The sequence below is a fragment of the Schistocerca piceifrons genome, chromosome 6 (assembly GCF_021461385.2).
Source record: "Schistocerca piceifrons isolate TAMUIC-IGC-003096 chromosome 6, iqSchPice1.1, whole genome shotgun sequence".
NCBI classification, from domain to species: Eukaryota; Metazoa; Arthropoda; class Insecta; order Orthoptera; family Acrididae; genus Schistocerca; species Schistocerca piceifrons.
The window spans coordinates 239,011,286-239,299,643 of NC_060143.1; the positions used below are offsets into that span (position 1 = coordinate 239,011,286).

General features: G+C 42.8%; 1 protein-coding gene and 1 non-coding gene across 2 annotated transcripts; one reads left to right on the forward strand and one right to left on the reverse strand.

Moving 5' to 3' along the window:
• The first annotated feature begins 77,522 nt into the window (after positions 1-77,522).
• Positions 77,523-201,029, forward strand: LOC124802615 (endoglucanase A-like). Its single transcript, XM_047263501.1, has 9 exons — positions 77,523-77,670; positions 96,576-96,743; positions 99,273-99,551; positions 109,376-109,562; positions 123,159-123,266; positions 128,379-128,433; positions 151,478-151,642; positions 155,565-155,704; positions 200,636-201,029. Exons 1-9 carry the CDS (start codon positions 77,613-77,615, stop codon positions 200,847-200,849), a joined length of 1,374 nt encoding a protein of 457 aa, XP_047119457.1. The 5' UTR covers positions 77,523-77,612; the 3' UTR covers positions 200,850-201,029.
• Positions 201,030-286,546: 85,517 nt separating this feature from the next.
• On the reverse strand, positions 286,547-286,621 carry Trnas-cga. Its single transcript has one exon. It is a non-coding gene; the product is annotated as a tRNA-Ser (tRNA).
• Positions 286,622-288,358: the final 1,737 nt, after the last annotated feature.

A 288,358-nucleotide genomic window follows, 5' to 3' on the forward strand; every position in this document is an offset into this window, starting at 1 on the left:
CTTAGGATTGACAATCCGTCACGCTGACCACTCAGCTACCGGGGCCGGACAAAACTTACAATATTTTCCATGTATTCGAAAAATATAATTTGTTGTAGAGTGGTACAGTTTTTAGAAAACTAGATAGCCAGACATGTTTGTACTGTTCAGGCTGAGGCACTCGAATTCGTTCTGCATCTACATCTACATGGTTACTCCGCAAATTATAGTTAAGTCCCTGGCAGTGGGTTCATCGAATCATTTTCATACTACTTCTCTACCATTCCACTCTCGAATGGCGCGTGGGAAAAAGGAACATCTAAATCTTTCCTTAGAGCTCTGGTTTCTCTTATTTTATTATGATGATCATTTCTCCCTACGTATGTGGGTGTCAACAAAATATTTACGCATTCGGAAAAGAAATTTGGTGATTGAAATCTCGTAAATAGATCTCGCCGCAAAGAAAACCGCCTTTGTTTCAGTGACTACCACCCCAATACGTGTATCATATCAGTGACACTCTCACCCCTGTTGCGCGATAACACGAAAGGAACTGCCCTTCTTTGCACGTTTTCGATGTCCTCCGTCAATCCTGTCTGGTAGGATCCCATACCGCGCAGCAATATTCCAGCAGAGGACGGACAACTGTAATGTAGGCTGTCTCTTTAAAGGGTTTGTCGCATCTTCTAAGTGTTCGCCTATAAAGCGGAGTCTTTGTTTCGCCTTCCGCACAATAATATCTATGTGGTCTTTCCAATTCAAGTTGCATGTAATTGTAATTCCTAGGTATTTAGTCGAATTGACAGCCCTTAGATTTGTGCGATTTATCGTATCCTCAAAATTTATCGGATTTCTTTTAGTGCCCATGTGGATGACCTCGCACTTTTCTTTGTTTAGTGCTAATTGTCACTTTTCGCACCATAAAGAAATTCTCTCTAGATCATTTTGTAATTGGAATTGATCGTCTGATGATTTTACTAGATTACAATCTAAGGGGGCTGCTCAGATTATCACCTAGATCATTTATATAAATCAGGTACAGCAGAGAGCCTATGACAATACCTTGCGGAACGCCAGATATCACTTCTGTTCTACTCGATGATTTACCGTCTATCACTACGAACTGTGACCCCTCTGAGAGGATAATTGTGGGTATAATTGTAAGAGCGTGCGTCAGCGACCTGTAACACTGAATAGTCACACTTAGATGGAGCATCATTACTTGTCTTACACTACCAGACATTTAAACAGGCATTGGTGTAGCCATAGGTAGCTCATCGATTTGCAACATTAAATCTTAATTTTCTTTCCTTTCTGGGCTAAAGTGCTTTGATGGCCATTAAATTTGCAACACCAGTAAATGTATCATTTTATTGCCTATACAGTACAGAAGAAAGAATACATTATTGTACTTGTAGGATATTTGAAGATATACAGGATGCAAAACTGAGCACATATCGTTGCCACTTCCTGCAACAGCAGTTACTTTAATTTGGTTGAACACTGAGTCCAACTGAGATTGGATAAGAGGCCAGGGTTCGTCATTCCATGCTGTTTCAGTTCGCTGATGGAGTTTAGCCGTAGTGGCTGGAAACTAATGGCATGCCAATCTCTCACATTTCCAGATGTTATCATTGGCTAATAGATCTGTAAGACGAGGACATTAGCCAAAAACCTTTTGCGTCCACTTAGGTCAAGACAGCAGGGGCAGTATCGGGTTATCTTTTACCTTGCTGGAAGATAATATCATGGAAATCTAGAAGATGGGACACAGTCGTCAGTGTTCCCCGTAACAAATGTAGTGCTTAATGTCGAAAGTACCAGTTACGCTAACCAGAGGTCATCGTATCGTGTATCCAGTGGTAGCCTGTACCACCACTATGGGTGCTGAGTGCTGACCAGGGCAGCATCCGAACACCCTCTATGTATTGGTAAGTGAAGATAACAAAGAAAACGTGCTGCCTTGCGTTATCTTGTCGAAAGATAATGTCACAGATAAAAGGAAGGTAAGGCACAGCCAGTAATCTGAACGCCTGAGAAATGTGATGACAGTTGTCCAAATGGCTGCTGGGCACATATGAAGATGACGAATGCTGTCTGGCAACGTTCATTTTCTTCTGAGGCAACATCCACGCAAACATCAGTCGTGATGCCGTACGCACAGCAAGGATCTGTGTACTGGCAGCGCACCACTATCGACACTCTCTCTCTGCTGCCGCATCTAGGGCGCCCCAACAATGATTACCGTGCCATCATTCACTGGAGTTCGAGACCGGGCCGCATTGTGCCGGTGGATATTTATAGCTCTCCAAACAAGATGGTTTCCTGACTCAACTCACCTGACGTGGCTGTGGTACCGGGTTTGTTCACCCGTTAATTTTTCGACATGCACGTTTGCATGGGGTGTACTATCTTCTGTATGCGCGCTCTAACGTGCTGCCTCCCGAGCGGGAAGGAGTGCCGGTCCCCGGCACGAATCCGCCCGGCGGATTAGTGTCGAGACCCGGTGTGAAGGCCAGACTGTGGATGGTTTTTAAGGCTGTTTTTCATCTGCCTCGGCGAATGCGTGCTGCTTCTCCTTATTCCACCTCAGTTACACTATGTCGGCGATTGCTGCTCAAACACTGTCTCCACGTACGTGTACGCTATAATTACTCTACCACACAAACATTTGGGGTTACACTCGTCTTGTATGAGACGTTCCCAGAGGGTCCCTGGGGACCGAACCGCACCATAACCCTCGGTTCGGTGTGGGGCGGCCGTGGGGTGGGTGGATTGCTGTGGCCTGTTGTGGGGTTGTGAACCACTGAGGGCTACGGCAGGGACGAAGCCTCTCCGTCGTTTCTAGGTCCCCGGTTCCATACACAATACACAATATGAAACCTACTGAATACCTGCATCATAGAACTCACCCGCTGCGCCACGAAGGTAGCTTAAAAACTCTTCTTTCAGCTCCTTTCGGGTTCAGTTCAGGGAAGAGGAGGAAGTCACTTGGTACTATGCCAGAGATCAACCCGCAAAGCTCCCGAACCATCACCCTTCGATCTTTCGGCAATTGCTTCTTCAACTTTCGCAAACGTTTGGCTGCTGTTCGTCATGTTCGTCTGCACGTCACCTTGAATTTTCTGCACCATTTGCGCACATGTTGTACTCTCATACACTATTCTCGGTAGACTACACACAGACTGGAATGAATGTCCACTGGCGCAGTCTTTTTTGCGCAGAAAGAAACGAATCACATAGTGTAATTCGCACCTGGCTTGAGACGCATGTAGGAGCTCCATCTCTAAAGACTGCCAAGCCAAGACTGAGCGTTGCAGACAGTTCGCCGTGGCGGGAAATGGGAGAGGTATAACCAGGCTACACGCTATTGTGGTGGAACCAGCGTAACAACGTTCTTCTTGACTGCAAGTCCTTGAGAAACTCTGTCGTCTCAGGTGCTACTAGCTTGGGGCCGCTGAGATCCTGCGTGACATTGACGACAATACGATTTTGTCACTGGCAACCAAAGCTTTAATGTGATTCCTACATGTGAAACTAGAATACAGAATTAAGATGCCATAGCTGCTGCCTGTATTGTGCCTTTGCAGTTACATGGTAATGATTTGCGTATCTAACAATGTCGTAAACTCCACGCTAATTAGACATTTGTTGTATGAAGTCTTTATGGCATAGCAGTTTTAATGACCAGCAGTGTAGTTACCGTATCTTGACGACCTCTTGGTACCATGTCAAGATACGGGTCAAAACCTGTTATGTTCCGTTTTGATTCAGGTATTATATTAAACGTAGTCGAATAAGTTTAAATGTTAATAACCAGAGATCCTGTAAAAATCTTTTGTTATACTGCGTATAATATTACAGTATGCTGACAACTATTATTTTGAGACCGTCCAATCACATTGCACTAAAACACAATTGTTTGTACCGTATATTTTTCTTCTTTATTGTTTGCAAGGCTTCTTCAATGGCCTGGAGTATTTACATATTTTTGTTTATACTACTCACTTTCATTTAGTTCGTTGCATATACATAGGTTCTAAACAGTTTTGACTCTTCTTGCTTTTCTATGATGCAGCAATAATTTAAAGTTCCACTTACAGACATCATAGGTGTTGGTCTCTATGTTTTCTTGCTCTTTTGTTACAGCTGTTCTTCGTCTGCTTACTGCTATTTGAAATTTCGTTTTCATAGTTCACAGCACTAGGAGATGAACACTTGTTTTGATGTTACGTTTTGGATAGTGTTGTCAACTGCCGATTGTTATTGCGAACCATCGAATATCGAATGCGTTTCTGCATTGTGATACATGTGATCTGTGTGTGTGTGTGTGTGTGTTTTGTTTCATGTACAAATGGATTTTAAAATTTTTTGTACCTTATCACTTCTTTCATTAAGTTTACTGGAGAGTCTTTATTGATGTGTGGCTGGTTGTTTATCGCATGTTTGTTCTCAACAATGGCTTTCTGGATATGGTAATTTTCTTGCATTCTTATAAGCCATGTCTTGTGGATGTTTATTATGATTATTGTCGTTCCTTGTTCCATGTTTGTATCATAATGGTTGTGGTGTTTTAAAATCACCACCGTATTGAAACGAATCTCTCTCTCTCTCTCTCTCTCTCTCTCTCTCTCTCTCTCTCCACACACACACACACACACACACACACACACAGAGAGAGAGAGAGAGAGAGAGAGAGAGAGAGAGAGAGAGAGAGAGAGAGAGGGAGAGAGAGAGAGAGAGAGAGAGAGACAGAGAGACAGAGAGAGATAGAGATAGAGAGAAGGGAGACAGAGATTACTGATATCACAAAACACTTTTAATTGTTGGCAATAACATTCTACAGTTGACAACACTATCCAAAAAGTAACATCAGGACTAAAATTCAATTCCTGGTGCTATGAAAAGTGAAAACGAAATTACAAATGGCAGTAAGCAAACGAAGAACATCTGTAACGATGTATCAAGTACACATGTAGAACAGCATCCACGAAATCTCTAAGTAGAACTGTAAATTATTACTCCATCATAGAAAAGCAAAAAGGGTCAGACGTATTTACAACCTATATATACAACGTCCTAAATGTAAACTAAATAGTATAGACAATAATATGTACGTACTGCAGGCCACTGAAGACCCTTGCTAACAATAAAGACGAAATAATGTTGATGGTGTTAGGACAGCAACCAGCCAAAAATTTACTTTCAGATCCTTTATTCAAAGGGCACCGTTACCGGTTTCGAATCGTTGTGATTCATCTTCAGGCGGTTTACTAGCTTTTTTATGACATGTTGCGTTTTTTTACAGATAAATTGTCGTAAAATTTAAGTAATACACAATTATAAACACGCCACACACAGATGGTTGCGTTACAGATCTTCGTTGCATGTGACTTACGTGAAACGTCTGTTTGGAGTGTTTGTCTCCATAAAATGCGTCCAACAGATGTAAATGCATTCCCACTGCATTCTTATTGTTGCACACGTAAATTGTTCTCACTAAACACTTTAGATTTGTCACTGAGAAGGCTTCTACCACGCACCACATGATTTGATATATACAAAGAGCTTACAAACATATGATTGTCACAGATGCTATGATATACCGTAATATTTGACGATGATGCCCTATGTTTGGAAAGGATCATGTATTCACTTACGCAACTGTAATGCCTTTTACACTAGTACAGAGACATTCCATTTTTGAGTTGATAGTTTTAAATTAATTATAAAGTTGTGTTTTTAAATAGGACTGTATAGGTAAAATAGTATATTATTTAATTACATCTAGCATCATGAGAATTATGGTAACATATGAATTTTCTACTTGATCTGCAGATTGCTGTACTAATATTATTTGCTTTTGAGGCTGGAAAGTAATTTTTTGAAATTTTTCAGGAAAGGGGTGTTAGCTAATTCTGTTTCTTCGTTAAGGATACAGTCTTGGGTGCTGTTTGTGCGTGTGTGTATTTCTAATTCTTCTAATATATTCATAGTGGCTCCTTTTTCTGCTAGATGTAAAATTTTTAAGTTGTCCTCAGTGTTTCCCACTGAATGGTTTTCTTCAGCAATATGGGCTGAAAATGTTGATTTGTTCAAGTTACCAAGTCTTAAAGCATCAATATGTTCTTTGTATCTAAGTTCAAAACTTCTGCCTGTCAGTCCAATGTAGAATTTTGGGCATGTATCACATCTGAGTTTGTATATTCCTGATTTACAGTAGGGACTCTTGGAGGTATTTATATCATGGATTACTTTTTGTTGTAATTTATTGTTTGTGGAAAAGCTGATTGTGATATTTTTCTTCTTTTTAAATAAGTTTGCTATTTGGTAGGAAAGTGGGCCTATGTATGGGAGAGTAGCATATTTAGGTTTGGCTTCAGTGGCACACTGATTTGGAATCTGTGGTTTTTGTCTGTATTTTGTTGTGGAGTTTTTCTATTATTGTGGGTTTATATCCATTATTATGAGCAACTGTTTTAATTATATTGATTTCATTTTGTTGGACTGTGTCACTCATTGGTACTTTTTTAATTCAGTGTAGCATTGTTCTGAAATATGCCATTTTTTGTTGGCGGGGATGGCAAGATGAGTTGCCAATGCTGACATCTGTGGTGGTAGGTTTCCTGTAAATACTAAACTGATGTTTATTATTACTATTGCAAATTTTCAGGTCAACAAAGTTAATGCTTTTATTAGTTTCATGTTCAACTGTGAATTTAATATTTTTGTGCATTTTGCTTAGATCTGCTGCTAATGTATCTATTTAATTGCTTGTACCATCAAAAAGCAAGATTGTATTGTCAACACATCTTCTGTAGTGCATTATTTTGTTTGAGGTGTGCTGGTTGGTTGAGAAGAATTTTTGTTCTATATGGTCAGCCAGTATCCCAGCTAAGCTACTTCCCATCGCCAAACCATCATGTTGTTGGTACAGTTTGTTGTTGAAGCTAAAGTAATTATGCTCTAGAGTAAGTGAAAGTATTTCTATGAGATCACAGATTTCTGAAACACAAATTTTCTTATATTTAAGCAGATTGTTTCTTATAATGTTAATAGTCTCTTTGACAGGGATGTTCGTGTACAGGTTGACTATGTCTAGTGATGCTAATTTAGGTGTTGGTGGGATGTGGATGTCTTTAATTAAGCTTATGAGTTCATTTGGGTTATGTATGGTGTAGTTATTTTCAAATGTACAGTATTTGGTAATGAGGTCTTTTAATTTGCGGCTTATGAAGTATGCAGGGCTGTTTCTTGAGTTAATAATCGGGCGAATGGGACAATTTCCTTTATGAACTTTGGCTGTGCACGCAGTTTTGGTGCTGAGGGATTCATTGCTATGCAGTTACGTATTTCATATTTGTTCAGTAAAAATTTACTTTCGTCGTAGCTTTCGGAGTTTATTTTGGAATTTTACTGTAGGATCTGTCTTTATTTCAGTAATACTGTTGCTATGGAAAAATTGCAAGGTTTTCTCTACATATTCTCTTTCATGCATTACGATTAAAGAATTTCCTTTGTCAGCTTTTACTATCAGTGCTTTACTTTAGGACAATTTGCTGTTAATATTTTTCAAATCTTTAAGTTCAGTGTTTTTGCGGGTATTATTTGTTTGAAGTTGTTTCATTATCAGTTTATTTGTCTTGTATGCAACTGCATTTTTCTCACATATGTCTAGTTTTGCTGTGTCACAAGTAAGTTTTGTGCAGGCTATGAGATTTTTAACACTGTGATTATTGAGATTTGTTCTAATATTATGTTTCAGACCTTTATTTAATAAAGTGAGTTCACTGTTGCTAAATTGGATGTCAGTTGTATTAATAAATCTATCAAAAAATTTGTGTTGGCTTAGCTGTTTGCTTTTATCAAACTCTGAACTGTTCATAGAAGGCTTCAGTTTTCTTTTTGTGTTTGGATAAGTTAATATTTTGTTCTTTATCTACTTTATCGTCTTTGTGCTGTAGGACGTGTGAGAATTGTAAAGGTGAGAGGCTGTGTGCTAGCTGCAGATGCAAGTTGTTCATGACATTGTTTAAGCTTTCTTTTTTCTTGTATTGTATTTTAATCTCTGTTTTTAGCCATATATTTTCACATTTTTGCTTAGCAAATCTGGCAGCTTTAATTTTGCAGTTAATTTTGACTTTGACATATTTCGGAACTATTTTAAGTGACATACACTCTCTGTTGAATTTAATGTTAAGAGACGTTTTCATTAGGTTAATTTTATGTTTCTTTAAAGCATGTATATCTGTCATTCCTTGCTTCATTCAGTTGTGTTTTGACGGCCCCAAAGTAATAATTATCGACACACCGTAATAAAAAACTGTTTTGTTTTTGTGTACCTGGATGCAATGTTTCCAGTAGCTGGAGACATAAGATGGACGTCATGGTACGTAGCTTTGTGGAAGCAACCATTCAGGCATTCTGAGGCGGTTTAACACATCGAGAGGAAACGTAAATGAAGACATTATGATACGAACCGCACAAGTTACTCACTCTTAACGGATATACACATGCTAAAATGTACACTTTCACGGCAGGAAATATCATGTCCATTATAATTATCCGGGCTGTTATGCCGTGGTCGGTTGATGAATTCGGTGTCGATTCCCAACGTTTCGTCTCCGACTATCAGTAGCGAGCCAGTGGGTGTGTTGGACCTTCCATCGACCTACGGACCCCCTTGAAGATGTCTCCCGCAGTCGGAGACGAAACGTTGGGAATCGACACAAAATTCATCAACCGACCACGGCATAACAGCCCGGATAATTATAATGGACAGGATATACACATGTTTGACAAGTGCCTATATATAATCTTGTAGATAATTGTCACGTATAAATATATCAATAGGGAGGTTTCATCAGAGATTTTTCTCCTGTTAAGAACCGTTTCTGGCTGTTTTCTTCAGTTCTCTGAAATCTTTCCCTGTGAGTATTTTATTCCACATCCACTACTTTTACCATGTATTTTTCCTTCACTAATAATTTTTTTTAACCTCCATCGAATCCTTAGAGCGTATCTGACCCAGTTCGCTTTCCTCCTTCTAATGTATTTCGGAAGGATTCCTGTTTACACTTCATACACTTCTCCATTCCTTATTCTCTCGGCCTATATACTGTTGATCACCATTACGAATTTCAAAACTTTTTTTTTTTTTGAGTCATCAGTTTTCTGACTGGTTTGATGCGGCCCGCCACGAATTCCTCTCCTATGCCCACCTCTTCATCTCAGAGTGGCACTTGCAATCTGTCCTCAATTATTTGCTGGATGCATTCCAATCTCTCTCTTCCTGTACAGTTTTTGCCCTCTACAGCTCCCTCTGGTACCTTGGAACTCATTCCCCCATATCTTAACAGATGTCCTATCATCCCGACCCTTCTAATTATCAGTGTTTTCCACATATTCCTTTCCCCTCCGATTCCGCTCAGAACGTCCTCATTCCTTACCTTATCAGCCAACCTAATTTTCAACATTCGTCTGTAGCACCACATCTCAAATGCTTCAGTTCTCTTCTGATCCTGTCTTCCACTGTCCATGTATCACTAACATACAATGCTGTGCTCCAAACGTACAGTCTCAGAAATTTCTTTACAGGCTAAGGCCTATGTTTGATAGTAGTAGACCTCTCTTGGTTAGGAATGCCCTTTTCGCCATTGCTAGTCTACTTTTGATGTCCTCCTTGCTCTGTCCGTCACTGGTTGTTGTATTACCGAAGCAGTGGAATTCCTTAACTTCATCTACTACGTGATCACCAATCCTCATGTTAAGTTTCTCGCTGTGGTCATTGCTGCCACTTGTCATTACTTTCGTCTCTCTTCGATTTATTATCAATCTATGTTCCGCACTCATTAGATTGTTGACTCCATTCAGCAGATCCTTCAGTTCTTTTCACTTTCACTCAGGATAGCAATGTCATCAGCGAATTGTATCATTCATTTCCTTTCACGTTGAATTTTAATTCCACTCCTGAATCTTTCTTTTATTTCCATCACTGCTTCTTCGATGTACAGATTGGACTGTAGGGGCGAAAGACTACATCTCTGTCTTACACCTTTTTTAACCGAAGCACGTCTTTCTCGGTCGTCCACTCATATTATTGCCTCTTGGATCTTGTGCATATTTTATACTACGCGTCTCTCTCTACAGCTTACCCCTATTTTTCTCAGAATTTCGAACATCTTGCACCATTTTACATTGTTGGGCGCTTATTCCAGATCGACATATCCTACGAACGTGTCCAGATTTTTCTTTACTCTTGCTTATATTATCAACTTCTAAGTCAGAACTGCGTTCCTGGTGCCTTTACCTTCCCTAAAGCCAAGCTGATCGTCATCTAACACATCCTCAATTTTCTTTTCCATTCTTCTGTATATTATTATTACTCTTGTATATTATTATTTCTGCTCTTCCAAATTAATTCCAACGTTCCTGAGCCACATGTAACTACTCTGTACAAAATTATTTTAGATCGGTTGATATTGCTTTTGTTGTCCATAATCTTTGTATTCTTTTAAATGGATCCATTCCATCCACTCCGGCACAGCTTGCTCCTGTTTAAGGATGCTTGACAAAGCATACTGAGGTTGTGACAGAGAAATAAGAGGAATGATAGCGTATGCGGATACATATAGAAAAATTCGAGGCTAACAGATAATGAGAACAACTAGAGGCTTGTGGGCACATAGCTGCATTATTATAATAATGTATTGTGAATTGTACAAAGGAACGAATATTTGTCTGTAGCCTATTGGTGAGTGAAAAAGCTTCATTTCAGAATCAGATCAGGCCATACAGGTAAGTTTTATCCCATGCGTGACGCAAATGAAGAGAAATTTGGTGTCTGCTGGGGTATTGTGTAATATAATTCCGTTTTTGCCTTCTATTTATTTACTTTTTTCCTAATAACAGAAATTATATTAAAAGGCAACTGTGCTTTCAAATCATTTCATCATTTCTGAATAGCTTATCCATAAAGTGCTTGGATACGAATCAGCTACCACTCTCTAGTGTACATATTTAATTACATACTAATAAATTAACATATAATTTGTGTAGCCTATATTTACGCTGCGAACCACGAACTGTCCACTTCACAATCGGCTCCCAAATGTGACGGCCGCGTTGTGTAAAATCGAACACTACAGTGCTGAAACGAGAACAGCGCACAGCATCATCTTTGTAGCCTCAAGGCCTAACTTTCTGGTACACTTTTAAAATGATCTTACCTGCTACCATACCACGGTACGGATTGTGTTGCATAACATCCAAAAACTGTGTTTTCTCTTGTAAGGTCTCTCTACACGTGTGGCAGCGTTTATAAATATAAGCATCGTAAGATTAACTGGTCAAGAAAGTGACAACCGTGAATCGTTTTGCGCAGCTGAGCATTCCTGTTTGAAGTGACATACACCTGACTTGGAAATTATAGACCTTGGGTTTCACTTGAAATGTTCTGTTACACTCTAAGACAAGAAAGACCTCAAATAAGTAGATGTGGAGTGCATGTATAGACAAACAAATCATTGTAATATCAGAAAGACTGGATGGTTGATTCAAGAGAAAGAGTTTCACAAAATGAACGAGCCAGTAATGTGTCGGTCAGCCTTTGGCGCTTATGCAAGCAGTTATCCCGCTTGCCATTGATCGACAGAGATGTAGGGTTCCCTCCTGAGGGATGTAGTGTCAAATACTGTCCAATTGGCGTGTTAGATTGAGAAATCCCGAGTTGGTTTCAAGGCCAAGCCGATTATGCTCCAAACTTTCTCAGTTCGGAAGAGATTCAGCGACCTCGCAGGGCAAGACAGGGTTTTGCCGGCACGAAGATAAGCGGACGAAACTCTTGCCGTGTGCGGGAGGGCATTACATTTTTGAAATTTAAGCTTGCGATGAAGGGCACCAAATGGGGTGCAGAATATCAGTGGCACTCTTACTGCTTTGAAAGTGAAGAAGCACAGACACGTCTTGGGCGTAGAACCTCACTGTAGCATTGTCTTCAGTGATGAGTCCCATTTTGAATCGAGCCCTGGTGACCAGGGCAGACGTGTATGGCAGACAGCGGTGGGACTGCGCCCATCAGACGACCGACAACCAAGGAACATGGTCTAGGGTGCCGTAGCGGCACACCTTCGGTTGTCGTCCTCGATTCCCTTAAAGCACAGCGCTGTGCTAACGATATTCTACGTCCCGTTACTTTGCCCTTCATGGCAAGCAAAGTGCCCTTCATTTCAGCAAGATGGGCGAGAGTTTCTACTGCTTGTCTTCGTCCTTGGCCTTCAAGGTCGCCGAATCTCTCCCCAATTGAGAACGTTTGGAGCATTACGGCAAGGGCTCTCCAACCAGCTTGGGATACTCCTCAGGAGGAGGACATCCAAAAACTGAGTTAATCAATGTCAAGCGCCGGCCGTTGTGGCTGAGCGGTTCTAAGAGCTTCAGTCCGAAACCGCGCTGCTACTACGGTCGCAGGTTCGAATCCTGCCTCGGTCATGGGTGTGTGTGATTTTCTGAGGTTAGTTAGGTTTAAGTCGTTCTAAGGCTAGGGGACTGATGAACTCAGATGTTGAGTTCCATAGTGCTCAGAGCCATTTGAATCACCAATGCCAAGCCCAGTAATTGCTTACACAATGGCCAGTGTAGCACCAACGCGTTTTGACTTGCTCAGTTGGTAGAACTCTTTCTCTTGCATAAATAATTCAGTGTTCTTGAATTTGTAATGAGTTGTCTGTCTGCATGTGTACATCGTATGTATGGATTTCCGTCCCATCCGGATACTTCCTTCGTGGTGTATCATTATCTTGACTCAAAGTGTACTAGAGATCTAAGTGTGGTTTTTAGTCCGGACTGAATGATACACATAACTCACATCGTTATCGTGATCAACACGAAAAGTATCAATGTATACCACGAAGTACGGTAATGGTGATAGTCCTTATATATATATATATATATATATATATATATATATATATATATATATATATATATATATATATATATATATCCTTCAATACAACAGATTTGTCGTAACGGCAGATAAATCTTGGTAACTGGCTGTATAAGTATTTATCGTGGCTGATCAGAAACCGTTTCACCAAGTAAATGACCTCATCCTCTTCTGTAATTAACCTGCGACGCAGTGGATTCTTCGTCTGAGGAAAGAGGATGAAATAAGTGATTGCCATGCCAGTTAAATGTGAGAAGAAAGACAAAATGTGATATCCCTAACAACACGTAGTTTTGTCCTACGTAACATAAAGTGGTGCTTTGCCTCGGAGAGAAACCGTTCCGTTTTATAGCTTCCTGCAACACTTTACTTGACAGTTTGTTTAGGAGGTGATTCTGGAAGACATAGACGAAAAAATGGATTTTTTACACGATTTGCATCCCTCAAGTATATGGATTATGACCGCAAAAGGATTTTTTCATTGTAAAATTATTTTGTAAGTTGCGGCGTGTTCCATGGAACAGCACCTACCGAAATATAGGCAGCTGTAGTCGTTCGATGAATAGGCTCAAGGTAAGATTCGACCAGTAAACGAATTTCCGTCCAATGAAGAATTACGTAAAAGATGCATTGATGATAATACGCAAAATGACAACGAAAGCTAGAGTGCGTGCATTTGGAAACTGGTATCGAAACATCTTCATCGTGGGACAAAAATCGCTGAAATAGCAACATATTTAGCTGGAGGTATATTCAACAAAGTTAATTCCCCTATTCTGAAGTGGATGAACGTATTAAGAATCGTTATAGTGACGAACAGCGCACACTTCGCGGCGTTAGTCGACGGGAAACGCGTATCCACCGACCCACTTTGTTAAAAGAGCCTGAGATGAAAAAGATCTAGAGTCAGCGCGAGTCTGTAGAAGAGGAAGAGGGTCTCTACGCTCCTCGAATCGCAGATTAATAGTATGTTTTAAAACAATGTTACTTTCTTTTATTCCGATCTTTAAACATGTTTTTCTCGAAACATTTTTCAATGCACAAAGCGCAATAGAATTTCGACAGATTAACCATTTCATTTGATTTTTTTATGAAACTTAATTAAATTTAGGTGATTTTAGCGAGAATATTTTTTCAATATTTGAAAAAAGAAAAGCATACCAAGAAATTGACATGTTTTTCAAATAGCCACTATTTTCATTTAGAGGTACTTTTCAGACTCTCATTTTGATACAACCAACCTCGCCCCCCGCCCCCCCCCCCCCACCTTATTCACTCTAATTTAAGAAACTTGTATTTTTATGGCTTCGAGAAACAGTTGCTGACGTGTGCAACGATTTGCACAAACAAGGACGCGCCACGAAACACATACTTCGAAAGAGCTGCAGGTGTCATTTTTAATTTGTTACTTAACCACGTAAAGAGCTTTTCGTAGTACGATCCTCTGTCGGTTTTTATTTCCGTCATTGCTTCTTCGACGTAGCGAGTGAACAATAGGCGCGAAAGACTACACCCTATCTTACACCTTTTATAATCCGAGCACTTTCACTCTTACTGTACCCTCGTGGCTCTTATCCAAAAATTTATACTACCCCTTTCCCCTACAGCTTATCCCACTTTTTCACAGAATTTTGAATATCTTGCACCATTTGACATTGTCGAATGCTTTTTTCAGGTCGACCAATAGTATGACAGTATGAACGAATCTTAATTGTCTGTAGTTTTGCTTCCATTGCCAACCACAATGTCAGCATTGCCTCTGTGGTGCCCTTACCTTTGCTAAAGCCAAACTGATCATCACGTAACACGTCCTCAATTTTCTTTTCCTTTCTTCTGTACACTATTCTTGTCATTAACTTGGATGCATAAGTTATTAAGCTGATTGTGAGATAATTTTCGCATTTGTCGGCTCTTTGAACCTTCGGGTTTGTGTGGGTGATGTTTTTCCGTAGGTCAGACGGTATAGCGCCACACTCATACATTCTACACACCAATGTGAATAATCGTGTTGCTGCCACTTCCTCCAATAATTTTGGAAATTCTTATGGAATGTTATCTATCCGTTCTGCTTTATTCGATCTTAAGTCTCCTATTTTAAATTCTAATTCTAATACTGCACCTCCTATGTCTTCTATATCGACTCCTGTTTCTTCTTCCACCAAGTGATCAGAAAAGTCCTCCACCTCATAGAAGGTTTCAGTGTACTCTTTCCACCTATCTGACCTCTCCTCTGCGTTTAACAGTGTTATTCCCGTTGCACTCTTAATGTTACCACCCTTGCTTGACGTTTCTATATGCTGAGTCAATCTTTCTAACTATTTTCTTTTTCGATTTTTTCACGTTTTCCATACAGCCATTTCACCATAGCTTCCCTGCACTTCCTACTTGTTTCATGACTTGTATTTCCGCATTCCTGAATTTCCCTGAACATTTTTGTGCTTCCTTCTTTCGTCGACCAGCTGAAGTATTTCTTCTGTTGCTACGGTTTTTTTTTGTACCGATGTCTTTCTTTCCACCTTTTGTGATTGCCCTATTAGAGATGTCCAGTCCTCTCTAAGTGAATTTTCTACTGACTATCCCTTATCGCAGTATCTATAGCCTCAGAGAACTTCAAGGGTCTCTGTTCACTGCTTAGTACTTCCGTATACCACTTCTTTGCTCTCTGATTCTTCCTAAATAGTCTCGTAACCTTCATTCTGTTTCATATCACTACTAAATTGAGACCTGAGTCTTTATCTGCTCCTGGTTATGCCTTACGATCCAGTATCTGATTTCGCAATCTCTGTCTGTTCATGATGTAGTCTGACGGAAATATTCCCTTATCTCCAAGCCTTTTCCAAGTATACATCCTCCTCTTGTGATTCCTGTACAGAGTATTCTCTATTATTGACTGAAATTTATTGCAGAACTCTGTTAGTCTTTCTCCTCTTTCATTCCTTCTACCAAGTACATATTCTCCCGTAACCTTTTCTTCTACTCGTTCCCTACAACCGCATTCCAATCCCCCATAACTATTACATTTTCGTCTCCCTTTGCGGACTGAAGGTCAAGTTCAATATAGACACGTATTTCCTCTATCTCTTCTTCCTCAGCGTGCGACGTCGGCACGTATACATGAACTGCGTTGTCGGTGTTGGTTCGCTGTAATTCTGATTAGAATAATCCTACACTGAATTGTTCACATTAACTCACTCTCTGCCCCTCCTTCCTGTTCATAAGGAATGCTACTCCCGTTATATCATTTTTTGCTGCTGTTGATATTATCCCGTATTTATCTGACCAGAAATCCTTGTCTACCTTCCACTTCACTGCAATGTATCTAGACTGAGTTAGTTTCCACTGTTTACTTTTCTCCTTTGTGTTGGAGTAATTTTGATGTACATAGACCTTGTCGGTGGTGGTTAGGTGACTAAAGAACTCCTCTGGACTTTTTTCAATAGATGGGAGCAGCTGCAGAACCTAGCGGACGTAGAAAATTGTCATTTCAAACTGTCGTGCAAGGTACTGAAAACTGATCCGTGATTTTCTGTCTTTCGATTAACGATTCGGTTATGATGCACTCATCTCGGAGCGCCAAGGTCTCAACTTCTTTTGTGATTTTAAGTTCTTGAAAAAGCCACGGTCTGCACTTCGTTCTTGTTTGACCACACTGAGAGCGTTTGCGCCACAAAAGCACTGTCACACGACGGTAAAAAATTGTCGTATACTTCCAGGATATCAGTAATGTATTGCTGTAGCGTTGCGCCCACGCAAGTGCAGAAAACAGATTATCGCAATACATACCACCTCATCAACGAGCCGCGGCTCTTCGTTTTCCCTTCTAGCGGCTTGCTACAGTTCTGTGGATTTCAGTGTGTACCAGAACTGCAGATATGTGCCTGCTAACAAAATCAAAACAACAGATTACTATCCCGACTCTATTATATCGAGATGATGGTTAAAAGTACCTCTCCTAAAGTTCAGTCTTTAAATAATTCTACCTTAATTGTAAAATTTGAGTAAAGATATTCAAACTACGCTGAACGACCCATTTACCGTTAGGACCACGTGGCTCGACGAAATCTCACATAATTCCAATAAATTTGTCTCTGTACTTAGCTCACAATGATTCTCCTACTACGCCTTAGAGCAAAAGTAGACCTCATCAAATGCAAACATCTCCATTAAACTCGGTACTCAGATTAATCAATTTTCTCGTACGGCGACCGTACACGGTGGAAATCGTTGATCGTATCTTACAGCCTGATAGTATGTTCCAGCCTGACTACGCAGTAAACTCCCGACTCCCTCCGCTGTCGTCCCGTTATACGACAACGTCCAGCACTCATTACCGTCGAGCGGCGGTCAAAAGAAGGATAATGGTGGAAAGACAGCAACACCACTCCACCTGAGCATGACTGTTCGCAGTAATGTTCCCCTGTTATAATGTTATACTCTCTACTACATACACAAATAAGGACGCAGCACGATAATGAGACGGAAATAGATAGATGTGATGTACATGTACAAGCAAGTGAATACAATTTCAGGAAATTTTGACGATTTTTTTTAAGAGAAAGAGCTTCACAAATCGAGCAAGCCAATAACGCGTTGGTGCACCACTTCCCCTAATGCGAGCAGTCATTCGGCTTGGCATTGATTGATAGAGTTCTTGAATGTGCTCCTGAGGGATATCGTGCCAAATTCTGTTCAAATGGCACTTTAGCTCGTCAAATTCGTTAGCTGATTGGAGGGCCCTGCTCATAATTCGCCAGACGTTCTCTGCTGGGGAAAGATCCAGTGAACTTTTTGGCCAAAGCAGGGCTGGTCATCGAAGCGTGACACATGGCTGAAGACAATTCTGCTTTAGTCGATGAGATTCCAGGTCGAAAACTTCTCGGGACATCCCAGTTAGCGGTGGGATACCATGGAGAGTGTCATCCACCATACGGCCAAACAACCAGTACAGATGGTATGGGGTGTCATTTATTTTCGTAGCAATAACTCTTTGGTTGTTATCCGCTGCACTGTTACAGCGCAGCTGTGCATCGAGGATAATCTGCGCATCGTGTGGTTGCTCTTCTTGCCAAGCTGTCCTGGGCTTGCATTTCAGCAAGATAGTGCCTACCTGCGCACGGCGATAGTTTGTACTGCTTGTCTTCGTACTTGCCAAAGCCAACCTTTGCAGACAAGTTCGCCGGATCTCTCCCTAATTGAGAAACTTTGGAGCATCATGGGCAGAGCCCTCCCACCAGCTTGTGATTCTGACGATCTGACACACCAATTGGACAAAATTTGATACGATATCCCTGAGGAGCACATTCAAGAACTTTGCCAATGCCAAGACGAATAACTGCTTGTGTAGGGGCCATAGATGGAGCAACGCATTACTGACCTGCTCAATTTGTGAAGCTCCTTCTCTTGAATAAATCGCTCATTTTTTTAAATTCGTAATCATTTGTTGGATGTGAGGTCTGCCAGTTATCCAAAACACCGTTTTCCTCAGTAACCAAATATGTTTCGGCACCACTGTGCCGTCATCAGTGGGTTATCGTTTTTATTTATTCTGCAATGTGAACATTTTTGTTAAATGATTATAAAAGTATGTGCATTTTCAGTTCAAACAACAGATTGTTTCTTTTTGTAAATACCTTTACATTTGGTGTGCATGAATTTCTTGGATCAGTTCTATGTTAATTACTACAAGTAGCTTGTCATCTGCAACCAAACGATGTTGGTGAGATTTTTTTTTTTTTTTCCTGGGAGTTAACCTATCTTCTAGGATGTAATTCAGTTTTTCGCGATGTTTTCGTGCCTATTTTCGTTTTTACTTACTTTTTCGTGTGGCAAGTACTTCCATTCTCCACATAATGCTGAGGTGTTGTGATGCACACGTAACTATAACAAGTATTTTTCACAAATAACGTAGTAAAACACTTTTCACTTCACCAGAACACAGTGTGATTGTGGTTTGTTATGTGCCCCAGCCCAGTCAGTGTTCATATCTTCACCAGAGATTTCGGCGCCAAAAATAGAATTTTTTTTGCATTTTATCTTTGTGTGTGTGTATGTGTGTGTGTGTGTGTGTGTGTGTGTGTGTGTGTGTGTGTGTGTGACTTTATCCGTTTGTGCTGTTTTTATTTTTAAAATTCCTTTCATGTGTTAAATAGTGTGCCCTTACAGAGTGTAGTGTATTCGTTTAAGACCTGTTTTCCTTCTGCTAGTGCCTTCTGTATATGGAAGTTTTGCTCAATGTTCAGTTTGCTGTATAGGCTGTGGCTCGGTTTTAGTATTCTTAGTTCTGTTTCTATTGTGGTTGGGTGATTGTTGGCTACAAGGTGGTCAGCAAATGTGCCATGGGAGCTGTTGCTTTATAAAGCTCTGAGATGTTCGGAATATCTTGCTTTGACATCTATTCTAGTCTGTCCTATGTACACTGACTGGCAAGTGTTGCATGTGAGTTCATAGATTCCTGATCTGTTAAATTTATCCATGGGTGTTTTTTGTGTTCTGATCTTTTTCGGTGTTGTTATTCTCCGTCCTGTACGCTATTTCGAGTCCCTGTTTCTTTCATATGTTGCCTATTCTGTGAACAATCTTGTTATTGTAGGTGAGTATGTGCCATTTCGTTTTGTGTGTGTGTGTTGTTGCTCTGTTGTGTCTTGTGTGTGGTCATTGTTTGTGTTTTGTGTTGTTCAGCACCGGCCGGTGTGGCCGTGCGGTTCTAGGCGTTTCAGTCTGGAACCGCAAGACCGCTACGGTAGCAGGTTCGAATCCTGCCTCGGGCATGGATGTGTGTGATGTTCTTAGGTTAGTTAGGTTTAAGTAGTTCTAAGTTCTAGGGGACTGATGACCACAGATGTTAAGTCCCATAGTGCTCAGAGCCATTTGAACCATTTTTTGTGTTGTTGTGTCATCCAGAAAATTCATGCACACCAAATGTAAAGGTATTTACGAAAAGTAACGATCTGTTGTTTGAACTAAAAATGCACATAGTTTTATAATCATTTAACAAAAATGTTCACATTGCAGAATAAATAACAACGAAAACCCACTGATGATGGCACAGTGGTGCCGAAGCATGTTTGGGTATGGAGAGAAACGGTGTTTTGCGTAACTGGCGGACGTCACATCCAACAATTTTAACTACAAACACGGCCAATACAAGGAGCGCAGATCAAAATGATGCATATTTCATAATCATTGTTTGTCTGTACATGTACATCACATCTGCTGATTTCCGTCCCATTCGGATAATTCCTTCGTGGATCGTCTTTTCTTGTCTTAGAGCACTGGTGTCACGGGCCATATCCGGTTGCCATTCGAGAACACGGAATTAGCAGGGCGTGGTGGCGGCACCTCGAGACGCAGCCGTCGACCTCTGCCGCCCCTCAGGCTCCCACAATGGGAAGCCCGACACAGCCTGCAGTCTCCACGAAATCTGCAGACTCGACGCCAGACGAGCTGCGCGGCTGACTCGGCAGCAAACTTCCTCTTCCACTCTGTCTCTCTCTCTTCTTGTCTCTCTCTTTCTATCGCGCACCATGGAGCAGCTAGCACCTAACGCTGACGCGACTGCTCGTCTGCCGTTAATAACGTTAAGCATGTACCTGGTCACAAGAAGTAGATCAACAGTAGAAGGGGGCAATTTATTGCACTGCTGTGGATCGCGACACTTAATTTTTTATTGACATCAGTTACTTTCTACTTAAATCTATACTACTATATAAATACCAGTTATCGTTTAACGGTGTTATCAAAAACCTCGAAAGGTTCTTTACAAATTTATCTCTAAACTTTAGTATGATACTCAATAAACATTCGGTGGTCCATTGATTGTGACCGGGCCAAATATCTCACGAAATAAGCGTCAAACGAAAAAACTACAAAGAACGAAACATGTCTAGCTTGAAGGGGGAAACCAGACAGCGCTATGGTTAACCCGCTAGATGGCGCTGCCATAGGTCAAACGGATATCAGCTGCGTTTTTTAAAATAGGAACCCCGATTTTTTATTACATATTCGTACAGTACGTAAAGAAATATGAATGTTTCAGTTGGACCACTTTTTTCGCTTTGTGATAGATGGCGCTGTAATAGTCACAAACATATGCCTCACAATTTTAGACGAACAGTTGGTAACAGGTATGTTTTTTAAATTAAAATACAGAACGTAGGTACGTTTGAACATTTTATTTCTGTTGTTCCTATGTGATACATGTACCTTTGGATACTTATCACTTCTGAGAACGCATGCTGTTACAGTGTGATTACCTGTAAATACCACATTAATGCAATAAATGCTCAAAATGATGTCCGTCAACCTCAATGCATTTGGTAATACGCCTAACGACAATTCTCTCAACAGAGAGTAGTTCGCATTCCATAATGTTCGCAAATGCATTGACAATGCGCTGACGCATGTTGTCAGTCGTTGTCGGTGGATCACGATAGCAAACATCCTTCAACTTTCCCCACAGAAAGAAATCCGGGGACGTCAGATGTAGTGAAAGTGCGGGCCATGGTACGGTGCTTCGACGTCCAATCCACCTGTCATGAAATATGCTATTCAATACCGCTTCAACCGCACGCGAGCTATGTGCCGGACATCCATCATGTTGGAAGTACATCGCCATTCTGTCATGCAGTGAAACATCTTGTAGTAGCATCGGTAGAGCATTACATAGGAAATCAGCATACATTGCACCATTTAGATTGCTATCGATAAAATGATGTTAGAAAAACATGGAAAAGGTCTTGATTGATTTACTTCAAATATTTACATGATACTCTAATAAATATAAAATGTACACACACACATACACACACACACACACTTATGCACACGCACACATATACACACAGTTTAGGAATATATACAAGGGCTATTGGAAAAGTAAGGTCCGGTCAGTCTGTGTAAATCATTTTTTTTTAATTTGCAACAGTTAGCTATACCTTCCAGCTATTTCTCTACACTGTTGCCGCTCCGAGTGAGACTTTTTCGTAGCGTTGTACCAAGTTTCCAATACCCTCGTCATAGACGGCAGCCGCCTGTGCTCACTGCCAGTTCTCTGAGCTGGTCTGCAGCTCGTTGTCAGATCCAGAATGTTGTCTTCATAGTCAGCGGTTCATGTGAGCAATGACGAACGTCAGGGGGAACCACGTCCGAGCTGTATGGTGGGTGATCAGAGACTTCCCGCCGAAAACGCTGCTGTCGTATCTTCGTTGCCCCTGTTGCCCCTGCAGTACGCTGCCGAGAATTGTTATGAAGAAGGAAATGCGTGACAGTTACATTATGTGGGCTGCATGGAATCAGCTCCCTGCAATCACCCATAGTAGGCGGGAGACACTAATGTTGTAGGCATCTTCACGTGCTCGCTGCGCGCTCAGAACTGAAAAGAGTGACATGACGCGATCGACTGGCATACCAGAGACACTGGCCAACACATTAACATGAAATGAGACATTAAACATTAATAATAAAAATTTTACAAGTTTACAATTTTCTTATAGGTTTAATCTGTGACTAATGGAAATGAGGTATAGCTTGTATATATATGAAATATCTTGTGTACCACACTAGGACCCAAACTGGAGACCTTTACCTTTCACAGGTAAGTGCTCTACCACCTGAGCTATCCAAGCACTTTCTATCCTCACTGCCTTATTTCCCCAGTACCTCATTTCCTACCTTCCAACTACGACATCATATTCATGGAAGCATGAAATGATTCCACGATTACAACTTAAAAACGAGTCAAAAATTTAGTTACGTCTAGGAAACACCCCGCAAACAGGGTGAATCACGGTCTCTAACTTTGGTAATGGCTTCATATCGGCTGAGAAGGGAGTACGTTCACATGTACCACACATAGTTGAAACAGCCCATGTGAGTCCCACAAATTTTGTCTGGGAGGAATATCGTGTGATATAACTGGCCAGTACAAATTAGAATTGGTGCCTGATTGTTCCCCAAACCAGCAAAATGAAAATGGCTGTTGTCATTTGGAAGACATCATAAAGTGTAGAAGAACTCGTGCAGAGAATGAGTAGAAGTTTGACTCTCCTAGATAATCGTGTAAGCCTCTAGTACCGAAAATACCGGACATGCTAGGACGACACTTGCGGGGTGTAATTGTGCACAACGTTCTGCCTCACTGTAGATCCTGGATCTGCGCTCAACTGCACCAATTTTTCATATGTACATCCTAGTTCGTGTTGACGGTAACCTGTTCGAGTGGGTCCAAATCATGGTACGAAAAGCATCCTTGAAATATCACAGAACCTCCTGAATACGCTCTCAACACATTGCAGGGTAGACGCCTCTTCGGCCGGCGGTGCATTCGACGCCTTTGATCAATTGACTCTGTGCACCATCCTACATGCTTCTAGACAGGTACTGTTTGAATCATTGCAGTCTTGCAGCCTTTTGTGCGGCGGTGTTGTTGCGTTATCCATGCTACTCTATACTGTGCAAGCCCCTTCATCTCCAAAGAACGCCTGCAACTTACATCTTTCTGAATCTGCTTAATGTATTCATTTTTTGGTATCCGTTTACGATTTTTACACGCACGCTTCCTCCAGTACTAAGTTGGTGACCTTTTCTTGTCTCAGATTCTGTCATATCAACCGACCTCTTCTTCTAGTCGGGTTGTGCCAAAAATTTCTTTTCTCCCCAATTCTTTTCAGTAGCTCCTCATTAGTTACGTCATCTACCCATCTAATCTTCAGCATTCTTCTGTAGCACCACATCTCAGGAGCTAATGTTCTCTTATTGTCTAAACTGTTTGTCGTCCATGTTTCACTTCTCCAAATGCCTGCACTCCATACAACACTTTTTTCTAAGACTCCCTATTTTACTGTTTATTGCTTCCATATTTTTTAGGATCATGGCATTTTCCTGTATGCTGATTTTTGACACTCGCCAATAATGCGATAGGTAAAACATTCTGAAGAAGGACATTAACTCCCCGAAACTGGTCAAGAAATCATATTTTTTTATGCGGCTGGTTGCTTATTATTTCGTTATATACTTGCTAACACTTAGATCTATATTCGACGTTAACAAAAGTCTCTTCTTCAGAAATGCTTTTCTTTCCATTCCCAGTTGACATTTAAGATCACCTTTACTCTTGCCATCATCAGCTATGTTGGTGCCCGAATAACAAAATTCAGCTACTAATTTAAGTGTCTCGCTTTCCTAACATAATGCCACGAGCGTCATATGATTCAATAAGACTACATTCCATTATCCAAGTTTTGCTTTTGTTGATGTTTATCTTATATCCTTTCTTGATACCGTCCGTTCTGTTCAACTGCTCTTCGAAGTCCTTTGGTGTCTCTGACAGAATTATAATGCCATCGGCAAATCTCAAAGTTTTATTTCTTCTCCCTGAACTTTAATTCCTACTCCAGATTTTTCTTTTGTTCCCCTTACTTATTGATCAATGTACAAAATGAACAACGTCGGGGGCAGGCTACAACTCTGCCCCACTCTCTTCTCAACCATTGTTTCCCTTTGATGTCCGTCTTACAACTACCGTCTGGTTTCAGTGCAAGTTGCAAATAGCCTTCCACTCTCTGTATTTTACCCTGCTTCTATCAGTATTTCAAATAGTGTATTCTAGTCATCATTGTCAAAAGTTTTCTGTAAGACTACATGTGCCATAAACGTAAGTTTGCCTTACCTTAACCTATCTTGTAAGGTAAGTCATAGAGTCAGTATCGCCTCGTTGGTTCCTACATATCTTCAGAACCTCAATGATCTTCCCAGAGGTCGGCTTCTACCAGTTTTTCCATTTTTATGTAAAGTATTTTGCAACCATGATCCCCTAAACCGATAGGTCGTTAATATGCACATCTGTCATCACCTACTTTCTTTGGAATAGGGATTATTACAGTTACCTTGAAGTCTGCTCTCGGGGCTTTGTTTCGACTGAGGTCTTTCAGTGGTCTATCAAATTCTTCTCTCTGTATTGTATCTCCCGAGTCATCTTCATCTACGCCTTCTTCAAGTTCTATCACCTTACTTTCAAATTTATCTCCCTTGTATAGATCCTCTATACAACCTTTCACATTTCAGTTTTCCTTTCATTACTTAGGACTGGTTTTGTACGCGATTTCTTGATATTCGTACAGCTGCTTCTCATTTTCCTTTAGTCGGTTTCTATCTCTTCTCAAGTGATATATGCTTCTGAATATTTCATTTGTCTTCTAGTCATTCCTGCTTAGCCATTTTAAGCTTGCTATCAGTCCCATTTTGTAGCCGTTTGTTTTCCCTTTCGCTTGTTTCATTTGCTGCATTTTTATATTCCCCTTTTTCGTCAGTTAAATTCAATAATACGTATGTTATTCAAGGTCTCGTACTAGGCCTTGTTCTTTTACCTATTTTACCCTCTCTGTCTTCACTATTTCATCTCTCAAACTACCCATTCGTCATACACTGTATTCCTTTTCGTTGTTCTAGTCAGTCGTTGCCTAACGCTCCTTTTGAAACTCTCAACAACCTCTGGTTCTTTCTTCCTATACGAGTCTGATTTCCCTATGTTTTTACGATTTCTTTAGTTTTAACCTACAGTTTATAACCAATAAATTGTGGTCAGAGTGCTAATCTGCCCTGGAAGTGTCTTACAATTTAAAACTTGGTTCCGAAATCTCTGTCCTATTGTTATGTAATCAACTTGAAACATTCCTGGGTCTTCAGGTCTCTTCCATGAATGCAATCTTCTCTCATGATTCTTAAATCAAGTGCTATCGATGACTAAATTATGCTCTGTGCAGAATTCCCAGGCGGCTTCCTCTTTGATTCCTTTCCCCCAGTCCACATTCACCTACAATATTCCCTTCTCTTCCTTCACCTACTACTGATTTCCAGGCCCCCATCGCTATTACATTTTTGTCTCCATTAAGAGTCTGAATGATTTTTTAAAAGTCATTACACATCTCTTCAGTCACTCCATCATCTGCGGAATGAGGTGGCATATAAACTTGTACGGCCGTGGCGAGTGTTGGCTTTTTGTCTTTCTTACATACGATAATGCGCTCACTATGCTGGTTGTAGTAGCTTACCGAATCCCTGTTTTCCTATTTATTATTAAACCTACTCCTGCGTTACCACTACATGAATTTGTATTTCTAACCCAGTATTCACCTGAACGGAAATCCTGTTTGTGTTGCCATCTAACTTCAGTACTTCCTACTATATCTAGATTCAACCTATCCACTTCCCGTTTTAAATTTTCTAACCTACCTACACAACTAAGGGACCTAACATTCTATCCACCGATCCGTAATTTGCCAATTTTGTTTCTCCTGATGACAACAACCTGCCGCAGATCCGAATGGGTACCTCCGGTATATTTTACCGATGGGGATGCCATAGTAGAGCTACATGCCCCCGCGAAATTTACGGCTGTAGTGCTCCCTTGCTTTCAGCTGTTCGCAGTACCAGCACACCGAAGACAGTTTTGGTTGATTTTCCAAGGCCAGATCAGTTAATTATCCAGACTGCAGCTACTGAAAAGGCTGCTACCCCTCTTCAGAAACCATACGTTTTTATGGACACCCAGTAGGTACCTTTCAATTGTGGTTGCATCTGCGGTACGGATATCTGTTTCACTGAGGCACGCAAGCCACAAGGGCAAGGTCAGTGGTTCACGAGTGTGCACGGTACCTGATCCGAAATCAACTGCAAGCATTTCTCTCGGAAATGCGAGAGACGGACCAGCATTTTCTGATGGCAGCTATTCCTGTCGATTTTTAAACCTATTGACAATGAGATAGCGTGACACTCGTCTCCAGACTCTGTCGACTGTCATACTTTTACGTCAACTGCTCTTACACAGTGATTCCTTGTCAACAAGTTGGACAGCAGTTCCTGTTGATATATCAAAAAATGGACAATTTCATTCACAGTTTGATCAGAGGCATGCCCATTATGAAAGCTCATTTCTGCCATATTGTGACGTTTGTCCTATGCTGATCTCATACAATCGACTGATACGTACGCCCCACTGCACTTTCTTGACGCTTGTCGGCCTCAGTCAGATAAACCAGTGGCAGCTGCTCCAAACGATCTGCAGTGCTAGAAGACCATCAGTATGTTTTTTTACGAGTGAATAACATTTTGCCGGGTGAGTTTATAAAGACTCAGTTCGTCTCGAAGTGACGTATTATTAGCTACAGAATAACGAAGAAATATTTGGTTTATCTGACCATCTGGAACTTACCTTGAACAGCTTTAGCATTTATACAGGCCTATACTCCTAACATTAAAAGATAATTTCAATAAGGAACCGATATTTGAGCTTCTTGAAGCTAAGCATTAATTTCTTATCAGCTAAGACTTGAATCATCGCCGTAAGACGGTTAGTCACTCACTGACTGGAACAAAACTTATTATGCATGCGTTTAAAAGACAACTGTAATGAACAGAAAACATGTAGTTCAAGTAGAAACACTAAGATTTTACGGTATGATCTGTGATTAAAAATAAAGTCAGACCTACATGCCAAAAAAATATCAACCACTTTGTAGAAAAATACGCTAGCATAGAATCGTTGAAGATCACGACGGTCATGCTTTTGCAGTACTTCACTAGTCATTTCCCTTTTGGTGTTTCGGTGGTTGTTCAGCTTAACAGGAAGTCTTCGATCACAATGAATTCCGCCGTTGACGTCACGCGTGTTAGTGGAGTTTGAGGATGACGTTAACCACGGTTGTATAAATCGAAAGAGATTCCACGAAGTGTTGCAACCGGCAAGGACCACAGAGAACTCGGCTAGTGACTGCATACGGCTCTGGCCCTCTTGGGTTTCCGCAGCTGGGGATTCTCCCAGGGTCTGGCACTGTGAACTGTGGATATGCTGCAATAACCCCTGTGTGAAGCAATCTTGCAAAATTTTATGTACTATTTTGGATCTTGGGTCTTGATTTGACCACACCAATACGCGAAATGGGAAGCTAGTGGATGTAGACTTCTTAGCAAACATAAAGTAGTGGGAGATATCATCAGAAGCCAAGGTGGTGTATGGTGTACCGCAACGTAGTGTTATTGAACCGTTACTAGTTACGATATAAATAAATGAGCACGTAGATATTATAAAATAATTTTGAAGTGTCGACGGCGACCAGTTTAGGATGAGACAACAAACAAGGGTGAGTCAAATGAAAACTTTAAATATTTTTAAAATATTATTTATTGTCCAGAATTGGTAGAAAGCTGTGTCACTTTTCAACATAATCTCCCCCACGCTCAATGAAAGCACTCCAGCGTTTACAAGTGCATAAATTCCTTTAGAAAATAATTATTTTGGTAGTCCGCACAACCAATCATGCACCACGTGGCGTACCTTTTCATCAGAACGGAACTTCTTTCCTCCCATTGCATCATTCAGTATCAATCGGTGGTTTTCCTTCACTATTGCTTCAACTGCTGCAATGTTCTGTGGAGTCACAACTCGTTGTGCCTGACCTGGACGAGAAGCATCGTCCACTGAAGTCGCACCATTTGCGAAGTTCCTACTCCATTCGTAGACTTGTTGCTGTGACAAACATGCATCAGCGTATTGAACCTTCATTCGTCCATGAATTTCAATAGGTTTCACGCCTTCACTTCACAAAAACCGAATAACGGAACGCTGTTCGTCCGTGGTGCAAGTCGCAAGTGGGGCGGCCATCTTTACACTGGTACTTCGACGGTATGTGTGCATCTGCACTATGCTGCCACCTATAGGCCATTCTGCACGCTGTTTGTAGCACGCTTGCTAACTTACAGGATAACTGCGCGAAATTTGGATTTCTTATTACAAATTTAAGGTTTTCATTTGACTCGCCCTCGTAAAATGGTCGTTTGATCTGCTCTGGAGTAATCAATGGTTTGAGACGATTTCCATGTTGTATTACCGAGAGATGTACAAAAACGTAGAAACAGAGCTGCGCAATTCGGGCACCTGATAATAGACCGAAGTGTCCTAAATGCAGAAAGGGTTTGGCTGCGAATCGCAGGATGTCTCTCACACTGGTCACAGCGTCCAAGGTGTGATTTGTGGTTGTACCTAGTAGGGCCCCACACAATAAGGCCTTGAGCTGGCGCTGTATGTCCTGTGCGAATGCTGTCACTGTGATGCCGCTCCCTATGTCTGCGGGGAACCAAAATGCGGCCATTATTTTCAAACAGACCTGGATTCGTCTGAAAACACTATCTGATGGCATTCCTGTACCCAGTGACGTCGTTCCATACACCATTGCCGCCTAGCTCGTTTCTGCACATTCTTCAAAGGTAGGCGGAGAGGTGGACGATGTGCACGTAACCCGTGCCGTAATAAACAGCGACGGACTGTCACTTCTGACGGTAGACAATGTGTTACACTGTTCCACTGTTGCGCCAGAGACAAGGAGGACTCAGATCTGTCCTGCAATTCCATTCGTATTTCGGGCTTTCAAATAAAATTTTGTTATGGGTGGTGGCCCTCAACTACGTTCCCTCAGACTCAGAGTTGAAATATTAAAAGTTTTGACTGGTTTCGTTGTCTACGGGCTGGGATACGTAGTTGCCGCATTACAAGCCAAATACTGCTGAGTCTACAGTATACAATATTAATATACACATGAATTGAATGAAAAAAATTTGTATGAAATCTTATGGGACTTAACTGCTAAGGTCATCAGTCAACTGCTAAGGTCATCAGCTTACACATTACTTAACCTAAATTATCCTAAGGACAAACACACACGCCCACGCCCGAGGGAGGACTCGAACCTCCGCCGGGACCAGCCGCACAGTCCATGACTGCAGCGCCTCGGACCGCTCGGCTAATCCCGCGCGGCCATGAATCGAATGGTCGAAAGTTCCTATCATTCACAAATTGCGAATTTTGAATGTGACGTAGAAATTCATAAATGAAAGATTGCAATTAAAAAAATCTGCATGTACTATTTTAACTACTTTAAATAATGAGTATGACAGCAGAAGTACGTTTAAGAATGCCATTTGTTACAGTAAAACACTTATTGATGTCGATGGTCCAGCAATTAAATAAAATATAACTTGAAATAAAATGTAAGTTGAATAAAAAGGAAACAATAGATTCCTACTTCACGTAATTAGTTATGAACAACAACATAGCTCGCGAGATATTCAGTTCTAAACGCACCCTACGTCTGCACTGCAGAAGCCACGGAAATCTCACAGGTGCAAAAGTGGGCACTACGAAATATTTCTAACACCCGCGACCACGCGTATAATGCTCCACTCTCCCGTCTCGCCTTTTCGTCCAGCACTCCTCTCTCTCTGCCACTCGATGCTCCTCCCCCACTTCCATACAGTCTCACCATTAACGAGCGCTGTGATTGGCTAGAGCGTTCCCGCCATTTCTCCAAGCCAACGCACAAACATATTGAAAAACATAGAAAATACTGGATTTACATTTAAAAAACTTGAAATTAAATAAATATTCCTACGGCTAGACCATAAACACGCTCTAACATACATTATTAAATAACTAAACAAGTCAAATAAAAATATATCAAAAGAACAGAAACAAAAGGTGACCCAGTAGCCTAATGTCTCTGTGCTTTCTAAAAGACAGTAAATAGTTAACCAATTTATTCATGAATAGTGTATATCGAATATATACAAAGACATAGACGAATAAATATATTTATAAGGATGCCACTACCGTTTTTTCCCGAGCGAGGTGGCGCAGTGGTTAGCACACTGGACTCGCAATCGGGAGGACGACGGTTCAATCCCGTCTCCGGCCATCCTGATTTAGGTTTTCCGTGATTTCCCTAAATCGTTTCAGGCAAATGCCGGGATGGTTCCTTTGAAAGGGCACGGCCGATTTCCTTCCCCATCCTTCCCTCACCGAGCTTGTGCTCCGTCTCTAATGACCTCGTTGTCGATGGGACGTTGAACACTAATCTACTACTACTACTACTACTACAGTTTTTTCTTGTAACTGTGGAGTACTTATGGCCTGACGCGATTAATAGTAATCGGACACTTTGACCTCCAATAACTCATGTACTATTCACGTTACATGCCTGTAATTCATACCAATTTAGGTTTACACTAATAGCTTTCTAAAGACACGTCGATCGACAATATCGGATGAACCGTTTAGATTTTGGAAATTCATTCCTAGGTGTTACTTGTATAATTTATAGTCAGATACTAAACTTTAAACTAATAACGATATTGAAAATCTGATTACACCATCAGAATCTTGCAAATAATGATAATGTACATGTTTCTTTTTGAGGTATCGTGATTCCTCTGGCTATTAATAATTTCTACATGAACTGTGAAACTTCTGCCATTACATTTTCACGAAGTCTGCCACCTTTGGCAGTCCAGGCATACAAATCTCCTTCATCGACACAAAGCACCTTCTGCGACACAGCGTCAACATGGAATCCCCAGCCACGCGGTCGGCCTGGCCCACACGCTGGGGCTACCCCTCTTGCTCCAGGTCCTGTTCGGCACCACGTGGTCGCTGACGATCCCCGGCTTGCCGAGCGGCCCGTGCGGCCTCGCCAACTCCCAACTTGGACTATTTTCAGGGCGCCACAACTCGCCCGTTACCTCACAGTATGAAGTGTCGATATTCTCGGGTGGTAGTCTCTCGGTCGTGCGACCTGACCCATTTTGTCGTGTTCTGCCGCCATCCGAGAACCATTCTGAAAACACCCGTTGCACTGCCGAAACACTTCGTCCCACACGAACAGCAATTTCCCGGATGGATGCATCACAATCTCTCATGCCAATAATGCGCCCTCTTTCAGACCCACTGATTTGACGGTATGGCTTGCGCATACGTCTCCGAGGCATCCTAGACGTCTGCTTAGGTCACACTAACCCATTACCTGCCGTTTATAGCGACAACGAGAACCGCAGGCATATTTCACCAGTACCTGGTGTTGCACCGCGATGTCGAAGTTGACGTAGAACTCGGGGACAGCATGGTTCAAATGCTAACTATTTCTTCAGAACATACTAACGTACATGCACCCGAATCAGCAGAATTAGTGGCAGAACAACTGAGAGAAAATCTGGAATACATTTCACACAAATTTTCTTAACGTGTTATAGTCTTAGGTGGAGATTTCAATTTACCAGATATACGCTACTGGCCACTAAAATTGCTACATCAAGAAGAAATGCAGATGATAAACGAGTATTCATTGGACAAATATATTGTACTAGAACTGACATGTGATTACATTTTCACGCAATTTAGGTGCATAGATCCTGAGAAATCAGTACCCAGAACAACCACCTATGGACGTAATAACGGCCTTGATACGCCTGGGCATTGGGTCAAACAGAGCTTGGATGGCGCGTACAGGTACAGCTGCCCATGCAGCTTCAACACGATACCACAGCTCATCAAGAGTAGAGACGGGTGTATTGTGACGAGTCAGTTGCACGGCCACCATTGACCAGACGTTTTCAATTGGTGAGAGATCTGGAGAATGTGCTGGGTAGGGCAGCAGTCGAACATTTCTGTATCCAGAAAGGCCGTACAGGGCCTGCAACATGCGGTCGTGCGTTATCCTGCTGAAATGTAGTGTTTCGCAGGGATCGAATGAAGGGTAGAGCCACGGGTCGTAATACATCTGAAATATAACGTCCGCTGTTCAAAGTTTCTTCAATGCGAACAAGAGGTGACCGAGACGTGTAACCAATGGTACCTCATACCATCACACCATGTGATACGCCAGTATGGCGATGACGAATACACGCTTAAAATGTGCGTTCACCGCGATGTCGCCAAACACGAATGCGACCATCATGATGCTGTAAACAGAAGCTGGATTCATCCGAAAAAATGATGTTTTGCCATTCGTGCACTCAGGTTCGTCGTTGAGTACACAATCACAGGCGCTCCTGTCTGTGATGCAGCGTCAAGGTTAACCACGGCCATGGTCTCAGAGTTGATAGTCCATGCTGCTCCAAACGTCGTCGAACTACTCGTGCAGATGGTTGTTCTCTTGCAACGTCCCCATCTGTTGACTCAGGGATCGAGACGTGGTTGCACGATCCGTTACAGCCATGGGGATCAGATGCCTGTCATCTAGGCTGCTATTGATACGAGGCTGTTGGGAGCCAGCACGGCGCTCCGTATTACCCTCCTGAACCCACCGAGTCCATATTATGCTAACAGTCATTGGATCTTCACCCACGCGAGTAGCGATACGATACGATAAACCGCGATCGCGATTGGCTACAATCCGACCTCTATCATAGTCGGAAACGTGAGGTACGCATTTATCCTCCTTACACGGGGCATCACAACAACGTTTCACCAGGCAACGCCGGTCAACTGCTGTTTGTGTATGAGAAATCGGTTGGAAACTTTCCTCATGTCAGCACGTTGTAGGTGTCGCCACCGGCGCCAACCATGTGTGAATGCTCTGAAAAGCAAATCATTTGCATATCACAGCATTCTCTTACTGTCGGTTAAATTTCGCGTCTGTAGCACGTCATCTTCGTGGTGTAGCAATTTTGATGGCCAGTAGTGTAGACTGGGACACTCGGATGTTTAGGACAGGTGGTAGGGACAGAGTATCGAATGACATTATACTGAGTGCACTCTCCGAAAATTACCTGGAGCAATTAAACAGAGCCGGCCGCTGTGGCCGTGCGGTTCTAGGCTCTTGTCTGGAACCGCGTGACCGCTACGGTCCCAGGTTCGAATCCTGCCTCGAGCATGGATGTGTGTGATGTCCTTAGGTTAATTAGGTTTAAGTAGTTCTAAGTTCTAGGGGAGTGATGACCACAGATGTTAAGTCCCATAGTGCTCAGAGCCACTTGAACCATTTGAAACAATTAAACGGAGAACCGACTCGTGGAGATAACATCTGGGACCTACGGATAACAAACAGACCCGAACTTTTCGACTTCGTAAGCGCAAAACAGGGAATCAGTGATCGTAAGGCCGTTGCAGCGTTGGTGAATATGGAAGTAAATAGGAATATGAAAAAAGGGAGGAAGTTTTATCTGTTTAGCAAGAGTAATAGAAAGCAGATTTCAGACTACCTTACAGATCAAAACGAAAATTGCTCCCTCCGACACCGACAATGTTGAGTGTTTATGGTAAAAGGTCAAGGCAATCGTAAAATGCGTTTCGGACAGGTACGTGCCGAGTAAAACTGTGAGGGACGAGAAAAACCCACCGTGCTTCGACAACATAGTTAGGAAACTACTGCTAATGCAAAGAGAGCTTCACTGCAAGTTTAAACGCAGCTGAAACCTCTCAGACAAACAGAAGCTAAACGATGTCAAAGTTAGCGGAAGGACGGCTATGCGTGAAGCGCTCAGTGAATTCGAAAGTAAAATTCTATCTACCGACCTGACAGAAAATCCTAGGATGTTCTGGTCTTAGGTTAAATTAGTAAGTGGCTCGAAACAGCATATCCAGACACCATGGGATGAAGATGGCAGTGAAACAGAGGATGACACGCGTAAAGCTGAAATCTTTTTCTCAAAGCTGTTTCACAGAGGAAGACCGCACTGCAGTTCCTTCTCTAAATCCTCCCACGAACGAAAAAATGGCTGACATCGAAATAAGTGTCCAAGGAATAGAAAAGCAACTGAAATCACTCAACAGTGGAAAGTCCACTGGACCTGACGGGATACCAGTTCGATTTCACACAGAGTACGCGAAAGAACTTGCCCCCTTCTAACAGCCGTGTACCGCAAGTCTCTAGAGGAACGGAAGGTTCCAAATGATTGGAATAGAACACAGGCAGTCCCAGTCTTCAAGAAGGGTCGTCGAGCAGATGCGCTAAACTACAGACCTATATCTCTGACATCGATCAGTTGTAGAATTTTAGAACATGATTTTTGCTCGCGTTTCATGTCATTTCTGGAAACCCAGAATCTACTCTGTCGGAATCAACATGGATTCCGGAAACAGCGATCGTGTGAGACCCAACTCGCTTTATTTGTTCATGAGACCCAGAAAATATTGGATACAGGCTCCCAGGTAGATGCCATTTTCCTTGACTTCCGGAAGGCGTTCGATACAGTTCCGCACTGTCACCTGATAAACTAAGTAAGAGCCTATGGAATATCAGACCAGCTGTGTGGCTGGATTGAAGAGTTTTTAGCAAACAGAACACAGCATGTTCTTCTCAATGGAGAGACGTCTACAGACGTTAAAGTAACCTCTGGCGTGCCACAGGGGAGTGTTATGGGCCATTGGTTTTCACAATATATATAAATGACCTAATAGATAGTGTCGGAAGTTCCACGCGGCTTTTCGCGGATGATGCTGTGGTACACAGAGAAGTTGCAGCATTAGAAAATTGCAGCGAAATGCAGGAAGATCTGCAACGGACAGGCACTTAGTGCAGGGAGTGGCAACTGACCCTAAACATAGACAAATGTAATGTATTGCGAATACATAGAAATAAGGATCCTTTATTGTATGATTATATGATAGCGGAACAAACAACGGTAGCAGTTACCTCTGTAAAATATCTGGGAGTATGCGTGCCGAACGATTTGAAGTGGAATGATCATATAAAATTAATTGTTGGTAAGGCGGGTGCCAGGTTGGTATTTGTTGGAAGAGTCCTTAGAAAATGTAGTCCATCAACAGAGGAGGTGACTTACAAAACACTCGTTCGGCCTATACTTGAGTATTGCTCATCAGTGTGGGATCCGTACCAGATCGGGTTGACAGAGGAGAAAGAGAAGATACAATGAAGAGCGGTTGTTTGGTAAGCGTGATAGCGTTACGGAGATGTTTAGCAAACTCAAGCGGCAGACTCTGCAAGAGAGGCGCTCTGCATCGCGGTGTAGCTTGCTGTCCAGGTTTCGAGAGGGTGCGTTTCTGGATGAGGTATCGAATATATTGCTTTCCCCTATTTATACCTCCTGAGGAGATCACGAATGTAAAATGAGAGAGATTCGAGCGCACACGGAGGCTTTCCGGCAGTCGTTCTTCCCGCGAACCATAAGCGACTGGAACAGGAAAGGGAGGTAATGACAGTGGCACCTAAAGTGTCCTCCGCCACACACCGTTGGGTGGCTTGCGGAGTATAAATGTAGATGTAGATGAATATCTACGTCCTATCTCTAGTTGTTCAACGGGTGACTACAAAGTATATTGCCGAAAGGAAACGTAATTCCTCATGATCTTTGAGCCCACGTAATTTCCAATCTCGTATTTGCAGTGCAGCTGTGACAGGTAGTAGGTAGGAAGCGCCCATCTCACTATCGCAAGTCATAGCGTTTGTACTAAGGGGCAGGCCGGCACGTCCAGTCGTCTTGAAAGCAGGAAAGGGAAGATCCCTTTGTGAATTGGCCACCAGGCTCTAACATCCAACGTAGCATTGGGACTGGCTGCATTGCGTCAAAGCTCGTTCGTCTTGTCAAGATATATCTTGCAGTTTTTGCTCAGTGATGCATCGCTCTAGAAGAGATTTAGGTGACTGCTGGTCTCTGAGGGTAACAACTGACATACCATGGCGAATGAATTCGCCGTACGGATAATGTTTGCGCCAAAGGTGTCGCCTTTCAGTATGAAGCTGGTCTATCAGGGCATATCAAGCGTATATGAAGAAACGTTTTGTGAATAGTCATGGGATAATTTGACTGGCGAGAGACTGTAACAGAAATCTTGCAATATCTTATGTGGCAGGCGCCCCGAGAAAGACGCGGTACATGTCTCGAGAACCTGCTTATAAAACTCCTACAGCAGCTCCTATACACATAGCACGGCTAGACTTTTGTAGATAAGTGACAGCTTCCACAGAGTTGATAAACAGTCTCCTCACTCTCCAGTCGGGAATGAAACGGAAGAAACAGTAACAAAAGTAAACCTCTGCTACGTACTTCCCAGTGATTCGCAGAGAACAGACACACTCGCAGATATAGATCCAAAGTATTGATTGAGGGCAGAGAAGTTAAAGACTCCAAATGCTGTGACAGACTGGTCGATATGCACATACAGATCGCATTGGGAATGTTTTAAGCAAGTATGGAGTGGAAACTTTTTTCAGACCTACCAGGAAAATAAAAGAATATTTAAGATCGTAGAAAGATGCACGACACACTTTGGCTACACCGGGGGTTTATAAAATTCCTTGTAGTCGTGGACAGATTAATATCGGTACCATAAAGCGAACTGTGAACAGCCGTCTCGTTGAACATAAGAGGAGTTGACGCCTGGGTCACAATGATAAATCGGCCGTAGCCAAACATTTTTATCAGGAAGGTGATCATGAAATAAAATTCAGCGAGACGAGCGTCGTGTCTAGAACCTCGCATTATTATGCACCCATGTATAGAGAGGCAATCGAGATTGATAAACACCGTAATAGTTTTAACAGTAAAGACGAAGGTGTTAAACTGGATAAAATTTGGATGTCAGCGTTGCACCGCAAGCGTGACCATCGACTACTTTCAATCGAGAATGTTGGCATTACCAGATACAGTCTCATAGCCGACGCCACGTGATGGACATTGGCGCCCTCTGCACTGCCTATACAGGGTGTTACAAAAAGGCACGGCCAAACTTTCAGGAAACATACACAAATAAAGAAGAGATGTTATGAGGACATGTGTCCGGAAACGCTTAATTTCCATGTTAGAGCTCATTTTAGTTTCGTCAGTATGTACTGTACTTCCTCTATTCACCGCCAGTTGGCTCGATTGCAGGAAGGTAATGTTGACTTCAGTGCTTGTGTTGACATGCGACTCATTGCTGCACAGTACTAGCATCAAGCACATCAGTACGTAGTATCAACAGGTTAGGGTTCATCACGAACGTGGTTTTGCAGTCAGTGCACTGTTTACAAATGCGGAGTTGACAGATGCCCATTTGATGTATGGATTAGCACGTGGCAATAGCCGTGGCGCGGTACGTTTGTATCGACACAGATTTCCAGAACGAAGGTGTCCCGACAGGAAGACGTTCGAAGCAATTGATCGGCGTCTTAGGGAGCACAAAACATTCCAGCCTATGAGTCGCGACTGGGGAAGACCTAGAACGACGAGGACACCTGCAATGGACGAGGCAATTCTTCGTGCAGTTGACGATAACCCTAATGTCAGCGTCAGAGAAGTTGCTACTGTACAAGGTTACGTTGACCACGTCACTGTATGGAGAGTGCTACGGGAGAACCAGTTGTTTCCATACCATGTACAGCGTGTGCAGGCACTATCTGCAGCTCATTGGCCTCCACGGGTACACTTCTGCGAATGGTTCATCCAACAATGTGTCAATCCTCATTTCAGTGCAAATGTTCTATTTACGGATGAGGCTTCATTCCAACGTGATCAAATTGTAAATTTTCACAATCAACATGAGTGGGCTGACGAGAACCCGCACACAATTGTGCAATCACGTCATCAACACAGATTTTCTGGGAACGTTTGGGCAGTCATTGTTGGTGATGTCTTGATTGGGCCCCATGTTCTTCCACCTACACTCAGTGCAGCACGTTATCATGATTTCATACGGGATACTCTACCTGTGCTGCTAGAACATGTGCCTTTACAAGTACGACACAATATGTGGTTCATGCACGATGGAGCTCCTGCACATTTCAGTCGAAGTGTTCGTACGCTTCTCAACAACAGATTCGGTGACCGATGGATTGGTAGAGGCGGACCAATTCTATGGCCTCCACGCTCTGCTGACCACAACCCTCTTGACTTTCATTTATGGGGGCATTTGAAAGCTCTTGTCTACGCAACCCCGGTACCAAATGTAGAGACTCTTCGTGCTCGTATTGTGGACGGCTATGATACAATACGCCATTCTCCAGAGCTGCATCAGCGCATCAGGGATTCCATGCGACGGAGGGTGGATGCATGTATCCTCGGTAACGGAGGACATTTTGAACATTTCCTGTAACAAAGTGTTTGAAGTCACGCTGGTACGTTCTGTTGCTGTGTGTTTCCATTCCATGATTAATGTGATTTGAAGAGAAGTAATAAAATGAGCTCTGACATGGAAAGTAAGCGTTTCCGGACACATGTCCACATGACATATTTTCTTTCTTTGTGTGTGAGGAATGTTTCCTGAAAGTTTGGCCGTACCTTTTTGTAATACCCTGTATAATCACAGTTTCCTCGAGTTCTCCTTGCAGTTCGCCGCTGTACCTCAGAGGATGTCTCCCGCAGTCGGAGACGAAATGTCTGGGGAGAGTTTTAATCATCGACCACGGCCTATCAGCCCGGAAGTGAAAGTCAAATCTGGTTATTGACAGGTGATACTTATAATATAAGTATATTATAATTTCTTTTGTTTTAAAGAATATAACTTTAGTGTTGCAGTTTGTGGCAATGTTATGGAGCATACGGATCTTTTTCTGTAGGTTAGATCTGTCCCCAGCATGTAAGTGACTGGCTGTGCATCTTGGATTAATTTCATCGCAGCACCTGTAGACCTCACTGCTGACATCGGTGCAGTTGCATTAGTGTAATGAGGTCTCCGCAGCAGACGTGGCTGTAAGCCCGCCGTGTACATTCCCATCCTCCCAGAGACCGCAATACTAATGAAACACTACGCTCCGAAATGACCACAACGGTGCAGACCCCGTCCTGGTGGAAACCCCGTACTCGAGTGGAACTCGCGAAATAGCTGCGCGGCGCCGCTATCCACGCACTAGGAAATGAACATTCCGGAGCAGCCGCTGTTCCACCATTATTGGTGTTGAAAGCTCTGCTACACTCCAATGAATAAATGAAGAGACGGAAGGGAGATGTTCAACTAAGGGTCGTTAGCTTACCGCTGTGCTAAATCCTGAAATGCTCATTTAGCAGCTGAACCATTTCCACTATTTCAATAAGAAAACACTAGAAAATAGTTGAAAAGATAATACTCATGTAGCGGTTGGGTTTTTGGATGGGAATGTCTTGTACTGATAATAATTAAGTGCCAAAGCAGAAAATGGAGAAATTGATTTAATTGAGAGCTGCAGCTTGTTTTCGTAGAGCTTTTATTTGGCTTTTAGGATACCACATACAATAATTAGTGAAAAAAATCTGAATTATTGACAACTGGTGTAGATAAGAAAACTGCCAATAATCACGATGATATAAAACAAAGGCAAAATCACTTGTAATAACATACTGCAATAACACCAAGTTACTAACTTTACGTCAGTTCATATCTGTCTTTTAGCTTCCATAAAGTAGAGTTCTTTATACACTGCAATGTCTGTGGTTGCCAATAATGTTGCACAATTGTTGGTAACTGATACTGTAACACTTCTGCTAATAAATGTAACCCGGTTTTCTCTTTTGATGCTAGTCATTTGTGAGGATGGGCATTACTGCAATGGGCATTTAATTCTAAAGCATTATGTCAGGATGAAAAACACTAAATAAATTACTTTTCCTCTCTTAACAACATGTGGGCAGGGTGGGTTCTTCCTTTGTTCGGGTATGAGGTAGAATGAAACAGCATTTTTGCATAAGATAACTTTTATTAAAAGTTTTGTACAACTGTTTCCTTACTGGATTTTCTGGCTCAGAGAGCGGCAGCTGTGTCGTTTGCGAAGCCTTCTGCTGCGGCAGCGGCGGCGTCTGATTACGCGTGGCGGTCTGTATCACGTGTCGCCGTTTCGCCCAGTTGACTGGAGACGCGCCTCGTGCGGTGGCCCGTTTAATTATTGACAGCAAAGTCGTGCATCCTTGGATGTGGCGTCCCAGTGTTTCTTTTCTCTAAGCGGCCGTGTGTGTTGTGCGTCGGCCAGCGGAGCGGCGTGGTGGGGGAAGGCCAGTGTCCCGGACTCGAACAACAGACTCCCGCTTGTCAGTCTTCGGCTGTCACATCTTCATCCCAGCTCACAGGTGACTGATGTTAGGCCGTCTCCTTCCCGTCCTCACGAGTCACCTGGGTACGTAAAAATCAGCCTTCAAATACCTTATAACTTCTGTCTTCTGGCGGCGAGGCTGCTGCTTACTATTCCATCACAGCGGCGGACTTGGTGCTTCTGTGTACGATGTAGTCTCTTCCTGCATGACGGCTTCAGTTCCGAAACTGAACTGAAAACTACTCTTCTTGTCGGGCCCACTGCGTTTGGCGTAATTTTTCACTTCAGTTCACTGGAAGTGAACGACTTCACGGTCATTGTCTCTTCTGTCACGTTGAAAAGCTTCTCAAAGAATCTTCTTAACGTCGGTCATTGGCTCTTGGAATGGAGGCGAGGGCCTTTGATCACATGTGACAATTGAGAAACACGTGAGCCTGTCGGGCGATGCCCTGACGGCTGAATCTACATCTCTTGGAATGTAAGCAAGGGCCTTTGATCACATGTGACAACTAAGAAACACGTGAGCCAGTCGGGCGATGCCCTGACGGCTGAGTCGACAGCTTCTGCTTATGTTGGCAGGGCGATGGCTTCTCCTGAACTTGCTGACTTCTTGGACATTGGCTCTTCTGTCACTGCTGATCTACCCGCTGTTTGCCAGTGTGTAATTCTTCTAAACTTAACTAAGTTTTTCATTTATTTTCTAATTTTTACTTCACTTCACATTGATTTGACTAATTTATTTACCTATCTTAAGTACCACTCAACAATACTTCTTACTCACAACATTCTCTAGCAAATTCGATGTGAGGATCAACCGACTACTACTGTGTCTACCACTTCGCTGCAGTCACAGGGTGGAAATGGTGCTATGCTTATGCTCTGAAGGTGTTTTGAAAAGTAGCTGTGGTTGAACATTAACCACTCTATGTTAGTTGCAAATTGTCATGTACACTTGATTCCATGGTACGAAAGTGTGGTTGGTAGTAATGCTGTTATCTGCGCATCGTATTTCCTTTAGCTGTCAGAGATACTTGCCATTCTTAATCTCACTCGCTTCGAATCCTCTTCCTGTAAAACGGGTAATATATCCTCCTTTGGAACATACCTACAGTCTTCTATACCTGATGTTCCTGTTTCCTTAGATGAGAGGTAGCGGTTTTCCAGTATGTTATGCGCTTTAATCCAGTACGTGGAGACATAGTGGCGATTCCTTTCTTTTTGATTTACGTATGGGTACTATCTCTTGCGTTATCGAGTGCCTTTTATGTCCTCGATTTAAATATGTTAGGAGAGTGAGCTGAGTCCGAGAAGATGTCAGTTTTTCCTCAGTACCGCACGACATTATTTAAGGTCTTCCAAGGTTGCCGTAAGCTCTGCCGCTATTGACGTAATTTCCTTTGGCAGCTTGTGCTGAAATTTTACTTGTTTTACTTGCACATGAGACTCCCAGAGGGTGCATCATATTCCCTGCTGGTTCTTTGAGGATCATTTTAGAGCATCCTTACCGGGCGTTCGATCCACAGTTCACCCAAGGCAAAGTCTGGAACAGTTAATGTAACTGGTTGAAAAAGTGTCACGTCAGATTCAGCGACAATACACAGGTAGCTTGGTTCACACAGGAGAGTTCGTCGTGTAGAGATTTCTAATCAAATGTCCGTGCTGCATCTACACTGTATATTCCCTTGCTAGTGGAAGTAGACCATCACACTATCAATAATTAAAAGTCTGATGTATTACAAGCGTTTCTAAATGCGTGATGACAAAGTTTCTCTTAAAATTGAGCCCTCTTCATTGAAAATTATGTGCTTAAGTATTTCCGCCGTACGTGTGTGGGTGGTTTGTTACTTTCCACAAGTAATGTCTTTGTTGATGTTGACTTCATGGCACCAAGACATACTACTAGCGCTTTGTACTCTACCTCATTAAGTTTCTGAAGCAAGGTATCCGTCGCCGATCCACATTATACACTTCCGTAGCCAAATGTGACTACACTCGGCCACGATATATGTTCATGCAGGTGTCGTAGTCTGCAACCCATATAATGTCTGCCACTTCACACATTAAGGTGTCTCTCCCATTTTACTACCAATTGATTCATATACTGTATCTCATACTTAACAATCGATGTGTAAGCCAATGTGGGTCACCACTGGTTTCGCCAGAAGAACACATGCTCTTAGCGTCAGAGATCGTATTTCTGGTATCCGATGTATGATGTAGTTGGTTACAACATACTTTTTCTGTGATATGATTAGGCAGTTTTCCGTTTTCCTCCAGGGAGTAGATGAGAGCTCTCATCGCTGATTCCATTTCTTATTGTATGTCTTACAGTCTGTCACTTGTTTTGTATATGTACAGATCATCATCGATTTGTAGTATATTAATTTTGCTGTCGAAAATGGAGTAGGGCGAACTGATCCTTACGGGACACCCTTACTCGTCCTCCTTTGTGGTACACTGTTATTAACAACTTTCATACAAGTTTTGTCCTTACGGAGAAAATTAGGTCGACAATAAAATTAAAAAGGGGTATTGTACTGCTCCAGCTACTTGGTTAGTAACTGGAGATTAACTGCATCGCAGCCAAAGGAATTCACAGTATCCGGAAAAACTGTTATTACGAAACTCTCGCTGCTGAGGCGAAGCTTGATATCTGTAGTAAGTTGAGCTAATGTATTACACAGTGGTAAGTTCGTGCCCCATTCTATCCAAGTTGTTGTTATTCTTTCTAAAATCTAAAGGAACATGACTGAAGTGCCGTTGGTCTATATGACAGTAAATCACCCAGGAGTTTTCCAGTTTTCAGTGAAACAGCTCACGTTATGTTCAGTTCAGAGGCGTCATTTCCTTTGGCCGAAGAACTGCTTGTAATATTGCACAGGTGAGTTTTTCCTTGCCATCTCTGATTACGCAACATGGATTGCAGTGCTTGCGCCAAATGACAGTGCTCATTTTAATTCACTTACATGGTGGGCTTGCCCAAGAAATACTCTAACCTTGTATCAGTTTTATTAACAGTGATGTCCATAATATCGGCAGAAGACATTGTAGGTCAGCTGCGTCACACTAATTGGAAAGTTTTGCAACTGGACGTCTAAACCTGAATGTCCGGGATTAACCATAAGCGCTGGAACGAAGATGAAGAACGCAAGAGAAGAGAAGGCGGTGAAACGACGTCGGCCAATGGTGTGCCGATTAGGACCGCACTTCGACAAAAGCGGCCTCTGAAAGAGAAGAATATAGCCGCCGCTCCTGCCGGCCTCGGCCGTTCAGTGTCGACTCAGTATTCGGACAGTATAGGACAGTATTAGCACAGTTGCAGGCCGGTACTCGCAGAACAGTTATTAGTGATCTATATCAATTGCTTGTATGGACATTGTCTACAGCGAAGAACATTAGTGTTTGCCTGTCGCCCATCTTTTGCGACACTTGAAGTAAAGATAAAGTTAAGTATAGCCAATCTGCTTTATTGAAATAAAACTATTAATGTAATTTGCTTGAATTCTTGTACAGAATTCCTAGAACGCAGCATTCTTTAGGCACCCTATACGAGACGAGAGGGCAGGGCCCCACACTGAACTCTTCCGATAAGTTTAATTTTTTCCCAAACAGACGAAATATATGTCCTTGCATCAAAATTCACGCAGAGATCCTTCCTGATGCCATATTTATTCACAACCGGGTAGAGACGAAGTTGTTCACTATAAAGAAAGTGACAGGACTTTAAAATGATGCTTAAGCTAGGGGTAAAGGTTGAATTATGCAAGAATCACAAGAGACATCACAATGAAGACTGAAACTGGAAACTACTCGAGAGACTAGTAGGTACCAAGGTTTATGAGAAATTAAACAAATATTGCAAGGTTTTCTAGGGAATTTCGTTTGTAACAAAATATCTTAATTCTGAAAAACAGAAACTATTATTCCATAAACGAAAGGAAACAAAATAAATAAACCATGTCCATGGATGTTGTTGGTACAGTTGGGCAGAGAAGTGCTTGTAGAAACTGCAAGTAAACATGTATTTTCGTAACATGGTAGAGAAAAACTGCAAACGGCTACATGTGACTCGTGTCAGATGGCCCAGGTATCTAAGAGAAACAGCAAAGGATACATGCAGAGTATCATGCCAGAAAAATCTTTGAGACTTGCTGCAATCAATCTATATAGACCTCTACCGAGGTCTAGTTGCGGTTCTCTCTATTTTAGTCACAGTCGACTAAATTCACTAAATTTACAAAAAGCTACCAGTAAAACCATAATTTCAAAATTAGAGAGACTGTTTTACCTACATAGGAAATATAGAAGCAGTGATGTCAGATAACGGATGCCAGTTTGTGTTCGAAACTTGGAAACTTTTCGCTGACAGAATTTTATCAGATACGTACTAATTCTGCAAGTAACCTTGCAGGGAGGTACATGAAAGAAAGTGGACACTTATGCTGAACATACTGTTCACAAAAAATGCCAGTTGGGTAGAATACACACCCTGTTTTGAGCAATTAATGAATAGTTTCCAGCTTATTTCCATGGGATTCTCTCCATTTAAGATAATGTTTAATGAGAAACCCAAGAATTTTATTTGATAAATAATTTTCACCATACTATCCTACACCAACTGAAGAAAGGAAATCAGTAGTGAGTGAGACTGTTATAAAGCAGGATAATATGTTGATAAGGAGGCATAACTAAAAAGAAGATGAGCTAATTATTTTAAAGTAGGGGATAAGGAATTAATAATATTTCAAGAAAAATCATGCTGTATGAGTGCCGATCTCAGAATTTTTTTTTTTTGTATTCTGTGGACCTTCTGTGGGCAAAATCCACACACACGTCCATACAGCCTTTTGCTTCCCAAATCAAAATAAAACTTGTTGTACTTTGAAACGTTACTGAATTAGAACTATTTAAGCAGGCTGGTATTTAAAATCCTGATTGCCTTGTTTAACCAAATATGTTTCTTTTTACCTTCTCATATTACATAACTGACTAGTTTATTGTGCGTAAAACAAGGATTCACTTGGTGCTAACAAAACCTGGCTGACCTGAGTTGTATGTGATTAAGAATAATATTTCATTCTGTAACTGTGTAACATTTGTAGCTGAAGTGAATATCAATTCCTTTCTATTCTTTATACATTAAACAAAATAATTTTACTGTATAGATTATCATATCTGTCTCAATAATTTAAGACAATTAGTATCACACAGTTAAAGAGCTGTGATAAGGTAAGGCAAAAAATGTATGGACAATATTGGTAAGTAATCGAACTTGATTACAATTTTTTCAGTACACCTCAAATGTGTGTGAGATTATATTTTTTAATTTATAGATTTGGGTTAATAACGTTGGTCATTTATGTACCTATAAGTGGTTGTCAGATATACACCCCAACACGGTCAATGACCCACGAACCTGCAGCTGTGAGACACTCAGATCGGCACCAATCGTTGTATGTTAATAGAGACTCAACCAAAACTTCGATTGAGTTCGCGCTATCTGCTGTCACCCCACAGAACAGGAGTAAACGTATGTTACAAGTTGCACTGAAACTATGTAGCACAGGAAAAGCGTAACTATGAGTAGCTCATATTCCAGTGAGGAAGTTGGTAGAATTTTAGGTCATCGTGCCGAGGGCGCTGGGTTCAAACGCCAAAGATGACAACTTTTTTTACTGTATTAGGCATGAAAGTGTTGTAGGGTACAACATGTTCATGAACTGCGAAAGGGGTGTTTGGAATTTACAGCAATGTTCTTTTCGCTGTCTGCTTTCGATTCGTTTCCTTGAAAGTAGTGAACCTATAGAGTACGTTTGTAGTTTCACAGAATGTACAATCAGAACAGAAAAATAATGAAACAATTGCATCACACATGCGAAATTAATAACAATAACAGTAATAGAAGCAGTAATACTTGTTTTGGCGGGGATGGCCAAGCAAACAAACTTGTTAATAACAGTAATAATAAACAAATTAATAAGCTCAATAATAAGTACATAACATTCAAATATCTATCCAAACGTGACCATAAACTTGATGAGTCTCGCGTTTGTGCATTCACCCTGTAGACTGCAAAGTGAAAGCTCATGTCTGAAACATAACATCGTCGGAGTTTCAAAGGGTCTCCGTCATCAACGAGTTTAGTCGTTATCGTCCTGGGACTGATGAGGATTATAGAAACGCGGAGAACACAACATACTATATGTGTGCGGTTGCAGCTTAAGAAGGTTATTCCACTGTTGCAGGCTAATCTCCTCCGAAGAACCCCGAGGAGCACCGGACATTTTACGAATCATATGCTTGTTCATTCTGCAGAAATGAAGATCAGTTCTGTCGATACAAGTGCACTAGCTGCGTCATCACAAGTGGTGTCTGTTCTGTCGCACATGTCCAACAGAACACAACGCCTATCTATACGAATGTACTCATAGGTTTGCTACTTTTATCTAACGAAGGAAAAGCAGACTGCCAGCTGAACATTGCTACAAACTTCGAAAAGTCCTTTTTCATGTCAGAAAAATGTTATTTAGTGTAACACTTTCACGCTTAAACAGTAAAAAAAATTTTCCCTGGGGTTTGAACGAGGCTCCTTTGGTACGATAATCTCACACGCCACCAACTTACCAGCACGAGATTTGCGAATCAGTTGCTCACAGCTTTCCATTTGCTCTGTAGTCTGATGTTACTTTTAATTATCGATTATGTGTGTTCTGCTGGACGACAGTACATAGCACGAACTAAATAAGTGTTTTGGTTGATCCTCTATCGACATACAACGTTTGGTACCGATCTGAGTGTCTGACAGCTTGAGTTTGAATGTGAATGCTGTTAAGATCTTAATTTGTCAGCATCATCTGAAAGTCAGTGTAAGTCTCAGTCATTCTATCAGGTTTTTAAACATCATTTACTTTATATTGATACCTATAAGACAAGATGGGACAGACAAAACGCAACACAAATGCCCGTTGAATCAGGACACAAGGTAAACATATTCTTGCGTCTTTGTGGTATCAATACTTAAATCTCTTGTTTGAAAATTATTTTATACTATAGTGTATTATAGTTATTTTGTTTATTGGTGTATCAATAATGTTTTTTGGTCATGTTACCCATTTGCAAAATGTCAACTCAATTTCTATTACGCAAAGACACAAGTGATACTTAAGCTTGACCATGTCATAATATTCCAAACAGCATAAAAGTTCTACACACACATAAACATTTTTCTTTTAGCTGTAAAGTGTTTTATGCTGTGGTTTAGAAGAACTATTAGATTGAAACACATATTAATCGTCTTTATGTCCACGTAGTTCAGGTAGAACAACTATTACTTCGTTTTTTGAGCCATGAAGTTATTGCGGAAATACTATTTGCATAAATAGATATGTAACTACTTAAAAGAAATAATATCTGCCTAGTAATAGAATTATACGTTTAATCACCTGTTCATGTAAAATGCTGGAGGGGGGCGCTGAGATATAATTTAGGTAATCGATTGTTAACTGCCTTGAAACTGATGTTTCATAAACTGTATTTAAAATATGTTGTGATGAACAGCGTGGTACTGCTGGTTGCTTGCTGATTCCATAGATACCGTATGATTTTTACAAAATCGTTTCTACACATCCCTGTGAGAAATACATATTTAGAAACGTGTAACTAGATAAATCCATTATCCCATATATTGCTACAATAAATTCAAGATTTATACGAACTGAAGGTCATGATAGGATGATAGGTTTCAGACAGGACCTACTCTTTTGACTAATTCCAAAACAGTACCACACACTGACAAAAGAATATGTTATAGGATATAAAAATTCATTTAACTACTGTTTTAAATAGTCGTGTTCAATCAACTGATGGTAGAGAACAAATAATGTTTTACACAAACAGCTGGAGCCGAAAGACGTAAGGCAAATTAACGACAGTAAAATTTTAATTGAAATATTCAATTCTCTGTAACTCTGGAATTATTACAGACTTGCTAACATGAAGACCAGTCTAGAAATCAACAACACAACTCATTTTCACCCATCAATTGACTCTCATTCTAAAGTTCATAAAAATGTTTAATTTATTTTGCTAGGATGACAGAATGAGTCATGGAAGCAATAACTGACTCCACTATTGTTGGTAACGAATTTATAAACAGGCTGGTCGACTTAATACACAAAGGACTGTTCCTTTCATATTAAAGTATTAGGAATTAAAATAGTGCTTGCCACTAGATGGCTTTATTATACTTCAGTTTTGTGACCTCACCTCCTTTAAACTGCTGGGCAGCGGCATTTCGATATGCACAGTATTTTTGTGAAAGTCTGCCAATATTAAGTTGGCAACCATGAGAAAACTTTTGCTATGTTTGTTGTTGTGAATAATCATGAACTCTGTGTATTGTGTTTATTAATAAATCACATACTTGGAATAAATATTTTGTGTTATTACCTGATCACAACATATTCAGCAAAAGGGAACTTTTGCACCAAACTCATGGAATAAACTGCAGCTCATATAGCTCATCATTATTATCGATGAAATCGATGATATGAATTTGTAGTATAATTTATGTGGGCTCAGAATTTGTTTTTCAACATCAAATGATGAGAAACATTACTGTATACATACATAATGAGGTGTCCAAGGAGCATGCATTCTTGGCGTGGCACAGAATTCTCACATGTTGTAGGGAGTACATGTTCACCCATTCCATCCCACTTGGGCCAAGGGAGAACTACGAGGCATCAAGAATCCAAATTAACTGCAATATTAATAAGCCACTCAGGCAAGCAATATGTTCATAAACTTGTGTATCAAAGGAATGAAATGAAATTAGTATAATACTCTGGCTAACACCACATGAGCAGAATATTTACATGTACTGAGCTAAAACAAAATTTTATAGACAGCTGCAGAGGGCCAAATATCGATCCATCTGCTATACTTTTAAATATTTTGATATGAAAGAAGGCAATGGTTTTGGATTTGTGTGTGTCCTCTGTCATGCAATCTTTCTCAATCGATTTGGAAGGAAACTGCTTCTTTCATATGTTACAGTCTCATATCATCATTTGATAATTTGGATCTCTCTTCGTTGTTACTCATAATTATGATAAAACTTTGAAATTTAAGTACCTCACCAAAGATTAATAAGTACATGAAATGTATTCGCATTTGTGAATATGAACAAGCTAATGGTTGCCCATTTTCACAATTGTGAATACGTTTGATGTATTTCATAACAGATGTAGTCACAGTGCCTGTTCCGTTGCACATGCTTGCATGTCCTAAGGATCTTTGTATTGTAATTAAGAATAATACAGGCACTGCTGTACCACATATTATTAAAAGTTTATACTGTGAAATATCGTCTTTGAGCAGTTTATGTCTGACGCGTTTCAAGCCATACATTGTTGTATATGAAATGTAGATAACAAGTCGAAAGGATACACTAAGTGTGTCAAAAGCCCATCTGAGAATTTATAGAAAACAGATGAAATTAAGAAAAGTAAATATGCTGGGAATGAAATCTAGAACTTTAAGCTTCAGATTGCTGGCATCTTGGATTATCAGTAGATGAAGAGAGGAGGGAAGTGACATCAAAGGGGAGAGGGAGGGAGGGGCTACCACCTTGAAGTTGCGCTTTACCTTGACACTTGCGCTTGTAATCTCCTTCATCGACTACTAATGGCGCCTAATGTCTTCCAAGAAATAAAGGTGAAGGTGGTGGGTTTGTGTTTGTCTTCCAGCTATATATCATGGCTTTGTATGACTTATGCAGCTAAATATGCCGCTTTTTACTTACAATTTAGGCTGCGAAGATAGTGGCATCATACGGTGAAGATACTGCATGTTTGTTCCAAGATGAGGCCGACCTTTCTGCACAAATACCTTCCGTACTTTAATTCTGACACGGGATAATCATCTTTTAACAGATAATAGCATGTTGTAGTCTATTGGAATCTCACAATATGTGAATACTGGCAGTAAATGAAGTGAAATTGATGCACCACTCACGAAAACGTTGGTACGGAGACCAATACTAGAACTTTCTCCCTTCTTTAACTGTATTTCATACCTGTCAGAGAGAGAATTCTAAGAAATACCAGTTGCTAACAGGAAAAAATTAATGAATTAACGAAATATGTAAGAATTTTACAGCTTATCTAGCTACTAGAAGTTTTAGCACGCAGCTCATTGCAAATCTTGTCCGAAATCATGTTACAACGCTGTGGCAGGAATCTGAGAAGTAAAGTTGAGGTTTTAATAACTAATGGCTGTTTCTGTGTTCGATTTTGTAATTCAGACTATTTCAATGATGTACTGTATGCATCCAAAAGCACTGATAGATATAGAAATAATTTTGGTATACTGGTGATACTTTACAGCAAAAGGATGAATAATTTGTACAAACCAATATGCATTTTTAAGTAGTTGTCCCTCTACCTATTGCAAAATAAAGTAATTCCCTGGCCATTAGACTAGCAAACCGAGCGATGACAGTTCACAAAGAAACAGTTGTGTGTATAAAGTTACTGCAATGCAGAGACTGTACACAACGGAAAGCAAATTAGTTTAATTGGGCTAAACGTTTCAGCTTAAGGAAGAAAACTCCTAAGCCTGATTAGAGAGAATAGGAAAAACGTGACAGATATCCTACAAAGCAAAAAGTGTTTTTAATGACCAATAATGTTTCGTCGCTGTATATAACACGGTATTTAAGCGGGAGTGTCCTCCAAAATAAATAAATAAAAACCATGATCACAAAGCCATGGATCTATCACCACGTCGCTTATTTGTGATCTTAAAAGAGAATAATACAGTGCATGAATAATATGCAATGTTTTTGGCGAGTAGATACAAATGGTAAACTCAAAAATATATACATAAATGATGTAGCATCCTTTTGACCTCATTACGATATCGAGAAATTCAAAATAGGAGTCTTGTAAAGAAATTAAATTTTCCCAATAATATTCTAAACATTTTCCAGGTAATGAGAAACTGAATAAGAAATTCGCTTTAATGGAATAAACTTGGCCCATCTTTTGCTCGGTGATGACAAGGAAGTATTTGCATCCAGTGAAGACAATGGACAACAACAGATGAAATAATTTAGGGGAGAGAATTTGTAAATAGGCTTCAAAATGAAACATAATTAGACTAAAATAAGAAATAACCAACAAAGATGAAGTTATGGAGGCAATTGATGAGGTTCTTGTATTCAGAATACATGATGAAATGACTGGATAAATAGGAAGATAGAAAACGAGGACCAAAACTGTCATAAATTCTTTGTGTTGAACCAAAGTAGGTTTTCTAAACAAAGTTTCTTACGCCTTTATAAACTGTATGTGGTACTATTTATTACTTACGCTCGTGACACTTGGACTTCAAACCTGAAAACCATTCAAAAACTGAGGGTTGTGTAAGTGTTGAGAATAACTAGGAGAAACAGGAAAATAAACAACTCTACCAGCCACACACAGGAGTTGAAGACAGAGTGATAATTAACTGGAGCTGGGCCTGAGTAGATGGCGGATGGTTGGTAGAGCGATCAATGATGTTCTATGCTAAATTCCAAGAGATATACAAAGACTGCAACAACGACCTAATAGATGGTAGGTGAAATCGGAAAACATTCGGCAGCTATATAGATGCGTAAAGCTGAGAATATATGCATGGGTAAGAGTAATGGAGGCCTTTATACAGTAGTGAGCGTCAAATAAGTGGTAAAGATAATGACGATGATGGGAAGAATTATGAAACCTTGCTGCTTAACCCTTCATCTCACCCAGATGACACAATAGATGATATCTTGTGTGCTCACTACCTGACTACTAACCTGACGAGGACAGTTACGTCAGTCTTAGAAATATTAAGCAACTCGGCTTATAATCCGAAACGATTTCGTCCATCAGACATTAAACGCAACACACCGAAATTGTAAGTGCTAGTTTGAGTAGTGACTACTACATGTTACTGACACGACCTTGCAATGATTAGCGCCAGGACACTGAGAAACATGAAGCCATTTAAGGAAATTACATAAAAAAACAACTGGATAGAAAATAAACTAATACAGCTGAGAATAGAAAAGACGACTTTACCTGACGGGATGCCCGTACGATTCTAGATAGGGTGTGCAAAAGAATTTGCTTTTCTTTTAGCAGCACTCTACTGTAGGTCGCTGGAGGAATGAAACGTTCGGAATCGTTGGAAGAAATGAGTAGTTTGATCGTATCTTCTAAACAGCTACAAATTAAACTCTGAAAGTCCAAGAGACTGTTCGAGGATGATGCTGTTGCGTTCAGAGAAGTCACAACGCCAGAAATTTGTAATGAGATGGTGGAGACCCTCAGTACATTGAAGCGTTGTGCAAGAATTGTCAGTTTATCCTTAACGTAAGCAAACGTAACGTTGTTGTTGTTTTGGTCTTCAGTCCTGAGACTGGTTTGATGCAGCTCTCCATGCTACTCTATCTTGTGCAAGCTTCTTCATCTTCCAGTATCTACTGCAACCTACATCCTTCTGAATCTGCTTAGTGTATTCATCTCTTGGTCTCCCTCTACGACTTTTACCCTCCACGCTCCCCTCCAATGCTAAATTTGTGATCCCTTGATGCCTCAAAACATGTCCTACCAACCGATCCCTTCTTCTAGTCAAACTGTGCCACAAACTTCTCTTCTCGCCAATCTCATTCAATACCTCCTCATTAGTTACGTGATCTATCCACCTTATCTTCAGCATTCTTCTGTAGCACCACATTTCGAAAGCTTCTATTCTCTTCTTGTCCAAACTAGTTATCGTCCATGTTTCACTTCCATACATGGCTACACTCCATACAAATACTTTCAGAAACGACTTCCTGACACTTAAATCTATACTCGATGTTAACAAATTTCTCTCCTTCAGAAACGCTTTCCTTGCCATTGCCAGTCTACATTTTATATCCTCTCTACTTCGACCATCATCAGTTATTTTACTCCCTGTATAGCAAAACTCCTTTACTACTTTAAGTGTCTCATTTCCTAATCTAATTCCTTCAGCATCACCCGATTTAATTTGACTACATTCCATTATCCTCGTTTTGGTTTTGTTGATGTTCATCTTATATCCTCCTTTCAAGACACTGTCCATTCCGTTCAACTGCTCTTCCAAGTCCTTTGCTGTCTTTGACAGAATAACAATGTCATCGGCGAACCTCAAAGTTTTTACTTCTTCTCCATGAATTTTAATACCTACTCCGAATTTTTCTTTTGTTTCCTTTACTGCTTGCTCAATATACAGATTGAATAACATCGGGGAGAGGGTACAACCCTGTCTCACTCCTTTCCCAACCACTGCTTCCCTTTCATCTCCCTCGACTCTTATAACTGCCATCTGATTTCTGTACAAATTGTAAATAGCCTTTCGCTCCCTGTATTTTATACCTGCCACCTTCAGAATTTGAAAGAGAGTATTCCAGTTAACATTGTCAAAAGCTTTCTCTAAGTCTACAAATGCTAGAAACGTACGTTTGCCTTTTCTTAATCTTTCTTCTAAGGTAAGTCGTAAGGTTAGTATTGCCTCACGTGTTCCAACATTTCTACGGAATCCAAACTGATCTTCCCCGAGGTCCGTTTCTACCAGTTTTTCCATTCGTCTGTAAAGAATTCGCGTTAGTATTTTGCAGCTGTGACTTAATAAACTGATAGTTCGATAATTTTCACATCTGTCAACACCTGCTTTCTTTGGGATTGGAATTATTATATTCTTCTTGAAGTCTGAGGGTATTTCGCCTGTCTCATACATCTTGCCCACCAGATGGTAGAGTTTTGTCATGACTGGCTCTCCCAAGGCCATCAGTAGTTCTAATGGAATGTTGTCTACTCCCGGGGCCTTGTTTCGACTCAGGCCTTTCAGTGCTCTGTCAAACTCTTTACGCAGTATCTTATCTCCCATTTCGTCTTCATCTACATCCTCTTCCATTTCCATAATATTGTCCTCAAGTACATCGCCCTTGTATAAGCCCTCTATATACTCCTTCCACCATTCTGCCTTCCCTTCTTTGCTTAGAACTGCGTTGCCATCTGAGCTCTTGATATTCATACAAGTGGTTCTCTTCTCTCCAAAGGTCTCTTTAATTTTCCTGTAAGCAGTATCTATCTTACCCCTAGTGAGACAAGCCTCTACATCCTTACATTTGTCCTATAGCCATCCCTGCTTACCCATTTTGCACTTCCTGTCGATCTCATTTTTGAGACGTTTGTATTCCTTTTTGCCTGCTTCATTTACTGCATTTTTATATTTTCTCCTTTCATCAATTAAATTCAATATTTCTTCTGTTACCCAAGGATTTCTATTAGCCCTCGCCTTTTTACCTACTTGATCGTCTGCTGCCTTCACTACTTCATCTCTCAGAGCTACCCATTCTTCTTCTGCTGTATTTCTTTCCCCCATTCCTGTCAATTGTTACCTTATGCTCTCCCTGAAACTCTCTACAACTTCTGGTTCTTTCAGTTTATCCAGGTCCCATCTCCTTAGATTCCCACCTTTTTGCAGTTTCTTCAGTTTCAATCTGCAGTTCATAACCAATAGATTGTGGTCAGAATCCACATCTGCCCCTGGAAATGTCTTACAATTTAAAACCTGGTTCCTAAATCTCTGTCTTACCATTATATAATCTATCTGATACCTACTAGTATCTCCAGGATTCTTCCAGGTATACAACCTTCTTTTATGATTCTTGAACCAAGTGTTAGCTATGATTAAGTTATGCTCTGTGCAAAATTCTACAAGGCGGCTTCCTCTTTCATTTCTTCCCCCCTTTCCTTATTCACCTACTATGTTTCCTTCTCTCCCTTTTCCTACTGACGAATTCCAGTCACCCATGACTATTAAATTTTCGTCTCCCTTCACTACCTGAATAATTTCTTTTATCTCGTCATACATTTCATCTATTTCTTCATCATCTGCAGAGCTAGTTGGCATATAAACTTGTACTACTGTAGTAGGCATGGGCTTTGTGTCTATCTTGGCCACAATAATGCGTTCACTATGCTGTTTGTAGTAGCTAACCCGCACTCCTATTTTTTTATTCATTATTAAAGCTACTCCTGCATTACCCCTATTTGATTTTGTATTTATAACCCTGTAATCACCTGACCAAAAGTCTTGTTCCTCCTGCCACCGAACTTCACTAATTCCTGCTATATCTAGCTTTAACCTATCCATTTCCCTTTTTAAATTTTCTAACCTACCTGCCCGATTAAGGGATGTGACATTCCACGCTCCGATCCGTAGAACGCCAGTTTTCTTTCTCCTCATAACGACGTCCTCTTGAGTAGTCCCCGCCCGGAGATCCGAATGGGGGACTATTTTACCTCCGGAATATTTTATCCAAGAGGACGCTATCATCATTTAATCATACAGTAAAGCTGCATGTCCTCGGGAAAAATTACGGCTGTGGTTTCCCCTTGCTTTCAGCCGTTCGCAGTACCAGCACAGCAAGGCCGTTTTGGTTAATGTTACAAGGCCAGATCAGTCAATCATCCAGACTGTTTCCCCTGCAACTACTGAAAAGGCTGCTGCCCCTCTTCAGGAACCACATGTTTGTCTGGCCTCTCAACAGATACCCCTACGTTGTGGTTGCACCTACGGTACGGCCATCTGTATCGCTGAGGCACGCAAGCCTCCCCACCAACGGCAAGGTCCATGGTTCATAGCTCATGAACAGGCGAATTATTACTGCATGATTTCACGATTGCCGAAGAATAGCTGCAAGCAGACACATCCATTAAATATCTTTCAGCAAGTGTACGGAGTGACTTAAAAAGGAACGACCACATAAAAATAACCGCAGGAAAGGCAGAAGCCTGTTTAAAATTCACTGGAAATCTCCTCAGGAATCGTAGTCCACATACAAAGGAGGTAGCTCACAGAAGTGTAGTTCAACCAATACTTGAATATTGCTCGTCATTGTTGGATCCATACCGAACAGGATTGAAAGCGAAAACAGAGAAGATCTAAAGAAGGCAAGCGAGTTTCATCACAGAGCAGACCAGTAAGCTCGGTCGCAGGCTCGAATCCTGCTTCGGGCATAGATGTGTGTGATGTCCTTAGGTTAGTTAGGTTTAAGTAGTTCTGAGTTATAGGGGACTGATGACCTCAGAAGTTAAGTCCCATAATGCTCAGAGCCATTTGATTTGTAGTAAGCTTGAAATTTTCACACAGGCGCTCACCATCTGAAATAGTAGATACAGACGCAATTCCGCAGTTTATTGTTAAAATTTCGGGAGTGTGCGTTCCTGGAAGAGTTGACCTATATGTTGTTTTCTCATATATGTAACTCGCAGAAATAACATGAGGATAAATTAGACAGCTTCGAGCTCACATGAAAGCTTAGCAACAATAATTCTTCCCGCTAACCAATCGTACCTGGACAGGAAAGAACGTTTCTGTTATGTTCCAACGTGCACCAATCGCGCTCCAACGCGTGAATGACAGAGAACTTCAAAAGTGAGAATAAAATTCAGGTTGAAAGAAAACCAATGATAAGATTTACTGATGGCGTTACTATTCACAGCGAAAGAGCAGAAGTATTACGGGACCTGAACTGAAACATGTAATTAGTACAGAATATGGATTGAGAATAAACAACAGAAAGACGACAATAATTAGCAGTAACAGAAATAAGATTAGCGATGTACTCGTCAAGATTAGTCACAACGCAACGACGTAGACGAAGAGGAGGAACTCTGCTATCTTGACACATGAAGCAAGGAGGACATAAAAAGCAAACTATTACGTGTAAAGAGGCCATTCCTGGCCAAAAAAATCTGTAACTATCAAACACAGCCCTCAATCACAGAAAGAGATTTCTGAGAATGTTCGTTGGGCGCACAGCATTGTATGGTAGTGAATAATGGTTTGTGGCGAAACGGGAAAAGAAGAGTGTCGAAGCGGTTGAGATGTGGTGCTATAAAAGTATGTTTCAAAATATTTGTTGGACTGTTAAAGTAAGAAATGAGTTGGTTCTCCGCAGAATCGATGAATATTGGTAAATTAAGACAACACTGACAAGAAATACGGATAGGATGGTGGGACAGGTGTCAAGACTTCAGGGGGTACTACAAGGTACTGTAGAGGAAGGGGGAGGCACAATTAAGGTACATCCAACAAATAATTGAGGAGATAAGACTGCAAGTGCTGCTCCGGAAAGAAGAGGGTGGTGCGAGAGAGGATTCGTGGCTGGCCGCAGGAAACTGGTACAAGACTATGACTTTACGACGGAACAGAAAAGCGCTCTATAATAGCGCGGGTAAATTGTAGCGCAATAAACTACAGACAAACAGGATCATAAGATTTGTCCTCCAACGTATATGTTTCTATGAGTATATCACACACGGTTTCCCAGCAGCTGGCTCGCCGCTGTATCAGGTTGGTATGAGTAGCATCATGTAGAAATATCGCCCACAAGGAAGGAAAACTCTAGGAGATTCGTTGCCATGGACGTCTTTCTATTGACTGTTACTGTACTGAAAAGGAGACTTTGACTGCATCCTTGGGGAACGCTCGTTCTCCAGGTCCAACCAGTCTAACAGGATTTAAAGAGGCTTTCATGTTCATTTCAGAACTCTCTCCAAATGGCTCAAATGTCTCAGAGTACTATGGGACTTAACATATGAGGTCATCAGTCCCCTAGAACTTAGAACTACTAAAACATAACTAACCTAAGGACACCATACACATCCATGCCCGAGGTAGGATTCGAACCTGCGACCTTAGCGGTCGCGCGGTTCCAGACTGAAGCGCCTAGAACCGTTCGGCCACACAGGCCGGCACTCTCTCCTAAAAACCCAATTTCTGATATCTATTACTACTGTGGAATTCGTGGAGCAGTTTGCGACGTCATGTATCCCTCTTCAGCTGTTAGGAGATTGTTGTCCTAATGAAAATGCATTTCTCTACAGTTGCTATGCATTTGAGCCCTCTCAGAGCATCATGCTGGCCCTAACTCCAGACAGACGCTCGTGACTCCTGCAGGTGACAGGCTCTGTTCTGCGATGGGTTGAAGTCATTGAAACCAATGCATCACTGGCTTGGTGGAATCACATACGTAATTTCATCCATTCACTGCTTGTTGCTATTATGACCATCAAACATAGCCTGTTGATATATAATATCTTGTTTACTCCTACTGAACATCCATTTAGGTGACTACCATTTGAGCACTTCGATTTTCTAGACATATGCACTTTGGGAAATGCTCATTCAAGTGCATATTGTTGGCAATTTTTCACTGAGTAGATTGTGTGGGAGCTGGAAGACACTTCTGGATGTGGAAAGTGAAAGACGAAAGCATAGCAGCTCTGAAATGTTTTCTGTGTCCTATCTTTAAACGACGTAGGTGCTCTGTGAAAAAAATTCTTGAGGGGTGTTTTATCGAGAGAAGCCTTAAGTTTCGTTTAAGCATGATATCTGGAACAATATAGCACGCATTAGGGCACTTACACAGTTGCACCAATTTATTGAAAATTATTTGGACAGTTCACCATGACTAAAAATAGACATAATGAAAGTATTCTGATCTCTCATGCAATTTCCATTTTCATCACCAGGTTGACCACAACCAGGCCAACCTGTAGCTAGATAGTGTAACAATTTGGGATCAACATTTCTCGATTTATGAACTCTTGCTGGATATTTCTCCTTTCATAGTAAATCTAATGCACTTTGCTTTATGACTGTCAGCTGTTGTTGCTTCGTAAGTGGTGTGTTATTCTCCTGCACAGCCTGTGATACAGGACCAGCAGTTGTTTACACATGAGTAAAGTATTACAATATGCTGTTGAAAACGTAGATATTCGTGTTTACTGATTGGAGCCGCCGTGGTGGCCGAGTAGTTCTAGGCGCTTCAGTCCGGAACCACGTGACTGCTACGGTCGCAGGTTCGAATCCTGGCTCGTGCATGGACGTGTGATGTCCTTAGGTTAGTTAGGTATAAGCAGTTCTAAGTTCTAGGGGGCTGATGACCTTAAATGTTAAGTCCCATATTGCTCAGAGCCATTTGAACCATTTTTACTGATTGGAACTCGAAATGCTGATGCGACCGGTGATTTTATATAGAGGTTAAGAAGGGACTTAATAAGGTGGCAATAAAGCATTATAAACGTTCTTTAGTTCAATTTCAGTTCTCTGCTTTACTATTTACCGCCCCTGAGTCTTTCTTAGTCATTCTTCAACTGATTTGTGACACTTTGAAGGCAAGTAGCAGCTGTAAACACGTGATCCCTGTAACATGAGGTGTCGTATCACCACCAAGTAATCTATCGTTTACAAACTAGCATAGCGTGTACATTTGTAGCACCCTCCACAGTTCATTGAGAGCATTTAGGACAGATGCCATTTTTCAACAAGACAATGCATGACCACACGTTAGTGCATGAATGGGTGCCTTCTTGGTGTCACAGTATGTTAGTCTTTTGCCCTGGCTGACTTGTCGCCTATCGAATGTGTGGTGAAACGACAATTGTTGCTGTGATCCAATGCCTATCACCACAGATGAACTTTTGAATCAGTTGATTGCTGCGTGGATGGATATACCACAGGATGCCATTTGCGCCTTATATGCGTCGATGCCATCAAGCGTGGAACAGGCTATCAGGGCTCATGGCGAACCCTGTGCCACCGCGGCAACTGGACATGTGCTGAACCGAGCTGGCTGAAATGCTTATCATTTCTTCAGAAGATACTTATGTAGATGTTATGTGAATATCAACGTCCTATCCCTAGTCGTTCAAGATGTTCTCTTTTTTTCTGCATGTGAGTATAAAATGGAATCATCCACCGTTTCAAGTGACTTTTCTCAAGGCTCTTCCACTCGTAATACAATACTTCAGAAACCAATAATAATACTTTGTAATTTTCTTGTGTCTGTCACATACGGTGAACACGTACAGCACATGGTCTGTTGAATATTACTTATCAAGTACGTTTCTTGTGTATGAGATTTGATCATTATATTGCATCTGATTACAGTTGGGATTTAACGAATTCATTATCCTCCTCCCCGCTATTTATTCTATGAATCTTTGCACATGATTCATACATCTACATGTGTTCACTCAAGAACATCATTCTGGAAACGTCTAATTCATTTTAATTGCATTTAAAGCTGTGTTAGACAAATCCGAACTAACCAATATTCACAATTACATGATTTAAGAATTTTCAGCTATGGTGGTAAGCCTACGTCGCTGCTGAACTTCGAGTCACATTCCGGCGGGTATAGGGGTATCGAGATAATTTCTGCAACCACCTGAACTCAGCGCTTTTACAGATTATTAGGTGATGTACGGCACAAATGACAAAAAAATTGTCCTGTACTAATTGTATCAATAAAATGCAGTTAGCTTACCTATGAAATTAGTAAATGTGTGAGATTTACAGTGAGGATTCAAATTTCAGGTTTGGCTTCATTAAGTCTGACTGGCACCTCCTTCCTTCTGCTCCACTCTGCGGCAGTCTTTGCCGCTTCTAAATTTTAGTCACCATAGTCAGATAGCGTTTACTTACTTGTGGTCATATTTATTATAAAGATGTGACAATTCAGGGTATAAACTAGAGCTGTAGTCTCGTATGAAGTCCAACGTTAAAGTTAAATAAAAGAGGGCAGGCTTTCAATATGGCTACCAAGCTATGATGTTAGTCCCATACACGTTAAAAGTATTCAGCTATATGTCATAATACAAACCAGCCAGGATAGCCGAGAGCGCTAACGCGCTGCTTCCTGGACTCGGGTAAGCGCGCCGCCCCCCGATCTAATCCGCCCGGCGAATTAACGACGATGGCCGGTGTGCCGGCCAGCCTGGATGTGGTTTTTAGGCGGTTTACCACATCCTCCTAGGTGAATACCGGGCTGATCCCCACGTCCTGCCTCAGTTACACGACTCGCAGACATTTGAAACACATTCACACTCTTTCACGATGTACATTAGACGCAGACAGCTGGGGTACACTACTTCCCTCCTGGGGGGTATGGGGTGGCGGCAGGAAGGGCATCCGGCCACCCCTTAAAATTAACCATGCCAATTCCGTACTTAGCCGTGACGACCATGCGCACAATCCGGGATAAAGGCAGTAGCAAAAGAAAGAAAGATAAGTACATGCCATGATGGTATTTTATACGCTATCTCTTTTGTAGACAAACTGCAGTTTCCCATGTAATTCCAATGCTTGCCTTATTCACAACTGGAATTACCATGTGGTCGTTCCACCACGTTATTGCCAAACTTTTGCAGGCTATGACTGAACACTCGTTATGACTCACTAATTGTGTAGTGAAAAGACACGAAGTCATTACGTTTGATGAAGCGCTTGGCTTTGGATTCCTCTCGATCAGGAGGTAGTTGTCAATCTTTGAACCAGGCTGATATTAAGGCGAGTGTATATTTTTGAAACTTTTACCGGATAGACTTCCGTCATAGAAAACAGCATTGTTTAAAAGCCTGAGGTATCACGTAATACAGTGTGCTAAGTCATTAATGTATAGCATACACTAGTATTGGCCCTATTACAGTCCTTTTCTGGACAATGGAGTGTCTGTAGATGCGTTTCCAACCAGTACAACATGCTGGATGACAAGAAATGTTCGACCTGGTTGCAAATCTGGTTGTATATGTCTCAGGAACCTATTTTCTGTAGAAAGAGCCGATCCGGTGCTGAATCAAAAGTGGCTCTGAGCGCTATAGGACTTAACATCTGAGGTCATCAGTCCCCTAGACTTAGAACTACTTAAACCTAACTAACCTAAGGACATCACACACATCCATGCCCGAAGCAGGATTCGAACCTGCAACCGTAGCGGTCGCGCGGTTTCAGACTGAAGCGCCGAGAACCGATCGGCCAATCCGGCAGGCGAATCAAAAGTTTTAGAAAGTCTGGATACATCGAATTAAACTGGTTTAATAAGCATTATATGTGTGAAAAGCGAGAGCTGAACCACATGAGTGCTGTTTTCGGAAACGATACTGATTTCCACGGGGAAGGGTGCTATTTTTGATCTCAGAATGTATTCTAGAATTCTGAAGCGGAAAGACATGAGTAATGTAGGTCGATGGATAACGCACCTGGATACCTGAGCGCCTATTTCCGCCTCTCACGTCGGACAAACAGGTTGTCCTTACTTCTTCCTGTACCGCAGCGGCGCGTGTGTCACACTTGTGTTTACTCAGTGTCGTGTGTGTATCGGCGGGCGCTGCATCGTTCTTGCCTAGCGGAATTTGTTGTTGGTTAGTTTTCTACCCGCGCCATGATTTCTGCCGATTCTGCCAAGAATATTCCTTGCCCGGTTGCCGTTCGTTTCAGTTTTCACAAGAGTGCGCATCATGTTCCACCATGCTCCTTAGAAATTGACAACTGGTTGGCTGGTACTATTCGCGTTACATGTAACAAGATAGATACTGCGTATTTTGATCCTGATTTGTATACAGTTATTATGAAGTTTCAAAAACTCTTACAAGTAGATCGGCATCGCTCTAGGTTTGGTTCCAAAGCGGTGATTACACATCGTGATGGTTCCATTAGTACCGTCCTTCTTGCAGCCGGCCGGTGTGACCGTGCAGTTCTAGGCGCTTCCGTCTGGAACCGGGTGACCGCTACGGTCACAGGTTGGAATCCTGCCTCGGGCGTGGATGTGTGTGATGTTCTTAGGATAGTTAGGTTTAAGTTGTTCTAAGTTGTAGGGGACTGATGACCACAGATGTTAAGTCCCACAGTGCTCAGAGCCATTTGAGTCCTTCTTGCAGATACGACGATCGAGTATAATCCAGTTAGAGTTTACGATCTTCCACCTGGACTACTCATTTCTTGAGGTGACGCCGCTTCCCTTTGGAGTGGTTTGTCATATCCGGCGGGAACGCCAGTCTGCACAGCATAGCTCGCAATGGTTCAAATGCCTTTGAGCACTGTGGGACTTAACATCTGAGGTCACCAGTCGCCTAGAACTTAGAACTACTTAAACCTAACTAACCTAAGGACACCACACACATTCATGCCCTAGGCAGAATTCGAACCCTTGGCTGCATCGGTCCCGCGGTTCCAGACTGAAGCGCCTAGAACCCCTCTGCCATCACGGCCGGCATAGCTCGCAATATTGCAGTGGTATCCGACCCGTAGAAATGTATGTTCATCGGAAGATTCCTTCACAGCTGAATGTTTGTGGTCTTCGCATTCATGCCGGCCGAAGTGGCCGTGCGGTTAAAGGCGCTGCAGTCTGGAACCGCAAGACCGCTACGGTCGCAGGTTCGAATCCTGCCTCGGGCATGGATGTTTGTGAAGTCCTTAGGTTAGTTAGGTTTAACTAGTTCTAAGTTCTAGGGGACTAATGACCTCTGCAGTTGAGTCCCATAGTGCTCAGAGGCATTTGAACCATCGCATTCATGTTGCGCATGCACTGTAAGAAGGAACCTGCTTCCTTAGTCATGAAAGTGGCCATCTCAGATCCATCTGTATGCGTCATGTTAAGGTTTCAAAGTCGTCCTATAAATATGGTTATCCGTTGATATCAGATGAAGTAGTGTCTCCGCAGTCTGCTGTCAGTACCTCTCCAGCTTTAGGGGGCGTCGGGGAGACATTGCAACCCACTCAGCGAGACTTTCCGCCGTTACCAGCACGTTCAGATGCGGCCCCTGAGCACCGGCGGACTCGGGATGATGAATACTTTGAAGTCACCCCTCCCCAACCTCGCCTCTTCGAGAAGGTGACGGTGGAGTGTGCTTCTTCCCGTGGTGATGCTTTGAATACTGACGTTAATTGCGGTTCTTGATTGCCCAGGAATGACTAACTGTTTCTGCTGAGGTTGAAATGAGTGTTGCATCTGCGTTCTCTCCTCCGACCGTAGAAACGTCGGTTCCGCTTAGTTCTGATGATTTCACAGAGACATCGTCTGCTGCTCTGCCTTTACAGTGTTCTGGTGCAATACCATCCCGTCGTCGTTCTGCTACGGTGGAACAACAGGTTACTACGGACTGTGCTTCCGTGGTGGTCAGATGATGCAGACGCTGCATTACCTGTCTCTTCTTTATCTGATGATGACGTTCGTCGCTCGCGGTTGTTTTTTCCACATTCCGTTGAAAGAAGTGCGGATAACTCCCCCACTCCTCCTCCACCCTCCCAACCCCACGCTGGATCTTGATGAGCCCCCTACCCATCCGCGTCAAGAAGTTACGCTGTCACGGAATGTTGTGAAACGTTTTCAAGCTGAGCGTGCAGCGTCGCATCGAACAAACACAGCATGCGATCTGTATCTTCGAGTGATGAGGATTCAAATCATGTACCTTCTTCTCTGTCGGTGTTGTGGAGAGCGCGACGTGATGTGTAAATTCCTTTCTAGTTCTCTTTTCATGCCTTACGTGTGTTAACGTATGCTGGCGTATCGTACTCTTTCTGGCTCCCATTACTGAATGTCGTGATCTCATCTCGATTGCTTCCATTGTCACATTTTATTGATTTTAAACATCGGTTTGACTGAGTTACTTACGGTTTTCTGTTGAGACTGTTCACAGCTGTTGGTTTTTATGATGCTGCAACATGGATGTTCACGTCTCTATTTACTGGTATTCAGGCGTCTTTTATGTGAATCGTTTGTCTTATTCCCCCCATATAAGTGTGTCGAGGTATCCTGCAAGTGAGTCCCCTATTTGTGTACTTGTTCATGCTATTTCTGGAACCTTTATTGCGGTCTGTAGCTGCTTGACTGGGTGACTGGTCGTTATTGGAAGAAATGTTTATTGTCAGCGCATATGACGGTGGCACCATGACACTTCTTAGTGCGTCATACCGGTGTTCAAGGACGTTTTGGATGCATTTTGTCTTCTTACGGCAGCACGTGTTAAGGATCGGGAATTTCGGTTACTCAGTTTCGGGCATTTGATGCGGTAGCCCACCATCGATTGAATGGTGTTATTATTGATTGTTGTGTGATGAAGATGGCTGCGTTAAACTGGAAGTCTGTGAATGAAAGGATTCAAGGGGTGCTGCTTGAATACGACCGTCGCATCCACTAGTTGCAGCATAAGGCCTTGGAAACTTATGTGTTGAGTGAAATCTATTTTGTTGCACATATTTTTCCCGTACCGCCGATGATGTTCCGAAAGTTACAACGATTATCTGGCGAGTTAATCTGGTGATGATGTTTGGTTTGTGGGGCGCTCAGCTGAGCGGTCATCAGCGCCCATACAAAGTCCCAAATTTTACACAGTTCAGTTTTTACACAGTTCAATAATTACACAGTTCGGTCTAGCCTCTGTTACGAATGATGATTATGATGATGAAATGATGAGAACAACACAAGCAACCAGTCCCTGGTAGAGAAAATACCCAACCCGGCCAGGAATCGAATCCAGGACCCCATCATCCACAGGCAGCAACGCTAGCCACTAGACCACGATCTGCGGACCAGTTAATCTGGTGAAACTCAGTTTTTCGGGTGCAATATGAGGTTAGGGAGAGATGTGGGTTGATGGGAGCTTTTGGCCTCTCTGATGTTCGGGTCGCTTTTTTTCTTAGACGCACTGTTTTAAGGTGTCTCCTCTTCTCCCACTCACTTGCAGCTAGCCTTTTTGTTTGTCTCCGACCTGCGAGCTTAAGCCCCCAAATAGATGCTGTTAGGATAAATAATAAATTGAGGCACATTCGGGAATTTTTTATTAATGTCAGCAATGTGGGGGTCGATATTCTTTCCTAGTCGCATCTCTCGGTAAAAATGGTGTTACGTTGTTGGAAGTTTCCAAATCGCGTTTCCTCTGTGGAGTTCCGTCACCAGAGACAGACTGTTTGGTACTCCCCGATGGAAGTGGCGTCCTCATGGTACAAAGTCTTTGTTAAGCTTGTTTCCACTGACGTTCGACCTTCTCGCATTGGCCTTAGTGAGACAGACCGATGCAGTCGTTGCCATCAAAGGGATACGTTGCATGAGCGGTTGGTACCCTGCAACCACAGACACTGGATCTGGCTTCGCCGACAATTGGCCTTCCTTACCAGAAAGACGGTGAGATTCTCCTGCGTCCCGATTCAACGTTCTTTCCCAGAACGAAGAACAACAGAATTATACGGCTTGCTCGGTATTATGTTCGTTACGTATTAGGTGATTGTGAGTGAGTATGACCCGGACTCTTCCGCCTTGTGCCAGTGTATGGCTATGGCCCACTGGACATGGTAAAACATGCCACACTAACGTGCGTTTTTTGCTTTAGTGTACTTTTCATTCGTTTTGAAATAGTTCTTCATGCTCCTGTTTGAAGGGAGACTAACACTGCTTCGTCAAACAAATAGTTGATTGTTATCGAATAGCCTAAGAAGTTGTTTTCTAGGATTCTTTGTTGTTATGTGGGCTGTGGGCGGAGAGGCAAACAAGGCTTGCGGCTTCTGCGAAGGCGGCTGACGTCAGGGTACTTATGAGAAGTGGGCATGGCCAACATCTGCGTGGGAGCCGCAGAACACAACAGCGGGGCACAAGCCAGACCCACGAGGGTCACCGACGGCCGCCTTGCTCGCCTGTGCCCTTTCGTAAGGGGTGCGGTGCGGCCTGGCGTACAGAGGAAGCCCACAGCTTCACTCTGACTCACCGTCTCCGTGCATGACCGCCGGTTTGCGGGAACTAACCAGAGGATACAGCTGTAATCGTTATATCGCTTGGTACTCTAGCAGTAGTACTGTATGCTACTGTAATAGCACGAGTAAAGTTAGTCGAAGTAGTTTGAAATAATGAAAACCAATGGTCTTCTTTGTCACAGTAGAGCAGCACCTGACTGAGAGTGGACAAAGGTGCCGAGGGCAACTGCGTATACAGGGTGGTCCATTGATAGTGACTGGGCCAAATATCTCACGAAATAAGCATCAAACGAGAAAATTAAAAAGAACGAAACTCGTCTAGCTTGGAGAGGGACACCAGATGGCGCTATGGTTGGCCCACTAAACGGCGCTGCCATACGTCAAACGGATACCAACTGCGTTTTTTTTTGTTTATATATATATATATATATATATATATATATATATAGCAGTCCCCATTTTCATTACGTATCCGTGTAGTACGTAAAGAAATATGAATGTTTTAGTTGGACCACTTTTTGGAGCTGTAATAGTCACAAACGTATAAGTACGTGGCATTACGTAACATTCTGCCAGTGCGGACGGTATTTGGTTCGTGATACAATACCCGTGTTAAAATGGACCGTTTACCAATTGCGGAAAAGGTCGATATCGTGTTGATGTATGGCTATTGTGATCAAAATGCCCAACGGTCGTGTGCTACGTATGCTGCTCGGTATCTTGGTCGACATCATCCAAGTGTCCGGACCGTTCGCCGGATAGTTACATTATTTAAGGAAACAGGAAGTGTTCAGCCACACGTGAAACGTCAACCACGATCTGCAACAAATGATGGTGCCCAAGTAGGTGTTTTAGCTGCTGTCGCGGCTAATCCGCACATCAGTAGCAGACAAACTGCGCGAGAATCCGCAATCTCAAAAACGTCGGTACTGAGAATACTACATCAACATGATTGCACCCGTACCATATTTGTATGCACCAGGAATTGCATGACGACGACTTTGAACGTCGCGTACAGTTCTGCCATTGTCCACAAGACAAATTACGGGACGATGACAGATTTTTTGCACGCGTTCTACTTAGTGACGAAGCGTCATTCACCAACAGCGGTAACGTAAACCGGCATAATATGCACTACTGGGCAACGGTAAATCCACGATGGCTGCGACAAGTGGAACATCAGCGACTTTGGCGGGTTAATGTATGGTGCTTCATTATGGGAGGAAGGATAATTGGCCCCCATTTTATCGATGGCAATCTAAATGGTGCAATGTATGCTGATTTCCTAAGTAATGTTCTACCTATGTTACTACAAGATGTTTCACTGCATGACAGAATGGCGATGTACTTCCAACATGATGGATGTCCGGCACATAGCTCGCGTGCGGTTGAAGCGGTATTGAATAGCATATTTCATGACAGGTGGATTGGTCGCCGAAGCACCATACTATGGCCCGCACGTTCACCGGATCTGACGTCACCGGTTTTCTTTCTGTGGGGAAAGTTGAAGGATATTTGCTATCTTGATCCACCGACAACGCCTGACAACATGCGTGAGCGCGTTGTCAATGCATGTGTGAACATTACGGAAGCCGAACTACTCGATGTTTAGAGGAATGTCGTTATACGCATTGCCAGATGCACTGAGATTGACGGACATCATTTTGAGCATTTATTGCATTAATGTGGTATTTAGAGACAATCCCGCTGTAACAGCATGCGTTCTCAGAAATGATAAGTTAACAAAGGTACATGTATCACATTGGAACAACCGAAATAAAATGTTCAAACGTACCTACGTTCTGTATTTTAATTTTAAAAAACCTACCTGTTTCACCAACTGTTCGTCTAAAATTGTAAGCCATATGTTTGTGACTATTACAGCGCCATCTATCACAAAGCTGAAAAAGTGGTCCACCTAAAACATTCATGTTTATTTACGTACTACACGAATATGTGGGGGTTCCTATTTTTAAAAAACGCAGTTGATATCGGTTTGACCTATGGCAGCGCCATCTAGCGGGCCAACGACAGTGCCATCTGGTTTTCCCCTTCATGCTAGACAAGTTTCGTTCCTTATAGTTTTTTGGATTGACGCTTACTTTGTGAGATATTTGGCCCGGTCACGATCAATGGACCACCATGTAGAGTTACGTCTATGTAACATCTAAATGTTAGGCCAATAGTCGAAGAAAGAGAGGTAAAGAAAAATATGATAGATAATGCAAACATAGTTCAGTATCCAAACTGAGCCCGGTGGCGATGTGTTTAGCACGCGGCTCTCGCATTTAGGAGGACAACGGTTCAAATTCGCGTCCGGCCATCCAGATTTTTTTCCGTGATTTCCATAAAGCGGTGCAGATAAATGCTGGGATGGTTCCTTTGAAAGGGCACTGCCAATTTTCTTCCCAATTCTTCGAACAATACGATCTGGTGCTCCGCCTCTGATGACGTCAATGTCGACGGAACTTAAACCCCAGTCTTCCTTTTTTTAGATCAGGATTCAAAATAGAAGAAAAAAGAAAAATAAATATCACCATGAAGTGTCAAATAAATGTAATGAAAGTGGACTGTTATAAATAAATAAGGAAATTAGAACCTAAACAACCAGAGGTCGCTGTTGAACATGTTGCATAAGATTTACTTGTGAAAACTGAAGCAAATGTATCTTGTACGAGATCAAAATCGAAAGTTCACGGACTGGCATTTAAAAATGATAGGGTAAAAAGCTTGGGTAAAAAAAATCCATCTACTCTTTGAACAACTTCCTCCTGCGAACACGCTATTTTTCTCCTGAGATTGCATTAAGCTTGGAGTAGCCGTAGGTAAGAAACTGGACTCGCTTGTGAGAGAAACTCGACTAAAATCCCCGTCTGGGCATCCGTATTTGAGCTTCCGTGGCTTCTGTAAAAGATCAGTGCGAATGCTGAATGTTTCCTTTGAGGGAGAGCAGGGTCGAATTTCTTCCCTGATATTTTCTGTTGCGACCTTATAGTCTATTTCTAGTGATCTCATCGCCGACGCAACGTTAAATCCTGATCTCCCTTCCTGCTCCCAGTCTATTGTGGGCTGTAGTTCGAATTCTGAATACATCTGCATGCAGCTGCCAAACTATGTTCTTTGCATTCAAAACAGATGCTGCCTACGAACTGCCTCCGATTTGGGGTACATGGAAGTTGGAGGGCTGCAAATCAGATGAACTGTGTGGTTAAGACACATCAGTCCTTAACTCGTAGCTTCGTGAGAAAACTGCAGTACTCCAGTGCCATACTATGTCACTCCCATGGCGGGTGGTCCTCCGACTTAGCCATCCAGTTGTAATGAGACCTGCAACTTCAAATGAAGCCATGAAATACGTCATTTCCACATATGCTCGTCATCCCCAGAGGTAGAAACAGCTACAAGTGAGGAAAGAAATCTTAATATCGATTGAGAATTAATGCCTAAACCTTTCATTTTGTAATTTTCATAATTTTTATTACTTTCATGTCACTATTAATCGCTTCTGGCCTTTCTTTTCTCTCGCTGAATGTGCCTTTATAGGCGTGATTTATCGGTCCTTGATTTTTCAGTACCACTTTATATGCTTCGTCAGCTGCCTATGACGCCCAAATGACAGATCGCTTGCGTTGCCTAACTTAAATCCTCTTTCCCTTAAGAAGCCCTGCAACAGGGTGTTTCTCAATGTTTCGACGATTTCAGATTTTAGCAACGCGCATTGACGACAAGATACAGGGGCAGTGGTGCCGTCTATTAGAAGTGTGGAGTGCCAAGTTTCATTCTCTGTCAAGGTCAGTAATCATATTGTACAGCTCAAAGATACGTCGTGCGTTTTGCTGTGGAATGCTAATTTCGTTACTGTGAATCTGTCTTACGTGAGCAACGTGAAATTTGTACGAATTTCAAGATTCAGCAGCATAATCCAGTTCCTCCTTGTGTGTGAGACACTTCTATGCAACGGCCAGCGCATCGAATCGGAAAACCAGCTCTCGGAAAACTGTCTGAACTCGCGAGAACATGGAACGCGTACGTAGCAGTTTACAGGCGAACCCTCATCGTTAGTTACGAAACGTGCCCAATGTTTGCAACAGTTAAAAGATCGAATTCACGATGAAATTTCCAGAATTCCACCAGCAACAACGAAAAATTGGTTCAAAAACATTGTGAAACGATTCGAGTATTGTGTAGCCACGAATGTTCGCCATTTGTCCGATGTAGTGTTTTGTAAGTAAATTTAAATAAACGCTGTACCTTGTGCAAAATGTTCAACTTTGTTTCACGGTTACTCTGTGTGTTATTCAAATTTGAAGTCGTCAAAACATTGTGAATCACCATGTAGTTACTTTTGTTGATTATTTGCTAAGCTTGGTTGGCATTTTATCTCTCCGCCATGAGACGACTCAGTGCTGTTAACGCACAGAACAAGGGTTAATGTGATACATTTATCAACATAACTTGCACATCTGACCAGTTGGACAAATTTTGTCCTTGCCCTCATAGTACAGATAGCATTTAGAGCCTTAAGATTCAGTTATCTATACTTCATTAATTCTCAAGAGGTAGTCACCGGGCTCCAGTTAATGAACAGAACAAGTTTCCTTCTCTATTTTATTTAGCTTAGTAACATTTCTTTTGTCATTTCCCACAGCCTTGATTTTTATGCGTATATTTCAGTGCTTGGTAGGAGATTCTCAAATGCCAGTTTAAAAGTTTCGTAACAGCGTAAGTTCCACTGTAGGATGATATATTCAAAATCTTGATAATTTTCGCTGCGTGCTTGACATTAATCATCTAGCAGTTAGGTTTGAAGGAATTCTTTGTTTCCAAATACTTCATGGTAACACAGTAGGGTCTCTGCAACGGATAACGAACATCTTTAATTTCTGGAAAAAAAGGACAGGTAGTAGACTTCTGCGCTATTTTGCAATATTTAAAATAATGGAATAGTTCCACCCATTGAGGTTTTGTTTGGTATCGCTGAGTCTTTGAATAAGTGGTCAAATTGTTCAAATGGCTCTAAGCACTATAGGACTTAACATCTGAGGTCATCAGTCCCCTAGACTTAGAACTACTTAAACCTTACTATTGTAAGGACATCACACACATCTATGCTCGAGACAAGATTCGAACTTGCGACAGTAGCAGCAGCACGATTCCGGACTGAAGTGCCTTGGACCACTCGGCCACAGCGGCCGGCGAATAGGTGTTACTGATCCTATACGATTAGAGGCATTCCCATTCCTACGATCGTTGCAGAGGCCTATTATAACACGGTTATGTACACGAAAACGTATTCCATATGTAATGTACGCTACTTATTATTTCCTGTACATCATCCTTGAAAATATTGCATAAGTAATTAGCAGTATGACCACTTCCACTTTAGTATTTACGTATTTGTTAACTGCCATCATAATATATTACTGCTAGAGGTAAACAGCATTTACAATATGTCGACGATATATATTCTGGCGTTGCTCAAAATATTTATCTTTTGTATTTTTCATCTCTTCGGACACTGTTGGTCGTTAAAATTGCAGAACAAGAATGGACAGCTAATAACGAAATTTTGCTTGTTATGCATATACAGTATAACAGGCCCACTAATAATGGAATTAACTGGTGATTTTGAATATATAGGATGTGAAATTTACTATACGATGCTGCCACCTCTGGTGGCAACATAGGCTTTAAAACCGGCTGGACATCGAGTCGAACTGAGCTTGGATGACATGTCATTAATTGCTGTTTCAGTGATATGTCAGTGTTCATCAATCTCTGTGTCAAGAGAGTGACGTCGTGTTATTCTCTCGGCAGCCCATGGTCAATAGTTTTCACTGACTGAGAGATCTGGAGAAAATGTTGGACAGGGCTATAGTCGAACTACTTTGTATCGAGGCAGGTCAGGACAACAAGGAAAACAAGCGGTCTTCCATTATATTTTTAAAAGATGACATCACAGACATCTAGACGATAAAGTACAGCCAGTGGCCTTAACGCGTCAGAAATACAGCGGCTGCAGTCCAATGGCACTCCTGCCAACATGCCATGCGCTGGAAAAATAGTCTGGTAACGTTCTGCTCGCAGACTCCAGTAATGGATATGTGCTTCTTAATGAAAACGTGAACTCGTCTCAAAATATGACGTGGTGCCACTCTTCTGACCTGTGTGGTCTTTCGGCGTACTCCTGTAGGAGCGTCTCTTTCTACTGCCTCGCCAAGGGCAGCCAAAATATTGGCCCCGTGCTAGCATTGTTCGTCCAATTTTTCGTGTGGACGCTGTAAATTAGCCAGTTTCCTGAATCAAGGTAGCTGACGTGGCTGAGTCAACAGTGTGTTCGTCCTCACGGACTGTTGGCATACTGAAAAGAAATATTTTCAGTTCTCGTCCTGTCGGACCTGTACTACCACGTAAGATTGTGCATGTATGACGACTGTAAACAGGTCAGAGGTAAACAGGTCAGAGGCAAACAGGCCCTATTTTGTGTCGAAGAGGCGTCGTCTCCGTAAGATAATTTTTATGCCGTTGGCAAAACCTGTATTTTTAAAAAGTCACTTTCATCTTACCATATGAAATTTCTCCTTTATTACCATTACTGACTTGTGTTGTGTCACCACACTGCTGTAAACCTTCACAAGGCAAAAATTGCGACTATCAGCATTGTTACGTATTTTAGCGTTATACATGCATTTGACCCATTCTTGCCTGGGTGTAATTTTATGCGTTTGACTTTATGTCAACCACGACTGAATTTTCTCTATGAAAAGAATCGATACTATATTCGCATTGCAGTCGTTGTTTCTAGCCAAAGACGGCAGTAATATTGCGGAATGGTAATGCGCAGCCTCAACAGGACACCATCTTGCAGCTGTCGAGTTCCTACACACTCTGATAATAGTTATCCTCATTACACGGGACGTACAGTCTGTTAACTAACAGCTTGGTCGGCATTACACACATATGGTAAAACATATTGGCTTTGTTTTTTCACAACTTTAACAAAGACAACCTTTTTCCTTCATGCAATGTCCATAGAGCATTCCATTTAAATTGAATTCTTGACTAAGATGCACAAGAAGTGACACGAGTGCAGCTTACGTGTGGCGATTATCGAAGATAGTTGATGCAGACTGCCATACTTTATTTCATCGACAAAAATGAAGACTCGATACTGCAGGACAGTGAGCCGTAACACCACAGAAGGCTTTGCAGCGAATGGAAAAAGGAGGAAAGTATGCAGGTACTGCATTGGCCGTTACAGTTTTCTGACTTTTATCCTATAAAAATGTACTGTTTTGCATTAAAAATAGTTACCAGGAAAAAAGATCTTCGCGTTGGAGCAGCTTTCAACGCTAATTCGACGCATTTGGATGTCTCTTTCACGTGAATATGCGGAAAACCTGGTTTCAAGCATACCTCGGCCATACCAAGCAATTATCGAAGCTGCAGGTGACTGGATGAATTATTAATTGTAACTGAATTCTTCTTTCGTTCATAGCGATGTATGTTTATGTGTTAGTTCCCTGTCAAATACATCTTTCTACTGATTAATCGACCACGAACTCACTCCACAGACTGTAACACGATCTTCTCACAAGCAATGAACATTAGAACTCGATTTCTGAACTGCGCACTCTTCGCTTATACACAAAATTTAGATGGTGACCCTTTGAGAACTTCGTGTGATTGCGTTGAAATATCAATAGTGACAATTTTACGATTTCGTATGCTACCTTCATCCACCTGCAATTTCTATTACCAGCCGTTTGCTATTAACCCCATCAATAACAATGGATCTTCCATCCATCTAGTACCAGGGGTATGGGGGTTCTTTATGTCCATCACAAAAATTAAAAAAAGGTCGTTGATTGTTGTTAACTCATATTAATTAATAACATACTTTTTCAAAAAATGGTTCAAATGGCCCTGAGAACTATGGGACTTAACTGCTGAGGTCATCAGTCTCCTAGAACTTAGAACTACTTAAACCTAACTAACCTGAGGACATCACACACATCCATGCCTATGGCAAGATTCGAACCTGCGACCGTAGCGGTCACGCGGCTCCAGACTGTAGCGCCTAGAACCGCTCGGCCACTCCTGCCGGCTACCCCATCCGGCCAACATACTTTTTAAATAGGTGTAGATGTACAGGCAGGGTACAGAGCCTGAAAATATCCATTTACACAGTCTTAGCAATAGCAGCAATAGCAAAGCATTTTTCGTAATTTCTACACGCTGGGGAGTAGTAGTTTATTACCATGGATATCGTTAATAGACGTAGACTTTTACTCGCAACATACTCTTTGAAGATATACAGATGTGTAAGAAGGTTTCTGAATCAGAAAATATGAATAGGCTATTGTGCAGTGGAAAGTGACATATAGCGCTAACACTAGAAGTTTTGGGTTAAGCTTCACTGAAAAGATTAAAACAGTTACGGAATCTGGTGTAAGAAATCATTAAAAAAAGTAAATACATTTTCAAAATTTTAAAATGCATAGTGCTTGACTAGATCAAAATATTTTGAAGAAGTGGTAATAAAGTACCCTCCCCTCCGCTCACACCGCTTGGTATTACGAGGGTAATACGTGTTAAGAATTTTCCTTTGTCATTGAACTGGGAAGTAATATTCGAACTGCTAAAGTGGCTGAGAATACAGCGTCATAGCAAGGAAAGCTTGAATCTCAATGGGGAGCGCTGTTTTGTCTCCGATGTATGTGAATTTACCACGAGGACAAGGAAAGACAATCCATATGAACTGCAGTATAAGCCTCTACTGGTTATGATTTAAATAACTGAGGGGATGCTTTTCTTTGTAGACTCTTTGAACCAGCAATCTTACCTCATCATATTATGTGGCTGATCGATCGCGCAGCTCCAGAGGTTCAATGCCGATGTGAAATATCGTTGGTTCCAACAAGATAGCACACAACCCCGTACGTCATTACTGACGTTTCTTTAGACAGACACTGAATCAAACGTTCCATACAAAGTACGTAGTGGTAATACTAGGATGCAATAAAAAATGGGATCAACGTGTAATTCCAGCGTTTGGGAAAATCTATTGAATTTGCATTCCTTATCAAATAGACATGATAGCAGACGCGGGAAATGCCCAAACACACGCTGATGTAATAACAGATCAATGAAGGACGTACCAGAGTGTAACAGACACTCTCGGGGAAGGTAATGGCATTCTGTGTCAGAAAAGTGACGTTGTTCCCGGAAGATTCTATTGGATAACTGTAGAGAATCGCTGTTAGAGGAAGATTCGGTGACGATTATGCTATTACTATCGTATGTATCATGTACATATCATGAGAATATGGTAAAAGAGTTTAAAGACATATATACAGATATTTTTGTCTCCCTCAGTACTCAAATGGGCGGGAAATTGCTAATATTGGTACGAGAAACCCACTGCCACGCACTATACTATGGGTTGCGGAATATTTAACTACGAAGATGTGGAATTTATAATGTATTATTGACTATATATTTACTGGTATTCTAGGTTTATACTTCAGAATGTTTTAATACCATGGAAAAATGCCTGTAAAGTGACCAACGATAATATTATGGCAGCTTCAGTAAATAACGGCTCTACAGCATTTTCACATAATATTTTCTTCTCGACGATTATCAAATACGGCTGAATACTGTTGAAGGCTACGAAGATGGACGCCTTCGACTCTTATGCGGAGGGCAAAGAGACAGACGATCGTGCATAATAAAGCCTGTCATTGTCAGTTTCCTTCTTTCCGCTGTTTTTTTTTTCCTTCTCTTATGCTGTGTATTCCAAATTTTTGTATTTGTTATTTGTTTCTTTACTTATTTTCAGATACAGCCTGCTGTTAAGTTCTTGTAGCAGATATACTTCAAGATCCGTATTGTAAGGTTATTGTCATGGATGCAGCATATGATGTGTAGATTTGTTCTTTCACCTATCGTATAAACAAGAATGATCTGTTCGTGAACTAGAAGTATCGGTAGTAGTTTTCAGACCTCATTATTGACAAAGCGTATAAAGTGGTAACTGTTGCTCAGTATGTGAAGGTCACCTTCTCTTTGGCTCGTTAGCTTCACCACACGGTCCATTGTCTCGGCCAGTATGCCGTGCGGGCTTTGATCAGGCACAGTCGGTCGCGTGACGCGCGCGACCGCCGCCATTGGTCTTGTTGTCGCGGCTCGAGCACAAAGGCGTGCGGCGCGGCCCGCCGCAGACGTCGGCTGTTATCGCAGGTGGCAGGGGCTGCGCGGCAGACCCGCGACACACGGCTACCTGCAGCTATAAATGGCGTGCTGGGCGCTGCAGAGTGCCGTGTGCATCCGTCATGGCGTCGCTGCGTTCGATCCTCCTGCTGCTGCTGAGCGCAGCCGTCACCTGTCTCGGTAAGTGGGGAAGGTACACAGTCAACTGTGAAGTGTGGTAAAAACACGAACCTCTGTAGACTCACCTTAAGGGGACCACACCGTGGTTCAGGTCGAAAAAAATCGATTTTCGGTTTTCATCATATTTCGATTAAGGTTTTATTTGAGTACTCTGAAAAAGATTTTGCTGAAACAATTTTTTTCGAGCATTTAAATAGCATTTTCCTACCACGTGTGTTTATGTGCCACGCCCACTTTTCTGTCACCCACTTTGCTGCATATATTTTTGATCTTGCAATGTAGGGGTACATTGCACGTTAGGGATTATTTTTTTTTACTCCTGAGTCTGTTGGCTATCCTTGGAATTTAATGGTCGGTATTATTTTGTTTCTGCTGTTTGTAAACAACACGCTTTCAAATACGCGGTTAGTTTTGTTCAAGTGTGACTGCGAGTAGTTGTTATACTTACGTTTATAGCGCTTGTTTACAAATGTACTCACCTCTTTCACAGCCATTTACAGAGAAGCTCCTGAAAGTTAAGGCTATATCTAACGTCCTCTACTGATGATAAGCCATGTCATGGATTGTGTAGATCAGGAGTAAAATTCGTGGTGCAAATACAATAGGGCTCAGACAACTGGAGAATCTTATTCTCACCAGCATTCTCTTCCTGCTCCTGTTATTACAGCAATTAAACCTATTTTCCGAGACCTGGCTCATCCTGACCTTCTAAGGAAATGTCTGCATGGGCAGACACAGCACCCAAATGAATGTTTCTACAGCATAATTTGGAACTGCCTTCCTAAAACTGTATTTGTAGGCATGCATACAATGAAACTAGGAGTTCATGATGCTGTTATTACATTCAGTTGTGGTAATATGGGAAAGTGTTGGGTACTTAAAATGCTGGGAATTAATCCTGGTAAAAATATGATCACTGAGCTGCAACTTTGCGATAAAATGAGGATATCCGATGCAAAAAGATCTGCAACTAATTTGGAAAAGAAAGCAAGACAAACATTCAGAAAGGTGAAAAAGAATCTGGAAGACCTGCTAGAGGCCAAATAATGGCCATCATCTGCAGCAGGACAGTTTTAGTTACCTGTAAGTAACAAATTTCAAAAGTTTCTTCGTTATAGTCAATTTCCCGCAAACTAAAATTTTCAGTATGTATGCCCCATTATATCAGAAACTATCATAGATAAATGAATGAAATTTTCAGAGATTCTGCATAACATAAAACGCCACCTCCGGTACCACATTCATTAATATTACTCCATTAGATAGTTCACAAAAAATATTTTCTACAGAAAAAATTTAATGTTCTTTGTTAATAAATTTGAAAAAGTATTTCTTGAAAACTATAAAATGGATGAAATAGAGTTTAGTACAGTTGACTCTATTAGCATCATGTAACATACAGTAAAAATATTAGAGTCCTGCATCAAATAGTTTTTACAGAAATGGGTCAAATACTTGCCTAAATTAACTTGGGGTAGATAGGCAGGGTGTGGTCCCGTTAAAATCTCTCTAAGTTACTACTCCAGCGATTAATCTTCAGAGAAGGTTCTTCGCTAACACATATTGAAGACGTTTCTAGACTTCCAGAAGCATGGAATCTCTGCTCTACATCTAAATCTGTACTCTGCAGAGGCTGAGGATGTTTCACCTTGTACCACTTACGCCATTTACGTGTGGATGGTGGAAAGGTGAAGTCCAGCTGCTAGACGGATCAATCGGCCCCGACCGACCGTCGTGTCATCATTTGATAACGGCGTCATTGGTATGGGCATGTGGTCACCACAACGCTCTCCCGGTCTTTGTCTTGTTTTTTGACTTTGGAGCCGCCACTAATCGGATGAGTAACTCGTTAGTTGGCCTCACGGGGTTGAGTGCACCCGCTATCAGCCATCCCAACAAGGACAAATTCCCCGGGATACCGAGAATTGAACCCGGATCCCCCACATGGCACTCACCTGTACTGCCCACTTTTTTCTTTTTTTCGAGAAAATCTCCGACCCAGCAAAAATAAAAAACATCTGCCTCAACCAAGGATCGAACCCTCGGCCTCCCGCATGCCAACCCAAAACACTGTCCACCGCCTTTTCTTTTTTCCCTCCGAAGCACTTACTTAAGGCAATGAATGAAAAATAAAACAAAAGAAGTCATTTCAACAAAAACAAAAGGGTTAAATCAGAAAAAAGTATATGAAGGAAAATTCCTTTAATTTTAAAGTGCGGAGTCCTTTCTTCTCCCGTCATTTCTACATCGTGTAGCATTTAAATCCAAACAAGAATGTCCACAAAGAAGAGGGGTGAGATTGCAATTCATCCGACTCCCTGTCGATGAAAAACAAGATACAGCATATTAGAAAAAAGCTCTCGTTAACGTGGCATCCTGAGCCACGTCCAATGGGCTGTGTCCATATATTGGGAAAAGGCCTCTGATCTGCGTCATATCCACTCCCCATCACGTACTAGACATAATGTCCAACAAGCCACATGATGGCGTTGTTCTTCGATCGGGGATAGATGGTTGAATTGGGACGCACGAGAATCTCCCCCCAAGATAGCCGCCTCCGACGTCCTGAGAAGGGAAGCCACTTGTTGGCGAAGCCATTTCCAATGACCATAACCGCAGAAGATCAACCGATGATATACTATATCAGTTTCATGGCAACGACTGCAGTGATTCGTTAGACAGAGGCCAATACGAAAAAGTCGCACGTTGGTAGGTACAATATCTTGAACAACTTGGTACCACAAGGACGCCACTTCCATCGGGAAAATCGGGAGGCTAACGTTAGACCAAACAATCATCCAATTCGTTTCTGGCAACAGGGCTGCCACAGAGGGAATGCAGTGAGGAATTGGCCAGCGGCATAACAGCATTTTTAGGGGGAGATTCGCTTGGGAATTCAAGAAAAAATTCCTAAACGTGCCTCAGTTTATAACTAATCCTACCAATATCTACTGGAGGTGTTAAACTCGCCTATCGGATACAGTCATGAATGCGAGCTGTAAGTGACTGGGGGGCACACGGACATGTTGAAACGGTGCGATGGATGAATAAGGCAGAAGCCTGAACTCGAATGTCAGGGAGGCCCAAATCTCCCAGCAGACGGAGGCACTCCATTACCTCGTAACGTACGCGAAATATGGAGTTGCGCCAGATAAACCTGCCAGTTAAACTTTGCAACTTGTGGTACATAATTGCGGGAAGTTGAAAGATTTGTGCAACAATATAAGCTTTACTTAACACATACGTTTCCATGGCCTGGACCTTACGAAGAAGTGAGAGAGAGCGACGCTCGTATTCAATGATTGCTCCCTGAATCTTATCCGTGACTGACTTCCACTTTATCGTAGCCATCTTTAGCGGATCACTGTCAACTATAACTCGTAACTATCGATAACGGGTGACCTTCAAAGCCCATGGAATTTCAACAGCGTCAAATCCTGCAGACTAAGCGACATTTCTGGTCATAACCCGCGCTCCCGTAAGACGACAAAAAGCCTCCAAAACTTCCGTCAGCATTGGTATATCATCAGGGGTACGGAGAATAACCATAAAGTCATTGAGCATATGCACGAATGGTAAACCTTTCTTCCAACAGCGACCAGCCACACAAACGAGCAGCTATAGGTCGCAATAAGGGTTCCGAAAAAAGCACGTAGAGTGGCATAGATAATGGACTCCCTTGAAGGATGCCCTGACACGCAGCGATGGGAGAAAGTAAGAGGGCCATTGACGTCAATTGACGCCCGAATACCAGTAATAAGAGAGCTAAACAACCGTCATGCAGCATCGTTGAAACCAACAGTCGAACTCATGGTAAAAATCAATGAAAAGCAAAGCGCTTGGCACGGGAATGGTGGAAGCAATCGAAATTAGATCATGACATCCAGCAACTGGAGTCAGGAGAGTACGACCCAGAAGACAACTTTGATTGTTCAAACGTTCAAATGTATGTGAAATCTTATGAGACTTAACTGCTAAGGTCATCGGTCCCTAAGCTTACACACTACTTAACCTAATTTATCCTAAGGACAAACACACACACCCATGTCCGAGGGAGGACTCGAACCTCCGCCGGGACCAGCCGCACAGTCCATGACTGCAGCGCCAACTTTGATAGCTCGCGATGATGATAGCCAACGACACCGATAATATGCTATTTACCGCTCGCGCCACTATTTTATAATCATAGCTGAAGAGGGTTATCGGGCAGACCTGATCCACATGCAAAAATCCTGGCATCTTGGGGATCAGGACAACTTTAGCAACCTTAAAGCTGGGTGGCATAAGGCCTCCGTGGAATACTTCATTCATCATAGAAGTTATCGTATCTCCTATCAAACTCGAATATAAAATTCTTTGGGAAGGCCATCGAAGGCAGGCGATTTGTGGGAGGGAATACGAGCCACAATATCAAGCACATCATCGTGATGGAATACAGAGAAAAACTCTTTCTGGAGAGATGGCCTAACAATACTATCAAGGAGGGAGGTAAAATCAACAGACAGTAGACCGTCTGGATCCACTTCAGTATGAAGTTCGGAAAATTACTGTTAAAATTCACGCATGATATCAGATTGGGAGGACCACTCACGTCCATCTACAGAACGAATGGTAGTGAGACACGTCCTTTGAGATCGTTTGTGAAGAGGAAGAAGATGACGGAGAGAAAATGGTTCCAATGGCTCTGAACACTATGGGACAACATCTGAAGTCATCAGTCGCCTAGAACTTAGAACTACTTAAACCTATCTAACCTAAGGACATCACATGCATCCATGCCCGAGGCAGGATTCGAACCTGCGACCGTAGCGGTCGCGCGGTTCCAGATTGAAGCGCCTAGAACCACTCGGCCACACCGGCCGGCCGATGTCGAAGAGAGTCCAAGACATCCTGCACGATTGAACGCGGCCGGGAACGCAAGCGGACACCATCCATTTGCCTACGTTTGAGTTGCAGAAGTTTTGCCTTTACACGGTGGACGTCTACGACTCTCAAGGGGGCATCACGAGCATTATCATAAAGATCGCGAAGGACAGCATAATAAAATTCCCTAGTTCGCCTTATTTCAGCCGCTTTTTCAGCGCTAAAATGCTTGAGTGTATTTCGAATCCGAGGTTTAGCAGAGGTAACCCACCATTCTAGAATTGAGGGATAACGCGCCTGGGACTGAATTGTCCGCCGCCATACGTCTGCGATGATGCCTTCCAGAGAGGGTTCCGTGAGATGTAGGGTGTTTAGCTTCCATAAGGGGCGCGAAAGATGGACCAACTGCGGGACGTGGTTAAGAGTAAAAAAAAAAAAAAATGTTTCAAATGGCTCTGAGCACTATGGGATTTAACATCTATGGTCATCAGTCCCCTAGAACCTAAAACTACTTAAACCTAACTAACCTAAGGACATCACACACATCCATGCCCGAGGCAGGATTCGAACCTGCGACCGTAGCAGTCGCGCGGCTCCAGACTGAGCGCCTAGAACCACTAGACCACCGCGGCCGGCGGTTAAAAGTCATTGAAAAAGCACAGTGATCAGTGAAAATGGCAGGAATTACATCAATCGGTAGAAGCTGATTACAGATGCGGCCAGATAAATAACAGCGGTCCAATCGGCTACTTTAGGCAGCTATAGAAAACGTAAACCGCACCAATGCAGGATATCTGCAAACCCAAGCATCTTGGAGATGCAAAGACGTCACAATATCAGTAAGTTCACGACAATATGTATAATTGTGGGTCTGATCTACAAGACGTAAGACTTAGTTAAAATCGCCCCCAACAAAACCTTGCGCGGGTTCCGTCGGAGTAAATAAACAACTTCTTCCTTATAAAACCACTCGCGGTCAGAGAACGACTGGATCCAGACGGAGAGTAAAGAAAAATTAAGGTGAGGTCATAAAAGCTACAGCCTATGCCGCGACCATCATCTAGCGTTTCGAAGTCCGTCAGCGGGAATCCATCTCGATAAAGCAAAGCCATACCGGTAGAATTTTCAGGCGCGACATTGAAAAACATAGAGTATCCAGGAAGACAAAACGCATCAAATAAAACCTCCTGTAAACACGCGATATCAGCTTGGGAATCGTAAATAAACTGGCGTAAAACAGCAAGCCGTAATTGTGTAAGTAGGCTGTTTATGTTTTCTTATTGGTAACGCCACGTAGCGCTCTGTATGAAAATCACTGGCTGTGCTGTGTGCAGTCTGTGGCTACTTTGCATTGTTGTCTGCCATTGTAGTGTTGGGCAGCTAGATGTGAACAGCGCGTAGCGTTGCGCAGTTGGAGGTGAGCCGCCAGCAGCGGTGGATGTGGGGAGAGAAATGGCTGAGTTTTGAAATTTGTAAGACTGGATGTCATGAACTGCTACATATATTATGACCTTTGAACACTATTAAGGTAAATACATTGTTTCTTCTCTATCAAAATCTTTTATTTGCTAACTATGCCTATCAGTAGTTAGTGCCTTCCGTAGTTTGAATCTTTTATTTAGCTGACAGTAGTGGCGCTCGCTGTATTGCAGCAGCCTGAGTAACGACGATTTTTGTGAGGTAAGTGATTTGTGAAAGGTATAGGTTAATGTTAGTCAAGGCCATTCTTTTGTAGGGATTTCTGAAAGATTGCGTTGCGCTAAAAAAATATTGTGTGTCAGTTTAAGCACAGTCATGTATAAATTTTTCAGAAGGGGACGTTTCAATTGGTAACAAATCCTATTAACATTGAGGGTTAGAAATGTATATGCCTGCATCCGTCAGCACTTGTAAGGTCAATGAAACAATACTAATGAAAATGCACTCATCACGCCCTTCTCTCCCCAACGTCCGGAGGCGGTGGAAAGAAGGTATAATTCTAATCCTCCCCGCCGCAAGCTGATGAATCCACGTATTTCTTTTTACGACGCGCTGCTGCACGTGCAGGTTGAAAACGCTGTTTCGCACCACTCCCTGAAAATACATGTAAAAGGGTTGGGGGCACGTCAAGCTCTTATTTGATAAAGGAGCCATCTTCACTGCACTCATCGAAAATCAGTTAGCACAACTCAGAACGACTTACAGCAACATCAGGTACAGAAGAGACAGGTAATGCAGTGCCGGTGTTGGATTGCATCACCTGGTCATCAGGATGAGAATCCTGTTATCCCACCGTCTCAGTGTGGAGGAGGGGTGGTATTTCATTGGAACACTGTAAGGAGTGGACAGCTGGCAACGTCTCTGCGATAACATCTGAACTCACGGGAAACGTCGCGTCTACAGGTGAAGTGGGGAACGCAGATGCAGCACAAATTTCAACATCAACAGAAGCAGCTACATCATCTCTGGTAAAACTGGAATCACAATTAACGTCAGAAGACAACTCATTGGCGCCAGAATGTGCATCCTCTGTTAACGCCGTATCAGAAGAACGAGACTGGAGAGGGGCGTTCTCGAAATCTGTACCGTCCTCAGTCCGCCAGCGTTTGACTTGTGCCGTCGTCTCGTCATGGACAGAAGCCGCACCGGAGCGCGCCGGTAACGGTGGAAATTTGCGAAGAGTAGGGGGTAATGTTGCCCCACCATCGCTCTAAGCTGGAGATTAACTCTCAGTAGACTGCGAAGACATTATGTCTTCCTATATTAAAGGAAGACTTTTTGATAAGACGGCGTCAGAACAGTAGTACGGCGCGGACAATCGGATCTGAGATGACCGATTTCGTTACAGAGAAAACAGATTCCTTCTTGCGCTGCATACGTAACATGGATCCGGTAACCACAAACAGTTACGTGGAAAGGAATATTCTTTTTAACGCACATGTCCACAGTGCGGATACCATTACAACACTGGAAGCGACGTTATGCTGACCATCGTTCTCATCGGATATGTCGTATTACTCCAAACGGAAGTAATGCTGTTTTAAGAAATGAATCGAGCACTTCCAGAGGAAGGTTATAAATTCTAACCGGAGTACACTCGAGTGCCGCATTTTCAAGAAGAAATTGACTAGCGGAACCATCTCGATCTGTAAACAACGCTTTGGAACCAACCCGAGAGAGAAGCCGTTCTACTTGAACAGGATCATAAAACTTTACAAAGAGCGCAGACAAATCAGAACCAAAGTAAGCAGTATCTAACTGATCAAGTGTATCACGAATAACATCAGCCAACCAATTGTGAATTTCTAAAGAGCCGGGCTGAACACGACGCGTACTCTTGTCAAAATTAAAACGAACAGTAGCTCGACGAGGAATAGGAGACTCGACAGACACCACGGCGCGGGCAGCAAACAGCGCCGTCTAGAGAAAAACGACAACAAACTCCGCTACGGAACTACGATGTGACTCCGGCCGATACACCAACAAGACTGAGTAGCTTCGACACAAGCGGCGCTGCGGCACGGGCGGAAGTTAACTACAACCTACTCGCTGGACACACAAGGCGACAATATCCCACTCAGCTACGGAGTGTATATCGAAGCTTGAAAAGATTAATGAGTTAAACGCTTCTTTTCGTGCAGTAGTTTATCTTGTCTTCGCGATCCGTATGGGAGCAATTATTACGGGTTGTAGTATAATCCTACATATCTCACTTAAAGCTGATTCTTGAAACTTTGTAAGTAGGTGTCAGGGAATATGTTGGGCCTGTCTTCGAGACTGTGCTAGTTTATGTTTTTAGGCACATCCATGAAGCTCTGCTGTTGGTCGAGCAAACACGTGACCAGAAGTTTTTTGTTCTCTGTAGGTCCATTATGACCAGCGGACATCGGCTGGTACGTACTTTCCAACTGAATAAACTTTACCAACAGCCGTACACTCTAAGATGTTTTATTTCATTTCGAACGCAGCCAGTTTCGGCAATTCATTTTGCCATCTTCAGGTCCCATACGCTTTTTTCCGAATCAACGAGCTTATCGTATAGCGCCATAAAACTGGATATCGTGAATCCCAATCGTTGTGCAGCTGACTCATACGAAAGCGTGACAGCAAGTTTACTGAGCTGAAAAAATATTTTTTGTTTCCCTTATATGAGGGCTTGCTGAACAGTAACGCGTCCGAATTTGTTATGTAAGATCTCTTAAAATTTTTTAAGTTAAACAAACCTTATTAACATTCTGCATCTTTATTCTTCACGTAGACATATTTTCAGTCCTTTGCTGCTACAGGTCTTAGAACTGTAGTGTGAACACGGTGATGTGTAATGTAACACTGTCGGTGTGTGAGAAACAGCGTGCTGTAATCGAGTTTCGAATTTGAAGCGTTCATCAACACGTGGAACAGCCTCTCCTTCAACATAACAATGCCAGAACACATACGAGCGCCGCGACACCTGAAACAATCCGACGTTTTGAATTCGGTGCCATCGATCATCCTCCATACAGACTTTGTGCGATAAGCTTTTCATTTGATTCTAAAACTTAAAGAACATCTTCGAGGACTTTGACGGTGATGAAGCTGTGCAGGCAGAGGTGAGGTTCTTGCTCCTTCAAAGAAGTCAGACATTTTACAAAGACGGCATCAATAAACTTTTCTCTTGTTGGGAGAAATTTATTCGTTACCATGGTGACTATGACGATAAATAAATATGTACAGATGGAGAATAAGGATGTAGAATGTTAATAACGTTTGTTTTATTCCAAAAGCTTCAAAAGTTTTCACATAAAAACTATCTGCCATTTTAGGAGACTAAGTACATTTTTCGTGAAACGTACAATTTCACATTCCTGAAGACTATCTCTGTAGCCGAAAGTTTTGCGTCGCTGCCTTCAGGTTTGATGGTGCTGGCTTCGATTCCAATATCGCTTCCGAATTTTCCTGAGGAAGGGAGATCTGGGACAGAGTCCGCTCGCCCTCGCGAGGCCAAATAAGGAGCTGCAGGAATAAAGAAATTAGGATTCAGCCACCGGCAGTAACGGCTGGAGAGATGTGCGACGTACAGGTCAAATGTCCCACAATCATAGACGGCTGCTCGTACTCTCTTGTAGGCAACAGTAGGTCAGTCGTAACAGTCCTGTTGCCTCATCCTTGAGCTGCGTTATTCATTTCTGATCATTTAAAGCAAGTTGCCAATCGTTCCACCATTTCGTTACAGACATCATTTTTCATCTCATTTACTGCAAATTTCAAGACCTTTCACGTAGCACTTTAAAACAGAATGTACATTTTATAATGTTTAACCTGTAATAACATTAACAGTTCCATATTACGATGAAATATTTCCTTTCAGCAAAAAAGTAATAATAATGTATGGAAAAGAAAATAAAGAAAACAAAATAGAAAGTGCAAATTAGTTGACACAAACTAAAGGTATTAAGTGAAATAGTTAGTAATTATGGAAAAGAGGAAGATAGATAATGATAACTACTCGTCACTATCAATGATTTGATGGGAACGTATCGGATTTACATCAAGACTTATCCTTTCGATTTGACATTACGAGTTTTGTACGTAATTTGACTGTATTTCCTAAATTAATTCTATTTATAAGTGTTTCTTAAGCAGCAATAGTCAGTACTGCTTACATACCAGTACGAAGTACAGTTTAAAGACGTTTATTATCGTAGTTATTGCTCTCAATACTCGATGGTGCTTTTTAGGAAGAGAGATCTCTAAATGGTGTTATGCATCTATGGCCAGTATTTTCTTTATTTGTAAGCTTTTATGTAGCTGTGTTTGTACGTATTTCTATCTCTAATATTATTCTATAAGTGGCAGTCAAATGAATACGAGACAGATGAAAAAAGTAATTAAATTGTTTGTTATTTCAAAAGTAATCGCCGTAGCCTTTAATAGCCTACATTTGTCTCACTATGATACAATAAGATCAATGTGTTCATGGAAAACTGTTTGCGGTTGCCTAAGGAACCATGATTATACCCACGACTGCATCTCTTCGTCCGAAGCAAATCAAAGGCGACGAATATCTTTTTTCAGAGATCAAAAAATACGGAAATCGCTTGCGTAAAGATCAGAACTGAGAGGAGAATATGTACGGGCTTCCCAGAAAAACATCTGTAACGTTCTCGAAACAGTCTTTGCAACATGTGAGTGGTCTTCCAGAGAGATAGCTCTAAAGAAGCCTGCTAACCGTAGGAGAACACACTTCTGCCTTCGCCGCACAGCTCTTATTGTCGTCAGGCGCAGTGTATGCACTCATGCGCTTGACGCAAAGCGTAAAGCGGATTCAAAGATCGCACTTTGGTATGTTCTCATGTGTGTTAGTGGAAATCTGTAATCAATGGTGTTTATTTTTGTTAGCTTTTGTAGCAGTTCTTCGGCCTTGTCTCTTCTGTACATGGATCTTGAAGGAGAGTAGTTATTTATAATTCCCAGGTATCTTGTCGTGTGTTCTCGGGCTATGTTTCTCTTTTCAATTTTCACCGATATGTTTCTGATCAGTTCTGCTTTGAGAAGATGGCAAAAGGGCTTTGCTTCGGATAATCGTTAGTTTACATTGAGTACTCCAGTACTTCATGTGTTTTATCATACCCCTGGCATTTTCCTGTTTCAGGGGTTTTTCTTCTTCTTGTTATCGCTCTCGCGACATCCTCTCGCTCAAGAGAACAAGTGACGGTTTCAGTTCTGTAGCCAGTTCTAGTTTTATTCTTATGTTGGCGTGCATTTGTTAATCTGTGTTTTGATATATATATATATATATATATATATATATATATATATATATATATATATATATATATATATATATATAATGAGGTTTCGCAGTAAGTATTCTGCTGGGCCTCTCCCCCTTGCTTGCTCGTACCATCATCTTGTCTCAGCGTTGACAAAACCAGTGGTGATTTGCTTTTTCCTTTCAAAAATTATAAGGTAATCCCCATACGTGCACTTTAAATGGTGTTTCTGCAAAGTGGTCCCAATGTTGTTTCTTTGTCTGAAACGTTTTGTGTCTGTTTTTCGATACTTTAGATGTTTGTAGTCCTTCTTGTCTTCCTCTGGCGTTGTTTTCTCATCGGCAGTATTCTCCAGGTTGCTTTGTTTGTTTTCATGTGGTCTCTTGTGACCATGGTTCTTTCAGTGCTCTTTTTGGTTTATTGTTTCTGTGTGTTATTGCTGTGCATGGATTTGATAACTTACGCTTCCTGTTACGTTTTGCAGATGATAATCTCACATGATATCACACAGTCTGTCCCAGTCTGCTCTATGGAGTGAGAGTCTGTCATTAGACACATCATCTGCTACATTACGGATCCGGATCTATATGTAACTGTATTAAGTTCAATTTATGTACAGCCTTCATGCACGGTCTAGTCTCCCATTTCTGCCACGGCTATTTTATTTACGATTCTGTTATACGAACCTTGCACCCAGCAGACTCCAGACGCCATATTTGTTTACAAATGTGACAGTATACATGTGATGTGTTACGAAAGGAACCTGTGACCACTGGAGGTACTCTATTTTACATATTTTATGTTTACCATTAGATATCAGTTTATTTTTTGTCAGAAGAAATCCAAAACCATGTTCAGAAATAGTGTCTTGTTTCTCCACTAGGCAGTGCCATAAGTTCCTCCAAAAATTCGTAACACAACACACACACAAATGCCATACTAACTAATGTAAATCCACACGATGATGGAGGTTTAAACGTTTGAAACGCGTCGTGGAAATAAATAAAACGGTGACTGGTAACAGTAAACTTGTTGTTTCATTTAATGTCAATAACAGTCACGTTAAAGGCTAATCTAAAATGTTCGCATTTAAAGTCACGTTGATGTCCTTCCACCAAATTCGCCTCAGCTGAACCCAATGGAGCACATGTGAGACGCCAGTTCGTTACCAACAAACCACCGGCCTTTACTGTACGGGAATTGCGTGACGTGTGTGAATACATTTAGTGTTTCTTATCGCCGAAAGGCACCAAGGATTATGAAATCCATGCTAAGCAGATCCGCTGATGTATTACATTAAAAACGCAGACCAGCAGTCTATTAAGCAGGTGGCACAATGTTTTGGTTCAGGCACCTCGCGAAATAATCGCGACGACTAAATCAAAGAAACTTGAGGTCGTACGCCGACTTATCGACGGTCTTGGCTCTCAAGTACCTTTCGTAACTGCTACAAAGAAAGGAGAATATGATAATTGCACCAGACATACCATCCTCCACACACCGTTAGCAGCAGATGTAGACAGGTTGACGAACGGTAAATGCAATCCATCTGCTCATTTATTGTTGTGTGACAATAATGAATATTCAAAGGGTAGCTCTTTACAGAACCGAATACATCAGTCCCCAGACCGACATTCTACAGTTGCCAGTTGCATGAAGGCTTTCCTTTACCTGAGGTGTGCACAGGTGATGGGATGGTTGTCCATTCGCTATATAGGGTCGGACATTGGTTGATAGCACCAAAGAACACATAAAATGTTACATAGTGCCCAAACTTCTAGGACAAATATGAAACAGGCGGTAGAAGATCCCAAAATGAGTATTCTGAGATAAAAAAACAATGGTCAGTTGCAATATTCCTGGATGACTTGAATAAGCAGGGTTTGTGAGCTATAGTTTATGAACCACTAACTTTTGATAATGAACTACCACCTGGTGCGACGACTCTGGTGACGGTATCTTGTAAGCAATACACAATGATTTGTGATGTGTCCACTTTGGTGTTTGTGACTGCTTGCAGCTCATGATTGATTGCTAAAGACGGAATATTGTAGGCACAGCTTAGATGACTCAGTTCTCAATACATTCATCCACCTCTGAGCATTGTACATGCTGTCAGTATCATCATAGGTTGAAAAAAACCGAAATGTACGTTAGTAAAGGCAGCAATAAAACCTAGATATTAAAAGAATTCTGCAAAAGATAAGACAAACTACAAATTTTCAAAGAACGACTCGATATGTAACATCCTATTTTGTGCAATAAATGCATTCTTGAATAATGAGAAAATCCTTTCTTTGTATGAAATTCTGTAATGTCTTTAATAAGATAGGTGTTCTTGTAAGTAGTGCATTGAAACGTCTAGTACCCAGGTTGTTGTTGTGGTCTTCAGTCCAGAGACTAGTTTGATGCAGCTCTCCATGCTACTCTATCCTCTGCAAGCTTATTCATCTCCCAATACCTACTGCAACCTACATAATCCTGAATCTGTTTAGTGTATTCATCTCTTGGCTCTCTCTACGATTTTTATCCTCTGTACTGCCCTCAAATACTAAATTGGTTGTCCCTTGATGCCTCAGAACATGTCCTACCAACCGATCCCTTCTTCTAGTCAAGTTGTACAACAAATTTCTCTTCTTCCCAGTTCTATTCAATACCTCCTCATTAGCTATATGATATACTCAACTAATCTTCACCATTCTCCTGTAGCACCACATTCCTAAAGTTCTATTCTCTTCTTGTCTAAACTATTTATCGTCTATGTATCACTTCCATAAGTGGCTACACTCCTTACAAATACTTTCAGAAACCACTTCCTGACACTTGAATCTATAATCGATGTTAACAAACTTCTCTACTGCAGAAACGCTTTCCTTGCCATTGCCAGTCTACAAAAAATGGTTGAAATGGCGCTGAGCACTATGGGACTTAACATCTGTGCTCATCAGTACCCTAGAAGTTAGAACAACTTAAACCTAACTAACCTAAGGACATCACACACATCCATGCCCGAGGCAGGATTCGAACCTGCGATCGTAGCCGTCACGCGGTTCCAGACTGAAGCGCCTACAACCGCACGGCCACTCCGGCCAGCGCCAGTCTACATTTTATGTCCTATCTACTTCGATCGTCATCAGTCATTTTGCTACCCAAATAGCAAAACTCATTTAGAAGTGCAAGTGTCTCATTTCCTAATCTAATTCCCTCAGCATCACCCGATTTAATTCGACTACATTCCATTATCCTCGTTTTACTTTTGTTGATGTTCCTCTTATATCCTCCTTTCAAGACACTGTCCATTCCGTTCAACTGCTCTTCCAGGTCCTTTGCTGTCTCTGACAGAGTTACAATGTCATCGTCGAACCTCAAAGTTATTATTTCTTCTTCATGGATTTTAATAACCACTCTGAATTTTTCTTTTGTTTTCTTTACTGCTTGCTCAATATACAGATTGAATAACATCTAGGATAGGCTACAACCCTGTCTCACTCCCTTCCCAACCACTGCTTCCCTTTCGTGCCCCTCGACTCTTATAACTACCATCTGGTTTTTGTACAAATTGTAAATAGCCTTTCGCTCCCTGTATTTTACCCCTACGACCTTCAGAATTTGAAATACAGTATTCCAATCAACATTGTCAAAAGCGTTCTCTAAGTCCACAAATGCTAAAACATATGTTTGACTTCCTTAACTATCTTCTAAGATAAGTTGCAGGGTCAGTATTGCCTCACATGTTCCTATATTTCTACAGAACCTAATCTGATCTTCCCCAAAGTCGGCTTCTAACAGTTCCTCCATTCGTCTGTAAAGAATTCGAGTTAGTATTTTGCAACCGTGACTTATTAAACTGATAGTTCTATTATTTTCACATCTTTCAACACCTGCTTTCTTTAGGATTGGAATTACTACATTCTTCTTGAAGTCTGAGGGCATTTCGCCTGCCTCATTCATCTTCCTCACCAGATGGTAGAGTTTTGTCAGGGCTGACTCTCCCAAGGCTATCAGTAGTAGCTACTAGGAGTGTTGTCTACTCCCAGGGCCTTGCTCTGTCAAACTCTTCACACAATATGATATCTCCTATTTCATCTTCATCTATATCCTCTTCCATTTCCATAATATTTTCCTAAAGTACATTGCCCTTGTATGGATCCTCTGTACACTCCTTCCACTTTTTGCTTTCCCTTCTGTGCTTAGAACTAGGTTTCCATCTGAGCTCTTGATATTCATACAAGTGGTTCTCGTTTCTCGAAATATCTCTTTAATTTTCCTGTAATCAATATGTATCTTAACCCTAGTGATATACGCCTCTACATCCTAAGATTTGTCCTCTAGCCATTCCTGCTTAGCCATTTTGTTCTTCCTGTTGATCTCATTTTTGAGACGTTTGTAATTATTTTTGCCTGCTTCATTTTCTGAATTTTTATATTTTCTCCTTTCATCAATGAAATTGAATATATCATCTGTTACCCAATTATTTCTGATAGCTATCGTATTTTTACCTACTTGATCTGCTGCCTTTACTATTTGATCTCTCAAAGCTACTCATGTATTTCTTTCCCCCAGTCTTGTCAATCGTTCCCTAATGCTCTCCCTGAAACTCTCTGCACCCTCTGGTTCTGTCAGTTTATCCAAGTCCCACCTCTGTAAATTCCCACCTTTTTGCAGTTTCTTCAGTTTTAATCTACAGTTCATAACCAATAGATTGTGGTCAGAGTCCACATCTGCCCCTGGAAATGTCTTACAATTTAAAACCTGGTTCCTAAATCTCTGACTTACCATTATACAATCTATTTGAAACTTTCCAATGTCTCCAGGCCTCTTCCATGTGTACAAGCTTTTTTCACGATTCTTGAACCAATTGTTAGCTATGATTAAGTTATGCTCTGTGCAAAATTCCACCAGGCGGCTTCCTCTCTCATTCGTTACCCCCATTCCATATTCACCTACTACGTTTGGTTCTCTTTCTTTTCCTACCATCGAATTCCAGTCACCCACGACTATTAAATTTTCATCTCCTATCACTGTCTGAATAATTTCTTTTATCTCATCGTACATTTCATCAATCTCTTCCTCATCTGCAGTGCTAGTTGGTATATAAACTTGTGATAGGTGTGGGCTTCATGTCTATCTGGGCTACAATAATGCGATAGCTATGCTGTTCGTAGTAGCTTATTCGCTTTCCTACTATTTATTCATTATTAAACCTACTCCTGCATTACCGTTATTTGATTTTGTACTTATAACCTTTACCCATGTAACCAGAAATCTTGATTCTCCTGCCACCAAACTTTATTAATTCTCACTATATCCAACTTTAACTTGTTCATTTCCTTTTTTAAATTTTCTAACGTACCTGCCCGATTAAGGGATCTGACGTTCCGATCCGTAGAACGCCAGTTTTCTTTCTCCTGCCAACGACTTTCTACAGAGCAGTCCCCTCCCGGAGATCCGAATGGGGGTCTATTTTACCTCCGGAATATTTTACCCAAGAGGACGACATCATCATTTAACCATACAGTAAAGTTTCATGCCGTTAGGAAAAATTACGGCTGTAGTTTCCCCTTGCTTTCAGCCGTTTGCAGTACCCGCCCAGCAAGGCCGTTTTGGTTAGTGTTACAAGGACGGATCAGTCAATCACCCAGACTGTTGCCCTGCAACTACTGTAAAGGCTGCTGCCCCTCTTCAGGAACTATATGTTTGTGTGGCCTCTCAACAGATGCCCCTCCGTTGTGGTTACACCTATGGTACGGCTATCTGTATCGCTGAGGCACGCAAGCCTCCCCACCTATGACAAGGTCCATGGTTCATGGGGGGGGGGGGGGAGGGAGGTATTATTTTGAGTATAGCTAAGTCCAGGAGGTAAATTTCGATGTGTGTTATCTTGATTAAGTGATCGGCGTAATTTGTGGTTTTGTGGTCTTATTTTGTATTCAGTAGGCAGCTGAGTATAAACAATTAGACTACAGTAATTCTTAGTTTCAGAAAAGTGACTTTTTAGGGCACATTTTGTTGTAAGATGTATTATGACTGCTGCAACACATATGACAGGTCTATTTTATTTCTCAAAACTTTCACCTTCCCCCAAGAGTTTCCACATAAGTATCCATTCCAATGTGAACATTAAATAACATAAAAGAAAATTTAAATAAGACCTAAGCAACATGGTATCTCTCAGACATACTTGGAGTTTTCTGAATAAATACATGGATTCTGATTATACAGTATAAAGAGTTCTGTGTTCAGTTATATTCCAGGTGTACAATAATCAATTTAAATAATATAATATTTGTGTCAATGTTACATAAGTTAAAAAGTCACTTACTGTTTCAACTTACTTTACAGCTAATTTATCATCTTCAAACCAAATTGTTGTTATTCTAAGTTTCGTTTACATAATTCTATCAGCTACTTTCCAGTCGAATTTCAAATTTTAATTATTGTGATGGACTCAGCACAATGAAATGATTTGCACAGCATTATGCAGTATAGTTACTTTACATGAATTGTACGTAAAAAGAGTGCAATAAAATAGGCATAAGAGATACAATTTGAAATTTACCTTCTGCCTTCATTAATGAGATATTATTCTGTTAGGGCTAAGTTCTAACTTTCTAATGTCAGGAAAACATAGATTACACTGGACTCGCATTTGGGGAGGACGATGGTTCAATACCGCGTCCGGCCATCCTCATTTAGGTTTTCCGTGATTTCCCTAAATCGCTCCAGGCAAATGCCAGGATGGTTCCTTCGAAAGGGCACGGCCGACTTCCTTCTCTGTCCTTCCCTAATACGATGAGACCGATGACCTCGCTGTTTGGTCTCTTCCCCCAAACAATCCAATCCAATCCAAAACACAGATTATAAATAAGAATTCATAACGGCAAAGACACAAATCCATTGAATGACAAACAAATTTTATTCAGAGTAACAGAGTGTTACTGAAACTTTATTTTCAAAAGATTTCACTGTTTATGATTTTGCCCTAAAGTCGTATTGAGAATCAGACAAGATACTATTTCACGTTTGAAGTACATGCAATATCCTATGCCATAGTTTAAATCCACTTCTTGCCACCTTCGTTATGTAAAAGGTGCAGGGGAAAATGATGTAATATTTTAGCAACTGAGAAACAACTCAAATTCCCTTGTGTTAGAATACAAATTGTTTTTAATATATTGTGTGTTACTTTCTGACATCAATTACATATGACATGAAAATTCTACTTTTGTAAATTAACTTAGAATCCGAATACAGCAGGGGCACTTTTCACTAGATATTGGTTTAATGGACATAAGTTATTTCTTCTTCCAGGTGGGACCTATGATTATGCGGAAGTAATTCAGAAGTCGTTACTGTTCTACCAGGCGGAGCGCACAGGCAAATTATCAGGAATGGATCCTTCTTTGTACTGGAGGAAGGACTCCTGCCTCGATGACAAAGGCCAGAATGGAGAGGATCTCACTGGTGGATACTTTGACGGTGAGTCACTTTTATTTGCGTGAATAATGGGCTAAATACATTCTTATTGTTTTAGTTAATGAGAAGGTCATAAAAATGAAAGAATTATTGACAAAAACTGCAGATGAAAACTAGAAGTAGAGCTCTTTTTTCCATTTGCAGAGAACGTTCTACCTGTTGATATATCAGAACACTCATCAAGGATCATATGAGAGTTTTCCACTGTTGGAATTCTTCTAATGTAATGCAGCTTTCCCACTATGTTTAAGTTAGGAATCCGAGGCTCAGGCTAGTGCACATTTTTTGATTAACTGATGCTAATGCTCTTCCTTGTCCGAGTAAGCGAATGGTGCAAATTAGAGTTTTATTCCATTATAAATCTCTCTCAACCAATAAGCTATTTATTCAAAGAAACAGATTAATTAATTAAAATAAAAGAATACCATCCTCTGTAAGGGTGTTAGTGTTGTTATGGCTATCAATTAAGATGATAACATGACACCATTAGGTTCTGATACTACAACAATCAGAAAATAAATCTGGAAAACCTCTGAAACTTTATTTTGGAAGTTCATTTGTCTGTTTGTGTCAAATAGATTATATTTGATGTATAGTTTCTAGATTATTTTTTAATTACCTAACCACCACAAGTATGAAAGTTTCATCTGATTTGATTCCAAACACAAATGAAAGACGACTTTGTTTATAGGTGTAGTTCAGCAGCTGTGATGCGTATTCCTTCCATCAAAATAAAAATCATTCGACAGCTCCACAAAAATTTTGTTAATTCACTATACCGGTTTCGACAGATTAATCTGTCATCTTCAGAAGTTTGATACAGGTATAAACCATGGGTAAGCCGAAGTTAGAGAAGGACTGGATCATGAAGTCGTCTTTTGTCACAGAGACAAAAACGATAATGTGAATTTCATAAAATTTATGTGCAGCTAAAGACTGATATTCGTTTTGGTGTGAAGAACAAATAGAACAGTGACACAATTTCCACCAAAGGACTTCTTCACTGACAGATTAGTCGTGGAGCTGAATAACGTTCTTCATTTACCAAGCTGTTGGCAGAAGCCCTCAGAGAATGACGATTTATCCATGTGGTCAGCAGAGCACTCTTTCTCCCACCTCACCACGATGCTCAGCATTTGTTCTTGCTGCAAGACTACTTGGGGATCACCGTGCATTTCCTATTGCGTTTTATGAGAATTGTTAGTTCGTGTAACAGCATGACCTTCATTGTAAAACTTTTCATGACCGTGTAGAAAATTATACCAAAGTTTTAGAGTAAGTAAATTAAGATTACTTCAATGAAATATAAAAAATAATACTTGAGCTTTGGAAGAGCTGTGAAAAAAATAAAATGTACCTCACCAAAAGGTGACAGTCACGTTGAAAGGTATGTGCTAAGGTTTGATCAGGGTAGAGCCAGAAAATAAAGTAGATAGTTGCCAACAGCAAGGTGAAGTTAGTATATTATCTTTGAGTAGGAGGATCTTTGATGGTTAAGAGAGCTGGGCACGGGCAGTAAAAACCGGTGAGTTGCAGCTAGGTGCCCCGAGGAAGCAGACGTGTGTGGACAGCTTTAGGGTATGAGTCGCTCTCGCTGCACAGTTACTCTAAGAAAACTTTAGCATATAAATGAGAGAAGATATATGATGATTTCAAAATGGTTTTTGTTAGATAATGTTCAGAATTATGGTTTGTATGTCCAAGGTTTGACACAGTAAGAGTTTTGTGAAACTTTTTGTAACAGTGATTCGTGCTACAAAAATGTTGGAAATGGTAGGTTTCGTGTATGACTTAAAATTTTAACAATATATATATTGAGATCAACATTGTGTTTAAATCTAACAGCCTGAATCATAATCCACTTCCTTTGCTTGTATTGAATATGAAAATGAGTAGGAAAGTAAAGTTACCCACCAATGAAAGAATGTAAAGAAAATGAGGCCCCTATGCAAATATACGTGCAGTTCATGGTTTGAAACAGATTTTGGTATAACTAATGTTATCAGAGCAAAGTTATTTCAAAAAACTAAATTTATGCCATCGCAGAACTGGCGTTATTCAGGTCAAGATATAATTTCATTAAGTAAACATCAGGGCCAAAAGTTAATTTTTCAGTACCATCTTAATGCCATTGCACAAATGGCATTATTCTCTTAAACTTGGTTGCTGCATTTCTGGCAAAATGGAGAAGCGCAAGAAACAAGTTCACAGACGCAGTCAGATGCAGGTTTTGTTGAATAATTAATTTGGAACAATCTTATCTTGATATTCTGACAAATAAAAAAGGATACAATTTTATCTAAGATACTTTCAACATTCTAAACTACTTACCAAATTTTGATGACTTCTACTTCATTACTATAAACTGTTAGATGAATACAATACCTCCGTTGATGTCGTCGCAGTCGGTGGTCAGTAACACAGCAGAAAGCGAGCTATTCGTCAGACTCAATTTAGCACCGTTTCAACTGTGCACTCGAACCACCACGGTTAAACCAAAGTGTGAAACCAGCTTCTTTTGGCGCTCCACAGCTGGCGACTACATGAAGTTCGGCTTCACACTGGCCTACACACTGACGCTGTTGTCGTGGGGCGCCATCAGCTACGAGCAGGGCTACTCCAGCGCCGGAGCTCTGGACGGCGTGCGCGACGCCATCAAGTGGGGCACCGACTACCTGCTGAAGGCCCACGTCTCCGCCAACGAGCTGTACGTGCAGGTCGGCAACACAACCGCCGACCACAACTACTGGGGGCGGCCCGAAGACATGACGCTCGAGAGGCCTGCCTACAAGGTCGACACGGAACACCCAGGTATGACTAGCAGCAAATGCAGTGTACACAGATGAGGTTGACCACAGTCTGATGACAGCAACGTAGCAGCCACTATTCTCCTCATGCTTTACGGAAAAACATGTCAAATGTTCTAGCCTATTGATAACCGCACATTAGGAATCTCATTTTACAAATTTTGTTATTGGTTTTACGAATTCTGAAACATTCATTAAAACATTTTTGTGTTATTGAGGAAAAGATAAATTATTGAATTAGACCAACTTCTGAAACTTGGATGAGCCTATCACCATGATATACTGAGTGTGACACGTACGAGTGTATTTCAAAACGTTTCATCCAGTCTCACAATACTATATCTTATACATCTACATTTATACGCCGCAAGGCACCGAACGGTGTGTGGCGGAGGGCACTTTACGTGCCACTGTCATTACCTCCCATTCCTGTTCACGACGCGTAAGGTTCGCGGGAAGAACGACTGCCGGAAAGCCTCCGTGCGCGCTCGAATCTCTCTAATTTTACTTTCGTAATCTCCTCTGGAGGTATAAGTATGGGGAAGCTATTTCTTCGATACCTCATCCAGAAACACACCCTCTCGAAACCTGGACAGCAAACTACACCACGATGCAGAGCGCCTCTCTTGCATTGTCTGCCACTTTGATAAACATCTACGTAACCCTATCACGCTTACCAAACAACCCTGTGACGAAACGCGCCGCTCTTCTTTGGATCTTCTCTATCTTCTCTGTCAACCCGACCTGATACGGATCCCACACTAATGAGCAATACTCAAGTATAGCTCGAACGAGTGCTTTGTAAGCCACCTTCTTTGTTGATGGACTACATTTTCTAAGGACTCTCCCAACAAATATCAACCTGGCACCCGCCTTACCAACAATCAATTTTATATGATCATTCCACATCAGATCGTTCCGTACGCATACTCCCAGATATTTTACAGAAGTAACTGCTACCAGTGTTCGTTCCGCTATCATATAATCATACAATAAAGGATCTTTCTCTCTATGTATTCGCAATACATTACGTTTGTCTATGTTAATGGTCAGTTGCCAGTCCCTGCACCAAGTGCCTATCTGCTGCAGATATTCCTGCATTTCGCTGCAATTTTCTAATGCTGCAACTTCTCTGTATACTACAGCATCATCCGCGAAAAGCCGTATGGAACTTCCGACACTATCTACTAGGTCATTTATACATATTGTGAAAAGCAATGATCCCATAACACACCCCTGTGGCACGCCAGAGGTTACTTTAACGTCTGTAGACGTCTCTGCATTGAGAAGTACATGCTGTGTTCTGTTTGTTAAAAACTCTTCAATCCAGACACGCAGCTGGTCTGATATTCCGTAGGCTCTTACTTAGTTTATCAGGCGACAGTGCGGAACTGTATCGAACGCCTTCCGGAAGTCAAGGAAAATGTCATCTACCGGGAAGCCTGTATCTGATATTTTCTGGGTCTCATGAACAAATAAAGCGAGTTGGGTCTCACACGATCGCTGTTTCCGGAATCCATGTTGATTTCTACAGAGTAGATTCTGGGTTTTCTACATATATGAAGACGGAAACTTCGGCTGCACTCCAAGTCCTTCATAGGACTACAAAGTTTATTTTAAAAATCTGTCTTTACGTTTCACATGTTTGCAAAGTCAGCTTTATTGTAAATGTAAATGTTGTGTGACTAGGGCCTCCCGTCGGGTAGACTGTTCGCCGGGTGCAAGTGTTTCGATATGACGGCACTTCGGCGACTTGTTCGTCGATGGGGATGAAATGATGATGATTAGGACAACACAACACCCAGTGCCTGAGCGAAGAAAATCTCTAACCCAGTCGGAAATCGAATCCGGGCCCTTAGCATTGACATTCTGTAGTGCTGACCAGAGAGGTACCGGGGGCGGACAGCTTTGTGGTGCGTACTACGATTTCGCTTAGGAATTAAGTTTTCAGCTACTTTTCACGCAAGATCAGTGTTCCGTTCCTTAGATTTACGGCAAACGCACAGGAGTCCTGTACTTTTGTGAGGATGTCTGCGATTACTGTTTTGAGTGCTGTTGTTATACGACATCCAATTTCGCGAAAAGTTTCGGAAGGGGAGACCTACGGAAGGTCTTCCAGTTCTCGTTTTGTTATCGGTCTTCTGAATAATTTGGTGCGGCCAGCCATTACTTTCTCTCCTGTGCCAACCTCATCGTCTCACAATAGCACTTGCTTCCAACGTGCTCAATTATTTGCTGGATATACGATGAAGAAGCTTGCACAGGATAGAGTAGCATGGAGAGTTGCATCAACCAGTCTCAGGACTGAAGACCACAACAACAACAACATACTTCAATTTCTCTTTTCCTCTACAGGTAGCTCCCTTCTGTTTCTGACGCCATAACACGTGTCGTATCATCTTGCTCTTTCTTCTTGCCAGAGTTTTCCAAAAGCTTTTTTCTTCGCCTATTCTGTGGGGAGCCAACTCTTTTCCTTATCTTAGCGGTCCACCTAATTTTTAACATCCTTTTATAGCACCAAATGTCAGACCCTTCGATTCTATTCTTTCCCGCTTTTCCCAAAGCCCATTATACACCAATATACGATGCTGTGTTGAAAACGTACAAATTAAAAAAAATTCTCTCTTAAATTAAGCCCTGTGTTTGATACTAATAGACTTTTCATGGACAAAAGTGCGCTTTGGCCTGTGCCATTAAGTATTCCCGGCTCTCTTTACGCTTTGCTAGTCTTATTTGCTTCGTGCATCTCTTCTTATTTTGCTTCCAAGGTTTCATCTGTCACCAGTTTTGATGTAAAGTTTATCGTTAATCTCAGATTTGCTACTCCTCATTACTTTCGTCTTTCTTTGATATACCTTCCATTAACGTTCTGTACTTATTAGGTAGCCCATTCCATTCAACAGGTCTGGTTGTTCCTCTTTACTTTCACTTAGGATAGCGATGACGTCAGTGAACCTTGTCGTTGACATCATTTCACCACTAATTTTTTTTCTCAATTCTGAACATTTCGTTTATTTATGTCAGTGATTTTTCGATGTATAGGTTGAACGATAATGGTTGAAGAATTATTCCTGTCTATTCAAATCGAGGACTTGGTTATTAGCCTTTTGTTGGAATTCTTTCCTCTTGCGTCTTGTAGACGCTGCGTCTTACGTAGTTATCCCTACAGCTGACACCTATTTCTGTGGGAATTTAGAGCATTTTCGGGCACTTTGCATGGCCGAATGCTTTTTCTAGATCGACTGAGCCCCTGAACTTTTCTTCATTTTTCATAACTGTTGCTTCCATTAAAAGCACAACGTGAGAATTGTCTTTCCGGCACCTTTACCCTTCCTAATGCCAAACTGATCATCAACTAACGGATGGTATATTTTCTTTTCCGTTTTTCTGTAAACTTTTTTGTCGTTGATGCATGTGTTATTACACTGACCGTACGACAGCTTTCACACTTACCTGCGTTTTGCTGTCGTCACGATTGTGTTGATGGCATTTTTCCGAAAGTGTTATGGGGTATCTCCAGTCTCATAGATTTTACAAACCAAATTGAGTGGTGGTTTCCTCTAATGATTTTAGAAAATCCAAAGGAATGTTCGGTAAGTCTTCACCCCTTATCTGATCTCAGTCCTTAGAAAGCTCTGTTAAACTCTGACTCTAATAATGAATTCCCTAGTCTTCCACACCGACATACGCTGGAAACCCATTGTCTGGAAGCGGTGAAACTCTCTGTTGCCACCGGTACTGTCCACTGTGTGGAAGACTGTCATTTCGACGCCCAGTGCAGGGCATATCCCATTCCCAGTTCAAATGGTTCAAATGGCTCTAAGCACTATGGGACTTAATATCTGAGGTCATCAGTCCACCAGTCTTAGAACTACTTAAACCTAACTAAACTAAGGACATCACACACATCCACGCCCGAGGCAGGTTCGAACCTGCGACCATAGCAGCAGCGCGGTTCTGGACTGATGCGCCTAGAACCGCTCGGCCACAGCGGCCGGTCCCATCCTAGTCCCTCGGCACTTCGTAATATACTGTTCGTCGTGTACATTAGTGCTCTGTCTGCTACATGGAAAGTATCTCTAATTAACTCGATCAAGAGAATAATTATCGAATTCATCGAAAATTGTAAACCAAAACGTAAGAAAAAAACGTTTTGAAATCATTTGACAAGAGAAAAAAGGTACAAGCACCTCTTACACAATACAGTCAAACCAAACTCCATCGGATATTTTGATTCACGTGATTAACATTAGCTTAAAATCACACCGGTCACAAAAGCAGTCATCGCTTACGGTAGACATGACGCTAATAAGGCATACCACTTAATCTGGCCTTAACAGGAGCCGTAATTCGGTGTCGAAGAGAGTCCGAGAGGACGCAAGATTCTTCAGGGATGCCATATCCAGCTAAAGCCACACATTGGCAGTTGTAAACCCTAGAGATGCTAAATTACAGGGCTGCTTACACAAGTACTCCTAGAAATTTTCTGTGGGAATGCAATCTGTGATTTAGTGAACCAGTTGAGGAGAGACAGGGCGCCCGTGTGTTCGTCAAACCAGGAACTTGTGTGCAGCCGTGGTAAAATGAATGTTCTCTTCATGAAAGACGGGAGCGGCTACAACAAACTCATCATGAATAAGTACGAGAGTGACTCAGATGAAAACCTTAAATTTGTAATAACAAATCGAAATTTCAAGCCGCTATCCTGTAAGTTGGTAAGCGTGCTACAAACAGCGTGCAGAATGGCCTGTAGGTGACAGCATAGTGCAGATGTACACATACCGTCGCAGTGTCAGTATAAAGATGGCCGCCCCACTTGCGACTTGCACCAGGAAAGAACAGCGTTTTGTTATTCGGTTTTTGGGTAGTGAAGGTGTGAAACTTATTGAAATTCATCGGCGAATGAAGGTTCAGTACGGTGATGCATGTTTGTCACGGCAGAAAGTATACGAATGGAGTAGGAAGTTCGCAAATGGCGTGACTTCAGTGGAAGATGCTCCTCGTCCAGGTAAGATACAACGAGTTGTGACTCCACAGAACATTGCAACAGTTGAAGCCATAGTGAAGGAAAACCGCCGAGTGACACTGATTGAGTTTGCAGCATGTTTACAGATTAGTCATGGGTCATCACACCACATAGTGCATGATGTGCCCTAGTTTCACAAAGTGTCTGCAAGATGGGTGCCACGGCAGCTGACTCCTGAAATGAGAGAACGACGTGTTGATGCTTGTGAACAACTTCTTTGTGGATTTGAACGCGAAGGTGATGGATTCCTTGCAAGAATCGTTGTTGGGGACGAAGCCTGGGTTCACTTCCACCAACCGTAAGCGAAGAGAGCGAGCAAGGAATGGCGCGATTCCTCATCACCAAAACCAAAAAAGCTTCGAACAGAACCATCAGCAGGGAAGGTTATGCTGACTTTCTTTTGGGACGAAAAAGGCGTCATTTTGGAGCATTACATTCCTAGAGGGACCATTGTCACCAGTGCATCAAACACAGATCTCCTAAAAAATCATCTGCGGCCTGCAATGAAATCAAAGGGACGTGGATTGCTGTCAGCAAGTGTCCTTTTGCAACACGACAGTGCAAGGCCCCACGCTGCCCGTACAACAGTTGCAACTATCACAGACCTGCATTTTGAGTGTCTTCCCCATCCACCATACTCACCAAACCTTACCCCAAGTGATTTCCATATGTTTGGACCACCCAAAGACGCAATGGGAGGAAAGAAGTTCCGTTCTGATGAAGAGGTACGCCACGCGGTGCATGACTGGTTGCGCGGACTACCAAAAGAGTTTTTTTCTACAGGAATTTATGCACTTTGTAAGCGCTGGAGGACTTGCATTGAGCATGGGGGAGATTATGTTGAAAACTGATACAGCTTTGTACCACTTCTGCACAATAAATAATGTTTAAAAAATATTTAAGGTTTTCATTTGACTCACCCTCTTAGAAGGAAGGGGAAGTTTTAGTCACCGGAAATGTTGATATGAATATCCTGATGAATGTTCACATTAATCTGAACAAGTGGGTCCAATTCGTGGTGCAAGAAGCATCTCCAAAGGGCCACAGAAGCACCTCGACCAGAGCTGCATCCTCTGCATCGGCAGATTAAACACGTCACTGTGGAGCCCGTGCACTCGACAGTCTGCGTCATTCGAAAGAGGCGAAACAGCGACTCTTCGGACCAGACAGAGCGCATCCAGTCGGGCCACCATCCAGTTCCCATATTTTTTGGTCCATTGACGATTTACACCTTCATGTGCCGGTGTATCCAACACCAGACGTCCTTGCATCCATTACCCTACACAGTGTTCGATCTACTGTCGTGAAAGTTATTTCCTGATGTCTTAAGTCATGTCCTATCATCCTCTACCTTCTTTTTGTCACTGTTTTCCTTGTTCCTTTCTTCTCAGTTCTACAAAGAACCTCCAGATTCCTTAACTTACCAGTCGTCCTAATTGTCAACACTCTTCGATAGCACCACTTCTTAGACGCTCCGATTGTCTTCTGCCGTTTTACCGACTGTCCACGATTCAGTACCACACAACGCTGTGCTCCAGGGCACAGGGTGTTTATCAATCAGTTATACAAAAGTAACCTTTAATTGTCAAAAAGGTAAATAATTTACAGAAATGTTTGATACAGTACTGAATGCAGTATATCTTCAAGCTTTATTTACAAATGCTCAATGTGGTTACCTTCAGTAGCGCGACAGTGTCACATCTGCAGTCAATGTTCTTCGAAATCGTATGAAGCAAGTCTTGATGTATAGTGGCAACTGCATGGTTATCCGTTATCTCAGCTCGTCCGCGCTTCCCGGAAGCGTAGAATCAAACACTCTCACTTTAATGTAGCCCCACACATAGAAGTCCGTTGGCGTTAAATTACCTGATTTGTTGGGCACGGTATTGTTCTACCTTGTCCAATCGAAGCAGGAACATTCCTACGGAGGTACGTGGCCACGATGATATTGTGGTGGCGCACCATCTTGCTGGAAAATCTATGTGCATGTTCTGCTGTAATTGAAGCATTAGGAAAGGTTTAACCATGTCCAGGTACGATATGCCAGTTACAGTTGACGCGGCAAAAAAGGAAGGATCGTAAATCTTGTTACAGCTTAAGAGCAAAAAATATTTGCCTTAGGTGAGTCCCACACATGTTAGATTGCGTGACATGGTTTCTGCTCACTCTATATTCGAACATTATACCTATTCACTTTACAGCAGGTGTAGGAAGTACAAGTGAAAAATATTTTATTAATAAAATCACCTTCCGTCTGCATTTTTAAAAATATTTCCACACTAAACTCTGCTCGTATTTCTTTGTCACTTTCTCTTAAAGCTTGCAACAGTTCCAATTTGCAGGGTTTAAGTGACAGGCTTTTCCGGAATACCTTCTATAGTATACCACTAGGGGTATTCAGTTCTAAACTGGTACGTTTCGGTGATTTACCCGGACTAGTAATGTAAGATTGTCGAATTTGTTCCATTGCTGCGCCACAGGCCCGAATTGTTCCCGAACATTGACAACGAGGAACCATAAAGAACACTGCGCATGCGCTGTATCGTTAACGACTCCATGATGACTGTTGGAGTAGTTCTTGCCACCCTGCACGAAGGTCGCGAACTAACAGTCATGGCACCCAGCAGGAACCTCGCGAACTAACAGTGTTAGTACTGCATTCACTACTGTATAAAACATTTCTGCAAGTTATTTACCTTTTTTACAATTAAAGGTTATTTTAATGTAACTAATTTATAAACACCCTGTACAATTCTGGCCAAAGGCCTATGTTTGATACCAGTGGACATCCATTTGCCAAGAATGCCCTCTTTATCTGTGATAGTTATTTACGTTCCCCATGCATCGTCCGTCACGGGTCATTTTGCTAACAAGGTAGAAGAATTCCTTAATTCCATCTACTTCGTGATTGCAATTTTGGTCTGTGTCGCTATTCTCATATCTGCTGCTTCGCGTTACTTTTGTCTTTCTTCAGTCCACAGTCCACAGTCAACTTTAGTGTAAGATGTTTCATTCAGTCTCTGTTGTTTATGATCTACTAACGACCACAGCTTTTAGCCCGTGTTATGTGGGTTGGAGTGGTACACTATTTCTGGAACAAAGGTTGACGGTCCACATTGATGCATCAAGTACACTACTGGTCATTAAAATTGCTACACCACGAAGATGACGTGCTACAGACGCTAAATTTAACCGACAGGAAGAAGATGCTGTGATATGCACATGATTAGCATTTCGGAGCATTCACACAAGGTTGGCGCCGGTGGCGACACCTACAACGTACTGACATGAGGAAAGTTTCCACCGATTTCTCATACAAAAACAGCAGTTGACCGGCGTTGCCTGGTGATACGTTGTTGTGATACCTCGTGTAAGGAGGAGAAATGCGTACCATCACGTTTCCGTCTTTGATTAAGGTCGGATTGTAGCCTATCGCGATTGCAGTTTATCGTATCGCGACATTGCTGCTCGCGTTGGTCGAGATCCAATGACTGTTAGCAGAATATGGAATCGATGGGATCAGGAGGGTAATACAGAATGGCGTCCTGGATCCAAACAGCTTCGTATCACTAGGAGTCGAGATGACAGGCATCTTACTCGCATGGCTGTAACGGATCGTGCAGCCACGTCTCGATCCCTGAGTCAACAAATGGGGACGTTTGCAAGACAACAACCATTGGCACGAACAGTTCGACGACGTTTGCAGCAGCATGGACTATCAGCACGGAGACCATGGCTGCGGTTACCCTTGACGCTGCATCACAGACAGGAGCGCCTGCGATGGTGTACTCAACGACGAACCTGGGTGCACGAATGGCAAAACGTCATTTTTTCGGATGAATCCAGGTTCTGTTTACAGCGTCATGATGGTCGCATCCGTGTTTGGCGACATCGCGGTGAACGCACATCGGAAGCGTGTATTCGTCATCGTCATACTGGCGTATCACCTGGCTTGATGGTATGGGGTGCCATTGGTTACACGTCTCGGTCACCTCTTGCTCGCATTGACGGCCTTCATTCGATCCCTGCGAAACCCTACATTTCAGCAGGATAATAGACGACCGCTTGTTGCAGGTCCTGTACGGGCCGTTCTGGATCTTCGACTGCTGCCCTGGTCAGCACATTCTCCAGATCTCTTACAAATTGAAAGCGTCTGACCAATGGCAGCCGAGCAACTGGCTCGTCACAATATGCCAGCCACTACTCTTGATGAACTGTGGTACTGTGTTGAAGCTGCATGGGGAGCTGTACCTCTACACGCCATCCAAGCTCTGACTCAATGCCCAGGCGTATCAAGGCCGTTATTACGGCCAGGGGAGGTTGTTCTAGGTACTGATTTCTCAGGATCTATGCATCCTAATTGCAAGAAAATGTAATGACATGTCAGTTCTAGTATAATATATTTGTACAATTAATACCCGTTTATCATCTGCATTTCTTCTTATTGTAGCAATTTTAATGGCCAGTAGTGTACATTCAGGGCTCGATAAAGGTCACGCCAACCGCGATACCGCCTTTCCGCTATTCTGTTAAGTTTACGTTTCGACGTATCTTACTGCGCTGGTTCCAGACAACCGAGTGCTACATACGTGTCACTTCATTGCCGTGATAAGTCAGCGGTCGTGTATCAGTTGACCGCCTGATACCAGTTCCCCAGCATCCGCAGCGCTCCAGGCCAACTAGTGTCCTCTCTTAACTGCTGACCGGAATTTCGTGCAGTTAGCTCACTGAGAATTGTGGCTAGCTCTGAGTCTCTTGTGTGTCTGAGACAAAGATAACACAGCGGTCTTTCTACTCGACAGGAACCGACGTGGCGGCCGAGACGGCGGCGGCGCTGGCTGCCGCGTCCGGCGTCTTCCGCTCAGTGGACGCGACGTACGCCGACACCCTACTGCAGCACGCCAAAGAGCTGATCGCCTTCGCGGACAACTACCGAGCCATCTACACAGAGTCCGGCGCCATACCAGACTCCGACGGCACGGCTTACCTGTAAGGCACGCCACAGTCCGATACTTCCTCGTTCATCATTCAGATGTATGCAACGCTTCATTCTCGTGTGTGTTTACTTTTTCTCTGTACTGCTGAATTCATCCTCAGGAAACAAAGCATTTATTTCATTGTATTATTCCCATCCTGAACTTTCTCTCTTTCGATTTACACTACTGGCCATTAAAATTGCTACACCAAGAAGAAATGCAGATGATAAACGGGTATTCATTGGACAAATATATTATGCTAGAACTGACATATGATTACATTTTCACGCAATTTGGGTGCATAGATCCTGAGAAATCAGTACCCAGAACAACCACCTCTGGCCATAATAACGGCCTTGATACGCCTTGTTATTGAGTCAAACAGAGCTTGGATGGCGTGTACAGGTACAGCTGCCCATGCAGCTTCAACACGATACCACAGTTGATGAAGAGTATTGACTGGCGTATTGTGACGAGCCAGTTCCTCGGCCACCATTGACCAGACGTTTTCAGTTGGTGAGACATCTGGAGAATGTGCTGGCCAGGCCAGCAGTCGAACATTTTCTGTATCCAGAAAGGCCAGTACAGGACCTGCAACATGCGGTCGTGCATTATCCTGCTGAAATGTAGGGTTTCGCAGGGATCGAATGAAGGGTAGAGCCACGGGTCGTAACACATCTGAAATGTAACGTCCACTGTTCAAAGTGCCGTCAATGCGAACAAGAGGTGACCGAGACGTGTAACCAATGGCACCCCATACCATCACGCCGGGTGATACGCCAGTATGGCGATGCCGAATACACGCCTCCAATGTGCGTTCACCGCGATGTCGCCAAACACGGATGCGACCATCATGATGCTGTAAACAGAACCTGGATTCATCCGAAAGAATGACGTTTTGCCATTCGTGCACCCAGGTTCGTCGTTGAGTATACCATCACAGGCGCTCCTGTCTGTGATGCAGCGTCAAGGGTAACCGCAGCCATGGTCTCCGAGCTGATAGTCCATGCTGCTGCAAACATCGTCCAACTGTTCGTGCAGATGGTCGTTGTCTTGCAAACGTCCCCATCTGTTGACTCAGGGATCGAGAGGTGGCTGCACGATCCGTTACAGCCATGCGGATAAGATGCCTGTCATCTCGACTGATAGTGGTACGAGGCCGTTGGGATCCAGCAGGGCATTCTGTATTGCCCTCCTGAACCCACCGATTCCATATTTTGCTAACAGTCATTGGATCTCGACCAACGCGAGTAGCAATGTCGCGATACGATAAACCGCAATCGCGTTAGGCTACAATCCGACCTTTATCAAAGTCTAAAACGTGATGGTACGCATTTCTCCTCCTTACACGAGGCATCACAACAACGTATCACCAGGCAACGCCGGTCAACTGCTGTTTGTGTATGAAAAATCGGTTGAAAACTTTCCTCATGTCAGCAGGTTGTAGGTGTCACCACTGTGTGAAGCTCTGAAAAGCTAATCATTTCCATATCACAGCATCTTCTTCCTGTCGGCTATATTTCGCGTCTGTAGCACGTCATCTTCGTGGTGTAGCAATTGTAATGGCCAGTAGTGTAGTTATTCGCGTGTATCTCATTTCTTCAATCCCCTGTATCCCATTTCATTGGCTGCCTGTACACTGTGCAAGTGTGTTCAGTGTGCTGTTGTTCATATAGCAGCCCGCGCTTTTCATTTTGTGACGTCGGTTTGTAGTAACACCCTCAGCGGCATCTAAAGGACACCAGAGCTAGTGTTTTTTTTTTTTCCTTACTTAGCAGTTGTATAGGGGTTGTGCTTGCTGTGCGCTTACGCAAGATGAGTTAGCGCCTGTCAGGTAACAAGTTGAAGCCGTGTTGGCCACGATCTGCTGGCTGCAGCCCAAAGCTTGAGCAGCGGTTGGGCACAACTGGCGAAGGCTGCGATTCCTCTGTTGGCGTTGTAATCCCCCGGCAATTTCGATGTCACTGCGTCTTCACATAGCATCTAACCGGCTTGTCCTCAATCGAGCCCGACTGACAGACAGTTATTGGTTCGGGTGTCTCTCGGTGGAAGGCATAAGCGGTATCTGCCGACGCGAGTGTCACGTTACGCCTTAGCAACATCTACGAGGTGCTGCCCTGTCTTCATAACACATTTGAGTCAGCATGTGACGTCTCGCTTGTTATGTCAGCGACCAATTTTCTTGCTATATCGGGACAATCATAGCCATTGGTAGATCCAATATAAGGCTAGTGATAGAACACCTCAGCGGAACTGTAGGCAGATCGGGAAAGAACGCCAGCGCGCGATCAGTCCACTTGCCGGGAATTGCTGTCCGAGATGTGAGACTATACCAGCGGATACTGAGCATACTGGGCGCAGCTGGCTCCAAATACGCTTGCCGCCTGTATTCTGAGCCCAGTACCTTTAGACGGTTGGCTAAACTGGTGAGCCGGCCGGGGTGGCCGACGGGTTCTAGGCGCTACAGTCTGGAACAGCGCGACCACTACGGTCGCAGGTTCGAATCCTGCGTCGCGCATGGATGTGTGTGATGTCCTTAGGTTAGTTAGGTTTAAGTAGTTCTAAGTTCTATGGGACTGATGACCTCAGAAGTTAAGTCCAATAGTGCTCAGATCCATTTGACCCATAAACTGGTGAAGACAGCTAGTCTCTCCCGAGGGGTAGACACTCGGCTTTTTGCAGCCTCGTACCCCGAAAAGATCGCGGCCCGTTGTTTTGGAGTCGAGTGGAACATCTAAATAAGAGCGTCAGGCGATTTTGCATGAATTTCAAATGCGAATTTCTCGACCTGCACTATCGAATCGAAAATTATAGGGTTCCCCTTAATAGGTCAGACGTGCACTATGCGCAGGAATCGACTACTCGAGTTGCAGAATGCTTGTGACTTGCATACGGGGACTTTTTTTGTAGGTTAGAGGAGCACCTCCTTTGGGACAATGATAAGTTTTCTGCCGAAAACAAAGAGAGATCAGCCACATTACTCGAAGGGGAACTGTTGTCTAGCAGAAATTATTGATATGGTATTAGTCAACTGCAGAAGTGTTCAGAATTACTATAGCTTATAGTTCAGATGGCTCTGAGCACTATGAGACTTAACATCTGAGGTCATAAATCCCCTAGAATTTAGAACTACTTAAACCTACCTAACTCAAGGACATCACACACATTCACGCCCGAACCTGCGACCGTAGCAGTCGCGCGGTTCCGGACTTAAGCGCCTAGAACCGCTCGCCCACCACAGCCGGCGCCGTATAGCTTACGCAGTTATATAATGCCCACAGAGTAAACAAATGAAAGTTCGCTCAAACCAGAAGTTAATGAAAAGAAAAACTTAATTCAGACTGGGATATACACAGGTGCTTTCGTAGGAGCGTGCAAAAATTTAACAGTATATAAAGAATGATCCACTGAACAATTTGAGGTAGGGAACCTAGGGTTGGAGAAGCCAACTTAAGGAGGCAATAGGAGTAAAATTAGATTACTGTGTACTCTTTTATTTACATTAGTTAACTGCAAATACCATCGTTGACACAATGAACGTACCATTTGTACTGTATCTTACAAAATGTGCTGAAAATGACGCCTTACAAAATGTGCTGAAAATGACGCCTGTCGACCTCAATGCAAGCAAGACATCGACGAGCAAGATTCTGACGCACCCTAACAAGTATCCCTCGTGTGCTTCGAATCACATCACAGGCAGCCACAATTCTGTGTCTCACACAAACGTGCCTTTTGATATACCTATAGGAAATAATCAAAGGGATTCAACTCAAGCGGCCTCGCAGGCTTTGGAATACTACCTCCCCTTCCAATCCAGCGACGAGGAAATACTCTACCCGTATTACTTCATCGTATTGTGCTGTACGTCTCTTAACAGCACTAGAGTAATGAATGGGTCTGTCGTTCATTCATAGCACGTTCTGTCATGGGACAACGTAAATACGGTGCAACAGAGCCACCTTATGGACAAGGGCCGCGCGAGATTAGCCGAGCGGTCTAGGGGCGCTACAGTCATGGACTGTGCAGCTGGTCCCGGTGGAGGTTCGTGTCCTCCCTCGGGCATGGGTGAGTGTGTTTGTCCTTAGGATAATTTAGGTATAGTAGTGTGTAAGCTTAGGGACTGATGACCTTCGCAATTAAGTCCCATAAGATTTCACACACATTTGAACATTTTTATGGACAAGGAAAGTAAACAAAACAGAAATGGCTCAAATGGCGCTGAGCACTATGGGACATCTGAGGCCATCAGTCCCCTAGAACTTAGAACTACTTAGACCCAACTAACCTAAGGACATCACTCACATCCATGCCCGTGGCAGATTCGAACCTGTGACCGGAGCGGTCTCGCGGTTCCAGACTGAAGCGCCTAGGAACGTTCGGCCACACCGGCCGGCTAGTAAAGAAAACATGTATCATGACTTTGTAGTGATCAGGCTCGTCCTCCTTGTTTCCTTGGAGGAAATAAAGAATTTACATGTAAATAAACAGCATAGTACGTGTAAACCTGTACGCAAGTTTGTAGTAAATGAGCTAGGAAAACAGTAGTGCTAGACAGAGCGGTAGACAAGTTGACTTCCACGTCTTCCTAAACTGGCTTCTCCGACACGAAATTCCAATCCTCAAACAGTTCAGTGGAACATTCTCTATGTCATGTTGCATTTTTGCTCTCTCTTACGAAAACACCCTGTATATGATAGGCTGGTTATACAGTAATGACGGCGGTATATTTATTTCCATAAAGAACTCGCCGTAGCAGTAGACTGCTTAAGAGAGTATTGGTGAATTTTCTGGAGACGTTGCCTGATCTTGCCGCCATAATAGGGCGAGAATTTAGTTTGTAACGTGGGATTATGGTGGCGAGAAGTTCGGTCTGAGGACTGTGCAGACGTGGCTCTATTTAACGATTATTTTACCTAACACCAAAATACTTCTGGTAACAAATAGAAATACAATTTCAATAAATTAAAATATTACTATAACCCGAAATCATCCCTAAATAGGTCGCCCTTCTCCACAATCAGTACAACAAAATGAATTCCAAAAAATTAAAATCCAGCCTTTGCAATAACATACCCGACCGTGCATCAATATTAACACTTCACAACGCTTTGCCTTCGGCTATAATAAATAATAATATATCAGAGAACTTCAGGAGTACAACCTAAGGTGAAAGAACAGTCTGGAGTCCAGGAGACGTATTGCTGGTGAAGATGTTATAGATGTTTCACCTAGTGATATTTCGTTTTCTTTTCTTTATTTTCCTTTTGTTTTCCGATGGTGGTGCAGTTTGTCAGCTGGCGTTATACCGGTCTTCAGTTTACATTATTTTTAAAAGTTACAGTTTTTATTTAGCGTATGGTATTTAAGTACATTTCAATATTGAATCACGTTACTCAAAATTACATAAAATTACATACATTCACAGACGAACATCTAGTCCTTGTGTATATTCGATGGATTTTTGGGATGCCACGAGGAATTGTTCAAAGTCCCCACTTAACGCTCTAGCACTGCCTTCTTCTCTGATGTGCTGGATGGTCTGCTTAGGCGCGCCGCAGTTCACTTGCTGGCGAAGACAGCAGTCCCCATTTGAAGAGTGACTCAACAAATCTTTCATGCCCAGTTCTTAATCGGTTCAGAGTTGACCAGATCTTGCGGGGTTGGTCAAATCCAGGAACTGCCTCGGTAATACAAGGCATTAGGTGGCAAGTTGTTGGGGCATTCTGGAGCCATTCTCTTCTCCAAGAGTTGATGTCAGACCCAGTGACACTGTCGAGAGCAAGAGGAGGATGTCTTGAACGAAGCTTCTTGGTACTCAGATCAGGTATATCGATGTGTACCGGTAGTTCAGGGTTTCCTTCGATCTTGTTGTATTCCCTTACTAAGGTTGCTTCTCGTCGTATTTTTAGGGGTGATAAATGATTCAGGACAGGTATCCATATGTTAGGGGTAGACCTAACGATTCCTGAAATAATGCGCATTGTCTTGTTAAGTTCGACATCGATTTTGTTCACATGACTACTGTTTAGCCATACTGGTGCACAGTACTCCACCGCAGAGTATAGCAGGCTCAACGCAGACGTCATTAGAGTTGTTGCCGTTGATCCCCAGGTTACAGTTACAATTATACGAGGGAACATCAGAACGTAAGTAACACATTATTATGGCACGGCCAGTAACATTTACCGAACGCTGCACTGCACTTAAAATGGCACAATTACGTGACACTATTTTTCAGCTTAATCACCAGCTCTCTGCAAGCAACGGTCGGAACGCTCTATCAATCGTTCTTCGACGTTAGAAATACGCTACGCGGGCACGGAGCCATTCGACAATCGCTGATTCCTCATCGCTGTTCATCTGCGGCTGCTACTAATCAGTTTCACGATAGCCTGGACACTGTCGTCTGTGGTCCCTTCGATGGCCTTCCTTCCGATCACTATCACCCACTTCTGCGCCGCCTTAGTCAAATCGTTGGCACCCTCTCATTACAAATGAACACGACATTGCATTTGGTCCAAACACCACCATAATATCACATTGAATCTGTCTGGAGTTTAGACTTTTTCCTCAGAAGAACAGTACTATCTCTCGAGTGCTTCAACTTTGGAATACGTTTCCAGCTGCCGCGTCATTTCACTCACAGTGTGGTCCCTGTTATCCGTACCTCTGCAGAACCATGTCTCTTCTCATTTTTCTGACTATGTGCCTCTTTCGCTGCCCAGTGGTCTTTGCGTGGGACGACATGCGTAATTTACTGTTGAAATCCCCACGCACTTACAGTATTAAAAAAGAGGGTTGCACGAAAAATTGAAACACGTGAAATTTATTGTGAATACGATGATGCACGTGGCTGAATGAATATGCCCTGGAAAATGAATAAATGGCAAGTCGTGCTACACTCCTGGAAATGGAAAAAAGAACACATTGACACCGGTGTGTCAGACCCACCATACTTGCTCCGGACACTGTGAGAGGGCTGTACAAGCAATGATTACAAGCACGGCACAGCGGACACACCAGGAACCGCGGTGTTGGCCGTCGAATGGCGCTAGCTGCGCAGCATTTGTGCACCGCCGCCGTCAGTGTCAGCCAGTTTGCCGTGGCATACGGAGCTCCATCGCAGTCTTTACCACTGGTAGCATGCCGCGATAACGTGGACGTGAACCGTATGTGCAGTTGACGGACTTTGAGCGAGGGCGTATAGTGGGCATGCGGGAGGCCGGGTGGACGTACCGCCGAATTGCTCAACACGTGGGGCGTGAGGTCTCCACAGTACATCGATGTTGTCGCCAGTGGTCGGCGGAAGGTGCACGTGCCCGTCGACCTGGGACTGGACCGCAGCGACGCACGGATGCACGCCAAGACCGTAGGATCCTACGCAGTGCCGTAGGGGACCGCACCGCCACTTCCCAGCAAATTACGGACACTGTTGCTCCTGGGGTATCAGCGAGGACCATTCGCAACCGTCTCCATGAAGCTGGGCTACGGTCCCGCACACCGTTAGGCCGTCTTCCGCTCACGCCCCAACATCGTGCAGCCCGCCTCCAGTGGTGTCGCGACAGGCGTGAGTGGAGGGACGAATGGAGACGTGTCGTCTTCAGCGATGAGAGTCGCTTCTGCCTTGGTGCCAATTATGGTCGTATGCGTGTTTGGCGCCGTGCAGGTGAGCGCCACAATCAGGACTGCATACGACCGAGGCACACAGGGCCAACACCCGGCATCATGGTGTGGGGAGCGATCTCCTACACTGGCCGTACACCACTGGTGATCGTCGAGGGGACACTGAATAGTGCACGGTACATCCAAACCGTCATCGAACCCATCGTTCTACCATTCCTAGACCGGCAAGGGAACTTGCTGTTCCAACAGGACAATGCACGTCCGCATGTATCCCGTGCCACCCAACGTGCTTTAGAAGGTGTAAGTCAACTACCCTGGCCAGCAAGATCTCCGGATCTGTCCCCCATTGAGCATGTTTGGGACTGGATGAAGCGTCGTCTCACGCGGTCTGCACGTCCAGCACGAACGCTGGTCCAACTGAGGCGCCAGGTGGAAATGGAATGGCAAGCCGTTCCACAGGACTACATCCAGCATCTCTACGATCGTCTCCATGGAAGAATAGCAGCCTGCATTGCTGCGAAAGGTGGATATACACTGTACTAGTGCCGACATTGTGTATGCTCTGTTGCCTGTGTCTATGTGCCTGTGGTTCTGTCAGTGTGATCATGTGATGTATCTGACCCCAGGAATGTGTCAATAAAGTTTTCCCTTCCTGGGACAATGAATTCACGGTGTTCTTATTTCAATTTCCAGGAGTGTAATTGTAGTTATGTGTGAACGAGTGGGTGCGTGGGAAGCATCGGCTTGGCGTGAGTTTCGTCAGAAGGTTGCAACAGAAGTTGTACGTGGGTGTACAGGGTATGAGCTGTTGGATGAAAATCAGTGTTACAGAATGGGAGTTGGTGGGATTCGTAACGATGTCTTGATGTTTGGAGGATGGAGCGAAGGAAGGAGTAAAGCTGGTATGGATAGCTTTGTATATTTATTTGTGTATCATGAAGTTATTAACTGAGAATTGATTAAGGTTAACTGGAGACAGGGTATGTAGTATGTGGATAGGAAGAAGACTATGCACGTGCTGACTGAGGAGTGGCAGCGATCTAAGTCGGGTGAGTAGTGGAGCCACTTTTGGAATCTCCCGGTCACGTTGTGATGTTTTAGGAATTTGAGGAAGGGTGGAGACTTATTTAACTGTTAATAGATTCGTCTAGGGGCGGGTAGATGAATGTGAGGTGTGAGGCAGTGAGCAGAAAGTTAAAGGACTACTAGAGAATTGTAAAAGATCGGAGGAGCAGAAGTCCAATGAACATTGTCAATGGAAAAACTCAGTTTAAGGCTGGTATAGCTCAGTATGGCGGTAGCACTAAGCAACTCCTTTGTACGATCAGTGATTGGCTTCGTTCTTTCTTCGGTCTTCCTGATGAACAGTGACTTTGATTCATAAGTTAGGTTGAGGTCGATCCCAACAGTTTTCATTTCTTAGTGAGTAAGATGGGATGATTTTGTAAAGTGAGTCGGAAAGGTGGAATTTTCAGGTGTCGCTTCATATGGTTGTTGCCTGGGCCTTAGTGGGATTTAAGACACGAAGAGAAATTCTTAAGATGCAGCTGAAGGGATCTTCAGAAAGAATGAAGAGTTTTGTCAAAGAAAGGAATTCGATGTCGTCGGCTTACTGAAGTAGGTGTACTGGATTATACGAAATGAGAATGTCACCCGCGTAAATTGGATATAAACACATCAAAAAAAGCATCGGCCCAGTTCCCAGAACTCAAGAACATAGAGGTTGACTGTGGATATTGTATCACAGACACAGTCCCTCTGACTCTTCAGAGATGTCACTAAAACCGCCGAAAGATGTAAACAACCATGCATGACCAGCGCCTATTAGATTGAGGGGGTCCGACAGGCGATCAGTTCCAGACATTCAACCAGGACGAAGGTACACGGCTCGTGTTGTCATTAGTTCAACCATGCCTAGATGGTCAATACCGCCGTTACATCGCGTCCACATTGTTACTTTGTGCCAGGAAGGCCTCTCAACAAGGGAAGTGTCCAGGCGTCTCGGAGTGAACCAAAGCGATGTTGTTTGGACAGAACTGTCGATGACATGCCTCGCTCAGTCGCTCAGGCTACTACTGCAGTGGATGACCGCTACCTACGGATTACGGCTAGGAGAAACGGTGACAGCAAATGCCCCATGTTGAATAATGCTTTACGTGCAGCCACAGGACGTCGTGTTACGACTCAAACTATACGCAATAGGCTGCATGATGCGCAGCTTCACTCCCGACGTCCATGGCGAGGTCCATCTTTGCAACCACGACACCATGCAGCACGGTACAGATGGGCCCAACAACATGTCGAATGGACCGCTCAGGATTGGCATCACGTTCTCTTCACCGATGAGTATCGCATATGCCTTCAACCAGACAATCGTCGGAGACGTGTTTGGAGGAAACCCGATCAGGCTGAACGCCTTAGACACACTGTCCAGCGAATGCAGCAAGGTGAAAGATCCATAATGTTTTGGGGTGGCGTTTTGTGGAGGAAGACGTACGTCGCTGGTGGTTATGGAAGGCGCCGTAACGCCTGTACGATACGTGAATGCGATCTCCGACCGATAGTGCAACCATATAGGCAGCATATTGACGAGGCATTCGTCTTCATGGACAACAATTAGCGCCCTCATCTTCCACATCTTGTGAATGACTTCCTTTAGGATAACGACATCTCTCGACTAGAGTGGCCAGAATGTTCTCCAGACATTAACCCTATCGAACATGCCTGGAATAGATTGAAAAGGGTTTTTCCTGGATGACGTGACCCACCAACCACTCTGAGGGCTCTACGCCGAATCGCTGTTGAGGAGTGGGACAATCTGGATCAACAGGGCCCTGATGAACTTGTGGATAGTATGCCACGACGAATACAGGCATGCATCAATGCAAGAGGACGTGCTACTGGGTATTAAAGTTACTGCTGTGTACTGCAGTATGGTCCACCACCTCTGAAGGTTTCACTATATGGTGGTACAACATGCAATGTGTGGTTTTCGTGAGCAATAAAAGGGGTGGAAATGAAGTTTATATTGATCTCTATTCCAATTTTCCGTACTGGTTCCGCAACTCTAGGAACCGAGGTGATGCGAAACTTTTTTTGATGTGTGTAGTATTGTGGGTATGTCAAGCGTGTGGGTCACTTTCAAGGACGTATCGATAGTTTTGCATGGGATACGCATGACAGAAAAGGACGAAGGGAATCGAGAGAACGCAGTTAGTCCGATATAGCTCATTGGAATGGCGTAGATTTGACTTCAGAAAGGAAACAAGACTGCCACAAGCAGTCAAAGGAGTTTTCTAGGTCTAGGGAAACAAATACGACTTTTTAGTTGTTTTTTAGGTCGGAAACATCATTCGGTGAAGACACAAGGGATCCAGGTGACGTTTTTTCGTGTGTGATGGGCGGGTGTACCTGTAGAACGGTAAGGACCATTTCTCTTACAATATGACATTAATGACGTAATACCGAGTATGGAATATCAGCTGAAACCACGCACTTGCTAATGAAGACAGGATAGCAGAAGCCCAAGAATTGCTGCAGTAGGTTAAAATAAAATTTATTTCAGTGTGTTAAATGTTTTCTTTCACAAATGTCGGTATAATATGGGGAGAATGCACCAAACGCATAGTAGTACGAAAAACTCTGTTGTTAAATGATCTTGTGTGAATGATTTTCTCTGAATAATTTATAGTATGGGTATTTTATAACCAACTAATAGACCAATGGGTCGTAAAATTTTGTTATACCTCTCTATCAATGGCAAATGGGTCGCACAATACACTGCAGAGTATCTACTGTCCTTTAATTGTAGTTCTTCCAAATGTCGACAGCAGTGATCTAGGCACTTGGACACCAGAGAAGTAGCAGTGTATTACAGATTTCCTGCCGGCTGCATCGATCGTACAAGTGGCATCGAGCCCTTTGGAGATATGCTTTCAAGGGACGGTAACTGATTGCAGTCTCACTTTGTTTTTGATTCTACTGTACCTGTCAAATAATACCAGGCAACTTGTTCTGTATGAAAAACGCAACCTCCCACAGCTATTGGCTAGGGGGCGTTTAGACTGTAACGTGACTGTGACTATGCGATACTGTTTCATGTTTCGTAGGTCTTCTGTTGAGGGTACTGGACATGTTTGGTTGGGAGGAAATGTTAGCGTCTTTCTCGCTGAGAAGCTGTGCAGCTGGTGTGGGCTCTGGTTCCTCTGTGAATGTCCCTAGGAAGGGCCAGCATCCCTGGACAGTTGAGCAGTTTCACAGCAGTGGGGCCATGGCCCACTCCATGCTTTTGCTTGTTACAGCCGGGCCCTGTCCTCGCTGAGGGCAGAGAGCACTGTGCTATACCCAGAAAACAATTATGTCTGAGATTTTTGCCTTTCTGTACGAATATCAATCGACAAGACACCGTGGCGCTGCCTGAGCAGTGCAAATTCCTGATGTGTCCAATCGAACGAATTGTCTTCATCACTGTTCTTGGTGGAAAGAGGTTGACCAGTCTGCGGAAATCTGCTCCAGGCAAATACCAACACCTTACTTGTTAATGTGCGTTTCTACGGCATGAGTGGAACGTTTATAGTGTATTCTCCTTCTTTTTTGTGCAATAAGCGATATTATTGTTCGACAAACTGCCAACAGGATTATGTCGCCCCTCCATGCGGAGTTTGTTTTGAAATTAATCAGCAGGATGAAGAAGGAAGTTTCTGCGCGATTCGTCTCCCAGCTGCCGTCTGGTGCAGACTGCTACACCCTTGCCGACATTTGGGGACATTTTACGCAAATACAGTAGAGTAATTCATATTCTAGGAGCTTGTAGATTACTTGCTCTACCACCCGACTTGTGTTGACTACCTGATTACAATTTTGGTCGCTTTCTGTCTGAATCTGCGAGCTGCCCATAGGAGAAAATCTTGTAGCGTTTGCTTCATACTGTCTTCCATATTTTTGTACCATCCTACAGTGTTAGCATCATTTTGTGTAACATGTATTGAGATTTTATGTGAATTTTGTGTATTATAAAAGTCTGTTATATTCGAGCTTGACTTAGATTTCAAAATTCCTTAATTGTCGTACAACTTTTCCATTGTTAGGTGGTCCACCAAAAACAAATGTAACGTGTTGTACACCGAAGCTGTTGTTTTCACTGTGACGGTCTTATTTTCGTTGAGTACTATGGCCAAACACAACCAATTGTTGCTTGCAGTTAAATACAGATACCCATCGAGTTTCAAGGTACAGTATGACTCTGTTATGGTACCGCTCGGTGTTTGCCAGAGGAAAGCGTCTGAGTGGAGCTGAGCGGCACAGTCTTAAAAATACTTGACCGACCGCCATCTGCATCCAGAGACCCGCTCTTCAGTGTGCTTCTTAGTGGACTCGCGTTAGGGAGGAGTGTTGTTCACACTCTCGCTTGACCACCCAGACTAAGGTTATTGTTGATTAAAGCGAACGCCAGCGGTTTTAGGCGCTACAGTCTGGAACCGCGCGACCGCTACGGTCGCAGGTTCGAATGCTGCCTCGGTCATGGATGTGTGTGATGTCTTTAGGTTAGCTAGGTTTAAGTAGTTCTAAGTTCTAGGGGACTGATAACCTTAGAAGTTATGTCCCATAGTGCTCAAAGCCATTCGAACCAATTAAAGCGAACGCTAGCTCGCAGTTTCGTTTGACAAGAACAAGGTCGATGTTCTCCCCCTTCCTTGTCCTACTTCTAGCTTATACTTTGTTTCTAGTGACCTCACTACCAGACTGGGCAAAAAAACCAATCTTCATTAATTTTCCTTCCTCAGTGTTCAAGGTGACAGTGTTGTAATATTATCTAATTCCTGTATAGGACTATTCTTAGCTTGGGTGTTTCGGTGTATGGTGTACTGCTTAGTGTATTGAACTATTACGTACATAGTACGTCTATGGATTTGAGTATCAGGAGCTTGTTTATGTAACCCACTGCCACCCGGTCTGTTGTTTCTCATACGTGACATTTTTTCAGCTCCAAAGGCTACGGGGACGAACTGGCCTGGGGCTACGCGTGGCTGGCGAAAATCACCAACGATCAGACCTATCTGCAGCGGGCGGAGGAGGTGTACGAGGAGTTCGGACTCATTGTTGTGACGTAACAAGACTGTTACGCCACACGGTAGTAGCCAAAAGAAAGGCACGCTATTTTAACGCTGTGGCCGATAGTGCACGCACAGCAATAAGCAGCCGGTGTGAAGTCTGGAACATGAGAACTTATGAATGAATAAGAAGAAAAGTATGTAGATGCTTTTTACTTATCTTTTCTTTATTCCTTGGAATACATCGCTCTTGAATACTAGTAAGCTATAGGCACTGATACAATTGGCTCCTTGCTAGTTCGTAGCCATTAACTTCTGATGGCTATTCTGTCTCTCGGCTAATGAGAGAGAAAGGCTTCATACAACTGGGCGATAGCTAGGTTCGCGTACAACTGGGCGGTAGCTTGGTTCTCGTACAACTGGGGGCGAGTCCACTCTCGTATCACGAGACCTGCCTAGGTGGTGGCGCTAGGTCTGCGATCACAGTGGCGACACGCGGGTCCGACATGTACTACATGGACCGCGGCCGATTTAAGTTACCACCTAGCAAGTGTGGTGTCTGGCGGTGACACCACATTCCTCCCCCGCAAATCGGCGAACGGTCGTGAGATAAGGCTTCCGCCCGCCGTGGGGAGGACCACATGTTGACGTATGCGATGAGGTGGGGAGCCTAACAACAGGCGAGGCTGTGCCACCCGCACCCGGCCATCCGGTCCGAGGGGAGCTAGGAAACGCCTGCAAAACTAGTCCAGGGTGCACGTCAACATGCGGTGTATGCGCCCGAAAAGAAACAGGAGGGGCCAAATTGTCGACCTCCATTGCGTCGGGGTAGCCGACGCGCGATGACTCATGTGGTCCGGAGCGGGCTGGAGTGCCATGGCGGAGGACAGCTGGTCACGGGAAGCGATCGGCGGCGCGTGACCCTGGGAGGCGCTTGGCGGCTGCAACGAAGCGTCGAATGCGGTCGGCGGCGGCGGCGGCGGCTGCTGCTGCTGCGGCGGCGGCGGCGCGTCGCCATGGGGCAAAATGGAAGGCATCGTCGGTAACACCTGGGGATGAGGCGAGCCAGTAGATGGGTCCCCAGGGCGCTGACCGGACGGCACCGTCGCTGAAAGCAGACGGGGAGCGGCAGAACCCGAGCGACGACAGAGGCGCAGCTGATTGAGATGCCGACGCACCTCACCAGAGGCCCCCAAAACCAAATACATCGCGCGGCCGAGGCAGCGAAGAATGCGCCCTGCGAGCCAACGCCGTGAACCGCGATAGTTGCGATAAAATACAACGTCGCCTGGAGCAAAAGCAGGAGTCTGCCGCTGCGCAGGAACCTGATGCGGCGGATGCAGCAAAGACATCAAGGTGCGATGAGGACGACCGTGGAGCATCTCAGCCGGCGAGCGACCATCTCGGGGCTGAGAGCGATACGAAGACAAAAAGAGCAACAATGCGTCCTCCCGAGAATGCGACTCTTTCAATTTCAACATCTGTGACTTGAAAGTCCGGACCAATCGTTCAGCGGCACCGTTGGACTGAGGCGAAAACGGCGCGGATGTCAGATGTTGAATACCATTGGCCTGGCAGAAAGACTGGAATTCTGCGGACATGAATTGTGGGCCATTGTCGGAAACAATAGTCTGCGGAAGACCTTCAATGCAAAAGATAGCAGACAACGCTTGGATGGTGGCGGAGGACGTCGTGGAAGACATCCGGACAACAAAAGGAAAATTACTGAAGGCGTCGACCAGAACCAACCATCGAGCATTCCAGAATGGACCAGCAAAATCAATGTGCAAGCGTTGCCAAGGGGAAGTGGCTTTTGGCCACGCAAAGACTTTCCGCGGCGGTGCGGACTGTTGTTCGGCACACGCCGGGCACGAAGAACACATATTCGTAATCGCAGCATCGATTCCGAACCAAGTACAGTGCTGACGAGCAAGTTGTTTCGTTCGCACGATACCCCAATGTCCTTTATGAAGAAGCCGTAAAACAGAGGACTGTAACGAACGTGGGACCACGACTCTGGACTGATCATTATCAGAACGCAACAACAAAACACCACGTCGAACACAAAGTCGCTCCTTGTGAGCAAAAAATTGGCGAACCAACGGATCCTCGATCCGAGACTTTGACAAAGGCCATTGCGTAGTAACAAAACGTAGAACAGTAGCAAGGACAGGGTCAGCAGCTGTGGCTGTAGCAACACGACGAAAATCAATCGGAAACGCTTCGACCACTTCATCAGTTTCCGAATCAATGAACATGCAAGCAAGTTCGGAAGAATCGAATGCTTTATCCTCAGCAACAGGCAAACGGGACAACGCATCGGCGTTTCCGTGCTTAGCAGTGGACCGATACAAGATATCGTAGCGGTACTGCGAGAGGAAAATAGACCAGCGAATGAATTTCTGCGCTGTACGTGGAGGTACAGGCTTGGTCGGATGAAAAAGCGATGTCAAAGGTTTGTGGTCTGTGATGATGGTAAAGCGACGACCATACAAGAAATCATGGAACTTAGTAACACCAAACACGAGAGCCAAAGCTTCTTTCTCTATCTGTGAATAATTTCTTTGCGCAGACGAGAGCAATTTGGACGCAAAGGCAATAGGGCGATCATGTGAGCCAACTTTGTGCGCAAGCACAGCACCGATCCCGAAGTCCGATGCATCTACCATCAACAAAAGGGGTTTCTGGGGATCGAATGGCGTAAGGCAAGTATTAGAAAGCAACGCCGATTTCAACTGGCGAAAGGCGCGGTCACATTCCGTCGTCCAGACGAACGGAACACCTTTACGGCGTAAGCGATGAAGCGGAGCTGAAATGGAAGAGGCATTGCGCACATATTGATGGTAATAATTAATTTTACCCAACACACTCTGTAGCTGTTTCAGATTTTGAGGGGAAGGCAAATCGTGTATGGCACGGAGGTGCTCCGGACTTGGATGTATGCCTTGGGCATTAATGACATGTCCCAGGTATGGTAAGTCACGAGCAAAAAACACACATTTGTCCTTCCTCAAGCGAAGACCATTTTGCCGCAAGACCTGAAATAATGTTCGTAAGTTCGCAAGATGATCTTCTTCTGTCTGTCCGGAGATCACTATATCGTCCAGATAGTTTGCTGCAGTAGAAGAACGAAGAACGTAAAACGACACAAGGTTTGTTTGTCCCTTGAATGTTGCAAGAAGGCTGCACTGTCCTAACACAGGAATGTTCTGTCCGGAATATGTAGTTAGCGGAACATTTGCGGCACGCAACGGAGGTGCGCCCAGTTGTTTGTATGTGTCGTGATTGAGCAATGAAACTGCAGCTCCGGTATCGAGCTGGAATGGTATCACTTTGCCTTCAAAGTCTAAGTCCACAAAAAGTTTATTGTCCTGCTGACGACAAGAGCGACTGTTTTGTGCAATTGGAACAGACACTGGTACAGAATCACTTGCTAATTGACGTGATTTCCGGCGACGTCGACGCACAGTTTTTGTGGGACGATCACTGTCACTGTTAGAGAAAGTGTCACTTGACGAAGTGGAATGAACGACATGAATGTCCATAGGCGAAGGTCCACGAGCCTGAGTGTCCTTGGTTCGATTCCGGCGCGAAGCAAAGGGCCTGGAATGATTGTGATTGTCTGATCTGAGCTTTTTCTGGCAAGCACTTTGAACATGTCCTTTCTTATTGCAGAAAAAGCAAATAGCTTGGCGTGACGGGCAATGTTCACGCGAATGTCTAGTAGCACACCGCGGGCATGATTTCACTGCATTTGTGGGCTGGCGCGGCACACCTGGCTTAGCACGCGGCGGTCGCTGTGTGTCCGTGCGCGAGGCCCGGTGACCGGGCCGCGCTGCGCGTCCAGCGGGCCGGTTAATGTTACACACGGCTGGCGAAGTTTCAAAAGATTCCTGAGCACAGTCCAGTGTGTCCTGTCTATCCAATATGTCTATCACTTGTTGAAGGGAGGGATTAACTAGTTTCAAAATTTGCTCCCGTATGCGAACATCAGAAACGTTCTGTGCAATTGCATCACGCACCATTGTATCTGAATAAGAAAGACCACAGTCACATTCAAAGGCACAGTCCCTAGTAAGTCCTTGCAATGTTGCTACCCACTCCCTATTAGTTTGACCGGCCGTACGTTTTGTACGAAAAAACGTATACCGTTTTGCAACCACATTAACTGTGTCTTTGAAATAGGCATCTAATGCAGACAAAATTTCCTCGTATGACAAAGTTGCTACGTCGCGGCGGGGAAACAATTTCACTATCACACGGTATGTGGACACACCGACACAAGAAAGCAAAAACGGCTGCCGCTCATTACCTTGAATTCCGTAGGCAGCAAGGTGAAATGCAAACTGACGAGACCACTCTTGCCAGGTCTCATCGGCTGCCACGTATGGTCGAAAGGGAGGTGCAACAGCGTTCAGTGGCAGCGGTAGCGAAGAAGCGGCGGCGGCCGCATCGGTGTGCAGCGCACGTTGACCCTGGACGAGCTGTCCAAGGGCATCCAGTAACGCCTGCGTCTGCTGATTCTGCAAGCGATAAAATTCGGACAGTACATCTGGAGAATGTGGCGAAGCCATGACACAATTAAATGTAAGCAATCAGAAAGAAGTTTTTACTCGTCGCCAATCTGTTGTGACGTAACAAGACTGTTACGCCACACGGTAGTAGCCAAAAGAAAGGCACGCTATTTTAACGCTGTGGCCGATAGTGCACGCACAGCAATAAGCAGCCGGTGTGAAGTCTGGAACATGAGAACTTATGAATGAATAAGAAGAAAAGTATGTAGATGCTTTTTACTTATCTTTTCTTTATTCCTTGGAATACATCGCTCTTGAATACTAGTAAGCTATAGGCACTGATACAATTGGCTCCTTGCTAGTTCGTAGCCATTAACTTCTGATGGCTATTCTGTCTCTCGGCTAATGAGAGAGAAAGGCTTCATACAACTGGGCGATAGCTAGGTTCGCGTACAACTGGGCGGTAGCTTGGTTCTCGTACAACTGGGGGCGAGTCCACTCTCGTATCACGAGACCTGCCTAGGTGGTGGCGCTAGGTCTGCGATCACAGTGGCGACACGCGGGTCCGACATGTACTACATGGACCGCGGCCGATTTAAGTTACCACCTAGCAAGTGTGGTGTCTGGCGGTGACACCACACTCATCAACATAGGAGGCGGCCTGAACTGGGAGCAGAAGGCGTCAGGAGTTGACGTAAGTATCACAAGACTGCAGGTAATGCCTGCACTGATATCAGTTTCATCTGAAGCTTATTTGACATCCAAGACTTAACAATCTTCACTGTGGACGTGAGAGTACTGTTCAATTCATCAGTCAATCACGTATTTGATGTGTTGCAACCTACGTCGACATCAGTGCCCCACGGAATGATTCGCACATGGTCGGAATTTATCTGGAAGTTACATAAAGCAACAATATTTAAAAGTGAAGTAATTGGGTAGGTATTCCATGGATATCTGGCATAAAACTGCGTATTAAATTTGCAGATACGACGTAGAACGCTGGGGTGTAGTACTGTATACATTAATTGTTGCTGCTGTCTGGAGAGAATTTCAAATAATTTGATTCAAAAAAAGGTCTTCTCAGGGATACGTTAAAACCAAAGGAGCAGAATGTGGTTATATGAAGCTGAAGGCTTGTTAGGAGACATTTGACGGAGAATGAAGAAACGAATTATGAAGCCCTAATAGAATTGAGAGACGTGGCAGCAAACATTCTCGGCTTGAAATAGCCACAAAGTAGACGCCCTTTTAGCAAATAAGATTTTAGTTAACCGAATAAAAAAATAATGACATGACTCCACTCTAATGCATGCCTGTAGATATGATGTCACTCTGATGTGTCGATTGCTAGATACTGACTTTACCGAGAACTTTCTCCTTTGGCCTCAAGAGGATGAGTGCATCCACTTTCAGACCTTTTCATCATAGAAAAATCCGAGGTTATCATCGGGAACCGAACCTGCCACTTCAGACTTAATAGCCAGTAACGCTAGCACAATGACGCTGCCTTTTCGATAATTCAACGCCGCAAAAGCGGTTATTCGTTAGCACCCACTCGAGAAATTGATGGACATGGTACGGAGAGGCTGTGAAGGTTGCAAGATCCCCTCGCTTCTAAACTGATACTGTTACTACTCAGCTTATCCGCGAGTCCGTAGAGGGTTGTATATGTGACGTACAGTATGACTGGTCAGCATTTCCACCCGAAATTTGCGAGTGTAAGTCGGACCTTTCTTGATCCGCCTTGGTGGGTCGTGTCGTCGGGTGCAGCTCTCGTAAATGTCGTCCCTTGCAGATTCTTCATTGGCTCATTGGATGTCTCCGTCGGTGGAAGCTAATTATCTGAAATTGCTGTCGATCAACTTTGGAGTATCTATTTACTCGAAATTAACATTCAGAATGCCCTTCGTATCACTTCTATTCCTATTAGATCAATAACGAAACACTCATGTCACAAACTACTTGTAACCGAGAACATGACTACCATCGAACAAGACTGGAAGAGCTCTTAACACCGACTGCCGACTTTGGCGCGCAGTCCGTATCTCTTACTAGTTTCGTCATAGTTCGTGGATTTCCGATCAAGTTCGTACTTACTAAGACATGCATTTGTTAATGAACGGGTGTGAATTTCAACGAGGCAAAGTTATGATAAATAGCTTTAAACATCGAGAGGCTCCTCCTAGTATTCATGTTGTCATAAATGATTTTAATTATTAAATATAAATAAACAAAATCGGTGACTTTGGTGCCAAGATGGCGGTACTTCCCGTCATGTATATTTCCCAGGCTGACGCTTGTTGCTACGGTCCAGCGCCGAGCCGCACCCCACTATGCGCGACATATGGTCGCTTCGTCACCTAGCCAGCCAGCGTGGGAAATGCTCTCCGATTCATGGCCGGCTACGGACTACAGCACTTCCTAACTATCGTGAATACATAAATGAGAGACAATAATTTATTAAAACTGGTAAATATGTCTTCCTCACGTAAGAGGCACCTTTCAAGGTCCAAGGGATGTGTACCGGCCGCCGTGCCGTCCTCTGTCTTGCGGCGTCATGCCGATGCAGTAGTGGGGTGGTGGTGGGGGGGGGGGGGGGGTGTTCGTCGGAGGGGACACGCAGTCAGCACACTGCTCTCCTGGCCTTTCGCAGACTTTACAGACTGTGGAGCCGCTGCCAATCTGTCAAGTAGCTCCCGAACTTGAGTCACGAGGCTGAGTGCACCCGGTACAGGTCCTCCCACGAAGGAAAAATCCTTGGTAGTACTCCGGTCATCCGCATCGCAGCCGTCTACGCTGACCACTGAGGAATAGGCTGCTGCTGATGAAATAAGAGGGATGCAGCCTCAAAAATCAAATGTACGAACTTCACATGTATGCATATGGCCATACACAACACACAAACCACAGGGACACATACGCACACACACACACACACACACACACACACACACACACACACACACATATATATATATATATATATATATATATATATATATATATATATATATACGCGTCAAACGAAGAAACTACAAAGAACGAAACTTGTCTAGCTTGAAGGGGGAAACCAGATGGAGCTATGGCTGGCCCGCTGGATAGCGCTGCCATAGGTCAAACGGATATCAACTGAGTTTTTTTTTTAAAATAGGAACCCCATATTTTAATTACATATTCGTGTAGTATGTAAAGAAATATGAATGTTGTAGTTCGACCACTTTTTTCGCTTTGTGATAGATGGCGCTATAATAGTCACAAACATATGACTCACAATTTTACACGAACGGTTGGTAACAGATAAGTTTTTTAAATTAAATTACAGAACGTAGGCACATTTGAACATTTTAATTCGGTTGTTCCAACGTGATACATGTACCTTTGTTAACTTCTCATTTCTGATAACGCATGCTGTTACAGCGGGATTACCTGTAAATACCACATTAATGGAATAAATGGTCAAAATGATGTCTGTCAACCTCAATGCATTTGGCAATACGTTTAACGACATTCCTCTCAACAGCGAGTAGTTCGCCTTCCGTAACTTTCACGCATGCATTCACAATGCGCTGACGCATGTTGTAAGGCATTGTCGGTGGATCACGATAGCAAATATCCTTCAACTTTCCCCACAGAAAGAAATCCGGCGACGTCAGATCCGGTGAACGTGCTTCGGCGACCAATCCACCTGTCATGAAATATGCTATTCAATACCGCTTCAACCGCACGCGAGCTATGTGCCAGACATCCATCATGTTGGAAGTACATCGCTATTCTGTCATGCAGTGAAACATCTTGTAGTAACATCAGTAGAACATTGCGTAGGAAATCAGCATACATTGCAGCATTTAGATTGCCATCGATAAAATGGGGGCCAATTATCCTTCCTCCCATAATGCCGCACCGTACATTAACCCGCCAAGGTAGCTGATGTTCCACTTGTCGCAGCCGTCGTTGATTTTCTGTTGCCCAGTAGTGCATATTAGGCCGGTTTACGTTACCACTGTTCGTGAATGACGCTTCGTCGCTAAATAGTATGCGCGCAAAAAATCCGTCATCCTCCCGTAATTTCTCTTGTGTCCATGACAGAACTGGGTTCAAGGTCGTTCAAAGTCGTCACTATGCAAATCCTGGTGCATAGAAATATGGTGCGGGTGCAATCGATGTTTATGTAACATTCTCAATACCGACGTTTTTGAGATTCCCTATTCTCGAGCAATTTGTCTGCTACTGATGTGCAGATTAGCCGCGACAGCAGCTAAAACACCTACTTGGGCATCATCATTTGTTGCAGTCGTGGTTAACGTTTCACATGTTTCTGATCACTTCCTGTTTCCTTAAATAAGGTAACTATCCGGCGAACGGTCCGGACACTTGGATGATACCGAGCAGCATACATAGCACACGCTCGTTGGGCATTCTGATCACAATAGCCATACAGCAACACGATATCGTCCTTTTCCGCAATTGGTAAACGGTCCATTTTAACACGGGTAATGTTTCGCGCAGCAAATACCGTCCGCACTGGCGTATTGTAACGTGATACCACGTACTTATACGTTTGTGACTATTACAGCGCCATCTGTCACAAAGGGAAAAAAGTGGACCAACTAAAACATTCATATTTCTTTACGTACTACACGAATATGTAATAAAAAATGGGGGTCCTATTTAAAAAAAAACGCAGTTGAAATCCGTTTGACCTATGGCAGCGCCATCTAGCGGGCCAACCATAGCGCCATCTGGTTTCCCCCTTCAACCTAGACGAGTTTCGTTCTTTGTAGTTTTTTCGTTTGATTCTTATTTCGTGAGATGTTTGGCCCGGTCACTATCAATGGACCGCTCTATACGAGGGAAGGCCATGAGGCTAACTAAAAGATCTGGCTTTTATAGGAACCAATTCATGCACTACATCAAAGTGAAAGTAGTCTCTAATTGCTCTGCTTTCGTCAACTTCAGATCCAATACCAGCAAGTTATAGGATGTGAATGTCGCAACTGTGTCGGAGTGCGTGGGAATTCGCGGCCGAAGTTTACCAATAAAGTTTCCTCTTTGAAGTTTGAGTTCCACACACGGTTAGAAAGGCCAAGATGGACAAAAACCTGGACGAATTTAGGTCCACCTGCTGAAGTTTTCCGTATGCACCACTAATCCTAGCATTTGCATCCTGACTACATGATTGGTTTTTATTACTTCCATTTCGATATGTGGGTTATCTGATGGTAAAAAATTTTCAACCTACTTTGCGAAGTTCCTTCATTCTCAGAAGAAATTTATCAGCAGCAGAGTCAAACAGTACAGTCTGGTGAAATGAACGATTGTGGTTCGTATGAGTTCCAGTAACACGACTTCCTGCGCCGTTTCCTCATATTAGCGTTCTCAAAATTTATTGTAGGACGTTTGAGAATACTTTTGATAGTACTAAATTTCCGTCTCTGACTCATTCAATTCTGAATATCTTCTACCCTGATGGCGTCTAATGCACCCTGTATCAACATGGCGTGCATTACTGCACTCTTGTAGGTTGTATCAACGCCCGATTTATCTGGGGTTCATACTCATTACTCCGTTGTATAATTTCGTTACTGCAAGAACGTATGTGCAATTTAACTTCCTTCTAGCAAACAGTTTAAATCAGATTTTAGCATCACATGAATTTCTGTGACAAATGGAAATAATTTCTGGTACAGTACAAAGAACGAGTCCCTCTCTACAGTGAGTTATCCAGGCTGAACAACATTACAGGAGCAGTCTGTGTATGTAGAGAGCACAGATACTGTATTTTATAATGCAGGAGAGTTCCGTAATAAATACCGAAAGATACTCCGCGCGCGCAGTTGCCGAGATTCGGTGTGGAATTTTGTACCGTGCTGCAGGGCAAAGATTTTAAATTAATAAAGGCTCTAACAGGCATCTAATAACGTACTCATAAAACACTGAAATTGAGAAATAAATTTGTTAAGCTATTAGGGGCCTGCTATTCATCATTTTAATAGCTGTGCATTAAAATACTTCATTAAGCCCTCGAATCGGTTAATTTAGAGAGAGGATACTTTTTTTTTGTTCGGCTGTGCAAACACGAGCTGCACACATGTTTCACAGAGGACCGAATGTAAACTCTCGGAGGGAGATTATCTGCCGCTCCACGGCTGCTCTTTGTTTGTAAATTGCATTATGTGATTAACGAGTGACTTTGATGACCGGAGCTTGAAGGACAGCAGCTGTCCACTGCTGTGTTACAGGAAGGCAATAACTGCATTACCTTGACATTTATTTACGGATTCAGTTACCGTGAATTGATCTCTTCACTTCAAAAGGATATATCTGCTGAACGGAACTCTGTGTGCGCTAGGATGAACACTGTTCACTATGTATTCACTAATACAGCATTTTTTTGAGTAAATAGGAGATTTAGAGGCGTCTTACAGACAGCTACATTAGATACAACTGACTTAATCACAGCACTTTATTTGATGGTATTTTTTATTTTGTAGGCTTTGTATATGTGTGGTCTCAAAAGGAAAATGGAACTTCAGAACCACCTTTACGCCAAATATCCATGGGGTAACAATCAAATTGCTTCACTGATAAATATGTTGTTGTTTTATGTAGCCTCGAGATAAATTCTGGACATATGCAAATAACTTCAAATGGTTCAAGTGGCTCTGAGCACTATGGGACTTAACATCCATGGTCATCAGTCCCTTAGAACTTAGAACTACTTAAACCTAACGAACCTAAGGACATCACACAACACCCAGTCATCACGAGGCAGAGAAAATCCCTGACCCCGCCGAGAATCGAACCCGGGAACCCGGGCGTGGGAAGCGAGAACGCTACCGCACGACCACGAGCTGCGGACTGCAAATAACTCCGTGGGAGAAAGCGAAATACATCGTGATACATCAAATGAATATTAGCTGCGATTTGTAAACTATAAGGGAAGCGGGTCCTGACATCATTTATGAAGATTTTTAAACATTGCTGGCGGAAAGCAAGAATACCGGACGACTAGAGACAAGCCGTAATTCATTCGCTACAGAAGACAGATGACAGGGCAGGCACCAACAATTACCGATACATGTTTCTGCTTCCAGCAACCTACTAAATTATATCCAAAGCTGCATTGAATAAGACACAAGACCAAGCAGAACGCACAACTGGCGGCTACCAGGCGGGAGTCATAGAAAATAGGATCTTGCCCAGAGCACATTTTTAACTTGAAAACAATCCTATGGATAAGAACAACCTGGAACCTTCACATAGTTGTTACGTTCATTGATTTCAAGGAAGCCTATGCTTATGAAGACAGACAGACAGTATTTCTGTCAGTGAAAGAAGTAGATATCGACGAAAACACTACACTGTTAAGTGAATAGACACTCATAGACACAACTTGAAAAATTAAATTCTTAGGAGAAGTTTCTGAACCTTCAGAATTAACAAAGATGTTCCTCACAGCGATGGGCTCTCACCGATTCTCTTGAGTCTGGCTTTAAACAGGGTCGTGAGAGAGTGGGATAAAGAACTACAATAGAAACACATTGAAGGAATACATCTAGGACCAGGAAGATGAAGATCTATAGTGAAATGTCTCTCTTTTGCTGACAATATTGCAGTATCGTCATTTTTATGTTTTCCGTCTTTCCCTTAGTTGCTCTAAATTCGTGGAGGTACGTACCGTCTATGCAATTAAATGAAGGTTTACTGCCGTAAGCGTTTCGCTTCTTTTACTTGGGAAACATCATCGGTGGCCTGAAATACATGTTTCTTTTTATACGTACAATAAACGTATTATGTGATAGATATAGTATGCTGCTATATTACATTTTTTCGTGTTTTTCTCTTGCTTTTTAGGATGGAAGCAACCGTTGTAGCACAAGTTCCGTGTAGTTAATGTATCGTTCGATATTACGATTTCCAACGCTGTTAACACGCGTGTGGTCCTGGAGACGTATTAGTTGGTTTTCAAACTCCAGCTGGCCGATTTCTGGCGTTCTCTGATCCACATTTGTCACAGCGCATGTTTCACTTTCAATTTCCATTTGGTGATCAACATATGTATGTTTTCGCTGTGTAATATTGCGAACTGCTGTTGTGTGTTTGTCTGTCTTCTGTTTGTGTTTGATGTTTTTCATTTGTTGTGTGTGTGTGTGTGTATGCACGCGCTCACGCTGGTGCATGTGTGTATTCTGCCCTTTTTTTAATATGAATTTGGTGTATGTGTGTATTCTGCCCTTTTTTAAATATGAGTTAGTGTGTCTGTGTGTGCGTGTGTGTGTGTGTATGCACGCGCTCACGCTGGTGCATGTGTGTATTCTGCCCTTTTTTTAATATGAGTTTGGTGTATGTGTGTATTCTGCCCTTTTTTTAATATGAGTTAGTGTGTCTGTGTGTGTATGTGTGTGTGTGTGTGTGTGTGTGTGTGTGTGTGTGTGTGTGTGTGTGTGTGTGTATTTTGCTGTGTGTAATTTTTTAATTAATAATAAATATGGGTTTGTGTGTGTGGGTTTTTTGCTGTGTGTAAATGTACGAGCGTGCACACACACACACACACACACACACACACACACACACACACACACAACAACAACTGAAAAACATCAGCCAGTCGATGTGGCCGAGAGGTTCTAGGCGCTTCAGTCTGGAGCCACGCGACCGCTACGGTCGCATGTTCGAATCCTGCCTCGGGCATGGATGTGTGTGATGTCCTTAGGTTAGTTAGGTTTATTAGTTCAAAGTTCTAGGGGACTGATGACCACAGATGTTAAGTCCCATAACCAACCATTATCTGGTCAGTATTTCGGTGGCGGTGTGACACAGATTGTCGGTGTTTGATGTACTTTATTTTAGACATCCCTTAAGGTAGTGGCTAGCAGGTGTGCATTTGAGCACGTGACGTTTTGGTATACGATTCCCATCAGGTGGTCTTTCCACATCCGGTGCTTACATAATGTGGCACACATGGTTTTTAAATAATTAAGACGCTCACATCTATCCCATAGACGATAGTCATATTCATATAAGTGGTTACTAGCCCAAGAGTGGTGAAATGGAGCCTCAGGTGACAAGATGAAGTTTAGCTGGTCCGTCTCGACCTTTTGGGATATAATTCCCTTTACATTTATTTGTAGTTGCAATCCAGAGACGACTTCATTCTTGTCCGTTTATGGCATGCACATGGGCATATTAGTAGCTATCTTTTATTTCTTTTTAATTTTCCCCTGTGAAAAACATGCTGTTTTCGCATGTGAAGTGTCCATAAATTTTCTTAGTTGTCTTTTCGGGTCAAGCACGTTTTATCACATCATATCTGTTTAACAATAGCCCTTAATATAAGAGTCGATAATTCTCTTTTGTAGCGTGTAGTGAAATTGACCTCTGTCGATAGATAGAGTATAAGGGCGATGAAAGGGCGTTGCACGTCCCTTCACGCAATTACCATATTTTTTACGCGTAAAACATAATTTGACCTATGCTGGTCATTTTCTATTACATGGCGATGAAGTGGCGTTGTTCGTTCACTCACGCGTTAATTTTAGTAATAAGATAAAAAATTAATCTTGATAATCTTCTTCATTCAGTGCCTGTCATCAATAAGAAGTATATCTACATCATCTGATAAAAACACTACTCGACTATCTGTGCACAGGTTAACCGAGATTATTGCATTATGGCGTTTACATTCTACAGTTTCGCTGTTTTATGTTCTATGTCATCTTCCATTAATAACGATGAGTGCGTTATGCAGCATTCGTTGTGAAAGGGCAGATATATTCTAATAGTGTAAGTCGGGGTAGTGTGTTCGAACTTATATAAATCCATGCATAGTCTGTTACATTTTAGTCATAACCAGGTGCAGAGGCTTCATGTTTAAGATTTTCATCCTTTCTATAAGTATATGGTTTTGGATATAACTGCAGTGTTCCCCGCCATGTTGATTCTCAGCGCGTTATCTAGTCCTACTTAGTTTCACGTGAGCTCCCGAGGCCCACTGCAAAGCGTCCATGGAGACAAGGCGCGCGCCAGAGCTTACGTTAAGTCTTGGTGTTGACTTAGAACTTATGTACCGCAGTTTTAAAATTTTACTTCGCCTGTTCAGGCAGTTTTAGTTTTATTTCTTGACATGCCCTCTTAGGAAAATTATAGATTCCGGTGTATCTTCTGAAGAAGGCTCAATTATTTGGGCTGAAATCTAGGTAAAGGTTGGTTTCATTACCGCAATCGAGGCTGATAGTTTCTTATATATTAGGTTATCACGGTCGCTGACTGTGTTGCAATGTTGAAAGTACAAAAAAGATGAAAAGAACTGTGTGGAGCACTTTCTTTCATCGAATATCAACCGATGAAAAGCCATGTTATGCTTCGTGTCCACCTCCAAACACTTGGTGCAAATATAGGCAAGCTGAATTTTCTGCCACCCTGCATGAATTTACACATAAACATTCTCTTCCTTTGGCAGTAAAGGGGGGCAATCAAGCCTCTTTGCAGAGATCTGGCGAATCCTGACCTGCTAAAGAAGTGTTTACATGGGAAGACCCAGAATGTGATTGAGTCCTTCAATAATTTTGTGTGGTGCCCTGTGCCTAAAAATGTATTTGTTGGCATTATGATTCTAAAGTTAGCAGTGTCTGATACTGTAATAACTTTTAATGGTGGGAACTATGAAAGACTTAAAGTTCTGGAGAAGTTAGGGGTAAGATTTGGACAGAACATAGCTAAAGGACTGCGGTAACTGGATGAATTTCGTGCACGCGAAGCAGAGTTAGCTGTCAGCAAATGACAAAAAAAGCAAGAAAGAAAAGGAGGAGACAAACACTGGGGTATTGTGACTCTGAAGAAGATACAGACTATGGGCCAGGGCAATCTTGTGCATAAAAGACGCAGAAATGTAAGTCTGCATAAGAATATGTAATAAAAAGGTTTTAAATCTGAATATCTCTGATGTACATTTCTTGCAATAAATGACCCGTTTTGTATAAAAAGTACTGATGGCAGAGTCATGAAATTTTCACACCATGCCAAGTGTGAGATTCAACACATATGGAACCAGAATAATTAAAATATCCTGATTTGTTTTGTTTTTATGTTCTTTTATTTACAAAATTCTGTCAAAAAATTGAGAGTTTGAAAAAAAAAAAAAAAGATAACATGCCCCACAATACAATTTTAGTGATAATTCTAGTTCAGTGCATCTAGAAAGGTGGATTCAGTAATTATGGAAAATTGTAAGTTGGTGTCTTGAAAAGTTTCCAAGATAATGGGTCACAAAATTCAGTAATTTAACATTGGCGGCATAGGACATACAGTGTCCCCTTAAAACCATGGCCTGGTCAGATGAGTCCAGATTTCAGTTGGTAAGAACTGATGGTAGGGTTGTAATGTGCCGCAGCTTCCACGAAGTCATGGACCCAAGTTGTCAACAAGGCATTGTGTAAGCTGATGGTGGTTCTGTGCCGGTGATGGTGGTGTTTACATGGAAAGGACTGGGTCATCACGTGCAAACGATCATTGGTTGGGAAAGGGTATGCGGCTACATGGAGATCATCTACAGCCATAAACAGATTTCGTGGTGCCGAACAACGATGGAATTTTTATGGCTGACAATGCACCATATGATCGGGCCACAATTCTTCGCGATTGGTTCGAAGGACGTTATGGACAGGTCGAAGGAATGATTTGGCCACCCATGTCTCCCAACGTGAATCCCATGGAACATTTACAAGACATAATCAAGAGGTCAGTTCGTGCCCAAAATCCTGCACCGGCAATACTTTCGCAGTTACTGGCGGCTGCACAGGCAGCATGGCTCCATATTTCTTCAGGAGACTCTCAGTGAGTTTCTGAGTCCATGCTACGCAGAGTGTGTGCACTATGCAGGGAAAATGGAGCTTTGACGAGAAATTGGCGGTTATGATTTTTGTGATCTCAGTAGAAGTTTCTCTTCACCCTCCACGTTAGCCGAGAGCGCTAATGCGCTGCTTCCTAGACTCGGGTAGGCGCGCCGGCTGCGGACCGAATCCGCCCGGCAGATTACCGACGTCGGCCAGTGTGTCGGCCAGCCTGGATGTGATTTTAGGATGTTTTCCACATCCCGATAGGTGAATACCGGGCTGGTCCCCACGTTGCGCCTCAGTTACATGGCTCGCAGACATCTGAACACGTTCGCATTATTCCATGGATTAAACTAGACGCAGACAGCTGGGGTACATTAATTCTGTCCCGGGGCGTACGGGATGGCGGCATGAAGGGCATCCGGCCACCCCTTAAAACTAAATTTGCCAAATCCGTTCCTAACCGTGCCGATCCTGCGAAACCGCGGGAAAAGGCACCAGCACGAGAAAGAAAGAAGAAAGTGTAAGTTTCTCTTCGCCTAGCTTGAACCTTCTCGTACGTTTACCTGTTGCGCAGACGATTGCCCGAGGTTTCTTTTCGCTTTTGGAAGGCATCGGAAGTGACCATTGAACAACAAAGCTGTCGAGGCGTTCAGCCGCTACGCCGCGGTTCCCCGCAGAAGAGGGGAGCTTAGCGTGCGAGTGCCGTGGTTTCGCTGCCCATTACGGTCCGCCGTAGTGTTTCATTAGCAGCCGCTGGCAGGCGTGGCGCTGCGGTCTCCGGCCCTGCTGGAGTGTACACTTGGCGACAGCTGCGCCTACCGCAGACCTCGTTACACTAATGCGGCTGCAGCGGCCTACGGCCGTACTAACACGACCGCGTTAAGCGCCGATTCCGGTGCTCTCTTATCGTGAATGGCGGGTGTGATTTCAACTATTGCCAGTAACACTGTAAAGAAGGAATACGGCAACGTTACTGCTCATTCAAGGAGACAAGTTTATACATGTGTGTGTGAGTGTGAGTGTGTGTGTGTGTTTGTGTTTTTGTTTGTGTGGTGTCTGTTCATTCTGACCTGGCCAAAAGGACACACACACACACACACACACACACATATATATATATATATATATATATATATATATATATATATATATATATGTGTGTGTGTGTGTGTGTGTATACAACACTTTTCACCATATATATATATATATATATATATATATATATATATATATATATATATATACACGGTGAAACGTGTTTAAACCGACAAACTCTAGGAGGTCGTCGGGGACATCAAAACAAATATTTTTCGCTAATGTCATTTTTTCCTGTAAGGATTATTTAAACCGGTGGAGGTCGTATTACGCTCTTCAGTTGTTAGAGGCCGTATTATGATCTTCAGCTGTTAGAGGGCATATTACGCTCTTCAGTTGTAGGCAACTGCTATCACCAGTGTGGTAGTGCATTGTATCTCTTTACTAATGGAGCGATACACCTGGAGTGAGTACACTGATAGGGTTGGTGCGTACTACGTAGCGCACCACAACGGACGAGCTGCACAGCGGGTTTATCAACAACAATATCCTAATCGCCGTATCCTACATCATACCGTACGAGCTTTGCTGCTGAGTACCAACGTCTGCGTGAGACCGGGTCATTTAGCCGATTACCTGGACAGGGACGCCGTCGCACGGTAAGAACGCTGCAATTTGAGGACGCTGTCTTGCAGCATGTGGAGCGGAATCCTTCAATCAGCACTCGTGCAATTGCACGTAACATGGGGACGAATCAAACGAATGTAAGAACAGTCCTTCGAGAGCAATTACACCGTGTCCACAACCTGGAACCAGTTGATTATCCACCCAGAGCACAGTTTTCGCAGTGGTACCTGGAACAGTGTGAAATGCTTCCTACATTTCCATCCTATGTGTTGTTTAAAGATGAAACAGCGTTCGGGCGTGATGGAGTCTTCAACATGCACAATTCGCATGTTTTGAGTGAGGATAACCCACATGCCACAGTTACTAGCGCTCATCAAGTGCGGTTCTTCGTTATTGTGTGGGTCGGTATTGTTGGGGATTGTTTAACTGGGCTGTATCTGCTACCTAGGCCATTAAATGACAGGCACTATTTCCATTTTTCTCTCCAGAACATTGCCAGAATTTCTGGAAGACGTCCCGCTCCCTACAAGGCAACGCATATGGTTCCAACATGACGGGGCGCCGGCACATTTCAGTCGTAGTATGCGTCGGTTCCTAGACCGACAGTTCCCAGAAACGTGGATTGGCAGAGGTGGGCCTGTACCATGGCCTGCTCGTTCCACAGGTTTGTCCCCTGTGGACTTTTTTGTGTGGGGAGAGATGCGCAACCTTGTTTAAGCAACTCCTGTTGCATCAGAAGAGGATCTGGTTGCCCGGATGATAGTAGCAGCAGCAGAAACAATTCAGGATACTCCTGGGGATTTTCCGCGCGTCGGACAGAACAAGATCCGACGGTATAAGCTTTGCTTACCTGTCAATGGAGGCAGTTTTGAAAATCTACTGTAATTGAAATTTGGTTGTGTAAACCTCTTGTCTCTTGGTCATAAAAAAAATGGAAAAGTATCTGTTGGTTTAATTAATTTGCCACCAGAGGAATCTTCCTCTACCGGTTTAAATACTCCTCATAGGAAAAAGTGAGATTAGGGAAAAACATTTGTTTTGATGTCCCCTACAACGTCACAGAGTTTGTCGGTTTAAATTCTTTTCACCCTGTGTATACGTATATACAGGGTGGTCCATTGATAGTGACCGGGCCAAATATCTCACGAAATAAGCGTCAAACCAAAAAACTACAAAGCACGAAACTTGTCTAGCTTGAAGGGGAAAACCAGATGGCGCTATGGTTGGCCCGCTAGATGGCGCTGCCATAGGTCAAACGGATATCAACTGCGTTTTTTTAAATAGCAACCACCATTTTTATTACATATTCGTATAGTACGTAAATAAATATGAATGTTTTAGTTGCATCACTTTCTTCACTTTGTGATAGATGGCGCTGTAATGGATACAAACGTATAAGTACGTGGTATCACGTAATATTCCGCCAGTGCGGACGGTATTTGCTTCGTGATACACTAGCCGTGTTAAAATGGACCTTGTACCAATTGCGGAAAAGGTCGATATCGTATTGATGTATGGCTATTGTGATCAAAATGCCCAACGGGCGTGTGCTATGTATGCTGTTCGGTATTCTGGACGACATCATCCAAGTGTCCAGACCGTTCGCCGGATAGTTACGTTATTTAAGGAAACATGAAGTGTTAGGCCACAAGTGAAACGTCAGCCATGACCTGCAACAAATGATGGTGCCCAAGTAGGTCTTTTAGCTGCTGTCGCGGCTAATCCGCACATCAGTAGCAGACAAATTGCGCGAGAATCGGGAATCTCAAAAACGTCGGTGTTGAGAATGCTACATCAACATCGATTGCACCCGTACCATATTTCTATGCAGCAGGAATTCCATGGTGACGACTTTGAACGTCATGTACAGTTCTGGCACTGGGCACAAGAGAAATTACGGGACGATGACAGATTTTTTCCACGCCTTCTATTTAGCGACGAAGCGTTATTCACCAACGGCGGTAACGTAAACCGGCATAATATGCACTATAGGGCAACGGAAAATCCACGGTGGCTCCGACAAATGGAACATCAGCGACCTTGGCGGGTTAATATATGGTGAGGCATTATGGGAGGAAGGATAATTGGCCCCCATTTTAGCGATGGCAATCTAAATGGTGCAATGTATGCTGATTTTCTACGTAATAATCTACCGATGTTACTAGAAGATGTTTCACTGCATGACAGAATAGCGATGTACTTCCAACATGATGGATGTCCGGCACATAGCTCGCGTGCGTTTGAAGCGGTATTGAATAGCATATTTCATGACAGGTGGATTGGTCGTCGAAGCACGTTCTCCGGATCTGACGTTCCCGGATTTCTTTCTGTGGGTAAAGTTGAAAGATATTTGCTATCTTGATCCACCGACAACGCCTGACAACATGCGTCAGCGCATTGCCAATGCATGTGCGAACATCACGGAAGACGAATGTTACACATACTGCCAAATGCATTGAGGTTGACGGACATCATTTTGAGCATTTATTGCATAAATGTGGTATTTACAGGTAATCACGCTGTAACAGAATGCGTTCTCAGAAATTATAAGTTCACAAAGGTACACATGCATCACATTGGAACCACCGACATAAAATGTTCAAACGTACCTACGTTCAGTATTTTAATTTATTTTAATTTAAAACACCTACCTCTTACCAACTGTTCGTCTATAATTGTGAGCCATGTGTCTGTGACTATTACAGCGCCATCTGTCACAAAGCGAAAAAAGTGGTGCAACTAAAACATTCACATTTCTTTACGTACTACATGAATATGTAATAAAAATGGGTGTTCCTATTTTAAAAAACGCAGTTGATATCGATTTGACCTGTGGCAGTGCCATCTAGCGGGCCAACCATAGCGCCATCTGGTTTCCCCCTTCAAGCTAGATAAGTTTCGTTCTTTGTAGTTTTTTCGTTTGACGCTTATTTCGTGAGATATTTGGACCGGTCACTATCAATGGACAACCCTGTGTATATATAAGGCCAGACGTCAATGATCGAACTCTTACGGTAAACGGAGAATCGTAGAAATGCTGCAAATAATGAGGATAATCGGCAAGTGGCACTACATTAGTAGTGTGTGGACTAGTTGAAAATTTGCGTGCTAGGATATTGCATGCAACTGCAATTGCCACTGTGTCCAGATGACTGTGATTTTCTGGACAAAAAATGGCTCTGAGCACTATGGGACTCAACATCTTAGGTCATAAGTCCACTAGAACTTAGAACTACTTAAACCTAACTAACCTAAGGACATCACACACACCCATGCCCGAGGCAGGATTCGAACCTGCGACCGTAGCAGTCCCGCGGTTCCGGACTGCAGCGCCAGAACCGCACGGCCACCGTGGCCGGCTGATTTTCTGGACACAAAGGAGCGTCGCCTAGTGTACGGATCGGCGGTAATTGTCTGGTTCTTAATGCGACAGATGATGGCCTTAATTACCTGTACGACTCCCCAACAGATACCTCCTCGCCTGCTCCCCTTTCCGGACTGCTTCATACAAACTAAGACGATCTCCGTGGATTGGCTTTGTGGTCATGCAGTTGTTTGCTGTCGGCGAGAAAAATGTACTTGGTTTTTGTCACTACCTTAATCAACGACATTGTGCAGTTGTCCGCAGTCCCAAATACAGACAATTTTCCTCTAATTTAATTTGTAGTGTCTTTCTTAAATCACTCTGGCGTTGCGGTGTTACTGCAGTGAGGAGTTGATCCACGCATTTTTCACTCTTCGTACAGGTTATTCTCTGATCTCTGGACTGTTCTTCTCAGCGACGTCGGTTTCCTGATGTATTCGATGGTAATAAAATGAAACCTAAAACAGATAAATAAAAAAAATATATAAATTACACTGAATGAAAAATCTTGTCTCCTTCACATGCTTTGTACCTCTACTTCGTGTTCCCTACGCTTTCCTTAGTTCCTGCGGTAGAGAGCATGATATTGTGGTCAGACCTAGTGTTACGGCCGCTGTCCATGTTGCCCCCATTCCTTCCTTTGGGCGCCAGGAAAGTTCCAAAAAAAGGTAGTCTTTTTGACTAAAAAAAGATTTCATTCAATGTCCGCTTGCAGCTAATGTCTGTAATTCCTGTGTGTCTTAATAACCTTTTTATATAAACGTGCAGTGCCCAAACATATTTGACCATAGTTGCTCCATCGTCACTGGGTTCGCATTTTATTAATAAAATTTCTTTAGCGTCTCATTTCCTACAAATGAAATAGTATTCAGCGCCAGTCATCCGTTTTACCATTACAGTTTTCAGTGTTTCGCACTGTTACGAAAAAGTGGTTCAAATGGCTCTGAGCACTATGGGATTCAACTTCTGAGGTCGTTAGTCCCCTAGAACTTAGAACTAGTTAAACCTAACTAACCTAAGGACACTGCGGCTGGCGCACTGTTATGTTCTTGGTACCATTGCAGAGCACAACGCTTTCTCACAGCGGCAGGCTAGGACGGAACATAAACTGTTTGTGGTCCGTTAAGCCGGCCGGGGTGACCGAGCGGTTCTAGGCGCTACAGTCTGGAACGGCGCGACCTCTACGGTGTCAGGTTCGAATCCTGCCTCGGGCGTGGATGTGTGTGATGTCCTTAGGCAGTCCCATAGTGCTCAGTGCCATATGATTTGATCCGTTAAATGTAGACATAGCTTCCGCGGCCGTTGTCACAGTCAGTAAAATTCTTCTGGGTTTGAGGCCACATTGTCATCTGTAAAATTCCGACGTTTCGGCGACTGTTGCAAAGCGCCTTCCCCAGGGTGTATTGCTAACTGCTGTATGAGCACTAGTTTGGACACTTATATTCTATGAAGGAGTGCTGGTATTTTATATGAGGGTGAGGAAGGTAGGGTATTAGGAGTTCATTTTATTGGCCTTTGCACTGCGTTTTGTCATTGACGTTTTTCATTGGAGTTTCCTTCTTTCCATTGGTGGAAGTTGGCGAATAGCAGACTGAGTGGCGACTACAGCGTAGCGCTGTTTACTAACTGCCTAGTATCGACTGGGCCGCGTCAGCGCTCTGTGGGCCCTCCACCGCTGTGGCCTACCGCGCGCCTGTTGCTCTGCGAGAGCTGTCCTTTGGCAAAGCTGTCACAGCTGGCAGAGAAGACTCTGGAAGTCGGTACCCGTCTTCTCTATGTAGTGCGTCGGGTAAGGTCGTGTCCATTTAAGAAATGTACGATGCCGCGCCTGGGATTGATATGTCTCATTCTCAACCGCTCCCTTCTGTGAGGAAGGAAGTCGTGCAGTCTAAGCCCCTTATCAATTACATCCCACTCACCTTGCCATGTACCCAAACGCCAACTTCTAAGTTGACTTATGGTCTGTATCGGTACAGCAGTTATTGTGTGAACCTTATCTAGCGCCGGACGTGGTGGCCGTGCGGTTCTAGGCGCTCCAGTCCGGAGCCGCGCTGCTGCTACGGTCGCAGGTTCGAATCCTGCCTCGGGCATGGGTGTGTGTGATGTCCTTAGGTTAGTTAGGTTTAAGTAGTTCTAAGTTCTAGGGGACTGATGACCACAGCAGTTGAGTCCCATAGTGCTCAGAGCCATTTGAGCCTTATCTAGCTTCCACATCTTTAACCAGTACTTTTCAATTCAGTTTTTGTTTGTGATATCTATGGGGAACCACAGAGAGTGCATCCATTGTGACGGCGACGAAGGCTCCAAGCAGCATCAGCAGGACACTTCCCTGTCCTGGTCTGACAGATGCTTAGTTGGTGACCAGGTTCAGTCTGTGTGTCCACGAGCTAGCTGCCAAACTGAGTGGTGAATCGAAGAGTGCACCGTGGTATGTCCGTATTACTGGTGAGGTTGGCTGTGCTGGTTTGAATTTAGCCTCAGCAGTTTATGTAATTTTTTGGGGCATTTGCTGTGTTTAGCCTTATATGTTCGTGGAGATTCAATTTCTTATCTATATGTACCCTAAAATATGTGTTTGTTTGATGTTTGTATCCCCTATTTTAAATGCAAGATTCCTTTGCAGTGATCATTTCTGTAAAGTGTATGTTGTTTTGTTTTCGGCTATCCCGAGTCTGTTGTTGTGACACCATTGCGAATTTGTTTGTAGTATTCTACTGGCTTTCTCTTCTAGCTGAGCTCTGTTGTTTGCAGTGAATACAAGTAATAGATCGTCTGCATAGCCGACAATTACGTCTGATCTGGGACCCTATTCTGCATCGTTCATACCGATCGGTGTAGTAGGTTAATCTCAGTAGTGTCGTCATTTTCTGTTCTTTATCGAAATATCCTATTCAATAAGATTCTGAGACCTGTTACCGAACGGTCCTCCCACCGATTTTACGATAATTGTACCGAGAGGTTTTGGATTTCGGTATGGTGCTGTTTATCGGTGAGCTGTGGTTTATGTTTACACCTATAATTTGTTATTTTAAACATATTTAGCGGTTTTAGCGTTGGATTTAGTGATTGTGTTACTAAAGAATCACCAGACGATGCATCCAGATGGATAGTGAGTTCATAATAGACTATTGTCCTTTGTTAGAAATATGGTCAGGTTAGGATGTTACTGTCAATGATCACATAAAAAAAGTTTTCGGTGAATATTCTCTCAAAATACGTGTTACTTTTTATGCAAATAAGAGTTTAAAGACCATTAAATATCAAGACATCAGCTCTGCTTACGTATATTACATGAGTGTGAACTGATGTAACTAGTGACTTTGTGTACTTTTTCCCACAAATGGTTTAGTTAGCAACTATCGAAACGTGTTTACAACTTTCAAGTAACAATGGAAAGCAATTATGTGAAGCCTGATATTGGAAACCTTCCCAACTATCACCCATTTATGACTTAAGCAACACCGTTTGGCAAGGAAGTCAGTCTACGTTCCTCTCCACAATAGTGCAAGAATTGAGCTCTGTGTTACTGTTGTTTGGTGTTGCGAAGTGGAATGTTATACGTGTAAGTGAAGATTTTTCTGCAAAGTTTGTTATTACTTACATGTAGAGCGCACTTCCTCAGTAATGATTTCGTGATTTCTGTGTGTTTAAATATATAGAATTGCTGTGAGTGAAACAACCGACAGTGACCTTTATATATTTTCTTGTCAGAAATAGTTCACCATTTTTTCCGAATATGTAGAGATTTCCGAGTATGCGGTTAGACAGAAATCTAAGAGCACAACTTAAAATACTGGGAATGTAATTAGCAGCAGTCATCTTCATAATCTTGCTTGTCACAAGTATTTATCTGCGATCGAATCCTCAACGACAGTAGACACAGATGAAAGATCTCCGCCGTAATATTTTTAGACTGTAGCACCATATACGAAACATTTTCATTCATGAGATGCATGTTATAAACTTCTACGAACTGCAGGAGCTTTGGAAAATGCTTTTTTTCAATTTTGTTTTTAATACCCAAATCGTTGACGTATCTTGTAGGGATGTGGGCTACTTAATCATTTGGATCTCTTGGAGCGAGTTATAACCACATTCTGTTTATCTTCTTATTCGTTGAAATTCTCAGAATCATTTTTGGGTGTTTTTATAGATGTACTAGTACAATGTGGATGTTGTTGTTGTGGTCTTCAGTCCCGAGACTAGTTTGATGCAGCTCTCCATGCTACTCTACCCTGTGCAAGCTTCTTCATCTCCCAGTACCTACTGCAGCCTCCATCCTTCTGAATCTGCTTAGTGTATTCATCTCTTGGTCTCCCTCTACGATTTTTACCCTCCACGCTGCCCTCCAATACTAAATTGGTGATCCCTCGATGTCTCAGAACATGTCCTACCAACCGATCCCTTCTTCTAGTCAAGTTGTGTCACAAGCTCCTCTTCTCCCCAATTCTATTCAATACCTCCTCATTAGTTATGTGATCTACCCATCTAATCTTCAGCATTCTTCTGTAGCACCACATTTCGAAAGCTTCTATTCTCTTCTTGTCTAAACTATTTATCGTCCACTCCATACAAATACTTTAAGAAACGACTTCCTGACATTTAAATCTATTCTCGATGTTAACAAATTTCCCTTCTTCAGAAACGCTTTCCTTGCCATTTCCAGTCTACATTTTATTTCCTCTCTACTTCGACCATCATCAGTTATTTTGTTCCTCAAACAGCAAAACTCCCTTACTACTTTAAGTGTCTCATTTCCTAATCTAATTCCCTCAGCATCACCCGACTTAATTCGACTACATTCCATTATCCTTGTTTTGCTTTTGTTGATGTTCATCTTATACCCTCCTTTCAAGAGACTGTCTATTCCGTTCAACTGCTCTTCCAAGTCCCTTGCTGTCTCTGACAGAATAACAATGTCATCAGCGAACCTCAAAGTTTTTATTTCTTCTCCATGGATTTTAATACCTACTCCGAACTTTTCTTTTGTTTCCTTTATTACTTGCTCAATATACAGATTGAATAACATCGGGGATAAGCTACAACCCTGGCTCACTCCCTTCCCAACCACTGCTTCCCTTTCATACCCCTCGGCTCTTATAACTGCCACCTGCTTTCTGTACAAATTGTAAATAGCCTTTTGCTCCTTGTACTTTACCCCTGCCACCTTTAGAATTTGAAAGAGAGTATTCCAATCTACATTGTCAAAAGCTTTCTCTAAGTCTACAAATGCTAGAAACGTAGGTTTGCCTTCCCTTAATCTTTCTTCTAAGATAATTCAGTAGGGTCGGTATTGTCTCACGTGTTCCAACATTTCTACGGAAGCCAAACTGATCTTCCCCGAGGTCGGCTTGTACCAGTTTTTCCATTCGTCTGTAAAGAATACGCGTTAGTATTTTGCAGCTGTGACTTATTAAACTGATACTTCGGTAATTTTCACATCTGTCAACACCTGCTTTCTTTGGGATCGGAATTATTGTATTCTTCTTGAAGTCTGAGGGTATTTCGGCTGTCTCATACATCTTGCTCACCAGACGGTAGCGTTTTGTCAGGACTGGCTCTCCCAAGGATGTCAGTAGTTCTAATGGAATGTTGTCTACTTCGGGGACCTTGTTTCGACTCAGGTCTTTCAGTGCTCTGTCAAACTCTTCACGCAGTGTCTTATCTCCCATTTCATCTTCATCTACATCCTCTTCTATTTCCATAATATTGTCCTCAAGTACATCGCCCTTGTATAGATCCGCTATATACTCCTTCCACCTTTCTGCTTTCCCTTCTTTGCTTAGAACTGGGTTTCCATCTGAGCTCTTGATATTCATACAAGTGGTTCTCTTTTCTCCAAAGGTCTCTTTAATATTCCTGTAGGCAGAATCTTTCTTACCCCTAGTGAGATATGCCTCTACATCCTTACAATTGTCCTCTAGCCATCCCTGCTTTGCCATTTTGCACTTCCTGTCGATATCATTTTTGAGACGTTTGTATTTCTTTTTCCCTGCTTCATATACTGCATTTTTATATTTTATATTTTCAGCAATTAAATTCAATATTTCTTCTGTTACCCAAGGGTTTCTACTAGCCCTCGTCTTTTTACCTATTTGATCCTCTGCTGCCTTCACTATTTCATCCCTCAAAGCTACCCATTCTTCTTCTACTTTATTTCTTTCCCCCATTCCTGTGAATTGTTCCCTTATTGTCTCCCTGAAACTCTGTACAACCTCTGGTTCTTTCCGTTTATCGAGGTCCCATCTCCTTAAATTCCCACCTTTTTGCAATTTCTTCAGTTTCTTGCAGTTTCAGTTGTACTACACACTATTCTAACTCACTTTCCGAAACGTGAAATCCAAAACACGATGGCAGTGTGAATGAGTATAAGATGACTTCGAAGAATAGCACGCCTGTGCCGCCTGCCAGCCACTTTTTGTTCGTGGCGCTGTGCGCATTCGCGGATCTGTCGGCGCTTGCATTTGATTGGCTTGGACGACGCGAACCGACGACAGCGCTTCGGTTCTTTAGACCCGAACGATATCGCTACCGAAATGCATACTGAATAAAGATGGGACTCTAATTCGAGTACTAGACCGTTCGGTGCTCTTGAGTACCGAAACGATTGGCTCAGTAGCGTGAAAGATACAGAATAGGCACCCTGTCATCTTCGTTTGGAATCTGTAGGAGGGGATCGATTGTAGTGTCCCAGAACATGCGGCAGCAGATCGATTCACGAGGATAGCCTTTGGTAATTCTTTTAATTACTTTCCGGCTGCCCATCCGTCATGCTGTTAAAAATTTTGCAGCGTTTTGTCAGGTCGGAGAGCTACTTGTACATCGCTAGAGGCGCTGTTGATATGTGTGTGAACTGCTACATTCTCGTTTCGCAGGCGGTGCTGGCCAACATCTCCAGCAACGGGCAGTACCTGGAGCACCTGCGCGGCACCTGCAACTACCTGCTCACCAACGAGAAGCGTACGCCCAAGGGCCTGCTCTTCCTCAGCGAGTGGGGCTCCCTGCAGGTCGCCGCCACCGTCGCTCTCATGTGTCTCGAGGTGAGCACGTCCGATGGGTCCGCATTGTGTTACACACGGCATCGTGGGTTTTGCTTGTATGGTCAGCGTAATCCACGGCTGTCGTAACTGGGATTAATGCTAATTGACCGACATGTTACTACAGTCGAAAGTAAATATTCACCTTCGTCGGAGAACGTGCAGATTCTGCAACTTCCAGAAAGATTAAACATGTAAGGAGCGATCGGAAAGTTCCCGTTTGGCGGCGTCGCTGCAGCGCGTATGGAACCAGGCGTTGCTCCGATGTGGACATATAATCACCGCCATGTGGGAAGGGTTTAGAGTAGACTTCGTACGATACCTTACGATCTCCCTTTAAATATGACGGTCCGAGACTCGAGCCTCCTTGCTTTTCGAGGGGAACGGCGCTACTGACGGAGCTGTCCAGCTGTGTGGGAGAGTAGTGAGAAGTGCGTGAATAGCTCAGTCTGTAAATAATTGTCCGTGAAAGGCAAGCTTCCTGGTTTCATGTCTCAGTCCAACAAGCAGCTTCGAAATAAACTTATACACTACTTAAAGTAACTTACGTTAAGAACAACAACACACACATACCCACGCCCGAGGGAGGACTCGAATCCGTGACAGACAGGGCGCCTCAAACCGCGCGGCTAACCCTACCTTCAGGGAGGTGCAGATTTCTGGGTTCGTGTCTCTGTCCAGCACACCTTTTTTTTTTTTTTTTTTTTTTTTAAAAAAAAGCCACTCCGTGAAACACAGAAAATTAATTCTACGAGTAAGACTTAATGCATAGTAAGCTATATCTTTGTGATGTCCTTACTGTCAGGGGTGCCTTTTCCGAAAAATTATGCAAGAAGTCTTTCAAAAGTAGAAGCATTCTGGAATAAAAGAAAATAGATCTGAACTATTGCAAAGAGGTGAGGTATGAGAGAGGAAGGAGGTCGCGAGTCAGGGTTTGATAACTTACTCGGTAAGACAGTTGCCCCCAAAAAGAAGTCAGCCAGGTGTGAGTTGTGGACCTGCACAGAGTTTTAATCTGTCGTGAATTCTGAGTACTACTTCTGTATGTGCTGATCATGAATGAATTTGAAGAGCAGTACTTCAGGCCTGGACAGGGGTCTGTGAAATCCCTTGCTTCTGTCAGACAAATCTTCGAAAAATATCGTTTATTTTATTTAACTACTGCCCTCTGTTAATGGGATTTGGTAAAATTTCGGACCTCCTGGGATCAGTCATTATTTATGCCTGAATGTACCAAATACATTTCCTATGCATTATGGCTTACATAAGCCAATATGGTACGCCTGCACCAAACATTAACGTTGCACTGACTTTTGCACCCAACGAATTCTGCTACTAATCATTGTATCTCCAGCGAAAATTTAATGGAGAATGACAAAACAATAGTTTTTCATCACATTAACATCGTTTTGGGACAGCATTACTAAACGAATCCGTTTAGAACTGAGTTCTGCAATTCCATCAGCACGGGCGCTGTCCGTTATCAGAGAATCAACTGCGATTCTTGCTTGTTATTGGTATGAATCAGTGTTCCATTGGTAAAGGGAACTTATAATCACAGATTGCACCAGTGGTTCGTGTGTCCTCAAGTTTCATTGTTAACCCTCGTCTCCGTATTGTCTCATCACATTAGTTCGCTCTTGCTGATAGGCTGCTCAGTTATCTACCCAATTACCAGATTCGAAAGGCGGGCTACCTTCGCGCCTTCCCGGACACATTGCGTCAACTACTTGCATCCACGAACTGACGCTTGCCACATCTCCAACGAAACCCCACACTGAGCACTTGTAGTGCGAGGTACAGACTTGGAGAGAAGCTCTGTGACTGAGGTGCGTATGTCTTCAGCATGTCTTGTAGTTTCTGCACAGTTGTCTTTTGAAACTCTGGATGTACTTACTAACAATGCAGTCAATCCTACTCCCCACGCCCCAAATTCCTCGGAAAACGAAACGGAGGGAATATTCTTTTCGTGTGGTTACTTTTGACTATGACATTAATTAAAATAAAAATACATTAATGTTTTTAAAATAAAATTGGCAGTCAAAGAGTTAATGCATATGCGGAAGACACGAGAGCAATAATAAATAGATGGTGTGGGAGATTCCTCTTCAGTCTTCGATGGCTCACCTGAAGGTGACTGGCATGTGGCGAGTTAATTCATGACGGCTGGCAGTGAACCCGCAAGTTCTTTGAATATTAACACACAAATCAAATTTTTTGAATGGATATGGACCAAATGACCACCTACTAGTCCAGCAGCTCACGCCACTCTCATGTATGACGCGTGAACTGATATCCTTAAAAAAGAACAACAGACTAACAATTCACGAAACATAAGGAATAAATCTACCTTTCCTTTGGTTTATTTTACCATCGTAATATCCGCCAGTGAGGTATACTATGTATATGTTATATTATGTGTACATTTCATTATTCGTTTCTCCTAAAAAGACTACATTTAATAATGATAAACCTTTTACTCTTTATCCTGATGACATGCTTTTGGGTCAGAAAGACCTTTGTGCCTGAGGTGAGTTGCTACAAAGTAATTACCCCAGTTGGCATCAAGAAATGCAACGCCATTTACACTACTGGCCATTAAAATTGATACACCTAGGAGAAATGCAGAAGATAAACGGGTATTCATTGGGCAGATATATTATACTAGAACTGACATGTGGTTATATTTTGGGTGCATAGGTCCTGAGAAATCAGTACTCAGAACAACCACCTCTGGCCGTAATAACAACCTTGATACGCCTGGGCATTGAGTCAAACAGAGTATGGACGGCGTGTACAGGTACAGCTTCAACACGATACCACAGTTCGTCAAGAGTAGTGACTGGCGTATTGTGACGAGCCAGTTGCTCGGCCACCATTGTCCAGACGTTTTAAATTGGTTAGAGATCTGGAGAACGTGCTAGCCAGGGCAGCAGCCGAACATTTTCTCTATCCAGAAAGGCCCGTACAGGACCTGCAACATGCGGTCGTGCATTATCCTGCTGAAATGTAGGGTTTCGCAGGGATCGAATGAAGGGTAGAGCCAAGGGTCGTAACGTCCACTGTTCAAAGTGCCGTCAATGCGAACAAGAGGTGACCGAGACGTGTAACCAATGGCACCCCGTACCATCACGCCAGTATGGCGATGACGAATACACGCTTCCAATGTGCGTTCACCGCGATGTCGCCAGACACGGATGCGACCACCACGATGCTGTAAACAGAACCTGGATTCATCCGGAAAAAATGAGGTTTTGCCATTCGTGCACCCATGTTCGTTGTTGAGCACACCATCGCTGGCGCTCCTGTCTGTGATGCAGCGTCAAGGGTAACCGCAGCCATGGTCTCCTAGCTGATAGTCCATGCTGCTGGAAACGTCGTCGAACTGCTCGTGCAGATGGGATCCAGCACGGCGTTCCGTATTACCCTCCTGAACCTACCGATTCCATATTCTGCTAACAGTCATTTGATCTCTATCAACGCGAGCAGCAATGTCGCGATACGATAAACCGCAATCGCGATTGCCTGTATCAAACTCGGAAACGTGATGGTACGCATTTCTCCTCCATACACGAGGCATCACAACAACGTTTCACCAGGCAACGCCGGTCAACTGCTGTTTGTGTATGAGAAATCGGTTGGAAACTTTCCTCATGTCAGCACGTTGTAGGTGTCGCCACCGGCGCCAAACTTGTGTGAATGCTCTTAAAAGTTAATCATTTGCATATCACAGCATCTTCTTGCTGTCGGTTAAGTTTCGCGTCTGTAGCATGTCATCTTCGTGGTGTAGCAATTTTACTGGCCAGTAGTGTAGTTTTGGCGGATCACTGGTGGTGACTGCTCTAATTTCTGTGACAGACTCCGCCAGTCACACGTAGCCGCTTCACTGTCATGTTTTCTCACCACCTTCCTTCTTTCGCGGCAGGTGTCGAACCTCGGCCTGGACCAGGAGACGCTGCAGGCGTTCGCCAAGCAGCAGATCGACTACGCCCTGGGCGAAACGGGCCGCAGCTACGTCGTGGGCTTCGGCGAGAACCCGCCGCTGCGGGCCCACCACCGCGCCGCGTGAGTAGCTCTGCGCTCCGTCCCTCTCCCACTGTACTCTCCTGCCTCATCTGCTCCAAAAACGGTCACCCACGTCTTGCGGCTGTGGCCATTCCTCCTCATATTCCCCAACTCCCTCCAAATCCAGGCTCTCTCTCCGTTTCCGGTCACTTTCCTCTGCTGGTATCCTGCAAAATCTTATGAACAACCCACGCCTTCTCCATCACCAAATCCAAATTCGTCTCTCCTACACCTCCCAATAGTCCATCGTACACCCTGTATTTAAGAACAATGGATTTCTGCAACGGCTATAAAAACTTATACCATATATCTTTCCTCTACAGACACTCCGCATACTGACACGAAGCAAATCTCACCACCTTTCTCTTCCAGACTATAAAATCACACCTGAGACGTTTCCGTCTACATACACTGTGTACATTTTCCAAATCATCCAAAATGCAGGCTTCATCCCAGCTTTTCTCCAGCCCAACTGCAAAGTTACTCATCTAGAAATTCCTGCATTCAGCCTGTGCCCATGCACATGTTACTTTCTTTCTCACACAAAATTATCTCCAAAGCCCTCATTTCCAAAATTCCACACGCACAGTTAGCAGTATTCCACAGCATCAAGATGCGCACTTGTATCACCATAAAAGTATCTTTCACATCATCACCGCGTTACCTTACTAAACTTTAAGTTTATTTACGAAGTGGCGTCTGAAAGTTTCCAAAATACACTAATTAAAACTATCATATCTTACCTAGACCACATCCTCTATCACCAGCTTAAAAGTAGTTCCCTTCAAAGCGAATACAACCATCCCACGTTTCTGCCACTTACGAAAGCAAAGCTGTGAATCTCTCTGTTTTAGGTCATATAGTAGCTTCCTTCACTGCATCGAATCTTTGTCCCTTCAACATGCCTTTCCACATATGCATCATACTCCGCAAGCCATCTAACGATGTGTGGCAGAGGATACTTTGGTGCCGGCCGATGTGGCCGAGCGGTTCTAGGTGCTACAGTCTGGCACCGCGCGGCCGCTACGGTCGCAGATTCAAATCCTGCCTCGGCCATGGATGTGTGTGATGTCCTTAGGCTAGTTAGGTTTAAGCAGTTCTAAGTTCTAGGGGACTGATGACCTCAGAAATTAAGTCTCTCAGTGCTCAGAGCCATTTGAACCATTTTTTGATACTTTGGTACCACTGACTGTTTCCCCCTTCCAGTTCCAATGTTTCTTCACCTGTGCCGAATTAATCATGATGCCTTTCTCGCTTCGGCCATCCAATGTAGCCCTGCTTGCAAGAAGGCAGAATCATTCCATTTTTCCAGCTACTGTGTAGTTTTCAATTTTGATGTTAAATACATTATTTTTATCCTCTACTACTCTTCGTTAGCTACGTTGTTCCTCTGTTTAATTGTAAGCCAATTTTATATTAAGTGTATTGAACATTCTTTTGAACAGGTCATTTAAGTCCGTCTTAGATCTGATCAGAATCTCAGTCTTAGTATCTGTTCCCCTTTAATTTTGCTCTTCCAAAATAAGACGTTTTAGCAGATCTGATTTCAGAAATTTGTTCCACTGAGAATGCTATTTATGCAGTCACTCGTCCAAATATTACAAGGCTTAAATAATAAAATATCACAAGTTTATATTTTTTCAGATTTTTCCAAGATGTTTAACTGCATAGATCGTGCTGCTTTCTCAGAAAAAGTCAAGTTTTATGGAATTAATGGCTTTTCATACGATCAATCTGTACCGTACATAACAAACAGAATTAAAAACGTTGAGATCAATAATTCAAACAATGTTGAAATAGACAAAAATTTAGTGACTGGGGAGAAATCACGAAGGGGGTCAGGAAAGGTTCAATTTTGGGTCCATTCCTATTCCTTATACACTTGAGTGACGTTCCACTTACATTCATCAAGCAGAATCTACACATTTTGCGAACGGTACTGGTGTTACAACAATTACCATTATGGAGAGGGTAACGAGAGTGGTCGTTCGCGATATTTTTCAAGTGGTTCTTTGAAAATGGAATCTGCCTTAATCTTGAGGAAACATATTCTTCTGGTTTCTCTATAACGAAATAGCCTCACCGACAATTCATGTAGCACATTAACAGAAGTCAGTGAACAGGCTAGAAGGTTCCAAATTTTGGAATGTACGTGTTGCTGAAAACTTGAACTGGAAGAAGCATTGTAAGTTAGCTGCTCAAAAAATTAAGTTCAGCTAGATTCGCTTTGAACTTAATTTTTGAGCAGTTAATTTACATGCTTCTTCCAGTTCGAGTTTTCAGCAGTAGCTACATTCGCTCTCCCCCCATGAACCATGGACCTTGCCATTGGTGGGGAGCTTTGCGTGCGTCAGCGATACAGATAGTCAAACCGTAGGTGCAACCACAATGCTGAGGTATCTGTTAAGAGGTTAGACAAACGAATGGTTCCTGAAGAGAGGCAGCAGACTTTTCAGTAGTTGCACGGCAACAGTCTGGGTGATTGACTGATCTCGTCTTGTAACATTTCAACCAAAACGACCTTGCAGTGCTTTTGCTGCGACGGATGAAAGCAAGGGGAAACTACAGCCTTAATCTTTGCCGGATGCATGTAGCTTTACTGTTTGATTAAATGACGATGGCATCCCCTTAGGTAAATTAATCCGGAGGTAAAATAGTCCCCCATTCGGATCTCAGGGTGGGGACTACTCAGGAGGATGTCGTTATCAAGGGGAACAAAACTGCCGTTTTACGGATCTGAGCGTGGAATATAAGATCCATTAATCGGGCAGGTAGGTTAGAAAATTTAGAAAGGGAAATTGATGGGTTAAAACTGGATATAGTGGGAATTACTGAAATTCGGTGGCAGGAGGAAAAAGACTTCTGGTTAGCTGACCAGAATTAACGGTAATGCAGGGGTAGGTTTAATAATGATTCAAAAAATAGGAACGCGGATAAGCTTCTACAAACAGCATAGTGATTGCATTATTGTAGCCAAGATAGACACGAAGCCCACGCCTATCACAAGTTTATTTGTGAACTAGCTCCGCAGATGATGAAGAGACTGAAGAAATGTATAATGCGATTAAAGAAATTATTCAGATAGTTAAGAGAGACGAAAATTTAATAGTCATGAAGAACAGGAATTCGATAGTAGGGAAAAGAAGATAAGGAAAAGGAGTAGGTGAATATGGACTGGTGGTAAGGAATAAAGAGGAAGCTGCCTGATTATGTAATGGTAAGACAAATATTTAGGAACCAAGTTTTACACTGTAAGACACTTCCAGGGGTTGAAGTGGACTCTGACAACAATTTATTGATTATGAACTGTAGATTAAAACTGAAGCAACTGCAAAAAGTTAGGAAATTAAGGAGATGGAACCTGGATAAAGTGAAAGAACCACAGGTTGCAGACAACTTCAGAGAGCATTAGTAAACGATTGACAAGAACAGTCGAAAGAAATGCAGTTGAGGAAGAATGGGTAGCTTTGAGAGATGAAATAGTCAAGGAAGCAGAGGACCAAATAGGTAAACAGACGAGGGCTAGTAGAAATCCTTGGTAACAGAAATAATGGATTTAATCACGAAAGGAGAAAATATAAAACAGTAAATGAAGAAGGCGAAAAGGAGTACAAGCGTCTCAAAAATGAGATCGACAGGCAGTGCTAAATGCGTAAGCGGGGATGGCTATGGGACAAATGTAAGGATGTAGAAGCGTGCATCACTATGGGTAAAATAGATACTGCCTACAGGAAAATTAAAGAGAGTTTTGGAGAAAAGAGAACGACTTGCATGAATATCAAGAGCGCAGATGGGAAATCAGTCATAAGCAAAGAGGGGAAAGCAGAAAGAAGGAAGGGGTATTTAGAGGGTGTATCCAAGAGTGATGTAATTGAGGGAAATATTATGGAAATTGACGATGAAGATGAAATGAAAAATATGATATTGCGCGAAGAATTTGGCAGAGCAGTGAAAGACTGAAGCCGAAACAAGGCCCCAGGAGCAGACAATATTCCACTAGAACTACTGATAGCCTCAGGAGAGCCAGTCATGACAAAACACTTCCATCTGGCGAGAAAAATGTATGAGACACGCGAAATACCATCGGACTTCAAGAAGGATGTAATGATTCCATTCCCAAAGAAAGCAGGTTTTTACAGGTGTGAAAATTACCGAACTATCATTTTAATAAGTCACGGTTGCGAAATACTAACACCAATTCTTTACAGACGAATGGAAAAACTGGTAGATGCCGAGCTCGGGGGAGACCAGTTTGGATTCCGTAGAAATGTTGGAACACGCGAGGGAATACTGACCCTACGACTTGTCTTAGAAGATGTTGTTGTTGTTGTGGTCTTCAGTCCTGAGACTGGTTTGATGCAGCTCTCCATGCTACTCTATCCTGTGCAAGCTTTTTCATCTCCCAGTACCTACTGCAACCTACATCCTTCTGAATCTGCTTAGTGTATTCATCTCTTGGTCTCCCTCTACGATTTTTACCCTCCACGCTGCCCTCCAATACTAAATTGGTGATCCCTTGATGCCTCAGAACATGTCCTACCAACCGATCCCTTCTTCTGGTCAAGTTGTGCCACAAACTTCTCTTCTCCCCAATCCTACTCAATACTTCCTCATTAGTTATGTGATCTACCCATCTAATCTTCAGCATTCTTCTGTAGCACCACATTTCGAAAGCTTCTATTCTCTTCTTGTCCAAACTATTTATCGTCCATGTTTCACTTCCATACATGGCTACACTCCATACGAATACTTTCAGAAATGACTTCCTGACACTTAAATCAATACTGGATGTTAACAAATTTCTCTTCTTCAGAAACGCTTTCCTTGCCATTGCCAGCCTACATTTTATATCCTCTCTACTTCGACCATCATCAGTTATTTTGCTTCCCAAATAGCAAAACTCCTTTACTACTTTAAGTGCCTCATTTCCTAATCTAATTCCCTCAGCATCACCCGACTTAATTAGACTACATTCCATTATCCTTGTTTTGCTTTTGTTGATGTTCATCTTATATCCTCCTTTCAAGACACTGTCCATTCCATTCAACTGCTCTTCCAAGTCCTTTGCTGTCTCTGACAGAATTACAATGTCATCGGCGAACCTCAAAGTTTTTATTTCTTCTCCATGAATTTTAATACCTACTCCGAATTTTTCTTTTGTTTCCTTTACTGCTTGCTCAATATACAGATTGAACAACATCGGGGACAGGCTACAACCCTGTCTTACTCCCTTCCCAACCACTGCTTCCCTTTCATGTCCTTCGACTCTTATAACTGCCATCTGGTTTCTGTACAAATTGTAAATAGCTTTTCGCTCCCTGTATTTTACCCCTGCCACCTTTAGAATTTGAAAGAGAGTATTCCAGTCAACATTGTCAAAAGCTTTCTCAAAGTCTACAAATGCTAGAAACGTAGGTTTGCCTTTCCTTAATCTTTCTTCTAAGATAAGTCGTAAGGTCAGTATTGCCTCACGTGTTCCAGTGTTTCTACGGAATCCAAACTGATCTTCCCCGAGGTTGGCTTCTACTAGTTTTTCCATTCGTCTGTAAAGAATTCGTGTTAGTATTTTGCAGCTGTGACTTATTAAGCTGATAGTTCGGTAATTTTCACATCTGTCAACACCTGCTTTCTTTGGGATTGGAATTATTATATTCTTCTTGAAGTCTGAGGGTATTTCGCCTGTTTCATACATCTTGCTCACCAGATGGTAGAGTTTTGTCAGGACTGGCTCTCCCACGGCCGTCAGTAGTTCCAATGGAATATTGTCTACTCCGGGGGCCTTGTTTCGACTCAGGTCTTTCAGTGCTCTGTCAAACTCTTCACGCAGTATCGTATCTCCAATTTCATCTTCATCTACATCCTTTTCCATTTCCATAATATTGTCCTCAAGTACATCGCCCTTGTATAGACCCTCTATATACTCCTTCCACCTTTCTGCTTTCCCTTCTTTGCTTAGAACTGGGTTTCCATCTGAACTCTTGATATTCATACAAGTCGTTCTCTTATCTCCAAAAGTCTCTTTAATTTTCCTGTAGGCGGTATCTATCTTACCCCTAGTGAGATAGGCCTCTACATCCTTACATTTGTCCTCTAGCCATTCCTGCTTAGCCATTTTGCACTTCCTGTCGATCTCATTTTTGAGACGTTTGTATTCCTTTTTGCCTGTTTCACTTACTGCATTTTTATATTTTCTCCTTTCGTCAATTAAATTCAATATTTCTTCTGTTACCCAAGGATTTCTACTAGCCCTCGTCTTTATACCTACTTGATCCTCTGCTGCCTTCACTACTTCATCCCTCAAAGCTACCCATTCTTCTTCTACTGTATTTATTTCCCCCATTCCTGTCAATTGCTCCCTTATGCTCTCCCTGAATCTCTGTACAACCTCTGGTTCTTTTAGTTTATCCAGGTCCCATCTCCTTAAATTCCCACCTTTTTGCAGTTTCTTCAGTTTTAATCTACAGGTCATAACCAATAGATTGTGGTCAGAGTCCACATCTGCCCCTGGAAATGCCTTACAATTTAAAACCTGGTTCCTAAATCTCTGTCTTACCATTATATAATCTATCTGATACCTTTTAGTATCTCCAGGGTTCTTCCATGTATACAACCTTCTTTCATGATTCTTAAACCAAGTGTTAGTTATGATTATGTTGTGCTCTGTGCAAAATTCTACCAGGCGGCTTCCTCTTTCATTTCTGTCCCCCAATCCATATTCACCTACTATGTTTCCTTCTCTCCCTTTTCCTACACTCGAATTCCAGTCACCCATGACTATTAAATTTTCGTCTCCCTTCACAATCTGAATAATTTCTTTTATTTGATCATACATTTCTTCAATTTCTTCGTCATCTGCAGAGCTAGTTGGCATATAAACTTGTACTACTGTAGTAGGTGTGGGCTTCGTATCTATCTTGGCCACAATAATGCGTTCACTATGCTGTTTGTAGTAGCTTACCCGCATTCCTATTTTCCTATTCATTATTAAACCTACTCCTGCATTACCCCTATTTGATTTTGTGTTTATAACCCTGTAGTCACCTGACCAGAAGTCTTGTTCCTCCTGCCACCGAACTTCACTAATTCCCACTATATCTAACTTCAACCTATCCATTTCCCTTTTTAAATTTTCTAACCTACCTGCCCGATTAAGGGATCTGACATTCCACGCTCCGATCCGTAGAACGCCAGTTTTCTTTCTCCTGATAACGACATCCTCCTGAGTAGTCCCCGCCCGGAGATCCGAATGGGGGACTATTTTACCTCCGGAATATTTTACCCAAGAGGACGCCATCATCATGTAATCATACAGTAAAGCTGCATGCCCTCGGGAAAAATTACGGCTGTAGTTTCCCCTTGCTTTCAGCCGTTCGCAGTACCAGCACAGCAAGGCCGTTTTGATTATTGTTACAAGGCCAGATCAGTCAATCATCCAGACTGTTGCCCTTGCAACTACTGAAAAGGCTGCTGCCCCTCTTCAGGAACCACACGTTTGTCTGGCCTCTCAACAGATACCCCTCCGTTGTGGTTGCACCTACGGTACGGCTATCTGTATCGCTGAGGCACGCAAGCCTCCCCACCAACGGCAAGGTCCATGGTTCATGGGGGGGAAGATAGGTTAACGAAAGGCAAACCTAAGTTGGTAGCATTTGTAGACTGGGAGAAAGCCTTTGACAATGTTGACTGGAACATTCGGTTTCAAATTCTGAAGGTGGTAGGTGTAAAATACAGGAAGCGAAAGGCTGTGTACAATTTCTGCAGAAATGAAATGGCAGTTATAAGAGTCGAAGGGCACGAGAGGCAAGCAGTGATTGGGAACGGACTGAGACAGAGTTGTAGCCTATCTCGATGTTATTCAATCTGTATATTGAGCAATCAGTAAAGGAAACAAAGAATAGGAATAGGAATTAAAACCCATAAAGAAGAAATAAAATTTTGAGGTTTGTCGAGGAGAGTGTAATTCTGTCAGAGAGAGAAAAGGACCTGGAAGAGCAGCTGAGCGGTGTGGACAGCGTCTTGAAAGGAGGATAGAAGGTGAACGTCAACAAAAGCAAAACGAGGATAATGGAATGTTGTCTAATTAAATCGGATGATGCTGAAGGAATTAGATTAGGAAATGAGACGCTTAAAGTAGTAAAGGAGTTTTGCTACTTGGGGAGCAAAATAACTGATGATGGTCGAAATAGAGAGGATATAAAATTTAGACTGATTATGGTAAGGAAAGCGTTTCTGAAGAAGAGAAATTTGTTAACATCTTGTATAGATTCAGAAGGATGTATGTTGTAGTTGTTATTCAGAGATGAAGAGGCTTGCTCAGGATAGAGCAGCACGGAGAGGTCTTTCAAACCAGTCTCTGGACTGAAGACCACAGCACCAACAACATTCGTTCTTCGTGTAGCTGCTAGTCTATGAATCAAATTGTGAGGTGACGGGTGAACATTTACGATACCCTTTGGTTGCCACGAGATCGAAACCCTAAAAACTATTCAGTGAGCTAATCGCTCCCCATGAGGTCAGTTGAATTAAAAAGGAAAGTCGCCCAACGGGTAACTAGTTGAATACCTGAATCAAACAGGGGTGGCCCAATTAAACATGAAATGTGGGCATCACAACTCACATAGACATACTGATAACGTTCAAATGAGTCTGAGCACTATGGGACTTAACATCTGAAGTCATCAGTCCCCTAGAACTTAGAACTACTGAAACCTAACTAACCTAAGGACATCACAACATCCATGCCCGTAGCAGGATTCGAACCTGCGACCGTAGCAGTCGCGCCGTTACAGACTGAAGCGCCTAGAACCGCTTGGCCACAACGGCCGGCTACTGATAACAGCTTCCATCAAGAAGACAAATGAAGTTAAAGGTCGCTATAACAATCAGATTTTTTTGCTAGATGCGTTAATGAGATCATGGTCAGGGTATAAGCCATACAAATAATTAAAAGGCACAAGTTTGCAAAACGTCTTCAAAAGACCTTGGCACAGGTGAGTGGGTCTGACACAGAACCATTCAAAAATTGAGTCCACTAACATCATTAATGATTACTAAATAAGTTGATAGTCTAGAGAAAAGACCCAGAAAAATGCGAACAAACACCGGTTCTCTCGCCTAATCACTAATTGAGTGTAGCTAGTTAGTTCAGAAGAACGTACTTTGAGTTGAAACAAATAACGTCGCGGTCTCCTCGTCATGACGTACGCAAATTATCCTTATGCTTTCTACTCTGCCGATATTCAGACGGAAAGGGTGGCTGTAGTAGTGACTGAGAATCCTGAATTCAGTACCAGTATCTGTGATCAGCTCTAAAAAAAAAATGCTTCATTTTCCCTTCTCATAACGAGACTGCTGTAGTTAGTACCGCTCAGTTGTCTCGTAGACTGGGGCAGCAGTCAGAAATTCTCTCGCACAGTACGTGTATTTTCGCTTTCCGTCCAATGGAAACGTCTGTACGTATTCACTAGCGAGCTTCCATTACCACTACGAAATTAATTGTCATGAGCCAACAACCGGCCCCTTTACAAAATTTAAACTTCTACACCTGTGACCTTCTTCAGCCCACACAACGGCTGTGTCAGTGCGTCACGTCTTTTTCCCCCACCTTCACAGATGTTGTCTTTTCAAAAGGTCATTCCTTAAGCACCCCGCTTTATGAAAGTTTATAATGAGCAGAGCACTCTCTCTCGGCCTGCTGCCCACACGATGAACGCCTGGTGTTTTCACGTCTTTCAAAAAAAGGCAGCACTCTATTCCTGGCATGTACCTGACTCACTGCTTGCTTTCAGCAGAAACATTAGTAATATCTGTCTGCAGCATTCCTCTTCCTAGTACTTGTTCGTTTTCGTAGCCGACAGGCTATTATAAGTCTGCAAAAACACTGTAAGGACTGTCACCATACAGAGTTAAAGGAAAAATCATTGGTATTAGATTTAATTGCGTGTATACTTTCATGCACCGTCAATAATTTAAATGGACAGGGTTAATCAATAGGGCAATGGAACAATTTTAGAAAAAACAGTCCCGTACCCAAAGCGAATCTCCTCCGCATATATTTTGCATAATAATATCGTATGAAATAATTATCTGCTGTAATTCATCACTTAGAAAGAAAGTAATGATCGCAGAAAACCGGACAGTAAGAATAATTTGTCGAGTTTTCCGGCAGTAGCCACGTAGTAACAGTAGCCATTCAAGGAGTTAGGCTTTATAACTGGTCCACCTAAATACACACATTTGTTCAACAAATTCATCATAAGCCACCCATCACAATTTGTGAATAGTTATCTCCATAACCACGAACTAGAGGAAAACACAACCTTTGTTACCCATTATTGAAACTGTCAGTGGCTCGGAGAGGAGATCAATGTGCAGCACCAAAAGTTTGATGCTGCTGCTGTTGTTGTGGTCTTCAGTCCAGAGACTGGTTTGATGCAGCTCTCCATGCTACTCTATCCTGTGCAAGCTTCTTCATCTCCCAGTACCTACTGCAGCCTACATCCTTCTGAATCTGTTTCATCTCTTGGCCTCCCTCTACGATTTTTACCCTCCATGCTGCCCTCCAATACTAAATTGGTGATCCCTCGAGGCCCCAGAACATGTCCTACCATCCGATCCCTTCTTCTAGTCAAGTTGTGCCACAATCTCCTCTTCTCCCCAACTCTCATCAATACCTCCTCATTAGTTATGTGATCTACACATCTAATCTTCAGCATTATTCTGTAGCACCACATTTCGAAAGCTGCTATTCTCTTCTTGTCTAAACTATTTATCGTCCATGTTTCACTTCCATACATGGTTACACTCCATACACATACTTTCAGAAACGACTTCCTGACTCTCAAATCAATACTCGATGTTAACAAATTTCTCTTCTTCAGAAACCTTTTCCTTGCTGTTGCCAGTCTACATTTTATATCCTCTCTACTTGGACCATCATCAGTTATTTTGCTTGCTGTTGCCAGTCTACATTTTATATCCTCTCTACTTGGACCATCATCAGTTATTTTGCTCCCCAAATAGCAAAACTCCTTTACTACTTTAAGTGTCTCATTTCCTAATCTAATTCCCTCAGCATCTCCCGACTTAATTCGACTACATTCCATTATCCTCGTTTTGCTTTTGTTGATGTTCATCTTATACCCTCCTTTCAAGACACTGTCTATTCCGTTCAACTGTTCTTCCAAGTCCTTTGCTGCCTCTGACAGAATTACAATGTCATCGGCGAACCTCAAAGTTTTTATTTCTTCTCCATGGATTTTAATACCTACTCCGAACTTTTCTTTTGTTTCCTTTACTGCTTGCTCGATATACAGATTGAATAGCATCGGGGAGAGGCTACAACCCAGTCTCACTCCATTCCCAACCACTGCTTCCCTTTCATACCCCTCGACTCTTATAACTGCCATCTGCTTTCTGTACAAATTATAAATAGCCTGTCACTCCCGGTATTTTACCCCTGCCACCTTCAGAATTTGAAAGAGAGTATTCCAGTCAACATTGTCAAAAGCTTTCTCTAAGTCTAAAAATCCTAGAAAGGTAGGTTTGCCTTTTCTTAATCTCTCTTCTAAGATAAGCCGTAGGGTCAGTATTGCCTGACGTGTTCCAACGTTTCAAGGAATTGGTAATTTTCACATCTGTCAACAACTGCTTTCTTTGGGATTGGGATTATTATATTCTTCTTGATGTCTGAGGGAATTTCGCCTGTCTCATACATCTTGCTCACCAGATGGTAGAGTTTTGTCAGGACTGGCTCTCCCAAGGCTGTATGTAGTTCTAATGGAATGTTGTCTACTCCCAGGGTCGACTTAGGTCTATCAGTGCTCTGTCAAACTCTTTACGCAGTATCATATCTCCCATTTCGTCTTCATCTACATCCTCTTCCATTTCCATTATACAGTCCTTAATTACATCTCCCTTGTATAGAACCTCTATATAATGCTTCCACCTTTCTGCTTTCCCTTCTTTGCTTAGAACTGTGTTTCCATCTGAGCTCTTGATATTCATACAAGTGGTTCTCTTTTCTCTAAAGGTCTCTTTAATCTTCCTGTAGGCAGAATCTATCTTAACCCTAGTGAGGTAAGCCTCTACATCCTTACATTTGTCCTCTAGCCGTCCCTGCTTAGCCATTTTGCACTTCCTGTCGATCTCATTTTTGAGACGTTTGTATTCCTTTTTGCCTGCTTTACTTACTGCATTTTTGTATTTTCTCCTTTCTTCAATTAAATTCAGTATCTCTTCTGTTACCGAAGGATTTCTATTAGCTCTCGTCTTTTTACCTTCTTGAGCCTCTGCTGCCTTCATTATTTCAAAGCTACCCATTCTTCTTTTACTGCATTTCTTTCCCCCACTCCTTTCAATTGTTCCTTTATGCTCTCCCTGAAACTCTGTACGACTTCTGGTTCTTTCAATTTATCTCGGTCCCATCTCCTTAAATTCCTACCTTTTTGCAGTTTCTTCAGTTTTAATCTACAGTTCATAACCAACAGATTGTGGTCAGAGTCCACATCTGCGCCTGGAAAAGTCTTACAATTTAAAACCTGGTTCATAAATCTCTGTCTTACCATTATATAGTCTATATGAAATTTTCTAGTATCTCCTGGGTTCTTCCATGTATATAACCTTCTTTCACGATAATTTGCCCAATAACGTAAAATGTCTGGAAGTAGCGAAGCATTTTTTGAAATCTAACCTAGAATCGTTTCTTCGTAACAACCCTTCTGTGCCATGGACGAATTTTAGTCTGTAAACAAAGCTACAGTAAGCTTAATACTGATCACTTATGCGTATCCTGTGGATTGACATGTTCCATATTTTTCATAAGAGAGTCGTTCAAATTGTCTATATAAAATATCTAACTAAATAAATACGTACTCTATATATTATATGGCAAGCATTCTAAAAATCTTATTTTATATTACGTTGTCAAAAGTTTAATCAAGCTCGAAAAGAAGCAGGTAATTATCATCATTCCTCTTCTATCTGCGTTTCATTATCTAATATCGGCCAAGCTTATTTTAGCGTGTTACACTGCGTACATATAACTACACTGACGGGTTTTCAAAAGTTTACACAGTACGTTAGGGAAATGAAAAGTGTACCATCGGATCGAGGGACTGAGTAGAGTGACACGAAAGGAGTTTTGAAACAGTGGCCGGATTAAGAAGATGATCTGGTGATACATATGCTATCGTGTTTCTGAGTACTAAACTGCACTACAAAAAACTGTAAAAGGGAAAAGTATGGGAAGGTGCCTGATTTAGAATATAGGAGTTTGAGGATTTCAGTTCCAGTTGGTAGGTGGAGATGAATGGTTTAGCAACAGGCAGAGAGAGAGTAGGAGAGTGAAGTGGAACTGATCAAAATGCAAAGTACGTATAGGAAGGAAGAAACATATTTAAAAGAAGTCTATAGTGTTTCCACATTAGAAGCAGAGAGAAAATGCCTGCATAAAGTACACTCTCTGATCACAAGTATCCGGACACCATTATGCAACGTGGAATTAACCACTAGCTGCCACGAGAAGCGGGGAGTATTGCATGTCAATGCAGAAGTAGTAACAACAGATTGGGTCGGACGAGAGAGTTCAGTGACTTCGACGTGGCGTTCTTACTGGACGTCCTCTAACTGACAAATTCATTAGGAACGTTTCAACGCTTATAAAACTGACCAAGTCGATAGATGTGATAGTGAAGTGGAGACGCGAAGGAACAACCATATTTAAACCATGCAGATCTTACTAACTGACGGACAGAGACGTTGCACCGTTGATGATGGTGGTTATAAAACTTTTTAAAGTCGCATGAAATCAGCGGGGGGAGTCACTTTTGAATTTCAAAATGCTACCAGCAGCCCAGCTAGAAGAATGATTGTGTGTATGGAGATAAAAAGAACGTAGTTCAGTGGTCGTGTAGCCCCTCATAGGGGACAAATTTCTGTAATCTACATCTACATCCATACTCCGCAAGCCACCTGACGGTGTGTGGCGGAGGGTACTTTGAGTACCTCTATCGGTTTTCCCTTCTATTTCAGTCTCGTATTGTTCGTGGAAAGACAGATTATCGGTTTGCCTCTCTGTGGGCTCTAATCTCTCTGATTTTATCCTCATGGTCTCTTCACGAGATATACGTAGGAGGAAGCAATATCTGCTTGACTCCTCGGTGAAGGTATGTTCTCGAAACTTAAACAAAAGCCCGTACCGAGCTACTGAGCGTCTCTCTTGCAGAGTTTTCCACTGGGGTTTATCTATCATCTCCGTAACGCTCTCGCGATTACTAAATGATCCTGTAACGAAACGCGCTGCTCTCCGTTGGATCTTCTCTATCTCTTCTATCAACCCTATCTGGTACGGATCCCACACCGGTGAGCACTATTCAAGCAGTGGGCGAACAAGTGTACTGTAACGTACTTCCTTTGTTTTCGGACTGTATTTCCTTAGGATTCTTCCAATGAATCTCAGTCTGGCATCTGCTTTACCGACGATTAATTTTATATGGTCATTCTATTTTAAATCTGCCCCAATGGTTACTCCCAGATAGTATGTGGAATTAACTGCTTCCAGTTGCTGACCTGCTATATTGTAACTAAATGATAAAGGATCTTTCTTTCTATGTATTCGCAGCACATAACACTTGTCTACATTGAGATTCAATTGCCATTCCCTGCACCATGTGTCAATTCGTTGCAGATCCTCCTGCATTTCAGTACAATTTTCCATTGTTACAACCTCTCGATATGCTACAGCATCATCCGCAAAAGGCCTCAGTGAACTTCCGATGTTATCCAGAAGGTCAATTATATATATTGTGAATAGCAACGCTCCTACGACACTCCCCTGCGGCACACCTGAAATCACTCTTGTATTGTATTGTATTGTATGGTAACCGGGGACCTAGAAACGAAGGGGGGCTCCGTCCCCGCCGCAGCCGCAGTGGTCCACAACCGCACGACGACTACCGCAGCCCACTTCACCACTCCAACACCGAACCCAGGGTTATTGTGCGGTTCGGCCCCCGGTGGACCCCCAAGGGAACGTCTCACACCAGACCAGTGTAACCCCTATGTTTGCGTCTTAGAGTAATGGTGGTGTACGCGTACGTGGAGAACTTGTTCGCACAGCAATCGCCGACATAGTGTAACTAAGGCGGAATAAGGGAAACCAGCCCGCATTCGACAAGGCAGATGGAAAACCGCCAAAAACCATCCACAGACGGGCCAGTTCACCGGACCTCGACACAAATCCGCCGGGCGGATTCGTGCTTGGGACCAGGTGCTCCTTCCCGCCCGGAAAGCCGTGCTTTAGACCGCACGGCCAACCGGGCGGGCTGAAATCACTTTTGCTTCAGATGATTTTTCTCCATTGAGAATGACATGCTGCGTCCTGTTATCTGGGAACTCTTCAATCCAATCACACAATTCGCCTGATAGTCCATATGCTCTCACTTTGTTCATTAAACGACTGTGGGGAACTGTATCAAATCAGTGGTGAGCGACGCTTGAAGTGCTGTAAGGAGACTGGACAGTAGGACACTAGAAACGGGTGAGACGCTTTGGCCATCCGATGGAAGGATTTGTGTTTGAGTCATTCCTTGAGGAGATTCCCTGCCATAATGCGTAGTGCCAACGTTAAAGTACAGATTACTGGTATAACGGTATGGGGGGGTGCTTTAATGGGTACCTTACTGTGTTGAAGAAACCACTAAATTCGGAAGGATCTCAACGAATTTTACAGCAGTGTATTCTGCGCACACCGGAGGAACAGGTCTGTGAGTATGTCTCTGTCATCATGACAATGCAGTCTGTCTGTTTAGCTCGGTGGTAATGTGCTTGCCTCCCATGCATTGGGTCCGAGTTCGCTTCCCGTCCGGGTTGAAGATTTTTTCCGCTCGGGGACTGGGTGTTGTATTGTCCTCATCATCGGCCGCAAGTCGCGCATTCTGGTGCCGACTGAAATAAGACTTGCACTTGGCGGTCGAACCCGAATGGGACCTACCGGCCAACAATGCCATCCGATCATTTCATTTTCATAACAATGCAGCCCGTCCTGAAGCAGAACCTGTGAGGCATTGGTGTGTGGGTAATAAGATTCGTGAAGTGGGGTGTCCGGTCCAGAGTTGCGACATAAACCCAGTAGAGCACCATAGGAATGATTTAGAAAGTCTACTTCGCTACCGATCCCGGCACCCAACATCTAAACTTTCTCTAGCTTCTGCTGCTGAGGACAAATGGAGTGGCATTCCTCCACAGACTTCCAGACACCTCACTGAAATTGTCACCAGCACAGTTCAAGTCGTCATAAAAGCGACAGTTGGGCATATACCGTTTTAATGTCCACTAATAGGCGTCCGGTTACCTTTCGTCAGATATTGTAGTCGCTGACTCTCTGTGGAATATACACTCCTGGAAATGGAAAAAAGAACACATTGACACCGGTGTGTCAGACCCACCATACTTGCTCCGGACACTGCGAGAGGGATGTACAAGCAATGATCACACGCACGGCACAGCAGACACACCAGGAACCGCGGTGTTGGCCGTCGAATGGCGCTAGCTGCGCAGCATTTGTGCACCGCCGCCGTCAGTGTCAGCCAGTTTGCCGTGGCATACGGAGCTCCATCGCAGTCTTTAACACTGGTAGCATGCCGCGACAGCGTGGACGTGAACCATATGTGCAGTTGACGGACTTTGAGCGAGGGCGTATAGTGGGCATGCGGGAGGCCGGGTGGACGTACCGCCGAATTGCTCAACACGTGGAGCGTGAGGTCTCCACAGTACATCGATGTTGTCGCCAGTGGTCGGCGGAAGGTGCACGTGCCCGTCGACCTGGGACCGGACCGCAGCGACGCACGGATGCATGCCAAGACCGTAGGATCCTACGCAGTGCCGTAGGGGACCGCACCGCCACTTCCCAGCAAATTAGGGACACTGTTGCTCCTGGGGTATCGGCGCGGACCATTCGCAACCGTCTCCATGAAGCTGGGCTACGGTCCCGCACACCGTTAGGCCGTCTTCCGCTCACGCCCCAACATCGTGCAGCCCGCCTCCAGTGGTGTCGCGACAGGTGTGAATGGAGGGACGAATGGAGACGTGTCGTCTTCAGCGATGAGAGTCGCTTCCGCCTTGGTGCCAATGATGGTCGTATGCGTGTTTGGCGACGTGCAGGTGAGCGCCACAATCAGGACTGCATACGACCGAGGCACACAGGGCCAACACCCGGCATCATGGTGTGGGGAGCGATCTCCTACACTGGCCGTACACCACTGGTGATCGTCGAGGGGACACTGAATAGTGCACGGTACATCCAAACCGTCATCGAACCCATCGTTCTACCATTCCTAGACCGGCAAGGGAACTTGCTGTTCCAACAGGACAATGCACGTCCGCATGTATCCCGTGCCACCCAACGTGCTCTAGAAGGTGTAAGTCAACTACCCTGGCCAGCAAGATCTCCGGATCTGTCCCCCATTGAGCATGTTTGGGACTGGATGAAGCGTCGTCTCACGCGGTCTGCACGTCCAGCACGAACGCTGGTCCAACTGAGGCGCCAGGTGGAAATGGCATGGCAAGCCGTTCCACAGGACTACATCCAGCATCTCTACGATCGTCTCCATGGGAGAATAGCAGGCTGCATTGCTGCGAAAGGTGGATATACACTGTACTAGTGCCGACATTGTGCATGCTCTGTTGCCTGTGTCTATGCGCCTGTGGTTCTGTCAGTGTGATCATGTGATGTATCTGACCCCAGGAATGTGTCAATAAAGTTTCCCCTTCCTGGGACAATGAATTCACGGTGTTCTTATTTCAATTTCCAGGAGTGTAGTTGGCATTGCGTGTTATGTGAGCAGTTAAAACGAGATCTGGATCGGCGCCTGTTTTGAGCAACTAGTAGGATACTGGCCACAATAGGCAGGGATTCATGTTAGTGTCCCGGTCTGACAAGCAATTTTAATTTAATATACCTTGAGCGCGACATAAACTGCCAAGAGATTGCAGTATTTCATTCTTGCTAGAAACATTCTAAAGCCAAGATTACATAAAACGTTTCTTTATATAAAACAACCGGTTTCGGCAGTCTTTGCTATCATCTTCACAGCTTAAAATTTTTTTGTTGTGAAACGTGGTTGTTTTAAATTAAATCTCACGGCAAGTTGTCGTGTGGATAAAAAAACAGCACATTATAAAAGGTTTGTCATGACGAAAATATTTAAAAAGCATAAAGCACGTTGTTAAGTTGGCCATTTGTTTTATATTTTTTAAATATTTTAGTTACGATAAACCTTTTACAATATGCTGTTTTTTAACCACATGGCAATTTGTCGTGAGGTCCAACTTAAAATGACGACTTTTCATAACAAAAATATTATTTAAGACCTGAAGATGACAGCAAAGTCTGTCTAAACCAGTTGTTTGAAAAAAATATTTTATGCAATTTGGCTTTAGAATGTTTTTAGCAAATAAAACAGATCGCTCATTGTGTCTTATCAAAAAGAGAAAATTCAGTCTAATCCATTCTTAGCAGTAATCCTTCTGTAGGACGTAAGGGAGATGTCACGTCCTTTCCTACGGATTCAATAGCTACTACATTGTAGTAAGTTAGCTACAGCTTTAAAACGCTCGTTATTCTCTGTCTAAATGTCTATTTCTGTGTTCACTTTATGCTAAACAATAACTAACAATACTGTTTAGAAACAGAGCAGGTGTTGCTACTCGTATTATTACTGCTGTCCGCATGGACAGCGCGGCTGACTGCGATACGACAGACCCCATTCCCGATACTGCTTGAGATTTTCCTTGGTGCAACGGAGTGCACTTAACCTCGTGGGCAAACTGAGGAGCTACTTCACGGATCAGACGTGGCTCCAAGGCCAAGAGGTCCGATAACAACCATGAGAGCGATGTGATACCACAAGCCCCTCCATACAGCATCCGGTGACACAGTTGGCACAGGATTACATGGCGGTCGGTGGAGCCCCGTTGGCCTGTCTAGCGCCGGAAAGCTGAGCTTTTTATACTTATAGTGCCAATAGCGAGGCCGACGACAACGCGGAGGAGAACTATCGCCAGAGCTGTGGAATGTGAGGTCCGTTGGAAAAAGAATCGCGGGATAGAAGGTTATGGCGTCTGAGAACAGTCACCGGCTTATAACGTTATTGGTGGCGCGTGCTAACTGTTTTGTAATAACCAAACTTGTAGTCCTGTTCCAGGAAAGCCAAGTATAGCATTGCCGCGGAATGACAAATGCCAAATATGACCTTAACGTGCAGTAAGCGTTACCCTCTGGGAGGAATTTTGAAAAATTTGACCGAGCACTAACCTAGCGGATAGAGGGTATCAAACGAGAACTTTGTAAGGGTGGCAATTAGTAGAAAGCAGAAAGACTATAATTTAGAAAATAATGAAAGTAGTAAAAAATTTACGTAAATGAAACAAAAAAAACGGTCACCAGCCTAATTAGACATAATAATGTGGGAACATTATTCTCAAAGAATTTAAATATACTCTTTTGTTAGGGGACTTTCATTAATTCTTCTTATTAAAGTGCAATAAACACCTACAACGACCAGACGAACTACACAGTGGGTAGCAGTAGTTATCAACAGCGTAGGTTAGCAATCACAGAAATGTAAAAGAGACATTACCCCTGTTAACTATAATCATTACTTCAGCATTTAACTAATTCAGGACAAAAATGTTCCCAAAGACAACACAAGATTAAGTAGTACCTGACAAGAGTTCAAGTTTAACTAACTTACATATACACATGTTAAAAGCAATAATACATTTCATATTCATTCCACAGTGGTACTGTTTCAGATTCATGAGCAAAACCCAGATTCTAATTAACTTTTTCCTGCAGTCAAAAATTAAAGTGGGGCCCCTTAAACTGTTCCTTCCTTTATCATCAACTATGCACATCTTACAGAAACACTTTTCATTACAATAATACTGATTCCCCATCCCACTTGATGTTAATTATTTGCAAAGCTTTATAACCATCAAAATGATTTCAAGTTAGAGTTAAATTTCAAATAGGATCAAAATTAAATACCTTATAACACCACTTGTGAAGCAAGTGATTTTAACTAACCACAATTAGTACTAAAACTTTGGTATTTTCAATGTAGAAACAGTCCACGGCAAATTAATGCTTTTCGTAATTTTAATATCATGTACCCCTCTTACTACTTGTGAGGCAAGTAGTTTTAACTAACAACATTTATGCTCTTTAGCACTGAAATTTAGGCTCAAATTAAAAACAAATTATTAGTTCTTCACAAACAGGATATTTGGTATTTAGCACTTTTAGGATAGGACCCTACTTGGTATCATGAAGTGGACAATTTCAACGTCAAACACAAATTCTGCAACGCTTGAATTATTATTGCAAAAACACACACAAGCACACTGGTTCATACTGGTTTACATATCTGTTTTCCAAAGTAGTTGAAGCAGTGGCGCAATAGCGGTGTCAAGCACGTGGCGGCTACCTGCTCTCTGCTCTGGCCGTTTAATGCTCTATTTCATTTCTTCTTGGCGGCAAGTTAATCATTTTTAGAGCAATTCCAAATACGAGAGCACCATTTTACAGCAGATCCACATCAGAGGCCATTGCATCATAGATTTGGTTTCAGAACGCCTCACTTGGCACCTGCGGTGTTGTCTATGCGACTGTTGGCCAATGACAGCCTAACGTGCTCTCTCTCTCTCTCTCTTGCCGCCGAGAATGACCGCCGCTTCCACATTTTCTTGCGCGTCAAGCCCTTTCCATAGTCGAGGGAGTTCACTACACCTTTTAAGTTACATCATATAATTTCTCTAAGTATGAACCAGTTATTTACATACAATTTTGTTTTATCAAACAGACATATTTTATAAAATTCCATTATTTAAGCACACTATTAAGTTAAACACATTATACATCATAAAGTTCCACTTCTCGCCAACAATTCAAAGAACTTATCTCATACAGAATAAACACTTCACAATAACATACAATTAATTACACTGTACGGATTACTCACAATCGATAATGGTGTTACATGCTGATAAGTGGATACAAGTGATGAAGTAAAGTAAATTACTTATAATACTACTGCAATCATCTTCTATAGTACCACTATCAAATTACCTATGACTACTTAAATCATTATAATTTCCACTGCCGTTACAGCTAATGATCACAGAAAACTGGCTTTAATATCTTATCAAATTGCTCATTACTTTCAGTTACACATTTTTGACGTTATAAATTCCTCATAATCTGCCGTGCAACAGTTGGTAGGTGCATAAATCTGGCTCTGTGGGCACTATGGAGGACGGTGAATTCTTCGTCCACTCCAGTGTGTGTGCGCCCTTCTTATGGGGTTGACATATGTAATGTGGACCGCCGCCGCTTACTTCACCCCCGTCTCTTGAGTTCCTCAGGTGCGGAAACCAGTACCTCAGTGGCGCTGCTGATCAAGTAGTGCACGGGAAGCGCTTTTACTGTGTGCCTTTCAGTCTCTTTTGAACTGTGAGTCAGCAGTATTGTATATTATGTGCCAAGATGTGCACCTGGTACTACATGTCGAGGCAGTTGTGACCACCAAGTAGCAGTCACGTCCTCATACGGAGGAATCACCAGACAGCATGCTTTGGAGCGCCTTCATATCCACAGACACATTTGTTTGTTTCCATGGTTGTGATTCGATGCGAAAACGTGGCTCATTGGTTGCGGCCCATCAGAAAGTCGGTCAGGCTTCTTGACAGGGTTGCGATTCCGTAAGAAGAAATATGGTTTGGTATAGAAGGCGAGACTTTCTTTATTCTGGTGTTTCTGTCAAGGAAAGAGGTTTAGATTTTATTTCAATTTCACTTTGGCATTAATCTATGTGACTACTGTGAAATCTGTACTTTGACAGGCCACGAAGTGCCGGTGATTTGTCTATGTGACCGGCGGCGCTACTATCAACAAACAGCACCTGGCAGCAGACACATAAAGCACAACTCATCATCATCTTGGACAGTTTCCAGCCACTGGCTGGGTCTGTCGGGAACACAAGCCTCTCCACCGTGTTCTGTCTTTCCACCATTCCCCCTCTTCCACCTTCGTCCAGTTCTCTCCTCTTCTCATCACACATTCCTTCACTCCCTTCACCCATCTATCTCTTGGTCTTCCTCTGGGCCTCTTCCCCTCCAGTTGCAGATCAAACATCCTCTTTGGAATTCTTCCCTCATCCATTCTCTTCATGTGTCCATACCACTGCAGTCTTGATTTTTCTATCCTGTCCTGTACTGGTTCCTCCTTTAGTCTTTCCCTCACATACAAATTTCGCAATCTGTCTCGTCTTGTTACACCCAACCTGCTCCTCTGGAACTTCATTTCACTAGCCTGTATTCTACTTTTGTCGCTTTTGTGCATTACCCATGTCTCACTTCCGTATGTCAATATGGGGACAAAGTAGGTTCGGTATATAATTCCCTTGGATTTCTGTGGTACCTCCTTGCTCCAAATAAGCCCCCTAATGCATTTGTAGAACTGCCCTGCTTTTCTGCATCTTTCATTTATTTCCATTGCGTTTCCCCCCTTACTTTCAATCACGCTTCCCAGGTACTTGAAGTTCTCTACCACTTGTAGTTTTTCCCCTCCACAAGTTATATCCACATTTGGCCTATTCTTCTTCCTTGTTGTGACGATTATTTCACTTTTCTTTGCAGAGAAATGCATTCCATATTGTGCTGCCGTTGCCTCCCATGCATCTAACTGCTCTTGCACCTCCTTCACGCAATTTCCCCATAACATCAGGTCATCGGCAAAAAGCACTGCTTTCATTTTATGATCTCCAATTGCATCTGATACTTGCTGTAGGATTTCATCCATAACAATAATAAACAATAAAGGCGAAAGTGCACTTCCCTGTCGCAGCCCATTTTCCAGCTTGAACCATGCAGTACGTTCCCTCCCCACTTTCACACAACTCTCACTTCCCTCATACATTTTTCTGACTTTTCGTGTAATCTCTTCATCTATCCCTTTTGCGTTCAGCACATCCCAGAGCTTGTCCCTACAGATACTGTCATACGCCTTCTCAATATCCAAAAAGGCCATGATTAAGTCCTTCCCGTACTCATAGTGCCTTTCCTGCAGTTGCCTTACCGCAAATATGAGGTCCGTTGTTGATCTTCCCGGTCTGAAACCGTACTGCTCCTCTTGCAGTCTACTTTCAATACTGCTTCTTATTCTCTTCTCCAGCATCTTTTCATAGATTTTTCCACAGTGGCATAGCAGGGTGATTCCTCTGTAGTTCTCACATCTCCTTTTATCCCCTTTCTTGAAGATCGGGACTATAATTCCTTTCTTCCAATCCTCAGGAATTCTGTTCTCCTTCCACACCACCCTCAGCACTCTGTATAGCCACTGGGTTCCTACTTCTCCTGCTGCTCGTATCATATCCACTGTTACTTCGTCCCAACCTGGTGCCTTGCCCCCTTTCATCCTCTTTATGGCTTCTTCCACTTCATTCCAAGTTAGATCATCAATTTCCCCACTATTATAATCGTCTGCTGCCTTAGGCTCTCCATCGCTGTTAGTTACCTGCTTGGCAGCATTCAACAGATCTTCAAAGTACTCCTTCCAAATCTTTTTGAGCTCATGCATTTCCTCCACAACTCTTCCATTATTATCCATGATCCTCAGGCACTCGCTTCTGTCATTCCTCTTATTTCTTACCATGGTGTAAAGTACTTTTTTGTTCCCTTCACTGTCCTCTTCTAACATTCTTGTCCATTTTTCCATCCACTTCTTCTTCTCCGCCCTTACTATGGTCTGTGCCGCTTTCTTGCTTTCCCTACATTTTACCCTAGCTTCCTCTGTTCGGGTCTGGAACCATTCTCTGAAGGCTTTGTTCTTTTGAAGTACTGCCTCTTTACATATGTTGTTCCACCATGGGGTTTCCCTACTTCTCCTCTTTGTGCTAGTTCTTCCGCACACAGTCTCAGCTGCCTCAACTAGAGCCCTCTTAAAATCGCCCCATTCTTCTTCCACTGTTCTCTGATCTTCCTTTGGCAGCTTCTTCCTGATGAGTGTCTGGTACTGGGTCCTCCGTTCATCCTCTTTCAGCATCCATGTCTTCAACCTTTTCTCCTGTATATCTGTTGCCCTCCTATCTTTTTTCTCTCTTAGGGTGGCTACCAACAGCCGATGGTCGCTGTCTAAGGCCTCAGATGGTATGTCCTTAACATCTGTGAGGCTGCTCATCATCTGCCTATCCACTAGTACACAGTCTACTACTGAAGTTTGGGACCAGTCCCCACTGTACCAAGTTATTTTGTGACTACTCCTCTTCTTGTACCACGAATTTGCGATCGCCAGCCCATTCCTCTTGCAGAATTCCAGCAACAATTTTCCTTCTCTATTTCGGTTCCCCCAGCCCTCTGGTCCCATTATCTCCTCGAATCCTTTCCTGTCTGTGCCAACATGTGCATTGAGGTCCCCTATTATAATCTGATTTCCTCCATTTAGCTGCTTTTGCATGTCATCTTCAAATTCCTCCTTCTCCTTTTTTGTACACCCCACCTGTGGGGCATATGCTTGGATGATTTCAATGCTTTTTCCTTTCACCCGTACTCTGGCTTTTATCATTCGATCATTGATACCTTCCACCTCCTCCTGCAGACCCTCTCTGACCACTATTGCCACTCCATTTCTTCCCCTCTCATTCCCTATCCAGTACAGTTTACATCCTTTACTTAGTGGTTTTTCACCAACTCCTCTCCACCTAGTCTCAGCAAGTCCCAAGATGTCCAATTTCCTCCTTTCCATCATTTCTACAATTTCTTCTAACTTCCCAGTTAGAGTCCTTACGTTTAAGGTGCCCAGCCGTAAACCATCTCGTAATCCTTTTCCATTGCTTGGTCCGTTTCCTTTAAATCCGTTCCGTGATCCGAGGCATGTTCCCTTCTTGAAAGCAGTTGATTTATCCACTACTGGCTTGCTAGGCCTATCGCAGCTTCACCAGAGCCCCGTTAGCCGTCACGTTTCAGGGTTCCCATAGGGCCTTCTCAGCTACCGTAGCGGTCCTGGGGCACACGAAGTCCCCGCTGTACATCGCCCCTAAAGGCAATCCCCTACTTTGTGCCGTTGCCCATCTCCCACGACTTGGACGAGGGGTTGGACTTATGGGAGACACATAAAGCACAACTACTGAAGCAAATACAAATGTCAACGTCCAAACATTGATTTTTTTAGTAAAGCGACCTAGCCTGTGCCAGTTCCATTCGGAGACTAAGACCAAATCGATGAACACTACTGTGTTCCTCTGGACGTAGACATTCCTCCATGGTGACAGCTTGTGTTGTCGCTGGGCTGCTGATACAACGTTAGACTCGTCGTCGACGATCATAGCGGCTCCTTCAGCGGACAGATCTAAGTGTCTCGGTAGATGTACTGAGATAAACTGGAGCTGCAATTGCAACTGGAACGCGGTTTATTTCCGGATTTGCACAGTAACAAGAAATTTCGTACGTAAGGGTTGACATACAGCTCAGCTCCCGTTATGCTGGCGACGTCTATAGTACGACGCTCGAATTGCCAGCGGGCTGACACCGCCTGGCAGTTAGACTGTCCCGTGGAACCTATGATGCTGGAGGGAAGGCTAGCTCGTAATGATATTGCCGTCGCGCGACTCGCGGTCGCAACGTACATTTTGTTACGAGCTTTGTCCAGAATGTAGGTTCCGATGGGTCGCGCAATGGAAACCACAGTGAAAATCAACCTTCCACTGACCTCTCCACATAGTCAGCTCTCCGACTTAGACATTTTGAAGCAAATTTCCAATATCCTCGTCACAGACGCCAGCCGTCTGCGTTTCGTTGTCTGTTTCAAAATGCTCTCTTCACAGCCAGCGACTCGTGTGAGTAGAGACGAACATCAGAGGGAGCCACGTCCAGACTTCATAGTGGGTGATCAGACGCTGCAGAATCGTCTTCATTGCTCCTGCAGTGTACGGTAGAGAATTGTAATGGAAAAGGAAATACAGGGCAGTTACGTTATGTGGGCTTGCATAAAATGAGGGGAATCTCTCACCACGCACCTGTAGTTGGCAGGAGACACTATTTTCTAGGCCTCTTTGCCTGTTTACGTACTCGTTGTGCGCTCGGAACGGCAAAGTCAACGTGACGCGATCGACGGTCATACTTGATACACTATCCAACTTATCTGGGCAAAATTTCTTCGGATATTCACCGTGGTTTCGATTTCGCGACCAATCGGAAGTTATTTTCTATACACCCTTTGTATTTTCGGTCTGTTAACTCCACTCCTATGAGATAACAGTGTTTTTGGAAACAAACCTTTCACAGGCATAGTTTTTCTTTATTGTATAATCACTTCCTTTAAACCAGCATGCAGGCGCTATGTTTGGTGAACCAGTCGATATATTCAGTTGTCACTTTGACTACTTTCACAGCTGCTCTGAGAAACCCTTACAACCTAACAAGCAGTCGTCATTGTGCTATGTTAAAAGTTCATCCAAGGGTACAAGTAAATGCTAACAAACCAAAATACGTTCATACCTTGTGTAATGCTACTCTTACTCGACCGGACGCTTAAATCTCTATAAATATACTTCGCAAGCCACGCCGCAGTGCATTTAAGAAGGTGCTTTCTGCCAATAATAGCGATTTCCTGCCCTATTCCATTGGCAGATTGAATAGCTTCTGCAGATACTAACCTAACCTCTGTCATGCTATTCTCCCTATCCCTACCCGATATAGGGGAGCACAATGTTGTACAGTCTTCGTTAAATAACGATAAGAGTCGTTATTTACCCGACAGGTTTGCATGACAGAAGCGTTGCCTTTCTTTCAGAAATTCGACAAATATCTCTGTTTCATTTTCCTATAAACTATACCAATGTGTTACGATCGTAGCAGCGCACCTCTGATTTCAACATCTAGAGTGAAGAACACAAACGCTGGAGCAGTGTTCTAACGTTGTTCACAATAGTTCGATGCAAGCGATATCCGTTACTGGGTTGTAGACATGCAGTTTCAGAGAACTATGACCACATGTATTTATAATGGAGAAGGACACCGTTTGGGTCACTTAGTAAGATTTATCTAATTCTTTACCCTGCAGATAAGTTGCTCTTTGTAGTGATTACTTGTATGGATCTGAAGATGTTCTGTGCCGAATGAGGGAACAGATTATCGAAGTAAACCTTACAAACTGCACCTTCTTAGTTACTTTCTTCATTGTTCTCTACACTTTCCCTGGCTCTTTTAACAAATCTTCTTCGTCTTACCTAAGATTTTCTTCGTATGACTGTCGCATTTCACATCTTGTAAGCCGATAATGACTGATATTACTCTTTGTTGTGGACATTATGTTCCATTCATTACACGAGGAGTTCCATTCATTACACGAAGTGGAATTTTGTGCAAGTCTTTTTACATTTCCCCAAGATCGTTCAGTGACGATAATTACATGTAAACAACGGCATTATTAGAGAACATTTTGTTAGAGCTCCTGCTCTTATCATGTATATTGAGAAAGTTACCTTACACTCTTCAGTTGAACATTCGCGATATGTGTAACGTACTGCTTTCTGTTAGCCAAATATTCTTCGAGTCTTGTCATATGTGTGAAAATACTCCATATCGTGTTTGTTTGTGTGTAACACTACTTACTGCCTGGTTATGTTAATGTCGCAGGGTCTAGCGGTTCTGGCGCTGCAGTCCGGAACCACGGGACTGCTACGGTCGCAGGTTCGAATCCTGCCTCGGGCATGGGTGTGTGTGATGTCCTTAGGTTAGTTAGGTTTAAGTAGTTCTAAGTTCTAGGGGACTAATGACCTAAGATGTTGAGTCCCATAGTGCTCAGAGCCATTTGAACCATTTTAATGTCGCAGATCTATTGAACAAAGCGATTCGACTCACCTGCCCCTAGGCTTTACCAACCGATAATATGTCAGAAAACCTTTGTACAGTCACGAGATTAGTTCGGCAATCGGACTACGTCTTGTTTATGGCATTGCGGCCTTATCATTAAAATAATGACGGCGCAGTGGGGACAAAAAGTTATGAACAAGAGAAACACACACCTGCATTCACAGTTAGTTGCTGAAGTTTGCTGCTGCTAGCAGCAGTTAAGCTGTGGCCCGCACAAAAATTCTCCACCTTAGGCAACTGACGGGCGGTAAACCACCTCAGTCTCGCTTTCTGAACAACGGCCCCGAATTTAGCTGTCATGCGTAAGACTGGTTTGTCGCAAAGCAGAACATGCAATATTCGTACCACTGTCCAAACGTAACTTAAGCACTGGGTGTGACACTTTCGACAGTAACACTTAAAGACAACTCTCACCAACAAAGATCTGCCCTTTGTCAGAGCAACTTACGTCAGTGGCTTTCCCCATTCCCGGTCCGTATCACCGGTAGAATGATACCCCTTTCGACTCATCTAGACTGATATGTAATTTCCCCACCGTGTCAAGTGCCTGCAAAGCCATAAGGTGGCCTTCTTTGTCGCCGTAGTCAGTGGTAATACTTCTAAAATATTTAAAAAAATGACACTGTCATTAAAGTATTTTGGGCTCTTAAATTTTGGTCGAACGACTTGAAATACCGGTTGGAGTGATTATATTTTTAACTGTCGGTTGACTCGTGCGTGCGTATGTAAAATTTAAATGTCTGGAAGAACCCGCACAAAGATCTAAAAACCGCATCTAAAGGAATGAATTTGACCCCATGACATTCACTTTATGGTCTGGAATTTAGCACTAATTACCCCTACTCCTAACTATTTGTAATAACGCATCTGACTTACTTAAACTGAATTTGATATTTCTTTTTCATTACGCATCCGACTTACGTGAACTGAACTTGGGACTGCTTTCATCATACATTCATAACACACAAATTTCAAGGATGAATGGTGCTACTGTTTGAAACAAGATGTTACGTTCAGTGAATACCATCTACACTCACCGCATAAAAATGGGCATTGAAAATGACTTCAGCAATTGGAGACCACAATAAACATCAACTATAGGCTCCATTAGAAAAACAGGAATGATTTTTAGTGAGTAGTTGACGTGTGTTTGGATACGGGAAAGAAGGGAATAGAAAGCAACAGATTTCCTACTTCTCGTTCACGAGACAAATTGTCCTTCCCGTATAATAATGAATCTGCATTACAGATGTTAACGAAGTACTACATGCCTTGAAGAGAAGAGAAAAAGGATTGAATCGAAAGAAATGGCCTTCAGTGTTGCCACCTGACTTCCCTACCACGCCGGAGCTGAGCAGTTCTTTACAATAGCGGGTGACTCTTCTGTACTGTGGCGACGTGGCTGCAACGACCTGCGCTGGTCGGCGTGCATTCGGCGTACAGGGTCTGTGATTACAGACTTCTCTGCCGGTTGTTGAATCACAGCTAAACTTGCTCTACGCAGTAATAATTTCCCGAAAAAATCCTATCCCAATGTAAGTTAAAGAGGCTGGTGATATGCGTCAAAAGCAAAAGCAAAGACAATATTTAAACTTGTGCTAAATTCAGTACAAGTGAAGAAAACCTTCTAACGGGAGAGTAGACCGTATAACTCTGAGTGAAGCTCCTGAGTGAACCCACACTTAGTGTCAAAGCTCCCCAAACATGGATCAGCAAACGAAAATTTTTCGAAGTCCTTTTCATTTTCCGTACTTGTAACCAGAAGTCTGTCATATCTTGCAGCTATGAACAGAGCTTCATTCGTCACATCTGAAGATCAAACAGAAAACTGTCTACTTGACTATACGCTAATGCAATTGGCCGGTCTCCACTTGTTAATTACCAAGCACAAGTACTTCCTGTCCTTTTCCAGGGCAGCTGGACGTGGAGAGACCTCTTAATCTCGTAAAGCAGTCCACTTGACTCAGAAAACAGAAGAAGAATGCGGAAGAGTTACAACGGAATGACGCCAGACTCTCGCGTTGGAAAGTTATGAAACTTCGCAACTTCACATTCCTGCACTTTCTACCAATTATTTGCATGCCTCCCCCCCCCCCCTTCCTCCACTCCGCCCCCTCTACATCTACATCCATACTCCGCAAGCCACCTAACGGTGTATGGCGGAGGGTATTTTAAGTACCTCTAAAGGGTTCTCCCTTATATTCCAGTCTCGTATAGTTCGTGGAAAGAAAGATTGTCGGTATGCCTCTGTGTGGGCTCTAATCTCTCTGATTTTATCCTCATGGCCTCTACGCGAGATATACGAAGGAGGGAGCAATACACTGCTTGACTCCTCAGTGAAGGTATGTTCTCGAAACTTAAACAAAAGCCCGTACCGAGCTATTGAGCGTCTCTCCTGCAGAGTGTTCAGCTGGAGTTTATCTATCATCTCCGTAACGCTTTCGTGATTACTAAATGATCCTGTAACGAAGCGCGCTGCTCTCCGTTAGATCTTCTCTATCTCTTCTACCAACCCTATCTGGTGCGGATCCCACACTGGTGAGCAATATTCAAGCAGTGGGCGAACAAGTGTAATGTAACCTACTTCCTTTGTTTTCGGATTCCATTTCCTTAGGATCCTTCCAATCAATCACAGTCTGGCATCTGCTTTACCGACGATTAATTTTATATGGCCACCCATTTTAAATCACTCCTAATGCGTACTCCCAGATAATTTATGGAATTAACTGCTTCTAGTTGCTGATCAGCTATATTGTAGCTAAATGAAAAGGATCTTTCTTTCTATGTATTCGCAACGCATTACACTTGTCTACATTGAGATTCGATTGCCATTCCCTTCACTATGCGTCAATTCGTTGCAGATCCTCCTGCATTTCAGCACAATTTTCCATTGTTACAACCTCTCTATGTACTACAGCATCATCCGCAAAAAGCGTCAGTGAACTTCCGATGTTATCCACAAGGTCAATTATGTATATTGTGAATAGCAACGGTCCAACGACACTCCCCTGCGGCACACCTGAAATCACTCTTACTTCGGAAGACTACTCTCCACTGAGAATGACATGCTGGGTTCTGTTATTTAGGAACTCTTCAATCCAATCACACAATTGATCTGATAGTCCATATGCTCTTACTTTGTTCATTAAACGACTGCGGGGAACTTTATGAAACGCCTTGCGGAAATCAAGAAACATGGCATCTACCTGGGAAGCCGTGTCTATTGTCCTCTGAGTCTCGTGGACGAATAGCGCGAGTTGGGTTTCACACGATCGTAGAGTAGATTTCTAGTCTCCAGAAAAGTCATTATACTAGGACATAATACGTGCTCCCAAATTCTACAACTGATCGACGTTAGAGAAATAGGTCTATAGTTCTGCACATCTGTTCGACGTCCGTTCTTGAAAACGGGGATGACCTTTGCCCTTTTACAATCGTTTGGAACGCTACGCTCTTCTAGAGACCTACAGTACACCGCTGCAAGAAGGGGTGCAAGTTCCTTCGCGTACTGTGTGTAAAATCGAACTGGTATCCCATCAGGTACAAGCCTTTCCTCTTTTGAACGATTTCAATTGTTTTTCTATCCCTCTGTCATCTATTTCGATATCTACCATTTTGTCATCTGTGCGACAATCTAGAGGCGGAACTACAGTGCATGCTTCCTCTGTGAAACAGCTTTGGAAAAACACATTTAGTATTTCGGCCTTTAGTCTGTCATCCTCTGTTTCAGTACCATTTTGGTCACAGAGGGTCTGGACATTTTGTTTTGATCCATCTACCGCTTTGACATAAGACTAAAATTTCTTAGGCCGCCGAACAATCACAGCACAGAGCAGAAAGTCTTTATCACAAAACGAAACAAAAGAACTAAGTCTAATTCCGCTTGCTGCTTACCAGAGAAGCGTTCCCTGCCGGCACTCTGACATCATGGCATATATGCCAGTCAGTACTTCTCTTTGTACGTGTTACAAGAGTCATAGAGTTATCACGGTGAGTTCGACATTTCTCTAAAGGGAGCAAAACAAAAGAGCAGTGGTCGCGGAAGAATTTTACGGTCTCTAGCCTGATTTCTTAAGATTTTGTCTTCCAAGAGAGCCGCCTCCCCAGCATGGGGTGCGGAACGCTCTCTCCCCCCTGCAGTGCAGTGAACCGGCGACGAGAAAGCTTCTTCAGAGGTTTCGCCAAACGTGAAGCGTGTTGTATGCCTCGGAGCAAAAAGTCGCCTTCCACGCGCGGCGGCCCACACCTGTGGCCCCTTCCAGAACCGCACTGTATGTCTCATTGGTTGGTGCCGCACCTGCATAGCTCTCACCTCGCTGAGAACTTGCCGATGGTGGCAGTCCCGTGAGAAACCTGCCTCCTCTTGCTCTGCTACGAACAAACTAATCAAACTGAAACCTGAACTACCAGTATTATACGAAGTAGAAAGAAGGTTATTGAATTAAAGGATAAGGAGAATACGAAGGAGAAAATACAGGCACACTCATTGACTACGCACACTAGTAACATAAAAAGTTTGCACAACCTCTCGATTTAATGCTCTATAAGGCTCTCAAAAGGTAATTTTAAATGAATAAAAATATGAAAAACGGTCCATCCCTACGTGATATTTTCCAACTTCCTTGTTGAAACTCAACGTTTCGTTCCCATCTGTGGAGATCATCTTCAAGGATAACCGCAAAACTCTGGAAAAAAGCAGGAATTTACAGGCTACTGAGTAGTTGTGGAGACGTACGATTGTAACATTAAAAGAACGGTTGAATGGCGACTATAAGAACACAAGGGCAACTATAGAGGGGGGAGAAACAGACAAATAAGCTTTTGGGGCACATGTTGTGCTGCATGAAGACTACCGGCTTCTAGTTGGTAAGATTAAGGTACACACAGTCACTCATACTTTTTTTTTTTTTTTTTTTTTGGTCATCAGTCTACTGACTGTTTTGATGCGGCCCGCCACGAATTCCTTTCCTGTGCTAACCTCTTCATCTCAGAGTAGCACTTGTAACCTACGTCCACAATTATTTGCTTGACGTATTCCAATCTCTGTCTTCCTCTACAGTTTTTGCCCTCTACAGCTCCCCCTAGTACCATGGAAGTCATTCCCTCATGTCTTAGCAGATGTCCTATCATCCTGTCCCTTCTCCTTATCAGTGTTTTCCACATATTCCTTTCCTCTCCGATTCTGCGTAGAACCTCCTCATTCCTTACCTTATCAGTCCACCTAATTTTCAACATTCGTCTATAGCACCACATCTCAAATGCATCGATTCTCTTCTGTTCCGGTTTTCCCACAGTCCATGTTTCACTACCATACAACGCTGTACTCCAGACGTACATCTTCAGAAATTTCTTCCTCAAATTAAGGGCGGTATTTGATATTAGTACACTTCTCTTGGCCAGAAATGCCTTTTTTGCCATAGCGAGTCTGCTTTTGATGTCCTCCTTGCTCCGTCCGTCATTGGTTATTTTACTGCCTAGGTAGCAGAATTCCTTAACTTCATTGACTTCGTGACCATCAATCCTGATGTTAAGTTTCTCGCTGTTCTCATTTCTACTACTTCTCATTACCTTCGTCTTTCTCCGATTTATTCTCAAACCATACTGTGTATTCATTAGACTGTTCATTCCATTCAGCAGATCATTTAATTCTTCTTCACTTTCACTCAGGATAGCAATGTCATCAGCGAATCGTATCATTGATATCCTTTCACCTTGTATTTTAATTCCACTCCTGAACCTTTCTTTTATTTCCATCATTGCTTCCTCGATGTACAGATTGAAGAGTAGGGGCGAAAGGCTATAACCTTGTCTTACACCCTTCTTAATACGAGCACTTCGTTCTTGATCGTCCACTCTTATTATTCCCTCTTGGTTGTTGTACATATTGCATATGACCCGTCTCTCCCTATAGCTTACTCCTACTTTTTTCAGAATCTCGAACAGCTTGCACCATTTAATATTGTCGAACGCTTTTTCCAGGTCGACAAATCCTATGAAAGTGTCTTGATTTTTCTTTAGCCTTGCTTCCATTATTAGCCGTAACGTAAGAATTGCCTCTCTCGTCCCTTTACTTTTCCTAAAGCCAAACTGATCGTCACCTAGCGCATTCTGAATTTTCTTTTCCATTCTTCTGTATATTATTCTTGTAAGCAGCTTCGATTCATGAGCTGTTAAGCTGATTGTGCGATAATTCTCGCACTTGTCAGATCTTACCGTCTTCGGAATTGTGTGGATGATGCTTTTCCGAAAGTCAGATGGTATGTCGCCAGACTCATATATTCTACACACCAACGTGAATAATCGTTTTGTTGCCACTTCCGCCAATGATTTTAGAAATTCTGATGGAATGTTATATATCCCTTCTGCCTTATTTGACCGTAAGTCCTCCAAAGCTCTTTTAAATTCCGATTCTAATACTGGATCCCCTATCTCTTCTAAATCGACTCCTGTTTCTTCTTCTATCACATCAGACAAATATTCACCCTCATAGAGGCTTTCAATGTATTCTTTCCACCTATCTGCTCCCTCCTCTGCATTTAACAGTGGAATTCCCGTTGCACTCTTAATGTTACCACCGTTGATTTTAATGTCACCAAAGGTTGTTTTGACTTTCCTGTATGCTGAGTTTGTCCTTCCGACAATCATAGCTTTTTCGATGTCTTCACATTTTTCCTGCAGCTATTTCGTCTTAGCTTCCCTGCACTTCCTTTTTATTTCATTCCTCAGCGAGTTGTATTTCTGTATTCCTGATTTTCCCGGAACGTGTTTGTACTTCCTCCTTTCATCAATCAACTGAAGTATTTCTTCTGTTACCCATGGTTTCTTCGCAGCTACCTTCTTTGTACCTATGTTTTTCTTCCCAACTTCTGTGATGGCCTTTTTAGAGATGTCCATTCCTCTTCCCCCCCCCCCCCCCCCCTCCCCATGAACCATGGACCTTGCCGTTGGTGGGGAGGCTTGCGTGCCTCAGCGATACAGATAGGCGTACCGTAGGTACAACCACAACGAAGGGGTATCTGTTGAGAGGCCAGACAAGCGTGTGGATCCTGAAGAGGGGCAGCAGCCTTTTCAGTAGTTGCAAGGGCAACAGTCTGGATGATTGACTGATCTGGCCTTGTAACATTAACCAAAACGGCCTTGCTGTGCTGGTACTGCGAACGGCTGAAAGCAAGGGGAAACTACGTCCGTAATTTTTCCCGAGGGCATGCAGCTTTACTGTATGATTAAATGATGATGACGTCCTCTTGGGTAAAATATTCCGGAGGTAAAATAGTCCCCCATTCGGATCTCCGAGCGGGGACTACTCAAGAGGATGTCGTTATCAGGAGAAAGAAAACTGGCGTTCTACGGATCGGAGCGTGGAATGTCAGGTCCCTTAATCGGGCAGGTAGGTTAGAAAATTAGAAAAGGGAAATAAATAGGTTAAAGTTAGATATAGTGGGAATTAGTGAAGTTCGGTGGCAGGAGCAACAAGACTTTTGGTCAGGTGACTACAGGGTTATAAACACAAAGTCAAATAGGGGTAATGCAGGAGTAGGTTTATTAATGAATAGGAAAATAGGAACGCGGGTAAGCTACTACAAACAGCTTAGTGAACGCATTATTGTGGCCAAGATAGATACGAAGCCCACACCTACTACAGTAGTACAAGTTTATATGCCAACTAGCTCTGCAGATGACGATAAAATTGAAGAAATGTATGATGAAATAAAAGAAATTATTCAGATAGTGAAGGGAGACGAAAATTTAATAGTCATGGGTGACTGGAATTCGAGTGTAGGAAAAGGGAGAGAAGGAAACATAGTAGGTGAATATGGATTGGGGCTAAGAAAAGAAAGAGGAAGCCGCCTGGTAGAATTTGGCACAGAGCACAACTTAATCACAGCTAACACTTGGTATAAGAATCATGATAGAAGATTGTATTCATGGAAGAACCCTGAAGATACTAAAAGGTATCAGATAGATTATATAACGGTAAGACAGAGATTTAGGAACCAGGTTTTAAATTGTAAGACATTTCCAGGGGCAGATGCGGACTCTGACCACAATCTATTGGTTATGACCTGTAGATTAAAACTGAAGAAACTGCAAAAAGCTGGGAATTTAAGGAGATGGGACCTGGATAAACTGAAAGAACCAGAGGATGTACAGAGTTTCAGGGAGAACATAAGGGAACAATTGACAGGAATGCGGGAAAGAAATACAGTAGAAGAAGAATGGGTAGCTTTGATGGATGAAGTAGTGAAGGCAGCAGAGGATCAAGTAGGTAAAAAGACAAGGGCTAGTAAAAATCCTTGGGTAACAGAAGAAATATAGAATTTAATTGATGAAAGGAGAAAATATAAAATTTCAGTAAATGAAGCAGGCAAAAAGGACTACAAACGTCTCAAAACTGATAACGCCAGGAAGTGCAAAATGGCTAAGCAGAGATGGCTACAGGACGAATGTAAGGATGTAGAGGCTTATCTCACTAGAGGTAAGATAGATACTGCCTACAGGAAAATTAAAGAGACGTTTGGAGATAAGAGAGAACCACTTGTATGAACATCAAGAGCTCAGATGGAAACCCAGTTCTAAGCAAAGAAGGGAAAGCAGAAAGGTGGAAGGAGTATATTGAGGGCCTATACAAGGGCGATGTACTTGAGGACAATATTATGGAAATGGAAGAGGATGTAGATGAAGATGAAATGGGAGATACGATACTGCGTGAAGAGTTTGACAGAGCACTGAAAGACCTGAGTCGAAACAAGGCCCCCGGAGTAGACAACATACTATTGGAACTACTGACGGCCTTGGGAGAGCCAGTCCTGACAAAACTCTACCATCTGGTGAGCAGGATGTATGAAACAGGCGACATACGCTCAGACTTCCAGAAGAATATAATAATTCCAATCCCAAAGAAAGCAGGTGTTGACAGATGTGAGAATTACCGAACAATCAGTTTAATAAGCCACAGCTGCAAAATACTAACACGAATTCCTTACAGACGAATGGAAAAACTAGTAGAAGCCGACCTCGGGGAAGATCAGTTTGGATTCCGTAGAAATACTGGAACACGTGAGGCAATACTGACCTTACGACTTATCTTAGAAGAAAGATTAAGGAAAGGCAAACCTACGTTTCTAGCATTTGTAGACTTAGAGAAAGCTTTTGACAATGTTGACTGGAATACTCTCTTTCAAATTCTAAAGGTGGCAGGGGTAAAATACTGGGAGCGAAAGGCTATTTACAATTTGTACAGAAACCAGATGGCAGTTATAAGAGTCGAGGGACATGAAAGGGAAGCAGTGGTTGGTAAGGGAGTAAGACAGGGTTGTAGCCTCTCCCCGATGTTATTCAATCTGTATATTGAGCAAGCAGTAAAGGAAACAAAAGAAAAATTCGGAGTAGGTATTAAAATCCATGGAGAAGAAATAAATACTTTGAGGTTCGCCGATGACATTGTAATTCTGTCAGAGACAGCAAAGGACTTGGAAGAGCAGTTGAACGGAATGGATGGTGTCTTGAAGGGAGGATATAAGATGGACATCAACAAAAGCAAAACGAGGATAATGGAATGTAGTTGATTTAAGTCGGGTGATGCTGAGGGTATTAGATTAGGAAATGAGACACTTAAAGTAGTAAAGGAGTTTTGCTATTTGGGGAGCAAAATAACTGATGATGGTCGAAGTAGAGAGGATATAAAATGTAGACTGGCAACGGCAAGGTAAAGGTTTCTGAAGAAGAGAAATTTGTTAACATCGAGTTTAGATTTAAGTGTCAGGAAGTCAATTCTGAATGTATTTGTATGGTGTGTAGCCATGTATGGAAGTGAAACATAGACGGTAAATAGTTTGGACAAGAAGAGAATAGAAGCTTTCGAAATGTGGTGCTACAGAAGAATGCTGAAGATTAGATGGGTAGATCACATAACTATTGAGGAGGTACTGAATAGGATTGGGGAGAAGAGGATTTTGTGGCACAACTTGACCAGAAGAAGGGATCGGTTGGTAGGACATGTTCTGAGGCATCAATGCATCACCAATTTACTATTGGAGGGCAGCGTGGAGGGTAAAAATCGTAGGGGGAGACCAAGAGATGAATACACTAAGCAGGTTCAGAAGGATGTAGGTTGCAGTAGGTACTGGGAGATGAAGCAGCTTGCACAGGATAGAGTAGCATGGAGAGCTGCATCAAACCAGTCTCAGGACTGAAGACCACAACAACAACAACAACAACATTCCTCTTCAACTGTGCTGTCTACTGCGCTATTTCTTATTGCTGTATCTATAGCGTTAGAGAACTTCAAACGTATCTCGTCATTCCTTAGTACTTCCGTATCGCACTTCTTTGGGTATTGATTCTTCCTGACTAATGTCTTGAACATCAGCCTACTCATCATCACTACTATATTGTGATCTGAGTCTGTATCTGCTCCTGAGTACGCCTTAAAATCCAGTATCTGATTTCGGAATCTCTGTCTGACCATAATGTAAGCTAATTGAAATCTTCGCGTATCTCCCGGCATTTTCCAGGTATACCTCCTCCTCTTGTGATTCTTGAACAGGGTATTCGCTATTACTAGCTGAAACTTGTTACAGAACTCAGTTAGTCTTTCTCCTCTTTCATTCCTAGTCCCAAGCCCATATTCTCCTGTAACCTTTTCTTCTACTCCTTCCCCTACAACTGCATTCCAGTCGCCCATGACTATTAGATTTTCGTTCCCCTTTACATACTGCATTACCCTTTCAATATCCTCATACATTTTCTCTATCTGTTCATCTTCAGCTTACGACGTCGGCATGTATACCTGAACTATCGTTGTCGGTGTTGGTCTGATGTCGATTCTGATTAGAACAACCCGGTCACTGAACTGTTCACAGGAACACACCCTCTGCCCTACCTTCCTATTCATAACGAATCCTACACCTGCTATACCATTTTCTGCTGCTGTTGATATTACCCGATACTCGTCTGACCAGAAATCCTTGTCTTCCTTCCACTTCACTTCACTGACCCCTACTGTATCTAGATTGAGCCTTTGCATTTCCCTTTTCAGATTTTCTAGTTTTCCTACCACGTTCAAGCTTATGACACTCCACGCCCCGACTCGTAGAACTTTATCTTTTCGTTGATTATTCAGTCTTTTTCTCATGGTAACCTCCCCCTTGGCAGTCCCCTCCCGGAGATCCGAATGGGGGACTATTCCGGAATCTTTTGCCAATGAATCTTCAATTACAGGCCACATGTCCTGCGGATACACGTTACGTGTCTTTAATGCAGTGGTTTCCATTGCCTTCTGCATCCTCATGTCGTTGATCATCGCTGATTTTTCCGCATTTAGGGGCAATTTCCCACCCCTAGGACAAGAGAGTGCCCTGAACCTCTATCCGCTCCTCCGCCCTCTTTGACAAGGCCGTTGGCAGAATGAGGCTGACTTCTTATGCCGGAAGTCTTCGGCCGATAATGCTGATTATTTATCAAAACTTAGGCAGTGGCGGGGATCGAACCCGGGACCGAAGACGTTTTGATTATGAATCAAAGACGCTACCCCTAGACCACGGGTATCCCTTCTGACTCACATTACGAAAGGCTATACAATGAATGGTATGAAACCGAGTGGTACTTGTGTTACGGTGATGAAGATGTGTAACAGTATTCCACCTTGGGATAAGAGTAGCTGAGGATAGTAACCGATAGCGACCAGTTGCGCTCGAGCATTAGAAACATGTGACGTCACTTTTTTGCGTGGGAACGCGTCGAAACGGAATTTGACTTCACTAGCGAGCGAGAGTGTCCATCTGCAAATCCCGCTGAATATGTCCTCCACAGATCCAGACTGAAAGTTGGGTATCAAAAAGAAGTTTTTCCGACAACTGCATAATAACACTGAATGTTTTAGTAAGAGTAGTTATAGGATTTTGTCTCATCAGCTTATAATATGCATTAGTTATTTGGAACAGTGACTAGTGTCTCAACCAAAACTGGTTGTAAATAATCATTTGTCTTCCAGTATTGCTTTATACAGTTAAAGTGACAGTGTCATTTAAACTGAGAGAACATAATGCTGGCAGTAGAGTTCAATTAAGTCACACACTGTGGTCGGTGGTCCCCGCTCGATGGAGCTCTTTGGCCATTCGCTGTTACTTTTGTATTTAGAAAGAAAGTTCGGAAACGAGTGAATTATATGCTACTAACAATGGTATTGGGAAATATGTCAACACTCACACACACACACACACACACACACACACACACACATATATATTGTTGTTGTGATCTTCAGTCCTGAGACGGGTTGAATGCAGCTCTCCATGCTAATCTATCCTGTGCAAGCTCCTTCATCTACCAGTACCTACTGCAACCTACATCCTTCTGAATCTGCTTAGTGTATTCATCTCTTGGTCTCCCTCTACGATTTTTAGCCCCCACACTGCCCTCCAATGCTAAATTTGTGATCCCTTGATGCCTCAGGACATGTCCTACCAACCGATCCCTTCTTCTAGTCAAGTAGTGCCACAAACTTCTCTTCTCCGCAATCCTATTCAATACCTCCTCATTAGTTACGTGATCTACCCACCTAATCTTCAACATTCTTCTGTAGCACCACAGTTCGAAAGCTTCTATTCTCTTCTTGTCCAAACTATTTATTGTCCATGTTTCACTTCTATACATGGCTACACTCCATACAAATACTTTCAGAAACGACTTCCTGACACTTAAATCTATACTCGATGTTAACAAATTTCTCTTCTTCAGAAACGCTTTCCTTGCCATTGCCAGTCTGCATTTTATGTCCTCTCTAATTCGACCATCATCAGTTAGTTTGCTCCCCAAATAGCAAAACTCCTCTACTACTTTGTCTCATTTCCTAATCTAATTCCCTCAGCATCACCCGACTTCATTCGACTACATTCCATTATCCTCGTTTTGCATTTGTTGATGTTCATCTTATATCCTCCTTTCAAGACACTGTCCATTCCGTCAACTGCTCTTCCAAGTCCTTTGCTGTGTCTGACAGAATTACAATGTCATATATATATATATATATATATATATATATATATATATATATATATATATATATAATGCTTGATTGTGTGCTGCAAACATCGAAAAGTATCTGGGTAGACATACGAAGCATCGCTACAAACTGAAGAGCAATTTTTTTCGTTTGAAAAAAATAAATAAATAAAAAATCGCTTTCCGGACTGTTTCTGAATTATTGAAGTGTTCTGAGATGTGGTGCTATACTCACTTTATGCACTGCTGCAAACAGCAGCGATCTTTATTTCCTAGACTGACTCCTGTCTAATTATTGTAGCCGCAGATCACAAGCAAGATTGACTTGTAACTGCAGTTGGAGCGTTGGAGAAGCCAACACGGTTGGTCTGTGTCTGCAGTCAGTCACACTCCCCTAAGCTGCAGTTGTGGCTCCCACAAGATGTAGCGGTGCTGGCTCTACTGCTCCGTGTCTCGTTCCACATTCTCTCAAAGAGGCGTACAGCTTTATGTATTTATTATTACGAACACTATCGTTATTTGCTAGTGACGTGTCACTCCTAGGTCGAGGGAAGCATGCACCATTATTTCTGGGTGTGTTGCGCAAACAACTAGAAAACGTGCATCCTTACATGTAATGTTAAACAACAGTGAAGTTGAAAATTTGGAAATCACCTCGTACGAGGGTCGTTCAGGAAGTACTGAAACATACTTTTCTTTTTTCCTGAAGCAGGTTAATTTCATTCAGGATTCCAATGCACCATGTGATTCCCCACTTTTATGGCTACAAATTCCTATTTTACGCACGTTCCTATTCAAGAGACATCCACAACCGTTATACATTGTCAATGATAAAATCCGCTATAGTTGTAAAAATTATTTATTTCTAAAAAGGAACTCACTACCCGGTTTTAGGACATACGTCCCATCTTCAGGTGCATATTAAAATGTGAGTCTACAAAGGATGTATGACTGGGGATAAATAGGTTAAAGTATGTTAAAATAGAGCATCTCTGGTAAATGGGATGCAAGAGAATATCCTCTTCAATCCTAGATTTGCCAGAAAGCAATAACAACGGTCCGGGCTTAGTAGTGCGCCACGTATGGCTCCGCATGAATACAGATGGGCGGTCTTTAGAACTCAGTGCTTCGCAGCCATCCATCAGACCAGTCTAAGCACAACCCAAGGTTGAAATTGCGGTGGAAGCGGGCGTGTACCAATAACGTTAGTGATTGGCGCTGTCAACCTAATCTCCGTTCAGCGTGACGGCCTTACACCACCTTAGTGGTATGTATGTATGGTTGTATGGCACCACTCTCCTGGTCGACGTAGCAGACAACGTCTTGCTGCATCAGTAGCCTCCCCATCATTCACATGTTGCCTTGCACGGAATGCATCCTTCATTGGGTCACGCAGATGAAGGTCAAAAGGTGAGAGATCCGGGCTGTAGAGTGGATGAGGCAGAACAGTCCAGTGAGGATTTCGGAGCTTCTCTCGCGTGCGTAGACTTGGTTGAGGCCTTGCGTTTTCATGGAGAAGTAAAGTTCATTTCCATTTTTGCGTCGACGAACACGCTGAAGTTATTTCGTCGATTTTCTGAGGATAGTAAAACACACTTCAGACTTGATCGTTGCGCCATGAGGGAGAATGTGAAACAGAATAGTCCCTTCAGAGTTCTAGAAGACGGTCGCCATGACTTTACCAGCAATGGTGCGGCTTTGAGCTTTCCCTTCGAAGGCGAGGTGGTGTGGTGCCTGAGAGCTGGTTTCTCAGGATGGGACAGGATAAGGTTACGATTGTGGACGGGGCCGTAATCAGTTACTGTCGGTTGCACAAAAAATACGTAAACTTTATTTAAAGAAATTAAAAGTTTAAAACGAAGTCTTAAAAAACACAATTGACTGTATGACGGCTGAAGGCCTTATCACAGCAAAAAAGGTCGACTATTTTGCTGCCGAAGGCCACCAACAATAACCTCAAACAACAAACGGCTGAAGGCCTGAATTAGAAGTCAGGAAAACAATTCCAAATAGCACTTTTAAAATAAATACCTTGCTTTTAAAACAAATTTGCTTAAAAAAACTTATTGTAAAACGGCTGAAGCCTTTATCACTAAAGAAGTGAAATAATCGCTCGGCTGAAGACCACAAACAGCTTCAAATAACAAACGGCTGAAGGCTTGAATTAGAAGTCAGAAGAACAATTCCAAATAGCACATATTTCAACAAATAATTTGCCTGTAAGACAAGTTTGCTTGGAAAAAAATTTTCTGTAACACGGCTGAAGGCCTTATTGCGAAAGAACTGAAATTATTGCTCGGATGAAGAACACACCACCAATAATTAGAATATCACAAATATCCTTAAAATAAACATCACAATCTGAGGAATCAGGACAAGCGGTTCTCAGCAAATGTTCCAAGGGTCGGCCTGGGATGGTAACTCATACATAAGCTAAGGTGAGACACGCATTCAAGAGTTGTACTCACGTAAGAGGATGGCAACTCAACTAGGAGCAGCTTAAGCGGCTAGCGACCGACTAACCAATCCGCCTAATGTCCTATCACCGCTACAACGATGGAATATTCTTAGGCAAGGGCGAAAAGACAGACAGCACTACGTCTTCAGAAAACACCCAAGGCGAAATGAAACACTAGAACCAAGGTAAACCTCCCAAAAAATATGCATAGCACAATACAAGAGGCTGTCGAACTACACGTCGTGTCAGACAGCATCAACACTATGAGGAAAGGTACAGTGGTGGAGAAGTACGCTAACCTCCAGGGCAGGTAACTGGGGCGTTAGCCGGCCACAAGGCAGAAAATACTGCTGGTTGCACTTCACTAATAAGAATAATACTAAATTCAATCATGAATAACAAATAGAGAAAGACGGCTTTAATATTTCACCGCCTCGAAACACCTCACTCGTTGCTGCCAGGATCAACGGCCCTGGGAGCAACAACCCGCCGACCAAAGGTGAGATTTCAGAATAGTCGAGGTTGCATTAGCAATTAACTCTTCAGCCAACTTAAACCTCCAGGGTTCGGTGTGCAACGAAGACATCGCTCTCGCAGCTACCCCTATCCATAAGCGTTGGTGCTGCCACTCACGGACAGACAAGACGAGCAAACGTAGTGGCGCCAGTGAAGACACGAAGAAAACGAGACGCCACTATCGCTATTACAAGATGCCAAGCTATGAACGGCATCAACGCGAGCTGCACACGGCTAAGCTCCACTCCATCGATTGCCATTTTGTTTCCGGTTCAAAGCGATGAACCCATGTTTCATCCTCAGTGACGACTTTCGACAAAAAACTGATACGACCAGACTCGTAAAGCGCAAGCAGCTTCGCGCCTATGGTCAATCGTTGCTCATTATGGTCTTCTGTAAAGGGTCGAGGAACCCAGGGGGCACATACCTTTCAGTTCTCCAACTCGTGTGTGAATGTCTCAGAGACCGCAAGTTTTGGAGTGAGGTGTTCGATTGCGATCCATCGATCACCTCAAATGAGAGTGTTCGCATGTTACAACATTGCGGGATTCACAGCTGCCTGCGGCGGGCCGGTACGCGGGAGATCAGATTTACGTGATATTGTTGCATTGATGACACACGCATCGCCCAACGATTCACATGGCTTTTGTTCATTGCCAGCTTTCCATAGACGTTCTGCAAGCTCCTGCTAATATTTTCCACGCTCTGGTTTCCCGCCAAAACGAACTCAGTGACAGCTAACGGCTTGGAACGCATCGCTGTTACAGACACCACTTTGGAAGCTACGTTAATGCTGCCACCTGTCGGGACTTCGTGAAACTATAGGGGATGAAGCGGGCATATTCTACGATGTCCCACAATAAATTCAGCATTTTTCAGTCGAAACTGGCCGAGAAAAAAGTGTGTTGCATTACTTACTGAACGCATGCCTTAATTCGGTACACTTGCGCGTGCCTTTCGGAGAACTATGAAGACGCGTACTGCAAGCATGTGCTACTTTTGCTGACCGCAGACAAACGCATCCACAGGTCGTGCCCGGACTTGCCAGCCACCTGTGACTGGACGCAGTACAGCACCACGGATCCCAACCCGCACGAGGTGACCGGTGCCCTGGTGGGCGGGCCCGGCGAGAACGACGACTACAACGACGATCGCACCGACTACGTCCACAACGAGGTGTGCATCGTCTACAACGCCCCCTTCATGGGCGTCCTGGCCGCCCTCAAGCAGCTGGGCTACTGAGCGGCCGGCGCCCTGCCGTCTCGACAGCGGCGCCCGGCTCGGCGACTCATCGTTATTTCTTGTAATATGGGCCTCGTCCACGCTGTGCTAACGCTAACAACTAAATCTCACAAGAAAAGCTTGTCACCTCTCTTTAAAAAGGCTAGTGTCAACATTAATAAATCTTCTTGTGAAACACTAGTATGGTATTTTGTTGCTCTACTTGTGAAAAGCGCCGGCCGAAGTGGCCGTGCGGTTAAAGGCGCTGCAGTCTGGAACCGCAAGACCGCTACGGTCGCAGGTTCGAATCCTGCCTCGGGCATGGATGTTTGTGATGTCCTTAGGTTAGTTAGGTTTCACTAGTTCTAAGTTCTAGGGGACTAATGACCTCAGCAGTTGAGTCCCATAGTGCTCAGAGCCATTTTTGTGAAAAGCGCACACTTTAGAAATTCTTCCAATCCATGTGTGGCATACTGCAAACCAGTGCTTAACAGTAGCGGTTAAAAACAGTGTTGGTTTCAGTTTTAGTTTTTTATTTTTCAACGACGCGTTTCGCCATCTTCAGGTTATCTTTTCTAGATGGACGCGTCGTTGAAAAATAAAAAACTAAAATTGCTACCAGGACTGTTTTTAACCACTAAAAGTGCACACCTTGAAGCACCATCACTGGAATGACACAATCTACACAGGAAATCATAATTGACAAGGAAAAATGAGATGACTGAAAACACACTTACTAAAATGTGTGTCCACAATCTCAGAATATGTTATTAGGAGGAGCCACTGACTTCGTTATTAACTATTGGCCTAGATAGTATACACGAATTTGATACGTAATCTCTTCCATTACGACCTCATCAAGTTCGGCACGAATCTGAAACATGGCCAGCCTTAACAAGGTAAACAAGTACACTAACTGTTCAAATTAACTTAGAGTTACACGTGTCACTCTCGTACTGTTATGCAATACTGCATTCTTCTCTGCAGCAGGATAAAATTTTTTTATAAAACCCAAAGGTCGTCTCGTAAATCTTGATAAATTGTACAGTTCGCATTTCCGGTTTAGATTAGATTAGACTAGATTTACTTTCATTCCAATTGATCCGTACTGAGGAGGATGTAGAACATGTCAGAAAAACAACAATACATGTCAAATATTTACAACTCAAACAATGCACCATTCCACAGGTCCCAAATGGAATGATCGTCGTTTTTTAATGAACACTATATGAAAGAATCATTTTACAAATACTGATGCACTGAATTTAAAATAAAAAAGTTTATTTATTTATTTATAAGGTAATAAACGTGTAATATAACTACTATAATACTAATTAAAATGAACACATGACTGCACTGAAATGGTGCAGAAGTTAGAATGTACTTACACACACACACACACACACACACACACACACACATTTAATTACAGTGAACACATTACTGCACTGAAATTCTGCGGAAGTTATATTGTACTTATATATATACATACACAAATCAGTTGGTTCTACTGAGAAATTCATCAATGGAGTAGGAGTTGGCCACCAATAAATCCTTTAGGCTTCTCTTAAACTGAATTACATTGGTTGTTAAGCTTTTTATGGCTGCTGGCAAGTTATTGAAAGTGTGTGTTCCTGAATAATGCACACTTTTTTGTACTAGACTAAGTGACTTTAAATCCTTGTGAAGATTATTCTTATTTCTAGTACTGATTCCATGAATTGAGCTGTTGGTTTGAAAAAGTGATATATTTTTAATGACAAATTTATTAAAGAATAAATATATTCTCTCCCTACCAACAAGAGAGCTGTACGAATCACTTTTCAGGTGACCCAATCCAGAAAATCCAGAAGATTGACATTAGGTGATTTTCGTGGGCATGATAAAAGCTGTGTTCGGCCTTGGATCATACTGGTTCGTTAGTTGTCTCACAGCAGGAACAAAATGTACTGCCCCATCATGCTTCTGCCATTTCTTGTGTGAAATTTGAGCCCAATTAGATACAGATCCAACTGATAACAGTATATTTCTAATACACCAGTGTTGTTTGTTGGCTATACTTCGTTAAAGGTATCCTGAGATCTCCGAAAACCTCAGGTTGTAAAATATCTGGTACTTGGAGCCATGGCTTCATTCCCACATATCACATCTCAGTTCAGTAAAGATACAGTAATCAAAACGCCACTTTATTATACGTGAACGGAGGCTGTCTTGGTGATTTTCATTTATGAAATATTCCCAGGTTATGACCAAGTCGTGGCGTTGTGTTTTCGTAAAGTTTCAAAGATCGTTCTACACAACATCTTCAGACCAAGTCACTCCGCCTCACGATGACGACTAGGCAACTCATCGAAACACTGCGACAACACGGCGCCATGATTTCATCAAACATTTATCTGGTATTGGCCGCTGTCCAGTCGGCCGCACTTTCAAATATGCTCGCCGCCAGTTACAATGCCGCGTTTCCTACAGCCGACACCGCGGCACGAGAAAGCTCCCATGAACGATTACGCCGCTGCCCACGATGTGCGAACGGCCCCTCTCCGGAGCTCCAGCGGAGGGTGTTCATAATTAACTTCGAACGCTCATGCACTGAGTCCATTTTATGTGTTCGCCAGTTGAATAACATTTACAGACCTTCATACTGGTCAGGGCTCGACATTTTCTGAGTAGAAAGGGTGACAGATTTATAAATCATTTGTATCTGTATATACTTCTACATTCAAATATGACGCTGCAGACTACAGCAACAAAGTTATGTATTGTTTTTATTATTTGTTATTAGGTGTAGAATAAATTAATGCCGGAATTCTCTGTTCATGAACAGTATGTGCTTCTCGCTCCTGTGTCCACTAAACAACCACACGGCGTGCAGTAGATTGTTGTTGGTTAATTTGGGGGAGGGGACCAAACAGTGAGGTCATCGGTCCCATCGATTTAGGGAAGAATGGGGAAGGAAGTCGGTTGTGCCCTTTCAAAGGAGCTATCCCGGCATTTGCCTGGAGAGATTTTGGGAAATCACGGAAAACCTAAATCTGGATGACCTGGGCCGGGTTTGAACCGTCGACCTCCCGAATGCGAGTCCAGTGTGATAGCCACTGCGCCACCTTGCTCGGTGCGTGCAGTAGACAACTGAGGACGTAGAAAGAGCCAAATCACTTATGTGTCATCAGCTTCTTGTCAATGGAGTGACTAGCAAGTTCATTCACGCCAAACATTTCAGTATTAAGTCAGAAGAGAGTATAGTTCTTTTGCTAAGTTGAATGTAATCCAGGGTGCGTCTAAGTTGAAGAGTCCGTGAGCAGTTATTATTGAGGAAAGCGTAATTTGACTTGTGGTACAATAATATTGTTACTTGGTTTGAGGCTGACAAAGAATTGTACTGTGCCCATTAAGAATGATTCCTAAATTTTCGAGTGATCTCTATAGGTGTGCGCATTATTACGCTAAATTATTGTCGAGTTTACTGTTTCATGTGAAAGAAGAATGAGTAGAGTAAAAAAAAAAGTAGTTGGCATCCCTATAAGCTACGGAACTCATTATTTCAGTGAAAAGCAAACTTAGCTTGTTTCATTGTACTTCCATTATAGCCTCACAGCAAAAGCAGCAAACTCAAGATATGCGTGGTACCTCTGTGATGGGATGGCAACGTCACTTAAAGACGCCATGTTGGTGAAATATTAGAAAGTCGTTGTTTTGATTTGACACAGGAAGATGCAACTAGGCCTCTTACAAGTCCTGCTATTCCAGTACAAATGAAGACAGATACGTCCCATCTGTGGCCACTTAGAAAAGGGACTCGCACTGATGACCCTTGTATTAAATGCAACTGGAGGATCGCTATACATGGTATTCCTTGCTGGGATATTTTTTGAGTTTGGCGAAGCTTGGAATTACTAGTCAGAAAAATGAAAGGTAGTGACAATAATATTGACTTGTGTGCAGGGGGCTCCCGTCTTGGGAGTATGTGGGTGGCAACCACACGGGCCCTTAGCTAAGCCTGGCATTACTTCCACTTACTTGTGTCAGGCTTCTCCTGTTTCCTTTCCTATCCGGCCCCCCTCGGCCAACTCTTGGTTTCTTCGACCCCAACGGTATTAGGTTTCCGAGGCCCAAGGGTGTCTTTTCACTTTCCTCTCTAGTATCTATTATCTACCCTTCGACCCAACGGCGAAGAGAGCGGAAGAAGAGTCTTATATCCCAGGTTCTCAACGATCGTGGAGGCGGAAGAGGTCATGCCAGACGAACTGGCTGTAAAGGCGCCGCTCAGCCATCATTGAGCTCGCGGCAGTTCGTTGCAGTTCTGGTACCGGAAGTCACATGTCACATACATATGTGCCGTGATGAATTGTTCCAGACTCATAGTGTGTGGGTCACTTCCTCGCAAGCTGTAATCCACCTTCAACAAATTCACGCAAATGGCAATTTCTCCTGTCATTTTCTCTAAAGACCAATGGCGATGGGATAAGGACGATGGTAGCAGGCTCCAAGTGAGGCTGGAAGCTACTAGTCTGGACCAGCACATTGGCGGCAGGTGTGTGATGGTCGCCTTCCTGAGAACCCGTGTGACTACTCGGGAATCCGGTCCTGCATCTGCGACTGGGCAGGCCTAATTTAGGATGACCGCTGCCCACTCTGAATGGGGAAGGCCCTAGAAAATGTGGGCTAAACCTCGGAAGTCACACTTGAACCGGGCTGGGAATCCGCACCCAGTAGGTCACTGCTTATAATGCGGACGTAAACAAAAGAAGAATGAAATGATTATGACAACAGGGACATGGAATGTCAGGACTCTCCTGGACGTGAAGAATTACAGGCCAGAGAGAAGAACTGCTCTTATCACCCAAGAACTAGCCCGGCTAGATATAGACATAGCTGCCTTGAGTGAGACAAGACTGTCAGGTGAGAGACACATTAGTGAGATACGTTCAGGGTACACCATCTTCTGGAAGGGAAAGGATGCAGGAGAACCACGCATCCATGGTGCAGGATTTGCCGTAAAAACGAAAATAGTGAAAGATCTTCGACTTACACCTGTCTCAATTAATGAAAGACTGATGACTCTTAGAGTACCCATTGGCTCAGACAGATTAATCACCTTCGTCTCTGCATATGCTCCTACTTTAGACAGTGATGAAGACACAAAGAATCAGTTCTACCACCAACTGAACAGTACTCTCTCTAAAATACCCATTCAAGATAAATTAATTTTACTTGGTGATTTCAATGACAGAGTGGGAAGGGACAACCGTTTTTGGGGAGAGGTCATGGGTAAAGAAGGGGTGGGAAACTGAAATGCAAATGGGTTGTTACTTCTTGGTCTATGTGCTGATCACGAGCTTTTCATCTCCAATACCCAATTCCGTTTGCGTAACCGCTGTAAGACCACATGGATGCACCCACACTCCAAACATTGGCATCTTATAGACTACGTTATTACGCGACAGCGTGACAAGAAAGACATTCTCATCACTAAAGCAGCACTAAACATCGATGAGTGCTGGACTGGCCATAGACTTTTAGTCAGCCGTTTGAGAGTACCAAAGTATCGCAAGCCACGATCCCACTTTTCAAACCCACCACGCAGAAAATTCAACATAAGCAACCTGAACAATAATAACGTTCGCTCACACTTCCAAGACATACTGTCTGAACAACTTAACAAAGCTCCAGCAACCACAGATGACGTCGAACAAGAATGGACCACATTAAAGAACATCATCAAAGAAACTGCTGAGAATGTTGTTGGTATTGGTGCACGGAAAAGAAGTGACTGGTTTGATGACAACCATGGAGAAATCCAAGCCATCATCAATGCAAAGCGGGATGCTTACCTATCCCTTGCTAAAGATCCGTCCTGTGCGGAAAAGAAAGCACACTTTTAAGAACTCAAGCAGAAATGTCAAAGTGAAATACGAGAAATCAAGAACAAATGGTGGCAACAGAAAGCCACAGAACTCCAAAATCTTTCCGATGCAAGGAACCTGCGTGGCTTCTACGCTGGTATTAAAGAGCTGTATGGACCTATCCGCTCCTCATCAGGAACACTGAAAGCTGCTGACAACTCCACCATTTTTACTGAAAGACAGGACATCTTAAATCGTTGGAAAGAGCACTTCAGCTCACTGTTAAACCGCCCTTCTACTGCCGCTAGAGATTTTCTCAAAAATGTCTCACAGCACCCTCCAAAACCCTGGATGGCTGATCCTCCAACTTTTCAAGAATTCTGCAAGACACTCAAAGAGTATGAAACCTGGGAAGGCTCCTGGACCTGACAGCATCCCGATGGAGCTTATTGAGGGTGGCGGCTTGCCTCTAAAAACTAGACTCTTCTCACTCATTCTATTAATGTGGGAAACCCGCAAGGTACCAGCTGACTTGAAGAACTCCACAATTGTCACCATCTTCAAGAAGGGCGACAGAAGCGTCTGTGATAACTACCGGGGAATATCTCTACTCTCTGTCACTGGCAAAATTTTTGCAAGAATCCTTTTAAATCGCCTCCAGACACTTTCAGAGACTATACTACCTGAGTCTCAATACGGGTTTCGACCTTCAAGAGGGACAATTGACATGATTTTCTGTGCACGACAACTACAGGAGAAGTGCAGAGAACAGCAAAAGCCTTTACTATTTGTTTTCTACGATCTAGAAAAGGCCTTTGATACAGTTCCCAGAGAAGCCATGTGGATGGTCTTAAAACACTTCGGCTGCTCTGAACATTTTGTTGACCTGATTGAAGCTCTCCACGATGATATGACTGGACAGATCCTCTGCCAGAATGAAACGACTGGTGAATTCCCAATAACAAGTGGGCTTAAACAAGGATACGTTCTTGCACCAACATTATTTGCATTGTATCTGGCAGCTATGCTTTACGAGACAACCGTAAACAATGCAGGAATAGAACTAAAGTACAGGTTTGATGGAGGATTATTCAACCAGTCCAGACTCCATTGAAAAAGGTTCGCCAGTACCACTCGTGTGACAGAGCTGCAGTATGCTGATGACAATGCATCTCCAGCTCATTCACCTGCAGAGTTACAGCTGTCAGTTGATTCCTTCAGCAGGGCGTACGAACGATTTGGTCTCTCCATCAATATTCCAAAGACAAAGGTGATGGTGCAGCCAACTCCTGGCTCCTCCGTTCCTGACTTCAGCATATCCATTTATGATACACCCTTGGAACAAGTGGACCATTTCCTCTACCTGGGAAACATACTGTCATCTAATTGCTCATCTGGAAAAGATGTGGAGAATAGATTACGTGCTGCCCATGTAGCATTTGGACGTCTTACAAAGCGTGTCTTCCTGAATAAAGACCTAACACTGTACACCAAACTGATGGTGTACAAAGCTGTAGTCATTACCACCGTGCTATATGGTTGCGAAATCTGGACGTTATATCGCTGCGATCTGAAGAAACTAGAACGCTTCAACCAACAGAAGCTAAGATATATCATGAACCTGAAATGGGATGACTTCATATCCAACACGGCTGTTCTTGAGAAAGCAAAAATGTATAGCATGGAAGCTCTTATCATTGGGCATCAACTCAGATGGGTCGGACATGTGCAGAGGATGAAAAATGACAGACTTCCACGCCAAATGCTGTACAGCGAAGTGAGCACACGTAAAAGGCCACGAGGTGCCCCTCTCAAACGTTATAAGGATCAGTACAAGAAAAATCTGAAAAACTTGAACATCGATCAGAGTAACTGGTCCACAATAGCAGAAGACCGAAGTCGATGGCGATCAGTTACCTCAAATGCTCTTCAAAACTTTGAGCTGGAACGTCGAAGAATGGAGGATGACAAACGCCGCAGACGTAAACTCCTCCAGGCTCAGCCACGTCCTCCACCTTCCATCAGCTGTAATGTCTGTACCCGCCTGTTCCGCGCTAACGGAACAGGAGGTACGTACGAAACTTTGGGCCACATGCATTCGCCATACAGATATAGGTCTGACCACTGACTGTAGGAACTTCTCGCAAGCTGACACAAGGACCGTGGTATATTGAAGTTTAAACGAACACTTCTATGTCATCTCAAGTTGCTGGTTTTCGCCTGTTACAGCCATGCCTTCGGAAACAACTTTTTTTCAAAATCGTGCTTCAGAACGTTAGAACGCAATAACTCAAGAAGCTCATCGATCAAGATGTTTCACGGTAGGACCCATGGCTGCCTCATTGCCGTCGTGTAGCTACTCACCGAGAATCAGCTACACGTCAATGTGGTCTTTGGAGATGTACGCCCTGTTAACCATGTGAATACATGAGGCAGACGTAACTTCGTTTGTTTACGGATTCCATCGTACCTGTATGCTACACTCTAACCCAACATGACGTCAAACAGTGGATACCGGAAGCTTGTCGCTCCGGGACACCAGCAACATTGTATTCAGCGTGTAGAATCCACTCATAAAATTTTGTACTTTTCTATCTCTTTTACCAACTATGGTAAAAACTGAATTTTAATTTTAAAGCCGGTTCAGATACATCAGCTTTCTGACAGATAAAATACATACTATTTAAAAAACTTCTTTGCTGTAACTCCGTGCGAAAAGACTAAAAAAAACCATGTGCGTTTCTCTATAAGAGGAGTAAAGTTTCTTATGTTTACCTTTCTATAAATATTCCTTTCACTTACCATTTTGTAAGTTGCAGAAAAAACATTCTGATAAATACATCTTTTCACATTATAAATTATAGTTTCCCAGCAGTTTTTTCTGTTTCTGTCTGATGGCTAATCTCAGGAGCCGTTATAAAGATTTTGATAAAATTTTTACTTATAGACTGATTCATGAGAATGGTTGCTGAATGTTATGGATTACTGTTACACAACGCAACTTCTGCGGCCGTAGGTACTTGGCGGGATCTGGGAGAAAGTAGTGTTGTGGGTGCACGAGCCCCAGTGACGTGGTTTCTCTTGTCATCCACTTTCTCTGAGTTTGTGAGGCTTGATTAAACCAGTCGTATTCCAAGGATATGGTTCGAAAAACTGTGGCCTACTTTAGTTATACGAGGAACCTAAATTCTTTTATGTTGTGCTAGTACTTCTAAACATACAACATTTTCCATAAACCGCTAAAACTCTGGCCATTTACAAGGGGCGTCACATCCAGGAACATCTCTGCATGCTTCAGTTCCAACGCAGCCATACAGTAAACTGGCTACGTACATGTGAACCCCTTCCGTTGTAAATTTAAGGATCTTACCTCCTGTAAGACACTTTAATTCTGTTGATTGGTCACCGTCAGAGCACTGTTGAAGTACTACGGAAGTACCCAAACTATCTCGAGGGGAACTATTTCTTTCTTCGGTTCCTTCCTCTGTTCTATGCCTGTGCTTTTTTAGAATATACGATCTCTTGAGCTGCGTCAACATGTGTTCAACCAAACCGTCGAAAATCCGTTGTACGGCACTTTACGTCACACTACAGAGCTGACAGAACAACATACCCAGATGCTGGAACAGTGCCGTACTCGTTTTTCTTTCTGTCTTCTGGTACGATAGATTCTTTAATCATCGAGTTATTGGAATTTATTCTCCTTCTAAGCACACACAGTACCGATAAATTTAAAAAGAGCATTTTGGCAGAAAGTCGTATGGTTATCTTCTGGTGTATATGTAGCCGTTGTTTCCAATCCTCTACCCTGACATATTACATATTGTAAGAATGGAAGCCTCTTTACTATAGAAGCTTACGACACATAGCACAATGTTTCTAAGCTATTTACACACAATCATTTAAAAATGAAGCAATGAATGTGACTGATGTGAACCTTACACCACATACCAGGTGTAGGGGAAGGTGGGTAAATGACCATGGTGGGAAAAGTACCCACAGCAAATTATTTGCCTTGAACAGTGATGGTAAGTGGTAAAACAGCTTCTAATATAGTGACGTCAGTGAGTTCGACAGACACACTTGTTAAGTTATATTAATAAAAAGTTCTTTTTATTAATAAAAAGTTCTTTTATTTTCAGTCTCTGATGTAAGTTATTTAGCCTCACATACACGTAGGGTAATAGCGTTTTAAAGCATCATTGTTTAAACAGCATCCTTTGACTTACAAATGTAGTTGCTTGTTGTTTCTTTCAGTTTCATAGTTTCATCTGAGAAACCAATAATCCCGATACTGTGTCTACCGGAAAAAGTGGACACTTTTCCTAACAGTCCATTTTCAATCCCAATAAGAGTGAGCTACTTCCACACTGATCACATAATATTACAGACTGACATCTAAATCCTTTTACATACGAAACTATCATCCGTCACCCTATCCCTTTGTAATGATTTTTGAATGATTGTGATTACCTGACATATTCGGCATGGAGAGAGCGAATTATGTAGTTGTTTTAACAAACTCTTTATTTTCCTGGATCACAATGCATTGATTTTTAGTTTTAATCGAGTAAATGATCATCTTCACATCTGGAAATGGTTAATAAAGGCGACAAATTATGCATTCTCCGGAATACAATTGCATTAACGAGAGGAATTATGCGAAAGCTGTTGTGCGTAGCGAGATACAACCATGCAGTTCCAATATCAAGAGAATGGGTAACAGTGTTAGCGTCCTTAAGGAAATATCAAGTGCAGAACAAAATAGAATACACCTAGAGCCTGGTTGTTGTTTTAAATTGCACACTGTATTTGGCGAGAGTTGTTATTGAACACATTTCTTATACTACAACTTATAAATTTAAGGTCAACAGGCCTTTATAGTTGGTCTGTCAGTGGTTGTCTGAGATGACACCACTTGAGGGTTGTTAATGCTGTTTAGTTTCCTGCTTTGACGGTTACTCTATTCTATGTTTCATAATATAGACATGCCCTCCATGTAATCAGCACTACCAAGAACAACCAGAATATATCGTGAAAGTCACTTAATGCCCCACATAGACATCAGGCTCCATAACACTTCCACTACAAGCCAATTATTGAAACGATTTTCTTTCACACGACGAAGTGTAACTGAAAGTTGTATGTATTGTTCTATGTCCCTTAAAACATTAGATGTGCAACATCGGCTGGTAGTTGTAAAACCTCTATTATCAGTAAAGTTTGTTTCTCCTGGTTGGTGTATTGTACAGTGCAGTTGAATGTACGTTCATGTAGCCTCTGGATATATAATAGTGTTTTTTGTGATGAAGGACGTAAAAAGTAAAATACTATTACTGTCAATTATCTTTATGCAACGTTATAAGTTTTTCGTAATATCACGCCCTTTCTGTCCATGGAACTTCAGTTCAATTACCCCAGTTGTAATAATTTTATAGTTGTAGCTGTTGGTTCTAATACTTGCCTTTAAATCCCTATTGGTTATTTTCCACCTTTTAATTGTTAGATTACATTATATTTCCACTTCATTGTACTTCACTGCCACCTGGTGTCACTTTCACTAATCTGTGAGCACGTATATGGAACGCGAGTCTTGGTCTGGTTAACTCTGACACTGTGAATGGGCACGATGGCTTACATTACGTCTTATTCAGTTTGCTGCAGCGGTGTTTACGCAGTATGTTTCGCTTGCGTGTATTGTAAACATAGCTGTAAGGAATGTTTTTACTGTAATTTTATTGCTCTTTACATTGGCTTTGGCTCATTTCCATGCAATTTGATCCAATTTTGTTCTGGAGTTAACATTTTCTTAAGCTTGTTAACGATGATGTAACTAAGTGTGTTACTTGTTTTTATGATGTGTATACTACATGTTTTTATCCTCCCAACAGCTTTTACAGGGGCTCAGTTTCGATTGCCCGTCATGTGCGAGATTTTCTCTGCTTGAGTACTAGGTGTTGTGTTGTCCTTGCTATCATGTCGTCATAAATTACATTCCACTGTTGAGTTACTCAAATTGAACAGAAGTCGATAATAAAACAATGGATTACACAAGGAATAAAGATTTCCTGTAAGACAAAAAGGAAACTGTATCTGTCGACCAAGAATAGCTCCAATGCTGATGATTTAGCTAAATATAAGGAATACTGTAAAATATTAAAAAAGTAATTCAGACATCTAAACAAATGCACTACGAGAAGAAAATAGAAATGTCAGGGAACAAAATAAAAACAATATGGGATATGGTGAAAGAGGAGACTGGTAGAACCAAAAAGGAACAGGAGCAAATAGCACTCAGGGTAAATGACACATTAGTAACCGATGGGCATAGTGTGGCAAATCTACTTAACAAGTTATTTATATCCGTAACTGATAGAATGGGATTGTCAGGATCAGTAAATAATGCTCTTGAATATCTGAAACTAGCCTTTACGAATAGCTTCAGGTACATGAATATGTCACTCACTTCACCAAAAGAAATAACTTCCATAATAAAATCTTTAAAAACAAAGCATTCTAGTGGTTACGATGAAATATCAACAAAGTTAATTAAGGCATGTTCTTGTGAGTTTAGTACAATTCTAAGTTACTTGTGTAACCAGTCAATTGTAACTGAGACATTTCTTGACTGGCTAAAATATGCAGATGTTAAGCCTCTATTCAAGAAAGGGGATAAAGAGATACCATCAAACTACAGACCGATTTCACTTTTGCCAGCATTCTCAAAAACTTAAAAAAAAGTAATGTACAGGCAGCTTCTCAACCATCTGACCACAAATAACATATTATCAAGAACACAGTTTGGATTTCTGAAGGGTTCTGATATCGAGAAGGCTATTTACACCTACAGTGAAAATGTACTTAATTCATTAAATAACAAGTTACAAGCAGCAGGTATTTTCTGTGATTTGTCAAAGGCATTCGATTGTGTGAACCACAGCATCCTTTTAAATAAATTAGAATTCTATGGTATCATGGGCAGTGTTGCAAAATGGTTCAAGTCATACCTCGCTAACAGGAAACAAAGGGTGTCAGTGCAAGGGACTGGTGAATTAAGTCATCAGTCATCGTTGTTGTTGCTGTGGTCTTCAGTCCTGAGACTGGTTTGATGCAGCTCTCCATGCTACTCTATCCTGTGCAAGCCTCATCATCTCCCAGTACCTACTGCAACCTACATCCTTCTGAATCTGCTTAGTGTATTCATCTCTTGGTCTCCCTCTACGATTTTTACCCTCCACGCTGCCCTCCAATGCTAAATTTGTGATCCCTTGATGCCTCAGAACATGTCCTACCAACCGATCCCTTCTTCTAGTCAAGTTGTGCCACAAACTCCACTTCTCCCCAGTTCTATTCAATACCTACTCATTAGTTATGTGATCTACCCATCTAATCTTCAGCGTTCTTCTGTAACACCACATTTCGAAAGCTTCTATTCTCTTCTTGTCCAAACTATTTATCGTCCATGTTTCACTTCCATACATGGCTACACTCCATACAAATACTTTCAGAAATGACTTCCTGACACTTAAATCTATACTCGATGTTAACAAATTTCTCCTCTTCAGAAACGATTTCCTTTCCATTGCCAGTCTACATTTCATATGCTCTCTACTTCGACCATCATCAGTTATTTTACTCCCTAAATAGCAAAACTCCTTTACTACTTTAAGTGTCTCATTTCCTAATCTAATTCCCTCAGCATCACCCGATTGAACTTGACTACATTCCATTATCCTCGGTTTGCTTTTGTTGATGTTCATCTTATATCCTCCTTTCAAGAAACTGTCCATTCAGTTCAACTGCTCTTCCAAGTCCTTTGCTATCTCTGACAGAATTACAATGACATCGGCGAACCTCAAAGTTTTTACTTCTTCTCCATGAATTTTAATACCTACTCCGAATTTTTCTTTTGTTTCCTTTACGGCTTGCTCAATATACAGATTGAATAACATCAGGGAGAGGCTACAACCCTGTCTCACTCCTTTCCCAACCACTGCTTCCCTTTCATGCCCCTCGATTCTTATAACTGCCATCTGGTTTCTATACAAATTGTAAGTAGCCTTTTGCTCCCTGTATTTTACCCCTGCCACCTTCAAAATTTGAAAGAGAGTATACCAGTTAACACTGTCAAAAGCTTTCTCTAAGTCTAAAAATCCTAGAAACGTAGGTTTGCCTTTTCTTAATCTTTCTTCTAAGATAAGTCGTAAGGTTAGTATTGCCTCACGTGTTCCAACATTTCTACGGAATCCAAACTGATCTTCCCCGAGGTCCGCTTCTACCAGTTTTTCCATTCGTCTGTAAAGAATTCGCGTTAGTATTTTGCAGCTGTGACTTATTAAACTGATACTTTGGTAATGTTCCGATCTGTCAACACCTGCTTTCTTTGGGATTGGAATTATTGTATTCTTCTTGAAGTCTGAGGGTATTTCGCCTGTCTCATACATATTGCTCACCAGATGGTAGGATTTTGTCATGACTGGCTCTCCCAAGGCCATCAGTAGTTCTAATGGAATGTTGTCTACTCCCGGGGCCTTGTTTCAACTCAGGTCTTTCAGTGCTCTGTCAAACTCTTCACGCAGTATCTTATCTCCCATTTCGTCTTCATCTACATCCTCTTCCATTTCCATAATATTGTCCTCAAGTACATCGCCCTTGTATAAACCCTCTATATACTCCTTCCACCTTTCTGCCTTCCCTTCTTTGCTTAGAACTGGGATGCCATCTGAGCTCTTGATATTCATACAAGTGGTTCTCTTCTCTCCAAAGGTCTCTTTAATTTTCCTGTAGGCAGTATCTATCTTACCCCTAGTGAGACAGGCCTCTACACCCTTACATTTGTCCTCTAGCCATCCCTGCTTAGCCATTTTGCACTTCCTGTCGATCTCATTTTTGAGACGTTTGTATTCCTTTTTGCCTGCTTCATTTACTGCATTTTTATATTTTCTCCTTCCATCAATTAAATTCTATATTTCTTCTGTTACCCAAGGATTTCTATTAGCCCTCTTCTTTTTACCTAATTGTTCGTCTGCTGCCTTCACTACTTCATCCCTCAGAGCTACCCATTCTTCTCCTACTGTTTTTCTTTCCCCCATTCCTGTCAATTGTTCCCTTATGCTCTCCCTGAAACTCTCTACAACCTCTGGTTTAGTCAGTTTATCCAGGTCCCATCTCCTTAAATCCCACCTTTTTGCAGTTTCTTCAGTTTCAATCTGCCCCTGGAAATGTCTTACAATTTAAAACCTGGTTCCTAAATCTCTGTCTTACCATTATATAATCTATCTGATACCTTTTAGTATCTCCAAGATTCTTCCAGGTATACAACCTTCATTTATGATTCTTGATCCAAGTGTTAGCTATGATTAAGTTATGCTCTGTGCAAAATTCTACAAGGCGGCTTCCTCTTTCATTTCTCCCCCCCAATCCATATTCACCTACTTTGTTTCCTTCTCCCCCTTTTCCTACTGACGAATTCCAGTCACCCATGACTATTAAATTTTCGTCTCCCTTCACTACCTGAATAATTTCTTTTATCTCGTCATACATTTCTTCAATTTATTCATAATCTGCAGAGCTAGTTGGCATATAAACTTGTACTACTGTAGTAGGCATGGGCTTTGTGTCTATCTTGGCCACAATAATGCGTTCACTATGCTGTTTGTAGTAGCTTACCCGCACTCCAATTTTTTTATTCATTATTAAACCTACTCCTGCATTACCCCTATTTGATTTTGTATTTATAACCCTGTATTCGCCTGACCAACAGTCTTGTTCCTCCTGCCACCGAACTTCACTAATTTCCACTATATCTAACTTTATCCTATCCATTTCCCTTTTTAAATTTTCGAACCTACCTGCCTGATTAAGGGATCTGACATTCCACGCTCCGATCCGTAGAATGCCAGTTTTCTTTCTCCTGATAACGACATCCTCTTGAGTAGTCCCCGCCCAGAGATCCGAATGGGGGACTATTTTACCTCCGGAATATTTTACCCAAGAGGACGCCATCATCATTTAATCATACAGTAAAGCTGCATGTCCTCGGGAAAAATTACGGTTGTAGTTTCCCCTTGCTTTCAGCCGTTCGCAGCACCAGCACAGCAAGGCCGTTTTGGTTAATGTTACAAGACCAGATCAGTCAATCATCGAGACTGTTGCCCCTGCAACTACTGAAAAGGCTGCTGTCCCTCTTCAGGAACCACATGTTTGTCTGGGCTCTCAAGAGATACCCCTCCGTTGTGGTTGCACCTACGGTACGACAATCTGTATCGCTGAGGCACGCAAATCTCCCCACCAACGGCAAGGTCCATTGTTCATGGGGGGTCATCAGTCATCATCAGAAAGAAATTACATTTGGTGTCCCACAAGGATCCATCTTAGAGCCATTGCTTTTTCTTGTGTACATTAATGATCTCTCATCAGTTACACTGCCAGAAGCAGAGTTCGCTTTGTTTGCAGATGACACAAGTATTGCAATAAATAGTATGTCGAATGTAGTTCTAGAAAGATCTGCTAATGATATTTTCGTGGATATTAATAAATGGTTTAAAGCCAACTAACTGACATTAAACTTCGAAAAGACTCACTATATGCAATTCAGAACCTGTAAGAGGTTTCCACACAGCATATGCATAAAGTATGAAGAAGAGCAGTCAGTAGAGGTTGACAGTCTTAAATTTCTGGAATTACTACTTGATAATAAATTCAGTTGGGAGGAGCACGCCACAGAACTGCAGAAACTCCTTAACAAATCTGTATTAGCAATTCGAGTGTTAGCAGACATAGGTGACATCAAAATGAAAAAGCTTGCATACTTTGCCTACTTTCATTCCATAGTGTCACTTGGTATCCTATTTTTGGGTAACTCTTCAACTCAAACAAAAGTTTTTAGAGTCCAAAAGCGTGTAATACGTATTATTTGTGGAGTAAATTCACGGACGTCCTGTAGAAACCTCTTCAAAGAACTGGGTATACTAACTACTGCCTCACAGTATATTTACTCCTTAATGAAATTTGTCCTAAATAATGTATTTCTTTTACCAACAATCAGCTCAGTTCGTACATACAATACCAGGAACAAAAATTATCTGCACAAGGACTTAAAAGCACTTACTTTAATTCAAAAAGGGGTCCACTACTCCGGAGCACTCATCTTCAATAATTTGCCAGCAAACATAAAAAAAGTCAGATACAAATAAAGATCAGTTTAAAAGGAGCCTGAAGGATTTACTAGTGGCCAACTCCTTCTACTCCATTGACGAATGTTTTAATAGAAACAAATGATGTCTTGTATATATTCATACTATTAATACTGTTATTTCAGCTTTAAAAAAAATTGACATGTTCCACATCCACGAGGATCTCCTCAGCACGGATCTAGGGAACGAAAAACTAATCTAATCTAATCTAATCTAAGATGGTTGTATAGGCGCGTCTTGAAAACAAAGATACTAATGAAAAATACTTTTTTTATAATTGATCTTGTTAAGGCGATTTTGTTCTAAAGTATTTCTAATTTGTGACTTCTAATAACAATATCCAGGACTGAAGACACTATGTATGGGGTGAATAATAGTATACACCGATTTATACATTGCGATCTTGGCAAATAAAGATTTTAATGAAAAATCTACAGCATTCAAGATTTTGAAGCAATTAAATAATGATATTTAAATTCATCTCTGTTCTCTTATAGTTAGCGTAATACAAAAAATGGATTGAATGCGGCCTGCTGCATCTACATGCTTAGAAAACACGTCCAGAAGTCAGAGCAAGAAACGTGGGGTCATTTGCGTTGGGAAACGGTACCGAAGATGCAAAAAGTAATAAGATGATTTCTTGTACAGCAGCAAAGCAATTTCACGTTCCACGTAATACCTTGAAAAGAAGAGACATGGAAAAAACATCGATGCGCTAGCTTGTGAAATGGTTATTGTAAGCTTATGGATTGTGTTCAATAAGGAACAGGAATAATTACTCCTTCATCATGTTTTTGAAATCGGAAAGCAGTTTTATGGATTTACAGTGAACGACATGTGGAGATTAGTATTTCAGTTCGCAGGGTGGAACAATATACCACATCGTTTTAATAAACAGTCGCCTATGGCAGGCAAGGAAGCCCCTAACATTAATCTTAGAAAGCCTACCTTAGTGGTTAGAGGGAAAGCTTCTAACAATGTCGACGTAGGCAAGATTTTGATATCCTGAAAACAGTAGAATAAATATAATTTCATCCTGATCATCCTATCTATAATGCGAATGAAACCGTCGACAGTTCAAACGAAGAACAGCAAAGTAAAGGGTGTCGCAGTTAAAAGTAGTCCGACTCCCTTTTGAATGCGAATGCAATATTTCCAATTCCGAAACAGAAGACACAGCTACAGCAACAGACAGTTTTATTACAATAATCGATATTTAGCACTCTTGTCTCAGAATTTCAGTTTATTTCATCAGTGAGATTAGAAGTTTCTCCTTCTTGTAGACAAAATGACTTTCTCGATAGAAGAAAGATTTGAAATTGTGGAAGAATATGTGGAAAAAAGTTTGATTAAGGAAACTCGTGAAATTTTCGGACTCAAGGAACCAGATAGAGCACTACCAGCAAAGAGAGTAAAACAGAGTCTGTTAAAAATTTACGGATCTGTGCAAAATGTAAACCGACGGAGAATTCCTTGATTTTGCACAACAGAAGTTACTGCAGACATTCGCCGAAGAATTATTGAGGTCCCAACAGGCGCACGTAAATAGGAGGAGTAGCCAGTGTATATGGAAAAGTCTTAAGGTTGACGTTGAGTAACGTGTAGATAACTGCACGTGGCTTTTTAAAAGATTAACGATGGTTTGCTATACCTTTTCCATTAAATCATGAGTTATGAAGCATCGTTTCATGTTTCCAGTCATGTGAATTCACAGAACATGAGGTAGCTCCATATTTAGGAATTGTGTACAATCGCTCCCTCACAGAAAGTTCCGTACCTAAAGATTGAAAAATTGCTGAGATCACACCAATACCCAAAAAGGGAAATAGGAATAATCCACTGAATTACAGGCCTATATCACTAACTTCGATTTGCAGTAGGGTTTTGGAACATATACTGTACTCGAACATTATGAAGTACATCGAAGAAAACGATTTACTGACACATAGTCAGCACGTATTCAGAAAACATCGTTCGCGAGGAACACAACTAGCTCTTTATACTCATGAAGTAATGGGTGCTGTCGACAGGGGATTTCAAATTGACTCCATGTTTTTAGATTTTCAGAAGGCTTTCTCACCGTTCCTCACAAGCGTCTTATAACTAAATTGATTGCCTATGGAATATCGCCTCAGTTGTACGACTGGATTCGTGATTTCCTGTCAGAAAGGTCACAGTTCGTATTAACAGACGGAAAGTCATCGAGTAAAACAGAAGTAAAATCCGGCGGTCCCCTAGGAAGTATCATGGTCCCTCTATTGTCCCTGATCTATATTAACGACAGAGGAGACAATCTGAGTAGCCCTCTTAGATTATTTGCAGATGATGCTGTCATTTACCGTCTTGTAAAGTTCAAAAATGGTTCAAATGGCTCTGAGCACTATGAGACTTAACTTCTGCGGTTCTAGGCGCTTCAGTCCGGAACCGCGCTGCTGCTATGGTCGCAGGTTCGAATCCTGCCTCGGGCATGGATGTGTGTGATTTCCTTAGGTTAGTTAGGTTTAAGTAGTTTCTAAGTCTAGGGGACTGATGACCTCAGATGTTAAGTCCCATAGTGCTTAGAGCCATTTTGAACTTAACTTGCCTCCGAACTTTTAGGACACAAAAACAGAAAATCATGAATTTCAACCAAAATATTACTTTATGAGATACAGCATGCTGTTTCCATTAAATTTGAATGAAAAAGGAATCTGAATATAATTTTTGAAGTTTCTAGCTCCTTCCTATTGCGCCAATGAAAATGGTTCAAATGGCTCTGAGCACTATGGGACTTAACTTCCGAGGTCATCAGTCCCCTAGAATTTAGAACTACTTAAACCTAACTAAGGACATCATACACATCCGTGCCCGAGGCAGGATTCCAACCTGCGACGTAGCGGTCGCGCGGTTCCTGACTGTAGCGCCTAGAACCGCACGGCCACACCGGCTGGCTCTTGTAAAGTCATCAGATGTTCAAAACAAACTGCAAAATGATTTACATAAAATATCTGTGAGGTACAAAAAGTGGCAATTGACCCTGAATAATGAAAAGTGTGAAGTTATTCACATGAGTACTAAAAGAAACCAGCTAAATTTCGATTACTTGGTAAGTCACACAAATCTGAAGGCTGTAAATTCAACTAAGTACTTAGGGATTACAGTTACAAACAACCTAAGTTGGAACGATCACATAGATAATGTTGTGGATAGAGAAAACCAAAGACTGCGATTCACTGGCAGAACACTTAGAAGATGCAACAGGTCTACTAAAGAGACTGCTTACACCACGCTTGTCCGCCCTATTCTGGAGTATTGCTGTGCGGTGTGGGATCCGTATCAGATGGGGACTGACGGATGATACTGAAAAAGTTCAAACAAGGGGAGCTGTTTTTGTATTATTGCGAAATAGGGGAGATAGTGTCACAGACATGATACGTGAATTGAAGTAGCAATCATTAAAACAAAGGCGTTTTTCGTTTCGACGGGATCTTCTCATGAAATTTCAATCACCAATATTCTCCTCCAATTGCGAAAACATATTTTTAGTGCCCACCTACGTAGGGAGATATGATCATCACGATAAAATAAGAGAAATCAGGGCTCGCTCCGAAAAATTTAAGTGCTCGTTTTCCCCATGCGCCATTTGAGAGTGGAACGATAGAGAGAAAGCTTGAAGGTAGTTCATTGAACGCTCTGCCAGGTACTTAATTGTAAGTAGTAGAGTAATCACGTAGATGTAGATGTACTGGGCAACGGAGAACCCTAACAATGTGTGTAACCAACCATTGCAAGATTAAAAAACCTGCGTCTGGTGCGGTGTAACAGGAACACGTGTCACTGGACCGAAATTTCTTTGCAGTACCATTAATTCGGGTGTCTACACGAAACTGAAACTTTGGGCGACGGATAGCTCACGCCACGTCTTTTGGAACACAATCTCTGCCACTAGTGCCGTAGAGGCGGTTTCCCGGGTAGAGGAAGTGTGCGAAGCAGCACGGACAGCGCACAACTACGGGGAAACAGGCCGTCTGTTTGTTCTGCGAGTAACGCCCGGGTGACTTCCTGGTTGGTCTGGCTGAGCATCTTCGGGACACGAGAGACGTGAATCGAAAACGAGAGTAGATACAATATCCATTTAGTCGACCAGGTCTGGATGCGAGGGGTGGCTCGCCATCACCAAAGGGTTCAGGCTGAACACAGGAAGAACGTAGATACAGGAACCATTGGTGTAACAGTTGTAAACTGTCGTAGCTTCGTTGGAAAAGTACGAGAGCTTCAAGCGCTAATAAAAAGCACTGATGCTAAAATCTTTGTATGCACTGAAAGCTGGCTAAAGCCGGATATAAGCTCAGCCGAAATTTTTGCCTAGAACCTAACGGTGTCCCGAATGGATAGGCTAAACACGGTTGGCGGTGGCTTGTTTGTTGCTGTTAGAAGTAGTTTAACTTGTAACGAAATTGAAGTAGATACTTCCTATAATTTAATATGGGCAGAGGTCATTGTTGGCAACCGAAATAAAATAATTGGATCCTGTTACTAACCTCTCAATTCAAATGATACAGATGCTTAAGTGTTCAAAGAAAACTTCAGTTTGATTGCAAACACGTACGCGACTCATACGATAGAGTTGGTAGTGACTTTAATTTACCCTCTATATGTTGGCGAAAATACATGTTTAATTCCGGAGATACGCATAAAACATCAACGAAATTGTGCTAAACGCATTCTCTGAAGATTATTTCGAGCGGTTAGTTCATGAGCCCACGCGAACAGTAAACGGTTGTGAAAACACACTTGACCTCTTAGCAACAAATAATCCAGAGTCAATAAAGAGCATCAAAACCGATTCAGGTGTTAGTGAACACATGGTTGTCGTAACGAGATTGAATATTGTAATCCCCAAATCCTGGAAAATGTACCTATTCAAAAAAGCCGATAAAAATTCACTTGATGCCTTCCTGAGAGACAATCTCCACTCATTCCAAATTAATAATATAAGTGCAGACCAGATGTGGCATAAATTCAATGAAATAATATCGGCAGCATTTGAGAGATTTATACCAAATAAAGTAACAAACGACGGAGCTGCTCCTTGGTAAACAAAACGGGTTAGAACACTGTTGCAGAAACAACGAAACAAACATGCCAAATTTAAACAGACCCAAAACCTCCAAGATTGGCGATCTTTTGCAGAAGCTCTAAAGTTAGCGCGGACTTCAATGCGAGATGCTTAGAACAATTTCCATAACGAAACTTTGTCCCGAAACCTGACAGAAAATCCAAAGAACTTTTGATAGTATGTGAAGTATGTTAGCGGCAAGAAACAATCAGTGCCTTCTCTGCGCGATAGCAATGGAGATACTATCAAAGATAGTGCTGCCAAAGAAGAGTTACTAAACACATCCTTCCGAAATTCCTTCACAAAAGAAGACTAAGTAAATATTCCAGAATTCGAATCGAGAACAGCTGCCAACATGAGTAACGTAGAAGTAAATATCCTCGGAGTAATGAAGCAACTCAAATCACTCAATAAAAGCAAGTCTTCTGGTCCAGACTGTATACTAATTAGGTTTCTTTCGGAGAATGCTGATGCATTAGCTCCATACTTAACAATCATATACAACAGCTAGCTCGACGAAAGATCCGTACCCAAGGACTGGAAAGTTGCACAGGTCATACCAATATTCAAGAAAGGTAGTACGAGTAATTCTCTAAATTACAGGCCCATATCGTTAACGTCGATATGCAGCAGGATTTTGGAACATACATTGTGTTCGAACATTATGAATTACCTCGAAGAAAACGGTCTATTGACACACAGTCAACATGGGTTTAGAAAACATCGTTCCTGTGAAACACGACTAGCTCTTTTTAAACACATGAAGTGTTGAGTGCTTTTGACAAAGAATTTCAGATAGATTCCGTATTCCTGGATTTCCGGAAGGCTTTTGACACTGTACCACACAAGCGGCTCGTAGTGAAATGCATGCTTACGGAATATCGTCTCAGTTATGTGACTGGATTTCTGTTTTCGTGTCAGAAATGTCACAGTTCGTAGTAACTGATTGGAAGTCATCTAGTAAGACAGAAGTGATTTCTGGCGTTCCCCAAGGTAGTGTTATACGCCCTTTTCTGTTCCTTACCTATGTATACGATTTGGGAGACGATCTGAGCAGCCGTCTTCTGTTGTTTGCAGATGACGCTGTCGTTTATCGACTAATAAAGGCATCAGATCAAAAACTGAAAAACGATTTTTAAAAAATATCTAAATGGTGCAAAAATTGACAGTTGACCCTAAATCATGAAAAGTGTGAGATCATTCACATGAGTGCTAAAAGGAACTCGTTAAACTTCGGTTACACGATAAATCAGTCTAATTTAAAAGCCGTAAATTCAACTAAATACCTAGGTATTATGAACAACGTAAATTGGAAGGAACACATAGAAAATGTTCTGGGGATGGCTAACCAAAGACTGCGTTTTATTGGCAGCACACTTAGAAAATGTAACAGAACTACTAAAGACACTGCCTACACTACGCTTGTCCGTCGCCTTTTACAATACTGCTGCGCGGAGTTGGATCCTTACCAGATAGGACTGACGGAGTACATCGAAAATGTTCAAAGAAAGGCAGCACGTTTTGTATTATCGCGAAATGTGGGAGAGAGTGTCACAGAAATGATACAGGATTTGGGCTGGACATCATTAAAAGAAAGGCGTTTTTCGTTGCGACGGAATCTTGTCACGAAATACCAATCACCAACTTTCTCCTCCGAATGCGAAAATATTTAGTTGACACCGACCTACATAGGGAGGAACGATCACTCCTATAAAATAAGGGAAATCAGGGCTCGTACGGAAATATATATATATGTGCATTATTTTTCTCGCACTATACGACGTGGGAATAATAGAAAATTGTGAAGGTGGTTTGATGAAACCTCTGCCAGGCACTTAAATGTGATTTGCAGAGTATCCATGTAGATGTAGATGTAGATCTACATATCTTCTGGAGGCTCTATGTCTTCCACTTTTTGCCCGCCCATAGTGGCTTTGTATGCTCCGTGAGCTGCTTTTAGTTCGGTGCTTGGGTGTTGAAACGACGCAGTATTCGTAAAGACTCATCTTCCTCCCCGCTGTGAGCGTAATAATTGTGATTAGTTCGCTTCCTGAGCGCTTTTATATCCTGCTGTTCCTGTATTGGGCTCGTCTTCATCCTCATGTTCTTGATGTTCCCTGGTCCTGTGTAATGTGCTGCGAATACACAGAAAGAAATATCCCTTATCATTTAGCTACAATATAGCAGGTCAGCAACTGGAAGCAGTTAATTCCACTCCCGTACGCATTAGGAGTGATTTAAAATGGAATGATCATATAAAGTTGATCGTCGGTAAAGCAGATGCCAGACTGAGATTCATTGGAAGAAGCCTAAGGAAATGGAATTCGAAAACAAAGGAAGTAGGTTACAGTACACTTGTTTGCCCACTGCTTGAATACTGCTCAGCAGTGTGGGATCCGTACCAGATAGGGTTGATAGAAGAGATAGAGAAGATCCAACGGAGAGCAGCGCGCTTCGTTACAGGATCATTTAGTAATCGCGAAAGCGTTACGGAGATGATAAACACCAGTGGAAGACTCTGCAGGAGAGACACTCAGTAGCTCGGTACGGGCTTTTGTTGAAGTTTCGAGAACATACCTTCACCGAGGAGTCAAGCAGTATATTGCTCCCTCCTACGTATATCTCGCTAAGAGACCATGAGGATAAAATCAGAGAGGTTAGAGCCCACACAGAGGCACACCGACAATCCTTCTTTCCACGAACAATACGAGACTCGAATACAAGGGAGAACCGATAGAGGTACTCAAGGTACCCTCCGCCACACACCGTCAGGTGGCTTGCGGAGTATGGATGTAGATGTAGATGTCCTGTGTCTGACCAGGTGTTTTGTGTACGTGTTGCTCTATCAAAACGTAGTAGCTTCCATTTATTAACAGTCATGGGGTTATAATTTGTTTGTGTGCTTTAAATTATTGGGGTTTTGTAAATTTACTTTATTTTTCATATCATTAATTATGACATCCAAAAAGATTTCTCTTGCCTAGTACCTTGTGTAATAAATCGCCAAGTCGCTTTCTTCAGTTATTTGTGGTCTGCAGACTTATGCCCATCACCGTGGCAAATTTTGTAGCTTGTATTTTGATGGATTATACTTCCAAGCCTCGTTTGTGTTTATTCCTGCCACATGTTTTCTGATCCACGCGGCGGTTAAGTATTTACGTTTCCACCTCGTGGCGGCATTTGAAGCTGAGTCAAGGTTGGCCGCTGAACATTTTTATTATCAGGTGTGAGGGGGGAGGGGTTTGGATTGGCCAGTTACCTTATTATCTTTTAGCTACTTTGCAGAATCTTTTTGTCTACAGGTCCAGAATGTAATCTTATGACTTAAATTTTACTCGTATTACTTAAAAATTTCTTCTCTGTTCATCAGGCTGTCACTGTATGTTTGCCGGCCGGTGTGGCCGTGCGGTTCTAAGCGCGTCAGTTTGGAACCGCGTGACCGCTACGGTCGCAGGTTCGAATCCTGCCTCGGGCATGGATGTGTATGATGTCCTTAGGTTAGTTAGGTTTAAGTAGTTCTAAGTTATAGGGGACTGATGACCTCAGTAGTTAAGTCCTATAGTGCTCAGAGCCATCTGAACCAACTGTATGTTTGTGCTTTGGGGCATCTTCCCACTGGTTGCTTAGAAACGGAGGAATGTGGTGAACAGCATATCGGGCCTGCCCTATGTAATTTCGGGTCCATTCATCTTCAGCACATTGCCCGATGTGTGGTGGTTTCATGTCAAACAGCTGTGACTGTTTCCTTTTAATAAACTCCTTTTCAGGGAAACATGGATTATTTGTTGTATTTTAGTCAAACCTCGATCTAAAGATGTTTGTGGTCTTCGTATTTGAAGACTGTTTTCTTCGAACCTTTGAGGAGATTGTTATGATACTTCAATTGGCGAAATATCATCTTGCTTTTCTTATTGGAATTCGCTGTAAATATTTCAACAATAGTATCCAGTGGCATATAAAATGGTACATTTCTTGAAAGACAATAACTTTTGTTGTAAATTTAAATTTTCATACTTTATGGTCCCGTGAATGACTTTTGGAGATTCGAGAGCATGTATTTGAATTAACACTATAACCTTTTGTTATTTGATCTCATTGTAATATTTGATAAATCTGTTGATCGAATATCTATAACTGTTTCGAAATAATTTTATCAAATTTAAAAGCTTTGTCTTATTATCTCAAGGTCCTGTTGACCTAATTGATAAAGTTATTTTGCCGACAAGTGTTGATAAAAATCTTCATGAAAATTATGTTCAATATAACGCCAGTAGTGCGCACCAGAAGTTTTTGATACTTTTGTGCTCAACTCACTGAATATGAAAGACGATACTGCTTCTTTCAGTGAAACAGGGCTAAGGTATCCCTGGAACGAGGCCATGATGTCTTCACTGAGGAACGAACTGTCAACAAAAATTTATGGCCACCACGTTCCCCGGACCTAAAGCCATATGATTTCTTTCTGTGGGTAAACCTGAATAGTAAGGTCTGTGAAACAAATCCACACATAATACACGAACTGAAAGACAACATCAGGCCTGAAGTAGCCGCAGTCAATATCCGAACTTTACGCTGGGTGTATCTGAATATGCTTAGGCGTTCACAGCTGGGTACTGCTTTTGCAGGAAGATACCTTAAACATCTTCTATAAATATATTTTTCACCGAATTTTTTATTGTAAATAAATCTTAAATCCATTTCAGCTCTTCGTTTTTTAAATTTCACGGCATTTACTTTATACTTGTACGGGTAACTTTTACGTGCACCACCCTACTTAAAGGAAGACACCAATCCGATGGCATCACTTCAGCTGAAAGAGGGTTGCTGAGCACTTTCGGAGTATGTGCGTCTGCACTGGACACTTTGCCACCTTATGGTTGCTATGGTTGCCATAATGTAAGGCATCATAAAAATGCATGTAGGTCATATGCATTACGTAATTTTTACTTGTAAATATTCGGTGAGGTACTTTATAATGCATGGATTCCAAATGTGTAAGATGCAAGATTCTGTCAGCCCTTATGGTTTGGTGAAAATTAAATTTACCTTCGAGTGGCCACTGTACATCACTTCTCTCGACGATCATACAGACAGGATTATAATTAGAGGACTGCACACTTTGAGAATTCAGTGTGATATGAAGCCTCCAGAGCTTTTAAAATGATATGCCGTGGAAAAAAAGCAATCGTGGTGTCTAACACGGGAATCTCCCTCCCAGCAGTTCGTAGGCGAGATTGTTAGTCAGAGCAGTTGCTAGAACAACGTTACAACGTAGGAATATGGAGAAGCAAATAGGTGTGTCTTTGCAAAGCCTGTCCAACAATGCAGGTACCAGTCTGCGGTAGTCGTTGTAGCGTTAACAAAGTAGAAGAGATTGTAGCGCAACTCGCCCGAAAACATAATTTTTGCTACTCAGCACGCAAATGATAATGACTATTTAGTAGTAGTAGTAGTAATAATAATAATGACAATAATAACAATAATAACAGTAATGATGTTGATATTGCGACAGTGAAAGGACAATATAAAAAAAATGTGGCTGTTTTAAAGCTCGTTGGTGTTGCTTGCCTCAAGGTGTTGGCCGAGCATTCATCGCGCCTCCCAATCAATGTTCAGATAGTTCTGTGAAGTAGCTTGAATTACAAAGTATGATATGGGTGACGAAAAATAAACATCCTCAAGATATTTTGACTGCAATTTACTAAATAAGTTGTTGATTTGACACTTTACTATACGCTGTGAGAGCGATAAAAAATTTACTTGTTTTCTTTTTTAAACGTAATTAAACATTCGAATTGTAAGCGCACTGTAGGCAAAAATATTTAACGTTCTCCTCACCGGTAGTGTTCTATGAAAATCATTGTAAATCCTTTAATCTGACTGCGGAAATTGTTACGAATGTGCGACTTCTTTATATTATTTATTGTCTTGAACACCACATTGCAGTTCAACCCCTGTAGGAAAATTTTCTAAATCCGCAAATAGACGAAGTCCATAGACATTTCACACGGAAAATTTTAAACACTTTCAGAAGGGTCTGATGTGCATCACATCCGCAGAGGTCTTACGCTGTTGACCGCACACAAAAGACTGAACCCGATTAATATAACCTCGGCCTTTATACAGTATATCCTTCAGTTTCACAAAACGCTTTACATATTACCAGTAAAACTATACATCTAAATCTACTTGCGCGTATGTAATGATACCTCTGAGCTGTTATAATATGGAAATTTCCCTGTAATTCACAGGTAAATCTGGACTACTGTCTCTCTCTTTCTCAACCGTCACACGGAGATTTTGAATAAGTAAAAACCATATTAAAGCTTACCTTTATCACAAGTGATATACGAGAGTGGTTCAGTAAATATTGACCCACAATTTTTTTCTCAGAAGATGTTTGTTCTTAAGCGCTAGAATTGTGTGACAATATCAGTCATTATTTCTTCTACTTGTAACACACTCCCATTCAGAAAAAAAAAAACAGAACACCTTGAACGATTAGAGATAGGACGTTCATATTCAAAGGAAATGTACACTGGTACGACTATCGTTTCAGTTACTCTGGTTCAGCATTTTTCCTGTTGCCTAGTATGCGCAGGGTCCATGCGTGATGGCTTCAACGCATATAAGGCGAGAATGGTGTCCTGTGGTATAGCCATCTATGCTGCATTCCCTGGTTTCAAAGTTCATCTGTGGTGATTGACATTGGGTCACAGCACTGCACGTGTTGTTTCACCATATCCCACACATTTTAGATTGGTGACAAGTGTGGCGATCTGGCAGGCCAGTGCAAAAATCTGACACACTGTGCTGTTTGTGCAGCAGTATGTGGACGTGCGTTGTCTTGCTGAAAAATGGCGTCTGGGGTGTTGTGCAAAAAGGATATGGCTAGGGGTCGCAGAAGGTCATCCAAGTAGATTACACTGCTCACAGTGTCCTGGACACACGCCAACTGCGATTTTTGTTGTACCCATTAGCACACAACACCAGAAGGCCTTGAGCTGGCGCTGTATGTCTTGTGAGAATGCAGTAACTGTGATACTGCTCTTCCTGTCTGCGGTGAACCAAAGTGCAGCCATCATTTTCAAATAAACAGAACCTTGATCCGTCCGAAAACACTATCTGATGCCATTCCTGTCCCCAGTAACGTCATTCTATGTTTCTGCACATTCATCAAAGGTAGGCAGAGAAGAGGACGATGCGCACGTAACCCATGCCATAATAAACGGCGATGGGTTGTTATTCCTGATAGTGTATAATGCGTTACACTGTCTCGCTGTCGCGCTAAAACTGAGAAGGACGTAGATCTGCCCTGCAATGTCATTCGGACGAGGTGTCAATCTTCTCGGGGAGCAGTCTGGATGGTGCGACCCGACCCATCTCATTGTGTTCTACGGCCTTCTGTGAACCATTCAGCACACACATGTCAAACTGTCAAAACACTTCGTCCAACAAGAGCAGTAATTTCCTAGATGGATGCGTCACATTCTCTCATTCCAATAATCCGACCTCTTTTAAGCTCACTGATTTGACGGTATAGTTCACGCTTATGTCTGCAAGACATTCTGCATAAATGGTTCAAATGGCTCTGAGCACTATGGGACTTAACATCTGAGGTCATCAGTCCCCTAGAACTACTTAAACCTAAGTACATCACACACATCCATACCCGAGGCAGGATTCGAACCTGTGACCGTAACGGTCGAGTGGTTCCAGACTGCAGCGCCTAGAACCGCTCAGCCACCCCGGCCGGCCATCCTGCATATCTGCTGAAGTCACACAGATGCAATACCTTCGGTTTATAGCGACAGCGGGAACACGAGGCTCCTCGATATAATGTTGACCTTGAACCCATGTGTCGACGTTGTTCAAATGTTAATGCTAATCATTTCTGCAGAACGTACTAATATACACGTCCTGTCAAAATAAACATCCCATCTCTACTCATTCAAGATTCAAGGTGTTTTTGAACACGAGTGCATTGGTCTCATGATAGTGTTGTATAAGAGCACTTAATCCCTGTTGATAAACAGCAGCCAACAGGCAGTTTGTCAACAAGTGGCCAACAAAACCTTATTAATTTTTTACTTTTGTCTTATGCTCGTAACTGTGTTCTTACTGCATGTATTACACTCTCGTCATCTTCAAGTCCGATAACATCTAGAGAAGCCTTAAGTGGTCCAAACTGATGGAAGTCCGAGAGTGCCAGATCTGGCTCATTTGGTGTATGAGGCAAAGATGTCCAACTCAGTTTGACTGTGTATTTCCAGATTCTGGGACTTGTCTCTGGTCGTACATTGTCATGTAGGATCAAGATTTATTTTGGATTCATGTCAGGCTGAACAGCTCACAGACGGTTCCCGGAATTAATGGTTGACTCTTCTCGCAACACACCTATAAGAATCATACCATCACTATCCCAAAAGATTGTCATCTTTCCCAGCAGAGGGACCTGTTTTGAAATTGTTATTTTTTGGTGACTGTAGGTGGTACTGCTGCAATATATCTGGCTTTGCAGCTGTCATATTCAGGTACAAGTGAGAGGTGGTCATTGTCTTCGGCAATGGGAACTCTCACATATATTGCTAATAATGTAATAATATTTAATAGAACTGATGGTCGTGTTCTTCTGAAAACACGAGTTTGATCGTAATAATGTCGTTTTTTGATCGTAATAATATCATTTAATTTACTTAGCACAGACTTAGTCGGTGTCTGCATACCAACACTAAGTTATAAAAGAATGACCAGAGTAATCGAACTGTTTTTATTGACTGAATAAGTTAAGAACGCCCACTGTTTCCAATATTTCCTTATCCTATTGCGTCCACAGCAGGAGGGAGAGAGAAATGAATGTATGAAAATAATTGCAGGAAGAATGTTTGGGGATAGAATAAAGATCGAACGACATTTAGCAATTGTGGGTGTACGAAAGAAAACAACTAGTCGATAGGCAGCGATTATGGAAGCTCTGAAACTTCAGCCTTTAGCTGTAGCGAGGTGTAGGAAAGTTGGATAGTCTGCAGAACTTACGTTTCAGTCTTTGGGAGGCAAACCGCGGGATCTTTCCCATTGTGTAGAAAGGAGGCTTGACCGGCAACTTTAAGCCGGAGAAATTCTGAGCTGATGATTGGTTGGGAGCCACCCCCACCATGAGCGGTCAGGCGAGCAGAACAGTAGCGTGGGTCCGAGTCGAGAAGCTGCTGCTGAAGAGTTGGACGAGAGAGGACGCTTTTCTGAGATGGGCCGAGCGATGCTCTATTTCAGTGTGGAAAATGTGCTATATTTATGACTAATGGTTTCACATTAAGTGAACATCCCTTTTTTTGCAGCTGGACGTAAAGTAATATTAATATTTTGGGGGAACGAAATTTATGTAGGTAGGTAATGTGCAAAAGTCGGTGATGTAGAATTGTTGCTTTGCTTTGTGATAGTAATTCGCAGTTTTGAGGTTTTATAACAATTTTGCGATGAATAATTTAATCTTAATTTGTTCAGCAAGCAAGTTCATCAAGAAAAATGAAATATTCAAGTGCGTGTGACAATTTACCTAGTCTTACACCTGGCACCCACCACGTGGGCCTGATCAAGAATCTTATAACTAGTGGAGGCATGAGTGCTAGGGACCTGAAGCATGTAAGTATGAAGTGTGCTATTACATGAAATATGCGTGTGGAATTAAGTACTGTTATAATTTTTCAATTTTGTTACATATCTGCACTCTTGAAAGATTTAGTATCGTGGATCCTTTGCTAGGGACATGGGGTATCTCAAGTGAAAGCGTGTGTCAAATTTTAGCAAACCAAGTGAAGATTGTTGTTGTGGTCTTCAGTCCTGAGACTGGTTTGATGCAGCTCTCCATGCTACTCTATCCTGTGCAAGCTTTTTCATCTCCCAGTACCTACTGCAACCTACATCCTTCTGAATCTGCTTAGTGTATTCATCTCTTGGTCTCCCCCTACGGTTTTTACCCTCCACGCTGCCCTCCAATACAAGTGAAGATAATGCTTGCCTATTCATGTTTATTGGGATGTAGAGTCACTTGGGGAAATTTTAGGAATAATTAATACTGCAAAGCGAGGAAAGAGATTAGTAGACGGACAACGTAGCCGTGAACTATGGCTACAACAAAGTAAGTAGTTCAACTTCAGTGTGTGTATTTTGAATGTGTAATTTTGGAAGGGATTTCTTATTTCAGTGGGTGAATTTGTGTCGGGAGTAGGCAGCAGCACAATAGTGGCTATTAAAGTGAGTGGTGAAATAGACGTGGAATTTATATGTGATAATTTTTGTTTTCGGTGATATAATTTTGAGTAGAGATAGTTACTGAATGGTGAATATCGGATCTCCTAACGGCTCGATCGTTACGTGTCTCCTGTGCATATGTCGGTGCAGTTATTGTGTGTGCTTGTTGATTAATGCATAAAGTTGTGGAAGATCCTTTTCTTCCGATCCAAAAGTCAGCATTTGTGGTAATAAGAGATACCGTTCTGTAGGAGACCATAGTTTTAGTAAAAAAAAGTCAGATGCGTTAACGATAAATTTAAATACAAAGTCAGATGCGTTAAATTTTACATTGTTAATAAGAAAGTCAGATGCGTTTAATTTAAATTGTGGAATCTGATGCAAATTTCATGCTGTGTGAAGATCAGATGCGATAAAATTTCGTTAAAGAAGTGGATTTTTTTGTTCTTATGATTGTCTGAAATGCTTAAGGAATAAAACATTTGTTATATAAAATTCAAATTTGAGTCGGAACATGCTTTCCGCAAGAGTGGACAAACCTTTCATTATTTTATTTTATTATCTGTTGAAAAAACAAATTTAGTTTAATGATTTTACTATGTTTTTGAAAGTCAATTATTGGGCCAAGAAGAGTTGACATAGCTTTCAAGTTAGGGCATTTATGCAAAGGTTCCGCAAATAAATCCGTTGCATGTAGTGGTAAACTGAAGTATTAGAGGGAACCTTTCACAAGTAGCTCTTCTTAGAGCAGTTGCGAGGGCAGTTTAACACGTGTGAGACTGGTTCTGATCTATCTTCGTACCAAAGTTGTGCAATGATGCTCTGTGAGTGTTTTAGTAATTTGGTGTCGAACCTACAGCCTGCAAGGTAGGAAGATACCATTTCACATATGCAGGGCTCAGAAAAGTGCAGCAGTACAGGCAGTGATGTAATCAGACAATGATTTCAATGTCAGTTCCATTACACTCCCTGTATGGGGACATTATTGTTAACAGAAATTAGTGTATGGGTTTAGGCGTAACTACATGTTAGCAAAAATGAAAATCTTAGATTTTCGTTATTATGGTCTATTTTTCTCTAAGTTTCACTTGATATAGTAATGTTAGCAGAATTACTTACAGGATGGTAAAATACTGGTTAAAATATCGGTACTGTGTGTTTATAACTGTGAAGCGAAATTCCTGAACATTGTAAGGTTCTTTAATGGTAAGGTGGTTGATGACCATGTCTGGGGGTTCGATAAAAATACAAAAAAATTAAATGCAATTGGGGCCAGAGATATCAATTACGTCAAAATGCACAATGAAAATACCCAAACCGAATGGTGTCTGTATAGGGTACGTAAATATCACTGAAAATATAATTGCACAATTACAACAGTTCAATAATTACAGAGTCTAAAGCAGCCTGCAGTGGCTGATCAAGCCTTTCCGTTAGAGCAAATATCTCCCGCTTCTGCTTCAGTTAAGCCCCACAATCGTGAATATATTTAACTACAGGTCATGGCTAAATATACAAAAATTGGGAGAGATGGAGACAACCACAGTTCTGAGTGTCAATTGAGTATCACTTGCTGGCATAGCATGAGCATGCGTTTTTAGCTTGCGTCGGCGGCGGCAGTGGCGGCTGTTGGCGCGAGCTGTGAACTTGAGAATCTATTCAAAAACTCTCTCGACTGTTAAACACCAGTCTCATACATTTCCTACATGGTTGGTGAAGCTGAGACTCCTAGTTATTCCCTAGCTAAGTTAACTGGCATGGTGAGCGCTATATGGCTCGAATAGTGCGCACATTGTGGCCTTCAAATCACTTGCAAGTGCTAACTGTCAGTGCTCGGTGTGATTCTCCATACTAGGGGACTTTGCACATTAATTCCTTAAGTGTTAAGACTAGCATGTGAAAAAGTGTTCCCATAATGACTCTCACAATCTTCTCAGCATGGCGTGAGTCACCTTGCTCAAACACTCGACAATTTCCTGCAAGAGAAGAGGTGAATTACTCTGTCTACAATTTGCCTATATCAAGGCTGGTGGACACACATTTTCTTTCTGGCCAATCAGAGAATTCGTACTTGTTTTAACTCCACCCACTAGAGTTTTTGCAGCCTATCACAGGCGTCGTTTCTTTCGCATAACAGTGTTTAACTTTTGCTATGTAATACTGAGGTAACAACTTTTTCTTCCATGCGAATTTTAACACAGGTGGCTACAGTGAGCCACCAATGTTTTGGGTTGGGTTTCTCTGGAATTTTTATCCGGAATCTCCCGCCATTCTCCTGTAAAAATGCTTTCTGAAGGATCATCGTTAAAAGCAAGGACAAGGGCTGCTTTTGCCAGCAGTCTATGCAATCTTCTGGATCTGCTGACCTTTATGGTACAGGCGTTGCCACCATAAGTATTCTCCATCCCCCAGAATTCGTCTCGTAGCTTGGGTCTTGAAAATTACTTCCATGTGGGTACTAGGCTGAGGCTTAGAGGTTTATCTTCATGAGATGTTGGTTTGTTGGTCGCCTTCCCTATCAATAAAATTCGTACATTTTCACGTAACTCTGTTCTGTGACATATTTAGCTAGCTGGAATTGTTTCAGGAATTCAGTGTAAGGTGTGTTTTGTGTTTGACATACTACAGCAGCAGTGGCAAGACGACGTAATGTGGTGTTAGATACTGATGACAGGTGGTTTGTTTGGTATGGATACTATGAGAAAAATCACCTAAATTGTGATCTTTCTCTGCGATTGGTTGCTGCATTCGAAAGTTGCGTGCCAAAATTATAATCTTCTGTTATTAATATTAGACAAACTAAGCAGTATATTTACTTACATTTCAAATTAAAGCACTTCTCAAAAGCATGCTAAAATTCCATTATTTCACAAATATTAGTAACCAACAGGGTCATAAACAACTGCTAAATGAAAAGGGAGCAAAGCACTCGGTGATCTTCGGATCGCCGGCCGGTGTGGCCGTGCGGTTCTAGGCGCTTCAATTTGGAATCGCGTGACCGCTACGGTCGCAGGTTCGAATCCTGCCCCAGGCATGGATGTGTGGCTGTCGTTAGGTTAGTTAGGTTTAAGTAGTTCTAAGTTCTAGGGGACTGATGACCTCAGATGTTGAGTCCCATGGTGCTCAGAGCCATTTGAACCATCTTCGGATCACGCTTAACTTGGATGGCGGGCAAAAGTGGCTCAGCTGTAAGATCAGAACTGATTCGGCAGTCTCGGTGGACGGACACGTTGTCTGCTGCACTATCAGTTAAGACTGAATTTTCAATGTCTAGTTCGTAAAATATAGCTGGTTCAACAGTCTTGGAGGACAGACATGTTGTCTGCTGTGGTCGGTATCCGTCAAGACTTAATTAGCAATGTATGGTTAAAGGAACACTTAACTGAGAACAGTGTGATAGTAATTACGAAAATATGCAGTTCATTAGTTTGTTAAGGAATGGAAATTATTTGTGATTCTGAAGTGGAATGTAATTGTGCACTTTCTCGTGTTCTGCCAATAAAAAGCGAGTGGCATCGCAAATACAAACACTAATTGAAAATTTAATAATTCACATAATGTCAATTATTCGCTAAGAGTTTCTTACAGCCTCAAGATAACGGATTCATCACCTACATGCTATTTTCTGTGCAGGGGACAAAAACTGTAGAAGACAGCAGGTTGGTGAACATTAATTAGAACCTATGCATTCCACTCAGAGCAGTGGAAGCAAATAGGCACCTCGCATGTACTGCAATCTTAGCACAAGTAAGATCAGTAACATTTCATGAAGATAATGTTTGAAGTCGAAGTGCTTTGGAATCATGAGGCTAGATTTTACTAGTGAGAACTGTGAATTGTAAGTGACCAGCGAACTGTGTAAGGACTGTGATTCGAGTGAACTGTAAATGACTAGAGAAATGCATGAGAACTGTGATAAGTAGCCCATGAACTGTTTTTGAACTTTTTTGAACTTTAATTGAAGTATAATATAAGACAAACCTAATTAATCAAGTGTCAATGACAGTCGCCGAAGCAGACTACGAGTTCGTCGTAAGGAAATGTAATTTGATTGTACCACGGCAGAAAGGTTCGCAAGGTTAACCCAAAGTGCAGACCAAAGATGTAGCACAGCTCTATGTGCAGTAGACAATCAGAATAAGAAATGGAGTAGCTACGAACACAAACAACGTTATCTCGAGACTGGTCTGCCACTTTTAAAAGTTTCTTGCGGTCAGGAGAGCATCAACACTGAGTGACCACAGTTCGTGGCTGCAGTTGGTATTGAGCATGAGCACGGCTGGTGGATACTGCCCGTGTATTAGGTACCGACGACGAAACTGTGGGATTGGTGGCCGTGTGTTTGAACTCTTGCGGTCTTGGAGGATCGGTGGGGGTGAGATTGGGTGGGACGTTTTCTTAAGGTTTTAATTATCACCACCAAAAAAATCAAGCTGCAACCCTGAAAATTGGTGATGGTGTCAGTCCATCTCTAATATTTTCCCGTCAATGCGCTATAGTTTTCCCAGAGACGGATGACTTGAAGGCTACATTCTGGTTGCTGAGGAAACATACCGCCTGGAAAATTATTTGGTCATCACTCCGGAGATGCCTGCCATACCGTAGTTTATTCACGTGATTAATGTGAAAGAAGCCATTTAGCGCTATGTTGAAACAATATGAAGAGGGGGGGGGGAAGGGGAAGAGATAATGCAAAATTTATAACCAACATGTGTGACTTTGTCCAGTGTATAGTCATTGAGCAAAACCCACCTGTTGGACAGCTTCCCTCCCTCAGCCATATCAGAATATTTCGATAGTGCTCTCCTGCGACGTTTCACACCTTACGAACATAATATTTCGGTACTGCACCTACATCAGTCCCAAAACACTCTCAGCATCACCTTGCCTGACGATGGTCGGACTTTCACCATTTTCAGTGTTGATCAATCTACATCTTTCCTATGCTTGATTCCCTCATTTGTCTGAGAGTCTTACTGAGACAAACAGCATTCATCCGTGGCAATCACACATCTAACATCGTCATCTGGATTGTCCGAGCCCCGGTCTCGATCTACAGACTTGGTCACTCAACTCATTTCCCACCCGGTCCACTTCCATCGACAGCAAAATTCACGATCCTTGATGCCTCAAGAAGTGTCCTATCAACCACTTCATCTGTTAGTGATGTTGTGCCATAAATGTTACTTCTTCCAATTACATCTTCTCATTAATTATAGGAAGTAATGTTCAGCAACTATCTGCAGCACCACACTTTAAGAGCTTTAATTCTCATCTTGTCTGAGCTATTTATCATCCACTTTTCGCCAAGTAGTACAGTGCTTGTCAGAAAGCCACGCCATGAGTTTCAGTCGACTAATATCATGTCATTAAAGGCAGTACAACATCCAAATCCGTAGTTCTCAGAAAGTGAAACGCAATGCAAAGTTCATGAAAAAGATATGCACCTACAATGTTGTGTGGCAAATCTTAATAGTCCAGTATCGGCAACACGATACGAGAAGAGTTTCCGTGAGCTCCGCTGCTACACTATACACTAAGTAAACAAACCAAGTATCTGCCGTATATTTGATGCTGGTGTTGGAATTAATATTATTGGGTGCTCAGATACCGATCCCTCTTTACTACGCCTCTACACGCCTCTTCTGCAGTTTTCTCCGAAACTGACGCTGAGTTAGAGTGTGGTTGGTAATTTTGGTAATTTGGTCCTGTGCTCTTTGCACTGCTGTGATTCTTGCAGCAGACACGACGCCAGTGCGAACTGAGTTGTGTTCCTGTCATCCAACACTACGGTACATTTTATAACAACGTTTCCTGAGATATAATTAAATATTTCATTACGAAATCGGACATGATTCATTATAAAAAAGGAATTCGGCTTATATACACCGCCGGCGGTCACCCATGGCCAAACACTCACACACAAACACACACACACACACACACACACACACACACACATACACATACTCGAATGCGGCCCGGAAATGAAACTCGGCAACGTCATGTGCTCTTACTAAAGTTACGAGTCCGCTGGCAGCGTACAATATACATTCGCGGTGACTGCTAGCGGAGCGGAAGCCTGGTGGTGCAGTGTTTTGCTGCCACAGGAACTAAGCACAGTCCGTGAATTTTAGAGGTTGCTCAAGCTTTTTTGCGAATGAGAGACAGAATTCTGACGTTTTAATGGCGGTTTTCTCATCAACAGTGATGTAGATTCTCGAAAGTATGGAGCGCTCGAGCGAATAACAAATGCTCCACAGTTACATGCGCACCACTGGCAATGTACGGCAAGCGCGCCCTGGGTTCGTAAATAATTATATTCTGCTGTGATGAAAAGCTTAACTCTGGTTAGGAGTACACAGTTCTGAATTTGACATGTTGCTTCTCATCTTGATTATAAATTCTTCCTGATGACTAAACAACAATGGCGAAACATCAACGGCGAAACGGAAGAGAAGTTATATAAAAATTTCGGCTACACTACAAACTGTATCGCAAATCGAGAAAAAAGTCAACTATAACAAAATTTCAAACTATATATGTTAACAGACGTAACGCAAAAAACGGAATATGACACCTCAGTAAAGCGGCTCTCATTTCAAGTAAGTATCTTCGTAACATTCAGAGTTTTTGGTACGGTTCTTCCACGTTTCCGAATCAAAAGTGACTTTTGTAACTATTCAAACTGTCTGCTTGCTCTCTCTCTCTCTCTCTCTCTCTCTCTCTCTCTCTCTCTCTCTCTTTCTCTCTCTCCAACACACACACACAAAACATCAAATATGATAACTTCTCATCCCCACATTGTAGAAACTCACGTTGTACACAAACCTGAAGACGAAGTGAGAAGCTGACATTGACGTGACATATTTCGATAAGTGTGGCGCTATAATTTTTTTCTAATTTGTTTTGTTACTGAGACTTGCGGTTCTAGGCAACAACATAGCCATAACACTGTCTAAAATTACGTGTGTAAGCCTACCAATGATGCACAATATGACGAACAATGTGACTACAGGCCCTACAGTTACTTTCAGAAATTTTATAGAAAAATTGTTCTTTGAACATGGAAACTTAAGATTTCTAATGGCATTTCAGATGACACGAAATATTGCTGCGCGGTGTTGGATCCCTACCAGGTAAGACTGACGGAGGACATCGAAAAATTGCAAAGAAGGGCAGCTAGTTTCGTGTTATCCCGCAACAGGGGTGAGAGTGTCACTGATACACGAGTTGGGGTGGCAGACACTAATACAAAGCCGGTTTTCTTTGCGGCGAGATCTGTTTACGAAATTTCAATCACCAACTTTCTCTTACGAATGCGAAAATAGTTGTTGACACCCACATACGTAGGGAGAAATAATCGTCATAATAAAACAAGAGAAACCGGAGATCGAACGGAAAGATTTAGGTGTTCCTTTTTCCCACGCGCCATCCGAGAGTGGAATGGTAGAGAAGTAGTATGAAAATGGTTCGAAGAACCCTCTGCCAGGCACTTAAGTGTGAATTGCAGAGTAACCATACAGATTTAGATGTAGATCAAGGAATAATGTGCGTAAAAGAAAATAATCCTGCAAACCCAAGTCTTAAATGAGTTATCAACAAGCGGACCATCATTACAGAATAAACGCATATGTTGCAGTTTGTGGGCTGAAATTTGTATGATGTATTTACAGAAATAGGAACGCATTCCAAGGAAGATGCCACCTACATGTTGAAACACGTATGGATAATAAAATGGAAAGGAAAAAAATTCTCTTAGGGTAGGCCGCGGTTAAATAAAAAAAAATATATTTACACAGTCTCAGATTACATACAAAGTAAGTCGGCACGTAACTGCGCAGAGGGCGCAGTAGAGGAGCGGACGAAGTTAGTGCTGGGGGCTCAATTAGGGAGCCGCGCGGTATGGAAGATGCAGTTCGATAGCTGAAGCCTGTGCGTGTGTATCGCATAACTTGTAAGCTACTGCTAATGAGCCTGACAAGCTGTCTGTCAGTGTCGTCTAAAAACAAAATTTTATTCACCTTCTTCTGCGTCATATCTGAAGCAGTGAATCGTTGTGGGGAATGTTCCCTCTTTCTTTATCGTGCAACTGGAATAACTGGCAGTTGAAACTGATTTTCAAGAAGTATCAGATGATCTAATATGCACTCTCAAACAGCAAGAGGGAATAGTACAAATGGAACGGAAATCCATAGATGCGATAACCAGGTGAGAGACAAACAAATGATAACAATTTCAGAAAACATAGGTGATTAATTCAAGAGAAAGAGCTTCAACAGTTGTGCAAGTCAGTGACTCGTTCGTCCACCTCTGGCTCTTGTACAAGCACTTATTCGGTTTGTAATTGGTTGACAGTGTTGGTGGATGTCCTTCTGAAATTTATTGTACCAGATTCTGATCGGTTGGTGCGTTAGATCGTCAGAACCCTGAAAAGATTGGAAGGCTCTGTTCGTAATGCTCCAAACGTTCCAAATTATGGAGAGATCCGTCAACGTTGTTGGCCAAGGTCAGGTTTGGTAAGCACGAAGACAAGCAACGGAGACACCCATTGCACACGTGCGTGCATTGTATTACTGAAATGTAAACCCAGGATGCCTTGTCATGAAGAGTATCAAAGGGGGCGTAGAATATCGTCGACGTACCGCTGTGCCGTAAGGGTGGCGCTGATATCACCAAAGGAGTCCTACTATGAAAAGATATGGCACCTCAGAATATCACTGCTGGTTGTCGCGCCCTATGGCGGGCGTCAGTCAATTTGGTATCCCATCGTTGGTCATCGAGGCAAATATAAAGTCGGGACTCATAACTGAAGACAATTCTACTCTAGCCAATTAGATTCCAAACCGAAGAAGTGTCTGGAGACTCCCCAGTGTGATATCATTCAGTCGCCCGCCATACGGCCTGATAAAAAGGATTTATTTTCATCGCAGGACTCCCTTGGTTGCCATCAGCGACACAGCGCACATCGACGATATTCTACGCTCCGTTTCGTTGCCCTTCGTTGCAAGGTATACTGAGTTCACATTTCAGCAAGATAATGGCCATCCTCACACTGCGTGCGTTCTCGCTGCTTCTTCGTGCTTGGCAAACTCTACCTTGGCCAGCAAGGTCGCCGGATCTCTCCCTAATTGAGAACGTTTGATGCATTATGGGCAAACTCCTCCGTGGAGCTCGGGATTTTGACGATGTAACGCACCCGCTGAACAGGATTTGGCACGATATCCTTCTGGAGGTCATACAACAACTCTATCAGTCAATGCCAAGCTGCTCGCGTAACGGCCAGAAGGTGGACCAACGTATTATTGACCAGCTCAGTTTGTGAAGCTCTTTCTCTTGAAAGAATCATCCAGTTTTTCTAAAGTCATAACGATTGCTTTCTATGCACATGCACATCACGTCTACTGATTTCCGCACCACTCGGATAATTCGTTCGTGGCACGTGGTACGTCGTTTCTTTCTTTCTCAGAATGTATATATGAAAAATGATTGTCGTAGCTACATTTCTCGTACTTTATCCGTACCAGTTTATAAGTACATCTGTATCTATCACTTTGTCGCATACAGAGTGTTACAAAAAGGTAAGGCCAAACTTTCAGGAAACATTCCTCACACACAAATAAAGAAAAGATGTTATGTGGACATGTGTCCGTAAACGCTTAATTTCCATGTTAGAGCTCATTTTAGTTTCGTCAGTATGTACTTTACTTCCTCGATTCACCGCCAGTTGGCCGAATTGAAGGAAGGTAATGTTGACTTCGGTGCTTGTGTTGACATGCGACTCATTGCTGCACAGCATCAGTACGTAGCATCAACAGGTTAGTGTTCATCACGAACGTGGTTTTGCAGTCAGTGCAATGTTTACAAATGCGGAGTTGTCAGATGCCCATTTGATGTATGGATTAGCACTGGGCAATAGCCGTGGCACGGTACGTTTGTATCGAGACAGATTTCCAGAACGAAGGTCTCCCGACAGGAAGGCGTTCGAAGCAATTGATCGGCGTCTTAGGGAGCACGGAACATTCCATCCTATGACTCACGACTGGGGAAGACTTAGAACGACGAGGACACCTGCAATGGACGAGGCAATTCTTCGTGCAGTTGACGATAACCCTAATGTCAGCGTCAGAGAAGTTGCTGCTGTACAAGGTAACGTTGACCACGTCACTGTATGGAGAGTGCTACGGGAGAACCAGTTGTTTCCGTACCATGTAGAGCGTGTGCAGGCACTATCAGCAGCTGATTGGCCTCCACGGGTACACTTCTGCGAATGGTTAATCCAACAATGTGTCAATCCTCATTTCAGTGCAAATGTTCTCTTTACGGATGAGGCTTCATTCCAACGTGATCAAATTGTAAATTTTCTCAGTCAACATGTGTGGGCTGATGAGAATCCGCACACAATTGTGCAATCACGTCATCAAAACAGATTTTCTGTGAACGTTTGGGCAGGCATTGTTGGTGATGTCTTGATTGGGCCCCATGTTCTTCCACCTACGCTCAGTGGAGCACGTTATCATGATTTCATACGGGATACTCTACCTGTGCTGCTAGAACATGTGCCTTTACAAGTACGAGACAACATGTGGTTCATGCACGATGGAGCTCCTGCACATTTCAGTCGAAGTGTTCGTACGCTTCTCAACAACAGATTCGGTGACCGATGGATTGGTAGAGGCGGACCAATTCCATGGCCTCCACGCTCTCCTGACCTCAACCCTCTTGACTTTCATTTATGGGGGCATTTGAAAGCTCTTGTCTACGCAACCCCGGTACCAAAAGTAGAGACTCTTCGTGCTCGTATTGTGGACGGCTGTGATACAATACGGCATTCTCCAGGGCTGCATCAGCGCATCAGGGATTCCATGCGACGGAGGGTGGATGCATGTATCCTCTCTAATGGAGGACATTTTGAACGTTTCCTGTAACAAAGTGTTTGAAGTCACGCTGGCACGTTATGTTGCTGTGTGTTTCCATTCCATGATTCATGTGATTTGAAGAGAAGTAATAAAATGAGCTCTAACATGGAAAGTAAGAGTTTCCGGACACATGTCCACATAACATATTTTCTTTCTTTGTGTGTGAGGAAGGTTTCCTGAAAGTTTGGCCATACCTTTTTGTAACACTCTGTAAACACGGAATAAACTGCATCCTCCCATCTTCCTTTCGTTATTTTTAGCTAACTGTAATTCAGATATTTTTACCGCCCACATCCGCGCCATTTGTAATTTCTATGAATCGAATTTTCTCACGTTTCGAAATGACAAGGAGCGACTGTCTTACTTGTTAAATAGAATTCTAAACCGAAAATAGCAAAGATGTTTCTTTACTTTGAAAACCGGTTCCAACAAATTTTGCTGTCATCTTCAGGTTTTTGAAATTTTGTGTAAGAAATACGTGTTCATTGTGAGATGGTACCTGACGAAAACCTGTCACGTTAGCGGGTAACGTGTAGCGGATTATACAAACCTACTGACAAACCTTTGAATAAGTTGCGATATTTTATCCACTAACGTGACAACTATCGTGAGGTTCCAACTCGCAATGAACAAGTTTTTTAACGAAAATTTTCAAGACCTGAAGACGACACCAAAATGTGTCGAAACCGGTCGTTCGAAATGAAGTCATGCTTATGCGACAATGGATTTAAAAAAATCTTTACCAAATTCCGGTGAAATAAATGCGCTACACCGATAGCCTATCACTTAGCTATGTAATTGTTATTACTTTCAGAAATAATTAATCAGACGATAAGACGAAATTTTTTTTACTTCTTATATGGTAAGTTATATGTCCAAATGATGGAGGGTTATTGCGGCTCTATTATTAAAGATGTTTTCAGTCACGTCTAGCCTTATGTTGTTTGGTGAGCCAGCCGCGGTGGCCGAGCGGTTCTAGGCGCTTCAGTCCGGAACCGCGCTGTTGCTACGGTCGCAGGTTCGAATCCTGCACGGATGTGTGTGATGTCGTTAGGTTTAAGTAGTTCTAAGTTTAGAGGACCGATGACCTCAGCTGTTAAGTCCCATATTGCTTAGAGCCATTTGAACCATTTTTTTTTTTGTTCTTTTGATGACGTTGTTCGTATTCTTGCCCAAACACAAAATTCTAACCACTTATATAAATAAATTTTGTCTGCATTAATTGCCTCATATAATACATGCATGCACTATGTATACTACCATAGACGCTGGTAGCAATGCGTAAGTAGGGTGGTTACAAAATTTACCCCGTCGTGTTCAAGTGTATTTTATTCAGCAACGACCTGCGTTACATTACTCTAATTCAGAAAAGATTAGTAATTATCTCCTCACTGAGTCTCAAAACCATGTACTTTTACTGAAACGAAATTTAACGTTCTGAAAATTAATCCCATCAAATGGCAAAATAACATCAGAGTGAGTAATTATTAACAGCTATCGTTGCATGAAAGGTGATAAACCCATATCATTTAACAAAAGAATGAAGGGGATTTAGTTACAGATCCTGCAACACCCATAAGCAAACTGTTTAATGAGTTTTCCTTCCTCTCTTGCCTCTTCTGACATAAATTTTTTGACACTGCGTATAATCGCACTCACTTCATTATGGAGAACTTTTCGTGGATCTGTGGTGCGTGAAGACTGCGGTGCCATACTACATAGTGAAGAGGCAGCAACGATAAGATTTTCAGTGCACAGATCACTAAGTGACAGACAGCTGAGGCGGCTGCTGCTTTGGAACAAGCGGATGGAAACGCTCAGCTCTCAGAACGAGGAGCTTATGTGCGCTAGAGCCAAGTTATTTTGTGCGCACTGTATGTTGCACTAGATTTGTATCGACATCAATTGACATACGTGTGTCACTCATTAAAACTAGTTTAATATACGCTGATAATGTTCCCTATCATACAAACTGAGCGGTCACGACACGGATTTTAATGAACTGTTGTTTTGAACAGATATTAATTTAGACCGCTTTTATTTGGTTTGTGTCGGTACTGTAGATAGTCAATTTGTGGTGCAGATTGTAACTCCAAAAATGTAGATAAAACTCCTTCTGCATCATCCAAAACGTTTCGCTGCTTAATATCCGTTCATAACTTGTACTTTATTTCTGACTCTGAGTCTGTAAGCATTATTGCAGAAACTATATTTAATACGTAATCGATGTAATAATGTACTTATTCTTGATTTTATATAATTGATTGTAGTTATAATGAAAATAGTGTAAATTGATGGGTAATAGCCAAGAGAACTTTATTTAAATGTATCGATGGCAACGACGACATGGCAGTTGCTGTGCCGTTGTTTGTCTTTGCGTATGGAGAGACTCTGTGGAAGCTGCTTCGGTAAAGTACCGGAACTTCAAGCGCTGATAGAAAGCACCGAAGCTGAAATCGTTATAGGTACGGAAAGCTGGCTGAAGCCAGAGATAAATTCTGCCGAAATTTTTACAAAGGCACAGACGGTGTTTAGAAAGGACAGATTGCATACAACCGGTGGTGGCGTGTTTGTGGCCGTTAGTAGTAGTTTATCCTGTAGTGAAGTAGAAGTGTATAGTTCCTGTGAATTATTATGGGTGGAGGTTACACTCAACAACCGAGCTAGGTTAATAATTGGCTCCTTTTACCGACCTCCCGACTCAGAAGAATTAGTGGCAGAACAACTGAGAGAAAGTCTGGAATACATTCCACATAAATTTCCTCAGCATGAATAGTCTTAGGTGGAAATTTATATTTATCAGATATAGACTGGGACACTCAGATGTTTAGGACGGGTGGTAGGTACAGAGCACCGAGTGACATTATACTGAGTGCACTATCCGAAAATTACCTCGAGCAATTAAACAGAGAACCGACTCGTGGAGATAACATCTTGGACCTACTGATAACAAACAGACCCGAACTTTTCGACTCTGTAAGCGCAGTACAGGGAATCAGTGATCATAAGGCCGTTGAAGCGCTCCTGAATGTAGAGGTAAATAGGAATATAAAAAAAGGGAGGAAGGTTTATCTGTTTAGCAAGAGTAATAGAAGGCAGATTTCAGACTTCCTAAGAGATCAAAACGAAAATTTCTGTTCCGACACTGACAATGTTGAGTGTTTATGGAAAAAGTTAAAGGCAATCGTAAAGTGCGTTTAAGACAAGTACATGCCGAGTAAAACTGTGAGGGACTGGAAAAACCCACCGTGGTTCAACAACAAAGTTAGGAAACTACTGCGAAAGCAAAGAGAGCTTCACTGCAAGTTTAAACGCAGCAAAAAACCTCTCAGACAAACAGAAGCCAAACGATGTCAAAGTTAGCGTAAGGAGGGCTATGCGTGAGGCGTTCAGTGAATTCGAAAGTAAGATTCTATGTTACGACTTGACAGAAAATCCTAGGAAGTTCTGGTCTTACGTTTAATAAGTAAGTGCCTCGAAACAGCATATCCAGACACTCTGGGATGATGATGGCATTGAAACAAAGGATGACACGCGTAAAGTTGAAATACTAAACACCTTTTTCCAAAGCCCAGAGGAAGACCGCATTGCAATTGCTTCTCTAAATCCTCGCACAAACGAAAAAAATGGCTGACATCGAAATAAGTGTCCAAGGAATAGAAAAGCAACTGAAATCACTCAACAGAGGAAAGCCCACTGGACCTGACGGGTTACCAATCCGATTCTACACAGAGTACGCGAAAGAACTTGCCCCCCTTCTAACAGCCGTGTACCGCAAGTCTCTAGAAGAACGGAAGGTTCCAAATGATTGGAAAAGAGCACAGGTAGTCCCAGTCTTCAAGAAGGGTCGTCGAGCAGATGCGCTAAACTATAGACCTATATCTCTGACATCGATCTGTTGTAGAATTCTACAACATGTTTTTTGCTCGCGTATCATGTCATTTCAGGAAAGCCAGAATCTACTCTGTAGGAATCAACACGGATTCCGGAAACAGCGATCGTGTGAGACCCAACTCGCTTTATTTGTTCATGAGACCCAGAAAATATTAGATACAGTCTCCCAGGTAGATGCCATTTTCCTTGACTTCCGGAAGGCGTTCGATACAGTTCCGCACAGTCGCCTGACAAACAAAGTAAGAGCCTACAGAATATCAGACCAGCTGTGTGGCTGGATTGAAGTGTTCTTAGCGAACAGAACACAGCATGTTGTCCTCAATGGAGAGACGTCTACAGACGTTTAAGTAACCTCTGCCGTGCCACAAGGGAGTGTTATGGGACCACTGCTTTTCAGAATATTTTTAAATGACCTGGTAGATAGTGTCGGAAGTTCCATGCGGCATTTTCGCGGATGATGCTGTAGTATACAGAGAAGTTGCAGCATTAGAAAATTGAAGCGAAATGCAGGAAGATCTGCAGCGGATAGGCACTTGATGCAGGGAGTAGCAACTGACCCTTAACATTGACAAATGTAATGTATTGCGAATACATGGAAAGAAGGATCCTTTATTGTATGGTTATATGATAGTGGAACAAACACTGGTAGCAGTTACTTCTGTAAAATATCTGGGAGTATGCGTGCGGAACGATTTGAAGTGGAATGATCATATAGAATTAATTGTTGGTAAGGCGGGTGCCAGGTTGAGATTCATTGGGAGAGTCCTTAGAAAATGTAGTCCATCAACAAAGGAGGTGGCTTACAAAACACTCGTTCGATCTATACTTGAGTATTGCTCATCAGTGTGCTATCCGTACCAGCTCGGGTTGACAAAGGAGACAGAGAAGATCCAAAGAAGAGCGGCGCGTTTCGTCACAGGGTTATTTGGTAAGCGTGATAGCGTTACGGAGATGTTTAGCAAACTCAAGTGGCAGACTCTGCAAGAGAGGCGTTCTGCATCGCGGTGTAGCTTGCTGTCCAGGTTTCGGGAGAAGGTGCGTTTCTGGATGAGGTATCGAATATTTTGCTTCCCCATGCTTATACCTTCCGAGGAGATCACGAATGTAAAATTAGAGAGATTCGAGCGCGCACGGAGGCTTTCCGGCAGTCCTTCTCCCGCGAACCATACGCGACTGGGACAGAAAAAGAAGGTAAACACAGTGGCACGTAAAGGGCCCTCCGCCACACACCATTGGGTGACTTGCGGAGTGTGAATGTAGATGTAGATGTTGCGAACAGAGAGGAAGCAGAGCAGCTTGAGTCATGAAAGATTGAGGAAGTGTTTGTTGGGCGCGCCCGGAGACACGGTGTGCTGCTATGATTGCGACAGTGTAGCCGCGCGTAATTCGTCAACCCGCAACTATTGAGAGCACGGTAGAGTGGGCAGACAGTTCTAACTATTGCCTGTCTCACATTACCCGTGTGTCTGGACACGACTCGGGGTTCTCGTCAAGCGTCAGCAGCAGAAACAGCGGCAGCTCAGTATTGTCATCGGCTACGTTCTTCCTCGCCCGCACAGATACAACGTCGTAAGACAGTAAAGTGACAGATATGGGAGTATAGAGGCATTACCCACTGACATTTCTTCCACAAAGCGTGACTAACTTGAAAATAATCTACAATAGTTAAAACTTGTAGGGCACCTAAGTTGTCAATGTTATTACCAGGCACGCACCCTTTCCTTTCCAAGGAGTCGCCGAGTGTCTTAAGAATATAAAAGCTGATTAACTGTTTACTGCCAGATTCGTTTGTTTGCTAATGACCAGTTTCAGTCTAAATTATCTGCCTCAGTAACTGTTAATTCTTGTGTTTCATAACATAGGGTTAGCTATTTTGTAATATTGAGTATTAACTTCATTCACTTAAACTAACATAGAATTTCACTGGCAAAACTAATAACTAAAGATACAGCACAACTTAAGAGAGCGCGGTTTCATTTATTCTGTATTTACCTTAGCGAGTGAGTTCTGCTGGCTTGTTATGTATTTTATTGTTGTTATTTGAAAAGTAAAATAAGATGCTCAATTTGCTTAAAGCAAATCCAATTCAGTCTTTCAATAATCAAAAGTAAATTGCTTGCCCTCTTCTAAATTTTGCTTTGCATTACACTAAGGTTACTGAAAGTATTTTTTGTTTTTTTTACGTAACGGAGTTTTAGTTACATTTATTTAAATTTACATACAAAATTTAGTATTTCAGAATAAGTTACTGCAAACTCAATGCTTTCTGATTCATTTCTTTTTTCACCTTTCTTAAGTTTCTGGAGGTTCATTGCACTAGCGGGCAGGTTACTGCTTAATTATCCACATTTTAGCTAATCAATATTTTCTTTGTATTGTCAGATATTACGTGGTACCCTTTCCCCCCATGTGTTGTTGGTGAGCGATTCGGTATATTCTACCCATTTCAAAATTATCATCGGTATTTAAATTACGTTTAGAATAGATCATTACTTCAGAGGGGTCTGTTGTACACTTTCCTCCAACTAACCGGTGCTGTTTTCCTTCGGTAGCGATAGCCTTACTTACTGCAATATTTCTTTAGACATTTGCGATCCCGGTCAGGTACATCGCTAATCCAGTAGGTCGAGTAGGAAGCGGGGAGGTTACAAGATGCCTGCTTATTTGTCAAATCTGTATTTATTTCCTCTCAACTCTGGAACTTTTACTTTACACTAAAATGTTATTGTGTCTTAAATCTTATACATCCTTGCTGTTGAATGTTTTAATATTCCGTTTTCTTTTTGTTTACGCCAGATCCGAAAGTTTATCACTGAACGAAATTAACTGGTTTTTAAAACCATGAGTATCAAAGAGCGTGAATAAATCAGTATGAATCTTTTCAGAACCAGTCACCTGTCGGCACTAATGTCGCAGTCGGTCAATCTGAAGCCAGTGATGTAGGTTTGACTACAGCTGTTACCATGAATGTAATGATGATGATGTTTGGTTTGTGGAGCGCTCAACTGCGCCATCATCAGCGTCCGTATAAAGTCCCAATTTTTTTCACAGTCCATTGTAGCCACTGACACGGATGATGGTTATGATGATGATGAAATGATCAGGAAAACACAAACTTCCAGTCCCAGGGCAGAGAAAATCTCCAACTCGGCCGGGAATCGAACCTGGGACTCCGCGATCCAGAGGCAGCAACGGTAGCCACTAGACCACGAGCTGTAGACTACCATGGACGTGAAGGATCTCAGGAAAACATTTTAGCCCATTGCCCACTGCAGTGACGTGTCCTTGGCGTTAGTCAGCCTACCTGGACGCGGCCCCCGACCGACAGGTGCCGTCCAACGTGTCTGTACAATGAGACCGCGGAACTCGGCATTCCGCAAATGTTTTCACACAGGTTCCGCAGGAAAAAACGCTCTCCTCGGCCCTCAGTCACCGTTTGCTTTTACTGCAGTCGTTTAAAACGGTACCCTATTCCTTTAACACAGGTAGAGCTTACCACTATTCCTTCACGAGAGCACACAAGCAAGAGCATTAACTACTGCCCACAATTTCATCATGATGTATGAAGTCAGATCTTAATGAAGATCATCTTCCCTAAGAACATTAAGCGGCATGACACTGAATCAGAAGTGAGAGTGGCCTGCTATCTCTCAATTTGGCGAAAACACGAACTGCATGTCAAAAAAAAAAAAAAAAAAAGGGTATAATGACATTTTAAAGTGCCAGTAGCAAACTTTCTTAGTAATGACGAACGCTTCAAAATCTTTATATGTGTTAGTAAAATGTTTGCCGTGATAACATTGGCATAGTAGCACAATTATTATCTGAAATAAAAAGAAAAGTTAGTTATTCTACGATTGTTGTAATTACGATTCACTGAGTGCACAATAGGAAAAGTAATACATGAAAAATCCACTTTAAATCGAGTACTTAATAAACTTAGTTTACAACAAAGTGAAATAACATTTCAAAGGCAATATTTTTTGGTACTGAAAATGTATACAAACAGACACATAAAACAATTTTTATAAGGGAATAAATAGAGCCTGTTTACTTTACTCACTATCTTTTCCTCCTTATGTAACTAGTAACATCATGAACAACTCTATTTATTTATATATTTTATTTACATTTTACGGAGTTCATTGGGCCTCTCTAGCCAACGTTATACAATGAATTTTTCAGTTTCCTGTCAGCCCAGTACTTCTTCATTCTCTCGGATCTCATCCTTCTTTCTTCATCAGAAATCACTCTTCCTATTGTCTGTTTGTTGATTCTCGTTTGCAGTCTAGTTTGTTTGTCTGTGAGTTTCCTGATTTTGTCTGTTTTGTTTCTTAGGTCTTCCAATGTAATCTGTAGCTCATCCACATCTTCCTTGATTTCTGTAATCCACTTAATTTTGCACTTACTATTTCACAAATTTCAGAGTATCTCACTAATCAACATCAAACATTCAGCTCTGAGGACGAAGGTGAGCAAATATGGACAAAATTCAAAAATATTGTACAATACTCCTTCGACCAGTAAACCCTGAATAAGGTCATGAGTGATGTGGACTGCTAAGGCAGCCAGTCCACAGTGACGGGTAGCCAAAAGAAAGGCACGCGTACACACACGCCGACTGGCATGAATTCTGGAACAGGATAAGTATTGATTCTAATAAGAAAAGTATGCAGCTCTTCGAATACTTAACTTTATTTCTTTGTTGTTTTACAACGTTCTTCTTGAGACATTTATACGATAATTATCAAACTATGTAAGGCTAATGGCGCCTTGCTAGGTCGTAGCCATGGACTTAGCAGAAGGCTATTCTAACTGTCTCTCGGCAAATGAGAGGAAGGCTTCGTCCGTATAGTCGCTAGCAATGTCGTCCGTACAACTGGGGCGAGTGCTCGTCCGTATCTCGAGACCTGCCTTGTGGTGGCGCTCGGTCTGCGATCACACAGTGGCGACACGCGGGTCCGACATGTACTAAATGGACCGCGGCCGATTTAAGCTACCACCTAGCAAGTGTGGTGTCTGGCGGTGACACCACATTCCTCCCCCGCAAATCGGCGAACGGTCGTGTTATAAGGCTTCCGCCCGCCGCGGGGAGGACCCCATGTTGACCTATGCGATGAGATGGGCAGCCTAACAACAGTCGAGGCCGTGCCACCCGTCCCCGGCCATTCGGTCCGAGGGGAGCTAGGAAACGCCTGAAAACCTAGTCCAGGGTGCACGTCAACATGCGGTGTATGCGCCCGTAAAGAGACAGGAGGGGCCGAAGGGTCGACCTCCATTGCGTCGGGGTACCCGACGCGCGATGACGTCATGTGGTCCGGAGCGGGCAAGAGTTCCTTGGCGGAGGACAGCTGGTCACGGGAAGCGATCGGCGGTGCGTGACCCAGGGAGGCGCTTGGCGGCTGCAGCGAAGCGTCGAATGCGGGCGGCGCCGGCGGGAGAACAGGCGGCGGCGGCGGCGGCGGCGGCGGCTGCGGCGGCGCGTCGCCATGGGACAAAATGGAGGGCATCGTCGGTAACACCTGGGGATGAAGCGAGCCAGTAGATGGGTCCCCAGGGAGCTGACCGGACGGCACCGTCGCTGAAAGCAGACGGGGAGCGGCAGAACCCGTGCGACGACCGAGGCGCAGCTGATTGAGATGCCGACGCACCTCACCAGAGGCCCCCAAAACCAAATACATCGCGCGGCCGAGGCAGCGAAGAATGCGCCCTGCGAGCCAACGCCGTGAACCTCGATAGTTGCGATAAAATACAATGTCGCCTGGAGCAAAAGCAGAAGTCTGCCGCTGCACAGGAACCTGATGCGGCGGATGCAGCAAAGACATCAAGGTTCGATGAGGACGACCGTGGAGCAACTCAGCCGGCGAGCGACCATCTCGGGGCTGAGAGCGATACGATGACAAAAAGAGCAACAACGTGTCCTCCCGAGAATGCGACTTTTTCAAACTTCAACATCTGTGTCTTGAAAGTCCGGACCAATCGTTCAGCGGCATCGTTTGACTGAGGCGAAAACGGCGCGGATGTCAGATGTTGAATACCATTGGCCTGGCAGAATGACTGAAATTCTGCGGACATGAATTGTGGGCCATTGTCGGAAACAATACTCTGCGGAAGACCTTCAGTGCAAAAGATAGCAGACAATGCTTGGATGGTGGCGGAGGACGTCGTGGAAGACATCCGGACAACAAAAGGAAAATTACTGAAGGCATCTACCAGAACCAACCATCGAGCATTCCAGAATGGACCAGCAAAATCGATGTGCAAGCGTTGCCAAGGGGAAGTGGCTTTCGGCCATGCAAAGACTTTCTGCGGCGGTGCAGATTGTTGTTCGGCACACGCCATGCAAGAAGAACACATATTCGTAATCGCAGCATCGATTCCGAACCAAGTACAGTGCTGACGAGCAAGTTGTTTCGTTCGCACGATACCCCAATGTCCTCGGTGAAGAAGCCGTAAGACAGAGGACTGTAACGAACGTGGGACCACGACTCTGGACTGATCATTATCAGAACGCAACAACAAAACACCACGTCGAACAAAAAGTCTCTCCATGTGAGCAAAAAATCGGCGAACCAACGGATCCTCGATCCGAGACTTTGACAAAGGCCATTGCGTAGCAACAAAACGCAAAACGGTAGCAAGGACCAGGTCAGCAGCTGTGGCTGTAGCTACACGACGAAAATCAATCGGAAACGATTCGACCACTTCATCGGTTTCCGAATCAATGAACATGCAAGCAAGTTCGGAAGAATCGAATGCTTTATCCTCAGCAACAGGCAAACGGGACAACGCATCGGCGTTTCCGTGCTTAGCAGTGGACCGATACAAGATATCGTAGCGGTACTGCGAGAGGAAAATAGACCAGCGAATGAATTTCTGCGCTGTACGTGGAGGTACAGGCTTGGTCGGATGAAAAAGCGATGTCAAAGGTTTGTGGTCTGTGATGATGGTAAAGTGACGACCATACAAGAAATCATGGAACTTAGTAACACCAAACACGAGAGCCAAAGCTTCTTTCTCTATCTGTGAATAATTTCTTTGCGCAGACGAGAGCAATTTGGACGCAAAGGCAATAGGGCGATCATGGGAGCCAACTTTGTGCGCAAGCACAGCACCGATCCCGAAATCCGATGCATCTACCATCAACAAAAGGGGTTTCTGGGGATCGAATGGCGTAAGGCAAGTATTTGAAAGCAACGCCGATTTCAACTGGCGAAAGGCGCGTTCGCATTCCGTCGTCCAGACGAACGGAACACCTGTACGGCGTAAGCGATGAAGCGGAGCTGAAATGGAAGAGGCATTGCGCAGAAAGCGATGATGATAGGTAATTTTACCCAAGACACTCTGTAGCTGCTTCACATTTTGTGGCGAAGGCAATTCGTGTATGGCACGGAGGTGCTCTGGACTCGGATGTATGCCTTGGGCATTAATGACATGTCCCAGGTATGGTAAGTCACAAGCAAAAAACACACATTTATCCTTCCTCAAGCGAAGACCATTTTGTCGCAAGACCTGAAATAATGTTCGTAGGTTCGCAAGATGACCTTCTTCTGTCCGTCCGGAGATCACTATATCGTCCAGATAGTTTGCTGCAGTAGGGACCGACGCACAAATAGTTTGTAAATATTGCTGAAACAATGCAGGGGCGGATGCACATCCGAATGGCAGTCTTTTGAATCTGTACAATCCAAGATGCGTGTTAACCACCAATACGCGCTGGGATTCGTCGTCCACCGGTATTTGCAAGTACGCATCGGCTAGGTCCAACTTTGAAAAATATTTTCCCGGGCACAGTTTAACAAAAAGATCTTCCGGGCGGGGCAAAGGAAAAGTAGCAGTCATTAGTTGTGGATTCACTGTGGCCTTGAAGTCCACGCAAAGTCTCAATTTTCCGGAAGGTTTTGGCAAAATGACTAAGGGCGAGGCCCAGAGAGAAGCTTGCACACGTTCAATTACACATTGTGATTCTAAATCGTTTAATGTTCTTGCGACCTCATCACGCAATGCGTGAGGAACATTGCGCGCTCTGAAAAATTTCGGTTGCGCGTTGACTTTCAGTTCCAAATGTGCTTCATAGTTTTTAGCGCAACCTAAGCCCGGTGCAAAAATGTCTGCAAATTCTTCACATAGGCAAGAAACACTGTCTGAAGGCACAGTCTGATTCACTGATAGGACCTGATTTACAATAGACTTGTTAAACAACTGAAATAAATCTAAAGCAAACAAGTTCACTGCAGTAGAAGAACGAAGAACGTAACAGGACACAAGTTTTGTTTGTCCCTTGTATGTTGCAAGAAGAGTGCACTGTCCTAACACAGGGATGAGCTGTCCTGAATAACTTTTTAACTGAACATTTGTGGCATGCAACGGAGGTTTGCCCAGTTGTTTGTACGTGTCGTGATTGAGCAATGAAACTGCAGCTCCGATATCGAGCTGGAATGGTATGACCATGCCATTAAGGTCCAAATCTACAAAAAGTTTATTGTGCTGCTGACGACAAGAGCGACTGTTTTGTGCAATTTGAACAGACACTGGTACAGAATCACTTGCTATTGGACGTGATTTCCGGCGACGTCGACGCACACATTTTGTGGGACAAACACAGTCACTGTTAGAGAAAGTGGCACTGGACGGGGTGGAAGTAACTACATGAATGTCCATGGGCGAAGGTCCACGAGCCTGAGTGTCCTTGGTTCGATTCCGGCGCGAAGCAAAGGGCCGGGAATGATTGTGATTGTCTGATCTGAGCTTTTTCTGGCAAACACTTTGAACATGTCCTTTTTTATTGCAGAAAAAGCAAATAGCTTGGCGTGACGGGCAATGTTCACGCGAATGTCTAGTAGCACACCGCGGGCATGATTTCACTGCATTTGTGTGCTGGCACGGCACACCTGGTTTAGAGCGTGGCGGCAGCTGCGTCGAAGTGCGCGAGGGCAGGTTACCGGGCCGCGCAGCGCGCCCAGCGGGCCGGTTAATGTTACACACTGCTGGCGAAGTTTCAAAAGATTCCTGAGCACAGTCAAGTGTGTCTTGTCTATCCAAGATGTCTATCACTTGTTGAAGGGAGGGATTAACTAGTTTCAAAATTTGCTCCCATATGCGAACATCAGAAACGTTCTGTGCAATTGCATCACGTACCATTGTATCTGAACAAGAAAGGCCACAGTCAAATGCACAATCCCTAGTAAGTCCTTGCAAAGTTGCAACCCACTCCCTATTAGTTTGACTGGCCGTACGTGTTGTACGAAAGAACGTATACCTTTTTGCAACTACATTAACTGTTTCTTTGAAATAGGCGTCCAATGCTGACAAAATTTCGTCGTTGGACAGAGTTGCTACGTCGCGTCGGGGAAACAATTTCACTATCACACGGTACGTTTGCACGCCGACACACGCCAATAAATGAGGCCGCCGCTCGTTACCTTGAATTCTGTAGGCGGCGAGATGAAATCCAAACTGGCGTGACCATTCCGTCCAGGACTCATGGTTTTGGTCAAACTGGCGAAACTGCGGTGCAACTGCATGTTGTGGCGGCGGCAGCGATGAAGCGGCGGCTGCCGCATCGGTTTGAATGGCACGTTGACCCTGGACGAGCTGTCCAAGGGCATCCAATAACGCCTGCGTCTGCTGATTCTGCAAGCGATAAAATTCGGACAGTACATCTGGTGAAGCCATGACACAAGTAAATGTAAGCAATCAGAAAGAACACTTTTCCCTCGTCGCCAATGATGTGGACTGCTAAGGCAGCCAGTCCACAGTGACGGGTAGCCGAAAGAAAGGCACGCGTACACACACGCCGACTGGCGTGAATTCTGGAACAGGATAAGTATTGATTCTAATAAGAAAAGTATGCAGCTCCTCGTATACTTAACTTTAATTCTTTGTTGGTTTACAACGTTCTTCTTGAGACATTTATACGATAATTATCAAACTATGTAAGGCCAATGGCGCCTTGCTAGGTCGTAGCCATGGACTTAGCAGAAGGCTATTCTAACTGTCTCTCGGCAAATGAGAGGAAGGCTTCGTCCGTATAGTCGCTAGCAATGTCGTCCGTACAACTGGGGCGAGTGCTCGTCCGTATCTCGAGACCTGCCTTGTGGTGGCGCTCGGTCTGCGATCACACAGTGGCGACACGCGGGTCCGACATGTACTAAATGGACCGCGGCTGATTTAAGCTACCACCTAGTCCGTGTCTAGGTTCTGCACACGGTTTTAATCTTCCAGGAATTTCCATCTCAGAGGACACTCCACTGCAAAGTGAAAATTCTATTCTGCGTTAGTGAACACAATACGACATTAACGACTGTTAGACGAGATATGGGGCTATATTTATTACTTTCTAGGAGAAAAGACTCAGTATGTTATTATTAACGCAATGAAATAGGGTGACGTATGTGCAATTTTAGGATCACTCGAAGGCAGTGTTTTTCTTTACGACATTAATAAATAACACAGTGGATTACGTCGGGAGCTCTATTATATTTTTGCAGACGAGGGTGTTGTCTGAAGGAAAGTTCTGCAGAGAAATTCGGAACGACTTGCAGAGGGTCGATGAGTCTTGCAGGGACTGGCAGTTGAGCCTGAACGTAAGTACATGTAACATAATGTGGACATCAACTTCTGTTCGATTGCACTATTGCTGAAAAACCACTGGAAACATTAGTCCGTAAAATATCTGGGAGTAACCGTCCGGAATGATCTGAAGTGGAATGACACAAAAGACAAATTGCCGAAAAAGCAGATAGCAGACAGATTTTGGAATCTGAGCAGTTCTTGCAGGGGCTCGGACTATCGATTTCGGAGACGTCTCGCTGCGAGGACTGTTGTCACTGAGAAAACTCTTCGACGAAGGAGGAAGCGAGCGAGAGTGGAATGGTGCAGCTGGCAGGTATCAACCGCCGGACAACGAGGAAGGCGCTGCAACTCCGGTTGGTTGGTTGGTTGGTGTGTGGGACGGCACCAACAGCGAAGTCATCGGTCCCATCGGATTAGGGAAGGATGGCGGAGGAAGTCGGCCCTTTCAAAAGTACAATCCCGGCGTTTGCCTTAATCGATTTTTGGAAATCACGGAAAACCTCAATCAGGATGGCCGAACGCGGGTTTGTAACGTCGTCTTCCCGAATATGAGTCCACTGTGCCAAGAAATGCGCCACCTAGCACGATGCAACTTCAGGGTGCCGCGAATAAACCGCAGTAAACACTCAGCAAGTGACTGCTCTCGCCTGCTCACTCTACTGTGTATGGACGACGGCGTGCTGGCTGAAGCAACGCAAGCTTCGTTATGGTGCTTTATATGGGAAGTGATGCCTGAATGCTAACGTGAGTCTTGTTTGTCTCTGTAAATGGTTCAAATGGCTCTAAGCACTATGGGACTTAACATCTGAGGTCATCAGTCCCCTAGACCACTTAAACCTAACTAACCTAAGGAAATCACACATATCCATGCCCGAGACAGGATTCGAACCTGCGACCGTAGCAGCAACGCGGTTCCGGACTGAATCGCTAGAACTGCTCGGCTCTATGTAAATAGTCATAGCTTGCAAGCAGTTACGACGTGGCACTTCTTGTTGGTTGATCGTGTTCAGTAGTACGGTTTTGTCCGGTGAATGCAATCAGTGTGGTTTTATGGATACAGTGTGGTGATTGATAAAGGAGCGGAGACGATGACCGGACTTAGCTTTCTTTCACTGAGTTCTCGTTCTCAGTTGTAGTCTCGTACATAGTTGTGTCTTTCGATAATTAAGTTACAGGTGATCTCCTAAAATAAATGCAGTCAATGTGTACAGGATAGTCTACTTCCTGTCATGTAAGTCAGGGATGGTCTTACCGAGCTCATCCTGAACGTTCTTGTTGCTTTAGAATTAGTATTAAACTTAGTGTCCTGCACACTTGTCACCTGGGTTGCACCTTGAACCTTTAAGGTAATGATAAAGGAATGTGGTGTTGTGCACAAGGCATGTTTTCAAATGGTTCAAATGGCTCTCAGCACTATGGGACTTAACAGCTGTGGTCATCAGTCCCATAGAACTTAGAACTACTTAAACCTAACTAACCTAAGGACATCACACACAACCATGCCCGAGGCAGGATTCGAACCTGCGACCGTAGTAGTCGCGCGGTTCCGGACTGCGCGGCTAGAACCGCGAGACCACCGCGGCCGGCTAGGCATGTTTCATTTGGGACTAGTTGAAGTTTATGTGTAAAATCAAAACACAAATAGAAACACAAATAAAAATCCAGTGCAATCCTAGGTGTATGTCTTAAGTGTCTTTTAAGATGAAGCTTGAATTATCTTGCCACGAATGTTAATTGAAGACTGTGATACATTTTGATTGTTGTAAATTGGCTTCTTGCAGCGAAGTATAATTTTTAGCTGTTTCCTATACAAAATTTAATTTACCGTATGTCCAGTTTCAAAAACAGCACTTCCTTATACTATTCCCGCGCTGCCTACCGTTTTTTAGAATCTAAGAAAACGCAGTTCATTCACGAAAGAAGTGGCTTACAAAGCAATTTTTGACCTATTATTGAGTACTCTGTTGTTCGTCAGTCTGGGATCATAAATAATTTGACTTAACAGAAAAGATAGAGAAGAGCGGTACGTTGATACATGCTGTCGTTTAGTAATTGCACGAACCTTACGGAGATGTGAACAAACTCTTGTGCCAATCATTTCAAGGGAGGCATTACGTATCACGTAGTGGGTTATTGGTGAAATTCCGAGAGAGTATGTTCAAGTAGAGATGGCCGACATATTAGAAATACACACGTCTCGCGAATTGACCACTACGAAATAAAAAAGAAAAATCGAATTAATTAGAATTCAAATGTAAGTTTCTTGACTGTTCTTCTCATGCACTACTCGACTCGAACAGAGAAGGGTCAGGGCGGACCTGATCGTGTTACCTCTAAAACGGCACGTCACACACCGTAAAATGTAGATTCATGTGCGAGGCTGAGCAATGGTTCACAATAGTTGCGAGACTTTTGAACGTTTCGTGAAACGTGTTCACCCAGTTCCACGAGGGCATTCTGAATAGTAATGTCTCCGAATTTTTTATGTGAAAACTCTCAATATCTTTTACATAAAACAAACATTATTAGCGTGTTAACTCCGCCATAGCCGGTCCCAAGCCCGGTTGAGAAAGGAGGAGGGGGAGGAGTAACAACTCCTTAAAAAAACCGTGGTTCATCTGGCCCGGGTGATAGTACCTCGTGAGGGCCCCTTGCCACGGATACGGTGAAGACCTCAACGGCAGCGAAGGCGGAGAAGATGGACTTCGGTACGGCGGAGCTGGCGGAAGAGGCACCTTTTCTCTTTGGGTACAAAAAGGGTACAAGTAGCGACTGAACCCCAGAGGGGTGGCTACAGACGGCGTCTGACTCATGGTGAGCGTCTGACTTTAAGCTGGGCAACCTACTGCCTATGTGGAAAGTAACGGGAAACTACCACATTACATTCCCAAGCAGTACATGTTATGTCTCTCCATGTGAAACATTCCGGAGTTAAAACTTCCCCTCATTCGGATCTGCTGGAAGGGAACACACTGAGAGGAGACGTATTTGAAAGGAAGAAAGGGACGGTGAATGGAGGAAAGATACGTATTGGAGCATGGAATGTGAGGACACTACTGCAAGGCTAGAGAATGGAAAACAGGAGATGAAAAGGAACAGATTACATGCCCTCGGTTTGTGTGAAATGAGATGGGGAGAGAATGGGGAGATAGAAAGTGGAGATTATAAGCTCTTTTACTCAGGGGAAATCAAGAGTGGTGAAAACGGAGTAGGAATATTGATAGGGCAAAAGTTGAAAAATAAGGTAATGAAGGTATAATATATTGATGGAAGACTGATGATGATGCGACTGAAGGGTAGTTCAGAAAATTTGGTATTAATACAGGTATCTGTGCCAACCAGCCAGCATAGAGATGAGGAAGTGGAAGAATATTATGAGAAAATACAAGAACTCATCGAGAAAGAAAATAGAAATGCCTGCGTTATCATCATGGGGGACTGGAAGGCAGTGGTGGGTGAAGGAAGAGATGAAGATACAGTAGGAAAATTTGGATTAGGAATAAGAAGTGAGAGAGGTGAACGACTAATTAGTTTCTGTAAAGAAAATTCATTAGCAGTGGGTAACACATTATTTGAACACCACAAAAGGAGACGTAAACATGGATATCAAATTTGAATAGGGAAAGATATCAGTTGGACTACATCCTGATACAAAAAAGGTTAAGGAACTGTTTGAAGAATTCTAAAGCTTATCCAGGAGCGGATACAAATTCAGACCACAACCCAGTGATGGGAGAAATGCAAGTGAAGTTGAGAAACGTCTGGAGCGGTAAAGCAAAGGAGGTAGGAAAGGCATCAGATTTGGAGAACAGATTTATGGGAAAACGGCGAAGAGGTAGTGTTAATAAAACTGTTAATAACAAAGGGATAAAAATGAGGGAAGGACTCATGGACTCTGCCAAAGAAGTACTAGGAATTAGAGTATCCCAAAGCACAAGGAAAGAATGGATAACAGAAAACATGTTGAAAAAGATGGAAGAGAGGAGAAAGTAGAAAAGTGTAGAAACTGAAGATGGCAAAAAGAGGTACAGGAAACTGAATAATGAATTAAGAAGAGAAACTGAAGAAGCAAGAGAAAAATGGATGAAACAGAATTGCGACGGAATAGAGAAAATGGAGAAAGAGGGAGAGTATGAAATGATGTATAGACTGGTTAGTGAGATAGTTTTTGAACGTAAAAGAGAGAGGAATAACATGCAAATAGAAAGAGCGAATGGTACTCTAGCAGAAGAACGACAGAAGTCTTTGAACAGATGGCAAGAATATATTGAATGTCTGTATAATGGGGATGAAATGCAAAGCGAAATTAAAGTTGAAGAGGAGCAATATGTGCCGGAAGATGGAAAGGGATTTACCGTCTTGGAAGCAGAAGTAGAAAAGGCGCTGAAGGTGATGAAGAACAGGAAGGCATGTGAAATTGATGATTTGCCAGAAGAACTGTTGAAGAGTCTGGGAAACAGGGTGAGAAAAGAAAAAGTCTACCTCTGTAACGAGATATATGACAAAGGGGAATGGTCTGAGGACTTCGTTGCAATAGTTATGATACCAATAGAGAAAAAGAGGAAATGTGAAGAGCACTGGACCATCAGTCTAATTTCTCATGCAGCTAAAGTCTTGCTGAGAGTGTTGAGTAGAAGGTTATATGGCAAGCTGGATAGAGGGATTGCAGAGGAGCAGTTTGGCTTTAGAAGAGGAAAAGGAACAAGAGATGCTATTGGGCTTTTATGAACTATAGGGGAAAGATATATGGAAAAGGGTAGAGAAATTTTTGCTGTTTCTATAGATTTAGAAAAGGCTTTCGACAGAGTTCAGCGGCACAAGCTGATGGGTATTTTGAAGAGGAAAGGAGTAGATGGGAAAGAGAGACGACTGATACAGAATCTATATTTACACCAGAAAGTAAGGATAAGGATTGGAAATGAAATGTCAGAAGAAAGCAGCATTGGACGAGGTGTTAGACAAGTTTGTGGCCTTTCCCCACTGTTGTTTAACGTATGCCTTGAAGAGATTATTGTGAAAAGGTTAGATGGGAAAAGAGGAATATGTATTGATGGAAAGATTTGCTGATGACTTGGTATTAGTGGCAGAAAGTGAGCTGACAGTGAATAACATGCTGAAAGATCTGAGTGAAGCTTGTGTGGAATATGGGATGCAAATAAACACAGCAAATACAAAGAGTATGGTCATCAGTACAAGACGCAGACTGTCCAGTATTAAAATAGGACAATCTACCATTAGCCAAATAAGTGAGTTTAAATGTGTTGGAAGCACAATAACTGAAGACCTGAGATGTCACCAGGAGGTGAAAACTCGAATTGCCATAGCGAAGGAGGCATTCAACAGAAAGAGGAGACTCTCATGTGGCAAATTAGATAAAGGACTAGGGAAACGGCTTGGCAAATGTTTTGTCGGAGTGTGGAACTATATGGGGCAGAAACATAGACGCTGAGACGAGAGGATGAAAAAAGGTTAGAAGCATTTGAGGTGTGGATGTGGAGGAGAGTGGAGAGAATAAGCTGGATGGAAAGAGTGAGTAATGAAAGAGTATTGGATAGGGTTGGTGAGAGAAGATGTCTGCTGAAGGTTGTAAGACAACGGAAAAAGAACTGGTTGGGACATTCATTGAGAAGGGAGTGCTTGCTAGCAGATGCTTGGGAAGGATTGGTTTGTGGAAGAAGACTGAGAGGAAGAAGGAGATACAAGATGATAGAAAAGATTTTCCTCTTAAAATATTCGGAGACATTACTTTTCATCACGCTCTCTTACTATAGACAACCGGCATCTGATGTCAGTGTTCATGTCGATACGGCCAAATGTAAAGCAGTACTCTAGCAAGTGACTCATCAGAAACTGTAAAATGGCAATCCGTTGAAAGAATAAGAACACGTCTTGACATAATAAATGCCAATGAAGTCTCAAGATCGATAATGTAAAAGCTCTGGAGTATTCGAACACTGGAAAGTACTGGAACAGTACTGGAGTAACTATCGAAGCCTCACAATCCACGTTCATACTTGATAGGATGAAACTCAACTGCAGAGACATCTCTAAACAGTAATAGCACGTAAATATTAACCAAGTAATACAAACATTTATTACCTTTTCGATCGCAAAATATTTTTATTATCTAATGACCAGTTTCACTGCCTTATGCTCCTACATCAACCATACGAGTAAAATGACCGTTAACGAATAGCACTTCAGTGTGAATTACAGCAACATAAACTGGATTTGATACTGCAGTACACTTTCACCTGGTATTTGTAGACAAGCATTTTACATTTGGTTATGGAGAACAAGGCAGTAAAGTCAGTCGTATGTCAATAAAAAGAGTTTGCGAACGAGAAAGGAATTAAAAATTTTGTATTACCGACAGTACTGCGATCGTAACGTACCAGTGACTATGTCTCATCTGAGTTATGGTCTCAAACGCACCGCTGTCGTACTCTTGGAGATGGCCACAACCACGCAGGCTAATACCACTTGCCTCAGTGCGCCATTGTGTCCCAGTGCATGAGTTAGATGAACATACTGGATCACAATAGGCCGAATGCAGCCTTAATTTCTTCTCAGACAAGCACAATTTAATGTCGATCCTCAAAATAGAAACATTACACACGACGAAGAAAAGAAGGATTTGGAGAGTGGGCACGAATCATTAGGGGATGGAGTACAGATCTTCGCGTTTTTCGATGATATTTCCGATGGTTTGAAAATACAGAAATGATATATAAATTTATTGAGGTAACTTGCAGACTCGGTACATGTGTTATTTTTTTAGCAAACAACCTCACGTTTGGTTCATGTAGTGCATCAATATCCCATTCTGCCATCAGGGGCGCCAACCTAGCTGCCAATTACGATGACTACTTTCACTGGTGGGAACGTGACCGCTGTGTGTTTCGGTTTCATGAAACGAACCCTGAAACAACTCTTCGGCGTAGATTTCACACCGAATACGTTGAAGAACCTCCAAGCAGGCCTATAATTTACCATTGGCACAAAAACTTTGTTGCGACGGGTTGTTCATTGCGGCATGATAAATCACAAAGTGATCTGCGTGTTGATCATTATGTCGAACAGGCTAGTGAGTGCTTTACTCCCAGTAACCAAAAAGCAACGCAACGTGTGTCTCACGAGACTGGCTTTCCACAAGAAACACTTCGGCGCGTACTGCGTAAACGTTTACACTTGAAACCATAGACTCACAATGGTTCAAATGGCTCTGAGCACCATGGGACTTAACTGCTGAGGTCATCAGTCCCCTAGAACTTAGAACTACTTAAACCTAACTGACCTAAGGACATCAGACACATCCATGCCCCAGTAAGGATTCGAACCTGCGACCGTAGCGGTCGCGCGCTTCCAGACTGTATCGTCTAGAACCGCTCGGCCACTCCGGCAGGCGGATAATGAATGTTCGATGCCTGTGAGGCACCTACGTAAACGATTTCAGTTTTATAAAAAAAAACTGCTGTCTACATAAAGTGTGGCGACGTTTCACTGGGGAAAAAAAAGAAAGCCTATCAACTATGAAGGGTCGAGGGTGAAGTTTCCGTTGCTTCTAGTTGATGACTGGTTATCCAAGAAAGAAAGGTCTGTTAACAGGAACTCTGACACTTGGCATTGAATGGATGATACAGTAGGATGGAGTGCCGCATAGGACGAATAACTACACAGGGAAAAGTGTCGTAAGACACCTCATCCTAATTTAGTTTTATCGCTGTGAATAGAAACGTTTGAGAAATTGAGCCTTTATAACTATGGATCAGTCACTGATTGCGGCAATGAAATGTTTCCACGATAGGATTTGATTAGGTGGTATTGGCTCATCAGAACCCGTCAGCCTATCGTGCAATGCACGCTTACGGAGTGTGGTCCAGCTGTTCCTCTCCTATTACAAATGTCTGCTGGTGACGGGACCAAACAACTCTGAACCGAGAGGTCATCAGACCTTTCGATGGAAACAGTTACGCCGTGGCAGCGCTGTGGACTTTACCAGACGCAGCTTATTGTCTGTCGTTCCCAGCAATTGTTATTTCCAGGAAATGCAAAAAAAAGTGGGTGTGGAAGTTAACTACTGCATCATCCATCACAGTACTACTGTACATCAGACTGATGTTATTTCCAGCGCGCGCGCGCGTGCGTGTGTGTGTGTGTGTGTGTGTGTGTGTGTGTGTTGTGTGTGTGAGTGAGTGCGTGTGTGTGTTTTAGGAGTATACGAGCACTCAATGGCGAGGTTATCAGCGTCCTTAGAAAAATTAAAAGAAACGATTGTGGATGAAACGGCTAAAGATGTGACACAGTGAGTAGACTTACAAAATGGCAATACTCACTCACTCCCACCTCCTTAATGTAGACCCACACAGCCACTCTACCTCACACGCCGTAATACAAGTTGGAAAGGTGGGTAAACATGGGATTAAAACATCAATAAAACGTCAGAGTAGCTAAAATAACAAGACAGGGAAATGCGACTGTCCCACCATTTACAAAAATTAAAACAAGTCAGGTTAGGGCTAAGACAGCAACATCGGGAAATGCTACTGGCTGACCACTTACAATAAACATGGGTGAATCAGTCACCCCGTTAGCACATGAAGAACATGTCTCTAAAACTTTAGATACCAAGTTGGACATAGCACAAAACCTTAAAACTCTAACCACATTCATCTGAATAGAGAGCAGACTGTCGGTAAATCTGCCGCTGCCCTTTGATCCGAAAATAAAACATAGTCTAGTACAATATGAAGCAACAGGGATCTGTAAGCCACAAGCACCACACACTGTAGGGTCCTCTCGCCGGAGAAGAAGCCTTTTGTCATAGGGCTGTCCCTGTAGGAAGACGAGTGAGATCCTCATCCCGCCTGCGAGGCTGCAAGGAGGGACGCCATGTCACGGTTTACTGTCTGTCACTCCCAACCACTGCTATTTTCAGGAAATGCAGAAGCAAAAGTGGGTAGTGATGGAATTACACTGGAAAGATGAGTTTCGTAAAAGTGTGCTAAGCGTGTAATTGTTCTCTTCAGCATAAAATAAGTATTTCTGGGATGCGCTAAGCCATTAGTAATCTAACCAATAACATTTCATCAAATCTAATATTGCTCAAAGACTTGTTATTGTCGCAGTGACGCTAGCAGAAGAACAAACACCAGCAACACCTGATTATCAGACAGTCGTTGTACAATGATCTTACAAGTACACACATTTCCTACATGGTAGCCATGGTACTCTAACAAGTAGAGCACTAGACTCCGGATCAGTAGACCCTGGGTTCAGTTCCGTGAGGGCTGGGCATTTTTCCTCATTCCAGTGTCTCCACGGCGGCCCCAGGTGTGCTCAGCCCGAGTACAGAGGAACTTTTCCGGGGGGAAAAGGACGGCGGGATGATAGGCCCGTCACCCCTCCCCCTCCTACAGGCGCGGTGGATACAAGGACACCAGTCTACCGGTCGTCAGACCAATGGCTGCGCCACATACTTCGCTTTACTTTAGTCCACTTCAAAGAAAAACTAGAAGTCTCGCCATAAAGCCCTGAAGACTAGGCGGTATCTCATGAAAGCCAATCATCTACTTTAGCGTGTAAGTTGATCAGTAAATATAGGATTGCAGTTCAAAAGGTCACTGGTTCAAACCTAGCATTTTCCGCTGTTGCAATCTGGAAGGTCACTTGTTCAGTTCTAAGTTTTTCACTTAGTACTTCCTTCATCTCTGTTAGAGATTTGCTAATGCGAAATATATCAAGTTACATCATGGTTACTTATGATCCGCCGGAAGCTGTGGCCGAGCGGTTCTAGGCGCTTCAGCCTGGAACCTCGCGACTGCTATGGTCGCAGGTTAGAATCCTGCCTCGGGCATGGATGTGTGTGATGTCCTTAGGTTATTTAGGTTTAAGTAGTTCTAAGTTCTAGGGGACTGATGACCTCAGATGTTAAGTCCCATAGTGCTGAGAGCCATTTGAACCATTTGAACTTAGGGTCCAGTCACATTAATATGACCACCGCCTATGATCGACGACAACATAACAATAATCACTCACAGACGCCAGGTAGCATCACTAGAAGTGGAGGATACATAAAAAGTGTCGAGGGATGCGCAACAGTGCAGTACTCGTCACAACGGGGAAATGGAGCCGTATATCTGACGTCCAAATGGCATGGCCAATGATGCTCGGGAAAACGGTAGAAACATTTCCGAAACAGATAATTTTGTAAGCATTTCACGTGTCGTCGTGATTAAAGCATACCGTAAATGGCGCTATCCGAAACGGGCGCCAAAGCATCTCTGGTGCACCACGTGCCAACGATGACGGAGTGAACGAGGGCTGCCGAGATGTTCAAATGGTTCAAATGGCTCTGAGCACTGTGGGACTTAACATCTGAGGTCATCAGTTCTCTAGAACTCAGAACTACTTAAACCTAACCAACCTAAGGACATCACACACATCCATGCCCGAGGCAGGATTCGAACCAGCGACCGTAGCGGTCGCGCGGTTCCAGACTGAAGCACCTAGAAGCGCACGGCCACAACGGCCGTCTGTCGAGATGTGTATGGGCGAACAGATATACAACTGTTAAGCAACTGACTGTACAGGTGAACCAAGTGAACTAAGAGGCTACTAACGGTGCCTTCTCAATGACGGTTCAGCGAACGTTGCTGCGTATGAGCCTACCCTGCAAGCCCCTGATTTATGCAACTATGATGACCGCTGTTCATCGGCGACTAAGACTGGAATTTATACGTCACTACCGCATCTAGGCGTGTACTGAGGTGGCCTTTCAGATGAATCACGTTTCATGCTCCATCGAACAGATGGCCATTGGCGTATACAGCATATTACGCTTGAAGGCAAGCACCCAGAAACCAGGAGGGAGCGTTATGGTCTGCGGATTGTTCTGAAGGCATTTACTTGGTGGTTTCGCCATTCTCGAAGGCACAACGGATCAGTACAAGTATGAAATTATCCCTAGGGACCACCCCTGCATGGAATTTGTTTTTCCTCCGAACTTTGCATTTTACAGCAACACTCCTCACAGTGCACGCGCGTCGTTCGAAGAGCACGAGGATGGTTTTTTCATACTCACCTGGCCCAACCGAGAATCTGTAGGACTACCTCTATCCACCTGTTCCCGCCGTGGATTCTCGACCGAGAAATCCATAGCAGGCGGCTACGGGACTGGGGTCGGCATGGCTCCACATCTCTGTCGGTTCATTCAAAACCCCAGAGACTCTCTTCCTGTACGTGTCGTGCATTCAGGTGGTCACAGCAGTGACTGGATAGTGTTCATTGGAGGGTGTCATCCCGCTCCTAACACCTCCTGCGTCTCAGCCTGTTTTGCGCGTCTTCAGTGATAATCATTCTCTTGGTTATTCTCTTCCTCTGCGCTTTCTGTCTGACGGTCTGTATTAAAATATATTTTGGGATATTCTTTCTTATCCAATTCTCCTGAAGTTTCCAACCCATAACAGTCTTTTGCATTCTGTTTCATCAATCAAAATATCTTTCTTGTGCGTTAATTCCTGCACATCTTTATTCCCTCTATATTCGTAAAGGGAGTCCCTTGATGCTCGCCTTAGAAAGCTTCTTCAGCTCCAATGTTGTTGCCCGTCTTCCTTGGAGTCATTCAGCACTCCGAACTATAGATGGTAACTGACTCACTAATGGCTTTATATATATTAAGTTTCGTTTTTAATGCGATTTTTGGGGACCGCAAAAGAAAGTTTAATTTTGATACTGCTCTTCTCCGTGGCATCAGTCTGTTTCTCAGCTTCAACTTCTCCATCTTCATTAAACTATACTCTCAGGTATTTCCAACTTTCGCATTTACCAATTTTTACATATCTGATGTAGCAATTCTCTGTGTTTTGTATTTCGTATTGTTGAAGTTCCACTTCAGTCCCTATTTCATATATTATTCTACAAATTTTCTTAACTTACATCTATATGGCTGCTCTGCAACTCATACATAAGTGCCAGGCAGAGAGTTTTTCGAACCACTTTAAGAATATTTCTCTAACGTTCCACGCTCTAACAGCACATGGGAAGAAATGAACAAATAAATCCTTCATTAGGAGTTCTGATGTCTCTCATTTTATTATGATATACATTTCTCCCTATGTATGCTGGCAACAGTAAAATTTTTCACTATCAAAAGGACAACGTTGGTGACTTCAATTTCGTGAAAAGAACTCGACGTGTCAAAAAATACATTTGTTTTAATGATTGCAATCCCAACTCCCGTATCGTATCAGTGACACTCTCTCCTCTATTTCGCGATAACACAAAACGAGTTGCCCTTCTTTGTATTTTTTCGATGTTGTACGTCAATCCCAACTGGTAAACATCACATACAGGACAGCAATACTCTAGCAGAGGACAAATAAGGTTACTATAAACAATTTCCTTAATAGACCTGTTGTACCTTCTAAGCGTTCTAACAATAAAACATAGCATTTGGTTTGTCTTCCCCACAACGTTGTATATGTGATCGTGCCAATTTAAGTTGTTCGTAACTGTAATACACCCGTGGTCTAAGGGTAGCCTCTTTGACTACTAATCCAATCTTTCTGTGCCCTTGGCTCGTCCACCGTTACTGCGTAAATTCTGAATAAGAATAGTCAGTAATGGCGCCCGAAGACTTAAGACGTAAGAATTCAACCTCTTTCAGCCAACGGCATGGTCAAAGAGGGCGGAGCAGCGAAAAATTGTTCAGGGCATTCTCTTGTCTTTGGAGTGGGAAACGCCCCCTAAAAGCAGCAGAATCAGCAACGATGAACGCCAAGAGGATGCAGAAGGCAATGAAAACCATAGTATTAATGACACGTAATACGTATCCAGTGGAAATATGGCACATAATTCGTAAAAGTGTCGTGATGATCTATCAGTTGGCAAAAATTTCCGGAACTGTCCCCCATTCGGATCTCCGGGAGGGGACTGCGAAATGGAGGTGACCATGAGAGAAAGGTTGAATAACCAACGAAAGGAATATGAGCAGTGAGAGCTTGCAAGAGAGGCTAAAAAATCTGAAAAGGAAAATGCGAAAGCTCAAACTGGATATCGTAGGGATCACTGAGGTGAAATGGAAGTAAGACATGGATTTCTGATCAGATGAGTATAGGGGAATATCAACAGCAGCAGAAAATGGTGTAACTGGATTAGGATTCGTTATGAATAACAAGGTAGGTCAGAGAGTTTGTTACTACGATACAAATGAGTGATAGGGTTGTTCTCATCAGATTCGACGGCAAACCAACACAGACAACTATTATTCTGGTATACATACACACGTTCCAAGTGGAAGACGAAGAGATAGAGAACGTATATGATGATACTGAACGGGTAATTCAGTACGTAAAGGGAAACAAAGTCTAATAGTTACGGGGGACTGGAATACAGTTCTAGGGGAAAGAGTAGAAGAAAGTGTTTTGGGAGAATGTAGGCTTGGTAACAGGAATGAGAGAGGAAAAAAGCGAGCCGGTGTGGCCGTGCGGTTCTAGGCGCTTCAGTATGGAACCACGTGACCGCTACGGTCGCAGGTTCGAATCCTGCCTCGGGCATGGATGTGTGTGATGCCCTTAGTTTAGTTAGGTTTAAGTAGCTCTCAGTTGTAGGAGACTGATGACCACAGATGTTAAGTACCATAGTGCTCAGAGCCATTTTTAGAGGAGAAAAACTAATTGAATTCTGCAATACATTTCAGCTAGTAATAGCGGATACTCTCTTTAAAAATCACAAGAGGAGGATGTACTCTTGGAAAGGGCCGGGAGATACGGAAGGGTATCACTTACATTATATCATAGTCAGGAAGAGATTCCGAAATCAAATATTGGATTGTAAGGCGTACCCGGGAGCAGATATAGATTCAGATAACAATATACTAGTAGGTTGAAGATTAAACTTCCTGGCAGATTAAAACTGTGTGCCGGACCGAGACTCGAACTCGGGACCTCTGCCTTTCGCGGGCAAGTGCTCTACCATCTGAGCTACCGAACCACGACTCACGGCTCGTTCTCACAGCTTTACTTCCGCCAGTACCTCGTCTCCTACTTTCCACTTGCCCGCGAAAGGCAAAGGTCCTGAGTTCGAGTCTCGGTCCGGCACAAAGTCTTAACCTGCCAGTAAGTTTCATATCAGCGCACACTCCGCTGCAGAGTGAAAATCTCATTCAGGTTGAAGATTAGTTTAAGAGAGGAAAGACCTTTGAGCCGTGGAGGCTCTACTATTGGCGGTACGGCTTTCCACTGGTGCTATTTACTGCTTAGGTTGCCGATGTCGAGTGGATCGTTTGTCGTTAACTAAGGTCTTGATCGAGGCGCGTGTGTTGTTGGTTTGGCGGTGCCTCTGGAGAAAGTTGGCTGAGGGGCACCGGGCTGGTAAGTTGTGGCTTTTCGGTTACTCTGGCTGTCCGGCGAGGGTCTCGAGGAACGGCGTAAAGTTAAATCCGTTGAGGGAAAGACTGGCCGACTCGCTTAAGAACTGGTAGAGGCGGGCGGCGCCAGTAGATACGGACGTCGCATACAACCTGGTCGACAAGTTTCCGGTCTGCTCTGCAAACGTAAGGTTTACGCTATCTCTCAGATCGTCTGTGTGGGTTGGATGTAATAACACCTTTGCTGGTACCCTGGGGGTTACGGCTCTTCCTCAGCTAAATGGAGTTAAGTATTGTTTTCTTATTTGATCACTTGATATTGTAAGGTCATACCAATGTTATATGGAATGGGGTCTATTATATCAACGCACATACCAGTGTTCGAGCGCATGAACATCTGTCAATGTTACTAATTCCAGATTTTTCTCTATGTCATATTTCGTGCAAGTGTGAGATCATTCCTTGTGAAGGGAATATTTTGTGGCTCGATCTATGTGGGAAGCAAGGTGGTATACGCGTAAGTTTATGTTATGGAATCAGCGGGAGCTCTCATCATTGATAGTGAATAATAGTAGTTTTAAGGAATGTTAAATTTAACCTGTTGGTATCCTCTTGCCATTAATCTGCATACACTACTGGCCATTAAAATTGCTACACAACGAAGATGACGTCCTACAGATGCGAAATTTAACCGACAGGAAGAAGATGCTGTGATATGCAAATGATTAGCTTTTCAACGTGCTGACATGACGGAAAGTTTCCAACCGATTTCTCATACACAAACAGCAGTTAACCGGCGTTGCCTGGTGAAACGTTGTTGTGATGCCTCGTGTAAGGAGAAGAAATGGGTACCATCACGTTTCCGACTTTGATTAAGGTCGGCTTGTAGCCTATCGCGATTTTGGTTTATCGTATCGCGACAGTTCTGCTCGCGGTGGTCGAGATCCAATGACTGTTAGCAGAATATGGATTCGGAGGGTTGAGGAGGGTAATACGGAACGCCGTGCTGAATCCCAAGGGCCTCGTATCACTAGCAGTCGAGATGACAGCCACCTTATCCGCATGGCTGTAACGGATCGTGCAGCCACGTCTCGATCCCTGAGTCAACAGATGGGGACGTTTGCAAGACGACAACTATCTGCACGAACAGTTCGACGACGTTTGCAGCAGCGTGGAACTATCAGCTCGGAGACCATGGCTGCGGCTACCCTTGACGCTGCATCACAGATAGGAGCGCCTGGATGGTGTACTCAACTACTAACCTGGGTGCACGAATGGCAAAACGTCATTCTTTCGGATGAATCCAGGTTCTGTTTACAGCGTCATGATGGCCGCATCCGTGTTTGGCGACATCGCAGTGAACGCACATTGGAAGCATGTATTCGTCAGTGCCATACTGGCGTATCGCCCGGCGTGATGGTATGGGGTGTCAATGGTTACACCTCTCGGTCACCACTTGTTCGCATTGACGGCACTTTGAACAATGGACGTTACATTTCAGATGTGTTACGACCCGTGGCTCTACCCTTCATTCGATCTCTGCGAAACCCTTCATTTCAGCAGGATAATGCACGATCGCATGTTGCAGGTCCTGTACGGGCCTTTCTGGATACAGAAAACGTTCGACTGCTGCCATGGCCAGCACATTCTCCAGATCGCTCACCAATTGAAAACGTCTGGTCAATGGTGACCCGGGCAACTGGCTCGTCGCAATGCGCCAGTCACTACTCTCGATGAACTGTTGTATCGTGTTGAAGCTGCATGGGCAGATGTACCTGCACACGCCATCTTAGCTCTGTTTGACTCAATACCCAGGAGTATCTAGGCCGTTATCACGGCCAGTGGTGGTTGTTCTGGGTACCGATTTTTCAGGATCTATGCACCCAAATTGCGTGAAAATGTAATCACATGTCAGTTCTAATACAATATATTTGTCAAATGAATACCCGTTTATCATCTGCATTTCTTCTTGGTGTAGCAATTTTAGTGGCCAGTAGTGTTTCTCCTTTTTACTCCCCGTACGTTCTTGTGTGAACCTTTATCTCTCAGATTACTGTCCCCTTTTCATCTGCGTTAAGGGCAGCTTTATCGGCAAACAGCGCGTCCATATTCCCTGGGTCTAGAACAGAGGCATCTTTTTTCGTTGGCATGGCGGCACTCCGATCGTCGCACGGCGCCGCGCTTGGTCGGCAGTCGGCCACCCAACCAGCCACGTCGGAGTGGCTCAAATAAAGTTGGTTCTTTCAAGCGTGCCACGGTGGAGTGTCTCCTTTCGTGCGGGAACCAGTAGTTAGTTCTGTTTGGCGAATTTAAGGAGCTCAGAAGCTTAAGGCGTGTTTGCCAAGCCTGAGGTGTTTCCTTATTATAACTCTGTAACTGTCCTTTAAAGTTGGCACCCTCAACCCTATTTCTCAGCGTGTGCAGTTTAAGAGCTTTTACGTAATAAGATAAACTGGCGAAGCTTTCCCTGATCCACAATTATTACCTACTACACTTGCTGTCAAATTTGGCTGCTTGTTCCTTGTTGGCTGTCATAGCTATCTGCTGTAGCTCCGAGTTTATTTTGGATTTTGGCCAATTGATTTGTTATTAAGGATCGCGTCAAAGTTTCTGCTGGTCTGTACCAAGTAGCTCGTACATTTCAATTGCATGTACTTCAGCTTATCTTCAAATTTGGGCAATTCTATATTTATTAAGCCTTGTTTTAATGTTTGGTTGGGTTATATGGGTGGCCATTTATGTTTTATACCTTCCTAGTTGGTCTGTTTGAGGGACTGTGTAGTTTATTGTTTATAGTACTTTTATTTCCCCCTATGAACCATGGACCTTGTCGTTAGTGGGGAGGCTTGCGTGCCTCAGCGATACAGATAGCCGTACCGTAGATGCAACCACAACGGAGGGGTATCTCTTGAGAGCCCAGACAAACGTGTGTTTCCTGAAGAGGGGCAACAGCCTTTTCAGTAGTTCCAGGGGCAACAGTCTCGATGATTGACTGATCTGGCCTTGTAACACTAACCAAAACGGCCTTGCTGTACTGGTACTGCGAACGGCTGAAAGCAAGGGGAAACTAAAACCGTATTTTTTCCCGAGGGCATGCAGCTTTACTGTATGGTTAAATGATGATGGCGTCCTCTTGGATAACATATTCCGGAGGTAAAATAGTCCCCCATTCGGATCTCCCGGCGGGGACTACTCAAGAGGACATCGTTATCAGGAGAAAGAAAACTGGCGTTCTACGGATCGGAGCGTGGAATGTCAGATCCCTTAATTGGGCAGGTAGGTTAGAAAATTTAAAAAGGGAAATGGGTAGGTTAAAGTTAGATATAGTGGGAATTAGTGAAGTTCGGTGGCAGGAGGAACAAGATTTTGGTCAGGCGAATACAGGGTTATAAATACACAATCAAATAGGGGTAATGCAGGAGTAGGTTTAATAATGAATAAAAAAATAGGAGTGCGGGTAAGCTACTACAAACAGCATAGTGAACGCATTATTGTGGCCAAGATAGTTACAATGCCCATGCCTACTATAATAGTACAAGTTTATATTCCAACAAGCTCTGCAGATGATGAAGAAATTGAAGAAATGTATGATGAAATAAAAGAAATTATTAAGATAGTGAAGGGAGACGAAAATTTAATAGTCATGGGTGACTGGAATTCAGTAGTAGGAAAAGGGAGAGAAGGAAACGTAGTAGGTCAATATGGATTCGGGGGAAGAAATGAAAGAGGAAGCCGCCTGGTAGAATTTTGCACAGAGCAGAACTTAATCATAGCTAACACTTGGTTCAAGAATCATAAATGAAGGTTGTATACATGGAAGAAGCCTGGAGATACTGACGGGTTTCAGATAGATTATATAATGGTAAGACAGAGATTTTGGAACCAGGTTTTAAATTGTAAGACATTTCCAGGGGCAGATGTGGACTCCGACCACAATCTATTGTTTATGAACTGTAGATTAAAACTGAAGAAACTCCAAAAGGGAGAGAATTTAAGGAGATGGACCTGGATAAACTGACTAAACCAGAGGTTGTACAGAGTTTCAGGGATAGCGTAAGGGAACAACTGACAGGAATGGGGGAAAGAAATACAGTAGAAGAAGAATGGGTAGCTCTGAGGGATGAAGTAGTGAAGGCAGCAGAGGATCAAGTAGGTAAAAAGACGAGGGCTAGTAGAAATCTTAGGGCAACAGAAGAAATATTGAATTTAATTGATGAAAGGAGAAAATATAAAAATGCATTAAATGAAGCAGGCAAAAAGGAACACAAACGTCTCAAAAATGAGGTCGAAAGGAAGTGCAAAATGGCTAAACAGGGATGGGTGGCGGACAAATGTAAGGATGAAGAGGCTTATCTCACAAGGGTTAAGATAGATACTGCCTACAGGAAAATTAAAGAGACCTTTGGAGAAAAGAGAACCACTTGTATGAATATCAAGAGCTCAGATGTAAATCCAGTTCTAAGCAAAGAAGGAAAAGCAGAAAGGTGGAAGGAGTATATAGAGGGTCTATATAAGGGCGATGTACTTGAGGACAATATTATGGAAATGGAAGAGGATGTAGATGAAGATGAAATGGGAGATACGATACTGCGTGAAGAGTTTGACAGACCTGAGTCGAAACAAGGCCCCGGGAGTAGACAACACTCCATTAGAACTACTGACAGCCTTGGGAGAGCCAGTCCTGACAAAACTCTACCATCTGGTGAGCAAGATGTACTAGACAGGCGAAATACCCTCAGACTTCAAAAAGAATATAATAATTCCAACCCCAAAGAAAGCAGGTGTTGAAAGATGCAAAATTTACCGAACTATCAGTTTAATAAGTCACGGCTGCAAAATACTAACGCGAATTCTTTACAGACGAATGGAAAAACTAGTAGAAACTGACCTCGGGGAAGATCAGTTTGGATTCCGTAGAAATATTGGAACACGTGAGGCAATACTGACCCTACGAGTTATCTTAGAAGAGAGATTAAGGAAAGACAAACTACGTTTCTAGCATTTGTAGACTTAGAGAAAGCTTTTGCCAATGTTGACTGTTTAAAATTCTGAAAGTGGAAGGGGAAAATACAGGGAGCGAAAGGCTATTTACAATTTGTAGAGAAACCAGACGGCAGTTATAAGAGTCGAAGGACACGAAAGGGAAGCAGTGGTTGGGAACGGAGTGAGACAGGGTTGTAGCCTCTCCCCAATGTTATTCAATCTGTACATAGAGCAAGCAGTGAAGGAAACAAAAGAAAAATTTGGAGTAGGTATTAAAATCCATGGAGAAGAAACAAAAACCTTGAGGTTCGCCGATGACATTGTAATTATGCCAGAGACAGCAAAGGACTTGGAAGAGAAGATGAACGGAATGGACAGTGTCTTGAAAGGAGGATACAAGGTGAACATCAACAGAATCAAAACGAGGATAATCGAATGTAGTCGAGTTAACTCGGGCGATGCTGATGCAATTAGATTAGGAAATCAGACACTTAAAGTAGTAAAGGAGGTTTGTTATTTGGGGAGCAAAATAACTGATGATTATCGAAGTAGAGAGTATATAAAATGTAGACAGGCAATGGCAAGGAAAGCGTTTCTGAAGAAGAGAAATTAGTTAACATTGAGTATAGAGTTAAGTGACAGGAAGTCGTTTCTGAAAGTATTTGTATGGAGTGTAGCCATGTATGGAAGTGAAACATGGACGATAAATAGTTTGGACAAGAAGAGAATAGAAGCTTTTGAAATGTGGTGCTACAGAAGAATGCTGAAGATTAGATGGGTAGATCACATAACTAATGAGGAGGTATTGAACAGAATTGGGGAGAAGAGGAATTTGTGGCTCAACTTGACTAGAAGAAGGGATCGCTTGGTAGGGCATATTCTGAGACATCAAGGGATCACCAATTTAGTATTGGAGAGCAGCGTGGAGGGTAAAAATCGTAGATGGAGACCAAGAGATGAATACACTAAGCAGATTCAGAAGGATGTAGGCTGCAGTAGGTACTGGGAGATGAAGAAGCTTGCACAGGATAGAGTAGCATGGAAAGCTGCATCAAACCAGTCTCAGGACTGAAGACCACATAAACAACAGTACTTTTATTAAGGGTTACGCATTGCTAAGCGGCCTCCCGACAATTTCAATCAGTGGCGTGTCTTCTGAGAAATCCGGGATTCGGATGGATGTTGTTCAACTGTGTAATGATCTGCTACGCTTGAAGTTTGTTAGTACATCCAACAGCTGTTACTATAATTCATTTGGTTGACAAAATTGTTTGTTGAACCTGCTTCCAGCCATGCTCAGCTGATGCAACCTTTGATTCTGGGAAGTCTGTAATTCCGATTTTAAAGTCCTGTTCTTAAAGATACAATTGTTAAAGTTGTTTTCCTAAATGATCTGAGCAATTCTTGGTACATTTAACGGCAGTTACTGTAATTTATATGATTGATGAAGTTGTTTGTTGAATCTGCTTGCAGCCATGTTCAGTTGATGGAACAGTTTTGTTTTCGAGAATTCTGTACTTCCGATTTTCATATCCTGGTTTTAATGGCATGATTATTAAAATGGTTTTTTAAAAAGATTTGCTCAAATATCTGTTTCCTTTAACAAGTTCTTAAATTACAATGTTAATATTGTCATTATTTAATAAACTGTATACACAAAACAACGAATGATAAATGTATGGGTCCACCTTACAAGTTTCTCCCTTAAGCGAACCCAAGCCTAGTTCATCTGCATCTACATAGACACTCCGCAATCCAACATACGGTGCGTGGCGGTGGGTACCTCGTACCACAACTTCTCTCCCTGTTCCACTCCCAAACAGAACGAGGGAAAATGACTGCCTATATGCCTCTGTACGAGCCCTAATCTCTCTTATCTTATCATTGTGGTCTTTCCGTGAAATGTTAGTTGGCGGCAGTAAAACCGTATTGCAGTCAGCCTCAAATACTGGTTCTCTAAATTTCCTCAGTAGCGGTTCACGAAAAGAACTCCTCCTTTCGTCTAGAGACTCCCACCCGAGTTCCTGAAGCATTTCCGTAACACTCGCGTGATGATCAAACCTACCAGTAACAATTCTAGGAGCCCGCCTCTGAATTGCTTCTATGTCCTCCCTCAATCCGACCTGTTAGGGATCCCAAACGCTCGAGCAGTACTCAAGAATAGGTAGTATTAGTGTCTCATAAGCCGTCTCCTTTACAGATGAACCACATCTTCCCAAAATTCTACCAATGAACCGAAGATGACTATCCGCCTTCCCCACAACTGCCATTACATGCTTGTCCCACTTCATATCGCTCTGCAATGTTACGCCCAATTACTTAATCGATGTGACTGTGTCAAGCGCTACACTACTAATGGAGTGTTCAAACATTACAGGATTCTTTTTCCTAATCATCTGCATTAATTTACATTTTTCTATATTTAGAGTTAGCTGCCATTCTTTACACCAATCATAAATCCTGTCCAAGTCATCTTGTATCCTCCTACAGTCACTCAACGACGACACCTTCCCGTACACCACACCATCATCAGCAAATAGCCGCACATTGTTATCTACCCTATCCAAAAGATCGTTTATGAATATAGAAAACAACAGCGGACCTACCACACTTCTCTGGGGCACTCCAGATGATACCCTCACCCCCGATGAACATTCACCATCGAGGACAACGTACTGGGTTCTATTACTTAAGAAGTCTTCGAGCCACTCACATACTTGGGAGCCAATCCCATATGCTCGTACCTTAGTTAGGAGTGTGCAGTGGGGCACCGAGTCAAACGCTTTTCGGAAGTCAAGGAATATGGCATCCGTCTGATACCCATCCGTGGTTTGCAAGATATCATCTGAAAAAAAGGCGAATTGCGTTTTGCACGAGCGATGCTTTCTGAAGCCGTGCTGATGCATGGACAGCAACTTCTCTGTCTCAAGGAAATTCATTATATTCGAACAGGGAATATGTTAGAGAATCCTGCAACAAACCGATGTTAAGGATATTGGTCTGTAATTTTGAGGATCCGTCCTTCTACCCTTCTTATATAAAGGCGTCACCTGCGCTTTTTCCAGTCGCTCAGGACTTTACGTTGGGCAGGAGATTCGCGATAAATGCAAGCTAAGTAAGGAGCCAATGCAGTACAGTACTCTCTGTAAAACCGAACTGGAAACCCATCAGGACCTGGCGATTTATTTATTTTCAACCCATTCAGCTGCTTCACAACCCGAGGGTTGTCTATCACTATGTCCTCCATACGGGAATCTGTACTAGTCTCAAACGGCGGTATGTTTGTACGATCCTCCTGCGTGAAAGATTTCTCAAATGCTAAATTTAAAATTTCAGATTTCGTTTTGCTGTCTTCCGTTGCGAGGCCAGACTGATCAGTGAGTGACCGGATGGAAGCCTTCGACCTGCTTACCGATTTTACGTAAGACCAGAATTTCCTTCGGTTTTCAGCAAGATCTTTTTCTAAGGTATGACGGTGGTAGTGGCCGGCCGGTGTGACCGTGCGGTTCTAGGCTCGTCAGTCTGGAACCGCGTGACCGCTACGGTCGCAGGTTCGAATCCTGCCTCGGGCATGGATGTGTGTGATGTCCTTAGGTTAGTTAGGTTTAAGTAGTTCTAAGTTCTAGCGGACTGATGACCACAAATGTTAAGTCCCATAGTGCTCAGAGCCATTTGAACCATTTGAACGGTGGTAGTGGTTGAATGCTTCGCGCATCACTCTTTTTACAGCATCACGAATCTCTGTTAACTTTTGCTTGTCCTCATTCTCCCGATCTTTCTTGTACCGCGAGTGCAACTGCCTTTGCTTCCTGAGCATTCTCCGAATTGCGCTGTTAAACCACGGTGGGTCTTTTCCGTCCGTAACCCACTTTTTCGGCACATACTTGTCCAGTGCGTGATTTACAATGTGTTTAAAATTTGCCAATAATTCTTCCAGGTTCATCGTACCGGAAGTAAATGAAGTCGATTCTTTTACTAAATGGGATGCTAACAATTGCTTATCTGCTCTTTTTAGTAAGAGTACTCTCGTAGCCTTCTTGACCGACTTTTTAACTTTCGTAACCATAGTCGTAATGACAACATCATGATCACTAATTCCTGTCTCAACACTGACACAGTCGATGAGGTCTGGTCTGCTCGTGGCTACCAGATCTAAAATATTCCCATTACGCGTTGGCTGTCGATTTAGCTGCTCAAGACAGTTTTCGGATAATGTGTTCAAAAGTAATTCACACGACGGCTTGTCTGTACCACCTGTAATGAATCCATAGACATCCTCTATACTAGGTAGGTTGAAGTCGCCTCCGACTAATATAGCATGATCCGGGTACTTCTGCGACACAGAATGTAGACTCCATTTGAATGATTCTAGAACTGTCACGATGGAACCTGGTGGCCGGTAATAGCACCCCACAATTAACTTTATTTCCCCTAGCCCTGTTAAACGTGTCCAGATAACTTCACAATCACACTCTACTTCGACCTCAGTAGACACAATATTTTTGTCAACTGCAATGAAGACAACACCTCCTACCGTGTCTAATCTGTCTTTCCGATACACGTCCCAGCCCTCACTAAATATTTCAGAACTTCCCATCTCAGGGTTCAGTCAGGTCTCAGTCCCGAGAATAATGTGCATGCCACACGCTTCCCGGAGGCCAGTAAATTCAGGAACTTTATTCCGTACACTCTGAAAATTTACTGCTAATATCTTGATAGTTGAAGTGTCTTTACGCAGAGCGCGTCCTGATTTCCCTGCGTGCACGTCGAATGGTGAGTGTTCATCAGGACACCTCGCACTACTGCCTAGCCTAAAAAACCCCCATGTGCACTCCACATGTACTCTGCTACCCGAGTAGCCACTTCCTTTGTGTAGTGCACCCCTGACCTATCTAGGAGCGTCCTACAATTCCCCACCCAATAGCGCAAGTCTAGAAATCTACAGCCAAGACCGTCACAGAGTCGACGAAGCCTCTGGTTGAGACCCTCCACTCGGCTCCAAACCAAAGGACCCCGATCCACTCTGCGAACGATGCTGCAAATATAGAGCTCTGCTTGCACCCCGCATGCGAGGCCAGCAGTCTTCACCAAATCCGCCAGCCGCTTGTACGAACTGAGGATCGCCTCAGAACGCAAGTGACAGGCATCATTGGTGCCGACATGAGCAACTATTTGCAGACGACTGCACCCCGTACGCTCAATTGCCGCAGGCAAGGCCGCCTCAATATCTTGGATGAGGCAGACAAACCGAGTGCCCTTTGGATTTCTTTCCAGCCCTGTGCGCTATTTCCCTAAGGGGCTCCATCACCCGCCTAAAGTTGGAGCTCCCAATAACCAGTAAGCCTTTGCCCCCGTGTGCCTGCTCGGGCCCTGCTGAAGGAGCGGCCACCTGCCCACTGACAGGATGAACGGATGAGGCCAGCCGGCCAGGCTCCACATTGGCCCTCCACCTCGAGCGACGCGAACGTGTTGCAGTCCGCCACTCACTCTGAGGTGAGGGCGACCCCAACGCGCCAGGTACACTAGAAGGTGCCTCGGCGGCAGAGTCAGCGGACGCAGCAAGCGAGACCTAGGGTGTCTCAAACGACGCGCCAGCCCCTCCGCCGTCGCTGCACCTCGAGGCAGCAGCCTGAAGGCGGCTGACCGTGGCCAACAGCACTCTCAGCTGCTCGGGAACCCCGGCGAGTTCCTCCTGTGCCCGCACACAGCACGCACACACCCTATCCATCCTACAGCTAATATCTAACGACTCCTCGAATTTATACTCTACGGGTATCAATAAGCAATATTAATCCTCTCAAGTACGACAATACGCAAGGATTTTATGTAATTAAATATGCAAGCGCACAAACACTCGGAAAGAAATTAAGAATCAAACTACAAAACAAATATGAAAGCTAAATATGCGACTCGCTACTGCACTGGTGCTGCACTGATACTTCACCAGCGGCTGCTCAAGGCTCAAGTTCTGAGGTATCAACCCGTGCGCAAGGAAGAGGTATACGGAAGTACAAATGAAAGAAGATATACGCTTCGCCGGCCGCGGTGGTCTCGCGGTTCTAGGCGCTCAGTCCGGAACCGCGCGACTGCTACGGTCGCAGGTTCGAATCCTGCCTCGGGCATGGATGTGTGTGATGTCCTTAGGTTAGTTAGGTTTAAGTAGTTCTAAGTTCTAGGGGACTGATGACCACAGATGTTAAGTCCCATAGTGCTCAGAGCCATTTGAACCTTTTTTAGATATACGTTTCAAGTTCTACAACACAATAAGTATTGCTAAAAGGAATAGCTCAAGAGGTAGATCAATAGAAGATGGATGGGAATCTCTGAAAAAGGCATTTGTAGAAGCTGGAAAGGAAAAGAATGGCACAGAGAAGATAACTGTGAAGAAACCACGGGTAAAAGAAAAAGTACTTCAGTTAATCGATGAGGGAAGGAAGTCTAAAAATGTTTAGGGAGATTCAGAAATACAAATGGTTCAAATGGCTCTAAGCACTATAGGACTTAACGTCTGAGGTCATCAGTCCCCTAGACTTAAAATACTTAAACCTAACTAACCTAAGGACACCACACACATACATGCCCGAGGCAGGATTCGAACCTGCGACCTTAGCAGCCGCGCGTGGTTCCGGACTGAAGCGTCTAGAACCGCTCGGCCATAGCGGTCGGCTCAGAAATACAGAAATACAAGTCACCTAGTAATGACATAAACAGAAAGTGCAGTGAAGCAAGGGAGACGCCTGTACGAAAAATGTAAAGTAATCGAAAAATGAATGATTGTCCGATGGACTGACTCAGTATACAGAAAAGTCAAAACAACATTAGATGAAATTAAAAGCAAAGGGCGGTAACATAAAGAATGCAATGAGAATTACTCTGTAAAATGAAGAGGAGAGAGAGGATAGGTGGGAAGTGTCTGATGAAGGATATAGGACAAGAAGCAGGAATTGATATAGAAGAAGCAGGATACCCAGTACAGCCAGAATTTAAAAGAGCTTTGGAAGGCAGAAGGTGTAGATAGCACTTCATCAGAATTTCTGACAGCATTGGGGGTAGTGGCAATAAAGCGACTATTCAATTTGGTGTGTAGAGTGTATGGGTCTCGCGAAATACCATCTGACTCACGGAAACGCATCATTCCCACAATTCCGATGACTGCTAGGTGCGTTAATTATCTCGTAACCAGCATAACAGCATATTCATCCAAGTTGCTGACAAGAACAATGTAGAGAAAAATGAAAAAGGAAATTGACGATCTATCTGTTAGATGACGATCAGTGTGACTTTAGGAAAGGTAAAGCCACCAGAGAGGCAGTTCTGGCGCTACGATTGATAATGGAGGCAAACTAAGGAAAAATCACAACACGTTCACGGTAAATGTCGACCTGGAGAAACCCTTCAGCATGTCAAATAGGAGAGATATTCGAAATGCTCAGAAAAATAGGGATAAACTACAGTTTAAGACAGGTAATATTCAGTATCTGCAAGAGCCATGACGGAACAATAAGATTGGAAGATCAAGAACGAAGTGCTTGGGTTACAAAGGATTTACGACAGGGATGTAGTCTTTCGCCGCTTCTGTTCAATCCTCACATAGAAGAACCAATGACGGAAATAAAACAGAACTTCAAGAGTGGAATGAAAGTTCAGGGATCAATGACAAGATTCGTTGGTGAGATTACTATCCTCAGTTAAAGAGGAATTGCAAGATCTACTAAATGGAATGAACGGTTTAATGAGTACAGAATATGGATTGAGAGTAAATGGGAGAAAGACAAAAGTAATCAGAAGTAGCAGGAATGAGAACAGCAAGAAACTTAACATCAGGACTGGTGATCACGAAGTAGATGAAGTCAACGAATTATGCTACCTAGGCAGCAAAATAACCAATGACAGATGGAGCAAGGAGGACGTCAAACACAAACTAGCAGTGACAAAAAGGGCATTCCTGGCCAAGAGAAGTCTACTAGTATCAAACGTAGACCTTGATTTGAGGAATAAATTTCTGAGAACATGCGTTTGGAGCACAGCATTGTGTGTTAATGACACATGGATTGTGGGGAAACCGGAACAACGGAAGACAGAAGCATTTGAGATGTGGTGCTGCAGAAGAATTTTGAAAACTGGGTAGACTGATAGGACGAGGAATGAGGAGGTTCTTTGCAGAATCGGCGAGGAAAGGATATTTGGATAACATTGACAATAAGAAGGGTCGGGACGGTAGGACATCTATTAAGATATCACGGAGAAGCTTCGCTTGTACTAGTGGTAGCTATAGAGGATAGAAACTGTAGAGGAGGACAGAACTTGGAATACATCCAGCGAATAATTGAGGACGCAGTTTGCAAGTGCTAGTCTGAGATGAAGAGATTAGCACAGGAGACGAATTAGTGGTGGGCTCCTTCAGACCAGTTACAAGACTCATGACTCAAAAAGAAAGAAAAGTAATTCCTAGGTGTTTAGTCGAATTGACAGTCTTTTAATTTGCCTGACTTACCATGTAAGCAAAATTTAACGGATTTCTTTTTAGAATGAGATATTCACTCATCAGCGGAGTGTGCGCTGATATGAAACTTCCAGGCAGATTAAAACTGTCTGCCAGACCGAGACTCGAACTCGGGACCTTTGCCTTTCGCGGGCAAGTGCTCTACCAACTGAGCTACCCATGCACGACTCACGCCCCCTTCTCACGGCTTTACTTCTGCCAGTACCTCGTCTCCTACTTTCCAAACTTTACAGAAGCTCTCCTGCGAAACTTGCAGAACTAGCACTCCTGAAAGAAAGGACATTGCGGAGACATGACTTAGCCACAGCTTGGGGGATGTTTCCAGAATGAGATTTTCCCTCTGCAGTGGAGTGTGCACTGATATGAAACTTCCTGGCAGATTAAAGCTGTGTGCCGGACCGAGACTCGAACTCGGGACCTAAGGCACTTAACTGCTAAGGTCATCAGTCCCTAAACTTACACACTACTTAAGCTAAATTATCTTAAGGACAAACACACACACCCATGCCCGAGGGAGGACTCGAACCTCCGCCGGGATTTCTTTTTGCACTCATGTGGATGATCTACACTTTTCGTTTTTGGCAGGTAGGTACCACTTTTTGCAACATACTGAAAGCATGTGTAAGTTATTTTGCGATTGGTTTTGATCTTCAAGCTGACCTTACAAGACGGTGAATGACACCATTATCTGCACAAAAAGAAAAAAGAAAAAAACAAACTAGGAGGACCGCAGATTGTCACTTAAATTGTTTATGTAGATTAGGAACAGCAGAGGACATGTAACTCTTCCTTGGGGAACGTCGGGCATCACTTCGGTCTTACGCGATGGTATTCCGTCAACTAGTACGTAATCAAGAATCCAGTACACAACTGAACAAACACATCACAGGCACGCAATTTGGTAAGAAACGTCTTGCAAGGAACGATGTACAAACACTCCTGAAAATCTAAAAATATGGGAACAATTTGAGATCCCCTATCGAGAGTACGTATTGCTACGTGCGTATTATGAAACAGAATTGAAGAAAAGGCATCTTCTGAATACGTGATGTGTGTTCAGTACCATCTTTTGTTAATTTATTCAGCATGCCTCAGATGCTATTTCTTTGAGTTTAAGCCACACCTGGTCAACAATTACATAGTTGGGAAGGAAAGGAGACTATCGACGTAATTAATAATGTTCGAACACAGTATATGTTCCAGAGTCCTAGCGCAAATTGACGTTAGCGATGTAGGTCCTAAATTCAGCGGATTACTTCTATTTCCTTTCGAAAGTATTGATGTGACCTGTGCAACTTTCCTGTCTTTTGATATCGATGTTTCGTCTGGGGTACGATTCTACATGATTGCTAAATGTGGGACTTTATTATCAGCAAGTTTTCTACCTGGACTGGAAGACTAGCTTTCATTACTTGCTTTGAGCTGCATCGCTACATCCATGATACCAACCCAAGTTACACTTGTTGACAGTTGTTATCGATTCTAATTCTGGAAGATTTACTTCTTCTTCTGCGGTGAAGCAATTTTGGAAAACTACGTTTCGTAACCCCACTTTGGTGTTGCTGTCATTGGTAATATAAAGCTTCGAGTTTCAGTAAAACATTGACAGTTTTGGAGATATTGTGTTCTTTTAAATTTGGCAGGCTTATCTCCTTGCTTCTGCAAGAGTCTTCTGATGTGTTTTGTGAACCGTAGGGGTTCAGTAACAACTTATGTTCATTTATTTTGTACGCCTCAGATACATCAGGTCTACACTTACATAGTTGGGTAGCAGTGAACGCTATAGCTTCGGACGGTCTGAAGCGAATTTTTATCTGCTTTTTATATAGATTTGTTTCGCGTTTACATTTAGTGAATTTCGATGTTGTAGTCGTCAATCTCGCTACAACGACCTGGTGGTC

Bases quoted from the DNA above. Each gene is read 5' to 3' on its own strand.
- LOC124802615 (XM_047263501.1), top strand. From the start codon at position 77,613: ATGGCGTCGCTGCGTTCGATCCTCCTGCTGCTGCTGAGCGCAGCCGTC. The intron at 123,267-128,378 runs ACTCATTGTTGT...CGGTGACACCAC, and splicing joins GAGGTGTACGAGGAGTTCGG to ACTCATCAACATAGGAGGCG. The intron at 151,643-155,564 runs GTGAGCACGTCC...CTTTCGCGGCAG, and splicing joins TCGCTCTCATGTGTCTCGAG to GTGTCGAACCTCGGCCTGGA.